Raw genomic sequence first — 207,245 nt, 5'->3', positions numbered from 1 at the left:
TCTAGTATATTCTACTATAACCTTTCATCTTGTTCTCCCTTATACTTTGGTAATTAATAGCTTCTCTTCTTTCTCTGGTTTTTAATTTCTTAGACATAAAATTTTAGGCCATGCAATATAATAAAAGCATAATATGCAAATTAACCGAATGGTGAAACTACTGGTCTGCAGGGGGCCGGGGTCACCGAGCAGGTGACGCCAGGCCAGCCAAGGCACTGCCAGTTGGACATCCCCTGAGGGCTCCCAGACTCCGAGAGGGCACAGGCCTGGCTGAGGGACTTCCCCGAGTGCACGAATTTTGTGCACCGGGCCTCTAGTATATATATAATTAACATGATTAGACTCTAATCTCAGGCTGATGAAGTATTTTCCAGGATTTGATACTTAGATAAAATGGCATCTCCCTATGAAATTATTAGAGTTCCAAAGTTGGATCTCCCAACTTTTTTTTCCCCAGTCTTGAGTGGAACTCAAGTTATAATGATCTGTCTGTTAGAAAACATTGAACTCCTTAAAAACAGCAACTTCATCGTGCCAGGGCTGGCATGTCTCAGGTACTCAATAATGTCTGCTGAATACAGAGCAGTTTTTCCCAGTAGATTTTATACTACTACTAGATGAACTTCAGCAAATATTATCACTTTGAGTATTTTAGTAAACATAAATTTGTCTGGGTCCTAGTGAGGATCTCAATGATCTACAACCTATGCCTATATAGAGATGTAAACTCAGATGTGTATAAAACACAAGTTTATTTTCCTATAACTCACCTTGAAGTTCAGTTTTGAATTGTCTATTTCAAAGGGTTGGCGATGTCATAATCTTTGCCAGTTTCTAGAATCCCACCTTTTTCTCCTGGGGTTGAATCTATATTTAAGAATACCCAGTACCCTGGCAAGTTTTTAGGTTGGGAGCCTTTGGTACTTAATGTCATCTATCTACATAGACATCCAATGAAAACCCCACATTCTAACTCTAGTCATTAGTTCTCTCAGGCCTCTCCTAGGGTCAGAGTTCCCTTCCGCAAGCTCCTTTTCAGGGTGGAGGCTGTCTTTCCTCTTGCAGGGCACACTTGGGGATATTGCTTTGCTCCCACTCCAAGTTAGGGCATAGGAAATCTTTGGGAGTCTGTGTAGTTCCCATCTACCTACTCACCATGAGTCCATAACCTGTCTCTGGGGCCTGCTGACCTCCTGGACTTTAGCATTCAGGAATTCTGGCACACCTCCCCCCTGCTCTCAGATCTCACAAACCCATCTATGTAGGTTTGCTGGCTTCTCAGGAATGTAACCAGGGAACATGGTTCAGACTCCTTATCTCTGGGACAGTGGACATCTGCCCCGCCATTGTTTCCCCTCCTGCTATCGACAACCCCCGATTCTCCAGCATAGGAGATGGGTTTGTTTGTTTTAGTATTTTCTGCCATTGGAAAGCTACCTTCTTACAAAAAAACAAAACAAAACAAAAAAAAACGTTTTGTCCTAATCTCTGGCTATGACAGGAGACTTTTTTTGTTCCTGTAAAATCAAGCCTTTTGCAACACCAGAGCCAGGAAAAGACTCCCCCCACCCCCCCCCCCCTTTTTTTTTTCTTTCACATTTTTTTTTCTTAAAGCTGTAAGCACAGAATCCCTAGCTGCTTGTTGGGGTAGAACAATGGGCAAAGTGATTGAGAGAATACTGGGTGGGGGAGGAAATCTGTTAATATTATCCCACCACACTTATGAAGAATACACAGAATTAATAACAATAGGGCTCTTAGAGCAAATATTCTTCTCTATCCAGATGAAATTCTGTCCTTAGCCCTAATAAATAGTGCAAGGTCTTGGTTTTGTTTCTTGCTACACATGGGCAAGAAGACTTCAGAAGTCAGAAGCCTTATTTTAAGTAAGCAGACTGACAACGGGGAAAATTGTCTGCCAGGAGGGTTTATCTTTTCACTAGAGATCAGTTCTGAAGTGGTTTTGAAAGGTATGATTCTGTTATTCAAGTTGGTTCCAGGAATATGACAGTTTATGTAAAGCTGTTACTTCACTGAAAAATCTAAGACACAGTGAGAGTAACATTTAGTCTTTTACACCTAGAAACTTGTATAACAGGAAGAATCACGTTACATATTCTGAGAATGCAGAGGCATTTTCAAAGCACCTTTCCAGTTTTTATTTTCATTTTAAAGTATGTTAGTATTAGTAATTATAATACAGTATTAGGTATTTGTAATTAATTATTGCTGACATGTCACATATGAAAATATTTAATTCATTTAATCCTTATAAAAACCTTAAGATACATATAATATCCTAATTTAGAGATACAGAAGCTGAGGCACAGAGGCTAATGCCGAAGTCATAAGTTATTATCTATAAGATTGAATTAGACACCCAGAAGTATGATGGTGGAATAGAAGTGTGTATGCTGCCTAGTTGATCATAATGATATTCATCATGATAATAATGGTTAGGAGATTATGGCGTAAAAGCAACAATTCTTTGAATAATAATCTGAAGGCTGATTTTAAGCTAGTAAATTAAAATAAAAATTTTAATGTGAACTTATCATTTGGTATTTGTGAGACGAAGTGTAAGTTACCAGTCTGCAGCCTGGAAATGAGACTGGGTTAGAGAACAATTGATTTTGACGCTTATTTATCCAGAGACACAGAGGTTCTATGCTCAGTTGTTCTTGATCTTCAGGGAACCACAAGGTAAAAACACCATGGAACTGAAGGTCATCAACTCATAAGAGATTAACATTTTATATTAATTTTAATGTGCTGGACTTTGAAAGGATCAGCATGAAGAGCTGATAATCCTCTCAAATTATACATAAAAGGCACAAGGAAATAAAAATTTAAAAAAATTCCCACCCGAAGATATGTTGTGGGTTTTTTTTTGTTTTTTTTTGTTTTGAGAGAGGCAGAGAGACAGAAACATTGACGTGAGAGACGAAACATCCATGGGTTGCCTCCCGTACCCACCCCTGACCGTGCACCAACCCAAACCTTAGGTATGTGCCCTGCAGGGGTATAGAACCTGCAATCTTTTTGGTGTACAGGCGAGGGCGCTCTAACCAACTGAGCCACCTGGCCAGGGGCACCTCTCTTACCAACATTCTCAAGGCCATCAGCATTGGTGTAACTCATCCTCTCATTCAAAAATATTTATTGAGCACAAGGTATGTGCCAGACACTGCTAGAAGTGCTGGGGATAGAGCCACGGAAAGAACCAACACTTGTGTCCTCGTGGAGTTTAATGGGAGGAGAAAGGTGAAAACAGTAAATGAACAATTAGAACAGCACCAAGCGCTGAGGAACACACCACCGCTCTCCTCTGTACTCTCAGCTTCCGCCGCCTGCAGCCTTCAGCCTAACCTCTGTCACTTACACTGCGAATGTGCAGACCGAATTGTAACGATAACGCGCAACTAACGAGTCAGCTCCCACCAGGCTGTGTCACGCACTGTGCCAAGTGCTTTCCTCCCTTCATCCCTGAGACGCCCCTCCGAGGTAAGCACTTTCACTCCCGTGTTCCAGAGGCGCCAACACCAGCTCGTGGCAGACCTGAGGCTGGGATGGGAGGGCTTCCTCCGAAGTGCTTCCACACCACGACGGTAGCCAAGGCGATGAAACACAAGCGGAAAGGATAAAAAGATCGAAGCTGCAGCTTCACTGAGTGAGAAATAAAGGGAGAACCGGAAGACTGAGCCACTCGGGACCCGACGCGCGCCGGTCCCAGCGCGTGGAAGCGCGGCGGGGGAGGCGGCGCCGGAAGTCGAGCTGCAGCTTCCGGTCCTGCCGCCGGAAGTGGCTCGCCAGCGCCGCCTTCAGGTCTCCGTGGACACAGCCGCTGTTGGGGTTTCGGTGACTCTGCAGCCACGAGGTGCCTGGAATCCGCTTCCGAGCGCGCCTGCAAGTCACAATGTCGCACCCGTCCCCCCAAACTAAGCCCTCCAACCCTGGTAACCCCCGAGTCTTTTTTGACGTGGACATCGGAGGCGAGCGAGGTGAGCGGAGTCCGAGACACGGAGAATGGCCCCGGGGAGGCTGGGCTTCCCGCGATTCCTGGGTCGCCGTGGGTGGGGTGCGCGTCGGGCCGGGGGCTGCTCTGTGGAGCAGAGGGAACGGCCACCCAGACTGTACCGCCTGAATCCATTAGCCTTGGGTTTGGGGTTGGGTCGAGCCAGCGCCCTTTGTCGAGTGCCACCGGCCGCGCGGAAGTTTCTGGAAATTTCTGGTTCGGGGATTGTGGCCATTAGGTTGGTCTCTCCTATTTGCACCCCCCCGCCCCCTGGCAGCATTACGTTGGCATAAAGTAAGATTATTTTATGGTTTCAGTGAGACATCCAGGAAACCCAGGGACGTGCGTCAGGGGGGCCCCCGTCCCGCCGCGTGTTCGGCCACGCGAGCTTTACCAGCAATTGTCATGTGATGTACAGATTAAAGTGACTTTTGCGTGTGGCTTCTTCCGTATTACTGATTCTCAGCTCAGCGGTCCAGTCGGATTGGTGACCATTTTCTCTGTTTGGGCCTCGGGGACAGTAAGTTCCCTGTGGCGACGTGGTTGCCTAGGCTACGTTAGCAGCCCCGAAGCTCCCTGAACTCTCGTGGATTCGCCTCTTGCTTGGTAACCGAATGGCGCCTGTTCTGGAACGTGTTAGAATTGCTGACCGGGCAGTGTGTTTGAATGTTGTGCAAACGTACATAACAGGATTCAGGGATCCCCGTGGATGATCGCGTGGACACACACACACACACACACACACACACACACACACTTATATGTACATTCAGTTTGGTGTGACACTAGTGCCAGGTTTATTTTTACCTGCCCCAGGAGTTAGCTAGAATGGCAGCTTTTCCAGCTTTTGCTTCAGAAGCTGTAGCAGCAGGCAGGTTCCATAAAGCACAAAGGCTACGGCGATGCCCAAAACTCGGGCAGTCTGACTTACACAAAGAATTTTTAATTTTTTCCCCCTGTAGTTAGTTGGTGATTGAAAATTCCGAGTACATGTTGAAGAAATTGCTCAGAACTTAAAACATTTGTACTTCATGGTGTCCCTTATATGGTGCTGGTCTTCTGGCTGTTGTATCTAGGAACCATTGTAAGGTGTAGAAAAATAATTGTTTCAAATTTGTATGCTTAAGTAGGCTAAATTTGAATACTAGAAAAATGATTTTAAAAAAAAGAGAACTTGAAATCTTAGTCGTCATAATTTTACTGACCTTTTATCATTTGCTTACTTGGTTGTTTGTTTTGCATACTGACACTGTTTCTTATTTTTATTTATTTTATTTTAGTTGGTCGAATTGTCTTAGAATTGTTTGCAGATATTGTACCCAAAACTGCAGAAAATTTTCGTGCATTGTGTACAGGAGAAAAAGGCATTGGATCCACCACTGGAAAACCTCTCCATTTCAAAGGTTGCCCTTTCCATCGAAGTATGTAAATTTTGTGAAACTGATTCTTACACATAATCAAATCCTGTCCTATAGGAGTTGGGGAAGACACTGTGGGGCAAAGGTTAAAAATTACACTATTGGTTTCCAAGAGGATGCTTTGACACCTGAGGCAATAGCTCCGTTTCATAAAGGTTGGGCTGAAAAGGGAGAATTAATTATAGGAGTGTACTAAGGTTTATTTCAAGAGAAATGAAATACACTAGGTTCACCAGTCCTCTAACTTCAATGTGCTTAGATTGAGAAAAAAGGGAGCGGCCATGATAAAAAAGTAGACCCTGGATAGCTTGACTACCAAGTGATAAAAAAGTTAAATCTCCTTCTTCTTGGGCAGGATTGCTTGGGAAGGCTGCAGCCGATTAAAAAATTTAGTGTCTTGGGCAGATAGTGTGCTTTGTGATTAAAAGTTGACATTTCACACGGCTTACCACACTTCCTGATCATATTTTTTTTAGTGATTGGTGGTTCTCCCAATAGACTGAAGGTTCTAAAGAATTAACATAGCAGGCCCTGGGACTGCTGTCCTTAGAAAGGTCTGCTTGCAAGGTTGGCCATTGAGTAGAGTCTGGGAACTTGGAACTTGAACCATTCCCAAAATCATAAAGGTGGATTACTATGCCTAGACTCTTTATATAAGTAATTTGATTTCCTTTTGGGAGTCTGGAATTTTGGTACATACTAGGCAGAGGATGCCTCTATGATCATCCTCAATGAAAATCTAGGGTGCTGAGTCTCTACTGGGCTTTCCTGGGCTGAAACAAATCATATATGTTATTGCACTTTCTTTGCTGGGGGAAGAAAATGCTCTGTGACCAGCTTGTGGGAGGGTGAGAGCACAAGGAAGCACATGGATTCCTCTAGCTCTGCCTGTATCTTTTCCCTTTATTATCTAGTTGTGTTTCCTTACTGTATTGCTATAATACAACCAAATGCTGAATCCCATGAATCATAGGGAATTTCTGAACATTGGGGTAGTCTTGGGAATCCTTGACACCAAGAGATGATTTTTGCTGAAATATTTCTACTACAGTATAACCAATCTTAGAATAATTGGCCTTTATTCCGTAGACATTATTGAGTGACTAATATGTGCCCAGCCATACACATAGGTACAAGGATGAAAGACAGAGTTGCTGCCCTGGCTGGTGTGGCTCAGTTGGAGTGTTGTCCCATATACCAAAAGGTTGCGGGTTCGATCTCTAGTCGGGGCCTGTACAGAAGGCAACTGATCAGTGTTTCTCTCACATGGATGTTTCTCTATCTCTACCTCTCCTTCCCTCTCTCCCTCTCCCTCTTTCTAAAAAATCAATAAACATATCCTCAGGTGAGGATTAAAAAACACAGAGTTGCTGTACTTAAGGAGTTATTTGCTAGAAAAGACAGATCATTATGATATACTAGAGGTCCAGTGCACAAAGTTCATGCACTCGGGCGGGGGTGGGGGGAGGGAGAGGGTCCCTCAGCGGCCCCTGCGACCTCTCGCAGTCCGGGAGCCCTCAGGGGATGTCTCACTGATGGTCAATTTGCGTATTACCCTTTATTATATAGGATGTTATAAAATGGAGGTAGAGTCTAGCAACTAGGGGAGAAAAATTAGGAGATCTAACTTTGAGGTGCCAGTGATAGTTTTATTGCAGAGGTGCCATCGGAATTAATTTTCTTAGTGTTCGTGGGGAATCAGGCAGTAAAAGTACTTGGACTCAGATTGTAAAAAGTCTTTTACGAGTAAAATGGTGGGGAAAGACAGGAGAGTGACATGACTAGAGTCATTTTAGGAAGTTGTCTTTATTATATATTCATTAGTTAACATTGCTGAAGTCATAGCTTTGTTTCATTTTTATAAAATAGTTTTGTGTGACCATCAACACGAATATAGCTTTGCTTCTAATAGCTATTTTCCTTTTTTGTAGTTATTAAGAAATTTATGATTCAGGGTGGAGACTTCTCAAATCAGAATGGGACAGGTGGAGAAAGTATTTATGGTGAAAAGTTTGAAGATGAAAATTTCTATTATAAGGTAAAGTAGACAAAATGCATGTTATGATAATAAAGGGTACTATGCGTGGGCACTTGTTGGGTTAAGACACTGATAAATGTCTCAAGTGTGTTGAGATTCTCCTCTTTTTAAAAGGTGTCATATTTGGCAATATGCGTCTTTGATATGGAACATTTTCATCCAGTAATGATTTGGCAAAAATACTATAGTTATTTCAGTGTGATCCAGGTTTACATACTTCAGTAAAGCTAATGAGTTTAAAGTGTGGCCACCATATGGCAAAATTGTTTCCAGGAAAATGTTCTCATTATCAGAAGGATGGTAACTTGTGCATCTTTATGCTTGAATTTGAAGAGCAACAAAACCATCGCTAATATCCAGGATATCAGGGGATTTGCAAACTAGAGGATATGGTTAATGTCCAAGCTCCTAAAGGACATTAGTGGTGCCTGTGCCTTCTTATCTTCATTGTCCCAAGATGTAATCGGGTTATATTGCATCATTCAAGTTATAAGAATGGACATGTAAGTACAAAAGTAAAGTGATCTTTTTGGAAAAGAGGAAAATGAACAAGGTAATAACTTCAAAAGAAAATCTCATCAATCTTTTAAGCAGAATTTATTGACTGCAACTGTTTGAGTTTAATACTGTCACTGGCACCAAAGGGTTTATAACAATGAAAGGGCTTGATGACAAGGAGTTTATAATCTTACTGGGAAGATAAGATTAAAACACATGGGACAACTGGAGAATAACGATATGCCTGCAATATCATTTATTTGGTCTGGCCCTGCCAAGGCATCCTATCTAATAAAAGAGTAATGTGCAAATTGACAGTCACTCCAACACACAAGATGACTGCCCTCATGTGGACACAAGATGGCCAGCAGGGGAGGGCAGTTGGGAGGGACCAGGCCTGCATGGGAGGGCAGTTAGGCGCAATCAGGCTGGCAGGGGAGCAGTTAGGCATCATTCAGGCTGGCAGGGAGTGGTTAGGGGGTGATCAGGCTGGCAGGCAGAAGGAGTTAGGGGCAATCAGGAAGGCAGGCAGGTGAGCAGTTGGGAGCCAGCAGTCCTGGATTGTGAGATTGGTAGGATCGGGCCTTAATCGGGCAGTCAGACATCCCTTGAGGGGTCCCAGATTGGAGAGGGTGCAGGCTGGGCTGAGGGACACACACACCCGTGCATGAATTTTGTGCACCGGGCCTCTAGTTACACTATATTGTTTGATCTAAATGTTACTACTGTTTACCATAGTTTTGTGTATGGTCAGTATTTAAATGTTTGACCAAATAACAGGCCAAGTTTTAAGTTGATAATTTTGTATGGTCCTCAAATAATGTTATAAATATTCAGTGGCCTTTGGCAGAAAAAAGGTTCCCCACCAACACAGTTCTTGCCTTCTACAAACTTGGTAACCTTGAAAGATGAATTAGATTTAGATTGGAGAATTAAAAGGCATTTTAGGTGGGAAGACTAACATTAGATTTACAGTGCTTGGCCCAACAATGAATAAATTTAGAAAGCCTGGTGCCAAGGAAGAAATTTGATTTCAATGTGCAGTAGTTTCTTTTGGTCATTCCCTGAAGAAGTGATTCACCTGGGATGAAAGCCATAAGTTTTGGATTCTTTTGAGATTAGGGAAGTACCTAATTGAATATCCTGTCTAAATTGAATAACCTATCACTGTTCCCTATTTATTGATGTGTAAAGGAAGAATCACAATGTAGGCCCATAAAAATCAGAAGACTGTTTAGTGTTTCTCAGAAAAAAGACCATCCATCCCTCAAAAAAAAGGGCAGAGTATGATTATTAGATTTCCTTAATGTAGCATCCTCATCTTAAAGATGAAATATAAGCATTTTCTTAATATGGCCAATTTAGAAATACACCCCCCACTGTTGTTTGTTACTTTATTTGATTTCATCAGCATTTGTTGAAGTTTAAAGAGTGATTAAGTAACCCTACATTTTGTGAATTAAAGGTTGATACTAAAATAAAGTACAATTACACTATATTGTTTGATCTAAATGATATTACAGTCTACCATAATTTTGTGTATGGTCAGTAAAAGAACAATTCAGACTAGTACCTCTAACCTTGACTTTCTTTTAATTAATTTTGTTCTACAGCACGACCAGGAGGGTTTATTGAGCATGGCAAATGCAGGCTGCAATACAAACGGTTCTCAGTTCTTCATCACAACAGTTCCAACTCCTCATTTGGATGGGAAACATGTGGTATTTGGCCAAGTAATTAAAGGAATGGGTGTGGCAAGAATCCTGGAAAATGTAGAAGTGGAAGGTGAAAAACCTGCCAAAGTAAGTAAAAGTTTACCCTAGTTGCTATCTTAAAGAAATGTAAGTAAAGAATCTGATGATTATTAGCTGGAAAGTGTTAGGATGCCTTTTGGTATAGAAGCCTGAATCTGCCACTTAAACTCAAGGAAAAGATTAGGGCACCTTAAAAACATTTTTATTATTTGAATTTCAATCTTGGTGATTTAAGTCTTCCTATACTTGGAAAACTTTGAGTCAGGCTGTATACTAGTTCATCACAGAAAGAGGACAGGAAATGAAGAATCCTGTCCAGACTCTGCCATTTAATTGGTGGTTTGGCCTTGATCTTATTCAATTTTTCTTGGCCTGATTCCTCATCTACATAAACTAGAGGCCGGGTGCACGAAATTTGTGCACGGGCTGTGTGTCCCTCAGCCCAGCCTGCACCCTCTCCAATCTGGGACATCCCTCTCACAATCCAGGACTGCTGGCTCCCAACTGCTCACCTGCCTGCCTTCCTGATTGCCCCTAACCACTTATGCCTGCCAGCCTGATCACCCCCTAACCACTCCCCTGCCAGCCTGATTGATGCCTAACCGCTCCCCTGCCAGCCTGATTGCCCCTAACTGCCCTCCCCTGCAGGCCTGGTCACCCCTAACGGCCCTCCCCTGCAGGCCTGGGTCCCCCCGCCCCCCAGCTGCTCTTTCCTGCAGGCCCAGTTGCCTCAAACTTCCCTCCTCTGCCGGCCTGGTCACCCCTAACTGTCCTCCCCTGCAGGCTTGATTGCCCCCAACTGTCCTCCCTTGCAGGCCTGGTCCCTCCCAACTGCCCTCCCCTGCTGGCCATCTTGTCGTGGCCATCTTGTGTCCACATGGGGGCAGCCATCTTGTGTGTTGGAGTGATAGTCAATTTGCATATTACTCTTTTATTAGATAGGATTACTTAAGGGTTTAGACTAGATTATATAACTCTAAAGATCCTTGTGTTTTAAGTCTGTGAATCAATGGCCATACTACTACCCAACCCAATTGGTAGGGTTGTGAGAATTGGGAACTCTATGATACCTGTAGGAGATAGGCTGTCACTCAATAGTAATAAATTGAAAGCAGTGCCCCTCCTAAAGAAAATTATAGAGAGAATGATAAAATTTTCAGTTCATTTTGTGTACACTGAGGTACTGAAGATCAATAAAAGACTTTTGTAAAATAGTGACATTGTTCTATTACTTGGAATGTTTATAAAGGGCATTTTGTAATTAGAGCAGATAGGTGAGCCTCCTAAAGTCAGTCTGTCATTTTAGAAGTGACTTGGACCATGTTGCACATAATTTGCAGCTATATAGCTATTAAACCCAGACTTTTTTTTTTTTTGTTAATATCATTGATATGTTAGTGCACTTCTACAATTTAAGATTATTTTTACAGTTGTGCGTTATTGCAGAATGTGGAGAATTGAAGGAAGGGGATGACTGGGGAATATTCCCAAAAGATGGTTCTGGTGATAATCATCCAGATTTCCCCGAGGATGCAGATATAGATTTAAAAGACGTGAGTACTTTCAATTAGTCAAACTTAATTACTTAAATTACTAAAAATATTTAATACTAAAATTTTGAGATATTTGTGTCAATCTGTCTTAGTGATAGAACCCAGCATTAAACCACATTACTTACTAAAATCCAACATATTTGTATTCTTTTATACAGGTAGATAAAATATTATTAATAACAGAAGACTTAAAAAACATTGGAAATACTTTTTTCAAATCCCAGAACTGGGAGATGGCCATTAAAAAGTATACAAAGGTTTTAAGGTAATAAAATATTTTTAATAAATTGCTTTTAAGAACTTGTAAATTGAATTGTAAACTGAAATTCAAGAGCTTATTGTATTTTTGGCAGATTACTTGTAATTACCAGATGTGTTGAAATAGCTGCATTTTTTTGTTGCCTCCAGCTTATTTTGAAAAATTTCCAAATACAGAAAAGTTGAAATAGTACATGAATGAATGCTCATGTACCTTAACCTACGTTCACTAGTTAATTTTTACTGTTTGTTTTTGAAGTATCACTTTTTAAGAGGAAGCTGCTGATACCATGATACTTCACCCCTGAATATTTGTTATTATATCCTAAGAAACAAAAACATTCTTCTACATAACCTTACTACCATTAAAACACCCCAAAATAGCATTCATACAATATTGCCTAATATGTAATACACATTCAAATTTCCCCAGTTGTTTAAATTTTTTACTCCAGAGTCAATTGTATCATTTGGTTTTATGTCTCTAGTTTATTCATCTTTAATAGTTCCTATTCTACAAGTTATTTGTCACATCCTTTGTAGAGTCTTAAGTAGGAAGTCTTATACAATACCATCTGTTTGATTGCTTCCTCAAGGTTAGGTTGAGGATAAATATTTTGGCAAGAGGACTTAACTAGGTGATGTATATTTTCTATGACATCACACATATTGAAGGCACATGTCAGTTTTGATTTTTGGCACTTGATTAAAGTGATGTCAGCTATAAAAATGCCTTTTCCCCTTTGTAAATAGTAAGTACTTTGAGGTGATACTGTGAGATTGTGTGCATATTCAGTTTCTAACATTTCATCCAGTGGTTTTACATCATCTAAGATCCTTGCCTAATCAGTTATTGCCTTGATGATTGCAGAACTGATTTTTCTAATTTTATCACTCATTATATAGTTATTATAAGCTGGCATTCTTCTGTTTGAAAGAACCTTTCCTCTCCCACCTTTTAAGTATCACTATAGACCTGTGGATGTTTTTCAGGTCTTATACTATTACTATAATTTTTTTTTGAAGCCCAAAGGGTTCCAGATTTTTCTAGTGGAAGGCCCCTTTTCTACATCCTTTTGACATATTCCTCTTAGTCTGTGATCACTTGGCTTACTTTTTGGCACAAGATGTTCCAGGCTCATTTTTATACTTAACCTGTTTCCAGATTGGGTATCAGCAATTTCTCCAAGGAGCGCTGATTCTTTTCAGTGGGGAATAGACTTTAAAGAACAAATTCTGGGGACCAGGTATGCTTATTGTTTCTGAGTCCTTGTCAGTGGACAGAGCTAGGAACTGTATTAAATGACAATTCAAAACCAACACTACAGGGTTCTTCACCTTTCCCATTCCATTCCCTGTGACACAATGAGAACCTTGCTTCTCAAAGTACATAAGAGAGACCTGGTTTTTAAAAATAGTGTTAATAGTGCACAATTATCTTTAGATATGGGGATTATTCTTAAATTGGCCTGTTTGAACAATTTGGAAAAAAGTTGTAACAAATAAAAATAAATTACCTGAAGAAAAAAAGGATTTAATGAAAAGATAATATTAAGAATATTAATATTAGCATTTGATAAACTTTTTATATAAAAAATAACCTAATATTTTTTGGCATAGTTGAAGAAGCAGAATATGTCTTATGCTAGCTTAACATTTTACTTTTATTAATCTATTCTCCAGATATGTGGAAGGTTCAAAAGCTGTTACTGAGCAAGCAGATAGATTGAAGCTGCAACCTGTTGCTTTAAGTTGCATGCTGAATATTGGTGCTTGTAAACTAAAGATGTCAAATTGGCAGGGAGCAGTTGACAGTTGTTTGGAGGTAAGTCTGTTTGCTGTTGAACTTTTTAACAGGGTTGGATTATGATTAATGAACTTGAACAAAACAATTTTATATACTTTAACTAAAGGCCCAGTGCACGAAATTCGTGCAAGAGTAGGCCTTCCATCCCCTAGCTGCCAGCATGGGCTTCTCTTCAGCACCTGGGACCCGGGCTTCCCTTGCAGCCCCGGCTTCGTCCGGAAGGATGTCTGCTCTAATTAGCATATTACACTTTTATTATCATAGATGCAGGTTCGGGCTGAAACCAGCTTTCTGACATCCCCTGAGGGGACCCAGATTGTGAGAGAGCGTAGGCCAAGCCAAGGGACCCCACTGGTGTACGATTAGGGCCGGGGAGGGACACGAGAGGTTGGCCAGCCAGGGAGGGATCCAGGGCATGTCTGGCCCATCTTGCGCAGTCCCAATCGGCTGGACCCCAGCAGCAAGCTAACCTACGGTTGAAGCATCTGCCCCTGGTGGTCAGTGCACGTCATAGCGAGCGGTTGAGCAGCCTTAGCATATCACTAGCATATTACGCTTTGATTGGTTAAATGGACAATGAGACACTTAGCATATTAGGCTTTTATTATATAGGATATATCATTGCATAGGATCTGATGAGACTCAATAAACATGTCATTTCATCTCTAAATATTTTGGACATCAGTTTTTCTTTCAATCCATTTACTTAGCTTATTATGTTACTTAATATCTATTAAGATACTTTTCCTTTTTTCCTCAAAGCACATGTATCAGCTCACTTATTCATTTAACATATTGAACACCTGTTATGTGCTAGGCATTGGAAGACAAAGCCAGGAATGACTAAGAATATGGGTTATGGATTCAGTCAGACATAGTTTTTTTATTAGACCTCTCACTTACTAACTGTGATCTTGGGTAAGTTCCTAATTTAAAAGTCTTCTTTATATTTAAAGTGGAAATAATACCTGCCTTATGGATTTGTTATAAGGATTATATAGCACTAGAGGCCTGGTGCACAAAATTTATGCATGGGTAGGGTCCCTAGGCGGCGATCAGGGCCTTCTGGCTGCCAGCCCGGGCCTTCCTTTATTCTGTGCTGCCCCCTGGTGGTCAGCGCATGTCATAGTGATCTATCAAACTCCCGGTCGAACTCCTGAGGGGACAATTTGCATATTAGGCTTTTATATGTAGATTAGTAGCCCATTTGCAGGAAGAATCCTGCAAACGGCCGCTGCGGCCACGTGCGCTGCCGCTGCCGCAGCTGTTGCGGCCGCCGTGCCTGCACCCGCGTCGCTGCTGCCCGCCCCGTTCTGCCCCGCTCTGCCCCGCCCGGGCTTTCCCTCTGGCAGCCACCTTGCTTTCCGCTTTTCCTCCCTCTTCCTTCTAAGTTGTCTTCAGTCTTCACTCCCCCCTCCCTCAGCATATGCAAATTAACCGCCATCTTTGTTGAGTAATTTGCATACTCACCCTGATTGGCTGGTGGGCGTGGCTTTGGCATAGCAAAGGTGTGGTCAATTTGCATATTACTATTTTATTAGGTAGGATAGATATGTAAAGCATTTAACAGTGTTGAGCACATGTTAAGCACCTTTATGGAGACATCCAGAAATACTAACAGCAAAAGCTAGAAAGGTAAAAACATACCTTACTTAAAAAACACAATTATGACTTTCTCCCTATTGCAGAGCTGAAAATTTTCCATACTAAACCATGTATTTTAGAAAGACCACCTCCAATAATTTTAATGTATATTGCACATTCTGCACATAGACCAGTTATGTCCATAGCAAGGAGAAATAAAATGAGATCCTAATTTGGTAGGGTAGGTGGAATAGGGATAAGAATATAATTAGAATGGAGTATACAACAGAGGAAAGATGTTATCAAAGGAAAAGATTAGTCTTCACCAATCATCTGGATCTCTTTTTGACCTTCGTGAGGCAGATAATGTACCCTTTTCAGTAAATCTAAGTACTGACCTTTAAAAGATGTTAAGTAAAAAAATATTTTTAAAACATTTCAGAGTAGAGACCTATTAAAAGTTATTCATCCTCCTTAAAAAATTACATGTATACAGGCTTTTATTCAAAATGGCTTTCTTTGATAAGTTAGGGCCGAATCAGGAAATAGAAACCATAGAGAACTTTAAAGTAAAAGAAAATGTAAGGGGACTGGAATAATAAGGGATTAGCTAGTGAAGAGAATTCTAAGGTGATGGGACCAGCGTGTCTGTTTCCCCTAGGTGGGTGTGGAGCCCCTCGGAAGAGGCACCTCTCTAGACCTCTGGCTGAGGTCCAGACTCTTTGGGGAGGGGATGGCCATGGCTTTTGTGTAGCAGAGGCAGTCAGTGAGCGCACACTTGTGCGACTCACTGGAGTGCCTGGGGAACTTGCCTGTGGAGAGTTGCTTTATGCTACTGACCAAACTGTGCAGGAGCCTAATAAGAGGAGCACATTGGAACCTAGAAGAGAAATCGGCTTTCTCTTCTATGTCCATGTAGAGCCCTCTACTGACAAAACTGAACATTGTGCTAGCTGGCAGAGGAGAGATTTATAGGGTTCATTTCCTTCACAGAGCAGTGAAGGGTTGATTTGGAACTGATAGGCAATAAATTTAAATCTATACATTTAATACTTAATATAAAGTATTAATTTGATTCTTCTTTCTAGGCTCTTGAAATAGATCCATCCAATACCAAAGCACTGTACCGCAGAGCTCAAGGATGGCAAGGATTGAAGGAATATGACCAAGCATTGGTAAAATTTTGTCCTAAATTTAATTTTTTAAAAATAGACAACCACCTTCATAAGTCATATATCTAATATTTCCTAAAAACTTTTTTCCAATTAAAGGCTGATCTTAAGAAAGCTCAGGAGATAGCACCGGAAGATAAAGGTAAGTTGGCAGTTTTTATAGTGAAAGTTCACTTTCTCCTTTAAGAATTTCTCTTCATGAGACACTGTACAGTTTGCCACTTAGATATTTATTCCACAGATATTACAGAATGCCTGTCATTGGGCCAGGCACTGATCATACTGCATTGAGCAAATCAGGGTCCCTGCTCTCAGAGAGCTTACATTCTAGTCCCTCTCCAGAATACTATCTTCACATATCTGAATACTATTTGTCCTGTATCATTTAAGATCTAGTTCCTATTAATTTAATTCTAGTCAAAAGTACCAAATGAGTATTATGGTGAATTTAATGTTTAGGACCATTCCTTAAGCTGAATGTGGCCATAACCTAAATATTCTAGCTAACAGACTAATAGAAAAGCTTTCTGATGCCGTGACAAAAATAAGTTTGTCTTTCAAATACTCCAACTGTTAATAGTGATACTACATCTAGATATTAAAATATACCTTTGGCTTCTTTAATACTAAAGTAAAACAGGAGGCACTTCTCTAATGGAGAAGGCAAATCTGTATAATTCAATTTGAATTCTCTCAATAGACAGTTTTCTAAGATTATGCTTCATGATTATGTATTTGTGCCATTGCTTTCTCAGTATACAATTATTCTGTTAATAGAGCAAGAAGAATTTTACCAAGGGAAGTTAACTGTCATACTAAAACATCAGTTTGTTGGTCAACCTAATTTTTGGATGTTTGGAAACTAACCCCTATTACATATTTATTTTGCAGCTATCCAGGCAGAATTGCTGAAAGTCAAACAAAAGATAAAGGCACAGAAAGATAAAGAGAAGGCAGCGTATGCAAAAATGTTTGCTTAATAGGAATTCAATTATGCTTAAATATTACACATTGATGTATAAAGGCAATAAGAAAATTTAAGGGATTTTTGTCTATTAAATATGATCCCTTATGTGTTTCCTTTGATACTTCAGTTCCCCATTGTTTACAGTTTAGAAATACTGATATCGGTTCACTCTAATAAAAGTGTTACAAAGTACAGTGAAGTTGACCGCCCCCCCCAGGCTATCTGTATTACAAAGAATAGTGGTGTTCAACCTATTTTTAAACTAAAGATACATTTGTTGAATAAACAGATGAAAGCTTAAATTTGTGTTATTTCCCTTAATTCCTTGATATAGCTTTCTGTAAACTGGTTGGTTTGTGCTGGTGTTTTATACTCACAGGACCAGATAGTAAATTTTTAGGACCATTGTATTCTGTCACAATTACTCATTTCTGCAAGGGGCATGGCATGGCTGTATTCCAAGAAAACTGGAAGAAAAGTAGTGGGCTAGATGCCAACCTCTGCTCTAAAGTATACATTTATTTTTATACTTGAAGTTTTGAATTTGGCAAGTCAAATGTACACGAAAGGCCACATTCAGCTTTATTTTTGCTGTTGGTAATGAATCTTTGAAGAATTTAAGAGGTAAGTAAATGCTACATCACTAATAAAGTTTTATTTAAGATAAATATTGATAATTTTTTGTGGGACAAATTTAGGTATAGTATAAAATTTCTATTTCCCTGATATTTTATTAACATTCTGATCAGTAATATGCTATATGTTGACACTTGCTAACTTCTTAACATTTTAGAGTTAGCTTACCATACATTTTAAAGAAAGTGTTTATCAGACTTGCCTGCAAATGAAATTATAGTTTACATTCCATTGTAAGCAGGTCCTCCACCACCTTCAGGTACCACCCAGTTAATATTCTGACTTGGATCTTTAATATCACACGTTTTACAATGCACACAGTTCTGAGCATTTATCTGTAACCGAAATCCATCACCTTGTTCCAAAGGTACAAATTCATAAACTCCTGTAAGGAGAAATAATATTGTTAAGTACCTAACTCTTTGAACTTTCAAAATTCAAAAATAGAAATTGAAGTCCTGGAAATAGTAGCTACAGAAACCTTGCAAGTTTGTTTTCAGAATGTTTACTCATAGAGCATATTACAAATATCTTGGCTGCTTTTGAGTTACAATTCTGTATATATAATATGCTATATGCTGCTGTAGCTGAAAAAACAAAACAGAGCCAGTCTTAACCCTGTTTATAACCTGGTATTATGACAGAAATGATTAAAATAATAAAGTCAAAAGATAAAGTCCCTGCCCTCAAAGAGACATTTTAGTCCCTCTCCACAGTGTACTAATTTTTATACAGCTGAGCTCTATTTTAGTGTATCATTTGAGACTCAGTTACCATTTTATAATTCTAGTTGAAAACTCAGCACTAAAAGATACAGTATTCGTGATGCATTTCAAATTTGGGACTATTTTCTTGAGCTGAATGTGGCTATAGCTTGTATTTTAGCATTTTGTTTAAAAACAAATTATTTGTTTTTTTTAAAGTTATGGGAATGTGGAAAGAGGTATTCTTTGGTTTTCTTTCTTTTTTTTTTTTTTTAAATATATATATATATATATTTTTTTACCGAGAGGAAGGGAAAGGGATAGAGAGTTAGAAACATCAATGAGAGAGAAACATCCATCAGTTGCCTCTTGCACACTGCCACTGGGGATGTGCCCACAACCAAGGTACATGCCCTTGACTGGAATCGAACCCGGGACCCTTCAGTCCGAAGGTTCGACGATCTATCCACTGAGCCAAACCGATCAGGGCAGTTTGGTTTTCTGTGGGCCTTGGCCCGAGGGTAGACACAGAAAGACCTCTTGAGAAATGTCCTCTGAATTAGGCTTCAAAAGAAATCCCTATTATTTTAACATTGCTAGAGTAAAAACCATAAAATAATATTTTCTAAAGAAAGCTGGATATAGGAGTCATTTATAATTTCCAAGCAATGGAAACATTTCTTACATGTTTAAAGCGAATAGGAATGAATAGAAATACAGTACTGACCTGCAGGGCAGAAGCGCTGCTCGGGCCCATCATATATTGACAGATTTCTATTTACAGGTATACTGTCATCCTTTAAGGTTAAATGTGCTGGCTGGTCATGTTCATGATTAGTACCACTCAGAGCCACAGATGACAGAAGGTCAAAACTAATCTGTCCATCAGGTTTCGGATACTCAATTGGTGTGCAATCCTTGGCTGGCTTGAGCCGATCAGAGTCAGCACCTTCAAAAGTTTTGAGGAAGATTTTAAATAAATATACAACACTAATTTTAAAGTACTTAAAAAAACAAACAAACTTGAAAATATACCAAAGAAATAAGACTGCGCTCATAATAATGATACGCTGTTCACTTAGACCGAATCTGTCATTAATAAAGCAATTTTTTTTCTTTTTTTTTCCACACCCTGAAGTCACTTTTATTTTAATAAAGCAAATTTAAAACAAAGAAATAAAGATCACTTTTCAACTGCTTAATGGATTCCATTCATGAGTTTTAATGATTATAACACACTCAAATATGTTGTAATTACCTTTATGTTTTAGAGTCCATGGTTCCATTCCTCTAAATATCCAGTAAAAGATTCCAGTGTAAATCATCCCTCCATATAAACCCAGGAATCCATGGCAGGATGGTCTTATATTTCTAACAGAATATAGCTCTTTCCACACCCATGATTTCTTCAAATTGTCCTCATACTCAGTTACCTGGAGTCCTTTTATTAAAAATACGAGATGTTAAGTGTGAAATTGCCTCAAGGAGTATAAAGTACATTAATCAAGGTATTTTGAAACTTCTGATGAGTCAATCTTAAATTTAAAAAACAGGTGGTCACAAGAGCACACGAAGATTGTTTCATATAAATGTTGGCAGCATCTAAATTTGATTTCTTACACTGGTAGCATGGAAAGTTAAGTTTTAAAAGTAGGGAACCTGAAAAGGAAGCTCAAGATAAAGAGTTTATGCTTCCTATAAAAGTAAAAAAAAAAAAATTATAAGTGATCAATGAAATACTTCTGTTACGGGTTGAATTGTGTCTCCCCAAAAAAGATATTTTAAAGTCCAAACCTCCCAGTATTTAAGAATGGGTCAGAATGGGGTTGTTGCAGATGTAATAGTTAAGATGAGGTCATATTGGAGTAGAGGGAGCCCTTAATCCAGACTGGGGTCCTTATGGGGGACAGACAAGCAAAAAGATAGGTAAAGATGGAGGCAGATATTGGAGTTAATTCTATCACAAACCAAGTGAATGCCTGAGGCTTTCAGAAGCTTGGGAGGCAAGAAAGGATTCACCCAGAGACTACACAGAGTGTGGTCCTGCCAACACCTTAGTTTCAAACTGCTAGCCTGTAAAACTCAAATTTCCTGTTGTTTTAAGCCACCCAGTTTGTGGTACTTTGTTGTGGCAGCCCTAGGAAATTATAACAATACCTAAAACTTGGTGCATGCATTTAATACTTAATGGGACAAAGTTGTTCTTATAAATGTTTGTGAGTTACATAATGACTATTTTTTTAAATGTTTTTATTGATTTCGGAGAGAAGGAAAGAGAGAGAAAGTTCAATGATGAGAATCATTGATCGACTGCCTCCTGCAAGCCCTCTACTGGGGATCGAGCCCATGACCTGGCATGTGCCCTGACCCAGAATCAAATCGTGATCTCCTGGTTCATGGGTCGATGTTCAACTCCTTATCCACACCAGCCAGGCAGTGAGTATGTTCTTTCCAGTCATAATTTCCAGCCATTATTCCCAGTCTGGATGTACTTGCTCCAGTACTTTCTATGTGTGGTATTATGCTTACATGACAAGTTGGTCCAAAAAGGAAAGATACTTGGCAAGAAAATTAGAAAAATGTTCCACTACTCAACCATCACACTCCACCTTGCTGTTTCTGTTCTACTTTTCTTCTCCCACACCCTAGGCCTCCTTTCCTACAAAGATTTGAAGGCATAATCAGGTTGTCCTTCCAAGAGGCAGGAGACAAAGACAAAGTTGATAAATTATGTAGTGTATCAAAGGGGAAAAAATTATAGAAAACTTTGTGTGGGGTGGGGGTGTTGAGAGTGCTGTGTGTTGCAAATCAATTGGATTCACTGTGAGAGTGGTATTTGACCAAGGTGAAGTCAGAGGGTGAGGGAACTTTGGCTTTTACTCTGAGAAAAGTGGAGAATCATTAGAAGGTCTTTTTAGACTAAGGGCTCACTGAGGCCTAAGTGCTAGCTGTTCCTCTCCACCGCAGTAGAAGTGTCATCAATGCTGGTGCTTGCCACCCCTGCCAAGGATGGTGCTGGATTCTGCAGTTTGCACAGCTCTCCTGTTTTCAGACAAGACACTTCGGTATTTGTGAGGTATCTTACTGTGTATGTTATATGTGTGTAATGTAATGCAGTACTCTCCAACTTGAAATCAATGTTTCAATGAAAACCTAACCAATTTCTATACTTTAAATAAATAGGAAGTTCTTACCTATCGTCTTTGATTGGAGATTTTCACTAGTTAGTTGATTAAAAATAGATTCTGCTGCCAAAACTCCACTTTTCATTGCTGTGTGGGTACCTTTAATCTTGGGAACATTCATGAAACCAGGACTACAGCCAATTAGTAAGCCACCAGGAAAGGTGAGTTTTGGTATAGACTAAGGAAAGAAACATTTAAAGTGTACTGTTAGCTCAAATTAAACATGCAAAACTGACCACTCCACATTATTAGCCTCTTAAGTAAGTTTAAAGATATAGAGAAACATTTCTTTAAAAAAGAAGAAAATGAATATACTGAAGGAAAAAAAAAAAAGAGCAAGGGCAGTTTTTTCCCCTCCCTAATGAATGAGGATTAGAATTATTACCATTTTTCTATTACAAATTTTTCCTTCTTCCTCCCCATGACTAACCTATATGAAGTAGATTTAAGACCAGAGGTTGAACATTTAAATAAAATGTTTTCATGTACACATATCATAGTGAAAAATATTCCCTAAACCTGGATGACTTATCTAAATTGTGATCTGCTTTTACATCATGGTAACATGATATACAAAGGATGGTACCTTACCTCTGTATACACGTTTTATTTTACTTTGATATCTAGGGATGGAAACATAGGTTCTAATCATGGCATCACAATTAGCTATTACCTTAAATAACATTTTAATTAACTTGAGAATAAGTTGAATTTCCCCCTCATAATTTTAAGATAGTTGTTTGGGCCTCAGTATACATTACTGATAAGGAATAATGTAATAAAGGCTGGTGATATTTTTGTGTTAGCCAATAAAAGCTTATATAAACCCCATAATGTGGCACCTAAATTGTAGGTTGTTTGCATGGGAAAATGTACTATAATCTATAGTTTGAAAAGGAAAGGAGAGAGGTGAGACAGAGTTGTTCATTTCTCCTGCATTTTTTCTTCTCTGTGGGTTTCCTAAAGGAAGCCATGGTCTTTGTTGAGAAAGTGGTGGGTGGTAAAGTTTGGCTGATGGTGCTGAAAGCGACTCAGAGGACAGATACTTAATGGGGAAACAACTGCCATCAGCTGCAGGAAGACATGATGACCAATCTGTGGCCACAGGTCCCTTCAATTAGAAAATTCTAACTATAAGGGAAAGGTGGTGAGAAGCAAAACGAGGTAGAAGAATGCTGGTAAAAGGACCCCATCCTTTTACAGTACATGTGGGAATGAATTTATGACTGTAATTCTCTTGGACCACACACAAGAGCATCACATCAGGATCACAGAGCAGACAGTATGGGTAAAGGACTTTCTGGAATGCCATTAGCTGAAACCAGATAATGGCTAAAAACTTGGATAATGACAGCACTTCTCAAGGCTGTGTTCTTGTTAACACTAAATTTGATTCAAGAACTAGAAGACAAGATGTGGATTGTTAGTGCAAGTTCTTCCAAATTGGTGCTTAAATCCTAAGAGTAAAAATTGGATGGCACAATGAAAATGTGTGTTTTTAAGTTCTGGGAGGATCCCCTGTGTGGACAGTTACAGGCATTTTGTTAAGGAACTGGGTTGACCAGTGGTTGAGCCTGGTCAGGGCACATGCCCAGGTTGCAATGTGAGCTCCATCCCCAGTAGGGGGCATGCTGGAACAAGGAAAAGTTCACTCAGAAATGCTGTATTCTGGAACATTCATTAAACTAGGGCTACAAATAATTAGAAACCTAATAGATAAAGGTGAGCTCTGGGTATAGACTGAAGGACAATAAAAATAGTCATGTAATATTTGTTAGATCAATAAAAATAAAACAATGTTCCAAATGACTGCTTTTATGGTCTTTAAAACTAACTGAAAATAAGTTTCTGAAACTGACTATTTAAATCGGAAAATTTAAGTAAAAAGTTTAGGTTTTTTCCTAAAACCCATCTGAGATGTTGAAGCATACAAAGCAGATGTTTTAAAATGAGAATGTGTATGTGCTATTGAATATAACAAAACCTAGAATTTGCCTTGGAATTTCCTGGCAGCTAAAGAATAAAAGGCCCAACCTGTGTCGCTCAGTGGTTGAGCCTGGTCAAGGCACATGCCCAGGTTCCATTGTAAGCTCCATGCCCAGTGGGGGGCATGTGGGAGGCAGCCAATCAGTGATTCTCATTATTAATGTTTCTATCTCTTCCTCTCTGAAAGAAAAAAATATATATTAAAAATTATAAAAAAGGATAAAGAAAAATATCTTGGGTCACATAGTTTTACCTTTCTGGTTAAAAAACAAAAAAAGCCATTGAAGTCAATATATTCTTTAAATTCATGGTGTAATTTATTTAACTACAGTGTGACAGAGTCGTATAAATACTAGGTGACTTGCTGAATTACCTAAATTTTCCCCCATGAAGTGATTTTCTATTCTTTATAACATTATATTTTCAATGTTGAATTTATAATACATAAATAAAGAATAAAAAAGTTGGGAGACTTACCTGAAAGCCACCTTCATTGAGAGCTCTGGCTCCATATGCAATCCTTTTTCCACCTTCCAATGTTGGCTGAATGCTAGGATGGTGTTTCCACCTCTGGAACTCTCTAAATGGACTCAGGTATGGATTTTGATAGTCCAGACCAACCTTAAAATTTTTATAATTAAATTTGATATGTTTATGCAATTAGACATTTTATTTCAAATTATATCAAGCTAAAATGTGAGCAATTTTTATCAGAAAACATGTACATTAAATTTCTTATACTCAAAGTACTTAGAGAAATATACATAGTAACCTAAATTTAAATAAATAACTAAATAAAATGTTTGGAAAAGAAAGGGTAAACAAAAGAATACCTTGTGTTAATATAAGAAAACTTTAAATATTTGGAATACATTAATAAATCACTGTGCTCTATATATTGAAGTCCATATTAGAAAAATATTTGTAGGTAAGTGTCCCTCACATTGTGTTTCTACAAAAGGAATTGTAATAATTATTCAGTTATCAATACGAACTCTACAAATAAATAAGCTATATGCAGTACTACTGAGGCAAAAATAAACAGGATATAATCATACTTAGAAAAAATAGGATAAGAAATATAAAAGGTTACATTTTAAAGGCATTAATGTAGTGCTGAAATTAATAACCATGCCTTTTTTGCTTTGAAAAGATTGTCACCAGAATAACTACACAAAGGCGATCCTACTGAAACTTGTCTGAATTTCAAAAAGCACCTAAGTTTAACAATGGTTCATATGCAGGTTTAATCATGACATTAAACAATAAACTGCCACCAATTCCAAGGTGCAGAAATTCGCTATTTTTCTGTTCCTCATGATGTTCAAGATGTAATTTACTAATGATATAAGTGGCCAAAAAGAGAAAATGCTCATGTTTTTAAAAAGTTGTAAGTTCAAACTCAGTGCTGACTAAATTTTCAGGGGCAGCATGCCATAATGGAAATGGGCTTTGAAGTGTGTAACTGCCTCTGTCATTTAATAGGCGTATTTGGGAAAGTTGTTTAACTTGTTTGGACTTCCCATCAGTAAAAAAGGCTATAGCTACTTCATAGGATTTTATGAAACTTAGAGTTCTCAGTGAAATATCTAGCAGAGCCTGACACAGAGGAGCTCCTATTAGTAAAGCTATGTGTGTTAAGTAGACTAATGTCTCTAATAACCATAAGCACTTTACATGCTGATTACATTAGAACATAAGCTTTAAGTAAAGCATTTTACATTCTTCAGATTCACAACCCTTGTTTTATAACCTCGATGATCCAGTGACTAACAGAACTTTCCATAATGGGCGTATAACTTACCACAAAACCAAGAGCCACCAGGGGTTCCCCTTCATTTAAATGGTAGAGGAAAGAGCCTCCATAAGTGTGTCTGTCCAAGGGCCAGCCAACAGTGTGATCTACTCTTCCAGGTTTCCACTTCTTTTCATCAATAAGCCATAGCTTAAAAAAAAAAGTCCTAGAGTATTATTTAATTTTTTTATGTCACTACAATGTATAAAACTTACCAAGTTTGTCTTATTTATGAAAATTACAAGTAAAAACTGTAACAAGAGAAACATAAAAAAAAGTACTTTAAATGTTAAAGAAAATGATACAAAAAATGTAGCATGATGAATCGGAGTAAAGAGAAAGGTCAGAAATGTTATGAACACTTTTATACATTAAGATGTTCAAATTAATAAGACTTTCATACGATTCTAGGAAACAGCCCAGAAGAGATGAGGGCAACTTTTGGGGTTTTGGTAATATTCTATGTCTTGATCTGGGTGGTGGTAACATGTGTGTAGTAACCTTATAAAAATTAACTTTTTTATAAGGTACACTTAAGATCTGGTACTGTACACTCTGTTATTCTTCAAGTAAAATATTTTACTGTTTCTTGCACAGCCCCCTCCTCAAATTAAGCAAATTATTCATCCTAGTTTTAGAATGGTAAGTTTAAATTTTAAATAATTTCCATCTAAGATATTGTCTAAAAAGCAGGTAATATGTGCAATCTACCAAACAATTAAACACTTATTCACAATATAATGAATCTACTTATATATAGAATTAAACCTTTCTGAGCTTTACCCTAAAAATAAATTTAAACAAAAGGATATAATGAAACTTTTATATTCTAACTAGAGGCCCAATGCATAAAATTCGTTCAAGAGTAGGCCTTTCTTCCCTCGGCTGCTGGCACCAGCTTCCCTCTGGCACCCGGGACCCAGGCTTCCCTCTGGCCACCTGCAGGCACTGGACCTGGGCTTCCCTCGAAGTCCCGGCTTCATCCGGAAGGACATCCGGTCTAATTAGCATATTATGCTAATAGTCTAGCGATTGGATAAATTGAGAAAATATACAACACTTAACCTAACTAAATTTTAGGTTTCATATCAATATACCATGACTGAGTGTAAGTTTCATAAACGAAGTTATCTTCACATTACAATTTTGAATGAACAATTCTTATAGGATGTGGTCATCCTATAACTAGCATATGAATAGCAGGTCCAATACTATCACGGGAAATGGCATTACAATAAAAAAATAAATGTTACAAATATTTTCAAGTTCAAGACTTCTTTCAGCAATATTTGATAAAACAATTACAACATATAGATGCAATTTAGATAATAATGAATTTTGATTGTAATATTTTCTAGCCCTTTGAAAAATATCCCAAATATTTTCAGTCATAATATTTTAAGTCAATGAAAAATATAATTGTAAAATTAAATCAGCATTATAATACAATGAATTTAAAGTTCCATATTTTAACATAAGAATTACAAAAACAAGCCAGGATACCTCCTTCAGTCCAATTCCGTAGGTTTGGGGTTCACAATTGGCCCTCAAATCAAACTTCTTATACAGTTGCTTGGCTAGATGTCCATGGCAACCCTCTGCAAAAATTGTAACTTTGGCATGTAGTTCTAGTCCTCTCTCAAATGTTGTCTAAGAAATAAAAACATGTTAAATTGCAACATTTGATAATTTAAAACATATTCACATCCTGGTCAGTTTTGAATTGAACTATGAGTCGTGTATAGTAGAGACAATGCACATATATTAGAAGTAAAATTAAGTACTGTTATAAGTGGAATCTAATTGAAATTTAATAATATATTTTGTGTCTTTGTGATATTTTTCTATTTTACTTCAAAAGTACTTGATTGAACAGTTAAGTTTGTAAAAATTAAAGTTTGTAAGAATTAAAACAGCAAATAAAGCACTTTTGCCCCCCCAAATTCTCTACAAACAAATATAAAGCGAAAAGTGAAAGGCCATTCCCCCACTGTTCCTGACTTCCCAGTCCCGTCATTTGAAGCAAAAAATAATAGTTTTCTTGTGAAATTTTCATGGCGGAAAATTTCCATGAATGAAAAACAGAGCCTATTTATATCCTTCTAACACAAATAGGATCATACTAAATATATTCATCTAGTTGCCTTTTTCACTTTAATTTTACTTGTATTGTTGAATGTACATTGTAAAACAAATGTTTTCTCCAAGGGGGAAAAAGCTATGATTAAAATCCTTTATCTTTTGCTCTCTTATATTTTAGTAGAGGCCCCGTGCACGAATTCATGCATGGGTGGGGTCCCTCAGCCTGGCCAGCGATCGGAATGATTGTGGCCACTGGGGCCATTGGGGCTGGCCAGCTGGCCTGAGGGAGGGACTGCAGAAGGTTGGTCGGGCAGGGGGAGGGACCGCGGGAAGTTGGCTGTGGGAGTGCATTGACCACCATGGGGCAGCTCCTGTGTTGAGTGTCTACCCCCTGGTGGTCAGTGCTCATCATACTGATGGGTCATAATGGTTGCTTAGGCTTTTTTATATATAGACTAGAGGCCAGGTACATGAAATTCGTGCATGTGTGTGTGTGTGTGTGTCCCTCAGCCTAGCCTGCACCCTCTCCAATCTGGGACATCTCTCACAATCCGGGACCGCTGGCTCCTACCGTTCACCTGCCTGCCTGCCTGATCACCTCTAACCCCTCTGCCTGCCTGCCTGAGGCCCCTAACTGCTCCCCTGCCTGCCTGATCACCCCTAACCGCCTCTGGCTGCTTGCCAGATCACCCCTAATCACTTGCCTGCCTACCTGATCACCCCTAACCGCTTGCTGGGGGGCGGGGCCAGCCCTGAGAGGGGCCATCTGCCTACCTGATCACTCCTAACCGCTGGTCTGCCTGCCTGATTGCCCCTAACCACTCTGCCTGCCTACCTGATTGCCCCTAACTGATTGCTTGGGGGCAGGGCCAGCCTGGCGAGAGGCCATGGTGATTCTGATCTAACGGTTGTTATGGTCGTGATGCCATTACGATCTCTGGCCTTTTATTATATAGGATACTTACGTCTAGCACATGGTAGGTACTCAATAAAGTTACTGAATAAAGAAATACAGAATAATCAGGAAAGTGTCATGAAATATATCATTCCTGATATTTCTCTACTCACATAGTTGCATATGTGAGTATACAGACACAGTCACACCAAAAATAATTTTACACTGGCAAACTGTTTAATTACTGTTTTTGTATTATATCACAGCTAGAGGCCTGATGCATGAAAATTCGTGCAAGAGTAGGCCTTCCTTCCCCTGGCTGCTGGCACTGGCTTCCCTCCGGCACTGGGGACCCGGGCTGCCGGCACCGGCTTCCCTCCAGCACCTGGGACCCAGGCTCCCCTCCTCTGGCCACGGGCAGGCACCCGGGACCCGGGCTGGCTTCCCTCTGGCCCCAGCTTCGTCAGGAAGGACGTCTGGAATGACATCCAGAAGACATCTGGTCTAATTAGCATATTACCCTTTTATTATTATAGTAGTGATTTACCTAAGGCAATATATACCAAATAAAGCATTCATTTTGAATGCTTGAATAGATTCCCTTAATATTTCAACCAATTCTTAATAGTTGGACATGTAGGTTGTTCCAGTGTTTCACTGTTATAAGTACTGCTCAGATGAATATCCTTGGTGCCAAATATTTTCAGTCTAAATGGTGAGAATTATTTCATTATTAATTTAATATTTTTGGTTATTAGAGAATTTGAATATCTTTCATATGTTTACTGGTAATGTCTATTTTCTTGTACAGTGCTTACTCATGTCATATATATGCATACATGTATATTGTATAGGCACATACATCCTACAAATTACTCAGGAACTTTTAATTTTGTTCTTATCTCCTTCCTCTCATTACACCTCACTCATCCATAAACTATGTTAACAACCTAGTATGTGAGGTTTTACCCAAATATATATACACATACACATCTGGAGATGCATATACACTTAAACTATTGGGGGTTTATTTTACAAACACAGGATCATATAATACAAATTTTTGTGTGGCTTACCTTTCTCACTTAAAAGATTTCCTGGGAATCTTTTCAAGTCACTGAATAGCTCAAATCTTTCTCTTTATTGGCTGGTAGTAGTCCATGTGGAAATACCATAGGTTATTCAGCTAGTGGGTGATAGCCATTCACTCTGTTTCCAGTTTATTTGCAACAATAAACAATGTTATAAAACATGCACCCTTCTGTGTGTGTGTATCCTTTTACTATTGGTGCTTTTATTCCTGTAAGATAGACTCTGAGGACTGGCACTGTTAGCTCAAAGGGCACACCTATTGTTACTTTATCAGACATTGCCAGATTGCCTTCTAAAGAGCCAGAAACAATGAATATTTACACCAGCACTAAATAAAAAGACCCTTTTCCCTAGATTTAACTGTTCCTTATAAATCTTAGCTAAGTGTAGGAATAACTCACTGCTATGTTAATTTGCATCTTCCTGACTACTATTTTCAGCATTTCTTTTTGATTTAAGAAATATTAAATGAACACCTACAATGTTCTAGGTTCTATGTTAGTCATTGGGAATATAGAGATGAATAAAAAAAGACATGTCCCTTTCCATTGGGCTAGTCATAGAGGAAGACATTATGTAAATACCTGAGTATGTAAAAAGAAAATATGACTTAATGCTATAAAAGAAAGTACTGGGTGTTATGAGAGAAAATAATAGAAGGGAACTATTCTGGACAGGATTGGCCTTTTTGGAGAAATGACATTTAAGATGTGGACTGAAGAAAAGGTATCCAAGTATCTTTCTGTATGATTAGTGATCACCATGACTTGCCATTCTGTAAGTTGTCCATTTTTGAGATATTGCACATTTTTCATCGTGTTGTCTTTCTTTTTAGTTGTTTTTATTTAAATTTTATTTTTTAATTAGTTAAATTCAATATTATTTTGTATTAGATTTAGGTGTATAGAATATTTGTTAGACAATCATATACTTTACAAAGTTATCCCCAGATATTTCAAGTACCCAGTTGTACCATACATAGTTATTACAATACTAGAGGCCTGGTGCATGAATTTGTGCCCGGGTGGGGTCCGGCCGGCCCTCCCCAATGGGGTCAATCAGGGCAGGGCCGGCGGGGGGTGGGGGGGAAGGGGCCGTGGGCTGTTGGCTGGCTGGCCCTGCCCCTGATTGGGGTAGGGAGGGTGGTTGGAGGCAGAGCCGGCCAGGGGGAGGGGCCGCGGGTGATTGGCTGCCACAGTTTGCGTCATATCGACCAGTCGTTCCAGTCTCTTGGCTTTTATATTTGTAGATTATTGACTATATCCCCTATGCTGTACTTTACATCCCATGACTGTTTTTTAAATTTAAATTCTTTATTGTTGAAAGTATTACATGACTCCTTTTTCCCCCATTGACCTCTCCCCAGTCACCCCCGCTCCCCAGCACGTGCTCTTGCCTGACTACTGTCTGTGTCCATTGGTTATGCTTATCTGCATGCATACAAGTCCTTTGGTTGATCACTATCCCCTTCTCCCACCCTCCCCTGCCTTCCCTCTGAGGTTTGAAAATCTGATCAATGCTTCTAAGTCTCTGGATCTACTTTTGTTCATCAGTTTATGTTGTTCATTATATTCCACAAATGAGTGAGATCATGTAATATTTATCTTTCTCCAACTGGCTTATTTCGCTCAGCATAATGCTCGACCTGCGGTGGTGGCAGAGGGCAGGGCGGTGCCAGTGGGGGCCCCTTATCGCCCTGCCTGCCGGTCACCCCACAGATGGCCCTGATCAATGGAAAAATATCCTCGGGTGAGGAAAAACAACAACAAAAACAAACAAACACAGCTTTTGAGGCCATAACTATCAGACATGCCAAGTCTCAAGACCTAATCTGATACTGATTTGGCCAAACTACTAGACAGTGATGGCGAACCTATGACACGCGTGTCAGCACTGACACGCGTAGCCATTTCTGATGACACGCGGCCGCATGCAGAGGATGAAACATTTGCTGCTCCTGAGGATGAAACATTTGCGACTAGAGTCTTGGAGTTAGTTTTTTCCTCAAAGTGACACACTACCCGAGTTATGCTCAGTTTTTTGGCGAAGTTTGACACACCAAGCTCTAAAGGTTGCCCATCACTGTACTAGAAGAAGCAATGTAACAGGTAAAACTCAAGAGCTTTGGTATTAGGCAGCAATGCAAATGATTGTTGTCTATAGCAATGAAAATTGTTCAGGTGGCAATGCAGTTGATTGATAACCTACATATATGTATGTTGTTTTTAACACTCTTTGAGTTGCTTGTAATATCTTACTGATTCCCTCATTAATGAATGAGTGAAATAAAATATTTGACACGTTTGTTTTATATCTTAAATATGTTTTTATTGATTTTTAAAAATTATATTTTTAATAGGTTTTCTTGATTTTTAGAGAGGAGGAATGAGAGAGAGAAATATGTATCAGCTGTTGCCTGCAAGCTCCCCCCACTGGGGATTGAGCCTGCAACCTGGGCATGTGCCCTGACAGGGAAACAAACCGATAACTGCTTGGTGCATAGGATAATACCCAACCAATAGAGCCACACCAGCCAGAGCATGTTTTGATCTTTTAAAAAATTATTCTTAAACATGTTTTATCTACTTAACTAAATGATGTTTAATTCAAAGATGCCTTTATATATTTTTAATGTGAGAAAAATTCTAAATTAATAATTCTATTCTAACATACATTTAACATGCAGTTTGTAGCAAAACTAAATTATTAAGTTTAAATTGACTCTTTTTTTTTTAATTTGTCAATTTGTTAAGCACATAATTATTAAAACATTTACCTTTGGTGCACCATCCTTCTGTATGCCTACATCGTTAGTGGCAATTCCTTTTATACTACCATCTTCATGAAAAAGGACCTAAAATGAAAACATATTTCATTATCACCTTAGGATTCATAATGACCTAGAAAAGAAACAATAAACAGCCTTAGATTTTTTTTAGAAAGTAAACATGTTCTCTAGATTATAGAAATACAGGCTTTAAAACACTCAGGCAAAAGGAAACATGTTCTTAAAATACTGCCTTTTAGAGTATAAAAGACACAGCTGAAACAGCTGGAAATGAAAGACATGTCACCACCTTGATCAGGAAGAAAATGGGGAAGCTATCAGAGAGCTCAATGAAACACAGTAAGATGAAACCAAAAGCTGTTTGAAGAGTTCAGATATCAAAAACATGCACAGAACCTGAAATCAAGGCCTGTAACAAATGAAGACCATCAGCATGGATGGAAAGAGAAGAGTGTCAGGAAAGCTTCTGTCCTAAATGAGTAAAGACTCCCTCCCTTTCCACCCCCCCAAAAAGAACTCTCAAACCCAAACCTAACAACAACAAAACAGGTTTACAACAACCCAAAGCTGATTAAAGTTTATTTCTGGAGCAAGAAGAAAGGAGGAAAACTGGTCAAAAGTATACTTCTGAGGATGAGAAATAGGTTACTCTGCTTTTGTTTCCTCTCTGGAGGAAAATACTCTTTGGATAGGTAAGTACAAAATGTACATTAGAAGCACATAACAGAAAGCACAGGAGTGGAAAGGTAAAATAAGGATTTGCAGCAATGGAAATGAAAAGAAAAAACATTTTATATGATACCTAGAAAATGAATTAACAGAATATAGCTATGAACTAGAACTAAAGTCTGGTTCAGAGTCCCCCCAAAATGATATCCTATTGATAACTAGAGGCCCGGTGCACAAAATTCATGCATGGGGGAGGGGTTCCCCCTCAGCCCAGCCTGCACCCTCTCTCAGTCTGGGGGCCCCTCGATGGATCGCCCCAAAGAGGTAGGCCCTGCCCACCTGGCCGGGGCTCTACAATGGATCATCCATGCAGAGAGAGGCCTCACCCACCCGCCACCGCAGGGTAGCCTAGGCCTCCCTCTTTGGGGCGATCATGGAGCTCCTTGATTGACTGCCCTGCTAGCTGGTGGCCTGGGCTTCCCTCTGTGGGATGATCATGGGGCGATGGTGGGGCCCCCCTGACCAATCGCATCGCACCCACCTTAGCTGGCCTGGCGCCAGTGGGTATCATAGCGTGGTCGTTCTGACGGTCATTCCACTGTTTGGCCATTCAGTCGATTTGCATATTATGCTTTTATTATTTTTATTTTATTTTTTAAAATATATTTTATTGATTTTTTACAGAGAGGAATAGAGAGTTAGAAACATTGATGAAAAAGAAACAGTGATCAGCTGCTTTTTGCACACCTCCTACGGGGTATGTGCCCACAACCAAGGTACATGCCTTTGACTGGAATCGAACCTGGGGCCTTTCAGTCTGCAGGCTGACGCTCTATCCACTGAGCCAAACCAGTCAGGGCATGCTTTTGTTATTATAGATGATATTTAAGGATGAAAAAGAGGAGGTATTAGAGACTTGAGTGTTTGTGTACTCAAAAAAAGTGAAAATCATGGATTCTACACACCACCTATTTGTGATTTAGACATGAATCTCAAGACATTTTAACCAGGAGAAATGTAAAGCCCCAACCTTGGGCCCAAAATACAAAAGGCATATGTATGGGCTGGAAAAACAAATTAGTAACAGCAAGTATAATACAGAGACCTAAGAGTTTCTATTTGACTTACATACTGTAAGGGTAAATACAAATACAAAATTATTTTGAATTTTCCCTGGCTCTAAAATAAGAGATTCTTTCAGCAAATCTGTTAGAAAACGTAACTGTAAACTCATTCTCTGAGATATATGTGAATCATTTTATTTATTTTTAAAAACTGTATTTTTATTGATTTCAGAAAGGAAAGGAGAGGAGAGCGATAGAAACATCAACAATGGGAGAGAATCATTGATCGATTGCCTCCTACACACCCCTACTAGGGATTAAGCCCGCAACCCGGCCATGTGCCCTTGACCAGAATGGAACCCAGACCATTCAGTCAGCAGGCCGATACTCTATCCACTGAGCCAAACCAGCTAGGGTGAAGATTTTGTTTTTAATAACTTCCCCAATAATACTTAGTGAATATCAACAGTATGATATGATTGCCAAGAGTTATTTTGAAAGAATTAACAAAATAACATTTTCTAGAATGAAGAAGGTAATAGCCCTACTCCACACTAGGCTTGAAGTAGTGTATGCATTCTGGGTGGCACCTTATAAGGGAATAAAAGAGAAATGTATTCAAAAGAGGGCAGTGAGAATGCTGAAGGAACTCAAACTATCGACACGATTGAAAGAATTGAGAATATTTAACTTGGGAAAGAAAAACCACAAGAGTAAAGGTAAGGAAGAAGGAAGAGCAGGGCATAATTGTAAATGAAAGGTGTCTTTCCAATTGGAAGAGGGCATAGATTTGTTATATATAATATAAAATATAAATTTCTATTCAATATGAGAAAGAGTGCATTACCAAAAATCCATTACCAAATGAAAATTTAGAGGTCTTTTAATCTCTGATGGGATTCAATCATAAGTTGGACCATCATTTGATGTGGGTACAATATAAAGAATTCAAGTACTCTTTGGATTAGATCTTTCTAAGATTCCTTCTAATTTTGCAATTCTAAAATCCTATGGCTTTTTCGACATATTTATTTCTTTACCTCTGTACCATTTTTTGCTTATTCAAAAGAAAACATCACTTTCTATAAATATCAAACACAAAACAAAACCATACAAACCTCAGCAGCAGCATAACCAGGGTATACTTCAACACCAAGGGCTTCTGCTTGCTCTCCCATCCAGCTTACTAAATGTCCCAAGCGTACAATGTAATTGCCATGATTATTCATTGGAAGACCTAAAAATAAATGCTTACTTTATAAATCTGACTTTTTATTGATAAAACTAAAAAACATAAATACTTAATTTAAAAATTCAAATCAATGTATAATTTCTTCATAAATATACACAGTCTCTTATGGTCACAATTTTAATTTCTTTTCTATAATTTTGGTCTAGAACTCTATTAAATTAAAAACAATATTACAGCATTAAATTAAAAATTCCTAGTTGGCTTTCAAGACTATCTCAATTCTTCTAGACTGGAAGACAAAATAACTGGGTTCCACTCCTGCTTTCCCATAAGCTAGCTGTGTAACTCTGGGTAAGGAACAAATCTCGGGCCTCAGCTTTCTCATCTGTAAAAGGACGGAATTTCATCAGATGAAATGTCGTTCCTTCCAGCTGTAGAATTCTATAATTCTGTGATTATTTATCATATCTTACCTGGAAGAATTGGCACAGGAATTCTATATTTCTGTGTTAAAATTGCAAACCTGTCTTCTGTTACAGGCGTGTTAAGTGGAGCCTAGAAATAAAATATGTTAAGAAAGGGAAGTTTTAGTTCATATTTGTAAGGGTAAATACAAATAAAAAACAAAAACTATATCAAAAAGTAAAGAGACACCATGGATGGACCTTGAGAATATTATGCTAAGTGAAATAAGCCAGTCAGAGGAAAGACAAATATCACATGTTCTCACTTATATGTAGAATCTAATAAACATAATAAACTAACCATCAAAATAGGTCCAGAGGTATGAATGCATGGAATAGACTGACAAATCTTAGAGAGGAGGTGGCTCAGGAGATGCGAAGAGAATAACCAAAGAACTTATATACATATATGCATAGCACATGGACGCAGATAATAGTGTGGTGAAGGCATGGGGTGGAGCAGGGGCTGGGTGGAAGGGGATCAATAGGGAGGAAAAGGGAGACATCTGTAATACTGTCAACAATAAAATATGTATAAGTAAAAATTAAAAAAGGGAACTACCCTCCTCAATTTTCTTTCATAATTTTCTTTAGAAAATTTGGACTGTCTTTGTCTCTTTGAGATGTTTGGGGATCTTTTTTAAACTTAAATAAGCCAGTTTTGCATCCCAGGAATGTCTTTCTTGGGGACCTTGGAGACATCTTTGAAATGTGCACATCAAGGAGGAGGGCTTCCTGTCGCCCTGTCTGTGGGAGTTTAGCCTAGGAGCTTGCTCCAAGTTGTAATTTCCTGCTTGATGAAAACATAAGACAAGTTTTATTTTTCCTTTGGAAAAAGATAATTAACAAGTATACAATAGATGGTTTCTGCCTAGCTAGATAGGGCTTTGATGTGAAAAACTTTTTCTCTCTATTAGAATTGATATTAGTCAATAATCATTCACTGATATCTATTTCTGACATAATATTGAAAAGAGAAAGTTAATTAGGCATAATTAAAGTTTTTCTACTTTAAAGGAGCTTGATATTTTAGAAAGAACAGCAGAAGTTAATTTTTTGGAATTTAGTTTACTCCACATGGGAAAAATACAGAAATATTTATACAATGTTTTACCTTTACAAAGCATAGTCACAGATACTAAATATTCTAACCTTAAAGATAGGATATATATAACATAACCCATCTCACATAAGAAAACACTGAAATATATAGAGTATAAAATTTTAACCAAGGCCATACCATTATGAGAGCAGTAAAACCAACACTTGGTTCTCTGCATATCATACCAGTGCCTTTTCGGCTTAGATATGGGTGACCATGATTCATTGCTTTAGAAAATTAGATTAGATTATCCTCCTTGGCTTTAGATATTGCAATGTCCCTGGAAATTTAGATAACACTTTATTAAGAACAATGATATAAACACTTATAAAGTTAGGAAATACCCTCAAAATCAAAATGCTGTATTTTTTTCAGTACAAATATTAAAAGATCTTCTCAAGATAATGCCTTCTCATAAACCCAGTCCATAAATATAACATGAAGAAGGCATTATACAAAAATGAGTTAATATCTTAAAATTATAACTATATTTGACATAATTTTATCTATTCTTGCTCCTTTTAAATAAAAAAATCAGTAGTTATCCTTCTCAAGATAGAATTACATGAAAAGAGTTTCTATTATTCCAGTAATTTGGAAATAGAGATTCAATAAAGATTAGACTTTTCATAAAAACCAATTTTTCATACTCCCTTCTCCTTCCAGTCTGGGAACAATTCTTCAAAAGCACGTGGATCAAGGCAAGCCCCTGAGAGAGTATGAGCTCCTATTTGAGAAGCTTTCTCCACTAGACACACACGGATGTCCTTTTCATGTTGAGCAGCCAACTGCTTTAGCCGAACAGCAGCAGATAGCCCTGCAGGGCCCGCACCAACTATTACTACATCTGCTTCTTCTGCAAACCTCTCCATGCTCACTCCTGTGAGGAAAAAAAGTTGAAGAAGTACAGAAAAAGTCTGGAATGAATATGACCTGCTTATAAATACCCACTATGCTCTAGGGTCTAGAACATTATTATTTTCAGAAATTGCTCCTCTCCTTTGCATGAGAAGTATACTAAGGATATTACTGTATTAATTGCATGTTCTCTTACTTCTGCTTCCAGTGCATGTTTTATTTTTGCTTCCATAAGTGAACTTTTGGCTTTGAGATTTATTATTATAAATTTAGCAAATATTTGTTTTTCTAAATATTAATATGTAATTGTTTTTATAAATCTACATATTATTCGATATTTTTACAGTAACATGAAAAATATTTCCCTCTACAAAGTGATACAAAGTATCTATAAAGTCTCAACAATTTTGCATAAATTATTACCTACCTTCCCATCGTTTGTCCTTATCCCGGGGATAAATAGTATAGTGGGTAGTAATTCGAGGTACAACGGAAGTTGAAGCCCATCTTGCAGCACACAGAGGTAGATAATTTTTCTTAATTTTTAAGGCATGAAAGCACTGATATGCTGCACAAAAATTATGAACATTATTATTTTTTCAATTAGCTTTCCTCAGAAATAGACTGAAAAAATATATTTAAAAAATCTAGGATTGAGGATCAGAGCTGGTTTCTAGTTGGTTTTCTATTAATTAATCCTAACACCTTAAAAAAAAAATCACTTGATTTGTTTCCTCATCCAAAAAAGTCTGATTTTGATAATCACTCTTAAGTTGGCAAGTAAACTAAATTTCTCTATTGCAAATGCATACGAAAAATGTTTTATTGGGAATAAATTTTTAAACCTTAAATAACCCTTCACATATCCTAAAGCTAAAAAAATATATAAGACACATAAAGATATTATAGAACTCAGTCCCAGAGTTCAAATATAGTAATAGCATCATTCAAAAGAGCATTTAAGAATATTTATTATTTATATTTTTATTAAAAGACAGCAATATTTTAAGTTTTAGTTTAGTGTAGCATTACTGTAGTTTAATGTTTAGAAGTTTTCATCTGCTTCTGAAAACTGATGATTTGGTACCAGACAAAACTGTAATTCTATTGCTTATACAGCTAGTGATTTTCTTGAGAATATTTGGAACTGGGTAGTCTGATATCCTCTGGGGGGTTAAAAAAATCATGACCTTTACTCCTTTTCTGAAAACAAATCTGATATTTCACTTTAAAGTGTACACTTAGGCACCTTGGCTTAATTTTGGTAGAGAAGTGAGCTCAAAAGTCCATTGAACTCATAACATCACCCTATCAAAGTCACACTGACAGTGCATTTGTGCTTGTCTCTTTGTTGCCAGTAGTAGTAACACTAGGCTTTGAAAATGGCAATGATTTAAGCATCCAAGGAAAATGGAAATGGTAAATTTGGTGGAATTATGTTAGCACTTGGCCCAAGAATGACTTCTAACTTCAACTAAATTAGGTAGTAGGGCAGATAGCAGCATCTGACTACTTCGATATTAAAAACAAGAACAAAAAACCCACAACACATCTACACATGAGTAAAATGAACTTGAAACAAAATTTTACTTATTTAATATACATACAATGGCCAAATTTTACAGAATTCCACTTTAATGAAATTTACATAATAAGAACATCCTTGAAGTTGCAATATGTATACTTGTTTATTCCATAAGCGAAAATTAACTTAAATAAGATTAAAAAAAATTAAGCCAGATGTGAGAGAATTCAAGATCCTGCAGTGAACTTTTATTTATTTTTTGGAATTTTAAGACTTTTTTGTTTTGTTTTTAAGTAAAACAAAACAAAACACCACCCAAGTGCATCATTCTACCTTTTTGTTTTAAGTGACAGGAGAGGCAATGTGGTATTTTCACGAGTCATCGTGAGGGTTCTAGGGACACCCATAACACGATAAAGCCCCTAGAGTTAATTTTACACAATGTAGAAAAAAATTCCTGGCTCTCGATATAGTTTGGTGACTTACGCAGCACATATGAATGTTAATCATCATGAATAACATTCAGATGTGTTAGGTTGGCGGCAAAGACGCAACTCAGGTCAACACCAAGGAGAAACACTGTGCAAATATTCTTTTACCCATTTCCAACAATGCAACAGACAACACCTGAGCTTTGGGATAAAGGGTCCGAGCCAGAATTTGGGACGATTCAGTTCAAGAGTCCACAGGGGGACCGTGCGGATCAATTCCCTGGGCTCATGACCTTTACCCTAGTTGTCAATTCCTGGGCTTGGGACACCCAGTCCCAGGAGGATCCCGGGGCCCGCCACCAGGTGCGGACGGCGTGACCTCTGTCACAGGTTAGCTTGAGAAAGCGGACCGGAGGGGACATGGGAGGAGGAAGGTGCCTACAGCCCCCAGCTGTGACCCCTTTTCCCCTAACTACTCGACCTTCCCCCACTAACTCCCCTCCGGAAACCCCCTCTCACCCGGGCAGGACAGCTTGGCTAGTGGCACCAACATGTTCACTGTCATCAGGACTGTCGTCGGACACAAGCGGAAGGAGGACTGCCGGTGGCTCGCCGCGGGCGCTGGACCTCTAGGCCTCGGGGGGCGCCATTACCTGCCGGGAAGCACCAACCCCTCTGCTGAAGTCGGCCTCTCTGCTCAGCCCACCTCTCAGGCTTCACGGCGTTCCCGCCTCTTTCTCGTTCTGCGCCGGCGCCATGCATGACGCAATGTGCTAGCCGAGGCTTCCGGGTCGTGTCCCGCGGCCTCCGGTGGTGGATTGAGTCTGTGTCCGGCCATCTCCCAAGCCCCATGGTGCACCGCGCCCGCAGCAAAAGGCAGTGAGAGGCGAAGCGACGCGTACGGCATCCTGGGAGTTGTAGTCTTCTGCTGAAGAGCCTGGTAAGCCTGTAAGGAGCTTTGCGCTGGAGCGGGGAGCTGCCCGCGGTGAATCGACTGATATCTGATAGGCTGTCCTGAAAAAATGCAGTTTTCGGTATTGGGCAGACGCCCACTGGGGCCTGGGCGGGATTTCGGGGGAGAGGAGGCGGGGCCTCTGTGCTTAGGGCGCGAGCAGTTGAAAGACGGTTGGTGTCGGTTCCGATAAGTTCCGATTCGGCCGTCCCAGCACTTCTCCATGGCAGACCCTCAGGAAGCGCGGGTTTCTTCGCAGCCCCCGCCACCTTCCTTCTCTCCCTCGTCTTCTGAAGCCTCTTCCACATCTTCCCCCGGCGTCCCAGGGAGTTTGGACTGCCCAGTTCCGAGCAGGAGCCCAACGGTGGACCGGCTGGAGGAAGTGGAGCTGCAGATCGGAGACGTGAGTGGCGGGGACTGGTGCCCGACTGCGTCCCCGCCCGGCGCCTGTTGGCAGACAGACCACGGCGGGGTCGGGGAGCGAGGGACTGGGAATCCTAACGCCCAGAGGGACGGAATCCGCCCTTAGACTTAGCGATGAGGAATTGGGGGGTATGCCTCCACTATCCCCATCCCTCCGTCTTGTTGCCTCGCCCTCTGGTTTCCATCATCCCGGTAACCCGAAGCCGCGCGCTCTGCTGCCAGGACTGGTGCTGGCTCCGTCTGCCCTCCCCCTCCCCCCGCGCCGTCGGAGGGCGCTCAGGATCAGGCTGTGACTTCTCGCTCCCTCCGTGGGACCTAAGAGCCGCAGTAATGGTTGGCCACCTGCCCAGAGCCAGCTGACCAGGCTATTGTCTTTCTTTCTCGGGCTTGCTTTGCGCTGGACCCAGTTTGGAGGGGTTAGTCCCTGCCCCTGTAGCCCAGATTGTTTCATTTAATGGTGCTAGGAATCAAGGGGAGGGATCTTTGGTTGGTTTCTGTTGAATCTCGAATTTCCAGAAACTAACGCCCGTGTGCGAGCGCGAACACACACACACACACACACACACACACACACACACACACACACGACACCCCTCCCCCCCCCCCCCACACACACACACCTGAAACCCTAACACATAGACATCATCGGAGGGGGTCACCGTTTCTGTATTTAAGGACTTCTGAGTGGGTCAGGTGAATGAAGGACTTAGTGAATGAGGTGTGATCTTCCTGGGAGAAGTTTGAGGAGTTAAGACCCGCCTGTGCAGATTGGAAACTGGGGGATGAACTGGATTATATCATGGCTCAAGTATCTGTGTGTTGTTGTTGTTGTTTTTCTTCTTCAAAAATAACAAAATGCTGACACAGCTTCTGTTTTTTTGCTGAGCAATACTGGTTTCAAGTGAATTATGTACAAAGGAGTGCAGATGTGTTATCTAGGAACAGTGTTATTTTATATCAGTGTTGGTTATATGAAGAAAACATTTAAGAAGTGAGTTTTCCACCAAGAGTTGGATATTTCCTGCATGTAGTATTTTGATTGTGTTGATTTTGTCAGCTCAGAGTACCTGTTTTTTAGTTTGCAGATTTTTTACTTTTATTTTTTTATTTTTATTTTTTTTAAATATATATTTTATTGATTTTTTACAGAGAGGAAGAGAGAGGGATAGAGAGCTAGAAACATCGATGAGAGAGAATCACCGACCAGCTGCCTCCTGCACACCCCCCACTGGGGATGTGCCGCAACCAAGGTACATGCCCCCAACCGGAATCGAACCTGGGACCTTTCAGTCTGCAGGCTGATGCTCTATCCACTGAGCCAAACCGGTTTTGGCCAGATTTTTTACTTTTAAAGAAAATAATTTAGGCATTGGTTTTAAGCTATTTTTAGACTACTTGTAAGATGAAATGACAATTTAAAGAATAAACTTCTATTGTTTGACTTTTTTCTTTTTTTTAATATAATTTCAGGCAGCATTTTCATTAACCAAACTGCTGGAAGCCACATCTGCAGTATCAGCTCAAGTGGATGAGCTTGCCTTGAAATGTACAGAAAATGCACGTTTCCTGAAAACATGGCGGGACCTCTTGAAAGAAGGCTACAATTCTTTGAAGCCTGATAACTGATTTAGCTGTGGAATAACTCCTACTTCCTCATTTATGATATTTTCACATGTATCATATGTATAGGAGAATCCCCAGTAGTTCTGTACACTCAAAATGGAATTTTTCTTTTGTGAAAGCAGAATACTGATGATATTTTTGATGCTGGCTAGTATTTCTTTAATCTTCTGACTAAACTTTCATAGAATCTTTTATGAAAGTTAATTTCATCAGTAGACTAATATACCACAGTGTTACCAGGAGCAAACGAGGTAGAACATTATTTTATTTGATTTGCAAGAAGATGCCAAGAATGGCAGAGTTTAAAGTTACCAGAGAAGGTAACTTTAAGGTTAGTAATGTTAGCTCCGGCTCCGTTAGGCTAACTTCTCTAGACCAATCCCCAGCACCTAGGACAGTGTCATTCTAAAGAGTCAATCTCATTGACTTAAAGGAAAACATTTTTTTTTTTTAATGGAGATTTGAACTTTTACTGATGACAGCTTTTTAAAATATATGCTAAATATTTTTTGCCTTCTAGGATGCTTTTTAAAAAAGCTTTTACTTCAGAAAATGAAAGCATGTATAGAAAGAATGCATATTTTCCCCCATATTTATTTCTAAGATTAACTGCTTCTAGAGATATTTCTTGCATTCCATGTTGTTAGGTCTTTGATTGTTCTCTTTAAAGTGCCTTATCACAATTATGGCTCTGTACTATTACTTTTGGAACTTTGTAAGTAATAATTCTGAATTCTAAATATAATAATTTTAAAGAAGTTACTTTGTTTTTAATGCACCAAATTTAAATGATGTGATTATTTTCATATTATTTGACTTTATTGACAATGTTCTATTTTACTTGTCCTGTAGCTTATGTCACTTTTCTCTCTCTAGTGGTTTGTATCATATGTCAATGAATAAGCCCACTAATTCTCTACTATATAACTCTGGACATCTTTGATATAGAATCTTATTCTTTGTAGTTATGGAGATGTGTACAAAACTGTATTTTAAAACTCCACAATGGGGCTATGAAAGGGGACAAATGGATGGGCAAATAGTTTTGTTTAGCATATTAAGTCATAGTGCTTGATTAATTTTTTAAAGTTAAAGATAACACATGGTATATACCTGTACCACAGAGATGCTTATTTTGATATTAGAAAATTTTTTATATATCATGAAAATTGAAATTAAAATGTATAAAAATAAATTTGTTAAAAGCAAATTTCCATTTCCTTGGGTTCATTACTCTGAAATTTTTGATTGAAATATTTTCAAACATAACAGGAAAGGTGAATGATTTAATGGACACCAATGCATTTCCACCATACAGATTTAATAAATGTTAACATTTGGCTATATTTTCTTCAGATCAATGTATGTATAGAAGTTACTGTATTTGGAGAGGTGGAAGGATGGAAGAGTGAATGAATTAAACAGGAAACCAAACGGCTTCTAGAAAAACATTTGAAAATATTTTAAATGTTAACAGGTAGTTTCAGATGTATATTTTTATAACTCACAGCAATTCAAAGACCTTTAATCCTAACACAATTTCTAAGACTCACAATCATAATTTTCGTAGGAATACATTTTATCTATTATGTCTTCATGATTACTACTTTTTTATTCTAGATACTCTTTTTAAGAAAAATGATTTTCCATTCCATCCTAATATATAAAAACCCAGGGTCTGTAATGACCAACCGAAGGCTCCACCAAACACCGGAAGTCAGTCCTGCAGTAGATGCAGGTGCAGCGACCCAGCACTGACTGCTGAGAGGGCTGTGGATCAGACCCAGAAAGAGGCCTGAAGAGAGAGGCAGGGTCTGATCCGCAGCCTCCATGGCAGCTGTTGATCAGCCGTTGCCTCTCTCTCTCTGAGCTTTGCCAGCAGCTGTGCCTCTGTTTCTCTCCAGGCCTGGGGCTGCTGATCAGCCTTGCTTCTCTGATCAGGCCCGGAGATAGGCCTGGAGATGCTGACTGGCATAGAAACTCACCAATCAAGAACCAAATCTGGGTGAACTGTGAGGAGCCAATGGTTGCCTAGGAGGTGGAGCTTTTGACGCTGACTGGCATAGAAACCGACCAATCAGAACTAAATTGGCTGGTAGGAGCAGGCAGTTGGGGGCGATCAGGCAGGCAGAGGCAGTTGGGGGCAATCAGGCAGGCAGAGGCAGTTGGGGGTGAGATCAGGCCGGCAGGGGAGGGCTGTTGGAGGTGAGATCAGGCCAGCAGGGGAGGGCAGTTGGGGGCAAGATCAGGTCGGCAGGGGAGGGCAGTTAGGGGCAATCAGGCAGGCAGGCAGGTGAGTGGTTAGGAGCCAGCGTTCCCAGATTGCGAGAGGGATGTCTGCCAGTTTAGGCCCGACAACCAACAGTCAGACATCCACCAAGGGGTCCCTGATTGGAGAGGGTGCAGGCTGGGCTGAGGGAACCCCCCCTCCGTGCATGAATTTCATGCACCGGGCAACTAGTTATTTAATAATAGTAATAATACTTTAGTCCTGGCCAAATAGCTCAGTTGGTTAGACCATCCTCCTGATATGTCAAGATTGCAGGTTTGATCCCGGTCAGGGTACATACAAGCATAAACCAACAAATGCATAAGTAAGTGGAACAACAAATCAATAAAAATAAAAAATAAAATTATCAAGAGGTGTTAAGAAAATTTAAAAAAATAGTAACATTTAATAAATAATCTGAACAAATAAATGTATTTGTACTTTTGTAAGCTTTTTAAAAAGTATAATCTTAAGTAGTTAGAGAATTTAATATTATAAGCAGAATTATAGCTTTCTATTTGATTTTTATTGAAAGTATACCACATTCCTCATGCAGAAAAACTGGAACCATTTCAAGTGAGAACAGAAAGGACTCAAAGCAATCCATACTTTTAATAGAATTAGTCTTCAGGTAATTTATTTTCAAAATAAACCTATACTATTATATACTCAATAAATATGTTTTTGAGTCCATTATTTTAATGTTCAAACATTTTTGTTGTAGTTAAAACTACTAAAAAACATTTTATTCCTTTTTAAAGGTTTTAAATTCTGAAATCATAAGATTCCTATAGCTCAGAGACCAGAAGAATTAACTAGCAATCAAGTAGTATCTTATGATCTGGTTGGCCGTGCAAACAGAAGGTGGATCCATCTCTTGATGACAACTATTTTGTCTTTAGAGCAAAACATGTACTAGATTTTTTCTTCCTGAAGTTAAGTTCCTGAATGTACATTCTAGCTCTTTTTTCTTTTCCTTTTAACTGCTTTATTGAGATATAATTCATGTACCATAAAAATCACCAATCTAAAGTATATAATTCAGTGGCTTTTAGTATAAGCAAAGAGTTATTTATCCATCATCATAATCAATTTTAGAACTTTTTCTTTTGCCCAAAAAAGATATTCTCCACTTCTTAGGCACCACCCTCCCAACCCTCCCACCCCCAGTAAACTCTAATCTTTCTGTCTCTATGACTTTGCTTATTCCAATATTTCATGTAAGTGGAATCATACAGTATTTGTCCTTATTGGCTGGCTTATTTCACATTCATCATGTAGCATGTGTCAGAACTTAATTCCTTTTTATGGCTGAAAAATATTCCATCGCATATATAAACTACATTCTGTTTATCAGTTGATAGGCACTTGGATTGTTTCCATATTTTGACTACTGTTTATAATGCTGCAAAGAGCACTTGCATTCAAGTATCTGAGTCCTGTTTTCAACTCTTGGGTTCATACCTAGGACTGAAATTGCTGGAGCATATGGTAATTGTATGATAAGCTTTTGAGGAACCACTGACCTGTTTTCTATAGCAGCTGCACCATTTTACATTCCAACCATCAATATGGAAGGAGTTCCAATCTTCATATCCTTGCCAATATATTATTATTATTTTTTTAATATATATTTTATTGATTTTTTACAGAGAGGAAGAGAGAGGGATAGACAGTTAGAAGCATCGATGAGAGAGAAACATCGATCAGCTGCCTCTTGCACACCCCCCACTGGGGATGTGCCCGCAACCAAGGTACATGCCCTTGACCGGAATCGAACCCGGGACCTTGAGTCTGCAGGCCGACGCTCTATCCACTGAGCCAAACCGGTTTCGGCCAACATATTATTTTTTAAAATTATAGCCCTCATAGTAGGTGTGATGTATTAACTTATTGTGGTTTGGATTTGCATTTTCCTAATGATTAGTGATGTTGAGCATCTTTTCATGTGCTTATTGGCCATGAGTATACTTTCTTTGGAGAAATTTTTATTCAAATCCTTAGCCCGTTTTTTGATTGAGCTGCTGACTTTTCTGCTGTTGTAGGAGTTATTTAAATATTTTGTATATTAACCACCCCCCCCTCAGATATATGATTTCTAAATATTTTCTTTCATTGCATAGGTTGTCTTTTCACTTTTTAAAAGAATGTCCTTTGATATACAAAAGTTTTAAATTTAGATGAAATCCAATTTATTTTATCCTTTTGTTGCTATGCTTTTATTGTCATATCTGAGAATCAGTTACCAAGTCAAAGGTCTTGAAGATTTACCCAAATGTTTTCTCCTAAGAGTTTTATGTCTTATATTTTGATTTTTGATTCATGTTGAGTTAATTTTTGTATATGGTGTAAGGAAGGGGTCCAACTTCATTCTTTTGCCTCTGAATTGTCCCTGCATCATGTGTTGAAAAGACTTTTCTTCATTTGATTATTTTCGCTGAAAATCAGTTGACTGTAAATGTGAGTTTTATTTTTAGACACTCAAATTCTATTCCACTGATCTATGTGTCTAGCCTCATCCTAGTTTTTCTGATTCACTCTTTAGCAATACTTTCACTCTCATTTTCCAAACACACATGATGGTTGTCAAAGCAAAAAGACATTTGGGCAGAGAAGTGCTGTTTTGGGTTAATATCAGAACATTTTTTTCATAGTAATAAATACATTATATTGGCTCTAAAGTGTATGAAGACTTGAAGAGAGTTAAGATGAATTCTTAAAACAGAATATCTGTATGTTGCGAACAATCAGACATTTTCTCTGATACTATTATACTGAGTATTAAACCCTTATTTGAAAGTGTCCATGATATGCATGACAGATAAAGCTCTACCTTAACACAGGAGCTGCAGATGCACTATATATATTCTGTTGTAAACATAATTTAACATTGAACATTGAGAAGGTTCTATACTATCTACTTCCAGGAATTTGCTGCAGTGCCATGCATATAGTGGGTACTCAAGAAACGCAAAAAGAATGAATGGCCCGACTGGTGTGGCTCAGTGGTTGAGCATCAACCCAGAAACCAAGAGGTCATCAGTTCAATACCCAGTCAGGGCACATGCCCGGATTGTGGGTTTGATTCCCAGTGTGGGCTGTGCAAGAGGCAGCCAATTGATTATGTCCCTCTCTCATTGATGTTTCTACCTCTCTATCCCTCTTTCTTCCTCTCTCTCTCTCTCAAAAATTAATAAAACATATTTTTAAAAAAGAACGAATCTTTCTGAAGTAGACTTTTCTTAAATTTCCTATGCAAAATATGTGTTAGTATATACACATTATCAAAATAATTTATTTCCCTAATTTATCTTAGCTATTAATGTAAATTATTAATTTTGTGGCATTCATTTTATACTAATAAATCCATTTTGAAGCATCCCAATGGGGGTCAGAGTAAGTTATGAACAGGAATTGAGTCTGGTTGATTGAGAAATTAGTGACAATTCATAGGGGTCTGTGAAAAGAGCTGGCTTCATTAATCTAGGGGGCATCTCCTGCATCGGCCACATTTCTATCCACATAAGTGATGGTGTATGTGTTTTTCGACTTCTTTTGCTGCCAATAGATCTTTGCCTGTAGTTTTTCCAAAACTGATGGATCATTTCTTTGAATGGTCTTGTAGTCAGAGTATAGAGAATTGGGTTCAAAGCACTGTTGATAGGTAGAATAAAAATCACTACCCAAGAGGTTATGGTACCTGGAAGAGAAAAATGACATAGTTTAGTATTTATGGATGTTTTCAAGTTATAGAAACCCCTTTCCCTTCTTTGTACCTCAGCCTCTTTCAAGTGTTTATTTTTCCACTTGGATGTCACATAATTAAATACCAAGTCTATATATGTTTCCAGGATATCTTTCCAGGGTGCCAGTGTTCGAGGGGAGTGTTTATGCTACAAAAAAACCAGGGTTCATTGCTAAATAGCTCTTCTTGAACACACCAGAAAAGTATTCTATAAGGTAGAAATATTTTCCATCAAATGACTATATATTATTAAAATATGATTCCATTTAATATTCTGATTTAAGCTTTTTAGCACTACTCACATAAATATTATTTTAAATTATTAAAAAAATCCTCAATTGATATTTTTCCATTGATTTTTAGAGAGTGGGAGAGGGAAAGTCAGAAATATCAATATGAGATAAACAAAAAACTATTGTTTAGTATTAAATCATACCTTTTGAAATATTTTAATTATTAGTACATATAATATTGCTCAGAACACATATTTAATAAATTTCTTTTCAACTATTTATTTGGTTCTTAAAAATAGATATGCATTTTTAGACTTTTCACTATCTCAGTAAAAACATCTTTGACTAACCTTATCTTAGAAAATCACTATATTATGTATGCATCTACCAAATGCTCAAATTTTTATTAGAATTTAATTAATGCTGTCTTTCTTCTTTGTTGCTTATAAAATGTCAGATACTATTACCACAAACCATGGGATAAAACAAAATTAAACATGTATGTTTATAAATTTTTAACAATGTGAATACATACTGCACTATACATAGAGTTAACAGGATTTTGCACATTTCTAAAATTGTAAAATACACATAACATAAAATTTACAATTTTAATCATTAAGTGTATAAGTACGTTTCACATTATTGTGCACCATAACTACCATGCATCTCCAAAATGTCTTTATCTTGCCAAGATGAAACTTCGTACCTATTAATAACTTCACATTCCCTTTTCCTCCCAACCCTTAACAATACCTTTCTGACTCTATGAATTTGACTACTCTAGTTACCTCCTAGATGTGGAATTATATAATATTTGTCCTTTTGTGATTGGCTTACTTCACTTAGCATTATGTTTTCGAGGTCCATCCATGTTGTAGCATGTATCATAATTTCCTTCTTTTATAAGTCTGAATAATATTGCATTTTGTGTATGTAACACATTTTGTTCATCCACTCATTCATTGATGGACCCTGGGTTGTTTCCACCTATGGTGATTATGAATGCTGCTGCTATGAACATTGGTGTATGAATGTCTGAGTTACTGCTTTCAACTCTTTTGGGTAAATGCCCATTAGTGGAATTGCTGGGAAATATGGTAATTGTATGCTTAATTTCTTGAGAAACCATCACAGTGCTTTCTATAGCAGTGGTGCCATTTTCCATTGCTATCAGCAAAGCATAAGAGTGCCACTTTCTCCACATCCTCACCAATACTTGCTATTTTTTAAATGATAGCCATCTTAATGAGTGTGATACACATTATTTTTAAATATCGAGAGTGTTTTCTTCTGTCACCTCTCATACTCTGGGGTAACATTCTTTGAATGGCTATGCACTCAGGGAAGAAAAATGTCTTACCTTCTGAAATAAATAATTATTTGATCATTGTTTTCATCTATGTTCCCTTCTGGTCATCTTAAGCATGGGATTACCAGAATTTCACTACATTGAGTATAATTTATTTGAGTCATTGTTCCTTTGTCCCAATAGTAATTGTGGTTTTAGGTATTTATGGAAATAACTGAACAGCTTCCTCCCAGTGAACATTTTATTTGTGAAGAGAACCTGAAGTTCATGTAACTGACTTATATTTCTTGAAATGCGCTAGTGTTAAGGATCTTAATTTTCTTTCCTAGAGGTATACTGCAGAAACAGATACATTATTTTTGCTTTTACATAAAGAAGAAAAAAATAGTACCTGGTATTTCTACTTGAAGCAATGAAAGAAATTTCAGTACAAAAATGGGTATCCAGCACAATGCATCAGTAAATACAATAAAGAAAAACCGTTTGGCAAGGGTTATCTCTTTTTTAACTTGATTCCGTATTTCATTTGCTGTTACGGCACTTTGACGAACGCTGTAAAACATGCTTCCATAGGAAAAAACTACGATGATAAATGCCACCAAGTTAACACCTATTTAGAACACAAAGTTATTGTTAATGTATATAAATATTCTTTCAAAACAAACAAAACATACTCTTAGCTGTTGTTAAGAAACAAAGACCAATACATTTTTTTTGTTTTGTTCATAATTGCTAGGGTATATAGAAATCATGAATTTTTAAGACTTTGAAGTATTTCTGAAGTAATGAGGAAGGATAAAATGTTTAATTTTGAAATGGCATATTAAAATGAGATTATAGTGATTCAATGAATATCTTGGGCCTATTAAGCTAATATTTCTGGTATTATTTTTGTAATAATTCAATTATTTTATTATATTTTGAAAAAAAATTACAAGAGAAAACACTTGTATGTGTACTCACACCAAAAACTTGTCTGGCTACTTTGAATTTGTTTATAGTATAAAGGCAAAGAGTTAAAATATATTTTGCTTAGTATTATTAGGGTGATTGCATAATATACAAATGTTTAGTGTCTTGTCTTTTATTAAGGTGCATCATGTTGTAATTTATATGATTAAAGGAAAATTTTTAAAAATCCCTTTAGGGTATTCTGATAGAATTCACCACCAATGTCAGTGAGAAAAACTGGTTAGAAGATCTCATATAAAATTTTTGTACACATTAGAAGGTATAACGAGGTTCATGTTGTGATTTATTGTAACATTTGTATAAAAAGGCTCATAATACAGAATTTCTTACCAAGAAAAATTGTCACTGAATAAATCTGGGCTCCAATACTTTCAGTGTCTTCAGAATGAAGAGGGAAACATACTCCATTGTTGCCATAGTAATTTTTGAAAAATTCCTTATTGCTCAATGGCACGAAAGCCACTATAACCCCAATAATCCAAATGAGAATCAACATTGTAATTGTTCTGCATTTTCTAGGTCTTAAAAATTGAAAGGGATATACAATACAGATGTATTTTTCCACTGTCAGAAATGTTAAAAGTAATACTGATACTTCCGTAGAGAGGATGGCCAAAGATCCCACAAGCTGACAATGAAAACTCTCTATCCACATCTGTGCATGCTTATTGTATTCTCCACGAAACTTTAGGTCAAAGGCTCCAATCACAAATAAGTATATTCCCATTAGGCAGTCAGCACCTATAGGGATCAGTAAATGTCACAAATTTAGAGAAATAAATAGGTATAATAGACTTATCAAGAGGCATTAATATTTGAGTATATTTAATATTATATATTCATAATATATCTAATATTTTAGCAAAAATAATAAACTAGCCAAGTTTCTTCCATCTTGGGGCAGCAAATTTTTATTCTAACAATTCATTTATGGTTAAGAGCCTCTTCAACTCTCTTTGATAACCACATTTATAATGTCCTTTACAACTAAAAAGTAATCATTTCTCTGTTCTCCTTGAACATGTATGTCTGTGAGAGCAGGGATCTTGTCTGGTATGTTTTTCATTCTAGCCCCATCACCCAGACGTGTTGAATAAATGAATAAAATGCAGTTATATTGAGCTTTGGATTAGGGACCAAGATGGGGATGTTATTACTTGGTTCACCTCTTCCACTGACATTCTGTCAGCTTAATAACCAAAAGATATCATCCAAAATCCCAGAGAGAATAATTCAGAAGTTGCTGTGATGGAGTAATGACTCTGAATTTTGAGGCCCATAATTTAGAATACAAATAATTCTGACATGCTTCACAGTTAGTATAATTTCAGGGGGCTTACATTATTTACCCAGAGCTAGCCTAAGCAGGCCTGTTCTCTCTGATTCTCAGTTCCCATTTTTTTTTTTTTTTTACCTTTCTCTGTCTCATTTTAGGCCCTCCCATCCCACAAATCAGCTGTCAATGTAATGCCCTACTTGGTGTATTTGCTTTTTAAGCAAACATAATATATTTGAAAGTAGGTAAGATTTTTTTTTTGACTGCACAAGCAGTCTACACAAAGTTCCTAAAATCACATCTGTGTATAAATCATAAGGCTGACCCTAATCCTTAAGTACTGAAATTACATTCTGGCCTTCACCAAGGAAATTGAGAGTCCTCAAAATTTTATAACAATACAAAGTAGTAAATAATTTCTTAGGTAGCTTGCAATGAAAAAAAACCCTCACACAATTGGACATTAGACTTTGAATGAGGATAAGATTAAGACATGGGACAGCACACAGTATGTAGATTGATGCTTGCTTGAGGGAATATAGGTAAATTATAGACCACTTTACTTACACTGTGAACATTCTGATGGCTAGTTTCATGCTCATTTTTCTTTATAGTCCTCATTTAACATAATATCTTGCGATCACATTTAAAAAACTTGTAAATATTTCATATGAACTAAAAACATTTTCTTTATATATTTCAAATTATGACTGCAAAAGATTCTAGGATCTTAGAGTCCAGAAAAACAACTAAGTAATATTTATGAATTGGACATTCAAACAAAAAAGTAAATATAGCTCTAGATATAAAAATATGACCATGAAAGGTTTTATCCATAGTAAAAGATTTACAAGCTTTAATAATATATTATGCCTCCAGAGAAGAAAACTAATAAGAGCTTGTTTATGTGGCAAAGTAATAAATGAGAACTTCATTAATCTGTGTAAAGTGATTGAGTTTTCTTCTTTTAAAACTTATTTTCATATTCACCAATGATACATCAAATAAGAGGTTAATCTCCAAAATATGTAAAGAACTTATATACAACTCAACACCAGGAAGACAAACAATCCAATTAAAAAATGGGCAAAGGTCATGAATAGAAACTTCTCCAAAGACAACATACAGATGGCCAATAGACATATGAAAAAATGCTCAAGGTCACTAATCATAGAGTGATAAAAAATTAAGCCGAAACCGGTTTGGCTCAGTGGATAGAGCGTCGGTCTGCGGACTGAAGGGTCCCAGGTTCGATTCCGGTCAAGGGCATGTACATTGGTTGCGGGCACATCACCGGTAGGGGGTGTGTAGGAGGCAGCTGGTCAATGTTTCTCTCTCATTGATGTTTCTAGCTCTCTATCCCTCCCCTCTCTATCCCTCTCTGTAAAAAAAATCAAATATATATATATATATATATATATATATATATATATATATATATATATATATAAATTAAAACCATAATGAAATATCACCTCACACCTGTTAGAATGGCTACCATCAATAAATCAACAAATGACAAATGCTGGCGAGGGTGTGGAGAAAAGGGAGCCCTAGTGCCCTGCTGGTGGGAATGCAGGCTGGTGCAGCCATTATGGAAAACAGTATGGAGTGTCATCAAAAAATTAAAAATGGAACCACCTTTTGATCCAATGATCCCACTTCTGGGAATATATCCTAAGAATCCCAATTTGAAAGAATATATGCACCCCTAAGTTCATAGCAGCGCAATTTACAATACCTAAGATCTGGAAACAGCCCAAGTGCCCATCAGAAGATGAGTGGATAAAAAAGCTGTGGTACATATATACAATGGACTACTACATGGCTGTTAGAAAGAAGGAAATCTTCCCTTTTGCAACACCATGGAGGTACCTGGAGATTATTACGCTAAGTGGAATAAGCCTGTCAGAGAAAGACAAATACCGTATGATCTCACTTACATGTGGAATCTAATGAACAAAATAAACTGATGAACAAAATAGAACCAGAGGCATGAATGCATGGAACAGACTGACAGCTGTCAGAGGGGGGCGGGGGGAGGGGATTGGAAAAATAAAATAAACTTATTTTCTTTCTCATCACTAAAGAAATTTTATTTTCATTGTAGTGAATGTGAAAACAATATATAAGCAAAAAGGAGAAAAATTTAAAATCTCATAATTCTGTCTGTCCCTGTTTACTAATTTTCGAATAGCAATGCTTTTCTATATTTTGAAACTAGAATTCCTCTTTAGTCAGGAAATACTCACAGCAGAGAGATACGATTGACATGGCATGCGGCTTGTTCTCAGACCTGATATAAGGTCGCATACAAATGACAAAGATGTTTCCCAAGAATGTAACTGTAGACACAACCCAGACGAACACTCTCTGAATGATGCTTGCCAAGAGATTCTCTAGAGATGAGATTCCATCAGTGTTTGGTTTACAGCTGCGAACATGTGGTGCATATCCACAGTACTGGAATTTCTTAAAATAGCTGGTGTGCAAAGAGGGAGTTAAAATAAGATTTTAAATTTAATTCGGCCTCACTCTCCATGAATATGTATTTCCTACATTTTCTCAGTAGAAAGGAAATGTCTTACTAATGAGACTCAGGGGAATGTAAAACATTAGGAATACTGAAGCTTTAAACCTAAGTTTAATTCTCATTAACTTGATTTTTATTGTAAAAGAATATGTGGGTGAGAGCAGCAAGTAGGCATAATGAATATCCAAATGCTAGCCATGTCTTAGAATATAAATAAACTGTTAGCATGTGATCAAGAGAACCCATTAATGAAAATATTTTGGGATTTTAGTGTTTGGTATATTGTTGCTGCCACTGATCTTGCTTTTGAACCCTCTGGGGAAGGGAGAGTTAAGTGCTCTCTTCTCTGTGCTGCCATGGCTTTTTTGTTACAGCAGTTGTGTGTCCTATAACCACTTGTTAGTATGCCTACCTCTCACACTGGATTTTGGAACATATTTGTGGAAGGAATTCTTTTATCAGTAAAGAGACCTCCCTTGCTGGATAAAGACATTACTTGGATAATAAAAATTATTATTGTGTTACCACCAACATCAACACTATTTATTGAGCATCTTCTAGGTTATAGGAACAAATTCTCAAATTAACTCCATGAAGTAGGTATTAGTACCACCAGGAGGAGATGAATCGTCAATGGAAGCACATTATTTGCTAGGAAAGTTTCTAATAAATGTAGAAATTGGGATAAAATGAGATCTTTTTGCCTTTAAAGTTATGTACTCTGGCAAAAAATATAAATTATCTTTATAGTATAAAGAGTTAGTAGTAATCCTATATACTAAAGAGCTAATATGCAAATGGTCATCACACCCTCATGCATTCACACCATAATGGCTCAGACACTCAACACTATGGAGGGAGGATTGGGTACCAGCCAGGCTGCCACCCGGGAGAGGGACAAGCTGCCCGCCCCACAGTCCCAGGCACCAGTGGCTGCACCTGCGCCTGCACCTGCGGCACCGGGACAGCGACAAGCCGCCCGCCCCATGGTCCTGGGTGCCAGCGGCTGGGGCTGCAGCCCGGGAGAGGGACAAGCCTGGCGATCCTGGGTGCCAGTGGCTGCACCTGCACCTGTGGCCCAGGAGAGGGACAAGCCGCATGCCCCACAGTCCCGGGTGCCAGCAGCTGGGGCTGCGGCCCAGGAGAGGGACAAGCTGCCACCCCGTGGTCCCAGGCGCCTGTGGCTGTGGCCCGGGCGAAGCTGTCCGCCCACGGTCCCCTGTGGCTGTGGCCGGCCCGGGTGAAGTTGGCCCGGGTCCTGGGTGCCTGTGGCTAGCCAGAGGGAGGGAAGCCCGGGTCCTGGGTGCCTGTGACTGGCTAGAGGAGAGAATCCTGAGTCCCAGGTGTAGGGCGAGGCAGAGGCAATTAGGGGTGATCAGGCCAGCAGGGGAGCAGTTAGGGGCGATCAGGCCAGTAGGGGAGAAGTTAGGGGTGATCAGGCAGACATGCAGAGATGGTTAGGGGCAATCAGGCAGGCAGAAGTGGTTAGGGACGATCAGGCAGGCAGGCAGGCGAGCGGTTTGGAGCCAGTGGTCCCAGATTGCGAGAGGCAGTTGGACATTCCCGAGGGGTCCCGGATTGGAGAGGGTGCAGGGCAGGCTGAGGGACCCCCTTCCCCCCATGCACGAATTTCATGCACCGGGCCTCTAGTACAAGATAAAAGCTTGACAATTACAGTAAATTGTCTTGTTTAACTCTTGCTGCCTGCATACCTAGATCTGCCATGGTTTCTGCTCAATTCAAGTTTGTTTCTTGAGTTGTTTGTTGGGTTTTGGGAGCTATACAATTTTCTTCTAATAAATTCTGATTTGCTTAATTTAGTCAAAGTATTTTATGTTGTTTGGAACCAAGGAAACTTTTATAAGCCTTAATTTCTGAGGAATAATGGAAAACAAAAACAGACTGTCCTATGTTAGATTTAAAATGTAAAGCAAGATTATAGAGTGGTGATGGCTGACATGACACTTCCTAAATTATTGAGAATTAATTATCCTGACAAGGAGATCATTCTAATTCCTGTTTTAAGACTGCATTCAATGAAAGAAAATGTTTCTAAAGCCTGTAATCAATGGCACAATCAGACACACTGTTTGAATAAAATATTTTTCGTTTACTGTGGTATCTATACACACTTGCTTCAGTTATATCCCGACATTGAGGGCAATTTTAGCTTCCTCCATTAATAGCAATTATTTATTTATAATTATTGTATGTTGCTTATAATTCCTACTTTATTTGGTAGCACTTATACTATGTGTACAAATTACCAGATCATTGGGCAAACATCAATATTTATGAGTGGTATAAGAGTGAGAAGAACTTACAAGGCTGAGTGGGTTCCCTCCATACTCATGTTCTCTGACATTCAAAAATCTTTGATTCTACCAAACCATGGAAACTAAATGTCACCCATTCAATATTAACACTTAAGAGTTATTATTGTTTAGGCAACTTAGTCACTAGAAAATGTTAACAGATTGGATGGATTGGGGGTATGGATGCATTAGCCCAATACATGTGGAAACATAAAATATTAAAATCAAGGTGAAGAACAAGAAAAACATCTGCTTACATGTAAGAGAGATTCATAAGCGGTCTGAACATCCTTTGTTGGATATTTGAAATTTCAATTCCTTCTAGACTGCTAAAAATATCAAATTCATGATCAAAATAACATGTTATACAGGGTAAAACAAAATGAGGTTTTGCAAAGGACAATTTAATAAAATGCTGTTAGTTAACATATACTCTAAACCAAACATTCAAACTCAGCCTGCCCTAGGCACTTCCCCAACCCCTTTTCGATTCTGTTATTCACACATACCCGTATATATCTCCCTTATTTGAATTTTTTTTGTATGCTCATAGATCATGGCACAATGCTTTGTGATAATAACCACTCAATAAATGTTTTCAGAATAAATGAACAAGCATTATCTTTTAGACAATATTAAAATGGCAGAGGAATTTTATATTTTTGAAAATTTTCTAATAATTTTAAAATATCTTTTTTCTAATAAAATGTCACTTTGCTAAGGGAACACATAAATGAACTGAAGCTTATCTTTTAAGGCAATTTTTAGGTCCTATCAGAATATGTTTTTATGGTACAAGTGATGATTTATGTAATCTAGAATATTCTCTCTTGGAATAAAGATGGGCATATAAATCCTAGAAATCCAGTGCTAATGGAGGAATGAATACGCATATATGCCTTCAGAGGATTGAAGCAATCAATCCAATATAAGCTCCTGGTGATCATAAAAAAATTTGAAATGATTCATCACTATCTAATTTTTAGTTTACAAATATATAAGATAAAACTAATAGTTATCTGTTTATAGTCCAGTGTGTACTCATCATCTATGTTTTTATGGTGCTTAACTAATATCCTGGGAATAAAGCTTCTGATTTGAAAGATTTTATAAATCTTATTTCATAGAATTTATTAGCTATTAGTATACAAATAACAATTTTATCATAAAACATCCCCATAAGCATATACTTACAGTGACTTGAGTTTGACAAGAGAATCAAATTGATTTGGATGGATTTTCTTGATTGGGTTATAGGAAAGATTCCTGTGTTTTAAAAAAGGCAGCAATAAGTTATTTCTAGAAACTGCTTGAGGAGAGATAAAATATATCTGCTAACTTTGGGTTACTTTTAAACATTAACAAAAGAAGTACAGTAATAGCACATGCCTCATAGTGTACATTAGCATTTAAATGAATTAATGGAGATAAAACAGTTCCTGGCTCTTAGGAAGTACTCTATAATTGTGTAAAGTGATCTATCATCTATCTATCTATCTATCTATCTATCTATCTATCTATCTATCTATCTATCTAGGATGAGAGAGAGAGAAAAAAAGAGAGAGAGAGAGAGAACTAAGACATGAGCATGGAGGTGGAATTGTCAAGAAATAGCTCCCACCAGAAACAGGTAGGGTACCCAGAGAGGAGCTACACCTACTTCACATTTTGCCTAGGACCAGGTGTGGTTTAAATGATAGAAAAACCTATACAGAGAAGCATGGCACAGACTGACAAATTTCAGAGAGAAAGTGGGGGTGGGGTGGGTGGGTTGGGAGAGATTAACCTGGGGAATTTATATGCATATGTTCATAGCCCTTGGACACAGACAATAGAGTGGTGAAGGCCTGGGCCTGATGGGTGTAGTGTAGAGGGCTGGGGGGGGGGGGGGGGGGGGCGGTCAATAAGAAAAACGAACAAAGCAGACTGGAATAATTTTAATAATAAAGGTAAATTTTTAAAACTTTGAATTCATAGAATCACATTGAGAATTTTTTACATAAATTATATGTCAAAGAGTGGTATGTTGTACTAGCAATTTGTGAGGCATCATTAAAAGTAAAAGGCTCTAGCTAGGAAAAAGAGGTAAATCAGATAGTACAGCAGAATTTGAATGTTGAAAATTTCTGAATCTTTGTAAAACAACACCTTGAAACAAGAAGCATTGATTAAAAGGACTTTCTCAAGGCAAGTTACCTTTTGAAGACATTTATTCTAGATTAGACCATTAGTTAGGTGGGGGTGGGGAATAGGGGTGTCCCTGGGGGGTGGTGATTACAGAAAGAAGGAAAGAGGAAGAATTACATTGAAAAATTAATTGTATAAAAAAACAAACAAAAGTGGACTCAATAGTTTAGGAATTGAAAGAAACCACCTTAACATAATGAAGGTCATATATGAAAGTCCACAGTCAATATCATAGTCAGTGGTGAAAGGCTGAAAGTTTTTTTCTCTAAAATCAGTAATAAGACAAGAATGTTCATGTTCATCACTTCTTTTCAACATTGTACTGAAAGTCCTAGCCAGAGCAACTAGACAATAAAAAGAAATAAAGAAGCACCCAAATTAGAAAGGAAGAAGTAAAATGACCTCTGTTCACAGATGACATGATCTTATATGTAGAAAGCCCTAAAGATTTCACACACATACAAAAACACCTATTATAACTAATAAACACATTCAGCAAAGTTCCCAAGTACAAAACCAAATGTATTTATGTACACTGACAATGAACAATCCAAAATAAAATAGGAAAACAATTCCATTTATAATAGCATCAAAAGGATAAAATATTCAGGAGAAAATTCACTATATAGGTGGAAAAATTACATTTTGAAAACAAAATGTTGCTGAAAGAAATTAAAGAGGACCTCAATACATTCTGTGCTTATGAATTGGAAGACTTACTATTGTTAAGATGTTACCCAAAGTAATCTACAGATTTAGTGCAATTTCTATCAAAATCCCAATATAGATTGCAGAAATAAAAAAAAAATATCCTAAAGTTCATGTAGAATCTCAAGGGAGCCTGAATAGCCAAAATAATCTTGAAAAAGAAGGACAAAGTTGGAGGTCTCACACTTCCTGATTTCAAAATGTACTACAAAAATACAGTAATCAAACCATGTGGTAATATATAGGGGTGGGCAAAAGTATGTTTACAGTTGTAATACAAATAAATAATACAATAATTATAATAATAAAAGCGTAATATGCTAATTAGTCCAGACAGCCGACCGCCCTTCTGGATGACCTTCCAGACAACCCTTGGGATGAAGCCAGGGCTGCAACGGCTGAGGCAAGCTGCTGCAGCTGTGAGGGCTGAGCCCCTTGCACAAATTTCGTGCATCGGGCCTCTAGTTAATAAGTAATAATATAGGAATAAACTGTGTTTCATGTACTCACAATCATAAACCTACTTTTGCCCACCCCTGTGTAGACCAACTGAATAGACAGCCCAGAAATAAACTCTTATGTATATGGTCAAATGGTTTTCAACAAGGGTGCTAAGACTGTTCCATGGGGAAAGGGTAGTCTTTTCAACAAATGGTGCCAGGAAAACTAGATAGATATCCACATACAAAAAAAAAAAAAAAAAAAAAAGTGAACATAGACCCTTAGGTTACACCAGCGATTTTCAACCCGTGTGCCACAAGAATTTTTAAAACATGCAATACCTGACTATTTAGTGAGGGACACTGACCTCTTTTCCCTTAGATTGTCAAATAAAAAAATGACAATAGCCAACTTAACAATAGCTGTCTGGTGTGAATGAATCAAAATTACACCTATTTTTTTTTCAGATTGGCCAAAAATATATTTTTTGTGTGCCACAGAATTTTAGTAATTAGTTTATGTAGAAAGCCCTAAAGATAAATAAGGTTGAAAATTGCTGGCTTACACCATTTATAAAATTAACTCAAAATAGATCAAAGATTTAAATATAAAAGCTAAAACATAAACTATTGGAAGAAAATCTAGGGAAAAGGATCATAACATTGGATTGGGCAAAGATTTCTCGCATATGATACCAAAAGCACAGGCAACAATAGTTAAGATAGAAAAATTGGACTACATCTAAATTAAAAACCTTTGTGCATCAAAGATACTATCAACAGAGTAAAAAAGCAACCTACAGAATGAAAGTATTTTCAAATTATGTCTGAAAAGATCCTACCTAATAAAAGAGTAATATGCAAATTAACCTTCACTCCGTGACACCCACCAGCCACGCCCACCAGCCACGCCCACCAGCCAATCAGAGTGAGTATGCAAATGAACCCAAAGATGGCTACAGCCACAGAGAGCAGGAGGGAGGCTTGGGTTTCCTAGGCAATGGAGGAAGCCAAGCTTTCTGCCTGCTCTTGATGGCCTAAGCCTCCACTCAAGGCTACAAAGTTTCAATTATAGAAGGTAAACAAATCCAAACAGAAATGGTGGCAGCTACAAAGCTGGAAAGAGCAGGAGGCTAGGCTTGCCCCCGGCAATGGAAGAAGCAGAGCTGTCCACACACCCTGGCCTGCCCAGGCCTCCGATTAAGGCTACAAAGTTTCAATTATAGAAGATAAATTCCAACAGAAATGGCTGCCAGCCATGGATCGAGCAGGAGGCTTGGCTCTGCTCCAGGCTACAAAGTTTCAATTGTAGAAGGTAAATAAATTCCAGATACCAGGGCCTCTGCTTGGGTTGCCAGGGGGCGTGGCCGGCCTGCAAACCACCACAGGCCCCTCACTCAGGCCGCCCCATGCCCCAAGGGAACCCCCACCCTGATCTGGGACACCCTTCAGGGCAAACCAGCTGGCCCCCACCCATGCACCAGGCCTCTATCCTATTTAATAAAAGAGTAATATGCAGATTGACCACCATTCCAACACACAATATGGCTGCCCCCATGTGGTCAAAGATCCTGCCCCATGTGGACACAAGATGGCCACCACAAGATGGCCAGCAGGGGAGGGCAGTTGGGAGGCACCAGGCCTGCAAGAGAGGGCAGTTGAGAGGGACCAGGCCTGCAAGGGAGGGCAGTTGGAAGCAATCAAGCCTGCAGGGGAGGGCAGTTAGGGGTGACCAGGCCAGCAGAGGAGGGAAGTTGGGGGCAAACAGGCTGTCAGGGGAGCAGTTAGGCATCAATCAGGCTGGCAGGGGAGTGGTTAGGGGGTGATCAGGCTGGCAGGCAGAAGCAGTTAGGGGCAATCAGGAAGGCAGGCAGGCGAGCAGTTGGGAGCCAGCAGTCCTGGATTGTGAGAGAGATGAGTGGTCACAGATTGGAGAGGGTGCAGGCTGGCTTGAGGGACACCCTCTGCCCCCATGCACGAATTTCATGCACCAGGCCTCTAGTTTAATATATAAAATATATAAAGAACTTCTATAATTCAAGAACAACAATTTAAAATGGGTAAAATACTTCAATATTATATGTTGTCCAAAAAAATATACAAATGCATGAGCAAATTAAAAGGTATTCAACATCATTAATCATTAGGGAAATGCAAATCAAAAACATGAGGTGCCATTTCATATCCATTAGGATAGCTATTATTAACAAAATGAGGGGGAAAAAAGTGTTGTTGAAGATGTGGATAAACTAGAACCATTGCATACTACCAGTGAGAAAGGAAAATGGTGTTGCCACTATGGAAAACAGTATGATATTTCATTGAAAAATTAAGAATATGTGGCCTCAGAGTTGATCCAACAACTCTGAGGCTACATATGAAAAGAACTGAAAGCAATGTGTGTTTTTTTTTAAGTATGTTTTCATTGATTTTAGAGAGAGGAAGGGAGAGAGATAGATAGAAACATCAATTGGTTTCCTGCACACTGAGCCTGCAATCCGGACATGTGTCCTGACCTGGAATTGAATCAGTGACCTCCTAGTTTATGGGTCAATGCTCGACCACTGAACCACACAGGCTGGGTGAAAGCAAGGTCTTGAACTGATATTTGTACACCCACGTTCATAGCAGCATTACTCACAATAGCTAACAGGTGGAAACAACCTAAGTGTCCATCAATGGATGAATGGATAAACATATTATGGTATATTCACACAGTGGATTGTTACTGTGAACAATTATATTAATTCATTAATTATAAAATTAAATAAATACAATTATAGAATTAATATTATTTAGAAAAATAATACTCAAAAATTCTGACACATGCTTCAACATGGATGGATCTGAAGACATTATGCTAAGTGAAATAAGCAAGTCACAAAAGGACAAATATTGTATGATTCCACTTATGTGAGGTACCTGAGGGAGTCAAATTTATAGAGACAGAACATAGAGTGGTGGATGTTGGTGTGTGGGGGGATAATAGGAAATTATTGTTAAACAGGTACGGAGTTCCAGTTTGGGGAGATAAAAAAGTTCTAGAGATAGATGGTGGTGATGTTTTTATAATAATGTAAATGTAGTTAATGCCACTAAACTGTACACTTAAAAATAGTTAAAATGGTAATTTTATGTTGTACATATTTGATCACAATTTAAAATATAAAAAATAAAGAAATGAAATGACAAAATATCAGTCTTACAATTTCGAGAGCTCCTTTAGATCCTTAAATACATACGGTGAAAGATGTTCAATCTTATTATTTCTTAAATCCCTAGGGAAAATTGAAAAAGTCCAATTATTTTCTTAAGACTTTATTTATTGTTCTATACTTGATCAATAGCACTTTTAACAATGCTATTAATGACTAATATTAAGTACCAGAACTCTAAAAGTTTTAAAAAAGGGAGTGACAGTCTGTTCCATGCCTCCATGCTTCGGGTCTTATTTTGGAATTGTTACTGATTTTTAAAAAGGGACATTATAAATAGCTGATTTAATTTATCTCTCTCTTCTATTATTATAGGTTGGGATGTTACCCATGGCAGTGTTTGATTTCTTTATGAATCAGAGATTATCCTTTGGTTTCAGAATTAGCAAAGTGAAGTCCTTTTATCTTAATGGTCTCTGAATCCTAACTCTTTAGGAAACTTCAAGACAAATTTGCTGTCCCTCTAGCAGTGGTCAGAGTGGTGTCGGATATATTTTATTTATTAAATTTACCCTAACTTTACTCTTTTCCCTGCATCTATGTTTCCTTTTCTTCACTTTCCTCATATATCTATTTTATATTTTCCTTTAACACACATTTTTTTTTAATATATTTTTTTTATTGATTTTTTACAGAGAGGAAGAGAGAGGGATAGAGAGTCAGAAACATCGATGGGAGAGAAACATCGATCAGCTGCCTCCTGCACACCCCCTACTGGGGATGTGCCCGCAACCAAGGTACATGCCCTTGACCGGAATCGAACCTGGGACCCTTCAGTCCGCAGGCCGACGCTCTATCCACTGAGCCAAACCAGTTAGGGCAACACACATTTTTATATGCTCTCAGAATTCCTCTGTGGCCCAAGGTGTATATATAAATTATGCTAGGAAAAGAGATAATAAATATTTCTTAATGTATAAAAGCATGTATGTGTAGCAAATATGAACTACAACAGTAGAAAGAAAATTTTTATCATTATTTGTTTAATCAAACTTACAATTCATCTAGTTTCGGGAGAGGTGCAAAAGTATTTTCTTTTAGGTCATTAATTTTGTTTCTCCCCATTATCCTGAAAGTAAAAAAACAACACACACATTATAGCTTCTTGATAAATGAGTTGTTAGAGGAGATGAACAGCCTGCAAAAACAAAGGTAATTATATATAGTGCACTTTTCATTTCAAGATAATCTGAAGGAGTATGATAAATTACTCAACCTAATTTTAATCTCAAATTTCCAAATCTTTTAATAATGTCAAAAATAAAACATTGCAATTTTAAAGTGAAATAGGGAAGAGCTTTGCAAGGGAAATAGTGACAATCTCAACTCTTGAGAACAGTCTGATTCTCAAGACCATCGAGAGCATTAGAGAGCTATTTAGAGCCGCTTCTTCAGCCCATGTAGCATGTCTGTCTACCAAAATATCCCCTGAACGATATCACTCATACATATTTGGAAGTTGATGTAACTTAGGGTAGAGTTGCTGAAGGAAGTCTAGCCCAAGCTGGACCAAGTCAGAGCTCTAGTTTGGGATGCTGTAACTCTTGGCAGTTCACTTCTGCAGGATCTCATGTGGACGAGCTGGCATAAAGGACTAACTCATAGAAAAGTCAAAGGATTCCCAATTCTTTAAACGTTGTGTGACATGCTTGGAAATTGGCCTTGTCCCATCCTTAAGTATTTATTTCCTCCCAGCACTCCAAACCAGTACCATCTCCTCCCAATATCTCTGGACCAAGAGGAAACATAAATAACATCATGCAGAGGTTTCTTTAAAAAGCAAACACAGGTAGAACAAAAAAGAAGTTCTAAGTTTTTTGGATATATATTTGATACATATTCTTTAGGTGCAGTTTGGTTTCTTTTTAAAAATATATATTTTTACTGATTTCAGAGAGGAAGGGAGAGGAAGGGAGAGATAGAAACATCAACGATGAGAGAGAATCATTGACGGGCTGCCTCCTATACACCCCACACTGGGGACCAAGCCCGCAACCGGGCCTTATACCCTGACCGGGAATCGAACCAGTGACCTCTTGCTTCCTGGGTTGTTGCTCAATCGCTGAGACACACCTGGCTGGGCGCAATTTGGTTTCTTTAGGACAATTAATATGAACTATTTTGCATGATTGATATAGAGCATCCTGCATCTGAAGACTGCTGAAGTCACTGCAGAAGAGTTCAAATATTTCAATGGCCTGAATCCATTGCAATGGGAGGCATAATTGGAGAAAAGTTATTGTTGTTTTAGTGGTAGCTATTGCATTGCCAATAAACAGGAGTCCTGCATATTCTAACATGATGGTTTTCAAAATTTTCTATGGTAACCTTCAGTAAAAGAAATGCATTTTACTTTGGGACATAAAATACAACCACACAATCCAAGACTCTTGAAACAATACATTTAATTTTGGAAATTACACTCTGATATTTTTATTCAATTCAATTTTTTAAAAAAAATTATGGTCAGGACATACTACATTACTTTCATCACTCACTTGTGAGTTGCAACTCAGTTTGAAAAACACTGTCCTGGAAAAGTCAACTGTGAATTAGGCAGCTGTATTTTTATATTAAAGGAAGCCCCAGAATCCTTCACTTTCATGGAAGAGGCAGTGTGAATTTAAAATAGGCCAGAGAAGCATAAGGATAAATGAAACTCAGTAACATTCTAAGCTTTATCCTGGTGTCCACAATTATATACGGAGGGTGTGAACATTCTGCAATATATATTTTTTAATTTTGACTATAATTAATCCCACCCCTTACAATCTTTGCAGTAATAATTTGTAAAAAGCAAACAGATATAGATTAAAACTTTTGCTTAGCTTTTCTCATACTGAGGCCCAAGGACAGATTCTATGTGATCTCTAAGAATTTCTTTCCACTAAAATGGGTTTTGTTTCAGTTGGGAAAAACAGGCCTCAGATAATACAGTGACATTGTGATGATTTATGTATATTGAGACTCTGTGGTTACCCTTAATTTGAACTTTAGCAATTTTGCCAATGTGCTTCAGTTTCAAAAAACTTCAAGCCGATAGTGAACATTTTCCGTAATTACTATGCATGTTTATGCTAGCTACTGTTCACATAAATGATTCATTTTCTTTGTAAAGAGATATAACATTATTTGAAAAGGATAAAACATTACTTACAAAACAGTTAAACTATTGCAGGAGGTAAAAGTCAAATTTTTTAAATTATGGATATGGTTGCCTTCAACATCCCTGAAACATAAAAGATGATAAAGCTAAATTTTAATCATAGACAGAAATAAATTGGTTGAGAATTATTTGCTTTCTAATAAAATCGCTTCACATGCTGTTTATTTTATATAGATTCTTACAGGTGGCCACTTACATAATAGCTGAAATAATATTTATATAGATTTAATGTTTCTTGTTTCGCTGTTAATTGTAAAACTGGTTTGAATCACCGTATCTCTATCACGTGTTCATATGGGCACATATGTTATTCTGAGAAATGTGAAAAGAATGAGAGGTCAGACTGAAAATCTTTGTTACGGTAGACACTCACTATTAACAGAGATTTGATAGTGGACTGTATTAAGCATCTGTCTAGAGTTACCAATGGCATTTCTCTAAGTGGTGTGACCCTATTTTGCTGTAGCCTGCAGAAGCTGCTACTACCAAAACAATACTTAGCTTCTACCTCCCTTACCTAAATACTCCCCAGAAAATTTTTTCACTAGCCTTTCCCACTATAAATAACCTCATTGCTTTATTACATTGCCACACAGTTTATTGCAGAGGAATCCCCACAGGCTATTCTTGGCTGTCCACTCCCAGTTTAGGGATTACATACAGAGGGTGTCCCAAAGAAATGCATTCACACTTTAAGGGCTGATAGCTCAATATTTAAGATGAATTGCATTTTAAGAAACACTGCCTTTATAATTATTCAGAGTAGGTGTATGCATGTTCTTGCGACACCCTATTGACCCTCCTTGAACTCTCCCGCTACGTGGCTCAGTGACTGTCAGGAGTCTGGTCTAAGCAGCCAAATTTGTCAGAAAGTTTATGCTTTGTTGTTCTCTTGTAGTTACCATGAAGGTATTCTTTTATTGCTCCTCTTTCATTGTTTGGTTTGTGGTGAAAGTGTGTAGACCAGAGTTAGCTGAGGTTAGGGATATACTTTCAAAAGTAAATGCTGGTTCTTAAATTTACTCGGTCTATACCAACACGGAGTTTCCTGGTCACCCTGTAACATAGGCCTATAGGAATAGTCACGACTCAAATATGTGAGCTAAAGTGTGACACAGCTACTAAAATCTGTAAGGGAAACGTGAGTAGCAATAATGGAAATGCGATATTCTGCTGGCTGGGCTACATCTGGGAGAGTCAGTTTTATTTTGGGCACTGCAATAAAAAATAGATATTGACAAATCAAAGTATATCTGGCAGATCTGGATGTAAGATATCTAAAAATCAAGTCAGTTGGAGAAAAGGGTGTATTTATTTATTATTTTTTTAAAGTATATTTTTGTGTATTTCAGAGAGGAATGGAGAGGGAGAGATAGAAACGTCAATGATGAGAGAGAGTCATTGATCGGCTCCCTCCTGCATATCCCCTACTTGGGATAGAGGCTGCAACCCGGGCATGTGTCCTTGACCAGAATCGAACCCAGGACTCTTCAGTCCATAGGCTGATGCTCTACCCACTGAGCCAAACCAGCTAGGGTGAAAAGGGTGTGTTTATAATAGAGAAGAGTAAAACGAGAGATATATTTGAAGTGAGGCTGTAGAAGATATAGGGTTTTCCTATGTTGCATCAGGTTGCAAAATTAGATTTACTGGTCAAAGGACACAAAACATTTTAAGTTTAAGCTCGCAATCTATCGTGTTCAGAGAAGCAGCTTGTTGTCACTACAGATATTTTACAGAGGCAGTACCATAACTCAAGAATTTTGTAGAAGGGATTTTTGTACTACATGGAATACAATACTCTAGAACATTCTTTTAAAGAAAAATTCCTATTATTCTCTTAAATTGGAAACTAAGCACTTATGATCATTAGGTTTGGCCAGGGCTTTGGCCTTTCATAATATTCATTGCTGTTCTATGAATCTACCACCAGGTGGTGATGCTCTCTTAAGCCTCAGAAAATATCCTTAGGTGATCTTGTTAGCTACTTATGAAACTTTTTTTTCTGTGAAGCTAGTATCTATATTTAAATTAGTATATTTATTAATTTGAAAAATCAGTGGAAGGTACACATAGAGGCACAAAATAGGGATTTTTGATTACATTTTTAGTTTTACTTAATTTTAAATTTATTTTAACCTTGAGCTTTGGCTTTCTTCCTAAAATTAGAGGCTTTGGTCCTTGATATGCAGGGATCTGGTTTGCAGCATACATATTAGCTGAAGCATCCAAACCTGCTTCTTGTTGTCTAGCTCCTAGCTTTTAGGGAGTTGAAAAGGGTGGTGTTTTGTTGTTGTTGTTGTTGTTGGTTTGTTTGTTTAGGCCACTTTTCCAACTTGATGAGCCTCTGAATCTAATCATATTATTTTTCTCTTTATACAAGGCAGAACTTGCCAAAGGTAAAAATTTGGTTCTTTAATCTGTAGAACAACAATAACAAAACAAAAACACCAACAATCTTGTCTATTCCTTCTCAACTTTCTCTCTTATCCCCTAGAGGCATTCTAACCATGCAAACCTCCTTATCCTCTACTTCCTCTCAACCTTTTAAACATTTCTGGCTCCTATTTCACAGAAAATATTGAGGTGATCAAGGAGGGAAAAGCCTTTGACTTTCTGCCCAACATCTATAGACTTACCTGTAAGTGCACCTGGTCTCTTTCTAGTCTCAGAGGAAGAGATGGCCCTTCTCCTGCTTTAGGCTAATCCCTCCATATGTTTTCTCGGGTTTGGTTTGTGTATGTCCTAAAATATATGGTCAATTTCGGTGAACGTTCTTTGGGCATTCTTTGTTTGCAGTTTTATATCTATTAGGATTAGGTACAGATACATATAACAGAGACCCAACTATAACAGCATAAATACATAAGGAATTCTTTTTAAGAAAAAAAAATTATCTAGAATTAGGCAGTCCAGAGCTAGTATGGTAGTTTTACAAAGTTTTTAAAAACTCAGATCTTTCACATTCACCATTCACATGTCCTAGTCTTCATGGTCCAAGATGATGCTTGGCCATAATATCCATTTGTTCTGGATAAGGAAGGAAGAGAAGGGTCTGCCTTTTTCTCTTCAAGGAGATTTCCCAGAAGTGCCACACTATACTTCTTAAGCCTCATGAGTTAGAGGTTAGTCACGTGGATAGATCTAGATGTAGGGAAGTTTCGGAAAGTAGTGTTTTTGTTGGGTACATTGCTGTCCCAAGTAAACCAGTTCTGTTATTGAGAAGGGACACTGCAGTTTGATATACATCAATTAGAGTTAACTTATTAAGTATGGTAATAGTTCTCCATATCCTTCTATGCCCAACCTGTATATTTTATTTGTAATTCATATTATGTTCTTGAAATTGAGCCATGTTGATTGTAGTAAGGTTAGTTCATTCATTTCATTGCCCTGTGTGTATCACATTTCCATCCTTTTCCACGTCTTCCAGTACCTTTCTCCGTAATATAGCCTCCATGTTTTCTATATATTCAAATTATTTATATTAGCTTCTTCTACCCATATATAATCTTGCTCAGTCTTACCTCAAATTAAAAGTTTACTTCACTCTCTTGATTTTTAGTTCGCCTTCCTTCAGCTATTGCCCATCTGTCCATATGCTTATTACCTATGTTGCTTCCTTTTAAAATTTCCCTACCTTTACTATAGTGTTTGCAGTTTAAAAATTGCTTTGAAAGAGCTATATTAAAAGTTCTAATCTGTTGTCTGTCAGATATTTTGCAAGCACATTATCCTGGGCTATCATATGTCTTTTTATTTTATGTGTATTTTTCCACTAAATCAGAGTTAAACTTTTTTTTCCCCCCAACACATCTATCAGATTTTCTAGTTTATACTTGCTAAATAAAAGTTTATGGGCAAGGTAAGTATATTATAACTATTTTAAAAGAAATAAATACTTATAAAGTAAAAATTATTACTAGGATTAAAATTGGAGAACTATCAGGAATGCACATGGAATGAGTTGTTTGGATAGCTAAAACTTAATTTTTAAAAAGTCCACTTTTTAGTAATAAATCTTAATCATTTTTATCTGAAGTGATATATGGCTGTCTTTTTTAAAGCAAAGGGAAGGCTTAGTATCTGCCATATTTGCTCCTGGTCTCAATGCATGATTTCTTCATTGCTAATTTACTTATGACTAAGTTTGGAATACTGAGCACGGTTAACTATTAATGTATTGATCTGAACCAAATTTAATTACAACACAGGATATTAAACTTAATTTGCCCTTTCCATATGACTACACCAAGATGCCTTCTGGACTAAGTCATGATTTCTGAGATATTTACCTTCCCCTAAATAGTTCCAAAATATAGTATGTTTTGAATTACTATGTCTGCTTTTTATAGTACTTCTCACTCCTGCTTTATTATCAGGTTGATAGTTGTCACTTCTTACAAAAATTGTTTCTTACTCTAACTTTCCCCTTACTTTTTTTTTTTTTTTAAATCCTCATCCATGGATCTTTTTCCCCCATTTATCTTTAAAGAGAATGTGGAAAAGAGGGAGGGGGAGGAGAGAGAGAAACATTGATGTGAGAGAGACACATTGACTGGTTGCCTCCTAAGAGTCCCGACCCGGCCCTGGAATCAAACCTGCAACCCATCTACATACCCTTGACTGGGAATCGAACCTCTGACCTTTTGGTCTGTAGGCCGACACTCTAGTAATTGAGCAAAACCAGACAGGGCTTCTTCCCCCTTACTTTTTTTAAAAAATATATTTTTTATTGATTTCAGAGAGGAAGGGGGAGAGAGGGAGAGAGAGAGATAGAAACATCAATGATGAGAATCATTGATCGGCTGCTTCCTGCATGCCCACTACTGGGGATCGAGCCCACAACCCAGGGGTGCCCTTGACTGGAATCAAACCCGGGACCCTTAGTCTGAAGGCCGACACTCTATCCATTAAGCCAAACCAGCCAGGGCTTCCCCCTTACTTTTAATTTGGCATTTTTAACCTACTGTGGGCTTAGAAATTAAAGAAAAATTTGAGAATTTCCTACACAATAAGAAACAGATGGAGTTTTCATATGATACTGTATTTGCCATTTATTGACCAAATATTTCAATAGTTATTTTGGTTATTTATTTCTTCATTTTACCTGTATTTTAATAGGCAAATTTACAGGGTAATTGACTTCTGAATAGTGGAGTGATACTTATTACAACAAGCAAAGCTATTTGGTAACAAATTTTATGGAACATATTCTATTGTGATTTGACTTCAAAACTAAATTCTAAGTATCACATTTTCACTATGCAGAATTTAGAAAATTTAGTCTTTTTGTACATATTAATAGGTGAATAGGTCAACCGGGGAAAGGGGAAGATGTTATATAGATACTATGCCATCCCTTCTGTCTTCTTTCTGCTTCCAAGTTTTTTTTTTGTCTGTTTGCTTATTGTTGTTGTTTTTGAGATGTTTTATTTTGGTGAGAGTTTAGAGGAGTTAGTTTGATAATGGGGATGTTTAGTAACAAAATCATGTTAAAGTAATTTGAGGAAATGTGATATGACATTAACAATTTACCATTTTACAAAACCTAATATCCCAACGAACTAGGCAAAACTAGAAAAGTTAATTGACTTCTTTTAAGAAAAGACAGAGCAACTTACAGCCAATTCAGTGTTGGCATGTGCTGACAAAGAGGTCTGTCAGGCAAATGGGTGAGGACATTATTCATCAGGCCTCTGGAAAAGAAAAGAAATTAAAAAAAAAATCACATTTTTTTCTAGTAGTTTTATTTAACTTAAGCCAAACATGGTATTATCATTATTCTTATGAAACCATGAAAATCTATTAAGTTAGTTGTTTTCTCTATTTTGGTCCTGTGTTTTATATTTCAGTGCTTGTTAGTGATAAAATTAGATAAATAATATCTGTCATATGGAGGAAGCAGTAATGTTAGTAACTAAAAAAAAAAAAAGCCAGTGCCTTTCAATAGTGGGCAGTAAAAAGGAGGTGATGTTATTTTTAAATTTTTAATTAAAATATTTTTATTGATTTCAGAGAGGAAGGGTGAGGGAGAGATAGAAACATTAATGATGACAGAAAATCATTGATCAGCTGCCTCCTGCATGCCCCCTACTAGGGGCTGAGCCTGCAACCCAGGCATGTACCCTGACTGGGAATTGAATTGTGACCTCCTGGTTCATAGGTCAATGCTCAACCACTGAGCCACGCTGGTCAGAAAGGAGGTGATTTTAAATGAATGTTATTTTTCTTTACTAAAATTAACATAAGGCAGTAATGGTGTGCTTAAGAATATTTCAATAAAATACCACTGTGAAGTTGTATTCAGTTTTGATGGGCTCAAATTGTAGAAGACAGGAAATCTTAAAAATTGTTGAAACTACAAAATAGCCTTATTCTATCTAATAAAGAGGGAATATGCTAATTGACTGTCACACCCTCACAAAAGATGGCGGCGCCCACAGCCAATAAGGAGGGAATATGCTAATTGACTGTCACACCCTCAAAGATGGTGGTGCCCGCAGCCACAAGATGGCGGCGCCCAGTCCCCTCAGCCCTGCCGGGGTAGCAGGCGCGCAGCACGGCCAGGCCTGCCCTGCGCACCTGCCTCCAGAGTCCCCCCAGTCCCTTCAGCCCCTCAGCTGTCCAGGGCCAGCCCGAGGCACAGGCAAGCCTCGGATGGCAGCTGCCCAGCCACCCAGGGCCGGCCCGAGGTACAGGCAAGCCTCGGATGGTGGCTGCCCAGCCGCCAAGGGATGCCTGAAGCTTGCACTCTTGGCAGTGGCAACAGCAGAGGTGTGATGGGGGCTTCACCTTCCCCTGATTGCCAGATCGCCTCCCGCCCCTGAGGGCTCCCAGACTGTGAGAGGGGGCAGGCCGGACTAAGGGACCCCTGCTCCAGTGCATGAATTTTCATGCACCAGGCCTCTAGTAAACTATAATTAAATAATGGTTTTTAGTTGTAAAGGCTTTTTTAGGGTTTTAACAATTCCAAACTTAATGCTGTTACACTTAAAGCAGTAATTTTAAAAAAATTATGTAGATTTATCGTTTACATGGATCAAACTCACTGAAATATATAAAATCATTTTTATATTTTGTTGTGCATTTGGAAAGTTAGTACCACTAAAATAAATACGTTTCCATAAACTTTCAACCTATGATTCAAATAAGATATAGAATGAGAAATAATGCCACAGTTGATAATATGGAAAATTACAAAAATAAAAAAGTAGAAATAAACCAAAATATTTAACATTTAAACATACCCCCCAAAAAACACACCAAAACACTAATAGCAAACAAAACAAAAGAAAAACAGAATAGGAACTATAGAAAGATTACTTTTCCCCCCAAATATTTTGTTTCTCATTCTTTAGAAAAAAGTCTTTATTGTTGAAAGTATTACATATGCCCACCTTTTTTCCCCATTGACCCCCTCACTCTGCATGCCCCCCAGACTTTCACCACCCTATTGGCTGTGTCCATGGGTTATGCATATATGCATAATCTCTCCCCACCCCACCTTCCTTCTGAGAAGCAGTAATTTTTATACATGTGTTTTCTTTTAATTAAAATATTTGCTTTAATTTTAGTACTTACAAGAATATAAGAGAATTTAGTCCATAAAATGTTAGTGGGGAAATTTGACTGAGGTGATTATCGTCAATTACCCTGCCAGCCAGAAGAAAAAAAAAATCAATTCACTTATACATTTTTAGAACATAAAAACCAATGCCATAAAATGCCACATAAATTAAACGTACAGCCACTCTAATTTGTGGAGATCTTCGAAAACACCAGGCTTCAAGAAGGTTATTCTGTTATTACTAAGATGCCTGAAAAAGGAGAAATGACCACAGTAAAATTGGTATTCCTGATATTTTGTAATAAGGAAATGAAAAACAATAATCATACATCTTAAGGGCTTTTTTTTAAATCTACTCTTCTCATCATGCCATTTCCCTGGCTTTGGATCTCTAAAAGTTCTTTATCATTTACGTTTTTATGTCTAATTCTCTCACAATCAATCAATAAACCAATCAGCCGTGTCTTCATTCCTCTATTCATTTATTCATCAAATTGTTTTGAGCACCTACTCTATGGCTTTATGATAAGCATACCATTTATTTCTTTGAGGGGCCTTGAGTCTCAAGGGAAGACAGCATGTGAACAGGTTATTGCAGCAACGAGGGGAGAGGAGAGAAGTGTACCGTGCATGTTGCTCTGACCATGCAGGGGAGAAGGCACCTGGCTTTGCTGGGGTCGAGGCTGCAGAGCACGGAAGAGTGAGGAAGCAGGAAGGCTTTACCAAAGGAGGCATGCTCCAGAAGAATCTCGGACGAAGACATGCCATTCACAAAGCAAAGAATGGGCAGAAGTTATTCTAGTTAGAAGAGATTGCTTATGCAAAGGCAAGAAGCAGAGAGTGACTAGTGAAGGGATCGCCAGATAATTCAGTGTGGCCTCGCCATGCGGCTATGAAGACAGTTAAGAGATGAACCTGGGGGGCAGACAGGGGCCTCTGTTCTGGTTAAAAGGACATGGCATGTCTTGCTAAAGAGGTTGAACCCACCATACCTGCCCAACCTCTCACACTTTTACAGAGTAAACCCCCTCTCTTCTATGTTGATCTCCTCTCACCATGTTTATTTCTAGCTCAATTTCTTTAGTGCATCAATTCACTGCTCTGAATCTGCTGCCAGTTTGATTCCTAGTGTAGTTCCTTATTTATAGTGTGACCTTAAGCAAGCAATTAGCTTCTGAGAGCCATTGCTTCTCTAACTCTAAATAATATTAGTACCTGCTCCTAAGGGCTGTTGTAACACTTGAGGCAATGCATGGCATCAGCATTGGCAAGTCACAGTACTCAGTACTGTACATATTACTAGTACTTAATATAACAATGTTTCCGCCCATGCCTCCCACTTCAACGTCTTTTCCTCTTCTTTTTCCTCTCTGCCTATGCTTCATATACAAGTATCAGTTTAAGTTTCACTTCCACTGAAAACAAGGACCACACCGATTTCTCTCTTTTCTCCACTCTGCAGATCTTAAGTTGACATCCTGTAAAATGTCTCCTGACAGGAACCTCCCCTTCCCCCACCAAGGTTGACTTTTGCTTAGGGGCAGTAAGGGATGATGCCCCATATTAGAACCACTTCCTTCCCTCCCTTTCAAACCTGGAACCTCAGGCAGGCACAAGAAGAGGTCAAGAATAGCTTCTACACTTCCTCTGAATACCTCGGGGGGCTCCCTTGAAGGCCAGTGGAAATCCGCCAGGTACAGACATTTGATCCACCCATGCAGTCGGTGTTCAACAGTTGAGCCCAGTCCCTTTTCACTGGGCTGGACTCTTCACTGCTCTGGACACAGAATGGTCCATCCTTTCACCGAATCATCGTACGCAGCAGTTTTGGTTTGAACATCACAGGTTTAGGACTTAAGTAACCTCTTTTATCATTCTCTCTTGTTGGGTGCATGCTTCGATTTGTTTCTCCACCTAAGACTAAGTAAGCTTCTGGAGAATGAGAGGCCCACGTCTCCCCATTGTTAGTACAAGGCTGTACCAGAAACACTGATGTGCGGGCTGCTAGAAGGAAGCTGGTCTGACTTATCTTTCTTGGCTCCCCATGAAGTCTAGCTGAAGAACTTGCACATTATAAGGGCTGGTGAATATTTATGGATGAATGAAGAGCAGGTAAGTGAGGATTATCTACGAAAAACTAGACGTCTGTGACATCTTTAGTAGCCGAACAATATTCCACTTTTATGAAAACAAAAACAAAAACATACACACACAAACAACAACAACAACAACAATGGAAAGAGATGGAAGACACTTTTAAATTTACTCTCCGGGTCTGTATCACCTCCCACATCCATGCAACATTAAACCAAGAAGATGCGGTTGAGTACATTTTGAACAGTCATAGGGGGTTTGGAGAGAAAGATAGTGAGGAGGCTGATGAGCATGAGTCGAATATTGACTTTGGCTAATTTGCTAAGACACGAAAGAGCAGGGATGGGACAGGAGAGAAGAGAACATGGCGAACGTGATTACTGTGAAGGCTTTGAGTCTGCAGTGGCTTCTTTCATTTTGCTGGTAAAATGATTAGGTGGCCTTCAATCCCAAACTCTGATACCACAAGCTAGGAATCTGCTGGAGTCTCTTGGGTTAGGATAGAAAGCAAGGGGGGAGAAAGGAAAATAGAGGGAGTTGTTTATTCATGTGACTTTTTGTTGTTATGTTTCCATTCAATAACTACAAATGGAACTTTGAGAAAGCCCATTTTAAAAAGCTTTACTCTTAACCATGACATACTAGTTCACACCCATTAGGATAATGGTTATTAAAAAAACAACCACTACACCAACAAAAATCCAGAAAAGAATAAGTTGGTGAAGATTTGAAGGAATTGAAAGCCTTGTGCTTTGCTGGTGGGAATGTCAAACGATGAAGATGCTGTGGAAAACAGTATGGAAGTTCCTCCCCCCCAAAAAAAAAAATCAAACATAGAAATTACCTTAAGACTCAGCAAAGCCATTTCTGGGTATATATCTAAAAGAACTGAAAGCAAAGACTCAAACAAATATTTGTGCACCCATGTCCACAGCAGCATCATTCACAATAGACAAAAGGTGGAAGCAACCCGAATGTCTATTGATGGGAGAACGGATAAACAAAATGTGGTGTATACATACAATGAAATACTACTTAGCCTTAAAAAAGGAAGGAAATTCTGATACATGTTGCAATAGGAATGAACCTTGAAGACATTGTGCTATGTGAAATAAGCCTGACACAAAAGGACAAATAGAATATGAGTCCACCTAGCTGAGGTACCTAGAGTAGTCAAATTCATAGAGACAGAAAGCAGAATGGTGGTTGTGGGAGTTCAGGGGTGGGGGAGTGGTGAGTTATTATTTAATGGGTACAGAGTTTTAGTTGAAGAAGACAGAAAAATTATAGAGATGGATGGTGGTGATGGTTACACAGCAATGGGAATATACTTATTGCCATGGAACTGTACACTTAAAATGGTCAACATGGTAAATTTTATGTGAGCATATTTACCACAATTGAAAAATATTTTACTTTTTCAACCTTTATATATTCATAAAAGCAGGATTAATAGAAAAAGAATAACTAGGGAAGTCTTTGGGTTTTTCCCTTATGAATTTTAATCATCATCAGACTTTCTTATTTCGGTTAAATTTATTCAATCATTATTCCTGTCACCATGACTAATGCATTACATAATAACTAGGTTCCTGATGCACAACATTCGTGCACTGGTGGGGGCGGGGGTCCCTCAGCCCGGCCTGCACCCTCTCGCAGTCTGGGACCCGTCGGGGGATGTCCGTCTGCCGGCTTAGACCCACTCCTTGGGCCTAAGCTGGCAGGTGGACATCCCCCGAGGGGTCCTTAGTGCTGCCGTGGAGGCAGGAGAGGCTCTCACCACCAATGCTGTGCTCACTCACCAGCTATGAGCCCAGCTTCTGGCTGAGCGGTACTCCCCCTGTGGAGGTGCACTTACCACCAGGGGTCAGTTCCTGCATTGAGCATCTGCCACTGGTGGTCAGTGCACGTCATAGCGACCAGTTGTTCTGCTGTTTGGTAGATTTGCATATTAGGGTTTTATTATATAGGACTAGAGGCCCAGTGCATGAATTTGTGCATGGTTGGGGTCCAGCCAGCCCGGCCCCAATCGGGGTGGATTAGGGCTGGACTTGTTGGGAGGAGGAGATGGTGGGAGGTTGGCCAGCTGGTCTGCCCCAATTGGGGCTGATTAGGGTTGGGCCAGCTTGGGGGAGGGGCTGAGGTCATTTGGCTGGTGGGACCCATCCCCAATTGGGGTGGCTGGCCAATTGGGGGCTGGGCCAGCTGTGGGGAAGGGCTGTGGGCAGTGGGCTGGCTGGCCTGACCCAAATGGGGTGGTGGGGGCCCATCAGGGGCGGGGCTGGCTGGGGGAAGGGGCTGCAGGAAGTTGGCTGGCCAGCCTTGTCCTGATTGGGGTGGGGGGGCAGGTCTGGGGTGGGGCTGGGCAGGAGAAGGGACTGCAGGAGATTGACTAGCCGGCCCCACCCCCTATTGGGGTAGAGGGAGCGATCAGGGGCGGGGCCAGCTGGGGGTAGGGGCCGAGGGAGGTTGGCTGGCCGGCCGCACCCCCGTTCAGGCCGGTTCACTGGCCTCAGTGGGTGTCATAGTGATGGGTTGTTTGGGTCGTTCCAGTGGCTGGCTTTTTATATATATATATAGATAGTTCTTGTTATATGTCAGGCACAGTTTGCCTAATTCTTTCCATAAATTTTCTCATTTGTTCCTCACAACAGTCTTGAGGTAGGTACTGTTATAATTTATATTTCACAGGAGAGGCAACTGATGCTTAGAAAGAAAAATAAATTGCTAAACTTCACACACTTAAGTGAGTGATGAAGTGAGGACCTGAAAGCCTATATGACTCAGAATCCCATGCTCTTAGCTGCAATGCTATGTGCCCCTTCAGCTCTTTGCACATCTCCTAGGCATTGTTGTGGGCTGGAGGGCTGGTATGGACTGGGATGGGACAGGCTGACACACCACTGTGGAATGGGCAAATTAATTGGTACTTACAGTTTAGTAAGATTGTACAGTCCTCTGAAAGAATGCTTGGATATGGATCTAATCTTATTGTTTTGCAGGAACCTGTGAAAATGATTATTAAAAGGAAAACATAATGATAATGATGATATATCTATATTAATTCATTAATTGTAACAAGTATGCTATAATAATAGAAGATGATAATAATTGGGGAAACTAGGTGAGGGGTATGTGGGTACCCTCTGTATTATCTTCATGATTTTTCCGTAAACCTAAAACTGTTCTAAGATTAAAAATAAATAAATGAAAAAACAGTTCTGCAAGATGAAAAGAATTCTGTGGCTAGATGGTGGTGATGGTAGCACAATGATGTGAAGTACTTAATGCCTCGAAACCTACACTTAAAAATGGTTAAGAGGGTACATTTATGTCATATGTATTTTACCACAATTTAAAAAATTTTTTAATTATAAAAGGTATATATAATGAAATAATTTAGTGAATGTGGACATCATGTAACTTTGTTTTGCTATTTTAAATTCATGCATGATTAGGCTAGTTTTTAATTTAGAAATACTAGTTATAAAGGTAAAAAAGGTAACAACTAAAATTTAATATTTGAATTTTCTGGGAATGAAATTTTAATGCACAGTAAGGCACAGATAGTCAGACTTTTTAGCATTTCCTGCTATAATTTTTCAAACTTGTTGGTGTTTGACATAGTGCTGGCAAACATACAAGTATGTGACATCTTTAAGGCCCCCCAGAAATATTCCATGTTAATCACAAATCTGCTAAGCAAGTAGACTTTAATCTTATTAATTTGACACACAAAGTCTTGCCCCCCCCCACAAAAAAAACGTTTAAGGAAACGTATGAGGAATATACATGACAAAGAGAAAAATAGAAATGAAAAGAATCAGGACCAGAAGAATATAAATTAGATAGGAATATCAGGACAAGAAGGCAGGATTACTTAGTTAATAACTAAAGTCACATTGATGGTTTGACCCTGAGGCAGCTGGAGGTCAAAGGAAATAGGTCCCAGAGCACAAGCAATTGTGTCATATTCATCGGTGAAGCTTTGTGCTTCTATGGCCCAGGTGGTGGAGATGACCGGGGAGGGCCTTCAAGCCTGAGTTCATGCTCTGAGAGCTGTCCGTTAGGGTAGTCTGAGCATATGTATACATTTTATAAATTTTAGGAATGATAAGGGAGAAACCAATACGAACACTTAATTAGAAATTTTGACTAAAAGAGATCCCTTATTTCTGCAGCATGCAAGAAAACCTAACTTTGATTATAAAAATGTTATTATTAAATTTATTACGCATAGCAATTTCACAGATCATGTGGCCCAATCACATAGTAGGTAATGCATCTTTCTCACTAATAGATAGACTTCAATATTTATTTATTTATTTATTTATTTATTTATAACTATTGTAATGAGCAAGCAATGCAGTATATTTTCTGGAGGCTGAGCCAAGCTATACACCTGATAACCAATTACAATTTTTTTAAATTAGGCTATTTTGTTTTTTTATTATTTGGAACAAATTGGCTGTTCACGAATTAATTTAATGTTCATTGTTTAAAAATCCTAAACTACTATGTTATATAAACCTGAATTTTGCTATTTAAATTTGAAGTCCTAACTTCTTTTAAACATGTGGACATAAGGTGGTGCTACAGATCAGAAAAACTCTTCATATTACAGAAATCAGAAGATAACATAAAGAAGTATCATCTTGAAATTTTTGTATCAGGCGTAATTTTGACAAGTTCTTTTTTGTTGATTGATAAATGTCCAGAATAAAATTCTAAAAAGTAATTTTTATTGGAATTTCTGTTTTCAAATATGAAATATACTTTTTTTTTGCAGATTCAAAATATTTAAACACAAGCATATGACAATACGATTTACTTACATGTTGACCTAAATAATCAGTTAACATCACCTGAGTCATTTTGGATTTTGAGAGTACATACATCACTCTAAAGTCCACCTAAACTAAAGAGAAGCTAGTATGTCAGATACTACTTGAGGCCAAAATAAAACTCAACCTGCAAGGCAGATATGAAAATGGAATTTAGTCCCCCAAACAACATGTTCAGTGGTTTCAAAGCGCAAGGACTGACTATCTTAGGTGGAGACTGAGTTTGCAAAACTGGGGACAGGGGAAGCTCTTTTTATATCTATATATATCTATATATCTATTTATCTATATCTATCTATCTATCTATCTATCTATCTATCTATCTATCTATCTATCTATCATCTATCTATCTATATTTCAGAGAGGAAGGGAGAGGGAGAGAGAGATAGAAACATCAATGATAAAAGAGAATCACTGACCCAGCCTGTGTGGCTCAGTGGTTGAGCATTGATCTATGAATCTGGAGGTCATGGTTCGATTCCCTGTCAGGGTACATGCCCAGGTTTTGGGCTCCATCCCCAGTGTGGGGCATGCAGGAGGTAAGCCGATCAATGATTCTCTCTCATCATTGATGTTTCTCTCTCTCTCCCCCTCTCCCTTCCTCTCTGAAATCAATAAATATATAATAGTATATATTTTTAAAAAGAGAATTATTGAGCGGCTGCCTCATGCACACTCCCACTGGTGATGGAGCCTCCAACACCGGGCATTTGCTCTGACTGGGAATTGAACCATGACCTCCTGGTTCACAGGTAGATGCTCAACCACTGAGCCATGTTGGGGAAAACTCTATGGGGGAAAACTCTTCACTATCTAATCTTGACTGCAGATGTAGTACAAGTTCTTCATATCTTTCTTTAAGGTGTGTGTTGAGGTGATCCATTGCTAAATAGTGCAGAGAGTGAAACCTTCTGATGGTCCTCATTTTGGCAGAGTAGGGCAGGAAAATTTACAACACACATTCTCTAGTTTCCTTGGGGATAGGTATATAAGATTTTTCTAGAATGGCTTTTACAACTACTGAAAAAAATTACCTGGTAATCTCCAGCTAATAGCTAAAGAAGTCCCCAAAGAGGGATTAAGTTTAAACAGTGGTAGTGTTGGTGTTACAGACATGGGAAGAAATAGATATGCCAAAAATGTTAATTTTAATACCAATAATTAAATTTTAAAAAACTTTTTTCTTACAGTGTCCGAAGATCATGGTACTTCTTGAAGGCATCAGGAGGAAGTTTTCTTATTAAGTTTCTCTGAAGTGACCTGAAATAAAGGTAAATTTGGATTCTTATTTGAAGTTTGCTTTTCTTTATTTTAAAAACAGAACAATATGGGTAATTATAAACTTTATTTACTTTAGCAACAGCTTTCAGGAAACATTTTGTTTCATGATGCTATGCTCATATTCATAGTATCATTTAAACATGGTCTAACTGTTGATTTTGTATTAATTAAATATATTCTCTTTTCTTAAATTAGATTATAGCACTATAAATTTGACATACAAATTAAAGATAATAAAACAGGAAATAATTTTTAGTTATGTTCTCCTTTTCTACTTTTATTTAACAAACATTAGAAAACATCTCAGTTTTTTGCATGATAATAAAAATATTGTTTCTTTTTAAAACACATTCAAGGACTTAAATAACTTTATATTCTTCAATATTTCATTGCTCAAATTCCACTACGTTTACTTCCTTTTAAAATTAGTTGTGAAGAAAACTGTCAATTGGTACATACAATTGAACCATCCTTATTCAATAAGTGGTCCATTTCAATTTCTAATAAATCATATGGAAAGATTTTGCCTTGCATCGCAATTTGAAAAGCAGCTTGACACAGACCATGTCCACTTTAAATGTGGTTGTGTTGAGAAGGACCTAAACCTTTAAAAAAATTTTTTTTAAGAAAAGCAATGTAAGGTAGTGGTAACAAAATAAAACAAGCAACAAAATAAAACAAAACATAAAAAAACAAAAACAAAAATATCCCCAGACAATTGCAGCTGGGATCCCTTACATGAATCATACATAATTTTTCCATGTCAGTCTTTTTCTTTAATTGTGAAAGAATGGATTACCTCTCATAATATGATGCTATTATTATTACTAACACTGGAGGCCCGGTGCACAAGAAGAATCTTTGATATACTTAAAAGAGACACAAGTGAGGTCCCATGAGAGAACCCAAGAGGAAGAGGTTAATTGCATTTGGTTTGGCCCTGCCAAGGCATTAGCGGTGAGTTAATTAAATGTTTGACCAAATATAGCAGGCTAATTTTTAAGTTGATAATTTTGTGTGGCCTGCAAATGATGCTACAAAGATCCAAATGGCCCTTGGCAGAAAAAAGGTTCCCAACCCTTTAAGGTCTCTTAAATAATGTTTCTTAGAAATTTGGGTTTTTATTAATGGTGCCTAGAATTTATAGGCTCTTTCTTTCTAAATGATGCCAAATGTTTTCACAAATAGCATTCTCTGTATTTACATAGGGCCCCAGGAAATGGAAGGAGGTAGGTGTTGTTATTCACACTTAATAGAACAAACCCAAATTCTTTTTAATATAATAGATTTTTTTATTTTAAAATTAAAATTCCAAGTTTGACTCTTCACAAAGTGAAGTATGTGGATGAAAGAGAGCAACTGCTGGCTTTATTATTATTGTTAGAGCTACCTCTAGTTTTTATAAAGGAAGTTCTTATTGGGTGATATCATTTTAATGATAAAATTCCAGGACCTTAATGTCAACTTTCATAGAGTTAATATTTAGAAAGTTAGAACAATGCAGAAACAAACATATTTATATATGTGTCTCTTTTGTTCATTAGCATTTATGTGAAATATCTTTAACAATCCCAACTTCAATAAGTATTACTTGGGTTATTGGCTTCTTTACTACTTTACTTATATATGATTTAGTCTATATCTGAAATTTCTCTATGATAGTTCCAACTCAAAATATGGACTGAGCTCAGTAATAAACTTTGATATTTACTCTTCTAATGTATTTGCTCTAAAGCCTTTTCTCTGTGGAATGGAACAAACACTGGGATGAGATGTGATGCTGAGTCAGTGTTCTGCAGAGAAAAATAGAAATGGACACCCTCAATCAAGCTGATCAGCCCAAAGTGCAAGAAAATGCTATTTTTAAAAAACACAAAATAAAATAAAGTGGTACAGACATAAACTTCTGCGCTTCGTTCTCACATCTCCAAATTCCTGTAGGAAATTTCCACGGCATGACCTGTTAACCTCAAATTGAAAGAAACTTCTAAAACTGGAGTCCTCCCTACTTATTGCCACCAGTCTCCCCATCCTTGGATCACTGCATTACTCAGAATAGAAACCTCGCAGTCATCTTGGACTCTTCCTTCATCCTCGTCTTTCTGTAGCCAATCATTTATGATTCCCGTTTTTTCCTTATACCAAGGGTTGAAAACCGGTGGCTCATATGTATGCACACATCTCTTTATGTATATACTAGAGGCCCAGTGCATGAAAATTCATGCACTGGAGGGGGGCCCTCAGCCTGGCCTGCTCCCTGTCACAGTCCAGGAACCCTCAGGGGTGGGAGGCGACCCGACAATCATGGGAAGGCGTTGCCCCGTCACACCTCTGCTGCTGCCACTGCCGGCAGCGCAAGCCTCATTGGGAGGCTTGGCAGCCACCATCCAAGGTTTGCCTGCACCTTGGGCTTGTCCTGGGTGGCTGGGCAGCTGCCATCCAAGGCTTGCCTGCACCTCAGGCCATCCATGGGAGGCTGGGCAGCCACCATTCGAGGCTTGCCTACACCTTGGGCCGGCCCTGGGTGTCTGGGGGGGCTAAGGGGTCTGGGAAACTCAGGAGGCAGGGGCATGGAGCGGCCGGGCACCTGCTACCCCAACAGGGCTGAGGGGACTGGGAGCTGCCAACTTGTGGCTGTGGGTGCCGCCATCTTTGAGGGTGGGGCAGTCAATTAGCATATTCCTTCCTTATTGGCTGTGGGCATCGCCATCTTTGTGATGACATGAGGGTCAATTAGCGTATTCCCTCTTTATTAGATAGGATTAGGTTGCCTTTTTTCAGGCTGGCAAGACACTGCAATGTTGTTAGCCTTCCTGAGCTGCCAATACTGCTCCTCTTTGCCAATCATTATTTTATCTTATTTGGTAAATCCCTATGACAGTTTTATTGCAGGCTGAAAGCAGAATTGATCTTCTCCCAATTTACTTAGACTATCTTCTCACAGGGTACAGCTATTCTGGGGCAGTCAATTAGCATATTCTCTCATTATTGGCTGTGGGTGCTGCCATCTTTGTGATGGTGTGGGGGTCAATTAGCATATTCCCTCTTTATTAGATAGGATGTATGTGTGTACGTACGAATGAATATATATGTACATATGTATGTATGATGTATGTATGTATGTATGTATGTACTGAGCCAGAAGAGCTTTTTTTTTTTTTTAATTGAATCAAAATATCTTTAGGTGGGACACGCACTTTCTAGTTAGTCATTGCCTTATCCTCCTCTATTTCTCCAGCGCTCTTCTTCTGTTTCTCGTTTACAAAGATTAGCTGAATTGCTTAAAAATGAAATGAAATTTATTTGTGGAAAAATAAAAAATAAGATTGGTAGCATCAAGGTATTCTTTGGTTTGGATTTTCGAGTAATTTGATATAAGCATTGGGGCGATACTTTTTTCTTTGAATATAGAATGAAATCATCATACATTATAAAAATCCAGCAGTTCCAGTCAGAATTTAAATCATGGAAACTCTCCATAGGATCTCAGAATGTTGGGGGAAGAGATTATTATTATTTTTCTAGTAAGACTAATTACTATAACAGAGAGCATTGGTGAATTGAGGCTAGGAAAGAATGCTATCCTTAGTTTAGGTGGGAATGTTGCTTCCTTTAGAAAAGTCTCTGTAGCTTACCCTGCTGGATGCTCTCAGCTCAGTGTCAATTTGGGTAAAGTCCCCAGATGACATCACTTGGGTAAACTCCCGGATTCTATTAATTTGATGGCACCACTATCATCATGGCTATTCCCCACCCCTTATATATACCAAGCATATGATTTGCTGGGTTATGTGGTTTGGATTAAAACAAGGCAGAACTTTCCAACATTTATAAATTTAAGAATAACTTCTATTTTGCCCTCATATACACAGAGCCATAAGTCACTAAAACATCTGGATGAAAACAAAAAACCTCAGCAAAAATATTGGATTAAATGATCTATTTTTTTACTGATTTCTTTTGAAAGTCTCAGCCAAATGTGTATATTTGTGGTGCTGAAGTTTGCTGAATTCAAATTTGTACTGGATCAACAAACCACTTATTATCAAGATTTCTGTTTTACATATATAAGTTTGAGTTACTTAAGAAAAACCCCCAATATCAACATCTCCAAACCAAATTGTGATTCAGAAGAGTTCAATTTTAAATGTGAAGCTTTGGGAATATTTAATCCCATTTATTTAACTTTTTAAAAATTTCTATATCAGAGTGCATTAAAATTTATGTTCAATAAACTCTAAAAGAGCTCTTTCAATATGTGTCAAGCAAACACTTGATAAAATAAGAAAGCTCTATATAAAAGTTTAATTGGCAGCTTTTTTTCTTTAGCAGCACATACAATTGATTGCATCCTTTGTTTAGATGAAATATAGTGACACTATATTGTTATGACGGACTAAGTTAATACATGGAATAAGGGTAGCATTTAATAAATGCAAAATAAATATCAGCAACCAGAATCGAGCATGGATCAATGACATGATCTTTGAGTAAAAACGTACTATATCAAGAAGGACAAGGCCTTAATTATGACACGGTTTTCCAAGGACTATTCCGGCTCAGGTGAAGCCATTCTTTTCTACTTACATGGAGGTCACATTGGAAGAAACTGATGGGACAGCTCGTAATTCGGACTCATCACAGTCAAGCTGTAAATCTTGGCAAAGACAATTCATGGGCACAAAACCGACCGCTGAATAAAGAGGAGGAGGTAAGACATGAGGGCAGTGAGGGACCAGGAACAGGAGGGTAATGGAAAGTAAGAAAAAGCTATGAAAATTATTTAGTACAAAGTCCATCTTGTCTTACCTAAGCAATTTGGTCAGTGCTTTAAATTAAGGTTCCAAAGTTTGCTTTTAACTTGACATTACAGGGTGCTAGAACATTAAGATATAAAAATATACAGGTTTAAATAGCAGACTGCAATTCTCCTTTATTTATTTATTTTTAATTTTAGCAAATGAATGAAATCATCTGCTCTTGCTTACCTCAGGAGAAAAGCTAGTCTGAGGGAGATATGATAGTGTGTGATGGCCTTTAATGTCCACATTAAAGCTGCTACTTAAGAATAAAGTGTTTACTGACAATATAATCAAATCTTTAACGGAGGACTAAATCATTTTTAACTATCATGAAGGCGAAGAACTACATGCTGAGCTGGAGTGTTGGTTGATTTTTCTTTTTCCTGAAAAATTCAGGAGTTTTTCAAAGGATTTTAAAGTGATCTTTTGGCTTTTGCAGGGATGTAAGAATGTCTAAAATGTCATTTATGGAATTGAACATATTTTTACACAAAGCTATTTTCTTCTTACTAATGTGTGCTGGAAAGAGGGAGAATGAGATATATGCCTTTGGTTATCATGTGGGGCTAGAGTGATAATGTTAAAGATGAGACCTAATATTTCTAAAGTCTACATGAGACTTGCAGTAATGCGCTCATCTAGCTAAAGAGTAAAACGGGATTATTACTAGGTGTAATAAATATAGCCTGATTCCTGCCTCTATGAGGAATAGATGATTACTGAGAGCGAGGAGGAATGCTCCCCTTCTACATTTACTTTGAAGCCCTGAACTGTATAGCAGAGGTTAAGGTTACAGGCTCCACTGTCTACAGAGAATAGGCAAAGTAGGTGTAGACTGTGTCCAGATGTCCCAGTGGATCAGCTTCTCCTAACTGTTGCCATATTAAGATGGGAACATGTGTAGCTAAGTCAACCAGCTTCCTCCAAGATTCAGAAGGACAGTGTTTTCTATACAATTACCCATTTTATTTTTTTTTTTAAATATATTTTATTGATTTTTCACAGAGAGGAAGAGAGAGGAATAGAGAGTTAGAAACATCGATGATAGGAAACATCGATCAGCTGCCTCTTGCACAACCCCTACTGGGGATGTGCCCGCAACCAAGGTACATGCCCTTGACCGGAATCGAACCTGGGACCTTTCAGTCCACAGGCCGACGCTCTATCCACTGAGCCAAACCGGTTTTGGCACAATTACCCATTTTAAAAACGATAACAGCGAACAACATTTTAAAAGATCATAGGAGGAACAAAACTTTCTATGAGAATTTCCTGCTTGCAGGCTTCAGTTGTGACTTTTACAGTAGAGCTTTCCGAGACTAGAACTGTGTCTTAATGGCAGAGTAGAGATTCCCGTGACAAAGCTGGTGGGTGACTGCTCACCAGCATGATTGGCTGCAGCCTTGGAAATAGTAATGGTTCTCCTTGGCTCAGATACTGGCTGGTGACAGCTGTACTTCCTCTCCTCCCAAATAACTCTGCAGACACCTTTACAAGACCACGAGAGATCAAGATGATAGCTTAGGATTTGTGTTTTTTGTAAACAGAGTCTCTGCCAAGAACTAAACAGCTTTATAGTGGTAAGTGACCGCTTTGGTTATGAGTCTCTGAAAACTGATTCTGTCTCTTCACGTAAAAGCCATTCCAGCGTGAGTGTGTTTATGTTGTGGGGAAGGAATGGTGAGGGTTTGGCAGGAAGATGAAGGTCCTGGGAGTGAGAGTAAGAAGGACAGTGAGATTATCTTAACTCCAGTGGTTATAATATGGTTGTGTTTTATATTATGCTAAAATGCTAATTGAAAATATGATAAAAATGGCTTGAACAGGAAATTTCACTATGTTAAAATAGAAAAGGATGAGCAATGCACCAGCTAGTTAATGAAATTATGGCTGAGTAAAGAATTCTTTCCAAATCTCTGTACTTTCCAAGTCCCTCAAGTGTAAACTTTATTAATACATTAGTTAACAGTAGATACATGTTTTCTGTGACACTCTTCTTGAGAGGTACACTTTATAAATGTGAGCTCACCACATTCTGTCATTCAGTCAAAAATGATTATCAGCCATCCTCAGTTTAATTTCCAATAAATCCTTATAACAATCTGATTCAGATAAAGTGGCACAATAGGAACCTTAATTCAAGTATCACTCCCAAATTTTATACTACATTTTATATCCCATTTTACATTGCTTGCTTTTAAGTTTCAAAAAGATATTTATTACCACCTCTCCTTGAATTGTCTTTAAAAATAATTAAAAGTATATATTTGTTCTTTACTAAGTACTGATAAAAAATTACTTTTGTATTTTTGATACATCATTTATTGTATAATTCCATTTTTGTTGTGTAATATTACTTGTGACAAATTTCTCTCAGAGTTCAGGTTCAGGCAAAAATTAATTTCTCTTGCTTACTTGATCGGTTTTCCTCCCATTTGTTTGTTTTTACTTTAGAAACCAGACTAAGAAAGTCATGTAGCCTATTTCCCCCCTCTTTGACCTAATGACTACAAAATTCAGAACTAAGCTTTGTATGCAGCTACTGAACTTTTCTCAGTGAAGATTTCCTTAATTTCCTTTTCCATTCCTTTTCCTACTCACCACTCAATTATTGTCATTTATGTTATGTTAATGATTTAAGTCTGTTAGTAGCCATAGTTTTATTGTGAACTGCTTAAAAGCCTTTTGGGAATAGGTGAGATATAAGAAGATTCAGTTAAAATTTAAGATATGAAAAGTATACATAAAACAAAAAGAAAAGAAAAACTATGTTTTGAGAAATGTGGCTTAATCCATTGTCATTTTTTCATTATATTATCTGTTAAATTATACCTGTGAACTTTTTGCTTTTCCCAAGCTTTTCATTTTTCAATGATCTAGTAATTTGGTCTTCATATTCTGGGAAACAACATGAGGCCGAGACAGATTGCTGAGTAGCCTATGAGACTTACGGGAAGAATGTACACTCCCTTAAACTGGGGATTGCTAGTAGTTTTTATTAATCTCATTTGAGTAGTAAAGACAGAAATGTTAAAAATGAAAACAAAAGCTATAATTTACAATTTGTGGTAGAACATAAAGGAAACAAAAATAGTAAAGTACCCCTCCCCCCAACCCCTGCTTTTTAACTGAGGTTTTTTTGTTTTGTTTTGTTTGTTTGTTTAAATGTTTTTATTGATTTCAGAGAGAAAGGGAGAGGGAGAGAGAAATAGAAACATCAATGATGAGAGAGAATCATTGATCGGCTGCCTTCTGCACACCCTCTACTGGGGATTGAGCCCACAACCCAGGCATGTGCCCTTAAATGGAATTGAATCTGGGACCCTTCAGTCTGCAGGCTGAGGCTCTGTCTACTGAGCCAAACCAGCTAGGGCTCAACTGAGGTTTTGAAAAGCTAGAATCAAAATTATAATTCCACGGTGCAAATTTACATTGGCACAATTTATTAGAATAGACCAAATTTATTTAAAAGGAATTATTCATATAGATCTTCCTGATCTAAAATATTAAAGGCTTAATCCTCAAGGTTATACCCTCCCACACCCCCTCTAGTGTTTTTGTAGGTTTTTAATATATCATTAAACATGGCAGGTTATAATTAATAAGGCCTTTTTTGTATCTCTAAAGCATAGTTTAGACCTCAGAAGATTTTTCACTTACAAGCATTAAAATCCAAATAGCTTTTATGCTCTTCTATTTTCAGTTTCCTTTATATCAGAGTTTATAGTGACTATAAAAAGGGGACATATAAAATGGCAACCTTGACTGACAGTAATTTTATTTACAACAATACCTAGCATGATTTATTACTTTTACAGTTAAGATCCCTGAGTCATTTTTATATAAAATTCTCAAATTAAGACTGCATATCTAATAGAGTTTGCAACAGGAAAACTATAACTAGCCTTTTTTTTTTTTTTAATGTTGGATCCAACTTTTAAAGACATGGTGTCTCATGAACTCATGGAAAAGGAGACTCAACCCCTCTGGTTACTTACAGCATTTCGGTGTTTCAGACTCAAAGAGATATGGGAAGGTTGTTCTGTTGTAATTGATAAAATTTTTCTCAATTTGCAAAAACCATCCATTGTTGTCTCCTAAAATAAAAATCAGAGAGCAGAAAAGTTCAAGAACACGGACATATTCTGGTGTGTTGGGGGAAACAGGTTCTCCCTTTAAAATTGATGAGTGATTCTCAGACTGAGTGAGATAAACATTTTCTGGGAACTTGTTACAAATGTGAATTTCTGAGCCCTACTTCTATAGATCATGATGTTATATGTCAGAGATGGGTCTCCTAGTCTCCATATTTAATAGGTACTGGAGGTGATTCTTTGGCCCATACTTTAAGACACAGTACTTTAGATGTACTGAAACATGACACACTGTTCTTGGCATGTTAATTATGATTCCCTCTATCTTCTTCAATATGAAAACTGATGTTGGAGATGTTTTAACATGGATAGATGGTCATGATAGTTAAAAAAGAAAGGAAACAACATGAGTTATTGAGAGGCAAATGCATATGGATGTTGAGTCACCATAGGGATAGATTATGAGAGATGTGGCCATTGTATCAGCTGCAATAGTGGATAGTACAGACAGACTCACTCAACCTCCATTCAACACCCCCCTTCCTGGCATGTTCCTGTAGAGCAGAGGCTGGAAAGCTAACAGCATTTCACAGCTCCTTTATAGCCAGGGTTTGGGGTGTGGTCACTCATATTTTGGTTGGTAGAAGACACTTGGGGAGCTCAAGTGGAATCTCATGAATAAGAACAAAGTAGTGCACTTTATTCTGAACCCATGCATCTCAGTGTAGTTTAGTTTTGTGGTCTCATTGTAGGAATGTTGGTGATACTTTTCAGCATTTTTCTGCCTCTCCCATATGGATTCTGGGGATAGACTCAAGAGCCTTCTGAAGCGTTCTGCTCCACTGGGACCCAGAATCATCTATTTGTGTCCTTGGCTGTCAGGTTTTGAAATTTATGGCATGAAAATGTGTCTTTTTCCTGATTTGGCTGAGTTTGTTGAGTTTTGGCAAGTTTTTTACTTTTAAAAACTTGGTTCATATCTTTAGATATAAAAGAGAAAAAATTCAGTGAGAGATTTTAATTCTCCTGTTTTAACAGAGAAATTGAATATTAGCACTTAACATTGAGAGAACTAATATTTAGCAAGTGCCTACTACACTGTACTGGGTACTTTATCTTAGCCTCATAATTACTATATTTGGTCATTGTTGTCATCACCATTTACAGATAAAAAACTGATTCTGAGAAGTTTAAGGGATTCACTAAGAAATATAATTATTTAAAATAATTAAAGAATTAAAACAGTTATATTATTTTATTTTTTTCTAGGCCAAAGAAATTACTTTACTGGTAGAAGTCCAACTTTTGTGTGACATCAGGTTTATTGATTTTAGAGAGAGAGAGTAAGAGAGTAAGGGGTGGGTGTGTGTGTGAGAGAGAGAGAGAGAGAGAGAGAGAAGCTTTTCAATGTATTCATTGGTTGATTCTTATATGTGCCCTGACTGGGGATTGAACCTGCAAACTTTGGTATATATGGATGACACTCTAAACCAACCAAGTTACTCGTTCAGGGCTAAATATTTGATTGTTACTATTTGTTTTTCAGTTGTCTATTTCATTTCCATTATTGAGGCTCCTACATCAGAATTATGTGAATTACAAAAAAATTCACTTATATAACAAACAAGTCATTGTTAACTGGAATTTAAACTCATCATTATCATTATTGATGGAATTGGTGAAAATGTTGCAAATCACTAAGGTACTACTAAAAAATCAACTTAAAATAAATTAATTTTCATATTAGTGTTATAAACTTTTATACATGGACAAATTATAAATAACATATGTGAGTAAGGTAAATCACTTGGCTCTGGCTACGTTGAGGCAATGATTATTTTTATAAATAATTTTGTGTGTGTGTCTACAGAGTAAGGGTGAAAAGTGGGCTTGCGGGTGTCTGAAGGCCTTACCCCTGCAGGCCGCCAGTGCTGTGGCGCTTTGGAGGAGGAGGAGGAGGTGCACACACATGTTCATGTTCCTGACCTCAGAAGACAGCAATGGAAGTTAGGTGAGGTGATGGCACTCCAGAACACAGGGCTATTTCTGTGGGTGCTGCTTGACTGCTGCTATGAAATTCATGAGATGAGGAGGTTGGCTGACTGCTAGAACATGTTGATTTCTCTCTCTCTCTCTCTCTCTCTCTCTCTCTCTCTCTCTCTCTCTCAAAGCAGGCCCTGTATTTAACTGAATTTTTACAAATGAACTATTTCAAATTCGCTGCATTTTTACCATTCATAGATAGTGTGCAGTGATTAAAATCATGGGCTTTGTGCTCTCTCCTAATCCTTTGCCCCCACCATCAACTCTCTTGCCCTTCTATTTTAAGGGATTCACTCTAAGTGGCCTTCGTTGAAACATTTCTGTCCAACAAATCCAATGATGTCGTTATTATTTTGCTTTTCTTCTCTGTCTCTTTCTTAATCCTCCTTCTTCCTTCTCCTTTTGTACTCTATTTTACCTTTACACCTCCCCCTCTCCCCCCACACAAACAGTTGAAAAAAAAGGAAAGGAGAATAGAAGTGATGTCAGAAAGGAAGTGGGGGATTTAGAATGCAGAAAGAAACAGGACAAACCTGCTTATATTTCCCCAAGTCACTGTATTATGTGTGGAGATCTCTTTTTAAACAACATCTTCAAACAAACAAGCTTTTTAGTAATTCTTTTTTGGCTTCCTCTTTGCCTTTCCAAAGCATTTTCTTCCTTCCACAAGAAGGCAAGACTATAGAACTTAGGGAATGTAGCCCAAACCACAAAGTTGGAAAGTTAGCATTTTTAAGAAAACAGTTTTTGGTATATGAGTTTATCTATTTTAAATCCTATATACTTTATATTTTAAGAATGTATGGGGCAATGAACAGAATGGCTTTTCACACTTTAGCAATAATCGCACTGAAATTTGATCCTTTGATTTTTTTTTCTTTTTGAGACATCGTAGGTTAATACAAAGAGCACTGTACTAAGAGAATATTGCTAGGGGATTTGCTTTCCAGTACGTATTGGTAGTACTATTGAAGTATAGGCACTCCATCTTGTCCCCGTAACCTCTATGCTGGGAAAAACTGCTGTTTGAAAATTTCCACTAAACATACAGTATATAGTCCTTTGTTCTGTGAATTAACTCTGCTATTCTTGTCTTCTGTAAACATGCTTGCTTGAATAATAGAGAAAATAAGCTCAATTATCTAGCCTTGCAAACCGCTCTGCTGCGGTCCCTGGCTACTCCCATGCCAGGTGTCTTTTAGTTATCTGAATTACGTTGTACTCAAGGTTACTGAATTATGCTATGCTAAAGGCTACAAGCTTCCTGCAAAATATCTTCCAGTACATAGGCCTCTTTGTAATGCCTACAAAAGGTCCGGAAACCCCTTATTTGGGGGACAAAGAGACCAATGGGGTATAAAGGGAAAGCTTCCTCCATATTGCTTTGCTCAGACTTTGGGAGACAACTCCTCTGAGACCGTTAGCGTAATAAAGGCTCCAACATTCAGCTTAGTGATTGATTAATTAAGGCATTCTCTGTTTAGCTCGCTGATATACGATATAACACTATATAGACAGCATTGTTACAAATACATACATGGACTAAGCAATATATTTTTTAGCTAAAAATGAATGTAATGTTGCTAGGAATAAAAATTAATGGCATAGAGGTATAAAAATCTGGTCTTGCATGCTACATGAACTTAATAGATATTTGCTAGTTGAATGAATGAATGGATAAATGAATGGAAGGATGGACGATGAGGCTCTGTCCTCAAAGATACTTAGAGAAAATCCAGTTTCTCTTATGCTACAATAAAATTTTTGAATCTGGGGTACTTATTATAAACACAGGTTTTCAGGTTCCCCTACCGTGGATTCTGATTTATTTGGTAAGCAGGGGCCCTAGACTTCTATTTTCCGTAAGTACCTTAGGTGAGTCTTAGAACAAGTTTTGGGAGAACTATGTTATGAGATTCACCCCAGTCAGTCTTCTCACGCTCAGTGGAGGACAGCTAGCTTTGGTAATGGAAAGCTGTCAACCAGAGGCAGCATAGTTCTTTTCTCTAGCAGACTTGCTGATTGTTAACAATCAGGTGGTCCAAACAACCCAAATAAGATTAATGCAAGTGGCCCCTAATTTAAGGGCAATTTGCTTATCGCTCTTTTGTTACACTTACTGTAATTGTTTCACACTATGCTTATTTATATGGAGTGTCCCTCCCCAAAAATGTATACACACACTTTGAATAATTATAAAGGCAGTATTTACTAAAATACATTACATACTCAAAATTGAGCTGATGGCTGAAAAAGTATGTATACATTTTTTTTTTGGGGGGGGCACCCTATGTATTTTATCTCTTTATGAGAGTATGGTAGGAGATAACCTAAGTATTTTTTATATATCCCAGTGACTACTAAGGCACTTTTAATATAGTTAAAGTGTGGCTCTTATTGGCTCTCATAAAGTATATAAAGTATATAAAATATAAAAACATTATTTATACCAAGTATTAGTTATAATTCAGTTTTATGGAAAAAAGTGGGTTAAACCTACCAATCTGAATTCTGGACACTGCATCTCCTTCTCCCAAGTTCTCAGCTTCCACTAGCATTGGTATAGAGGGAGGCAGGTTTCCAGGGATAAGGTCTGGATGGAAATGGGACAGTCCAGCATGTTCTCTCTCACTTTTCCAGAGTATGCCTGCACCTCTCCTCCCTCTTTTGTCCCTCTAAGTGATACCGTTATACTTAACCTAGTTATTAATAACAGGAAAGGAGCAAAGGGAAGGCCACATATCGTAGGCGGGTCATGTGGGCAGCTTCACCGGGAAGCGAAAGCTGTTCACTCCCCAAGCAGCCACCAGTCTATTCCCTGCAGATCTCTGGGAAAGGGACTGGACAGGGAGGAAGAGACACACATGCCCAGTAAAGTTGGGGTGATGTCAGGAAGGTACCTGTCATCACACCTGGGAACAGGTCATTGCCCAGAATAGGTGTGGCCACTGCAAGGGCTTGAAATTTGAGATATTTCATCCCCTGAAAAGAAGTTCGATCTCTTGTGCTCTTGTGCTCTTGGTGTGTTGTGCTGTCTTGCATTTGTCCACATGGCCCCCACACAGGGGACTGATGGACTGTAACTAACTTAATGCCGAACTGGACCTGGCTGTAACATGGAACAGAAACTCTGGTTCCTGGCTTTGCTTTTAGCTCTACTGTATCCCCAGCTACACTTCTTCCAGGACTGGATTAAGGGAAAGGGGACTTTGGAAACCCAGGGATGTAATTCCACGCAAATAAAATCACTCATCATCTCGTGATTTTTATCAGGGGACTCTCAGAAAATTCTTTTTCTTGAGATAATGTAAGAAACCCCCTCCCCCAACCCCCAGCACTCAGTGGGAAAAGGGATACCTCAGCTTCCATATTAACAAAAGCACATATATCTCCCCCTCTTTTTCCTAAGCTCCAAGGGCCCTTCTACTACTTCTTTAACTTTCTAAATAAATGTTCCCTTATAAAAAAAAAAAAAGGGAAAGTCCAAGTTTCCTGAATGCACTAATTTGTCACGGGGCTATATTAGGCTTTTTCAAGTAGTTTCCCAGGATTCTCCTTGAGAAGAGAGTTCTGTGGTAACATATGTGTGAGAAATACTGCATTTTCTCTTCCCACATGGAATTAATAATACATGCTAGTATGATGAAAGGAGGACTCAGGCAGTAAAGAAATATCTTTAATTTTGTTTAACCCTTTTAATAAGATACCACGCAGTTTGGAAAGTGTTTGCCTTTGCGTTTGCACAAGAGAGAGAGTAAGTTTAGCTCAGTAATTTTCAAAGTGTAGATCCAGGACCAGCAGTTTCACCATTTCTTTTGAACGTCAATGAAAAGCAAATCCTTGGGCTCCACTCTAGGGGCACTGAATCAGAAACTCTGTAAACAAGGCCCAGCAACCTGCATTTTAACAAGCCCTGTGGCTGATCAGATGCCCGCTAAAGTTTGAAAACCACTGGGCGAGACGAATTCTTTGTTCTGAATTGGTGATACAATTGTTTGCATTGGGAAGGGAATCATTTCATAACCTTAACAGGTGTGGTGTTTGCTAAAATGCAGATTCATGGGGCTCACCAGCCCCCAGGGGACTCTTCTGCAGCTTTTCCTCAGAGTTAGCTTCCCAAATGCTCCCACAGATGTGCAGAAGCCACCCCCCGGTTCCCTGGATGTTTGGATTTTGAAAAATCAAAAGTTGAGGGACTTGTGCCTCTGTCAGCGAGGAGGCCAGAACAAAGGAGGGTGGGATGATACTGTTTGCTAAACTGGTCTCTTTTATTTAATGAAGGCATAAATCCTATTTGTTACCAAGTGTACCCATGCTTTATGGATGAATGAATAAATAGGCGGTTAATCTACAAAGTTCAGATTTATGCAAATCCGAGCATTCCCCGTTCCAAGACATTTACTGAATTGTCAGCACCCATTCTTGGGACACAGTGGAGTATCTTTTCCTCAGAAAGTGCCCTGGGCCATTAGAATAAACCTCTGGATGCTGCCTGACCAGGAAGAGCAGTTCACCAAACTAGTTGTATGGAATGTCCCTAGATTGGAATTACAACAGCAATTTGCTGGGCAGAATGCCTTTACCTCTTTTTGGGATCTTAGTGATACCATTGTAATGAACTAGTTATTAATAGCAAGAAGGAGCAAAGGGTAGGCCAAATATTATAGGTATGTCATTTGGGCAGCTTCGTGATGGACTAATGAACTGCTGTTAGCCTGATGCTGAACTGGATCCAGATCCAACATGGAAAGAAAACTTTGGACACTACCCGAGTTATGCTCCGTTTTTTTTGGCGAAGTTTGACATACCAAGCTCAAAAGGTTGCCCATCACTGGGCCTTAGTAAGTGCCAAGCCAGGGACAGGAACACATTTTGGGGCATTAACAAAGTTTTTCTCCCCTTGAATTCCTTGCACTCTCTGCCCTTTTTCCTGTAAGTGGAAAGCTAAAGTTTTCCACTTTCATTGCCTTGGGAAATGGATGACGCAGAAGTTGCAGATAAGAAAGGAGTCAAATTCTTAGTATGTGCTTTTCAAAGGCTTAGGTTTGGGCATTGCTAATAAATTTGGGGGGAAAAAAAGAAAAGAAAAGTGGGCTTTTCTATTTCTAGGCTAGACAAGAAGCGTGGACCAGCGAGGGAGAGTGGAAGGGTCTTCTCTTCCTTCCTTTTTTCTGGGCTGAATCTGGGGGAAACCAGAAACTCTAACCTCATTACATCTGCAAGACTCTACTTCCATATACAGTCACATTCTGAGGGCCTGGGGGGACATGAATATTTAGCGGATACTAACCTACTGCACCACCCAAAATGTATTAGAAGAGGTTTCCATTTCCCCTACGGATTATAGACATGCTAACATGGAAACAGAGTGACCTTGCCACTTCGATTCCGGTCAAGGGCACATGCCTGGGTTGCAGGCTTGATCCTCAGTGTGGGTGTGCAGGAGGCAACCCATCAATGATTCTCTCATCATTGATGTTTCTATCTTTCTCTCACTCTCTCTTCCTCTCTGAAATCAATAAAAATATGTTAAAAGGAAAAAAAAGAAACAGAGTGACCAATGTATTCATCCTTTTCCAGTAGACAAGGCTGCTAAAGTACAGAGCAGGTGAGGGCTATTCAAAGAGAGTCTATAGAGGGAAGGCATCAGAACTCCGGCCTAACAGTGGAGTAAGTAATACAACCTGCCACCAGCAGGGGCACGAGGTCGGGGTGTTCTAACTACAACAGGAAACCCTCTTTGTACAGCCATCCTACCTAATAATAGACAAATATGCAAATTGACCGTACCTTTGCTATGCCCATGATTGGCCAGGAGGCGCGGGGGGGGGCGGGACTCGGGGTGGCCGGGGTGGTCGATTGGGCCGGCGGGACGCTGAGCTTGTGTCGCCAGCGGCGGCTCGAGCTCAGCATCTGTGCCATGGCTGTGCTGCGGCACAGAAGGGGCCTCTGGGGCAGCGAGCTCACGTCCTGCCGCGGACCATCAAAAGCATGGGAGCTGGGTGCCTGTCAGCTTTGGCACCAGGCCTTTCAGAAGCCTCCGCCACGCTGGAGGCTTCTGAAAGGCCTGGTGCACCAGTGGACAGGCACCCAGCTCTCCCGTGATCGAAAGCGAAAGTGTGTAGGGGACCCTACACGTGCATGATTTAATCATGCACTGGGCCTCTAGTCTGTTTATAATGAAGAAGAAGGAATGCTAGCAAATTGTAATCTGGAAATGCAAAGGGTTCCTTTAAAAATATTCAGGTACAGCAAACAAATTCCACAGCATATAAAAATTTAATGCTACATTAATAATTTATTTTTACTACTAAGCACTCAGTTTAAAATAGATATAAATGATTCTTAAATGAGAGTCCTCACATTTTTGTAATATTTCCTTTGGTAAATACCCAGATGTATTCTCTGAAGTAGCTGAGAATATTAACTGGAAAAGTAAAAGGTCCATCTTTTTGGATTTGTCATTGTCACACCTAATACAGCTCTGATGATAATATCAAATGGGGTAACAGGGGAAAAATTGTACATTTTCATTTTGAAGTTTATCAGTAAGGATCAAAGTTATTATAAAAATGGTGCAATCAAATATATATATATATATATATATATATATATATATATATATGATTGCACCATATATATATATATAACATATATATATATAAAATTTGTATTGCCAACATATTTTAGACAGGGATTCCTGTGAATTCAATGGAAAACTTTAAATCTATTGCTTTGGCTTACATTATGTCCATGAAAAATGTTCAATGATTTGATGTCTTATGCTTTTTGAATTGAGAATTCTTTTTATATTCAGTAAAATGTTTCATTGTAGAGAAATTATGGGTTTTCTAGAAAACTAGAAACTTAATACTAAGAGTACTCGGTGAAGATGCTGTGATAATATAAAAGTAACAACAGTTCTTTCTAAATATAATTAGTTCATATTATAGTTAAATATATGGGGAGTCAATTTAATTTTTTGATCGTGTTTCACTTTTTTCAGTGACTTTCTTAAATTTCATTACCACTATTTCCACTTGACTTATTTATCCATTTTAATAATTATTATTAGTGCCAATGTTTAAGTAGCTTAAAAGAATAAGGGAGAAGTTTTTGAAGCTATGTTTTAAGATGTATTTTAAAAGATCTAATTAAGAAAAAAGTCTTCCCATCCATTAGAAAATGATTTTTTTATTTGCCAATATACTATTCAGTTATAAATGACCACTCTTTAAAAGTTATTTTTAGCTGTGTTTTAAAAATTTAAATGTTAAGATATTACATTTTACATGACTGTAAATATATTTAATGCTGCTTATTCAAATAAGCCCAAGGTTTCCATATTCTCAAAAGAACTAATTTTTTGACCATTTAATTAACATTGAGTAGAATTTAAATACGGTTGTCTTAAAAATGAACAGCCTGGGGAGTATACATTACCCAAATACTGAAAAATGAAGGAGAAAAATTCACAACTGGTGAAGAAAATTAAAGCAAGAAGCAGCAAGAAGAAATGACTATATCCCATAATTTTTACTCTAATGACAGTGGTGACAGCAGCAGCATGCCAACTGGCCATCTTTGAGGTTTGGAGCAGAGTTCAAAAAAAAAATTTTTTTTTGTATTTTCAGATGACTATAACTAGCAGGGTGTCAGTTTTTCTTACAGAGACTAACAAATTTTAGATAACTGATAATAACAATTTAGTTTGTTTGCAAGCTAAAATGTTTAGATACCATTTTGAAACCTTTATCCTAGTTTATTTCTGCTGTTGGTACCATTTTGCATGCGTCCCTGATTTTCTGCTCACGTGAGTTTAGGTCAGTGGTCCTCAAATCTGTTGTGCATCAGGATGATATGAAGAGCTTGTTGAAGCATTGCTGAGCCACCAGCGGAGTTTCTGACTGAGTAGGTTTGGGCTGGGGCCTGAGAATCTTCATTTCTAACTAATTTGTGGATGATGCTGATGGGTTTGGTCCAGAACTACATTTGGAGATATGCTGGTTTAGTTGAATTTCTTTATTTATTATTATTTTTTCTTTATTATTTTTTTAAATATGTTTTTATTGATTTTTTAGAGAGAGAGGAAGGGAGAGGAGAGAGAGAAACATCGATGAGAGAGAAACATCGATTGACTGCCTTCTGCAAGCCCTCTATTGGGAACCAAGCCTGTAACCTAGGCATGTGCCCTGATCAGGAATCGAACCAATGTCCCTCTAGTTCATGGGTCCTTGCTCAACAACTGAGCACATCGACCGGGCTAGTTGCATTTTAGGAGAGCTATATGATTCTGACATAAGAAGATCAGGAACAGTTTCACATAGTATTTGTTACATAGACATGTCTTTATAAGAGTAGTTGACTTGGTTCAAAGGAGAAAAGCAGAGAGAAAAAGACAAGTATGTAATAGAAAGGGAAGTTGAGAGAGTAAAAAAACAAAGGGGATGAGGGACAGTCAGTCAGAAAGGCAGAATGAACATGGAGAGATACATGAAAACAATGAGACAGAGAGAGAGAGAGAATAGCCCACAAACCTGCAGAGATTGAAAAAAAAACAAAAACAAAACAACCCACAAAAAACATTGGGAGAAAGAAAGTCAAAGAGGTGAAAAAAATAAAAGAAATAAGACAGATATATTTCTAATCTGATTTTGTTCTGATTAAGTATTGTTTTTATAAAAGTTAAGCTCATGCTTGTCATCAGAATTTAATTCTAAGTATAAAGAAATAGGCCTTACTTTTTTTTTCTAGTGTTATAGTCTCTCTTTTAAAATTCACTAGGCCCTGGCTGGGTAGCTCAGCTGGTTAGAGTGTCATCCTGAAATGCCAAGGTTGTATGTTTGATCCCTGGTCAGGGCACATACAAGAATCAACCAATGGCCCTGGCCGGTGTGGCTCAGTGGATAGAGCATCGGCCTGCGGACTCAAAGGTCCCGGGTTCGATTCCCGGTCAAGGGCATGTACCTTGGTTGCGGGCACATCCCCAGTCGGGGGTGTGCAGGAGGCAGCTGATGGATGTTTCTCTCTCATCGATGTTTCTAACTCTCTCTCCCTCTCCCTTCCTCTCTGTAAAAAATCAATAAAAAAAAAAAAAAAAAAAAAAGAATCAACCAATGAATGCATAAGTAAGTGGAACAACAAATTGATATTTCTTTCTCTCTCGCGCGTGCTCTCTCTCAATAAACAGAAATTTTAAATAAAAAAAAATTCATCAGGATTGAGAGTACTGGATATCATTAAGGGCCAAATACACAAGTCTACATAATTTATCTTCTTTCAAAATAAACTATAGTTGCATTTTCAGATGTGGGAAAGCTTACCCACTTCCTAACTAACTATACCAGAGTCAGTAGGATACACACACACACACACACACACACACACACACACACACACACACCTGTACATTTACATTTAACTATAAAATCACGAGTGTAGAAAACTCATTCCTTCAGATAGTAGCTACTGTTTCAATAAGATAGTAAATACATAAACTATGGTTATTCCTAGAAGTTCTTAACTTGTTTGACAGGAAAGAAGTCCTGCAGCTGGAGACTCTGAGTCACCAAGTGTCAACATTAACCCTTTGCACTCGCTTGCTTTTTTCTCGATTCCTTTATTCTAATGCTAACCGTGTCGAGTCACATTCGACATCCGAGTGCAAAAGGTTAAAGTTTGTGGGAAAAGCAATGATAACAGCAATTGTGGTAGAATTTGCAAGAGTGGCTTCAAATGTTGCCTTCCCTCAACCCAAGCCCCAGTGTGACTGTAGCTTTTCTCATGGGGGGGGAGGGGAAGGGTCCCTCTCATTTCCTGAAATGGGTCTGGCCTGCGGACTTGCCGCAGTAAGGATGGCAGTGGTGATGCCACACGACATTTCTGAGCAGAGGTTTCAGGAGGCCTTGCAGACTCTCACTTCACTCCTGAGTGTCATGTGTCTACCCTGAGGATGAGCCCGCTTAGCCTGCGGTGGACCAGAGCTGAGTCACTGCTGTCTCAGCCAAGGTCCCAGGTAGGACGACAAAGCTGACGCGCAGAAAACTGCATGGCTGCTCTCAGACAAACCCAGCTGAGCGCTGACTCACACAATTGCTAGCTAAATAAGTGGCTACTGCTTACGACACTAAGTTTGTAATAGAGTTATAGCTGACTCACACACCAGCTAACGTTTAGTGAGCGCTAATTATATGTCAGATACCCTGCTAAACATCTTTAGACACATCTTACTGAATCCTCTTAACATCCCATGGATGCAAATACTCTTACTAGTCCCACTTTGCATAAAGAAAACAGTCATTTTTGCCCTCCTTATAGCCAGGATTCATGCCCAGGCCTCCCAAGCCTCATCGCTACACTCCAATGCCTCCATTGGAATGTGCTGGTTGGTGAGACTTGAGAAACTTATGTACTAACTTTAAGGATTGTTACTTTTGTTACTTGGTCTCTTCAAATTTAGCACTAAGGCAGGAGTTCCCACCCCTTTCTCACGGAGAAATTACGTTTGGAGGTGAATTGGCTGCTCCTACCAGGTTCCCTTCCCTGCTTCCTGCTACCATTTGCATTGGCTGGGAGCTCACAGGTCACTCTCCCCATCTGAACCGCAAGCAGGAGGAAGGGGACGTGGTTGGCAGGGAGCAGACACTTTTATCTTAGTTTTAAAAAATTTTGTGTAGCATTCAGTTATTTTAACAAGATGATCCATCCACCTATCTATCTATCCATCCACCCATCCATCCATCCATCCATCCATCCATCCATCCATCCATCTATCTGTAGAAAAGAACACATATGTATAGGCATTTAAATCAAAGATTACTATAGCTTAAGCTCAGCAGTTTAGTTGCTCTTGAGTTACTGCCACCATCTAGAGACAGCATTCCAAGAAGTTTAATTTCCTCAAGGGGGCGCATTAAAAAGTCTACGATACTAGAAGGACTGAAACAGCAAGGCCTCTTCAGTGTAACAGTTCTTTATGCAGACTTAACAATTGTCGTGTAATGTCTTTGTCTTCCCCAAATAGTACCTTATTTTCCCATGAGTGACAAATCGCATTATTTTACATTATTAACCAAAGCTCATTTTCTCACTGTCAGATCTAGCCAATTCAAGTTCTTTTACACATTTGTGTTTTTTTTTTTAATTTTTAAAATATATTTTATTGATTTTTTACAGAGAGGAAGGGAGAGAGAGAAACATCCATCAGCTGCCTCCTGCACACCCCCCACTGGGGATGCGCCCACAACCAAGGCACATGCCCTTGACCGGAATCGAACCTGGGACCCTTCAGTCTGCAGGCTGACGCTCTATCCACTGAGCCAAACCAGTTTCGGCTACACATTTGTGTTTTTGAAGCTTCAGACATTTGAAGCAAGTCCTGACAGCCTTGCTTGCCCAGGTATACTAATTGGCCAGAAGCTTTATAGGGTCATAAATATGGTTGTTAAATAGTCGGTAAGCTGGACTTAGTGTGTTTTTTTTTCTTTTTTAGGAGGTCTCATTTTTCCTTCATAACTGCAGTAAGCAAAAGAAAAGAACAGAAACACTTGGCTTTGTACCTGCTAGATACCTGCACACTTACAATCTCTTACATTTAATCTTCCCAATTCTTTTAGTTTAGATACAATTTTTGAACCCTTTTATCACATGAGGAAACTGAGGCAAAGAGAGGGTAAGAAACATTCTCAAGTATGCATATTGGTTATTATATTTAGGTTCAAACTAGGCAGTCTGGCTCCCATGCCCGTATTCTCAATTTCCATTCCATTCCACCTCCAAGACAGTAACCAGGCAGGTTCTCTCATTAAAAAATTTACTATGTGCACAATCACCACTTTCCTGAAATATTGGCTGTGATACTAATACATAGAAAAAAGAATGGATTTTTTTAAAGGGAGGGTTGAGTGGCGCCAACCACTTTATTTTTTAAATATATTTTTATTGACTTCAGAGCGGAAGAGGAGAGAGAGAGAGAGAGAGAGAGAGAGAGAGAGAGAGAGAGAAACATCAATGATGAGAGAGAATCATTGATTGGCTGCCTCCTGCATGCCCCACACTGGTGATTGATCCTGCAAACCAGGCACGTGCCCTTGACTGGAATCAAACCTGGGACCCTTCAGTCCGCAGGCCAACGCTCTATCCACTGAGCCAAACCAGCTAGGGCAAGAATGGATATTTTAAGCTAATGGAATAAATGTAAGATTTCCTTAGGTGACATATAATTTGTATTTCTATGTCGTTTTCTCTCTGCCTGTTTCTAATTTTGTTATAAGAGGTCTCAGGACTTCATGGTCAGTCAGTCCTTGTGCCCCAGATTCTTGCTGTGACCACAGGCGCTTCACTCACCGCAGTTTTCTTCATCGGCCCGGTTCCCACAGTCATCCACGCTGTTACAATGAAGATCCTGAGGCAAACACTTGGTGATGTTCCCACAGGGGAAATAGCCGAGGGAGCACTTGACCTCCTGTCCACCCCCATGAGAAACTGTGATGGAGAAAGTGGAGACAAGTTTAATATGAAGGCATCGCAAAAAAGCGGTGCCCCAATAGTTTATCACCATTTGGTCTTCTCACCCTGGTGTTACCCTCCCTGTGGCACCCTCACCTCGCTTCCTAGCATCCGTTTTCCAAGAACCTCCACTCCAATGGAAGGTTCTTTCCCACAGTCTCCGAAGATGCCAGGATTCTCCCCTCTTTGCATGCTCCTTCCCACCCGGAATGCCCTTCCCAGCCCTCTTTTTTTTCCCCGTCTTCTATGAAATGCCTGCCAATCTTTCATAGTTTAGTTCAGCTCTCCTCTTCTCTCTCAAAATAGTTTTAGCCAGTCATTTAAACAAATCAGGAATTCATTGCATTCTTACTGTCAGCTCAGAACCCAGGCTGGTCTGGGACTAGAAGGAGGAAGGCATAGAGGAGACAGGGATGCACATGCCCTGTGCTCTTCCCTCTCCTCTCCTAAGCGGGACGCCCTGTGCCTATAGTGCTGAATGAAACAGTTCCTGCTCTTTCCAGATCGGCTTCTTTTTTTTTTCTTTTTTCACTTAGCAACATGTATTTAAGGTTCCTACATTTCTTTCATGGCTCAGTGCCTCCTTTGTTTTTAGTGCTGAATAATATTCCATTATCTGTACCATAGTTTATTTATCCATTTACCTACTGAAGGACATCTTGGTTGTGTCCAAGTTTTGGTAATTATTTATTTTTTGTTAATCCTCACCCGAGGATATTTTTCCCATTGTTTTTTTAGAGAGAGTGGAAGGTAGGGAGGGAGAGGGAGGAGGAGAGAAAGAGAAAGTGAGAAACATTGATGTCAGAGACACATTGCTTCATTGCCAGGGATCAAACCTGCAACCTAGGTACGTGCCCTTGATTGGGAATGGAACCCTCAACCCTTCGGTGTGCAGGCAGATGCTCTAACCACTTAGCACATGGGCCAGGGCCAAGTTTTGGTGATTATGAATAAAACTGCTGTAAATATCCCTGTGCAGGTCTTTGTGAGGACATAAGTTAACTATTTCATTTTAAAAGATTTATATAATTTCAAAGGTTATTGTAGACGCCAGTATAATGCTGTTGCTTATTATCCTTACCAAGTTTGTAAATCTTTGTCATATTCTAGAATAATTGTCAATCATAAAGAAATAAACGCAGAATAGTTTGAACAGTCAGTAAAGCTTATTATGTAAAAATCTATTCGTGGTCTATCATTAACTCATGAAAAGAATAAAAGTGGCTATTTCCTTGATAAGGAACAGTGGGACATTTTAATAATAGAGCAAATGACATTCTTATTGAAAAGCAATTTATGTCAGGTTAGAGCACATAATTTGATAAAGGAAACAGTGAAATCTGTGTAATAATGAGCTGTGTTGTAAACAGTTTTCTCACATGTGAAATTATTTTAAAATTATTTATTAGTATTTTTTTCAACAAAGTGACCAAAGCAAAGTCAAAACAAAGGATTTTTGTATCACAGGACATCACTGGTAGAACATCACACATTTCAGAAACCTCAATGTATATGCATGTAAATAAATTGATCTGCATTGAGACTGAATTTTTATATATTTATTAAGATATAAAGATATAAATTATCAGAAAAATTCTTTGATGAATTGTCCTCCTTCAGCCACATTTATTATTTGAAGAGGTTTTAACTAGACATCTAGGTATATTCATTGATATGGGGGTATCCCTGCTACCAGGCCATTTCAGTGGACAGAATAGAAAATACATGCATAGTAATTCATACATACACCTTAGTATGTATGAATACATAGTAATTCATTCATACTTAGATCTTCTGTATTTCTCTCTCTCTAGACCTCTAGATACAAAAACTATGATTTCAAATACAATTCCTTGCCAACACTATAAAGTTCAGTCTAGTTTTCTCTCTTTACAATATTGGTAACTCCCTTCTCTAACAATGAGAAACCAGCTTTCTAAAATTCTTATAGTTATTACCTTTACAAATCCACTTCTGCATGGATGCCCTCTTCAACCCCATTCAGCTCCGACTCCCTATACTAGGCATCTTTCCGATGTGAGCACTCTCCTTGCTCTGTTTAGGATCTGATACACTGTGCCAGGCTCTCTCTGTGGACACCCTCCTCACCCCAGTGGGGCTCCAAAATTCCTCATCCCAGCACAGATGAATACCTTTTTTATTAAAAAAAATATATATATTTATTGATTTCAGAGAGGAAGGGAGAGGGAGAGAGAGATGGAAACATCAATGATGAGAGAGAATCATGGATCCTCTGCCTCCTGCACGCCCCCTACTGGGGATCAAGCCTGTAACCTCGGCATGTGTCCTTGCCTGGAATCAAACCTGGGACCCTTCAGTCCGCCGGCTGATGCTCTATCCACTGAGCCAAACCAGCTAGGGCTGAAAGCCCTTTTCTTATTTGCCAAATGGCTTTAAGACTCAACTATTCAGGAAGAGAAGTGGTGGAATAAAGGGCCAGTAAGTGATGTTAATAGGAAAATTTTGGAGAAGTTGAAGGGGATGAGAATATGCCACCCTAAAATATGCCACTGTGGCATAAAGATTATTTTGAACTGAAGGCAACTGAGAAAAGGCAGACATTGGGAGAGCTCTCTGCCTTCCCTCATCTACCTAAGAGTAGAACATACATTCCCTTTGTGAAGGTGTTCCCCTCTTCTCTCCCATACCAGGAGAGCAACTCTTTTCACTGGAGATGAAAAGTTGGCATTGGGATGCATCTGAACAAGCCAACTTTACTTACATAACATTTAAAAATATTTTTATTGATTTCAGAGAGGAAGGGAGAGGGAGAGAGACTTGAATCATCAATGATAAGAGGAATTCGTTGATCGACTGCGTCTGGCACACCCACACTGGGGGTTGAGCTCAGAACCGGGCATATGTCCTGACCTGGAATCGAATTTGTTGACCTCCTGGTTCATAGGTCAATGCTCAAACATTGAGCCATGCCAGCCAGGCCTTACACAACATTCTTATTCCATTGGTTTCCTATCTGTTTACCTTCCCACAAGAAGCCCAAACCTTTCTTCCCTTTGTCTAGTCACTTCACAACTTGTTACCCTTTGCTAAAGTGTTATATAAGCCCTCAAGCCTAACTGCCTCTTTTGAGTTTTCATTTCTTTCATGAGGAATCTCTGCGTATGTGACATTTTAAATATTAATATCAATAAAATTTATAAACTTTCCACCTGTTAATTTGTCTTTGTTAGTTCAGTTTGCGAGCCTTAGTTACAGAATATAAGGGGAGAGAGGAACATTTTTCTTCCCTCTTCCCTTACAAAGTCAAAAGCAAAATCTAAAGAAGTGGAAAAAATTTTTTCTCTCTACACTATGATTTGTCATGAAGCTATGCCATTAAGAAAAATTATTAGCCATATTATTACAGCACTAATAAGTAGAAAAATAATATTGAGTAATTCTGGCAAAGTTGTCCCAGAGTTACACAAGAAATAGTTCATAGTGCAGCAAGGAAACAGCTGTAGGCATATAACCCAGCTAACCACGGCCTGAATGCTGTTTTTGTCCTGTGCTAACCTAAATATTTCAGTGGTTGACAATTTTAAATGGGAGAGAGAAAGCGAGTTTATATTTCAAGGCAGATTATCTTTACTAGACTGACACTTATAAAATCTCTGTGGCTTACGTGCTAATGGGAATTCATCTTTTTCTACCTCCCAGTAGCTTTCAGACTCCCTGGCTGCAGCCTTGTCTGGGCCTGGATTTCCAGCAACCTCTATATTTCTTAGATCTTTTTCATGCAGAGTAACTTAGCCCTCTTCCAACATATTAGGATAGCCAAGCCTCAGGGCCCACAACTTCTTTATAAGTAACTAGCGTTCCCGTTGCAGGAAAAATCCTGCAATAGGGTTTCCTGCTGTACTCTACCCCACCTGCTTTTCCCTTCTCCCCCGGCCCCGCCTCCGCTCCTCCCTTCTCCTTCCCCTGGCTTGCTTGCTTCTCCGCAGCTTTGCTCCCTTCTGCAGCTCTTGGCTTCTTTCTACACTGTCTTGATATGTAAATTAGCGGCCATCTTTGTTGGGGTAATTTGCATACTCGTCCTGATTGGTTGGTGGGCGTGGCTTGGGCGTAGTGAAGGTGCGGCCAATTTGCATATTTGTCTATTATTAGGTAGGATGAGAAATTATAAAGAACAACTAAAACTTCCCCAATAAGTTTATCCAAAGGATCACAATGTGTGGCACTATTAGCATATGAGATGGAATACAAAAATAAATTATAATTGAAATCAATTTTTTATTATGGCAAAATGTAAATAACAAAATTTTAACACATCGTGAGTACACACTTTAATGGCATTAAGTACATTCACATTGTTGTGCAACCTTCACTATTGTCCATTTACAGAACTTTTCCATCATCCTAAATTGAAAAAGAAAATGGCTAGATGCCACAAAATTTTTGGCAATGCCTTAACCATATATGTGTTGTGTAAGCCTGACGGACTCTTCCATCCTTGCCAAAGGGAGTGCTAAGCTTCTCCCCTTTCATACACTAGAAAAACATCTTGGATGACATAATCCCTTGGATGCAAAGCTGCCATGGTTACTACTATTTCACTTCAAAAGATGTATTCATACATTAAATAAATAGGAGAATAGCTGTTCTCATATGACTACCTTACTGAGCAAATTGTATTTTATTGAGTCTTTATATTTCTTCCACTTTATATAAAACTGGAGGCCCAATGCACGAATTTGTGTAAGAGTAGGCCTCCCTCCCCCCCACCCCGGCTGCTGGCACTGGCTTCCCTCTGGCACCCTGGACCTCGGTTTCCCTCACAGCCCCAGCTTTGTCCGGGAGGTCGTCCGGAAGAATGTCCGGTCTAATGAGCATATTACACTTTTATTATTATAGATATATTTTATTGTGGTAAGAACAGGTCACATGAGATATACCCTCTTAACAAATTTTCAAGTGCACAATACAGTACTGTTATCTACAGGCACAATGTTGCACAGCAGATCTCTATAACTTATTCATCTAGCATAACTGAAATTGTTTATCTGTTGATTAGCAACCTCTCATTTCCCCCAGCTCCCAGCCCCTGGAACCCAGTATTCTACTCTCTGCTTTCATGAGTTTGACTATTTTAAATACCTCATATAAGTAGAAACATGAAGTATTGTCCCTCTGTGATTAGCTTATTTCATTTGGCATAATGTCCTCAAGGCTCATCCATGTTCTCATATAAAGCAGAATTTCTTTCACAAAAGGGTATTGGTATTTGAATGTGAAGGATCACTGTTTGCATTAGATAGGATCCTTTAAGTGTGGTTGATATGCCAACTTTCGAATAGCTTTGTATTTGAATTGGCATACATCTGGGCCTATAAAGGCTGCAGGTTGGATACTCCAATAACAAAATTGGTAAGAATAGACCTAGACTTATTCAGAGCATTGAACCTCAATAATTTAGTAACTGTATTTGATAACTAAGGTTGAAACAGAGTGTATAGTGGTGAGAACATGTGTCATTGTTTATTGACCAGCCAGTACGTAATGCTTAACAACCCTTGGGAGAGTCCCAGGTTCTCATGCAAAATTCTATATAAGTATAGGGAGTTGATTTGTTATATAACCAAGAGTCATGAGGTGAAAGAGGAAGAAGCTAAGCCCATAAAGTTTCTGTGTTGTTCTTTACATATGTCCTTAGTATGTCTCCAGTGTTGTGAGTGCAGAGTCAGAGAAAAGATAGGAGATACTCTAACTCTATTGCAATATGTATTATGATTGTGGCCATGTCAGATGGAAGGAATAAGAAAAGAATGAGAATTTAATGTGACAGTGGAAGAGATTAGTGAAGGAAGTTGGCCACAACTTTATTTGGGCACAGAACTCTGCCTAGTCAAATTAGGACATAAAATAAAAAAGTTATAAATAAAAGGCAAAGATATGACAGAAAAAATTGTGAAAGACATTGAAATGGGCAAAAAGATAAGGTTTCTTGAGCCAAGTTATCTCCACCTTATATTGTCTTTGAACTATTTTACAACTCTAGTTTGTAGAATATTTACAGTACTGATGAACGGAGTGGATCCAGAGACATTGAAGCATGGAGCAGAGTGAGGAATCTTGGAGGGAAGGCAGGGGAGAGTGGGTGGGTGGGAAGTAATCAACCAAGAAACTTGTATGCATATATGCATGGCCCATGGCCACAGACAGTGGGGCAGTGAGGGCCCGGAGTGGGGGGTTCAGGGGCCGGCTAGAGGGGGTCAATGGGGGGGCATATGTAATATTTTCAACAATAAAGAATTATTTAAAAAACTTATAATAATGCAAATGACTCTTGTCCACAGTAATGTAGATTGTGTGAGACAAAAATAGATTGTGAGATACATTGATTATCAGATCTTGGTCAGTTTTGCATGTATTAAGCAAATTTACTTCCGCATTCATATATATATATATATACACACACACATATATAGGCACAATGTATATATATGTATATACTATATGTATATATATGTATAGGAATGCTGAAGTAAATTATATATATGTTTTTAATTCTTTGAATCGATTGTAACATCTTATTGGTTTCTTCATTAGCAAATGAGTTAAATAAAGCCTTTGAGACATTTTAATTTTATATTTGTATGAAAGTCCTAACTTTAACCCCTCCTCCTATTGTTCCTCCTCCTACTGCTTCTACTTCTTTTTAAAATGTCATTTAATAGGTGTGGGAACCCATTGAGAACCCCAGTGTTGGTATGAAGGTTATTTTAAGCTGAAGACATTTGAAAATCAATAGATGCAGAAAGAAGCCTCCTGGGATCTTCCCTTATCTGACTAAAAGAAGAAACTTCTTGGAAATGAGGCTGTCAAAAATCCCCTTATCAGGAAGAATCTATTCTCAGGAAAGAGACCAAGAATAAGCTTAGCCTTAGTGTCATGGCCAAGAGGAAGAGGGAAAGACTACATGCATCTGCATACAGAAACATTATCACAAACTTTCTTAGCTCACCTTTGCTCTCCTAAAAACCTATTTGTCTTAAAGAAATTTACTTGTTTTTCCCTAGAAGCCTTTGCTTCCCTCTACCTTTTCCTTAAGTCAGGGATATAAACCTCTAAGTTTAAGCATAGTAAGCTAGCTTCTTTTATTAGCTCCTGTTGGGATACATACAAATAAACTTTTTCTCTTGTCATTCTGCCCTTTGTCACTTTAAGTCACAGGCCACAGGTACTGAACCTAAAAGGGCAGAGGAAAAGGTTTTCCTCCCTACACAGGTCTAACTTGGACATAGGAGATGACTTCATTTGAATAACCTTTTGTTTATTTTTAAATTACATTTATTTAGTCCTAAAGTTGATAGCAAGCTCTTATCAGATAAGGAGTGAATAGATGAGATAGAAAAGTTGAAGAAAATGGGATTTAGTGCAAATGTTGCTAGGTTATTTCATAGGGAAAATATGTACCTTAGAAGTAGAGGTATTTCTAATTACATTTTTGAAGGCTTTCTGGCCACAATAAATGAAATATTTGTATATCTGAATATATTTATGCATTGGGAATTAAAAAGACACCGAGATCAGAAATTAATAATTTCAACAAACAATCCAATTAAAAAATGGGGAGCTACCCATTGGGTAATATTGGGTAATTTTGGTAATTTTGATGTGTCCATACTAGTTCTTCAATTGTAACTAATGTACCACATTAATGCAAGATATTAATAAGCAGGGGGAACTTTAGGGGAGAATGGGTGTATATAAGAACTCTGTGTACTTAATGCTCATTTTTTCTATAAATCTAAAACTGCTCTGAAAAAAAAAAAAATGGCAGAAGGTCTGAATTGACACTTCTCTAAAGAGGACATACAGATGACCAGAAAATGCTCAATGTCACTAATCATCAGAAAAAGGCAAATTAGAACCACAATGAGATATCACCTCACGACTGTCAGAATGGCTATCATCAATAAATCAACTACAAGTTATTGGTGAAGAGGTGGAGAAAAGGGAATCCTCATGCACTGTTGGTGGGATTGCAGACCGGTGCAGCCACTATGGAAAGCAGTATGGAGTCACCTCAAAAAATTAAAAATGGAACTGCCTTATGACCCAGTGATTCCATTTCTGAGCATTTATTTGAATAAACCCCAAACTCTAATTCAAAAGAATATATGCACTCCTATGTTCATTGCAACATTACTTCTAATAGCTAAGACATATCAGCAACCCAAGTACCAATCAATAGATGAGTGGGTTAAAAAACTGTGGTACTTATGTACAATTGAATATTACTTAGCCATAAAAAATATGAAATCTTACCATATGCAACAGCATGGATAACCTAGAAGATATTATACTAAGTCAGTCTAGAAAGACAAATACCATATGATTTCACTTATAAGTGGAATCTAAAGAACAGAATAAATGAACAAACAAAATTAAAACAGACTAATGGATACAGAGAACAGACTGATGGTTGCCAGAGGGGAAGGGATTAGAGGGGGCTGGGTGAAAAAAGGTGAAGGGATTAAGAAGTAAAAAATGGTAGTTACAAAATAGTCATGGCCATGTAAAGTACAGTAGAGAAAATATAGTCAATAACATTGTAATAACTATGCACGGTGCCAGGTGGATAGTGAAAATATTGGGCGGCGGGGGGACATTTTGTAAAATATATGATTGTCTAACCAATATACACATAAAACAAATACAAAACTATATTGAATATAGACTGTAATTGAAAAAAATCTAAAAAAATAATTTCAACTAAGACTTGGTAGCAAAATAGATTCAGAACCGAATTAAAACAATTAGCAGAGTTCCAGTGATGCAGCAGACAGTTCATGATGGTGACAACATGACATGGTGAGGTATTTGGCCCGGTTAGCTTGGTATACATTAATATTTAATGTTGATGTATATACATCTTTCTTTTAGTGGCACTTGAAATTAAATTTTTGTGATTACAATTTTTAAATTGAATATTCTTATCTCATACAAACATCACTCATAATTTAAAAAATCAATTAATTTTTTTAAAAAACAGTCCTAACAGAAAAAAAAAATCACTCCAATGCATAAAAATGCAAGTAACTATTATAGTCATATTTGATGCAACTTGGGAAAAAATACTTAATAATTTTAATAGCAACAGCAGAAACATTTTTGATGAAGCACTTTAATCTCTTCCTTTTGAAAATCCTTTGTGATTAAGAGGATGGAAGAAAAGAGGAACAGTCACGTATGCAGATTGCCAAGTGAGACATAAGTATTGAGTGAATATCCGTGATTTTTTTTTTCTGCCAGAGGATGAATTATTGTTATTCTCCTATGACTAAAAAAATGTGTATATGCTTTGTATGCATTTCAGGGGATCTGTGTGAACTGCAGTACACAGAGAAGGAAAAATGATCTAGACTTTGTGCAGCTATTGTAGCTTTCTCTTTGACTGAATAGGGTACCAATGTAATTCAGGGTCAAAGCCAGAGAGCAAGTACAGCGGCGTATTTTTATAACATGGTTTTGAGGAAATTGCACCAGTTTCCATCTAGTAAGATGATTATGCTGTGGCTGGCTATCATTTTTGGGTGAGACATGACTTGACCTGTTATATGTCCAAATCTTGAATCCTTCTCTGAGAAGTAAAATCTGAAGGGTTTCAATAAACATTTCTTAGAAGCTAGGTTCCTAGTGACTTATCATCAATGAAATAAAACTTAGCTTTTATTGTTGACAGATCTTGACAGAAGCGCATAAACACTTATAATAGTGTCTGGGAAACTCCTGGAAATACCCACTCAGTGAAACGATAAACCTGATTCTGTAACAACATTAACTGTTAAAATGGAAAATTTCAACACGATGGCTCTGAAATCACTGCAGTCACTTCAATTTAGAATAAAGGATGCGAGTACATTTAAATAAAATGTTTTATAGGGTTTCTGTACAGCTACGATTTGGGCACCAAGATAAGCGTCTCATTGGATTCCATAACTTATTTACAGCATTTTTACAATCTATGGAAAATATATAATATTCCTGTTTTCTTAGATAATTACTCACATGATCAAAAGCATAGAGGCAATTTGCTAAGATACCTTGTCAGGAACAAACAAAAACCAGTCAAATAGACAAACAAAAACCAACACAAAGACAAACTTCCCCTACATTAATCATTACTTTTAGAGATAATTTCTATCTTAACTGATGACTATCAGTAATTATTTCAGATATCCAAAAACACAACAAATGAAAGTATCAGTTGTAATAGAGGAGTGTTAAATTATATGGTGTACTTACTGAACTATATATTTACATATATACTAGTAGTTCCACAATTTGAAGTGAGGTAGATATACATCTAGTGACATAAAACATTCAAGGCATATCTTTATGTACAGAAAGCAGGTTAAAAACAGTCTATACAGGTTGATCTTATTTATATGAAATAAAGGAGCATATACTTGTGTTTATAAAGTTCTGATATATTAACAAGAAACTGTTAACAGTGGTCATCTTTGGGAAGTGGAATCAATAATGTCAAGAGAAAGAAGAAATATTACTCAATAGTTTATATCCTTAGGGAAATTTGGCCTTTTCTTTTTTTTAAAGTGAGTATTTCTTTAACAATAAAAACATAATCTGAAGCCATTTACAGATACTTCAAATGTTTGAAAATGTGATTTCTTAGTTATAGATAAAAATCCTGATTTGTAATATTGGTTACCTTTCTTTAGACCTTTTGAAACAAGGTAGGACAAGGCCAGCGGATTTCAAACAATGATGATTTTGCACCCCAGGGGACATTTGGCAAAGTCTAGAGACATTTTTTATCTCCACAACTTCGGGGCTGCTATTAGCATCTAATAGGCAGAGTCCAGGGATGCCGCTAACCATCCATCAATGCACAATCCTCAAAACAAAGATTTATCCTAAAATGTGAAGAGTGCCCGGGTTGAGAAACCCAGGACTGAGGCGCTGGTGAAGAATCAAAGGGAAAGCTTTCTCTGCTAGCAGACTTGTGGAACAGGCAATGGATTACTTCAGCGGCTGTTTCCCTTCCACTGGAGATTTTCTAATAGATCTCAAGAGAATAGACATTACCAGAGGGACCAATGCAGCTGTTGTGTCTCTTGAAAGGTTGTGGCTGTTGTTGTTTTTGACAAGTCCCTTGGGAAAGAGGTTTCAGTTTGTTATGTCCACCAATGCCAGGGAGAATATTTGAGTTATTTAGAAGGAATAATTTCTTAACTACAAGGATTATTAAACAACTAGAGGCCTGGTGCATGAAATTTGTGCATGGGGCGGGGGTGTCCCTCAGCCCAGCCTCCACCCCCTCCAATATGGGACATCCCTCTCACAATCCAGGACTGCTGGCTCCCAACGGCTCGCCTGCCTGCCTGCCTGATTGCCCCAAACTGCTTCTGCCTGCCAGCCTGATCACCCCCCTAACCACTCCCCTGACAGCCTGATTGATGCCTAACTGCTCCCCTGCTGGCCTGATTGCCCCTAACTGCCCTCCCCTGCCAGCCTGGTCACCCCAACTGCCCTCCCCTGCCAGCCTGGTCGCCCCTAACTGTCCTCCCCTACAGGCCTGGTTGCCCCAACTGCCCTCCCCTGCGGACCTGGTCACCCCTAACTTCCCTCCCTTTCCAGCCTGGTCACCCCTAACTGCCCTCCCCTGCAGGCTAGTCACCCCAACTGCCATCCTCTGCAGGCCTGGTCCCTCCCAACTGCCCTCCCCTGCAGGCCTTGTCCCTCCCAACTGCCCTCCTCTGCAGGCCTGGTCCCTCCCAACTGTCCTCCCCTGTAGGCCTTGTCCCTCCCAATTGCCCTCCCCTGCAGGCCTGATCGCCCCCAACTGCCCTCCCCTGCTGGCCTGATTGCCCACAACTGCCCTCCCCTGCCATCTTGTGGTGGCCATCTTGTGTCCACATGGGGGTGGCCATCTTGTGTATTGGAGTGATGGTCATTTTGCATATTACCTCTTTATTATATAGCCGAAACCGGTTTGGCTCAGTGGATAGAGTGTCGGCCTGCAGACTCAAGGGTCCTGGGTTCGATTCTGGTCAAGGGCATATACCTTGGTTGTGGGCACATCCCCAGTAGGGGGTGTGCAGGAGGCAGCTGATCGATGTTTCTCTCTCATCGATGTTTCTAGCTCTCTATCCCTCTCTCTTCCTCTCTGTAAAAAAATCAATAAAATATATTAAAAAATATTATATATGATGGGTTGCTAAGATAATCTCTAGAGGTTTCAAAAAAAAGGATAGATCATTTAAGAATATTTTGTCAAAAGTAAAGGAATCAGACAGAATATTTTCAGGATGCTTGACTTAGTTCACTGAATTTATGAATAACATCAGCAGATGTTTAAAAGGAGCTATCATTTAAAGAAACACTTTAGACTTTAAATTTGAGATTTATTTTTAATTTTAGAGGACGTTTATTAAAGCTGAAGACAGTGACATAAGAAAGGTCTGGAAAATGAACCTAGGTGGGGCTGCTTTGGCTCACTAAGAAGTCAGAGAATAGAGGGCCTTGGGGATAGGTTCATGGGGTTAGCTCAGGATGCACTGCCACTGCCCACTGCTGCCCTGGTTGCAAGTCTTGTGGGGTCCCTCAGAGTTTAGGAGATGCGTGCCTGTGGGGAAAGAAAGGGACACGGGAGGGGAAAGGCATGGGGGTGTTCCTGGGAGGAAGAGCACATGCTGGGTTAGATTTGAGATGTGTGTGTACTTGGTATACATAAAAATCCTTGGAAAAATTCAAGCATCTGTACCTCAGTAAAACTGAAAAAAAAAAAAAAAAAAGCAAAAAAATTTCAATTGTCCTGACCAAATCCAGAGACTCATATCTCTTCATAATATTGCCTCAGTCCAGTTTTTCATTTTCAATCTTCTATTACGTTTTTTCTCATAACTTATATTATTGACTCCTGATAAATCAGATACTTTGTGTACCCAGAATCCAGTCTGTCTTAAGGCCTCACACAGAACTGACGTAGGGACAGAACTGATTGCTGCCCCTCCACATCGCCACACACATTGCTCTCTCCTACCAACAAAATGGCAGCGAAGTGGACAGTGTGACTTTTTATTTATCTGCCAATTTCCTATGCTTTTCTCAGCATAGGACATTGCATATCACTGCCTCCTGAAAGCCTCTATTTCCTCCACAGGCTGAAATATGTGCCTCTTTTCTGTTTTCTTAGCATCCTGTGCTAATCTCATTCTTTCAGCCCCTTGCTGCATTGTATTATAATTCTGTCCACATATGTCTCTTCAGTCAGCTTTCTGAGGACAGAGATCATGCCACAAATCATGGTTGTATTGCTTGTGCTTAGCATGGGAGTTTAGAATAGCAATAAATATTTAGGGATAATGAATGAGAAGTGAAGCTATGTGCTGAATTAAAAAGAAATGGACTGATTTTTCATTAGTGCTATCCACTCATTGTTACCAGCTTAATAGTCCATGCCGTACTCACTCATATTCTCACCATACAATTAGCGTAGGAGAACATAAAGACATGCCTGTTATAATTACTTCCCATGGAAATCAAGCCCTCCTCCGCCCCCCCCCAAAAAAAACCAACCTAGAAAAACTAGGCAGAATATGTTACAACTTTAGTAAGCTCATATCTTTCCATTCAATTTGATCTTTAAAAAAAAAATCTTGGCTCACTTAGGGGTGTCTGTTAAGTTAGCGGGATAACATTTGAAGATAATGACTGAAGTTTTTTTCCCCCTAAATTTTCTTTGTTTCCAAGACTTTTCACTCATTTATTCAGTGATAGTTATTGCTTCATAGGGAGGGCAACTATAGCTGAGAACCAAGAAATATATTACAGCTTGAGTTAATTTATAAACTTTTAGCTGAAACAATATTGAAAGCCCAGATTTCCATTGCAAGAGTGAAGCTTTTTTTGGAGATAATGTTTCTTTTATTTAAGCTCAGAACTATTGTTTGGCTGGAGGACTTAGAGGATGGATTTATACATAAATCACAGAGTGAGAAGAATGTGTACGTGATGGTTACCTTTCTGTGTTAACTTGGGTAGACTATAGTAGACCTACAATCAGTTCACTTTAAGTAAAGGAGACCATCAGCTGGCCGGGTGGCTCAGTTGATTGGAGCATCATTCTGAGCACCAAAAGGTTGCGGGTTCAATTCCTGGTCAGGGCACATACCTAGGTTATGGGTTCGATCCCCAGTAGGGGCATGTATGGTAGGCAACTGATTGATGTTTCTCTCTCACATCAATGTTTTTCTCTCTCCCTTCCTTGCTCTCTAAAAATCAATAAACAGTTAACAACAATGAAAGGAGATCTGTTTCTCCTCCACCTGCACTTGTATGGCTACACTTGGCAGGACAAAGGCACATGATCTACTTCAAATCCAGAGCCCAAACTTAAGGGGGCCCTGAATGCTGATCAGTAGTTATTCCCTCTTCCATTGTTACCTCTTCCCTATATTCTCTCAGTCTCCTATATGCTTATCTTATTCCTTCTCTCCTCAAACATCCAGTACCTTTTCTCCCATATTCATACCTCAGTGATAAACCCAAGGCCACCAGAGCCTCACAAATCCCCCACTGCGTCTCCCACGGACCACCCTCCTGTGCTCTGCCTCCTCACCCTTGTTATGAAAGAGCTGTCTTTGCTGCCATCTAAAGTCAGTCCTTCAACTGAGCTCTCAGGTTCCATCCCCCGTCTCTACTCAGGACACATTCCAATGATCCTCCTTTTTCTCTCAGCAGCCTGAAAACATGCTGTTATGTTTCCCTTCTTCAAAACAAGACAAAAACAAAAGAAAAAAAACCCATAATTTCTTATACCACTTACATCCCCATTTCTCATCTCTCCTTTTTAGCAAAACGTGTCAGAAGCTTCTATACTGGTGCCTCTGATTCAGTTTTTGTGTTCAGCTTTACTTCTAAAGTTTTGGAAATTTATTGAATACAATATCAGCATTCCCTTGTGAATGTGGGTTATCACGTTGATGCCTTTACGGCCTTTGGAGGGGACACATGTCCTATAATTTGATCTCAGACTCCTGTGCCTTTAGGAGTTCTGTCAACTTTTTATAGTTTTTCTCCACAATTCTTCACTGTCACTTCAACTATCATTAATTTGTCTGTCTCTGTGGTCTCAAGACTCTAATTACCATTTCTAATTTATTACTTGAATCTGCTGTAGCTCAAAATGCAGATACTCAGACTGATAGACGTAAAGCAGGGGTGAGAACATCCGGGCCACAGGTCATATAAGGCCTGAGAAATCAATTGGTCTAGCTCTGCCAAAGCATTAGGAGTGAGTTAATTAAATGTTTGACCAAAGATAGCAGGCTAATTTTCAAGTTTATAATTTTGTATGGCCTGTGAATGATGTTATAAATATCCAAATGGCCCTTGGAGGAAAAAGGTTCCCTATCCCCTGGTGTAAACCTAAGGGACCCTTAATGCCAATCAAATAAGCTATTAATGAGGGCTTGAACATTTTTTTCTTACTTTTGAAAAAATGTCTGGACTTTCAAGAATCCAAATTTTGAGGTTCTAGGATAAGCAATATTCAGTTGGGTGAGATGTTATAAATATTGCTCAGGTCTTAGTATTCTGCCAGAATAAGCATTTAGTAAGCATTCTACCTAATAATAGACAAATACGCAAATTGACCATACCTCTGATACGCCCACAAGCCATGCCCACCATCCAATCAGAGTGAGTATGCAAATTAACCCAACCAAGATGGCTACAGCCACAGAGAGCAAGGTTTCCTAGGTAACAGAGGAAGCCAAGCTTTCCGCCTGCCCTTGCCAGGACTAAGCCTCCACTCAAGGCTACAAAGTTTCAATTATAGAAGGTAAACAAATTCAAACAGAAATGGCAGCAGAATGGAGCTTGAGAAAGCAGGCCAGGGTTGCTCCCGGCAACAGGGGAAGCAAAGCTTTCCACACACCCTGGCTGGGCCCACCCGCTTAAGGCTACAAAGTTTCAATGATAATCCCAACAGAAATGGCTGCCGGCTGCGGAGGGAGCCCCAGGCTTGGCTCCACTCCAGGTTACAAAGTTTCAATTGTAGAAGGAAAATAAATTCCAGATACCAGGGCCTCCCCTTGGGTTGCCAGGGGGCGTGGCCAGCCTGCAAACCACCCCAGGCCCCTCGCTCAGGCCGCCCCACGCCCCAAGGGAACCCCACCCTGATCAGGGACACCCTTCAGGGAAAACCAGCTGGCCCCCACCCCTGAACCAGGCCTCTATCCTATCTAATAAAAGAGTATTATGCAGATTGATCATCACTGCAACACACAATATAGCTGCCCCCATGTGGTCAAAGATCCTGCCCCCATGTGGACACAGATGGCCACCACAAGATGGCCATCAGGAGAGGGCAGTTGGGAGGCACCTGGCCTGCAAGGGAGGGCAGTTGAGAAGGACCAGGCCTGCAAGGGAGGGCAGTTGAAAGGAACCAGGCCTGCAAGGGAGGGCAGTTAGAGGTGATCAACCCTGCAGGAGAGGGCAGTTAGGAGTGACCAGGCCGGCAGAGGAGGGAAGTTGGGGGCAAACAGGCTGGCAGTGGAGTGGTTAGGGGGTGATCAGGCTGGCAGGCAGAAGCGGTTAGGGGCAATCAGGAAGGCAGGCAAGGCAAGCAGTTGGGAGCCAGCAGTCCTGGATTGTGAGAGGGATGTCCGACTGCCCGTTTAGGCCCGATCCCACCATTGGGATCGGGCCTAAACGGGCAGTCGGACATCCCTTGAGGGATCCCAGATTGGAGAGGGTACAGGCTGGGCTGAGGGACAACCCCCCTCCATGCACGAGGCCTCTAGTTTATTTAATAACAGCATATATTTCCTAACACATGGAGTAGCTGCAATTTCTGAATTTTCTATTTATACATTCTAGCACTTATCTCAAACTATGACAAAATTCTTTTCTTGACTTTCCAACCATCACATTTTATCCCTGCTCAGTGGTGTGACAGCAGTCAGTTTTATTGATTACGCTGGTAGTGCAGCCAAGAAATAAAGATCCAAAATCAAGGGCAGTTGTATTTCTTTTTAATAGCTCTTCCATTCAGCGTCTCATTTCTATTCCTACTGTCTGTGATTCCAATCTGTATTATCTCACGTCTGGGTAATAAATTTTTAACGGCTTCCTTTTGATTATACTTAGGCTTATAGTCCAAGTGTCCCCAATTGGCCACAAACCTACCTTTTTAAACCTAAGAGGACATTACATTAACCTTCCACTTCCATTAGTTTTCTCTTTCAGCTTTTTGACATTTACTATATTTTAGGCAGGAGGCTAGGCAATTTACATGCCTTATTTTATTTCCTCTAAATAACTCCATTAAATAATTATTAATATTATCATGATTTTACAGATAGAAGGTAAGGCATAGAAGAGTAACTTCTGTGGGGATCACAGAACTAGGACGTGGCAGAACTGAGATTCAGACACAGGTCTGTCTGATTTCAGAACCTGTGTTCTTAACCACTGTGTGTCTACCAGTCCTTCCATATTGACTGGCTCACGAGTTCCTGAAAAATCATTCATACTTTTGCTTCCTTTTTTTTTCTTTTTTTGGTTTATGATAGTGTCCTTGCATATCTTCTTTTTCACCAAAGTCTTCCCCTTCCTTATTAAGTTCAATTATACCTTTGAACTGATTTCATCTTCTGTTCTGGGTTGTCTGTCCTTGTTTTGAAATCTTTGAGTGCAAGGATAAGATGCTGCTTCATCGGGGCATGTTACATGTGTGTTGCTATGAGTGTTCCAAGTTATTTCCACACAAGGTCAAAGACAAACATGATGCATTTAAATAGACATTTTTCTATTGCTTCTTGACAGATGTATTGGAGATGGCAGCTTTATAAATTCAGACTCATGGTTCATATGGAACAATGATTTCCAAAGAAGAAAAAGATTTATTACTCTAGCTTCTCCTTCCTTCATATTTAGAAAGCAAATTTAAAAAATTACAAAGGGGAAGATCTCATTATTTTTCCTCTTTAGAGAAGTTTCCAGAAATAAACAACTGAATAGATGAGGCTTCTATTTTAGTAACTGCAAGAGGGCTTAGAGAATGTAATTCTTAGGATATACAGGCTGAAGTATTTAGGACTGAAGGGTCATAATGTTTGCAACTTACTCTTAAGTCATTAAAAAAAATGTATGTATATATGAATGTGGTGAGAGATAGAAAGCAAGTGTGGGAAAATGTTAACACAGGTTGATTCCTGGTGAAAGGTATATGGGTATTCAATGTACTACTTTTGTAATATTTTTGTGGTTTTAAAAAATTTCAAAGTAATTTTTTTAAAACTTGGTAAATATTTTATACTTGTAGCTGAAACAGTTTGTAAAATTTCTAGGTCTTAAAATTGTTATTATTTGAAAAATATTTAACTTTCCTTTTGCCTAGCATTTGGGCAAATACCCACACAGTATTTTGAGTAAATATAAAAAGACCTGGAAACCATATACATGTGTGTGTGCAATGTATGTGTGCTTTAAGCTTTCTGAGATTATTGGTGTAAGCTACAAAGAATTTTAATGGCAGAAATATTATTTATAAGATATGTAATTCCATATCATCTGTGTGTTTCTAACTTGGAGTCTCTGATTTTTCTACCCCATTTAAAAAACAGGCATATGCCCTGACTGGGAATTGAACCATGAACTCTTGGCTCAAAGGCTGATACTCAACCACTGAGCCATGCCAGCAGGGCATTCTACCTCATTGCTAATGCAAAGAAAAATTACAAAGGCATTTACAGGATATGAGAGTTGGACAGGTTTCATTGACATAATAGATGTTTATGAAGCATTGTGAGGAGGACATTATTTTTCTTGCGGCAAAAATACAATAAGCAAGATTCTGCGTAGGGCAGATCTGCAGCCTACAGGTTAAGTAGCCAGTGCTTCCTTTTTAGAATTCCCATGTGGCTATTATTATTATTATTTTTAATAACATCTACCATGGGAGGAAACCAAGATGGCGGCATAGGTAAACACCTAAATTGCTGCCTCGCACAACAATTTCAAAACTACAACTAAAAGACAAAACATCTATCACCCAGAACCAAGGGAAATCTGGCTGAGTGGAAGTTCTAGAACTAGAAGGAAAGAAAAAAGAGCATTGAGACGTGCACAAGCGCTGAAAAGCTGAAGTATGGAGGCGTGCGAATTGGGTTGGTGGCAGGTGACTGGGCGCGCTGCTTTTTTCAACCCGAAGGGAGACAAGCTCCCAATTACTCTGAACTCCAGTTTCTGGGGAGACGCTGGGGACCCAAACTCCTATGGGGAGAAGCTAGACTGTCTGCCATCGGGTCGGAAAGTGAGGGTGGCTTTCTTGCAGAGCTGTGTGCAGGAATCATTGTTTACTGTGCCGGGGCGCAGGACGCGGGGACTTGGAAATGTGGAGATGCAGAGACGGCTGACTGGCAGCCATCACTGTTTGCCATGCCCTAGCCTAGTGACTCCCTGAGACTCCGCCCCTCACAATCTACAAACCCACCCAAGCTCCATGCAGCGGCTTTTGCATACAAATGGCCTGCCCCATCACAGCTTAACCTAACAAACTGAAACTCTGGTCAGACAGCTCTAAAACTTCCAAACCCCAAGCAAAGAGGAGAAAACAGTAGCTCCTGCTGGGTGGCCTCAGACAGTAGCTGACCTGCACCCCATTGGAGATCCAGAAGCTAGTGTATCTAGTGGTCAGTGTGAGACGACACCAGATTTCAACTCCTCACATCCGTAAGTGACACATTCAAGAGGCAGACTCAGTGAGCACCAAAGCCTCACTGAAGCAAGCCCTGCCCCATAAGCGTGTCTCCAGCACAGCAGTTCTTCCATTATAAATACAGCAGGTCCTCACAGCCAATTGGCCTGGAGGTCAATTCCTCTCAGTGTACCAATAGCAACCAAGGCTTAACTACACCAAGACTATGCATTCAGCCCACAAAGGGGTGCACCAAGAGTGTTGCACCCCTGGGTCTGGGAGAGGCCACGCACCCCTGGGTCCAGGTGAGGCCTTGTGTCCCTGGATCCGAGTGAGGCTGGGTCCCGGGTCCGGGTGAGGCCATGTGCCCCTGGATTTGGGTGAGGCCTCACGCACCTAGGTCCGGGTGAGGTCACTTCTTAAACTCTCACAATGTTTCCTGGCCTGGCTCCTTTCAGACCTAACGCCCATCACTTATTTACTATAGTCGGAAGTACGTACTTGAGTGTGGCTTACAAAGACATCATGATCTAGTTCCAATGATTTTCTTTAACTTTATCTCCAATCATTTGCTTCAGCCCTACTCCCGGAACTTCTCATCATGTCCTTACTCTACCAGGCCCTTTTCAGTCTCTGTAGCCTTGTCCACACTCGACCTGTTCCTGCAGGGCCTTCTCCTCTTTCCCTGGGAAGCAGTAAGAGGTAGATCTGAATGGAGTTCAACTTGTTTGGTTAGTTTGCTTATCTGTAAATGGAAAAAAGAATACTTGTCCCATAAAATGGGAGATAATATACACAGCTATGCATCATGATTTGGTGTTTGTATGGTGAATGGAAAGACATCAGACTTGGGTGTCAGGTAAATCTGAGTTCAAGTTCTGCATTAAGCACTTACAAGACTGTGGGGCAAGGGGCGTGTGGGGTCAGAGTGCATCAGGAGTGAGGGCTGAGTGATGGGGAAATGAGAAGCAGATACCGAGTCCACACAGCCTTGGATCAAAGAGAGAAAAGTCTCGAAGGCTCCTGGGGATGGGAGAAGGATTGAGAAGAGGAGAGGATGTGGAACTTCAATAAGACTTGTATAGATCATTTATAATGGATTATTCTTTAAATCTTTTCAGGGGCACGGGTAAAGGTGAACACTCTTGTTCTAGATGAGTTTCTTTAAATGCAAACCCATTCTGGGCCTGGACTTTGTATGACGGCTTTCTAAGGGTTTCACTAACGTCGTCACCAGAGCAGACGCCTTAGCCTGTTCCTTGCCCCGCCTCTATATTTCGGGCTGCTGCTGATCTCACCGAATTTTTCTTTTATCTCTGAAAGCTTGCTCTCTGTCTGCAAACACTATTTTTATCCAACACTATTTAGCACCATTCTTTCTTTGATTTCTCCACAACACACTGCTTTGTTAAGTTCCATTCTTCTTGAGCAGTACCACATTCGTTCTTCTTTCTTCACTGATCTATTCAGGCATGCATTGTAACTATACCCTAGGCAGAATGTTGAGGAGATATAATAATGAGAAACTCTTTGGCTTTGAATTATCTGTTCACATTTTATTCTATTTTGTGTGTGTTTGTGTGTGTTTGTTTGTGTGTGTGTGTGTGACTTAATCCTCACACAAGTCTATTTTTTTCCATTGATTTTTAGAGAGAGTGGAAGGGAGGAAGGGGGGCGGGCAGAACATATAGACTGGTTGCCTCCTGCATGTTCCCCGGGGCTAGAAACTGCAACCCAGGTACATGCCCTTGATGGGGAATTGAACCCGAGACCCCTTGGTGTGTGGGCCAATGCTCTAACCACTTAGCAACACTGGTCAGGGTTCTGTTTACATTTTAATAATTATAGCCAGTGTCTATTCATATCTATCCATCTTAGACTGTGAACACCTAAAGGGAAGGGAATAAATCTATTTAATTCTTTTATGCATCCCCTCCTAAGGCAAAGACTATAATAAATGATGAAAATAATATTGAGCCTGCTATATATACTTGCATAGAAACTTTGAAAAAGATGCTTAAGACTCAGTAGCAGTACAAAAATATTTGTATAGATTTTTTTTTGGCATTAAAATGGGTTTGATCAAATGATTTGCCACATTATTTCAGGTCAACACTGGGGATAAATGCTCAGCTGCTGAGAAAAGTTATCGAATTTTAACAAACAAACATAATCCTTCTTTCCAGGGAGCATAAATCGTGCTGTCAGCTAACAGATCAGGGTAAGGACTGCAATCGGAAGAGCAGAAATAAAAAGCTAAATTTAACTTAGCCAAACCAGACACCTCTCTTGATCTTAACATATAGAGGGAGGTTAAATGGAGGTTAAGAGAGCCTAACAGAAAGCTTGATTGATGACGTCTTCTTGTCTAAGTTTGAAATGTGTGAGAAAGTAGAAACATTTATAAATCATGAAGCAGTTTTGCAGTTTCCAACAAATCAGCTCCAACTAGGAAAGTGAAAATGGCAAATCTTCTGGACTATTGAAAATGAGTCAAACATTTCTAACCGGCTCTGGGAAAAACCTATTAAAATATCAAAAGGCTGGGATGAGCCAAGGAATATGAGAGAGGAGGATGAAAAGCAAGATAAGAATCAGAGGTTTTGTGAGCGAACAGAATGGCAGCCTGAATAGTGTTCTATTTCAGACTCCATTGTCTGATGTATCTGGGAACTTAATCCATTTTTTCATTAATTTATTCTTGCAATATGGGCCCTGGATAAAAGCTTTCAAGAAAGCTTAATGGGACAGCTAATCTAATTTCTCTCAGTAGATCCAGGCACATACGTTAATACATTTTCTTCAAAATTTAATGATTCATGCTCTGGCTGGTGTGGCTTAATTGGCTGGAGCATCATTCCTTACACCAAAAGGTGGTAGGTTTGATTCCTGGCCAGGACTTATAGCCAGGTTGTGGGGTTCACTCCCCAGTTGGGAGTGTGTGAAAGGTAACTAATCTATGTTTCTCTCTCACATCTCTCTCTCTCTCCCTTCCTCTCTCTAAAATCAACATTTTTTAAATGAAAAATATTCATGTTTATTTGCATGCCTTAACTTACAACATTTAAAAAAAATATATTTTTGTGTGTTTTTTAGAGAGAGAAAGGGAGGGAGAGAGAGAGAGAAACATCGATGAAAGAGAAACATCAACGATGAGCCTGCAACCCACGCATGTGCCCTGAGAAGGAATCGAACCAGTGACCTCTTGGTGCATGGGTTGATGCTCAACCACTGAGCCACACAGGCCAGGCTTAACCTATAACATTTCAATTTCAAGTATGTAAAGTAATATTTGTCTGTTTAAATGGCCACAGAAACGTGGAGATAGAGCATCTGCCTATGGACTGAAGGATCAGGGGCACATGCCCAGGTTGCTGGCTTGATCCCCAGTGTGCGGCATGCAGGAGGCAGTCAATCAATGATTCTCTCTCATTATTGATGTTTCTATTTCTCTCTCCTTCTCCTTCCTCTCTTAAATCAATAAAAAATATTTTTAAAAATTATACAATAAATCTATGTAACAAAAATCAAATATCTACAATATTATACAATATAACTACTTACTAGGATAATACCAATTCTAACCCAAGTAGCAGGAGACCTCACTTTAAATGGTCCTTTTTTCCACTCAACCATTGTCTTTGATGTGATAGAGAACAAAACCTAAGTTTGAAATATTCACAACTTGTCCCTTACCCAGTCCTTGGCCCAATACTAAAGTGGGTTCAGTTAATATTTGAGCCCCTTTTATTTCCTGTTTCCTCACTTGTTCCTTTTCTATCCAAAGTATTCAGTAAAATGATTGCTTTTTCTTTTTAATAATGAGTGAAGCAATTGCTGATAAGGACTTGTGATATAACTCTTCCTAGGGATTGTTTTTGAACTCTGCAGTAGTCTAGGCTCCTAAAAAGTTGCAAAAATCGTTCAGAGAGGTTCCTTAACCCTTCACCCACCTTCTCCTAATGGCAAAATCTTACACAGCCTTAGTACAGTTTCAAATCTGGAAATTAACACTGACACAATACAGCTAACTAGGCTATAGAGGAATTTTTTTAAGAATGAAAAATCCTCAAGGTTACAAGGAAACCTTTTCTGAATCTTGATGTTGCCACTCTCGGTGAGCGCTTGTCTCACTGTTTGGGAATCCTAGATGAACGTCTGTCTTCTCCACTCTCCCCCTTCAGTGATCACCCGCTTGGTCCTATTGCTTATTAGAATACCTGGCACTCAATAACTGTTTTGGTTAAAAGGGCGACTAATAATTGCTCAAGGCTATAAAGGGCTTTCTGTTTTTAAAGCCCTTTAGTACACATTATTTCTACTGAGAATGTTCATGGTCTCAGGGGAAAAGCATGGACTTTGAAAGCATTCAAATCTTGGCATTTATTAGCTTGAGTCTTCTGACAAGGTACCGAATGTCTTTGGGCTTGTCTTCCTCCTGTGCTTAATTGTATCTATATAATGGAGTCGTTTTGAAGATTCAGGGAGGTAACTGATGTAATAAAAAACTAAACATAGGCGATCTAAGAGGCAGATAGGGTAAAGATTTTACTGCCATTTTACAAAATAAGGCTCAGAGTGGGTAAGTGTTGTCAAAGATCAGTACCTGAGGTCAGCTGTCTTCCATGACAACTGTTCCTAGGCAACAGGAAAGTGGATTAAAAAGCAAACAAATAAATAAACATAATTACAACCACCACCACCATGGGATTACAGAGACTTAAGACTTTTCTTATGTCACTGTTGACTTCTTCTGCTATATGTGTAAGAAATATTCTGTTAGGTGGTGTTGGGTGATGAGATAAATCAAAAGGTGAATCATGGGTGTGGGTTGCTATATTGTGGTTAAATGCCCCTCCACTCCACCTATCCAGTTGACACCAATATAGCCAGGAATCTTGCTTGCCAAACTGGCCATCAGATGTTTATGCCCTCATTCTCCATGGAGGGCGCACAGAAGGATGAGCACATGGAGCTCTCAAGTACTCACACTGCGTTACAAAAACATTGTAAATCAAAAGAACTTAAATTCTAAAGGTTGGAAGGTTTTGACATCATCATCATCATCATTAACTATTTAACTATTTTCATTTCCCCTTTGTAGTAAAAGAACAAAAACCCTTTTATTTTTTTCCTGATCCAGGATCTAATCTGATACATTTAATTCCTTAATTATGTTTGTTCCTTAGTATCCTTTTTTCTTTTTAAAAGAATTAATTAAATTATTGGCCATTACAGTGAGATATTAGCTTGCAAAACCATACAGGTTTCAAGTGTACAACTCAACAAAACATCATCTGCATACTGCATCATGTGTCCATTGCCCCAAGCAAAATCTCTTCCGGTCCCCTTTCCCCCATCCTCCTTTGCCCATCTCTACTTAGACCCCAACCTCCTAATAACCATTTTCTATTTTTGGTCATCAAAATAATTTTTTATTAACAAAAGACAACATGTAAGCATAGAACCTTTTTTACTAACCTAAAATGATGGTAGCACATTAGCCAAAGTTACTTCTCAACTTGCCCTGAACACCTTTTACATACATACTGTTGACTTTCTCATGCCTATTTTGGAAGTATTCCTTTGGCTTCTGTGATCTATTCATTTTATTGAACTGGAATAGGAGATGGCAGCATGTGTTATTGTTTAATGAGGAAGTTGGTGGCAAATCTCAAAAACTCCAATAGTTTAAGCCAGGGGTCCACAAACTTTTTAAACAGGGGGCCAGTTCACTGTCCCTCAGACCGTTGGAGGGCCGGACTATAGTTTAAAAAAAAACAAACTATGAACAAATTCCTATGCACACTGCACATATCTTATTTTGAAGTAAAAAAACAAAATGGCAAAAACACCCGGCGGGCCGAATAAATGTCCTCGGCGGGCCGCATGTGGCCCGCGGGCCATAGTTTGAGGATGCCTGGTTTAAGCACTTGCATTATAATTAGAAACATTCAATTTTTGGTGGGGGTTTGCAATTTCACTCCTCTCCTCCTCCCAGTTAAAAAATGGAAATGTCAGTAATCAAGATAACATATGCAGACAGCGAGGAACTGGATGCTTCTCCAGGATTCTGAGTCATTTTTATTTTGATGCTCTCAGCTTTGACCATTACAGTGAGATATACCAGAGGTCAGAAGGCAAGAAGGAAAGACAGGAAAAAAATCATTGTGGTGTGGCACATGGGAGAATTTGGATTAAAATTTACTCTGAGCCATTCCTCAATAGAATATCTTCGTGTAAACAAACTTTTAAGAGATAGAGGAATATAAACATGCTTGGGAATTCTCAGTTTGTTAGAGCTTAATCATTTCCAGCATCAAAAGGTATTAAAGGTACCCAGAAAGTTTTCTAATTCACTTTGACTTTGTCATAATTTATTACCCACGAAACAAAAAACATTTGATTTCTACTTACATAATATAATTAACCTAGGCTTTAATGCAGAATGACTCTTCCCTTTGATGAAAGAACATTATTCTGAAAAACAAACGACAGCACACAGAGAGACAGCAGAAACTGCCACTGTACCAGAAGTCAGATGTCCATCAGGACTCGTCGTGTGTCTGTGTCTTTCCTGGCTTTGCACTTTCCCTTATTTTTCTTTTTAAGGAACAGCGAGGAAACTTGAGGATTAAAAAAGGAGTTTTCTGTATGCATTTCCCTTTGAGGAGGCACATCTATGGTATCAAATCACAAAGGACTAGAACAGGAAATGTTACAACTACACAGAAAGTGGAACACATGTAAAGACTTCCCAGGATATTTCAATGGGCATATTCCTTGAACCCAATTTCTTTAAGGACTACTCCTCTTGAAATATTAAAAAAAACTACTTCTAAAATATTGTTAATAGCAGTTAGACAATTTGGTTGCTATGAAGCATAGGTTTCTATGGCATGCCGGTCTTGCCTAACTACTGACTGACGATATATTCCAGTTTTTAATAGAAATACCAGACATGTATTCAGAAGAATAATTCTGAGGTGAGATTACAGTTTTGTCAGAAAAAGCATTGTCATCTTGAAAGCATAAACGTATTCAACACACAATCGTACTTGTGATAATTTCATAAAACACTAAGGCATACGGAATTCAATCCTGAGCATACTTACAATATTTTCCAAAAATCAAGATGTAGAAGAAGACAGGACCAGATGTCATCTCTTTCTTTCTGAGCAACTGATTAAGAAAAGTGAATACAATTTAGTCTTCGTTTCTGAGTCGAATACAGCTCACGGTGGTTGTGTGCTATTTCTGTCTGAAATCTTAGCAGCTATAAAGCAGTCCTCTTTCCTTTCTCTCTCATTTCCTCTCCCTCTCTCTTTCCATTCCCTCTTCTTTTCTTTTCTTTTCTTCTCTCTCTCTCTCTCTCTCTCTCTCTCTCTCTCTCTCTCTCTCTCTCTCCCCAACCCCCTCAGAATCTCTTCTTCCCACCCTCCTCTCTAAAAGTCTTAATATCCTTCTTACACATATGCCCCACACATCCACACGAACACTGACAAAGCTGAGCAGCGAGGAAAAGTTTCAGACAGAACATACAGGCTCTTCTTGACTGCTAAACATCTTGTTCCCATGTCCTGCGACGTCTACAAATGAGGGTGTGCACAAGCCCTGACAAATGTCGGAACTGATCAAAGTCACATCACAGGAAAGAAATTGAGCTGGAGATATATTACAAACAAACAAAAGAGAATTCCCCCCTCTATGAGTTGAGACTAGGAAAAGAACAGAACAACAACAAAAAATCAGGGCAAAATGCCTTTGTGGAAGTTAACAAACGGTAAGGTAAGAAAGTGTAACTACGTCATTCTTCTATGATCTGAGTTTAGACATTTGAGTGATAACATATTGTTCGAATAAAGTACAAAGGAACTTAAAACAAATCTTAAATTTCCATGGGCTCGTGAGTTCTACTGCAAGTGGAGACCACGACCTGTCATGGGTTGTGGAGGGAAGTTTTCCTGGGTTTGAATCACAGTCTATTCCACTGGGGCAGCTGAGCTCTGGCGTTCTGGAGGGAAGTCTCTCTCTGGCCAGGTAGCTGTGATCATCAGCCCAGGGCATACTGAATGCCTGGCAAAGGTCCTCACATATAATAGGTGATTAGTAAAGGGCAGCCATTCATAGGATGATGGGTTGTTTTTTTTTTCTTTTTATCAGCAAGTAAAAGAGCATGGAATGCAAATAGCATTTCCATGGAATGCATTTTCTTTTAACTAAGGCACATCATTCTTATTTTGAGAGATTTTTTTGTGAGGTTCATGTCTCCTAACCACTCTACAAGTAGAATCTATTCAAATGAAATATCCTTATATCATTGACTTCAACCTAAGCAGCCTATTGGTGGCTTAAAGGTTATATTAACATAACTTCCCCTGCCCCCTGTGTAATTAATAGCATAGATACAGACATGATATATAGGAATCTCCACAAGTTCTTATTCATTGATAAGTAGATTTATTTCATGATGACACTGTTTTTTTGTTTTGTTTTGTTTTTGTTTTTGGCAGAAATGTTTATAGTTAGCTGAGTTTAAATGCTCATTTGATGTTTATAATAAACATTCATTAAGTGTTTCTTATCCTACCTAATAATAGACAAATATGCAAATTGACCATACCTCCGACACACCCACAAGCCACACCCACCATCCAATCAGAGCAAGTATGCAAATTAACCCAACCAAGATGGCTACAGCCACAGAGAGCAAGGTTTCCCAGGCAACAGAGGGAAACAAGCTTTCTGCCAGCCACTGCAGGCCTAAGCCTCCACTGAAGCTACAAAGTTTCAATTATAGAAGGTAAACAAATTCAAACAGAAATGGCGTCAGAATGGAGCTTGAGAGAGCAAGCCAGGGTTGCCACCAGCAACAGGGGAAGCAAAGCTTTTGGCACACCCTGGCCAGGCCCACCCGCTTAAGGCTACAAAGTTTCAATTATAACCCCAACAGAAATGGCTGCCACCCGCGGAGGGAGCCCCAGGCTTGGCTCCGCTCCAGGCTACAAAGTTTCAATTGTAGAAGGAAAATAAATTCCAGATACCAGGGCCTCCGCTTGGGTTGCCAGGGGGTGTGGGTGGCGTGCACGTCCTCGCTCAGGCTGCCCCACGCCCCAAGGGAACCCCACCCTGATCAGGGACACCCTTCAGGGAAAACCAGCTGGCCCCCACCCCTGTACCAGGTCTCTATCCTATCTAATAAAAGAGTAATATGCAGATTGATCATCACTGCAACACACAATATAGCTGCCCCATGTGGTCAAAGATCCTGCCCCATGTGGACACAAGATGGCCAGCAGGAGAGGGCAGTTGGGAGGCACCCGGCCTACAAGGGAGGGCAGTTGAGAAGGACCAGGCCTGCAAGGGAGGGCAGTTGGAGGTGATCAACCCTGCAGGAGAGGGCAGTTAGGGGTGACCAGGCCAGCAGAGGAGGGAAGTTGGGGGCAAACAGGCTGGCAGTGGAGTGGTTAGGAGGTGATCAGGCTGGCAGGCAGAAGCGGTTAGGGGACAATCAGGAAGGCAGGCAGGCAAGCAGTTGGGAGCCAGCAGTCCTGGATTGTGAGAGGGATGTCTGACTGCCTGTTTAGGCCCGATCCCTAAACGGGCAGTTGGACATCCCTCGAGGGGTCCCAGATTGGAGAGGGTACAGGCTGGGCTGAGGGACAACCCCCCTCCGTGCACAAATTTCGTGCACCAGGCTTCTAGTTTATAATAATACTTGAAACATTTTAAGTGGTCCGTTACTTTTTGTTTTAGAAATAGGGTTTCCTGGAAAGATACTTGGGACGTGTCAAGGGCAATATCTGGAGGGAGACAGTTAAGAGGCTTCTCAATATTAAAGCCAAGGAACTTGCTTTGGGAATTGTCTGGCATAAAGTAGGCTATTGATACAGAGTTTTCAAAGTAACATTGATGCTCTTTTGCTAGTTTGAATATTTTGCCTGAGCTGATATCACAGATATATACAATTAGTGGTCCAGTAGCCAGGCAGGGCTCTTGAATAATATATACATGCAATGCATTTTTATTATCAAATTATGAGTGTGAAACTTCAAAATAATTTCTCATTTCAGTTTTCAAAGTAACATTGATGCTCTTTTGCTAGTTTGAATATTTTGCCTGAGCTGATATCACAGATATATACAATTAGTGGTCCAGTAGCCAGGCAGGGCTCTTGAATAATATATACATGCAATGCATTTTTATTATCAAATTATGAGTGTGAAACTTCAAAATAATTTCTCATTTCACTAAGATTGTATTAGATTTTGCTAAAATCTAAATACTTATTTAAAGGAACAACTTTAGGTTTTAATTGTTTTAGGATAGCACTTATTTTTGGCAAGTACAGTAAGCCTGGAATATTAGTTTCATAGAGGTATAATGGTGGAAAACACCCAGGAGTGAATGTCCAGTACCACTGCTATAAATCACAGCAGGTACATTGGTTTGACAAGAGGATTTTAAAAAAATAATTTTTATTTTTCAATTACAGTTGACATATAATATTAGTTTCAGATGTACAACATAGTGATTAAACACATATAACTTCTGAAGTGATAAACCTGATATACCCAGTACCCATCTGACATCAAAAATAGTTATAAGAGGATTTTTTTTTATTGTGCGATGCTGTCCTTCGCATTAAAAGGTATTTACCAGCACCTCTGGCCTCTATCCACTAGGTGTCGACAGCACTTCCTACTTGTGGCAATTAAAATAATGTCTTCAGATTTTGGTAAATGTCCCCTGGGGGCCAAACTTGCTCCCAACTGAGAAGAACTGCTAATGAAAGAATTCCCTGAACAATGTTTACGTATTGATTTTTAGCAGATAATTAAAATAGAATTTTTCTCACCTAAATTTGAGTTAAAGTGTTTTCTCATTTTCTTGTTCTGGAGTTTGAGGTGATACACTGGTTTTAAAACAAACAGATGGTGCATGTTCCTAGCCTTCTCTTCCTGCCCACGCTGTTCAATTACAAACTTGCTCTCTGGGTCTGATAGAATCTGCGACTTCATTGCCTCTGTTTGGCTGAGGGACTCCCCTTTCTTATATTGGAATTTCTTCCAAAACCTTGTTGAAGCTCTCTGAATAATAAGAAAACCTTCCATTTGAAAATTATTTCTCAGAAAAATCTAGTGAGTCAAACCAGACAAATATTAACCTGTCTGTACTACCTAGATTCCAATTTCTAATGTTGTGTTTTTCCCATCCCACTACCACTGAAAAATATTACTATGCTCTTCAGTATGATATTTTAACATATGGGTGTTCGTTCATGCTTCTGAACCTATCTGCAACCATTATTTTCAACAGTAGAAACAGCCATTTTATTAAACGGTTGTTTGATTGTAGACCTGGGAAAATCTCAGTGAAAGAGGTTGGTAAAATCTTTGTCAGAGTCTCATAATGTAGAGATATTAATAAATTAAACCAACTCATAAATTAAGAATCAGTGCAATTTAAGAGCTAAAATACATGCTGTCAAACTAGTCATCCTATGGACCCATTTCTAATTGACAGCTGTCAGTCAGGCAACACTCTACCTATCATCTCTAAGTCACACCAAAAGATTAGGTCCTTTGTCTCAACTTAGCATTAATTAAACAATTCTGAAATGAATAAGTACAGGTATTTCAAAAGATATTTCAGACACAATCCAAACAATTTTGCCCTAGGTAGAAGTGATCAGAGTTTTTATATCATTTTAGCAGAAAGTGTTGAACCAAGTCCCATGGGGATTCATGTGTTGCCTTTGAGGGATATAAGAGAGAGACATAACAGAATTGTGATCCTCTGCAAAATTCACTGTGTGAAATTAAGGACAGTTAATAAGTTCAATTCTCTCTCTCTCATCTGTCTCCATCTATCTATTTACCTACCTACCTATCTAATCATGTTATGCAGTAAAGCCAGTTGACTGCATTTGTTAAATGCAAACTGCGCAGAGCTTAGTACTATTCACCTTTGCTTTACTTACTTTCCTCAAACCACTCTCATTAAAGACATTCAAGTTTCAGGCTCATTCTATCTAGATAGAGACTCCCTAGTTCAAGACTGACACTGTAAAAGGAGTAATATAGTCAGAGACTGAGCCAGTGGATGGGATCTGGAAACTAAATTCGCTGTTTCCTGTCATCAACTGTGTGCTCTCTGAGGAGCCATCTTCCTTCTTTCCCCACAGCCCACTGAGCATGCTCAGTCATTATAGTTAGGCTTCAGCTTCCTCAGACATCTGAGTGCACTTCAGCTGCCCTGTTGTGCTAGGAGCCTTGCCTCCAACCCCAGCCCACTTGCCTATGATTTAGCTTGCTCTTCACTCCACGGGGTCAACCCTGCAGGAGATTCAGTGCTTGTAGCCCTAGCCTAATACTCCCAGTGTCCTCCCCTTTAGGCACTATCAGACTGTTGCTGGTGCCTCTGCATGGCTCACTCATGAGACTACTATGCAAGGGGCATCCCCTACATACTGGAAGGAAGAATAAATTAGAATGGTAAAGGTGGCTTTTGCCATTCAAAGTAGTAGGCAATGGAGAATTCCAGTCCTAGCTTTGCCACTGATTATATATATATAACCTCTGATAAGTCACTTATATGCTTTGGTTCTCAGCTGCCTCACTTGTAAAACAAATAATTGATCTTGCAGATGCATTATAGTGCTGTCGTTTTATACAATACTAGAGGCCCAGTGCACGAAATTCATGCACTGGTAGGGTCCCTAGCGGCTGCTGGCTGCCGGCCGGGTACTCCCTTGCTTCCCCTGGCCAGCCCTGCCCCCTGGTCGAACTCCCGGACAACTCCCTGTTGAGGGGACAATTTGCATACTATGCTTTTATTATATAGGATAACACTCTGTTTCAAAGTAATTTATAAATTAGTTTGGAGACAGAATGCATGCATATGAATTACTTAAAGTGTGTTTTAATGAAATCTCTCAATGAATACAAATTCATGCCATGAACAAAATGTAGTAAAGGAGATAGGAGAGGCCATCAAGGAGACTGGTACAGAATACTGAGTGGGATCAAACTATGGAAGCTTTTTTTTACGGGAGAAAATCCATGTAGAGAGTGTGAAAGACAGAGAAGGTCATGGGTTGATAGAAAGTAATAGAAACAACATTGCATTTTAAAAACAAGTGAGTGCCGAAGATAAGCATGTCAAAATAGGAGGTCTGAATGAGTCCAGGCCAGGAAATAAAAATAAATGTTAATGAAGAGCTCCGAGTAATCAGTTGTCAGGAGAGTATCAGACATTAGGTTGATTAATTTATATATAAAAGTAGATATTAATTTCTGAGCAATGAGTTTATATAATTAAAAGGAGATTAATAAAAAAGACTAGTCTTACCTGGCCAGTATTGCTTAGTGGTTGAGCATCGACATCTGAACCAGGAGGTCACAATTCAATTCCCAGTCAGGGCACATGCCCGGGTTGCGGGCTCGATCCCCAGTGCGTGGCATGCAGGAGGCAGCCAATCAATGATTCTCTCTCATCATTGATGTTTCTATCTCTCTCTCTCTCCCTTCCTCTCTGAAATCAATAAAAATATATTTAAAAAAGAGACTAGTCTCATGATCATGTGCTGCAAAAGAGACAGAGCAGAGGCTTAGGGAGATGAGGCTGTTGTGTAACAGATGTAAGTCAGCTATTACGGTCTAGTATGACTAGAAAGGCATGCAAACACAAGCCATTCCCAGGAGAAACACTGTCTTAATCATGAACACACTGTGACTTAAGAACAGGGATGTCCAAAAGAAATAGAATGTAAGCCACACATGCAATTTAAAATTTTCTAGCAGCCACATTATAAAAGTAAAAAAAACACACAACACAGGTAAAATTAATTTTAATAACATATTTTATTTAACTTAACATATCCTTAAATCTAAAAATTATTAATGGAGACATTTAATCCTTTTCTTTACTGTCTTTGAAATCTGGTATGTATTTTACACAGGCAGCACATCTCAGTTTGGGCGAGCCACATTTCAAGTGCACAGTAGCCACGATTTTGAACAGTGCAGCTAGAGAATGGTGCAGAAGGCATCTTTAAGATCCCAGCAGGGTGCATTTTGTTCTATTAAAATCAATAATAGGATATTAAACACATAAAGTTAGTTCTTCAGTAGTTTTTAGATCTGATGATCAAACAAAAAGAACTGTTTCATAATTAAGTAGAATTTTAATTAACAACAGTGGGGCCAACATAGGGTTACCAAACTTAATTCTATCAAGTAAAGAAACCATAAGGCAGGAAAGAGGTAACCTGGCAAATTGCACACTGGCTCTTAAAGATTCTACCAGAAGGGCTGCAGATCATGTCTGCTCATATTTCACTGGCCTAACTTCAAAGTGGTAAGGGAAGGGCAATCTAACCCCATGGCGGGAAGGAGGAGAGCAGAAATATTTTGATGAACAGCTCAAATGACAACTTCAATCTCCCTTTCTGATCACGTGTAGACATAATATACTAATTTCTTTCCCGAGGAAGATACTCCAGAAGTTACATCTCTTACTTATGACAACCCACTTCCCATTTTTGTATTAGGACTCACTGGGATGTTAGTGGCAGAACTCCAATGCAGCTGAGGTTAAGTCTCATCATCTTATCTCTCTCACTCTCGCTCTCTCTGTCCTTGTTTCTCCTTCTTTGCTTTATTAGTTTAGACAGACTTTCTCTATAGTGTTGACATAATGGCTGCTATTTAACCTCAGGTTTTTATCTTTTCAGGTCCATGATCCTCAAAACAAGGGAACACCTCTTACTCTAATTAAATAGTTATGCTCAGATTTCTGATTTTAGTTTACACATTTGGCCCTAAAATAAGCATTGTATCTAGGGGAATAGGGCCTAATAATGATCTGAGAATTGATTATGTATTTATCTTGACGATTAGAAGATCATATAGGATACATCATCAGAAAGTAGAGCATAGGTAGGATTGGTGGGCAGGTCCACAGTATCACAATCCAGAAGTTTACTATGCCAGTAAGTATAAAAGGAAATAATATCAAGGCTGAAAATGCTTAGGCCATGTTTAGAATTAGTGGGTATAGGTAAGAGAAGAAGGGGGCAGGGAACAGAGGTGAGGACTGTGCAAAAGAAAGATTGCCAAAGGAAAAGACAGATGGTGAATAAATTGATCATTAACTAATATAAGTTGAATGAGAATATTGTCAGGCTTTATAAATTGGTGTATGGGAATTTGTGAAGAATCTGAAAAGTAACTGCAATTATCACAATAGTCATAAATCAGTGCAAATATTAAAAAGCAGTATATAATCATGCAGTTATCATTTTGCTATGTGAAGACAGATCAATTTTCTCATATTACTTTCCTTCTGGTGAGATAGCACTCTTCAGGCTGTGTTACTGAAATGAGAAGGTGTTGAAATAAGAAACCCTAGTTGTGAAAACAAAAATGTGTTTCTTGTTTCTCATTTAATCTTCTGTTAGAATTACTAGAGTCCAAATCTGAGTTCCTGGGATTTCTAAATTGTGTCCCAGGTTACTGGCTATTGCTCATGTTAGCATTTAATGAAATAGCTATAGGGAATTCCTCAGCTATTATATCTTCCAGAGACTAATCAAACTAATTGACTCGGAGGGTAAAAACTTAATGGAGACAGATTTAGACACCTTCTCATTCCTATCATGTTTCTTGGTTGCTATTCCCTTTTGAAATGTGAAGTTGGGTTTTTATCACAACTTGTCAATCTGTAAGCATATCAAATAGTTGTTATATTTTAAAGGGTCAAATATCTTACCAGATCTGCTATAGGGGGATAAGAGATTTTCTGTGTGGAATGTTGCAGGATGCGTGAAAGTGTTGGAACCAAGGGGAGGTAGAGAGGAGATACTAGTGAAACTGTAGCTCAATCATGGCACAATGGCAAATTAGGGAATCAAGCGAAGCCGAGTCACGTAAATTTAAGTTGGAAGCACCAATAATCGAACAGGCACTTAACAAAAGCTTAGCAGAGTATTGGACACTAACAATTAATAAAGAGAAAGAAAGAGTGGGTGGGAGGAGGGTGAGACTCTGGAAATGGATCCTAAATGAGCCAACCTAGTGGGCTGGACCTCTTGTCTCTGAGACTATTATTACCCAGGTGGTGGAACACCTTAGACTTAGGTTGCGGACACTGGGTGATTTCCTGGGAAAGGGAAGCCTGAAAAAATTAAAGGATTATGAAGAGTCATGTTGGAGAGATAATGAATCTGGGTACATTATGTCAAACTAGTCAATTAATAGCAAACTTTATCTACTTGTGCATTCTTGATGGTCAGTATTGGATTCAACTTCTTTTCCCTCTAGGATAAGTAGAGATTAACTCCAGTGATATACTCATCTTTGTTAATTTTGTCCAAATTGATTTTATTAGTTAATTCAGTATTTGTAAGTCTCCATATCATGATAGTAATTTATATTCATTTGACAGCCTGGGAAAATTGGTGTTCTTAGTGTCATTGAAATGAATTTCTGAGAGGGTTGATAAGACCAAGCTTGATTTTTTTAGAAGAATTCAACATCTTGAAAAGCAATCTTGTCTGATGTTATCCCTGTCATCACAAAATTCTCTGTGTCTGCACTAGTCAGTGTGCAGCAGAGAACTGAACAGTAAACAAACACATGCTATTAATTTTTTAAAGTGCTTCAAATAAACATTAAAATATAAAGGGTTTGAAAATTATAATTACAGTTTTAGGCACACATATTTAATACTTGGAAGTTTCAAATCTTTTTAAAAAATATTTTTTTATTGATTTCAGAGAGGAAGGGAGAGGGAGAGAGAGATAGAAACATCAATGATGAGCAAATCATTGATTGGCTGCCTCCTGCACACCCCCTACTGGGGATGGAGCCTACAACCCGGGCATATGCCCTTTGACTGGAATCAAACCCTGGACTCTTCAGTCCACAGGCCGATGCTCTATCCACTGAGCCAAACTGGCTAGGGCTCAAATCTTTGATGAATGAAAATATTTTACATGATAAGATTTAGAAAACTAATATGGGCACTGGTTTATTAAAAGAACTAATCTTATATATTCTCTAAGATAGTATGTATATTTAGAACTCTAAAGAAAATTGATTTTTGATTAAATGATATTCTTACATTATCACATAAATGATGATATAGTAATACATAGTGTGAATTGGAAACATAAAAAAATATGGCTTAGTTTTAATGAGAGGTCCAAATAATTGGTAGCAAATAACATACATATAATAATGTACAATTTAAAAAATAATAACTTTATATGTAATAAGAGTATGCTTTGCAACTTTTAGAAAATCTATAAACATATGTGAAGACAATTTTAACTTACTTGTTTTTTTAAAGGTAATACAGTATCTTCAGTTTTGTGTTATTCTGAAATGAAAGACATGTTCTTTGCAAAATCACCTATCAGCTAAAATAAAATAAATAGCTGTGCTTCAACTTCCAAATATGAAGGCAAACATAGATATGGTGTAATAATGTTTAGCAAACATAGATATGGTGTAATAATGTTTAGCTAAACATTATTACACCATATCTAAACATCATATTTTTGATGATTTGAAAAATGGATATTTATAATATTATTCTTACTAACTTTTAAGAAATACTGTGAGGTCATGATAAGATCATTTTAGAGCAGAAGCATGAGTGTTTTAATTTTCTTTAGTGGTAATTTCAAAGTTAATTTTTGTAACAACTTTTGTTTCATATAGGACAATCTGTAACAGTGGCTCTCATAGTGTGGGCCCGAGAACTGATTAGAAACAAAGATCCTCAGGCTCTAGCTCCATCTACTGAAGCAGAAACCTGGGTGCGGAGCCCTGAAATCTATTGTTTAGCAAGTCTCCCAGGTTGTGAGACCCACTCAAGTTTTAGAGCCATAGGTCTAGAATAAGTAAGATTTTTCTTGTGTCATTTGACACGCCCATCCTCCCCCCCAAAAAATATTGAAGTATTTTTTGCCCTCAGGTACAGGTCCTGGTTCTTTCTTTGTTTTGAATGGGTAAAGCCAAGTTGATAAAGAATACCCAGCAGGACTGATCATTAGACAAAAACAATGAGACTTCCTCTTAAGGTGGCTTTTCAAGTTGGCAGTTTGGAAAACAAATCACAGGAATAATATAAGAGGACTGCAGGAAAATGTATGTTTATTTAATTTCTAGAAAAATTAATTTTTGGAAGTACTTAAAAATTGTCACTGGATCATGTACCAGGTGCTTAAAAGAAATCAATGTGGTCTAAAAGAGAATCAGCCAATGATCTAAAATAAAAGCTATTTCACTTTTTTAATTGTTTATTTTGGGAAAACATGTCTTAGGAATCTGTAAAGACATTTAAGGGTGTTAAATGTTCTCTTCAATTTGTCACATAGGGAACAATGGAGGAAATAAGCATGTATACAAGAGACTGGTTTTACATTATTTGTGTGTGTGTGTGTGTGTTTGTGTGTGTGTGTGTGTGTGTGAATAAGAAAATCTTGCATTTTAAATGGAATATTTGAAGCCCAGTGATTTTAGAAAGTTGTGCCAGGAAAACCTAAAGCCAAGCTGTATTGTTGGAACCAAACCTGGGCCTGTTGTATTTTTAGTTCTAAGTTAAACACCTGTTCTTAGATCACAGTGCCATTTTAGTGCATTGAAGCAAATGTAATTGGGAAGGTCTCTTGTAGGATTTTCATAGTTAGGAATATTGAATAGTCAGGAGTAAGGAATATGGACAAATATCATCTTGCATCCTGATGAAATATTTACTGAACTAATTTACATAAACTAATTTATTCAAAAAATACACACTGTTCTTAAAAGAACCTCCAAGTTAATGTATGGCTTCTCCCACTGAACGGCAGAGATTGAGTTTGATTGCCTAAGTAGGCTGTATTTACCAGATGAACAGATCTTAGTTTAGAAGCAAATGATATATGTAATACTTTAAACTATCAAGAATTTAAATTAAAAAAATAAGCAAATGATATAAGCATTAGTTACTGAGTGTCTTGTGTACTACCTTTATCCTTGTTGAGTTCTGAACTTTAAATACCTACCTATGCCATTTAAGAGAGGTTTCAGAATTTTGAAGTTACCAGAAATTGCATGACTTCGGATTCACGTTGAAACTGTCTAACTTGAAAAGGCAAGAATAAATAGACAAAGTAAGCGTGTCACATCTGTGACTGACAGTGTGGCCCTGACAGTCTGACAGGCTCCCTTACCTTTCGAACCAGAACTTGGTTCTAAAGTGGCAATGGCTTCAAAGAAACACCAAGGACCTAGGAGCCCTAGCATATCCTTTCTCACTCCTGCTACTTCCATGTACTCGCTAACCATGGACCCTGAAAATCATGACATAGAAGGAACGTGAAAAATAGGGTGACTCATATTCCTTTTCTTTTCAACCCTTCCTAATTTTCAGTAGGACTAGGTAGAGAATATTGGTAGAATGTGCTGTATCAAGAAATGAAATAAAAAAAAACCCACAGTTAACTTAGCTTTGAGCAATATTTTCACTGTTTTGCTAAGTATTAATGTATGAGCTACAAAATATAAATCATGTAATTTGGTGATTTTGCATATGAGTTAAACGTTCGTATACCTGTGTTTGCATTTAAAACCAGCATTGTGCAATATAAAGATGGATGCCAAAATTCATGTTAATAATTTAAAATTTTTTTAGCTAGAATAATATTAAATAACAAATGAAAAACACAGTGGCAGGGGACAGGGAGAGAGAGAGAGAGGGGGGGGGGAGAGAGAGAGAGAGAGAGAGAGAGAGAGAGAGAGAGAGAGAGAGAGACTGTGAAAAAAAGGAAAAGCCTTTATATTTTCATACATTTAATAGCACCTTTCCCCTGCTTTTTAAAAAAGGAGTCTTGCATTTTCAATTTGTACCAAGTCTTGTAAATTATGTAATTGGCCCCGTGCCTGTACCAACATTAAACTATACACAGATGTCAAATTTTCTTTTTCTTTTCTCCTCTCTTACGTGGCTGTACATGAATGGGGACATGGAAGCCACTTTGAAAATACTGCTGTCCCCCACAGTGTACATTTAAGATGAATCTTTTAAAAATGCATCAGTTCATAAGATGTTTGATTGGAGAAACCATCTTCTATCTGCACTGTCTAATATATACAAATTCTCTTCCTTATTGTCAGAGTGATGTAGTATTTGCTACATGTGCATCTCAAAAGTCATTTTGCATGTCTGAGAGAGGAAGTGAAATATTGGCCTAAGGTTGGATTCTTCTTGTTGTATAGTTTATTTACAGCAAGTATTAAGATGACTTAGATATTAAAACTAAGGAAACACCTCTATAATTGAACATTGTAATTTTCTACAATTTTGATAAATAATATATTTCTCATCATGTTAAAGTTGTTGAAATGATTGTTCATGTTGTTTAATGACCTTAATGTTGTAACTCAAATTGGTTAGAAAGCAGACTTTATTTTTCCTCTGTAAACATTTATAGCCTAAGTGCCTTAGGGCATTATGTGCCACAACATTTGGCTTATAATAAACACCTTTAGAATTGTCCAGTTTGGTTGGCTTTTAGTAGATTTTGACAATGGCTGTATTTATTCTTATCCTGCTTTATAATTATAGAAGATGTACATATCACATAAATAAGAATTACTTTTATTAGTGAAAAAGAAAACTGATTGAGTATAAATTATAGTGACTAATCCTTTTAGTTTCTTTCTTATTTAGTTAACTGCTTTGTTTTTCTCCTCTTCCTTTTTATCTGTATTCTACCATGGCACTCGACTTGTATTGTTATTTGTATTGTTAGAAAATAAAGGAAAATATATTTGCTCATGTGTTTCATTATTGAGTCAATCGATGTTTACAAATCACCTGAATTTAATCTAGTTTTAGAACAAGGGAAGGTAAAAATGAAATTCAAAAAATTGCAGATGGTCTCCAATACCACTCAGTCAAAGAATCACTCAATAATTGCATTACGTTTCTTATTCCAGGCACTGGAGACTCAGAGGTCCTGTCCACAGGGAACTTTCTTTTTTTTGTAAATATTTTTATTGATTTCAAAGAGGAAGGGAGAGGGAGAGAGATAGAAACATCAATGATGAGAGAGAATCATTGATTGGCTGCCTCCTGCATGCCCCACACTAGGGATCCAGCCTGCAACCTGGGCATGTGCCCTGACTGGGAATCAAACCCGTGACCTCTTGGTTCATAGGTCAATGCTCAACTACTGAACCATGCTGGCCGGGTGGAACTTTATTTTTAGTGGTGGATACAAACAATACACGTGTGTTGAGTAAGTGGTCAGAGAAGGCTTTGCTGAGAGCTGTACCCTAAAATGATGGGATGGGGAGTTCTCATACTTAAAACCCTTCCTTCTCATGGAACCAGCCCTGCATCTCTCTGCTTCGCTGACTCTCTTGCTGCCAGCTCCTTCTCAGGCTCTACCCTGGCTCCTGATCTCTCTATGTGTATGCACATTACATTTTTCAGGGCATGCTTCCTAGATGCCATCATTTCTCAACCTAGTCCTCTGGTTCAATACCCTTTTTGGGTAATACATTTTTGAGAATCTAAAGAAAGATATAGACCTTGCTCCCAGATAAAATGAACATGCTCACAAAATCTTACATTTTGGGGGGCTTAAAAGAACCTGCTGAAGACTACTCATGGAATTTATAGGGGTGCATGGACCCCAAACTGAGGAATCCTCCTTTACCGGCTCTTCGTGGCCAATTTCAACCACACCTATGCACCTATGGGGTTAGCCACACCAAGGACTCCGAAATCTGTGTCCTCAGCTTGTGTCCTCTGTATAACTGCTTGCCTTCCGGACATTGCCATTGCATGTCCCAAAGTCACCTTGATTCAGTATGTTCAACAGGGAAGTAACACACATCCCCCATTCACCACCATTTCTGCTGTACTTATCTACCTTTTGCTCCTCCTACATGCTCTGTCCTTGTGAACAGCACCATCATTCACTAACACCCTTTCCTTTTCTAAAGAGCTGACACATTTATCATTTTTCCTCTTTCCCAATGCCACATCTGCTCTATAATACTAATCCCATTGCCTTTATTTATGCTTTTTCATTTGTTTCTTGGATATTTTCAGAGTGGAGTGGCATAGAAATCTTGACCCACGTGGCAAATGCTTGGAAAAGCCATTCAGAAAAATGGGTGACTTTGCTGATTTTGGACTGCTGAGTAGCACTAGAGGTCCAGTCAGCTCTCATTAAGTAGAAATTTCCTCCCTTTCCTGGCTTAAATCCCTCATGAAAATGCAAGGATTAAAACATTACTAATGAATATCATTTTTTTGCCTAACCTGAAGACAGTTATTAATTTTCTCATTGCTTTTTCATTGGCAAGTTAAGCAGGTTCACATCCTTTAATTTCCACATATTTTCATCCATATTTCTATTTTTGAATCCCTTCAATATTTTCCTCATACATATTAATGTTTAATTCAGAATTGAATGTTGGACCCTGGTCAACTCAACAATTATATATTCTTTGTCCACAAAAAATTGGATATCTTATGGTAGAAGGTGGTGAAGGAATGCTGATTAGGTTTACACATAATAGAATTAGGCAAAGCAATTTAAGGCCATACAATACAGACTGCAATAAAAATGCTAAAAAGTAAATATGATGAAGCATCAACATGTCTGGCATTGGGATGGGTAGAGACTAACGAACTATTAAGGGTTCAGTATCTGTACATCAGTGGTTTTTGGCTTCAGGGAAGTCTTAATGGGAAATGATTGTGGCAGTTTGAAGAATGGCTGTGTGAGGAGATGCCTTTCCTGTGAGCCTCTACCTGTAGTCTCATCCTCAGCTGTGTGCCAAGAAGGAGCTGAGCTCTGATTTCCCCCACATGAAATGAAATATGGGCTTCTCCTCTCACTTCCACATGAATCAGTTCTGGTCTCATTTGTTTTACATATTTGTTTTCTCTGTAAGATTACATTTGAATACAGTTCAAGGAAAGAAAAAGAAGGAAAATAATTGTTATGGATAATGAATAAAATTACTCTACATAAATTATTCCTTTTGATTGTTTGGATTTTCCATCAAAAGTCAGAATCTTAAAATTTTATTCTAAACAGCATTATTTATGTTTACTCTATGAATATATGATGAGTCTGTGTTGAGAGTTCTAAGGTTTACAAGATTTTACTGTTTGGGTCCCTAGTGAAAAATTTCTTTCATTTTTCCTAGTTGTAATTATGTAGAATTATGGACCTTAGCCATGAAAGAAACTCCAAGGCAATGTCTGGGCCACCTTTCTGACTTTGGTGGGTAAGTTGTAATTATTTACATTTTATAGGTATCATATTCAAGGCTCAAAAAAGTGACTTGTCCAAGATGTGTTATGACAATGAGTGCCAATAAAAATTAGATTTCATGTAAATTTGTATTGATTTTGCATTAAGTATACTTGAGTGTCCACATCTTGAACACTTTGCTGGTTAATATTCAGAAAAATATAAACAAATCAGAGATTAAATTTCCACACTTTCAACATGGGGGTAATATGTTACTAATTGCTAGCTGTCATCAATTTTTTCTTTCTTTCTTTTTAAAAAGTCTTTATTGTTGAATGTATTACATATGTCCCCCGTTTCTCCCATTGACTTCTAAAAACAAACATCCCTCTTTGTACCAATCCACCAATCCTTCTAAATATCTATAGACATGGTCCCAATCTATACTCATCAATCTTACAGGAATTTGTGTCTGAGACAGCTAGCTATGTACCAAAGATTCATGTTCTTCATTATTGCAGAGTTTTTTCTAGGAAGTGGCTGCCCAACCAAGTTACCGTATTATATTTCTTAGCTTATCTTGCATTTAGGTGAGTTCACTAATTCTTGCCAAGAATCTGAGTGTGAGAAATGTGTGGTAATCCCATGTCTAGGTGGTTAAGAAGAAAATATATTTTCTCCAGTTTGCTGGCTGATTATCATGCTCAGTGGTGCCCTTGGAAAGCATATGTTGAAGATATTAGGCTGTTTACCGATGTCCCTGAATCTTGGAGCAGAACCCCTCATCACTCCTCAACAGGAATACTCAAGTGAGTAAATTATTGTAGCAAGCCACTGGGATATTGGTATTTGTTACAGCAGCTGGTATTGCTCTGATTATTATTAAAACTAAATATCTATATCCTTGATATTCCCCTGCTAACTTTCTTGACTTTTTTCTCTATTCAATTTAGATTCCTTGGTTAACACTTTCTTGATAATCTTTAACCAGGTGAACCTTTGTCCTAATCTCCCTCCTGCTGGGAAAAACCACAAACTTGGATGAGTCTTACTATGAGCCATTTTGTTTAAGTCTCTGTTATTATGTGCTTCTAGAGAATATTGCATAACCATGTAGAGTTGGACCATTACAATTCATGGTTTACAACTACACATGGATACTCAGTGTATCTCAGTTATATTTTTTCCCAAGTTAATGTGATCTCAAATTCTCCTTAGTGGTGATTTTAAACATCCATCTTCAACTCATTCTTCAGCCCACTGCCATTTTTATTCACCTGCATAACCCCCTAAACCAGGTGTCCTCAAACTACGGCCCGCGGGCCACATGCGGGTGTTTTTGCCATTTTGTTTTTTTACTTCAAAATAAGATATGTGCAGTGTGCAAAGGAATTTGTTCATGGTTTTTTTTTTTAAACTATAGTCCGGCCCTCCAACGGTCTGAGGGACAGTGAACTGGCCCCCTGTTTAAAAAGTTTGAGGACCCCTGCGGCCTAAACTCTTGAGCAGCATTGATTGTGTTGGCCCCCTCCCTCTTTCTTGTTGCACCTTGCCCTTATATTCTGTGACAGCCTTGACCCTGGTCTGTCTGTTTCTAGATTCTTATTTAAAGTCCCTTTGAAAATTTCTCTTTTTTCACTTATTCCCTGAAGGTTGGTGTTCCCTAAGGTTCGATACAAGGCTCTTCTTTATTTGATATAATCCTCATCTCTTCCATGGCTAAAAGCTTGTTCCACCTGCAGATGACTCCCAAAATTATATCTTCAAGTCCTGTCTTTCTCTTAAGCTTCAGAGACTTATTTCCAACAGCCAGCTAAATATTTGCATTTCTATACCCACAACACTTAAAAGTCTTCATGTCCTGAAATAAGAACATCATTGCTGTGCCATACTTACTCTTCTGTAAAACATTGGAAATGGCACCATTGCCCACCTACTACATATGCTGGAAATTGGTTATTTGATTCCGCTTTCCTTTTTCCAAGTTGTCAGTTTTATGTCTTAACAATATATAGAGTCTATCAACTTTTCTTTACCTCACTGCTCTGTCTTTATTGAATGTAACTTCATCCATTGTGTGGATTATTGTGACAGCCTCCAAGCTGGTCCCTGCCTTCAGTCTTGACTCCTTCAATTTATTCTTTACATTGCAGCTTAAGCTGCTGTTCTTAAATATTATTATTTCATATCACTTTCCTGTTTGTTTAAAAGTCTTTGGAGAGTTATGATTCTAAATAGTCAAATCTTGAAAAAGAACAAAGCCAGAGTCATCATGCTTCCTGATTTTAAATTATGTTACAAAGCGACAGTAATTAAAACAGTATGATATTGGCACTGAAGATCAATGGAACAGAATAGAGAGCCCAAATAAGCCCATGCATATGTGATCAATTAATTTATGACAAAGGAACCAAGAATGTGCAATGGAGAAAGGACAGTCTCTTCAATAAGAGATATTGAGAAAACTGGACAGCCACATAAAACAGAATGAAACGACCACCATCTTACACCATACGCAAAATGAGTTTTCAAAATAAAGACTTGAACTTAAGACCCGAAACCATAAAACTTCTAGATGAAAAAATGAAAAGTAAACTCCTTAACACTGGTCTTGGTAATATTTTTTTTTTTATTTGACAACGAAAGTAAAAGCAACAGAAGCAAAAAGTAAACAAGTAGGATTATATCAAACTAAAAAACTTCTGTACAACAATGGAAACCATTAACCACATAAAAAGGCAACCTACGGAATGGTAGAAAATATTTGCAAATTATATATCTAGTAAGGTGTTAATATCCAAATGATCCAACTCAAAAATGGGCAAAAAATCTGAGTAGACATTTTTTTTCCAAAGGAGACATACCCATGGCCAACAGCTACCTAAAAAGGTGCTCAACCTCACTAATTATCAAGAAAAAGCAAATCAAAACCACTATGAGATATTTTATACCTGTTAGAATGGCTATCAAGAAGACAAAAGAGCCCTAGCTGGTTTGGCTCAGTGGATAGAGTGTCGGCCTGCGGACTCAAGGGTCCCACGTTCGATTCCGGTCAAGGGCATGTACCTTGGTTGCAGGCACATACCCAGTGGGGAGTGTGCAGGAGGTGGCTGATCGATGTTTCTCTCTCATCAATGTTTCTAACTCTCTATCCCTCTCCCCTCCTCTCTGTAAAAAATCAATAAAATATATTAAAAAAAAAAAAAGACAAAAGGTAAGTGTTGGCAAGGATGTGGAGAAAAGGAAGCCCCTGTATACTGTGGTTGGGAACGTAAATTGGTGCATCCACCATGGAAAAGAATATGGAGGTTCTTAGAAAAATTAGAAATATGCCACCACATGATCCATAATTCTGAGTGTTTATCTGAAGAAAATGAAAACACTCACTTGAAAAGATATATGCACCCCCATGCTCATGGCAGCATTCTTTACAATAGCCAAGATATGGAAGCAACATAAGTGTCCATTGATGAGTGAATGGATAAATAAAATATGGTATATTTCTACAATGGAATATTATTCAGCCATTATGTTACAAAGGAAATCTTATCATTTGCACAGCATGTATAAAATTTTAGGGCATTATGCAAAATTAAACAAATCAGACAGAGAAGGACAGATACTGTATGGTCTCACTTATATGTGGAATCTAAAACAAAACAGCACACACACACCCGAAGCTCATAGATAAAGAGAACAGATTGGTGGTTGCCAAAGTTGGGGTGGAGGTTGGGGGGGGGGGGTGGGTGAAATTGGTCAAGGGGGTGAAAAGTTATAAAATTCCAGTTATAAAATAAACAAGTCATGGGGAAGATTTAAGTGACCTTAATTCACTTGCCCTATGCCCCACCCTTAAGGAATTCTCTCTGTATTGGACTGTGACTGTATTAGGCTTCCTGGAACATGCCGCTCTCAAAAGAACTGATGATGCTCTGGGTAGGGCTGTGATTTATAATTTAAACTTTGAGTTGTATTCTGAGGTAACCACAGATTCAACAAAACTTGGGTCCACCAAGTGGGAAGGGGTGTGGGAGGGAATAATCTGGTTTCTTTTAGTAAATTTTTATTTGGGTAGTGCTTTTCCTATGTTCCACATTAAGGCCTTTTTTTGTTGTTGTTTCTTTGATTTGGAAGAAGTTCTTTGACAGAGCATATTGCTTCGGTCAGTAAATGATCTCAAAATGCATTAGAATTGTGAAATGTCTCCTGAAATTGCCAGTTCCTAGAGGGAACCAAATAGACGTTGATGTAAAGGGCAGTGGATGCAGGGGGCTCTAGTTCAGGTGCTGCTAAAGCCTCCTCCAATCAGATCTAGAATTCCTGTAAAGTTAACTGCAGTGAAAACAATATGGTTTCTGCTCAGGCCAAGGGATTCACTGACCCGTTCTTGTAAGTTCAAAGCAATGTGAACAGAACCTCAACCTAAAATCCACTTAGGTTTCATGGATCTTGCATGATCTTTGAGAATTCCAGATATGCTTGTGCCCAAATTTTTAAGTTATTGGACATTCTATAGATGCAAGTGATTGTCCCAGGATAGTTCTGTTATCAACCTTCTGGCGTGTCTTTATGTTGTTCATTTGGAAAGTCAGGGGCGAAAGAGAGGTGATGTAGCATTTCTGTTTTTGATAATTATAACTTAAAACTACACAGTAATTTTTAGTCCTTAAAAGGGACTTCAGGAAGATACCCAGGACTACTGAAAAGTTTCTTTCCATTCAATGAGGTAGTCTTGTAATTTCCTAGTTTTGTCTCTTTGGTTCAATGGAAATATTTCAGTGTTACGTGACCACTTGATACAGAATCTGCATTTCTCTATAATAAATCCCTCTGCCAAATGGGAGTTGCAGACTTGCTACTGGAAAGAGTGAAGCAAATGGGTAAGACTATCCTCATGTGGGAGCATATTTCTGTGGGAGTTTAGTCTTGATAAAAGTGTCAATGCAGGAATCAGACTCCTGGGGGAGTGACAGGATCTCCTGACAGGAACTGCTAACCATTTCTAGGCAATAACATTGGTGTTATTTGAGGTGGCAGGCAGGATGCCTGTCTTCTGATGTGTTTGGGTGAGTTGCTAAGCAAATCAAAGGGAGGTTGGGTGATTAAGCAAGAAGCAAGGGATTCTTGGTTAAACTGAAGACTTCATTTGGGAACCAAAAATCTAAACAAATCTCTTGGACCCCGAACCACATATTTTCCCTGAAAAGCATTCTCTCTCTCTCTCTCTCTTTTTTTTTTTACTAATGAAATTTTGTTGAGGGTTATGTTATTAAGGAATGAACTGGGATGGATATGTGGAACTTCTTTAATGGCATGCTGTATTAGAAATCTGAAGACCTTCAGGAGATTTAAAACCAACTATTGTTATAACTTTTTAAAAAATTATTAAATTATCAAAATGCACATAAATCAAGTTTTAATATATTGTATGATGGGTGAGGAGACTGTCCATTATACCATTTCTTTCTTTGAATTCTCAGGCATGGTTTGGCAGTACAAGAACTCTGTAACATTAACAAATTCAATAAGAATATATGGAAGAAAAACGACATGGTGGTTTATATCCAAAGTTAGCAGAATCTGCGGATTAGGGTTGCACTTACAAGCAAGAAGACCAGACAAATTCTACTGGCATCATAAGTGGTATTCCAGCTGGATTTGATTCTCTCCAGCATGATACAGTACACCTCCACACCTAAGGGAACAGAGTGTGAGGAGTTTCTGTTGGGTAGTGAATTTTGATTGCAGCTAGGGTTTTGAAGGAGAGAGAGAATGGGAGAAAGAAAGATGAGAAATAAAGTTTAAAAAACAGGAGGTTGGAAGTAGAATTTTACAGATCTCATTACATTTAAAAAATATTTCTATCAAAATAAAACATGTACCTCAGTATTTCCACATGACCTCAAGCTTCTCCTACCCATAACAGTATCTCACTTTATAGTATAATTTCCCTTTGTTAGCCTGTTCTGTTGAATAATTAAAATTGTGTCTATCTTACACAATATTATGTTTCTGGTGCTTAGCACAATGTCTGGAGCATAGCAGAGGCTTAATACTTATTTTTTAAATGTTGAACAAATAAATGAATGTTGTGTTTATTCCTTTGGAAGCTCTTTTCCAATTTTGATCCTCTTAGTGTCTGAATATCAAATTAGGTTCATCATGTCCCAAGAGACAGCTCTTGACTGAAAATACGTGTCTCATTCAGTTATTAAACACCCATTATCTTGAATTTCACTCATGAATGGAATTTTTTCTTTCATTGCCTGCAAAAGCATTTCTCACTTTCAAGTTTATTTTATTTTCTACTTATCAGAGTAATGAATATGTATCATTTGCTATTCTCTGGGGCTTCCAGGTTTTTTAGTACTCTTTTGTAATAATTAAGTCCTTTTTTCAAATTCATGAAAATAAGCCTTCAATTAGAAGTATAGTAAAAGGTTTTATCTACAAAGGCAAAATACAATTGAATAGAGATAAAAACCTCAGAAATACACCTGGTAATTAGGATATATACTATAGTAAACCTTTAAATCTTTTGAATTATTATCTTAGGCATATTCTAAATAGCCACCATTTAAATTCTAAAATTAGAAAATGCCCCAGCCATGAATTTAATACAGAATTACAAATATGTGATGGCATGATGACCACCTCACTTAATAATACTTTACATAGGTTAGAAAAGTCATACCCTGGTACACACTGTACTTTATTCAGAGTGAGAAATATGGGCAAACCATATTTATATAGAGTCTCTTTTTACAAAACGAAATATGTGGGAACGGAAGGGGATCAGGATATGCCACCTCAAAATATGCTACTTTGGCATAGGGATATTTGAGCTGAAGCAATTAAGAATCATCAGATGCTTGACTGGTGTGTCTCAGTAGTTGACGACCTATGAACCAAGTCACGGTTGAATTTCAGGTCAGGGCACATGCTCAGATTGCAGGCTTGATCCCCAGTGTGGGGGCGTGCAGGAGGCAGCCGATTGATGATTCTCTCTCATCACTGATGTTTATATCTCTCTTCCTCTCTGAAATCAATAAAAACATATTTTTAAAAAAAGACTCAACAGATGTGGGAGGAGATCTCTTTCCTCCCCTTTTCTGCCTAAAAGCAGGGCATAAATTTCCCTTTGTGAAGGTTCCCCTGCTCTTGTTCCAGGAAGTGGAAAGCAACTCTAATCAGGAGAGGTGGAGAGTTGGCAACAAGGTCAGTCTGCATGAACTAAACCTGTCTAAATCCGTATCAACCAAAGAACTTGTATGCATGCATATAAGCCTAACCAATGGACACAGATAACAAGGGGGTGAAGGCATAAGTGGGGAGGATGGGGGAGTAATCGGGGAATAAGGACACACATATAACAACTTAATCAATAAAGAAATTAAAAAAAAATCCTTATCTCCCACTAGTTACCTTATCTATTTCCTTGTCATGTTGCCACAATTTATTGTCACTCAAAGCCCTACCCCTCTTTTCTTTGTTAAAATTTTATATAAATCCCTGAGTCTAAGCACTTCTTTGAGTTTCATTTATTTCTGGGAACTTGTATGCATATAAAATATTAATAAAATATATATTCCTTTTCTCCTGTTAATCTTTTTTTTCAGTTAAATCTGCAGGCCCCCAGGCAATGAATCTAAGAAGATAGGGGACAAAACAAAATAATTTTAACACTGTTTGAGAAACATATGATGAGATAACCATCACAACTGTTTGCAAGTGTCTCCTTAGTGAGGCTTATTTCTGGCTAGTTTTTGGTGAATCCAGAGGGTCCCCAACATGAATTTTTCACAATGGAAAGTTTGGAATCTAGGACATGGGAGGGGATATTCTTTAGATAAGGGTAGAAGGACAAAGAATATCTGAGGAATTGTAAGTAATTAAGAGGTGAAGAAGATGACAATTGATGGAAATTCCCTGGAATGCACCTTGGTTTTACAATAAAATAGGAGGCAAGGGCGTCTGGTTAGATTGGGGGGAGAGAGATGTTACATGGAGTCTTTCATTATCAACGTTTATACTTTACCTAGATATTATGGGTTAAATTGTCTCCCTCTCCTCCTACCCAAATCTATATGCTGAAGTCCTAATCCCCAATATCTCAGAATGTAACTTTGTTTGTATGTAAGTTCTTTGTAGATGTAATTAGTTAGGATGAGGTCATATTGGAGTAGGGTGAGCCTACTAATATGATTGGTGTCCTTATAAAAAGGGGGAAGTTTAGACATAGACACACATAGAAAGAAGACAATATAAATAAAACTAGGGAAAAGATAGTCATCTATAAGCCAAAGATAGGTGCCTAGAACAGATCCTTCTTTCAGAGTCCTCATAAGGAGTCAACCCTGCTGACACCTGAATTTTGGACTTAGTTTAAAATTTCTGTTTTTCAAACTACTCAGTCTGTGGTACATTATCATGGTGACTCTAGCAAGCAAATATACTTGTCATGAGAGTAGGGAGTCAATAGATGGTAAATTGAATAGATAAATGAATAAATAAATACATAAGAGGGGAGATGACTCTCAGGTTGAGGAGAACAAGAGAAATTTCAATTGGTTGTTAGGTTATCCTGAGGATCAAAATAGTTCTCAGAGTTCAGTTGATGATTTGGAGAAATTAGTAAATATGAAATTCAAATGAAGGCAACGGGAAGGAAGGTGATAATTAATGGCTTATAAATAATGAGTTGGAGTAAGGTAAGGATACACCCTTTTTCCTATGCCACTGAATTAAAGGGCATAGGAAACTTTACTACAGCAAGGGGCTGGGAATGTGGTATAAAAAACACTCATTATCTTTGCTGTTTATTGATATGTCGCTGAAGTACTCCAGAGATCTCACATATTTTTTTGTCCTTCTATCCTTATCTAAAGGATATCCCCACCCATATCCTAGACCTACATTATGGGTATTAAGACATATGTGCACGCTAATATTTCCTACTTTGATAATTGATAATTTTGGTATTTTTTTTGCATAAGTCCTTTGGATATTTTTTTTATTATCTACCTTGATAAATTTGTGAATGTTTTCAGATGTCCTTCTTCATATCTTTTTAGGTACTTTGAACACACAGTGGTGTGCTATGGAAACCAAGAGGAAAATACAAACGCTTTCTAGGTAATAAATGTCAAAATTTATCATTATGTTTCAAAGATGTGTTTTACAGGCAACATCTATAAAAGTGAATAACAAGTAGCCTGCCTTGTTATTGAAAATAGCAGAATATTAAGAAATGATGCAAGGTTATAAATGTAGTTTATATTATATTTACATTTTGGTCTTCATAGGAAATATTTACAAGATGAAGTTGGACTGATAGAAGAGTGGATGCCATGGTTATGAAGTTTCAAAAAGGATCCTTTGTTCACTGTCACAGTCTCAGGGAGGTCATTGGACTTGTAGCATGTTGCTTGTTGAGCTTTGGGGAGACCCCAGGCTAGATTCTTCATGATCTGAAGGTGCTTTTCTTTACTGGGCTTGGGTCCTTCTTATTGGAAAGGCTTTCTAGTTCTCATTTCTGTTTTTCTACTGCAATTGTTACGCTTCCACTGTTAGAGATCTAACTTAAACAAAATCTCTTGGAGTCACACAATTGACTCCTATCCAGACAGATCATACAGAAAACATGTGTGAGTGGCCACTTTCATGGTGGACTCACTAGTCTGGGAAATAGGTAAACTATAAGACAATTTTAGAGTTAATATCCCACTTTCTCATGTTGGTGCAGGTAATTAAATGGTTTTCCTGAAAAAACCAAGATGGCGGCATAAGGTAAACACCTAATTGTTGCCTACCACAACAATTTTGAAACTACAACTGGAAAAGAGAGCGCATACTGTCCAGAACCGCCGGAAAGCTGGCAGAGTGGAAAACCTACAACTAGAGAAAAAAAGAGAGGGGGACGCTGAGCCTCAGAAGCTGTGGAGGTGCGGAGATCCGTGAGCGCGGAAAGGGCGGGCAGCTGAATACGCGGCAGGCTTGCTCGCAGCGCGCGCGCGGAGAGGGAGGGCAGCAGACTCTGCGTGGCTAGCTTTCTCATTTGGGAGAAAAACAAAACCTTCCAACTGCACTGAAATCCAGCTGCGGTCGGGGAGAAACTGGTCTGTTTGGCAGCGGGCGAGGCTCGAAAGCTGCCTTCTCTCAGAGGCGCGAAGCCATTGATTAGGGCACGGAGAAACCGGCCCTCTTAGGGCGGCGCTGACGGAAACCAAGTTTGTCTGCGCCATCCTGAGACTCCGCCCCATCCAAGCTGAGCACAGAAGCTCTCCCAGCAGAGACACTGCTGATCCTCACAACCAACTGGCTTGGAGATCAACTCCCGCCAGTGATCCCAACAATCCCAACCACTCTGAACTCCAGTTTCTGGGGACATGCGGAGGACCCAGATGCCTACGGGACTCTCAGCCATTGGTCGGAGAGTGAGAATGACTTTTCTGTCGGTGTAGATGACACCAGATTTCAACCACTCTCATAAGGGACACATTCAAGAGGCAGACTCAGTGAGCACCAAAGCCCTACTGTGTCTCCAGCACAGCAATTCTTCCGTTATAGACACAGCAGGCCCTCACAACCAATTGGACCGGAAGTCAATTCCTCCCAGTGTACCAACAGCAATCAGGGCTTTTAACTACACCAAGACTTTCCACTCAGCCCACAAAGGGGAGTACCAAGAGCGACCACCTAGGGTGATTGGGGAAGCTGAGCTACCGGCCCCTATAGGTTACCGACCACACAAAGCCACTCCATCAACACAGGGAGGCAGCCAAAATGTGGAGACATCGAAGTATGTAACAAGTAGGAGAGATAGATGAAAGCAAACTAATGGACGACACAGTGTTCAGAACCATATTTATAAGGTTACTCAAGAATCTTCTAAAAACCGCTGAGAAACTTGGAGAGACCTTCAAGGACCTAAATGAGAACACCAAAAAAATGGAAAAGGACCAGTCAGAAATTATGCATACACTGTCTGAAATAAAGAATATACAGAGTAGACCACCGCACCCCAAGAGTCAAACCAAAGATCTGGAATATGAGGAAGGAAAAAACACCCAACCAGAGAGGTGGAAAGAAAGAAGAATCCAAAAGTGTAAGGATAGCATAAGGAGCCTCCGGGATGGCTTTAAGTGTACCAATATCTGAATTTTTGGGGTGCCAGAAGAAAAGAGAGAGCAAGATACTAAAAACCTATTTGAAGAAATAATGACAGAAAACTTCCCCCACCTGGTGAAAGAAATAGACTTACAAGTTCAGGAAGCACACAGAACCCCAAACAAGAGGAATACATATCTATCAACAAGTGATTCTAAAAATCAAGTGAATTAAAAATCTGAGGAACAGAATAAACTGTGAACATAATAGAATCAGAGGCATAGAATGGGAGTGGATTGATAATTCTCAGGGGAAAGGGGTGTCTGTGTGGGGGGTATGGGAAGAGACTGGACAAAAATCATACACCTATGGATAAGGACAACGGGGGGGAGGGAACCGGGTGATGGGGAGATATGGGGGGGGGGGAAAGGAGAAACAATTGTAATAATCTGAACAATAACGATTTATTAGAAAAGGTGAAATAAAATAAAATAAAATATATAAAATAAAAAAATGGTTTTCCTGACTTGGAAGTTATCTAAACCTATTTCTTCTGCTGTAGAACTTGGAGAGCTACTAAACTGTATCTTTTAACATAGGATATAAGATCAAATATGCTACACTTTGAGTGTTAGTCAGGGTTCTTAAGAGAAACAGAAAAACTAGGAGAGAGAGAGAGAGAGAGAGAGGGAGAGAGATTGGCTCAAGTGATTTTGGAAGTTGAGAAGTCACATGACTTGCCATCTGCAAGGTGGAGACCCAGGAATGCTGGTGTAGTTCAAAGACCTGAGAGCTGGGAGGCTGATGGTATAGATTTCAGTCTGTTAGAGGTCTGAGAACTAGGCATGCCAATGTTCCAAATCGGTCAGTCAGGCAGAGAGTAATTTCAAGATTCCTCTACGTTTTTGTTCTCTTCATGCCCTCAGAAAATTGGACAATGCCCACCCACACTGGGGAAAGCCACCTGCTTTACTCAGTTTGCCAATTCAAATGTTAGTCTTTTCTGGAAACACCTTCACAGACACAGCAGAAATAATGTTTAACCAGCCACCAGGCATCCCTGGGTGCAGTCAGGTTTTCCCCCCAAATTTACCCAACCTACCCAACCTACGAGGCTGTCTTCTTTCTAGAACTTGATTTCAGTTCAATGTTGTTATTCAACAAGTCACTAAATCATGCTACATAGTTAATTTTTTATAGCTTTCCTAACTGAACCATGTCTTGCTTCGTAGCCTCTTGTCCTTGAGTAGATTTATGCCTTTTTTTTTTTTTTTTTACTTTATCTCCCTTTTTAGGTAGGATTATAACATTTGTTTTAGTCTGTTCCATGAACTCAGCCAACAATCTCTCAGGCAAGTTCTTTTCGTCACACCCCAAGAACCCACCAAATTGCTAGACACACAGCAGACATTGCAGAAATATAGGGTTTGCATGATTAATTGCCTGAACTCAGATTGCATTCAAACAGTTTGACAACCATACTGAAGTTGCCCAGAGAGCTTACAGTTCAGTGGGTCCCTCCCAGATGACTTACAAATGCCTGGGGTGGTCAGGTCATTTGAAAACCATAGGAAACCTGGGGGGAAGCAAATAAAATGCGTTTAAATATCAGATTATTATTCATGTTTATTATTTTAGCTAAGATTTGCTGAACACTTACTATGTGCCAAACACCAGAGCCAAGGTCTTACGTTAAATGGTAATTCTGGGGAAAGTATTATTATCTCTATTTTTCAGATAAGGAAATGAAGGCTTAGGGTATTAAGCAACTTGCTCCAAGTCACAGAGCTTACATGGCCTTTGAGTGATCTGAATTTGAATCTATATCTATCTAAATTTATAGCACAGGGTCATGCCCTGGAAGATAACGTTTGCTATTAAGTTACATTTGATAAATGATGGACTCAACCACTGTCTGAGAGCCAATATCTCAGCAGCATTGCTCAGCGGGTTGTCAGTAGCTGCCTCTAACAACTCAGCTTGCTCTTAACTCTGCCTCACATTCTGAGGCACATTTCCTATAAATACTTCCAGTTTTAGGTTGACTGCCCTTGTACTATGTTCACTTCAAAGGTATAATACCAATTTGATCTGAAGAAGTGATTTTTGCCTTAACACCCCTGCTGCATAAGAATAAAGGAACAGCTGAAGTTTCCCTGTGTAATTCCTGTATAACCTGCCATGACTCCTGGCCCATAAAGGATGTAAACTTTCATGACATGACCCTGGTTATTATTCCCAGGGTGATTTTAAAGTTTGTGTGTGTGTGTGTGTGTGTGTGTGTGTGTGTGTGTGTGTGTACATACACATTGGGAGAACAAAGATAAAACATGATAAATCATTCTGAACCTTAAGATCTTTTCATTTTCTCAAGTAATTGCACAAGAGTCCCATGTGAAACTAATTACAGAGGGTCACATTGAGTACTGCACCCGTTAAAATGCTTTGGGTTTACATTATTCATTAAAAGAGTGAGTGTGTGTGTGTGTGTGGGGGGAGGGGATCGATTTTTGTAAAAGTTATTTCCAAAAGGAGTCAAATAAACATTTTAAATCACTATAGGTTGGTATCTTTCTAGTTCCATGAAATGGTTCTCTCTAAAAAAATGCACATCTTGTTTTGTTTACAAAGATCTCTAGTGTATTTTGTTTTGGCCTTTTCTACAACACTCAGCAAATTGGTTTTTATCCAAATGTTTCATATGTGCTGTGTTATTTGACCATCTGTTGTTTTTGACACATTGTTTTTCTCTCTATGTTTCATTTATTTGTTATTTTTAAAGTTGTCCATCAATGAGTTGCCCATTTAATAATTATAGAGATATTCTTGCTTGCATGTGAAGTAATGTCAATCTTTTTGTTGCCAGATATCAGCTAAATTGTCTATGATCAGGATTTTCAGCTACATACATTTGCCCATCTTTCATATAAGTACTATTGGGTTTTACTTTTCAATAGTCTCAAAATATATCTCTGTACTAAACAAAGAGGGAACTATGAAATTACTACAGAAATTCCAGTTTGAGGCTTGTATTCTCATGAAAATAAGCAGTCCAATTACTCTACAGAACCCATTCCTAATATATAAATTCAATAAAGTAGCAACATGTAAAATAAGTATCCAGAAATCAGTTGCATTTTATACAGCAATAAAGCACTATCAGAAAGGGAAACTAAGAAAATAACCCTATTTACAATAGCATAAAAAACAACAACAATAACCTGGCAATAAATTTAACTAATAATGTAAAAGACCCGTACTTGGAAAATTATAAGACACTGAAGAAAGAAATTGAAGATACAAAGTCTTGCCAGTGTGGCTCAGTGACTGAGCATTGACACAGGAACCAAGACGTCATGGTTTGATTCCTGGTGAGGACACATGCCAGGGTTGCGGGCTCCATCCCCAGTAGGGGGCGTGCAGGAGGCAGCCGATTGTTTTTTCTCTCTCACATTGATGTTTCTATCTCTCCCTCTCCCTTCCTATCTCTCTAAAAAAATCAATCAATAAATAAATAAAGTGTAAAAACTAAAGAAGATACAAATAAGTGGAAGCATATAATGTGTTCATGGATAGGAAGAATTAATGTCACAAAAATGTCCATACTACCCAAAGCAATCTATAGATTCAACACAATTTCTATCAAGACACCAACGACGTATTTCACAGAACTAGAACAAATATTTGAAAATTTTATATGAAACCTTAAAAGACCCCAAATAGCCACAGCAAGCTTGAGAAAGAACAACAAAGTTGGAGGAATCACACTACCTGATATCAAGCTATATTACAAGGCCATAGTAATCAAAACAGCATAGTACTCACATAAAAACAGACATATAGGTCAATGTTAGCCTTAAATATTAAACTTAAAATCATAAAAATCCTAGAAGAGAAAAAGGCAGTAGAATCTCAGACATTTCTCATAGCACTATTTTTTTTCTGATATATCTCCTCAGGCAAGGAAACAAAAGAAAAAAAACAGATGGGACTATATCAAACTAAAAAGTTTTTGCTCAGCAAAGGAAACCATCAACAAAATGAAAAGAAACCCACTGAATGGGAGAACATATTTGCCAATGATAAAGGGTTAATACCAAAAAATTATAAAGAACTTGTAAAACTCAACATTTAGAATAATAAAAATGTAATATGATAATTAGACCAGACAGCCGAATGACCTTCCGGATGTCCTTCTAGATGATCTTCTAGACGAAGCCAGTGCTGCGAGGGCCAAGGCAGCCACTGCAGCTGCGAGGGCCACAGCTGCGAGGGCTGAGCCCCTTGCACGAATTTCATGCATAGGGCCTCTAGTCTATATATATAAAAGGCTAAGTGACCAACTGTACGTCTGTCTGACTGTCCAACCGACCGACCAGCCAGTACATAAGACATGCACTAGCAATTTAAAAATAAACATTGACTCACGCATGCACAATGCCTATAAAGCTCCCATCAAATTTCTTAATAGTATTACTCCTTCAGGAATGCCATATTATAAATTAAAATTGGAAGTACATGCAATCATCATGCTACTAAGAAATCTCAATAGTAAATGAGGTCTTTGTAATGGTACTAGATTATCAAAATTTCGACCTAACATAATTGAAGCTGAAGTATTAACAGGATGTGCGGAAGGAGAGGTTGTTCTGATTCCAAGAATTGATTTGTCCCCGTCTGACACTGGCCTCCCATTTGAATTAATTCGAAGATAGTTTCCCATGATGCCAGCATTTGCGATGGCTATTAATAAATCACAAGGACAAGCTCTAGACAGAGTAGGAATATTCTTACCTGAACCCGTTTTCAGACATGGTCAGTTAATGTTGCTTTCTCTGGAGTTTGAAGAGTGTGTGACATTAAAGTTGTAAATACTTCATCACAAGGGAAATTAGTCAAGCACTCTGAAAGTGTTTTTACTCTTAATGTGGTGTACAGAGAGATATTAGAATAAGTTTAATCAATTTATCAGTCATTGTTTTTATCAATGTTGTTTTTATATCATGTCTTTGTTGTTATTATATCATGTTGTTATTGTTTATTTATTAATCAATTTATATATTATTTTCATATACATTTTACTAATTTTCTCTCATCTCTGACACTTCTATTATAGAGAAAGGGCGAATAGCGATATTAAAATATTTCTTCTAATTAATTTCCTTTCAATGTGCACGAATCCGTGCACTGGGCCACTACTGTACAAATAATCCAATTAAAAATTGGCAAAGAACCTAAATAGACACTTCCCCAAACAGGCTATACAGATGGCCAATAGACATTTGAAAAGATGTTCAACATCACTAATCATTATAGAAATGCAAATTAAAACCACAATAAGATACCATCGCATACCTTCAGAATGGCTATCAATAAATCAACAAATAGCAAGTGTTGGTAAGGATGTAGAGAAAAGGGAAGCCTTGTGCACTGTTGGTAGGAGTGCAGATTGGTGCAGCCACTGTATAAAAGCACTATGGAGATACCTCAAAATATTAAAAATGGAACTGCCTTATGACCCAGCAATTCTTGGAATATATATGAAGAAACCCAAAACACTAATTCAAAAGAATACATGCAACCCTATGTTCATTGCAGTGTTATTTACAACAGCCAAGCTTTGGAAGCAGCCCAAGTGTCCATGAGTAGATGAGTGGATAAAAAGCTGTGGTACATTTATACAACGGAGTACACTATATAAAAGAAGGAAATCTAACCTTTTGCAACAGCATGAATGGAGCTGCAGAGTATTATGCTAAGTAAAATAAGCCAGTCAGAGAAAAACAAGTACCATTTTACTTTGCTTTTACTAATATGTGGAATCTAATGAACAAAATAAACTAACAAACAAGTTAGAAACAAACTCATAGAGACAGAGAATAGACACACAGTTGTCAGAGGGAAGGGGTGTTGGGGAACTGGATGAAAAAAGGTGAAGGAATTAAGCAAAAACCAAACAAACTTAGAGTCATAGACAACAGTATGATGATTACCATAGGGAAAGGGGGTGGGGAGAGGTAGAAGAGGGTAAAGTGGGGAGAAATGGTGATGAAGGAGACTGGACTTGGGGTGGTGAACACAATACAATATACAGATGATACATTATGGAATTATACAGCTGAAACCTAAATAATTTTATTAACCAATGTCACCACAATAAATTAAATTTTTTAAAAAGGAAAGAACTCCCAACCTGGAGCAGACAGAGGCAAAGGGAGAAATAAAGGGCTACCTATGGAAGAGATGTGGAACTGGAGAAAGGGGGCCCAAAGACAGGGAGACAGACAGGGGAAGATGTGTAAGAAAAAAGAAAAAAGAAAATAAGCAGTCCATTTTCCTTGCAAAACCCATTCCTAATCAGTATTCATCACCCTTGTTGTGTCAGGAAACTCCAATTTTGATGTGGAGATTAGAGTTCCCAATCACTTGAGATTAGCAATGTGACTCATGGATGCAAAACAGACAATTTTTGGAAAGGCCAGGTGCTGTTTTATGCAACTGGTCTGATGACAGACATAGCAGATGGCTCAAAAAGGCAGACTTTGGAACACCGTCTGTTGATCTTGCCATAAACATGAAAATTTTGTTCAGTCTACTGGATGTGGTAGTCTTCCTCTCCATCAGGGATGAATATTTCCATCACCAATGTCCAAAGACTAAATCTCGCCGTTACTTTTGGAAATCTCGAAGAACAAAGCTATAAAAAAAGTTTTCTCTTTTTAAGAGCTATTTAAAACTTTGGTTAGGGTCTTGACCTATAATTTGTGTAAATTGATATACATTCATGGAAAAAGAGGTCATTGTGTAACCTACTGGGATTCTAGGATACAGACATTTATGTCAGTATTATAATACTGAATTAGTAAACTTAGACTTTATGTCTACCTCTCCTATTAATTGAATTGACCGGGTTACCTTAAATGAGTCACTTAATGTTTTTGTACTTCAATTCTTCCTTTTGAAAATCTAAATTAAGTTGACACACAGTATAAATAAGAGTTTTTTCTAATTCCTGGATCTTCAGGTATTTTGTATATACTTATACCATTGTTGATCTATCAAATGAATTCATAAATCAGTTAGGTTTCAGAAGACTCAGATGTGGAAAGGCAAATCCTGTTTACTTCTTCTTTGACTGTTATTCATTGCCTTCCCCCCTAAAATGCCAGTATTCTTAAACAAAACAAAATTATTGTTTCTTTATTCAAGTTATTTTTCAAGAATCATTTGAATTTGCTCATTGTGTTATTTTGAACAAATCATGCTTTTAGGCCCTTCCCCTAAATATTTTGTAAGCAAATATTGTCTTTTAGATTGAGTCTGTGGTCCTCCCTTTATTTTAGAATAATGATTGGTCTCTGAATCTCTCTAAAATTTAAACTAAGAGTATAATATTTCTCAAAAAGTATCCCAAATAAAATTAATAATAAAACATTTTATAGAATTTGCCTCCATTTTTATCATTAAAACACTAATTTAGGTTCTTGTGCTAATTTTAGGACAAGCAGATATTAGTAGAAAAAGGACTCATTATCAAGAATGATATTCAAATGAAAACATCAATTGATTGGCTTATTTTACTCATTCTGTAATGAGATGCTTGATTCTAATTATATATAACTTTAAAATAATTTATTCAATTGGTTTTATGTGAAGTTGGACATCTAATTTGATTGCTTACTGGAATCACCTGAGGGCTTAAAATTTGATGTATAGGTCTTTCCTCCAGATATTGTGTTCCAAGTGATTTGGTTTTGGTATTAGTTGTTAAATTAATTAAAACAAGGAGGCCATTAGATTGATGTGGCTCTAATGCCAAGAGGGCCTACATAACCCAAAATCTAAGCCTGTAAATGCCACAAGTTTATGAAATTAAAACCTAAGGACAACCAATCACAAGCCGCCAACTGGCCTTGAAGCTCTAGCCTGTCAATAATCTCATGTTTGGGGGTGAGTGGGCGGGACCAGGTGCAACAATGTCAGCGGCCTTGCTGCAGCGAGTCCTGCCTGGAGCCGCTGGGGGCACCTGAGGTCCCCCAGGCTGTGCCAGGTCAGGCCAGGCCAGGCCAGGCCGAGCTGGGCTCTGGTAAAGCCGCCCAGAAGGACAAGGCAACCCAGGCTGGGAAAGTGCAGAACTCAGCCAAGGGAAAAGTGCCCAAGGCAGCGCTGGCCAGGTTCCCGAAGTCAAGGCTACCTTGGGGTGACCCTGAAGTTGGTGACCAGTGCAAGAAGGACCATGCCTGAGCCCGTCACCCAGCAGATTGTGAGTCCCAACCGAGGCTGCAAAGGCCTGTGACCGGCCTGTGGCCCAGAAAAAAGCCAAGGGCACCCGTTCACGGAGGAAGACTTGCAGAAGTTCCAGCAGGAATCCTTCGGCAGCTGGGCTCCTGGGAGAGTACAATGGGAGAGACACTCGGCCCAGCTTCCTCCTCTGACCTCACAGCCACTGCTGGCCCCAGGACCCTGCCATGCACAGGGGGCTGGCCAGGCTGCAGCTGAAGCCAGGGGCAGGCTGAGTGGAGCTGATGAGCCAGAAGCCTGCGGAGGATTTAAACTCACAAGAGAGCTGAAACTGGAAGGCTTGGGAGGAGCTATTTACCTGCCCAAGAGGAATATTTCTGGGCCTCTGGGCTGTCTGCTGCTGAGAGGCCAATTCCTAGGTCCTCGGGGCCACACCTCTAGGACTAGGAGGAGGGCTGCTGGGTATGCTTCCAGGATCTAATAAATGTGGGCTCAAGGGGAGGGGTGTGGGGGTGCCATTATTTTACCTCCACCTTTTCTGTATGAAAGTCCTTCCCCTGACTCCTGTCAGTGGAGCTCTCCTAACCACTTGTGTTTTCGCACTGCCCAATTAGAATCATATTTTGCTCAAATAAATTCTTTAAATAATAATAAAAAAAGAGATCAGCTCAAACAATAACCTTCACTAAATAGGATAAGGTACCTGAGGATAAAGTAAGTATAAGACAGAGAGGAAACACTGCACTTACAACACTACCTGTAGCTACCATGAAGCTTCAGTATGTCAGGTTACATTTTATTCTTCTCATCTAGCAGATTTGACCTTGTAAAATAGAGTCTTGGATTGGCAGTGATGAAATCTTGCTAGGCCAGGGGTTATCTGACTAACCCTCTCCTGGCAACATTTTCTGTGTTATTGTAATAATGAGCAGAAATAAGCCTTTGGCCTTTTCTAATCAGTCTTTTGGCAATAGTATCACTCTATTACAGGAGAATAAAAGCATTTTTTAAAAAGACTCCAGTGTGATTTTTGTTTTAGAAATAGTTTTTAGAATCAATTTTTCTTTTAAGTGTAATGAAAAACTTTGCTTTTTAACATATATGTTGAACGTGTACAAGGGTCTGAGAGATCTTTGTTCTGGATAGATTTTGAAAAAAATTTTGGAGAAAGCTGGATTGGCTCTTATATAAACATAATTATTTAGAAAACACACCAAGTTCCTTCTTAGCCAATGATTAGTCAAAACATCACATCCTTTAATAAAAACAATAGCTGCTACTCTAGGAAATGAAAACAGGAAAGCTGGCCTAAGTCAGTGTTTCTATGATTACAAACGTCATCTGGGTGCTTTGTCCTGTGTAGTGTCCAGGGGACGAGTGTCCGGGGGATGAGTGTCATCTTATCTTCCAGCCTCCCGCAGGTTAACCAAGCAAGATAATCGTGACTGGTTCCCAATTTGGAGAAATTTGAGTTTAGTGTGAACTACAACTAAGGTTACCTCTGGAGGTGATGCTGACACCTTCTGATTGCAGAATTTACTCTAAGTTGCTTTAGTTTTGAAGAGGCTCAGGAAGGCTCAACATGATAACCTTTCAATATTTCTTTGAGAATAAAAAAATATTTTGCTAATCCTACAACAGTTTTAGAAATAATTCCAATATCATCAAAGACTTTCCATACTGAGTCAACTTCATAGATAATGTAACTAATTCATGCAATAAAATGGAAAATCTTTAAATAAAACCTGAAAAAGGGAAAATAGATGCAAGACAGGGAAGAAAGAGTGCAAGCAAAAAGGTCATGGTGTTCCATGTGGTTACTGAAATTGAGCAGTCAATTTTGTTTGAGCTTCCTGGTTTACAAAGAAAATGGGGAATAAGAAAATATGACATATGTCATCTATAGAGAGAAAACCCAAATTCTCAGGGAAATAGTCACATTATTCTCAGAAAAGAGAGATGAGTACAATTCAAATTTCATTGTCTGAGGGAGGAGAGCTTAATTGTATTCTTCATGTCCTTCATGTCAGTAAATTCCTTAAATCTTTAGAGGATGCCACTTTTGTGGAGACCTTTGGGAAGGTTGCTGGTCAATCTTATCCTGGCTCAGTGAATACAAAGTGTGTTATCAAATTTTTTCATCGAGATCTCATCATCAACCAGGTCTGAAGAAATGTGAGAAGTTAGAGTTATGTTAATACACCAGTTCTCAAATAATGCCACTACTATGTTACATACATCTCAGTTGGAGTCATTCCTGGAATAAAATGATATCCACATAAATCATGTGGATGCCTGTTGCTTTTAATTTATGTAGTATCTGTAGATTGTTTGGGGAGAAAATTAAGAAAAGAGTTTTCATCCCTAGCAGTGCCTCAGAATCTGCTGTGGGAAAATGTATAAATATTTCCATATGTGTTCCACAGAATCGGAATATTTAGGAATAAAGGTCTAGCATCAATATTTTAAAAACATTTTGCAGGTAACTTTGATGCAAATCCAGGGTTGAAAACAATAGCAACAGTGGTTGCTACTGTTTGCCAAAGAAAAGAGATATAGTGAGAAAGAGGTAGAGAAGGAGCGGGGAGAGGTGGAGGAGGATGATCAGGATCTTTGAACAACTACCTTAAAAGATGGGTACCAACTTTTATATTTTTTAATTGCTTCAGATATAGCTAATTCTTCATAAAAATGTCTTCATGTGCTGTTTAGAAAGACCATGGTATTTAAAAATTTAATAGTAATTATTTCTGTAAAACATTTAATTTAAAAAGACTTTTTAATATATTGAAGCTTTTATAATAACTTGACCCAGAATAGAAGTAAGCCCTGGCTACCTCTGTTTCATGCACTGATCTAATATATTTTCAAGTTTTTACCTTCTACTTACATTCAGTTGAGTCAAGAGGCCCTGACAATGTGTAATGGAGGTTACATGGGGCTGAGTTAAGTCAAAAGGACTTTCAGAAGTTTCCTGTTCACCATGCCTTGTTTCTGTAGTACCTATGACCAGAACAGATGGTCCCTGAAACACAAAGCTTGTACAAAATGCTACCTCAAACAAAGACCTCTGATGATTCTGTGGTACAGATAGGTTATTGATAATGAAATACCATTTTCAAAATTTGACAACTAGCTTATTTCTGAAGTTAGATTTCAGTTTATGCTTGTCATGAACTTTATTAGTGCTTCTTTCATATCCAAGCTGTGAAGCAGCAAGTGTTTTTCATTATATATATACACGTATATCTAAATAAATGCCTATATGTATATTTATTTAGAAAATAAACTGAAAAGGAAAATTTTAAAATATTTGTTGTAATTGCTTATGCATGAAAGGAACCATTGAAATCCAAAATTTTGTAGGTATAATGGATTCTAAGAAAATAGAGCAGATCACAAACACCAAATGGGGAAAGATATAGGGTATGAAACAGAAGCCCAGGGATAGGAAAAAAAGGGATGAATTAGTGATCGGTGTGGGAGGAGAGATGATGTCAGGATGCTCTGTTTGTCTTTACACTTGCATTTCGGAGCCATGTGGGAATACTGTGTGGGGTGCTTTGGTCTGGTTTAAAAGATGTGTCAGGGGGGAACAAGCATGCCGTATACATTCATTCCTCCCAGCTATATTTACCCCGCCATCCTGAAAAATATAGCCTGGAAAATTCTTATTCATTCTTTAAGGTACAGTTCAAAGCTGATGAGTTCTCTCTAGCTTTCGAGGTTTCTACCATCTCTCCATTCCACTTAATTTCCTCTTGTTCTTTTTACTTTCTCTAGCCATTTAAGTATGTCTGTTATAGCACTTTGAAGATATATTCAAATTGTTTTCTTTTTTAGATTATGACATCATTGAAGGTTAGGATTTAATCTTATGATTTTTAGTTTCTAAAATGCTTGAGATAAATTTGATTCTTAAAGTTTATACATGTTAATGAATCATGGTTGTTCTTTTATAGCATTGAATGTCCTGGCATGATGAATGCCTTAAGAGTGTGATAATGGCTAGATCAAAATCTTCAGTGCTTTAGTTTAAATTTTTGAAGTGATATTTAAAATATCTGAGTGCATTTAGTTTCTCCTATTCAAGTATCTAGAAATATTTGATACAGGTATGAATACAGGGTGGGCAAAAGTCAGTTTATAGTTGTTAGTACATGAAACACAAGAGTTTATTTTTGTATTATTATTTAGTAATTATTGTATTATTTTCCATATGGGAAACTGTAAACTTACCTTTGCCTTACCCTGTTTTTATCAACACATGTTTCATTCATTGCAAGTTTTTTTGACCATTCTGTGAAAATAATTGTAATTTTCAGGAAAGTCATAGAGAATAAAATCACAGTGTATAAAACTTTCATTGCTTACCCTTCATGAATTTTTCAATTAATCTGAGGAGTTTTCGTTCTACTTAACCTGAACTAAAATACGTTTCCTCATGCCTAATTCATGACAAAAGACTGTTTGAAAAATGATCCTGAGTTACTTTCCTTTGTTTTGATGATCTGTGATTTAAACATACTGTCTTTGTTGGCAAAGACTATAAGTGTGATTTGCTCTGTTATTTTAATAATAAAATTTATTGAATGTTTACTATTGGAGGCACTATGCTAATTTTCAAAAATTTATTTTAGAGAGGGAGGAAGGGGGAGAGAGAGAAACATGTATGTGAGAGAGAAACATTGATCTGTTGCCTCATGCACATGCCCAAATGGGAGGTGGAACCCACAACCTAGGTATGTGCCCAGACAGGGAATCAAACCTGAGACCTTAGGGTGTACATTACAATGTTCTAACCAACTGAGCCACACCAGCTGGGGCCACTATGCTACATTTTTAACCCAAACTACTGACTTTGATTCTCCATTTTGTGGGTGAGAAAACTATCACATAGGAAGGTTAGTAACATGCCTAACCTCACCCAACTGGCAAGTAAGTGAACAGTCCCCAAAGTCCGCATTCCTAGCCATTGGCTATTCTACCTCCGAAAAGGATAAATGAAAAATAGCTACTGAATTTGACTCAAAAAGTTGTTCAGTAAATTTTCTGGTTCTGCGTATGCAAATTCAAAGGTAGAGAGACTCAGAGGTTTCTTGGCAAATTATACAATTTCACAGGATTTTTAAATTACTATGCAGAGCATCAAGGAATCAGCCTCCATCTAACTGTGTGCTTGAAATTCCAATCCCTTGTGAAATGGCCGAAGATGTTTAAAATTGGAAGAAGCTTAAGTTGTATGGTTTTTCATGATCTCTTTTCCTGCCCCAGTCAGAATAATGATGTGAGTGAGGCTTAGGAGAACAAGAAGGTGCAGACCATTTCATAGCAACAGATACATTGCTGGGCAGTGTGTGTGTGTGTGTGTGTGTGTGTGTGTGTGTGTGTGTATGTGTGTACTTTTGAAGTCTATTTTTAATTGAAAACACTCCATGTTTAGTTCAAAACTGAAAATCAAGGCATGAATTTAACTTGAAAATGTTTATCCTATTTTGTTTTATAAAGGCTAATACATAGAGAGTTTCAGAGTTAGCCTCAGGTGTTTGGCGGGGGGCACACATTGCATATGTATATTTGTAATAAAAATTTTAGAATTATTTTTAATGACTAAAGTGATTTTTAAAACTTGGAAACAAAATCTCCTAGAACATTCAGATCCCAAAAGAGTTAATTGAACACATGGATATGGCCTTTTGGATTTTTGCAGATTAAATCTGAAAAGTAAGTTTTTGCTGTAAGGCCAAGGTAAGAAACTAATCAGACAATTAAACTGATGAACTATTTGAAAATATAGCATACATTTTCTTAAGGAAACAAAATAAAGTAACACACGGGCTGTAATGAATGTCCATTTATACTGCTCTTCTTTCTCTTTACTCTATAAATTTGTGCTATGTCAAACGAGAGAGAGAGAGAGAGAGAGAGAGAGAGAGAGAGAGAGAGAGAGAGAGAGACTGAAGGAGGTGAAGGATGTAGGGCACAAGCTATTGTAACACATTCTGCCTTTAGATCAGCATGATGCTTTGGGTGTGTGGTAAGCAGCTGTGAGAAAGATAAGTGATTTTCCACCTCCCAGGGGTCATGTCCTTGGGATAGAGAATGAACAGCAACTCCTGCTGTTGGCAGTAAAGTGGGCACTTGATTTCAAAGAATGCCCGAGATAATATGAAACCTACTAAAAGTAGGCCAGAATCCACTTCTCATATAATTATGTGGACTAAATTGGAGTACCCATTTATAGAAGAATTATTAAGCTCTATATAAGATGTTCTGTAATAATTAAACTTTGCTCTGTAAAATAAATTGAATTATGTTCTGTAATAATTAAAGTCATGCACCACTTAACAAAGTTTCCTTGGTCATTGATGTTTCTTAGAACACCACTGCTTTCTTTCTGTGTTTGAACCAAGTTCTGGTTGGAATGAAAGGCGTGGCCTCTGAGGCTATCGGTGCCCACGCTTATCTTACTGTGAGTCCCACTGAACTCTCACTTATCATTGGTTCTCTGGAATTTTGCCTCATGGGATATTTAAAAGCCGTGTATGAAAGGTGCAACAAGGAACAGCATACAGGCATATTGCTCCATTGTCCAGAAAGACTCAATTTACAAAATGCAAGTTCAAAGATAAAATTATTAAGAATTTCAAGACAGTAAATAATAGCAGAGCACTAAACTAAACATGGGACGCTTTTGAGCATAGTTATATGTGTAATCATCTCAGTTATATGGATATACTAAAAATAGGTGCAATTCATTATATGCACATTATAACCAAATAAGAAAGCAACAGAAAATTACACCTCCAGTCTTCAACTAAATCCAAAATTGCAAAAACTGTTTATACTTTATTAATTTAATTTTTCTGGTGACTAATCATATAGCAAACAAAATGGATTAGATATACCAGTTACCAGTCTCCTCCTCCATTTCCTCCCAGCACTATGACCTACTTCAATAGTTACTTAAAAGTAGCAAAACTATTACACAGTTACAGAGGGTAATTTTCTGTCTTGTTATATATATATATATACTTTTTTTTTTTTACAAAGAAAGCATAGTAACCCCTTTGAATAAATAGTACATGAAAAAGAGGATTGTAATGATCAGTCTACAATTTCCTAAACAACACATAACTGTTTGCTTCTTTTATGTCTCATGGAGTATGCAACGTGTCTGCAATTCCTGAAAATTTTACATTATTTTTTTCTATGACAGTATAAACTCACAGAAAGAAAAGGCTTTGACAGGGATCATGAAACTTTGCCTCAATGTATTCATTTGTCCTGGTGAAGGATGTATATTGAAAGACATTTCCCTCAGTGCCAACTGAATCACCTCACTGAGAAGGAATGAAGTTCAGTATGGTTGAGCCTTCTGTTCATACTAAGTTTTCACATCTATAATATGGTCAAGAGCTTTAACATACTTTCTTATGATTTTATTTTATCATTTTCCCAAACACTGATCTTCAGCAGGATGGTGAATTATTTTCACATTTGTCTGTAATACAGGAGCTATACTGCTTAATTACTTCTCATTTCATGGAGGCAATGCTGGTAGAGGTACTTTGTAAAGAGACATATGAATACATTTTTTCTACCTTAGTGCTGTTTTATTTGTTCAGAGCAAATGATACCATCACTTTGAATATTTGCTATATTTAAAAGGAAAAATCTTTTAAAGAAAATACTATAAATGAAAAAGATTTCAGGCATTCAATAATTTCTTTAAAGCTAATTGCAGTCCAACAAATTTCTCAGGGCCTTTCTTGAAAAAAAATATTTGTGTTGATTTCAGAGAGGAAGGGAGAGGGAGAGGGAGAGATGGAAGCATCAATGATAAGAGAGAATCATTGATTGGCTGCCTCCTGCATGCCCCCTACTGGGGATCGAGCCCACAACTTGGGGCATGTGCTCTGACCGGGAATTGAACCGGGACCTCTTGGTTCATAGGTCAATGCTCAACCAATGAGCCACACGGGCCAGTCTCAATGCCTTTCTGTGTAGCCTACATGAGGTAATTCTCAAGCTTAGGCTAAGAGGTACAGCCTTATAAGTCAAAAGCACTTATAAGCCTGTTGTACAGAAGAAGAGCACAAAACATAGAACACACTTTCTGAATCTCAAAAACCATTATTCAAACTATTATTTCCTGAATTACTATTACAGTTGACCTTTAGGGGTGCAGACCCCCAGCACAGTTGAAAATCCATGTATAACTTCGGACTCTCCAAAAACTTCAATCATCCTTGGTATCCCTGGGTGGATTGGGACATAGAGAATTAGAGCTGCAAGATTCCTTTGTGTCTCTCTGACCTCAAATAAATATGCATTACTAACCTTTACTCTCCAAATTAGTCTTTCATGACCATTTTAAAAAATATATATATTTTATTGATTTTTTTACAGAGAGGAAGGGAGCAAGATAGTCAGAAACACTGATGAGAAAGAAACATCGATCAGCTGCCTCCTGCACACCCCCTACTGGGAATGTGCCTGCAACCAAGGTACATGCCTTTGACCGGAATCGAATCTGGGACCCTTCAGTCCACAGGCCGATGCTCTATCCACTGAGCCAAACCATTTAGGGCTCATGGCCATTTTTAACATTATGGAATACATACAGAACTATCAAATTATAATGTACAACACACTGAAGTAAACTGGGAAAATCTATACATGTTTAGTGAAAAGATCATTACATTTATTTTATGTGGTATAAATATATACTTTGTAGATATTAAATATTGAATGTACTTAAAATGTCCAAATAAAATCTTTCGGGGCTTTTAATGAAAACCTTGTACTTGCTTCATTTTAATATTAGGTTTTATGCTTTCAATGCCTATATTTAATTCTTGATTAATAGTTTCGAGTGATCACCACCAAAGATAAATTTTGTTTAAATAAGTATGTGATTTAAAAAATTAAAATTATTTTATCAACCATTCAAGTAAAGAATTTTTAACAGTTGAAATTATATTTAAAGCCACTTTTCCTTTTCTTTCCTCAGAGATAAAACATTGAACTTATATTTAATGTTAATGGATTTTGAATGTACTTGAACTTTTCCATATCAGAATCTCAAAATAATGATGAGGCTCTAATAATGTGGGTGCAATTTTAGAGCCATCACCTGAGGTTAGTTTGAATCAGAAAAAGGGCAAATTAGCCACAAATCCACAAAACTATTACAAATAGGTGAAGGCAGAGATTCAGAGCCGCTGCATTAGTGGTGCCTGTCAAGAAATTTGTCGGTTTCCCTGCCTCCCCCCCCCCCATTACCATTCTAATCCCCTGCTAGCACATTTAGGTCTGCCTGCAGAGCCCCCTGGGCATCTGAGATGTGAACTCCAGAGGCTCTGCAGCCTTCTTGTCCATGACAGGCAGAAATGCTTGCTGCAGCTGGCTGTTCAAAGAGACACCCAGGTGGTGGAGTACCCCACACTGGTTAAGCACCTGGTGGGAAAGCAGAAGGACGAAACATAGCTCATCGTGCTCACTGCCTATAGCTGAGGGCTGCCGGGTCAGTCCTCACTCTGCTAGGGCCACCCCCTAAGATCCCTGGACAGAGATGCTTGTTATCTGAGGCAACTGATCTAGGAGCTCTCTGACGGTTACTGTTGCAGTCCTAGGCTTGGAGGATTAATATCTTAGGACACCTGAACCCCTTTCCAGGAAATAGACTTGCCAGGAGTTGAAAGGCACTGCTAGAGAGCTCTCTTTTAAATAAGGTCAAATGGGTTGAGTCAGACTGTCAAGGGATTTTTTTCCTCAGCTGGACTAGATAGTTTTAGATCTGTCTCAGGCTTTTCAACCTGAACCTGCAAAGTTAGATTTCCAACATCACTCTCCCTTGCTAGCGATGATGATCTCCTTCACAACTAAGACTAAATTTCACACCATGGAAATCATGGCTTTTATGATGTTCCCTGATACCTTTAACCAAATTGACCTTCTGCACATTCACACATACATTTCATCTCTGTTTAAACCGGACACCTGTGTGGTGGCTTGGCTGTGTCAATTCAGTTAAGCTGGAAACTGTAGTTCCCACAGTGAGTCTGATTGTGTGCCTCGTGAGGAACAGGTGTGAGAACTGGAAAGAAGTGAAGCTGTGGCCATTTTTCTTTGAAGATGGTCTTATTGGATGCTGAGATGAACGAATGTAAATGTGTCTGTAACTTTCAATCAGTCCCAACTCTTCTCTCTGCTTCGTGTCTAGCTCCTCTTCCAACCACTCACTCTGTTGACCAATATTAGCCCCTGGCCAACTGTCAGGTGCTTGGCCGTGGACTTCCAGATGTTCTGACTACACAAAAGCAACAGTTTCCTGTAGACCTCCCATGAGCTTCCCTTCCCAGGCCCCTTTGTTCTTCTGGACGAACCTGGTTTCCAGATTGATAGGTGGGTGTCTCCTCAGATCTTCCAGCTCCGCCTTCTGGATCATCTTTTCGCTCCTCTCACAACTGTGTGAGACTGTGTTCCTATGACAAATCCCTCTTCAACACATTCACAATGACTCTGCTGCCCTGCTTGAATCCTGTCTCATACATTTTGTTGTCCACATACTGCTCTTTCTCTAACTTTCTGGGCTCCATTCCTTTCCACAGCCCATGTCTTCCAGCAGAAATTCTTCTGCTCTCCATTCATGAGAGAAGAAATCTTACCCATCCTTTGAAAATTTATTTCCAATACCAATTCTTTCCTGAAGTTCTCCTGGTCATTCCAATTACAGATAACTTCTCTGTTGAACTCCTGCACATTTTTACTTTCTATGATTCTCCTCACTTATTTTTTTTAAAATCCTCACACAAGGATATTTCCCCATTGATTTTTAGAGAGAGTGGGAAGGGAGAGAGAGATGTGAGAGAGACATATCGACTGGTTGCCTTTCATATGGCTCTGACCAGGGCTGGGGATTGAGCCTACAACCACGGTATGTGCCCTTGACCGGAATCGAACCCAGGACCCTTCAGTCCACTGGCACTCTATCCACTGAGCAAAACTGGCCAGGGCTCCTCTCTCATTTTTATAGTAAGTCATTTAATTCTTCCTAATAGAAGATAGAACAGTGACTTAATCCTCTTGTACCCCAAGGCATTGTTTCTGTAACATACTTAACACTCAATAGATATTTGTGACTTGAATTGAATATAGATACAGAAATAAAATTCCTAAGAAGTTTAGTGATTAGTCCATGGTTATCATGGGAAGACAGTAAATCTGTCAAAAATATTTTAGGAAAATTTGGTATTACCCAATAGGCAAAGATCACTAATAAATTATAAACAACCACATTCTCTCAATGTCTTATTTCAGGACTGTTTTTATAACGTAGTACAGATAATACATTGTGTAGCATTTATTTTCCCTCTTCAAAAAGGATGCCAAAATTATTTTGCAACTAGGTTTTTGACCACTCAAATTAAAATGATTTAAAAGCTTTGTTGTTAAACCAGGAATTCATGTATTTTTTTCTGCAAATGAAAACTTACACAAAATTCCAAAATATAAACCTATCAATGGAGCAGCCTAGGTTGATGCATAGGCCAAACCTACTCTTCACTCACCCACCCGTGGCTTCTGGGGAGTTTAGGGCTCAAAGAAACTCAGTGCAAAAACTGCATTTTCACTTGTGAGGGTTAAATCTCATTGTGTAAAGACATGGCATGTTAGACATGCAGAATCCCAGGCGCCATCCTGAACCTACTGAATTCAAATGTGTCTTTTAGGAAGATTCCCAGGTGATTCTTATAGACGCCTGGGGGATATCAGTATAGGAAGGGACAAAACAAGAAATTGCATACAATAGACAGGGGCAAAAAGCTTGAATAAATTGTATGCAGAAGGGAGAATTGAGCTGGAATCTCTTCTCCTGTATGATTCTGGTCTAGGGTTGGCCACAAGAGAAACGTGCCCAGTATGTGGAAGGTAGAGGAAGCAGCTCTGATGACACTCAGAAGGTGCAGTGCCTTGTTGCAGGTGTCGATGCAGCTCATGCATAGGGCTGCTGATCTGGGTATCGACCCTTTGGGTGGGGCAGCAGCGAGGCCTGCATTGCAACTTGAGCTGCATTAGCCCATACTGCCTCTCCCCTTCAGCTTCTCCAAGACCTGGGCGAGGCATGAGGATAGCCTCCAGGGAAGGGCACCAGGTACCTCCACAGGTCTCTGGAGTTGCCATGTGGACAGAAGCATATTCCTGCTTCTCCTCACAGGTTCCTTTTGTCTTTGTGAGTGCTGGTTAGTCTTCATGGGTTCTAGTTTTTCCCTTGATTTGTCCAGCTTCACAGCCAGATTTCCCCCTCCCTCTGATCTAGCTGATCTTCAACTTTAGACTCACCACCAGTTACCCTCTTCTGGAGTTTCCTTTCCCCAGCTTCTTGCACAGTTGTTAAATATAGCTCCTAAAATGACTCCTTTATTTCCAATTAGTCATTGCAGTCCTGCTTTCCGGATCAACATTGGCTGACACTGATTCCACTAATGGTTGCCTGTGTCTTGATTTTAGGTGTGGCTCATTTCATATGTTACTTTATAGATCTTCTCTGTCATCTCAGCTGAAGGGTTTCTTGCCATATAAAGCAACATTTACAAATCCCAGGAATTGTAAAAAGGAGAATTACTTTTTCTAGGAAAACTTTTAAAATTTGATATGGTTAGAATAGCTTTTTTTTCTTTTTTTTTTTTTCGGTTTCTTGGTGATGCACAGAGGATAGCTAAATGTTACTTAATGCCTCTCTTTATCCTTTTATACAGATGAGTAAAAGAAAAAGAAATCCCTAACCAAGGAGCACTAAATCAGAGGAGACAACTCAGCAGAAATAGGCTATTAGGAGAAAGGGGGAAGGGCCTTTGGAAAATGTAATAGGAGGATAATAAACTAAAATTATTTGGTACCAAGAAGCTAATCATCTTGTTGAGTCAGCCTCAGCTTTGCCTTTTACCACTTTTTTCAGTTAATTTTTCAAATGAACCAAATGTAAGTTTAAAGTAAGCAGAAGATACAGGATTCCCCCCGCCCCCTGCCCCACTCCCCACCCCCCACCTCCCCATTTTGATTAATGCAAGATCTGGCCAGAAAAATGAGGCCATTTTTACTTCTTAACATAAAATATTCTGTTTTGTATCTTAGGAGTCTCTTGTACCTTAAACTGAGTAATAAGACTGAAATAAAAGTAAGTAATAGTTTCCCTGATTTATAATTTAGTCCTATTAATCAACTATTAATTGCCTCTGGAATTCATTCAAATTTCCAAATTTTCTTTCCACCCTGATCAGGGTGTTAAAAATCCCACCTGTTCATATATGTTTGCTTTATTTTAATTTTAAATATACTTTTATTGTTTTCAGAGAGGAAGGAAGAGGGAGAGAGAGATAGAAACATCAATGATGAGAGAGAATCATTGATTGGCTGCCTCCTGCATACCCTTCACTGGAGTTCGAGCCCGCAGCCCAGGCATATGCCCTGATCAGGAATTAAACCATGATCTCCTGGTTCATAGGTTGATACTCAATTACTGAGCCATGCTGGCTTGATGCTTTATTTTATTTTTTTACAATAAGTCCTAATATATTTGAGCTACTCTTGTCTATTACAGACAATTGCCTTGGAAGTCATACATTTTAATATTTTCCAGATCTTTATACTGCAGTAATACGGAATGTGTGAACCTTATTACTTGTCAGTCAAGGCATACATTGCTGGTGGTGCTGAAGGAGTTTCTGCTAGAATGGGGCAGAGATTTTGATTTGTGCACTGCTGCATCCACAGTGCCCAAACACCCCTCGGAGCACAGTAGGTACTCAATCAAGATTTTCTTTGTTGTTTGCCAGACTTACTTTATACATGTAGTCAGCCTTAAACACAAATACTCACAGCTTATAGGAGGGAATCAGGACAAGCTTTATGGAGGATGAGACATTAGCGGGACAGTACATAATCTGTTGTTTCCTAATCTGATTTGCATGATGCAATGCGGTGTTCTGTATCAGAATTATAAATGTGTTTGCATATTCACTGTGTAGGGCTGAATAACTGCCCCTCTTCTCCCATATCCACGTCTTATTCCCTGGAATTTGTGAATGTTACCTCATGTGGCAAAAACACTTTGCAGATGTGATCAACTTGAGATGATTTTGAGATGATTTTGAATTATTTTGAGACAATAGCTTTTAAAAGAAGGATAAACATATAAAGCATAATTTTTAACCTGAGTTTATTGGCAACATTTCTTAAGTGACAAAAACTACTCTTTATTTTGCAGATTTTTACTCTTTCCCGGTTGCCTGGGTGGCCTTTTCTGGGGTGGAACTTTAATCTATTTGTGAAAGGGACATATTCTATGGTGTCAGGATATGTGTGGAGGTGATGTGGGCAGTGGCCATCCTTCCTTGGAATGATTCACCTTCTAAGGGAGAAGTTTTGGGTAAGAGCCAAGGTGCTGACATTGTGTGAAGGTGCTGATGGGCTCAGTTCGGTCATTTTAGGGGCATTTTGCATTTTCCTCATTTCAGCATAACCATTGATACCTAAAACCCTTTAAACAAATCCTAGCCCCTTCGGGTGTACACTTGATCCTTCTCCTAAGCTGTTTGACAATCATTTCCCTTCAGTACTAACTGCTTTGTATAGTCTTATCTCCATATAAATAGACCTGGTCACCAACTCTTAGTACTTATCTCATATCTTTTTGAATCTCAGAACAAGCCCAAATTCCTGGACAAGTCCAACATAATATTTTATACATTTTATTCTCATGCCTCCACTTTGCTAATTTTCTGGCAAGATTCACTTAAATTTCAGCTAGAATTAATGTCAGACACAAGCAATATCCAACTGACGTTCAAAGATAATTTTCCATCATTTTTCTCTTTGAAAAATGCCTTCTCTCTATTTCTTCCCCTGAAGGTAGAAAGTAAGTTTTCTGTGTAAAATAATAGTTTATATTGCTATTGTGTGACTTTAAACCAAGCCTAGTTCCTGTATTTTACTGTCTCTAACACATTGCACAAATTATATTACATTTTTTAAGTTTTCCAAGTTCTTTTCAGATATGACACATTTTTGTCTGTCATGGACTAATGAAGCCAAGCTTCCCATTTGGTTTGTGAATTTTATTTAAGATTGTATTAAGAGAAACATGTAAACAAATCTCTTAGTTTTGTTACTGACCCAGAAAGTAAAAAGACCTTGTTAATTTATAAAAACCCTTTTGGAACTGTTTCTCCAAAATAAAAAAACAAACAATAAACTGCCTTCCAGTAAGCAGCAAATGTGTATAAATAAACAAATCGAGTGTGGAATTCTCTTGGCAGGGTTTGGTCAGATTTTTATCTGGATGATTTTCTTTTATTTCCACATGACAAACACATTCTAATGGAAGCTGAACAAATGCTCAAGGTGAAATGAAATGAAGGAAACCCTGGGTAGACAGCATTTCTTCACCTTCCTATGACACCTCACAGTTGCACAAAAGTCTCCCTTAATAGTTCCCTTGTGATGTGAGGACATCCATTGGATGTCCCAGCCCAATTACAGGAATCAAACTTCTCAGAACTGATTCACTGCAGGCAAATACCACTGTATCTCTTATAAACAAGTGCTAGTTAGGATGGATTTCCAACTTCGTTTTTGAAGAAGCATACTTTATTTCACTCTAGTTCCTACAATCTGCTCCCCAGACATTTCCTTGTTATTTTAGGGACTGTCTGCCAAAAAGCCACTTGGCCAGTGAGCGGAACATTTTTCTGCTGAAGTCTTCAGATGTTTTCAGATAAAAATTATTTGTTGTCATGAAATTTATGAGTCTGATTTCTCCAAGTAATGTATCTTAGGTACAGAAAACCAGGTATATAAGTAGTAACATACATTTAGATATGGTTTCTTAATAAGAGCTTTACCATGAGGGAGCACTAACCAGCTCCAGCTCCAACTGGACCTCCTGTCCTGGGTGCCCTGTCCTCCAGCCACCCCCTCCTCATTGGGCCCGGGCACCTGCAGGCCAGGAGTCTCAGTTCTCCTCCCTCTTCTATACCTTCACCAGGTTCCCCAGGACCACGCAATTCCCTGTGCAAATTCATGAGCATCTTTTAAAGTCCCAAGTCTGCTTTTGACAAATGCTCAGACATCTTCCCCAAATGGGTCACCTAAGGCCCAACTGAACTCCAATTGTCCACCCCTCTGGCTTCAGGGCTGAGAGGCACTGCTGGTGGGATTGGTCAGGGCATGGAGAGATGAACTGACTTCTCCTAGATGGGCACTGAAGCCCCTTGTGATATGCAGTGGATTTGGGGGGTGGTGGGTGAGGGCTGTAGGAGTGTATGGAGCTTGGACTGTGTTCTCTCTAGTCTGTAAATGATAGGGGAGGGCCTTGGATAGGGAACAAAGAATTCATAAAAACGTGAGGATTATATATTTTTTCTTTAAGACAGTTTATATATGTTATGTAAGGGATATGAATAGCATTGATTTTAAATAAAAGTGCAGTGAGAAGATGACAAATCAACTGTCGAGGGCAAGGGATCTTTAAATAACACACACTAAGTTTGCTCTGGTACCTCCTCCTTTCCCCTGTGTTCCTTTCTCCTAAGACTTGGAGACTCTACCCAGACAGTGTTCTCTCTACCCAGGGTGTGTTCCCAATCGGGGTCAGGAAGAGCAGGAGGCATGCTGAAGGGCTATTTTTAGGTGAAAGTCAGCATCCAGTGGAGCAGAAGTGAGACTGGCCATTAACAGTATTGGGAATCATCATGGAATTAGAGGAAGGCAATCAATAGTCACCGTCAATGGGAAAAGTCTAAATACATTAATTAAAAGACAAAGACTAGCCCAGCTAGCATGGCTCAGTGGTTGAACATCGACCTAGGAACCAGGAAGTCACAGTTCAATTCCCCATCAGGACATATGATAATTATGGGATGTGATAGAGGTGTTAGCTAAATACTATAGTGGTAATCATATTGCAATTATATAAATGTATTAAATTAACTTGTTGTACAGGTTAAATTTATACAATTTTATGTCACAATTATATCACAATAAAAAACGTTTCTAGGGCATAGTACTTAAGAGGAGGGAGCTTTAGAGAACTTCAGAGATCTACAGAGAATGCCCTGGAATTTCCTTCTGAGTATGGATCAGTGCTCACATGGATCAGTGAGGATTACCTGAGGCCAAGGAAGAAAGGGACACTCAAGACCTATATAAGGAGCAATCCCCAAACAGTCTGAATTGTGCTTTAAAAAGGCAGAAATTTTCCCTGGCCGAGTGATCCAGTTGGTTGGAGCGTCGTCCTATACACCAAAAGGTTGCGGGTTCGATTTCCAGTCAGGGCACATACCTAGGTTGTGGGTTTGATACTTGATCAGGGTGCAAGCAGGAGGCAACTGATAGATGTTTCTCACATCGATGTTTTATTTTCTCCTCTATCTCTCCCCCTCCTTTTCTCTCTAAAGTCAATCAATATATCCTCAAGCGAGGATTAATAAAAAAAGGCGGAAATTCTCAGATTGAGTAAAAAAGCAATGTGGTTCGAATGTAAAATGGTGCCTTGACAGGACAGTTAAACACTTTAATGTTAAATCAAAGCTCATTTGCCTGAATTTTAAAAAATTACTTTAAGTCTCTAATGAAAACTGATGCATGACCTTTGGGAAGATTTCTACTTGTATTAAAACTTGTATCAAAATTGTATTTATTTTAATTATTTCTGTATTCTGACAAAATTAGTCACATATGAGAATTAAGCTCCCCCCCTTTTTTTCTTCAATTCTCATCCAAAATTGTGGATGAATAAATATAGGCTACAAAAAATTCTTCATATCATATGATGCCATGGACCTTACTGTTTTCATGGTGTGCAGGTAATTTTTACTGGTAAAATGCCTAGTGAATTTTTAGTAGAACCTAAATAAAAAATGATTTGCTAAATTTTTTTTGGAGTCTATGCTTAGTCTTCTGGGTGAATGTTAGTTCATTTACTGAATTTAATACTCAGATAGGCTAGTACAGTGGTCGGCAAACCACGGCTTGCGAGCCACATGCGTCTCTTTGGCCCCTTGAGTGTGGTTCTTCCACAAAATACCACGGCCTGGGTGCACAGTGCGATTGAAACTTCATGGCCCATGCGCAGAAGTCGGTTTTCGGCCTGGGCGAGTCTATTTTGAAGAAGTGGTTCCAACTCCGAGCCACACTCAAGGGGCCAAAGAGTCGCATGTGGCTCGCGAGCCGCGGTTTGCCGGCCACTGGGCTAGAACATTAAACAGTAGTTGAAAGGTTGCCCTAATCCAGGCACTTTTGTAAAATTCTCCCAACAATTCAGTGACGCAGGTACTATTATTATCATGCACCTCTTTACACATGAGGACACTCAAGTCCAGAGAGGTTAAGGAATTAAGCTAAGATACTCAGTAAGTGTCTCAGCATGAACTCTCATGTATTCTGATTAAGGAGGCCATTATTCTGACTACTCAATTGTATCATGTCCATCTGGTATTTTTATTTTAATCTTTCATGGAAATGGGAAAAGTAGAAACTTCTTATATTTGAATTGAAATTCTTTGCCAACCAGTATGGCAAAAGAATTTGGAATTAATCTCTTTAGATTCGGGTTCCTCTTGTCCTCTTAGCTGTGTGCTCAGCTTGAGAAAGTTTCTCCAGGTCAGCACTACACTCATGTGCCTCAGCAAAGGAGCCAAGAAAACAGGGCCAGTTCTTTTTCTTTAGATCTACATCAATTATCCAAGAATTGCTGTTTTTCCATCTTATGACATATTTTTAAATGTCCATGGGTTCCATTCAAAGTATTATACCTTTATTTCTATAACAAGGCACACATTTGCTTCAATATACTCACAAACTATTGCTGATAATAAAAGTATGAAGAATACTGTTTTAGTCAGCTGGGTGGCCATGACAAAATACCATATACTATGTGGCTTGAACAGCAGAAATGTATTTATCACAGTTCTGGAGGCTAGAGATCAATTTGCCAGCATTGTCAGTTTCTGGTAAGGACTCTTTTCTTGGTTTGTAGGTGGCTGCCTTCTGTCTGTGTTCTCACATAGCGAGGGCAGAGGACCGGGGATGGGGAGGGAGATAGAGAATGCAAACTTTCCAGTGTCTCTTCTTATAAGGGCACTATTCCCATCATGAGGGCCCCATTCTCATGACCTCATCTAAACTCAATTGTCTCCCTTGGGTCTTGTCTCTAAATTGCATCACATTGCATCTTGTCTCCCTTGGGTCTTGTCATCTAAATTGGGTCTTGTCTCTAAATTGGATTAAGGCTTCAACATATACATTTTGGGGGAATGCAATTCAGTCCATAACAAATGTCTACATTACTTTCTTAGAGTTGCCTTCTCATGGAAAATAACTTCAAAGATTTTTACTATCTTAACCAGCATTGAAAATTAAATACATTTCTTTTTTACTTAAAGTTTTCAAAAGATGATTTTGCTCTCCCATTGTTATTTCAGTGAAACAATTTCCCTTTATTCCAGTGCTATTACCAATAGTGGGTTGGAGGTAGAAAACATTTAAAGGAGGCCTTTCCTAGTATTAAATTTGTTTTTATGTAAAGCTTTATGAGTGGAGTCTTTTTTATTTTGTCATTTACAGCACACCACACAAAGAGATGTGCATTTCAAAGAGCAATTGGTCTCAGTAGTTCCTTTGGACAAAGCAATCTGGATAAATGTCATATGGTAATGTGACTTTACAAAAAGAAATGAATTATATCAAAAGTGATGTCGAGCCTGAAGATAAAAATCACACTGGGAAAGACAATCTAGGAGTGGAGAAAGGTGCAATTAAAGGGTGGGCAGTGGGTGTAATAAATGGTAAAATTAGTGACCACAAGTTAGCGTGTCAAATATTTCCTTAAAAGTCTCTTCTTTCTTCTCTCCTATGCCCTCTCTTCCTTCTAAAGACTTTAATAGAATTCATTCTGTTAGAATGTAATGTCAAATAAAAAAAATAACTGTTTAGGTATAATGCAAACCTTGCATTTGCATCATTGTACACTACCTTCATAGCTATCCAGGAGATACCATTATAGGGATGATTACAAAAAGTTCAGCAACTGGTTTAAATTCACAGAGTTAATCAGGTTTGAGATGGACTATGGCTCATGTGTTTGACTTTGAAGCCCAGACTTTTAACCACTATGCTGGAGCTGATTCATTCAAACATAAATACTTATTATTCTGGGGCAATCCTCAGACATTGAGGTAGAACTTCGCTTTTACTGGGCCCTCCTATCATGTGAATTGACTGCCCTCATTCTTGGTTACTGGCTGGCTCCATCTCAAGCACCCTGGTCAAAGAAGCCCAGGTGGTTTCTCACTGGGAGAAACTGGTTGGTCAGACTGTTTCTCTATCCAGATGAATTATAGTTTTTCACCCATAGGGTTGGCTGCAAACAGCAAATTTGAAACCATGAAGTAGCAAGCCTGAAAAGGCAAATAAATGGTTTTACTTGTAATGAGTTGGAAACTGTTCTGGAACATACCTCCACACCACTAAAAATCTTCTTTACTGTGATAGGGCGGAAAATTTAAGGCATAAATTTAAGGCTGGTTTTAATATCTATTGCATGTGGAGTATGACTTTCCTGGTATCTCAGAATTATGGCTGCAACCCAAGCTGAAGACTAAGGCACTAACTATTCCTAAGCTATTAATAGCTGCCAGGGCTTATTAAGTGGCATCTGTTGCCACCACCACCACGAGTTATCATCTCTCTTCCACCCCACATACCCATTTCCTTCTGTTGTCCCCGAACTTGAGGGAGGAAGAACATTCACAACTTATGGCTGGAGGAGGAGAGAGTGGTGCTTTTATATCCATGGAGCCAAGTGAATCAGCTTCAATACAATCCTTATGGAGATCGGAGGTATCTCAAAAAAGGGGAGAATGACATCCCTGTCTCTGGATATCTGCTTAATGCAGAATCTGGAGACTTTTTCTGTTGGCAAAAGTAGAGCATGCCTTTGAAGGGTATCAGAATATGCCACTCCAAAACATGCCACTTTGGCATAAGGATTACTTTGAGCTCAAGGCAAATCAACGCATTTGAGAATCGGCAGATGCTATGAGAATGTTCTGCCCTCCCCTTATCTGCCTAGGAACAGAGCGATTTTGTCACTGCAGATGGGGAGTGGACACCAAGATGAGTTTGTACTAGTATAACCAGATCTTACTAAATAGCCCTTACTTTCCATTAGCTACTCTATATATTTGCTAATACTTTTCCCAACAATTTGTCTTCTCTTGAAGCCTAAGCCCATTTTCCCCACGACTTTAACCACTCCTTTGAGTTTCACTTCTTTTTTATAAACTCCTGTGTAGGTAAATATTAATAAAAATGTGTGCCTTTTCTCCTGTTAAATCTGTCTTTTGTTAGCCCCCCAAGTAACAAAAGGTTTTTACTTCCTGACACTTTTCTTTTCAGCTCTCCCTCACTGTGGGAAAGGAAGCGAAGTGCTTGACTGTGTCTCCTGTTTGAAGACACCTCGTGATGAGGCTGAAGGAGATGCGTTGCTCCTTGGATGGGCCCTGGGAGACTGAGAGGATTTCAGACACAGAAAGGTCCAGAGTGAAGCTTCACAAGTACAGCACTCTGTAGGAGTGGTCACAGTCCAGTTGGAATCAGCCTAAACCAGAAGTAAAATAGGGAATGGCCCCTCCAACCAACATCACAGAGGCACTCACATAAGGAGAATGTGTTGTTCCCACTCCCATTCCCATTTGTCTCCAAATCCAGAGTAGCAGATGTTTATAGGAGGATGAAAAAGAGACGTCACAGAGACAAGCCACAGCCCCTTCTCTGCTCTAAACACTAAATCTCGCTTGGGGTGGGGAAGGGCACAAGAGAGTACAAGAGCTTTGAGTTAAGTGTGAGACTCAAGTTATTGAAAAATGGAATTGCACCAAGCCTAAATACTGGGGAAAAGATTGCTCTAGGAACTGAAAATGATGATGGAATCAACATAAGACACTGTTAAGGTAGCCATCACCCTGATGGAGAAGCAAATTTGATCCAGTATGGCTGGTGGCACAGTTGAGAGAAAAAAAGGCGTTTTCTAATTAAACTCCAACAAATTCTGACTATTTATCAGCAGGTATATTTATAAACAAAATGTTTCCTCCAGCAAGTTTCCATACACTATTCTTTATGGGCAAGGCTTCAGTTACTTCTTGTTTTCTAGACCATGTCTGCCCAATAGGACTTCCTGTAGTGAAAATGTACAATATACGTGCAGCGCAATGCACAATCCAGTAGACATATGTGGCCATTGAGCATTTGATATGTAGCTTGTGATACTGAAGAAATGAACTTGCAATTTTATTTACATTTAAGTAGAAATAGTACTATATGGCTAATACCACAAGTAGCTATTTGAAGAACTACTCTGTTTATGTGAAGATTAGGAGAAATGTTCTCCTAAACCTGTGGATACCATCTGTCTATAGGTTCACATAGTTATAAGTCAGATAAGTCAGAGACTAAGGTGTAATGGTCACTGCATCAAAAACCTCACATGAAACAAGTCTCTCACTGCATCTTCCCAATATGGCAGAGTCTACCTCTGTGGCAGTTGGTGTTATTATGCTTGATCCTCTACTAGTTAGCAAGAGGCCTGAAGAGACGGTGTCTTATTTAGATTTTTATTCCTTCTATTGCCTAGGGTAGTGCTTTGCACCTTGTTCATATACAATAATTGTTGGCTCTTGGTTAGGGGAAAGTAAAAAGATCTTGGCTATTACAAAAATCTTGGTATGTGGCCCTCCAAACTCAACTCTACCCAGCATAATCTTATTACTAAGTATTTAATTTTTTGGGGGAAAGGGCAACTAAGAAAAAAGTTGTCAAAAAAGGCTCCTTTCAGGGGTGACAATAAACAAAGGTTGAGAAACAGTGCTCTGCATTGAAAAGTATGTAACACATCATCTGTATTTCTTCCTCATCACTACAACCTACATATCTCCAGCAGGCTTGAGCTATTTTTATCCGTGTGTAATACAGAACTATGGTCTTGTTTACAAAAATGAAGTCCATACGCATTTTTAAGGTGGGGTTCATGAATTATTCATGGTTATATTTCTCACATGTGGCATATTTTCCACATGGTCTAAAAAACTCTTTACCGATCTTGATTTCTATTCAACTTCTGTATCTTACAATCCTCGATGTGTGGCTGTTCTTTTCCCCCCAGTGTAGTTACCTGAATACATGGTTGCAAGTTCCCTTGAGGAATGATTGGAGGGATCATTACTATACATCTTTGCTGTGATGGTGCAGGGTGCTTACTCATGGCGTGCTAGCCTCTTCCTCATTCACCGAGTTCCAGATATGAAAACTGGCTTACGTTCTGAAACTGGGCAATGGATCCCTGTTTTTAATTGGGGCAGCTGCCCTCAGATTTTCAATCATTCATCCTTAATTTGATTGCATAAATCTGCATCATCCAATATAGCAGTCACATATGGTTTTTACCTTTTAAATGAATTAAACCAAATGTAAAACAATTATGCTCATCATTTACACTGACCAGCCACATCGCTGGGATCGTTCATTCCCAGGATCTCTCATTTTGAGAATCACTGTGTTAAAATACTGGCAAAAAGTAAAATTTCAGACTTGCAAAGCTGTGGGAATTCCCCGTTTGTTCTCCACTAAATTCACAACTTTCAGATGAAAAAGAAAAAAGTTACTACCTTCTGCCCCAAATTGTGTCTGCCCTGTGGCAGCAAAGTGGCTGTTTTTTAAGCTCCAGGCTTGGGGGAAGGAGGAGAGCTGCTCCAGGCAAGTCTCCTGCGGCAGACTCCTGCTGCCCTAGCAGTTTGTTGAGTGTAAATGCTGTTCAATTTGTTGTCCACTTTTGGCAAGTTCCAATGTCCGAGGTTAATTGTTTTTGACATTTTTTCCCCTTTTTTGACATTTTTCTCTAGTTTTATATTATTCTTTGGGGAAAGAACTGACTGACCTCTTCATGCCCCCCAAGTTAGAATTCCTTTTAAGGGTTTGCTTTTTAGTTGGTTTTGCCATTGACATGTAATTAATTCTTAATAAACACTGATCAATAATAGCATTCAAGTAAGTATTAATAAAATGCCTATTGAGTATATAAAGTGAAATCAGATCACTTTTCTGGCAAAAGCTTTTAAAACTTAACTACTTATCTTTTTCAGAGTAGAATGTCCCTGTTCGGTCAATGGTCTACCAGGTTCCACTATCTGCGTCCCGTCCCCACCCCCACTGCTCTCTGACCAAATTTCCTGCAACCACATTTATCACCCCCTGTACATTCTAGATTTTCTTTTTTTAAAAATTTATTTTTATTGTTGAAAGTATTACAGATGTGCTCTTTGTTCTGTTTTCTTCCCATTGACTCCCTCCACCTCTCCCAAGCCTTCACCACACTATCATCTGTGTCCATGGGCTATGCATATATGCATATAAGTTCCGCAGTCCCACCTCCACATTCCCTCTGATATTCATCAGTCTGTTCCATGCTTCTATGTCTCTGGATCTATTTTGTTCATCAGTTTATTTTAATTATTGGGTTCTACATATGAGTGAGATCATGTGATATTTACTTTCTCTGACTGGCTTATTTTGCTTAGCATAATACTCTCCAGGTCCATTCATGCTGATGCAAATGCTAAGAGTTCCTTCTTTTTTAGAGCCACATAGTATTCCATGGTGTACATGTACCACAGCTTTTATTTTCTCTAATCTGCTGATGGGCACTTGGGATGTTTCCAAATCTTAGCTATCATAAGTTGTGCTGCTATGAACGTAGGGGTGTATATATTCTTTCTGACTGGTATTTCAGGTTTCTTAGGATATATTCCTAGAAATGGGATCACTGGGCCAACTGGGAGTTCCAGTTTTAATTTTATGAGGAAACTTTATACTGTTTTCCACAGTGGCTGCACCAGTCTGCATTCCCACCAGCAGTGCACGAGGGTTCCTTTTTCTCCACATCCTCGCCACACTTGTCATTTGTTGATTTGTTGATGGTAGCCATTCTGACAGGTGTGAGGTGTTACCTCATTGTGGTTTAATTTGCATCTCTTGGGTGATTAGTGACTGAGCATTTTTTCATGTGTCTCTTGGCCATTTGTATGTCCTCTTTGGAGAAGTGTCCATTTAGGTCCTTTGTCCATTTTTTAAATTGAACTGTCTTCCTTTTGTTAAGTTGTATGCATTCCCTATATACCAGGTGTACTAGTTAATAATGTGGATTTTTTCAATAAATGGAGTTGCACATATGTTAACATACATGTGATTTGATATGTATGCTATTTTATTGTATTGACAACAAGCTTCAAAACTTCATGTCAAATTTTCTGAAGGTGTTACCATCTTCAATATTTTTACGCTAAAATTGTCGAATTTCATGCCCCAAAAAAAGAGCATTTGTGGGAAGTTTTAGTTTATTACTTTATTTTGGAGGTTAACCATTTATTGGATATATGATTGGCAAATATGATCTCCTATGCAGTGGGCTCTCTTTTTCACTTTGTTGATGGTTTCTTTTGCTGTGCAGAAGCTTTTTATTTTGATGTAGTCCCATTTATTTTCTCCTTATTTCCTTTGCCCTAGGACCGTGGTCGGCAAACTGCAGCTCGCGAGCCACATGTGGCTCTTTGGCCCCTTGAGTGTGGCTCTTCCACAAAATACCACGGCCTGGGCAAGTCTATTTTGAAGAAGTGGCGTTAGAAGAAGTTTAAAAAATTGGGCTCTCAAAAGAAATTTCAATCATTGTACTGTTGATATTTGGCTCTGTTGACTAATGAGTTTGCCGACCACTGCCCTAGGAGATGTATCGGTAACATATTGCTACAAGAGATGTCTAAGATTTTGCTACCTATGGTTTCTTCTAAAATTTTTATGGTTTCACAACTTGCGTTTAGGTCTTTCTTCCATTTTGAGTTTATTCTTGTGTATGGTGTAAGTTGGTGGTCTAGTTTCACCTTTTTGCATGTAACTACCTAGTTTTCCCAACACAATTTATTGAAGAGACTATCTTGCCTCCTTTGTCAAATATTAATTGAGCATAATGGCTTGGGTCAATTTCTGGGGTCTCTGTTCTGTTTCATTGATCTATATGCCTGTTCTTGTGCCAGTACCAGGTTATTGTGAGTACAGTGGTTTTGTACAGCAACTTGATATCTGGTATCGTGACTCCTTCAACTTTGTTTTCTTTCTCAAGATTGCTGCGGCTACTCAGGGTCTTATTTGGTTCCATATAAATTTTTGGAGTGTTGGTTTTAGATATGTTAAATATGCCACTGATATTTTAATAGGGATTATATTGAATCTGTAGATTGTCTTGGGTAGTATGGACATTTTAATGATGTTGATTCTACCAACCCATGAACATGGTATATTTTTCCATTTGTTTATGTCTTCCTCTATCACTTTTTTCAATGTCCTGTAGTTTTCCAAGTACAGGTCTTTTACCTCCTTGGTTAAGTTTATTCCTAAATATTTTAATTTTCTGTTGCAATGGTAAATGGGATTGTTTGTTTAATTTCTTTTCCTGAAAGTTCATTATTTGTGTATAAAAATGTGATCAGTTTCTGGGTGTTAATTTTGTATCCTGCTACATTGCCGAATTTATTTATTAAATCTAGTAGTTTTTTATGGAGTCTTTAGGGTTTTCTATGTACAGTATCATGTCATCTGCAAATAATGACAGTTTACTTCTTCTTTTCCAATTTGGATGCCTTTTATTTTTTCTTCATGTCTGATCACTGTGGCTAGGATTTCCAGTACTTAGTGGAATAAGAGTGGTGAAAGCAGATATCCCTGTCTTGTTCCTGTTCTTAGGGGAAATGGTTTTAGTTTTTGTCCATTGAGTATGATGTTGGCTGTAGTTTGTCATATATGGCCTTTATTAAGTTGAGTTATGATCCCTCTCTTTCCACTTTGCTGAGAGTTTTTATCAAAAAGGTTGTTGGATTTTGTCAAATGCTTTTTCTGCATAAATTGATATGATCATGTGATTTTTGTCTTTCAATTTGTTTATGTGATGTATCACATTGATTGATTTGTGAATATTGTACCAGCCTTGCATCCCTGGAAAATATTCCACTTGGTCATGGTGCATGATCTCTTTAATGTATTGCTGGATTTGATTTAATAATATTTTTGTTGAGGATTTTAGCATCTATGCTCATCAGGGATATTGGTCTGTAATTCTCTTTCTTTGTAGTGTCATTATCTGATTTTGGAATTAGGGTAATGCTGGCCTCATAAAAAGAGTTTGGAAGTGTTCCTTTAAATCTTAGTTTTTTTGGAATAGTTTATGGAGAATCCGTGTTATTTCTTCCTTGAGACATATTCAGGTTTTCTGATTCTCATTGCTTACTCTCATGTGCTATGATATCAATGAATACTTCCAAGTTCTGCAATATACAGCAGCCTCTGCCTAATTACCTAAAGGTCCCACAGAGGCCATAGCTCCTGTGAGCATGGGTTTGATAACAAGAATAAAATGTTAATAATAATTAACATTTCATAATAGTAATTAACATTTCCTTGAAATTACTATTTGCCAGGTACTTTTAGAAGCATTTTATATGCATTACTTATTTCATACTCTAAGAACTCCATGATGCAATTCTATTGTCATGCCCCTTTTCTTTATGAAGACACAAAAGCACAGAGAAGTGATTAATTGGTAGCAGATCATAAAAATTAAGGTCCAAAATGAGTGGCACATGAATTTAGTGCTACTGGACACGGAGGAGATTAATAATAATACCATTATTTTCTCTGTCCCCACCCCAGGCAAACTTGCAGCTTGCCATACTAAAGCCATGCAGCTGTGGTCCTGAACCTCAGACCCAGGGCTATTACAAGGGGCTATTTTTGTCTCCCAGGGAATGTCTGAAGATATTTATGATTGTGTGTGTGTGTGAATGTGGAAGTGTGTAAGGCATTCTGGCACCCAGTGGGTAGAGGCCAGAATTGCTGCTAAACATTCTATAGTGCAGAGGACAGCTTCCCACAACAAAGGATTATCTGGTCCCAAATGTCAATAGTGCCAGGTTGAGAAACTCTGCTCTCTCTTGCTCACCATGCTGAATCTATTTTTACCCTTTTGTCATCTATCGCTTCTGTGCTGTGTCCTTTCCTTGCTCTCTCTCTTTCTGTGGCCATCCTTCAGATGGCTGCTCCAGTGACTGTCAACTTTGGCTTGATTATAACATTATAAAGATTAGGAAGCTTCTGGCTATAGGTAACAGGAATGGCATCTCAAATGTACTTAAACAAGAAGAAAAGTTATCACACATACCCATGACCCTATAGGTAGGGTAGGGATAATATTATCAGAGGTGAGGTAGGATTTATTTTCTCTGTGACTAACTCTGCTTTTCCCTCGTGCATTACCAACTTGGTCCTTAGGTTGGCTTCTCTCATGGTTGCAAGATGCCAACCAGCAGCAAAAGGGGCATGGCCTTCATTACTCATGTACAGTAGAGAAAAACAGAAAACTCTCCTTTTCCCAAACCATGGAATGTGTCCTTTCCTTCATTCTGATTTGGCCTGAGACATGCCCAAACCTAGATCAAGAATATTTGAAGTGGAATGCCATGTCCAGATTGGTTTACTATTCAGGATCTATCACTAGAACTCAGCATAGGGTGGGCAATTAAAATAAGTGTGAGTAAAGAAGCAAGAGGGGAACGGATGTTGGACAGGCCACCAACGGAACCTACTATAACCCTGCCTACTGTCTTGAAGATGCTTCCTTGTTCTATTCTTTGCAGTCAATGGGCCAGTCCTAACCCTCCCTTCCTGTTTTCATGCTTAGCATCTGGAGTCACTACACAGATATCTGATTTCATTTTTTAACACACCAAGACAAAATCACTGGGAATGAAATTAGTATGAAACTCTCAGAGGATGTGAGACTTGAATTGGGTTTTGAAGCATATTGAAGATTTAGACGGGCAGTCTTTCTTTTCAATGCAACAGATTATAAAGCAAGATGATTAGAAAGAGGAGAGCTGGGTTTTTAAAAGAATTACAGTATAGTATCTAAAACACTTTTTGGAAAAAAAGATTTTTTATTTTCTCTCATAAATCAGGGCAACAGATCTATTGTAAAAATAACCTAATTTTAAAAATAGTTGCCTTAAATTCAGTCAATTTTGCGAAGAACATTTTATGGTAATATATCCTGTTTTACAATAAATTATGTGACCCAAATACAATCCCCATTGAGCCTGTCTCGAAAAGAACTCACACTTCTAAGAGTGGAAGTCTGACAAGGTGCCCAGAAAGTAGAAAAAAAAGCTATATTTTAAAAACAGTCTTTTCTCCAGTTGTTGATTTTAATTTCACTAATGTAATTTACTTTCCATTTGACTTTTGCTTCTAGAGGCTAATCTTTTTTAAAAATATAAATGGTATACAATGATATATTCCTTAAATATGATGATTTATGCCAGATTGCTATAATCTACTTTGAACTTTTGAAAGGTGATAGACAAACTACAAAATCTTTAATTTTATTACTTTCTTTGCACTAGACAGACCATAGTTAAGTTCCTGAGTATAGGTAATGAACACATCTCACTCCCAGAAGTGACAATTCTGCAAATAATTTCTTATTTGTTATTATTAGGTTAACCATAGCTTTAGTCTTTCATGTGTTCATATGCATTTTTATATATTACATGAGACATAAATCCACTGACAATGCAAAAAACAGCAGCACTTTTCTACATCATTCTTCTTTTTTAAAAAAATATTTTTTTATTGAGGAAGGGAGATGGAGAGAGAGATAGAAACATCAATGATGAGAGGAAATCATTGATTGGCTGCCTCCTGCATGCCCCACACTGGGCGTCCCAGGCACATTTCCTGACTGGAATAGAACCATGACCTCTTGGTTCATAGGTCAACCCTCAACCACTGAACCATGCCAGCCTGGCTGCATCATTATTCTTTATTTTACCATTTATTATTACTTTAATCAGAAAATGGGAAAAGTAAAGACAAAGGGTTAAACTAAAATGAATCTATCTCTTTCTTGTTTTGCTAAATTTTATATATATATATATATATTCTGATATGAGATAACTTATTTGTGAAAAATGAAATTTTGGGATTTACTTTCTATTTAGATCTTATTTTTTTCATTGCAACAAAATATGAGTTTTAGAATTTGAAAAGTAGATATTGAATTGCCATAACTATATAACTACATTTATGACTACATTCACTAAAATTATTTGAAGAAAATTTTCATAAGTGAAATGTACACATCTACCTTAATTTTTATTTTTGTAATTGTCAAATGATTATGAAAAATGTATATATAATTCTTAATAAACACCAGGTAGAGACATGATATATTTTATACACACATATGTGTGTTTATATGTATACACACATATAATTTAGTTTTCAGGAACCTTAGTGTTATGAATTGTGGTTTTTCTTAAGATACCATAAAACTTAACATTAAGAGTAAAATTTACTGAACAAACTAGAAGTCATTGTTCTTTTGGCACAAGCATTCCTGCTTCTGAGGAGACACAATCAAGGAAACGTCTTTAAAAATAACAAAAACAAAACCTCACATAGCTTCTGGGACACTAGTTGAAATGAAGCCATATCTTAAGAATAAAGTCAGGTCCCTTCCTGCTACCAAAATAAATTCAAGAACTGAGGCACTTTTCATAAGTTCCAATGAAAGAAATTTTTTTAAAAATCTGCATAAATCCAGTGTACATTTTTATTATCCTCAATCATCTAGGTATTTCTCTCTACTCTGTTTTACTGGGGTCAGCAAAACATATTGGATACACTGAAAACAAAAGCAAAGAAATAGCAACAGAAACTCTTGTCCTAAGAGAGATATAAAGACGGAATTTCTATTGGAGTAGGCACCGTCTTAATCTGTTTGTACTGTTGTAACAAAATACCATACACTGAGTTCCTCAATCAACAACCGTGTATTTGTCATAGTTCTGGAGGGTGGACATTCCAAGATCAAGGCTCCCTTCCCGGTCCCTGAGTGGCCGTATTCTCCCTGTGTGCTTACATGGTGGGAGAAGCAAGCAAGCTCTCTTGCCCCTCTTTTATAAAGGGCACTAATCCCATTCGTGAGGGCTCCATTCTCACGACCCAACTGACTCCCAAATATCATCACATTGGGTTACAACATAGGAAATGGGAAGGGAAACAAGCATCCAGTCTAGAACAGCATGTTTTAAGACCCTGACCCAGGGAAAGACTAGGCAGGGAGAAAAATATTTCCCCAGGCTCTCTCTGCCTTGGTATCATGACTTAATCACCAAACTGCATTTCAGACAACAGAAACAAGTACCTACGGCAACAGTTAGTAAACCTAGTGGCCACTAGAATCATCTGGGAAACTTTTAAAAAAATATAAATAAATTAATTGCAAAAAGGTTCATCCTCAGGCTTCAGCCAGAAACTGAATGGAAATGGGACGTTGTATTATTAGGGTTCTTCAGAGAAATAGAACCAATAGAGTGTATATGTGCATATGGAGATAGAGATAGAGATTTTAAGCCATTGACTCACAAAATTGTAGAGGTTGGCAAGTCCAGAAGAGATGGACAGGGCAGGGCAGGGCAGGGCAGAGGCTGGAGACCCAGGGAAGCGTTGATATTGCTAGTTGAGCCCAAAGGCGGTCTGCGGGCAACATTGTCTTCCTCAGGGGAGGTCAGTCTTTTTATATTAAAGCCTTCAATTGACTGAGGCCCACCTCATTTTACCTTAATTACGTATTTAAGGATGTATCTCCAAATACTGTCACATTCCTGTGTGCTGGAGCTTAGGGCTTCAACATATGAATTGGGAGGGCACAGTTCACCCATTACATGCCTGAAAGGGTATTATGATGATCGTGTCCTTTGAAGATCTGTCCTGAGCATCAGGAGCAAATGATTGAACTCCCCTGCGAGTTATTTCCAAGCCTCAGTGGATGGTCAGATCCTGCTTTCTCATTCTCCTTCCACCTGCACCCTGTTTCACAAAGCCATCAGTCATAGTGTTGAGCTCACAGCATCCGGCAGGAGGTCAGGTGGGAGTCTGATTGACTGGCAGGTCAGGTGGGGTCACACTGGCTAGATCTATCGTTTGTTACACAATCCTCACCGTTCCCAGAGGCCTCTGTGCCCAGGTCAGCAGACAGGGCAGGGCTCCCAGATGAGACTCTGGCTTCAGGGCCAGCTCCACAGCCTCGGGTAACCATGATATGAGGTGTTTTGAAGGCCCCTCCCTTCCCCTCGGTCCAAACTTTCTTTCCCTGGTCTGCAAAATAGAGCCTGAAATTCTCAGCATTTCTGTCACCTGGGAAACTTAAAGTGCTTGGGCCCATCACCCAGCTATTTGAATATCACTTATCTGGGGTGGGGTCTGGGTACAAATATTTTTTAAAATCCCCCTAGGTGATCTACTGTTCAACCATGTCAGACCCACTGGTCTATAGCTATGGAGATAATGAGATGAAGTCAAAGTCAGGAATGACAGCTGCATAGGCCTAGACCAGGAAGCAGAGAGAAAACATGGATCAAGCCAGGGAGATGTCCTGAGAGGCAGATATTCAATGAACCCTGACCAGTAAGCTCCCCTGAGCAGCTAGCCCCCAATGCTTCATCGAGTCATAAAGGTCTATGTCATAGACTTTTTTATCGGGTAGTGAGGAGCTATACAAAAAGTATAAAATTACTGGATTTTTAAAAAAAGGGATAAAAGCACATTGATTTATTTAAAATGTACCTCATTATTACAAAATAAAATATCAGTTCTGGATTTTTAAAAGATAAGACAGTATTATTTCCTTAAGTTTAAACATTTTGAAAAGAAATGCATGTTCGTTATTTATAATAAAAGCTTATACTAAAAATATGGATGTCTCTTGGCCTAACCTGTTCTGTTCTTCACTCCAGGTGCCCAAAGGCAACCGATTTTAATTCTGTTAGCGGTTTCTTCTGGTGTTTACTTCCATATTTATCAGTGATATGTGCCTATAGTTATTTTTATTGATCGGTTTTGCAATTTCTCTTTGACTTCCTGCTTTGGTGAATGAGGATTCGGCTGTGTGAGTGCATCCTCCCTACCCATCCTGATATAGTTACATCAATGCAGTTTACTTCCCCTTCTCAGTGCTTGGTTCTTTTTCAGTTTTAATCCTCACCTGAGGATATCCTTTAAAAAAATTGATTTTAGAAAGAGGAAGAGAGAGAGAGAAACATTGATCAGTGCACACCCAGCTGGGGATCAAACCTGCCACCTTTTGGTGTACAGAATGATGCTCCAATCAACTGAGCCACACTGGCCAGGGCAGTGCTCGGTTCTTTAACTGGCACAACATTAGGATCCCAGACACTGAGTGCTCAGGTCAGGGCTGACTTAAGCACCTGCCTCTCAGGAATCCAACAACCCTCCCCCCGCTTCCCACACCCACAAGGATCATTAGGAGACAGGCATCTTTTCCTCGTAACACTTCAAACCAAAAAAAAAAAAAAAAAAAAAAAAAAATTTTTTTTTTAAATAAACCCCTTTGACTGTAGGGTGGAACTGTTAAATGCTTTTGTAAAAGAAACTTTCCGCAAGCCTTTCATTTTTTAATACACCCCACCCCTCATTCTGAAGGGGGCTCCCTTTCATGACTCCAAACGATTTACTGTTCTTGGCGTCATCCTCCAACTGTGCCAAGATGCCCACCTACCTCCAAGCTGGCTCACCTCCAGTGACTCCTAGGAGAATATATGACAGTGATTCCTAGGAGAATATCTGACACCGCAGAAGAGAAAAAGAGCAAAGTAGAAACACAAGTTTCATTTGGAGTTACACATAACAGTATACAGCGTTCCTGGGTGATTATTAAAAGAGAGCCTTTTATTTAAAGCGGCGGGTCCAGGCAGGTGTTTAAAAACTAGTTTCATTGCTTTGTAGAAATGCCTCTCTATGCTCTCCACACAGGCGTATGTAAGTGCAGAGCAGAGCAACAGTCAACTAAGGTGATCAAACAATAAACAATCCAGTGTGTTGAGCATTAAGAAATGTGAATATTTTATTTTAGGATCTCTTTAAGTGAGGAGCTTGACTTTTTTGTCTGTTTGGATTAGAGCTGCCTCCTCCTCTTCTTCTCTAGAACATTTTCTTCTACAGGAAGAATATGTGTCACATTCTGGGTATGAGGCCTCAGGCTTTCCTTAGGAATATAGCCAACAGCACTCAGATGCTACCGTGTGGCCACCTGGACCACGAGGAAGAGTAAAAAGACAGAAACAACAGGAAGCATGTAAGACCATAAACGTTTAAAATGAGCTAAAATGGTAAATACTATGTAGCTCATCAACAAAGAGAAAAACCATGAAGACAAAGGGAGTGCTGGTGGCTTGAGGTCTGGCCAGCTGATTCCTATTATCTCAGGGTAGAATCACTGTGGGTCCGTTCTGCTAAGATTCAGTTCGCTTCTTGTTGTTAAAGTATATAAAATCAGGTTGGAACCAAAGGAAATAAAGCAATCTTGGGAGAGCCAAAAATGATTGGAGTAACGAAGATACAGGAAGCTGGATACTGTAATCACCATGAGTCTTTTGATAAATCAGTCTATTGTCTTCTATTTGGAGAAAAGGAAGTGTGTGTGTGTGTGTGTGTGTGTGTGTGTGTGTGTGTGTGTGTGTCCTCCTTGAGCTTTATAATAGTTTTGGGATGCAAGAGTGTCTGGAAACATTGCTGGAGGATATTTTCTTTTACCTGCTTGCTTGTTCAGGCTAGAGGTGTGGATGCTGCAAAGTCAAGGTTTCCTTGAGATACTGCAGGTTCCTGAGATTTAGTGAGCTCCCACCAGAAGGAGGTGTCTGTATGTACATGCGTGTGCATGGGGTATAACACTAGTTCAGTGCTGTTACACAGAATTTTCTCTGATGACGGAAATTTATCATAGCTGCACTGTCCAGTGCAGTAACTACTGACCATAGGTAGTACTGAACGACTTGAAAGGTTGCTAGTATAAGCAAAGAACAAATCTTTCATTTTTTAAATAGCCACATATGGAAAGTGCTTGTGTATTAGATGTGGTGACTCTCATCAATTGGAGCACAGACCTTCCCAGGGTTCCTATTTGAGAAATAGCCCCTCAGGGTTAAATCACTAGGGATATATTTTAACTTGGGATACACGTGTTATACCTGGATGGGGAGAGCAAAGGCCCCTTGCAAAGTTATGTTCATCACTAGAGGCCTGGTGCATGAAAATTCATGCACTGGAGAGGGGACCCTCAGCCCGGCCTGCCCCTCTCACAGTCCGGGAGCTCTCAGGGGTGGGAGACGACCCGGCGATCAGGGGAAGGTGATGCCCCCATCACATCTCTGCTGCTGCCACTGCTGGCAGCATAAGCCTCGGCCAGCCCTGGTTACCTGTGCCTCAGGTGGCCCTGGGCGACTGGGCAGCCACCATCCGAGGCTTGCCTGCACCTCGGGCTGGCCCTGGGGAGCTGGGGGGGCTGAGGGGACTGGGGGACTCCAGAGGCAGGAGTGTGGAGTGGCTGGGCCTGCCTAGGGGTGGGCTCTGAGCCTGCCACCCCAGGCAGGGCTGAGGGGACTGCCGCCAACTTGTGGCTGTGGGTGTCGCCATCTTTGAGGCCATGGCAGTCAATTAGCATATTCCCTCCTTATTGACTGTGGGCGCTGCCATCTTTGTGACGGTATGAGGGTCAATTAGCATATTCCCTCCTTATTAGATACTAGAGGCCTGGTGCATGAAATTCGTGCATGGGGGGTGTGTGTCCCTCAGCCCAGCCTGCACCCTCTCCAGTCTGGGACCCCTCGAGGGATGTCCGACTGCCCTCTCACAATCCAGGACTGCTGGCTCCCAACTGCTCGCCTGCCTGCCTTCCTGATTGTCCCTAACTGCTTCTGCCTGCCAGCCTAATCACCCCCTAACCACTGGCTTCCATCCTGATTGATGCCTAACTGATTCCCTCCCAGCCCGATTGCCCCTAACTGCCCTCCCCTGCCAGCCTGGTCACCCCTAACTGCCCTCCCCTGCCAGCCTCATCGCCCCTATCTGCTCTCCCCTGCTGGTCTGGTCCCCGCTGCAACTGCCCTCCCCTGAAGGCCTGGGTCCCCCCAAACTGCCCTCCCCTGCAGGCCTGGTCCCCCGAACTACTATCTCCTTCAGGCCTGGGTCCCCCCCAACTGCTCTTCCCTGCAGGCCCGGTTGCCCTCAACTTCCCTCCCCTGCAGGCCTCGTCACTCCCAACTTCCCTCTCCTGCAGGACTGGTCCCCCCCAACTGCCCTCCCCTGCAGGCCTTGTCTCCCCCAACTGCCCTCCCCTGCAGGCCTGGATCCCCACCAACTGCCCTTCCCTGCAGGCCTGGTTGCCCCCAACTTCCCTCCTCTGCTGGCCTGGTCACTCCTAATTGCCCTCCCCTGCAGGCTTGATCACCCCCAACTGCCCTCCCTTGCAGGCCTGGTCCCCCCCAACTGTCCTCCCCTGCTGGCCTGATTTCCCACAACTGCCCTCCTTTGCAGGCCTGGTCCCTCCCAACTGACCTCCCCTGCTGGCCATCTTGTGGTGGCCATCTTGTGTCCACATGGGGGCAGCCATCTTTGACCACATGGGGGCAGCAATCTTGTGTGTTGGAGTGATAGTCAATTAGCATATTACTCTTTTATTAGATAGGATTAGATAGGATTCTTTGGTGCCAATTGTGAAAGAAGCAGCAATAATGAAGGTGTCCTATCAGCCACATGATGATCAGGGAGGGAAGAGGTGACAAACACTATGCTGGGATGGATTAGTTACTTTTGTTGAGGATAATTAGTTGGTAACATAATCAAACCTAAGATAGAAATCTCAGAGGTGAGGGAAAACTACCTATGATTCAAGGACCCAACAATAAACCTCAGTTTGTGGAACTCAGAATTTCTCCAACGTAACTGACTCCAGAACTCGTCTCTGGGTGTACATGTGTGATGGCTATTAGCAGCCACAAAGATGCTGCTCTATGGTGCATGCTTTGGGAAAAAGTGCTCTATAAGATGGTTGGTTCCTGCTGTAAGTCATGTTCCCAATCGTTCCATTAATCCATTTTTCTGCTACTTTCTCCTTTTGCCTCTTCTTTGTTATGTAGTTGGAACTAGGTCAAGAGCACCCTGGGGCCTTGGTGACAGGTTTTGTGCCATAGGAACTGGGGTATTGCTCATATCACCTCCTGTGATTTTATCTGTTTGAGCCCCATCTAATATGTAGGCAGTTTCCATTTGGTGATGGATGGCTGCTGGGAACACCCAGATGTATGGCTCAGTGAGTCGTACAGCCTCTGGCCCATGATGGGCTTCTCAAGTAACTTGGTGTCTTAATAACGGTTGGTTTTCGAAGTTCAAGGATTTCTAATGTTAATTCATTTCACTTAAAAACAAAATGGGAAAAGAACTTTCTAAATACACATCCCCAAAGGTGTCTGCGGAGTCAATTTCCCTATTTTGTACTCATTTATTATTTCACAGTATATTTAACTAAATGGAGCATAGTTGTTTTATTTTTTAATATTCAGCTTTTCTATTAATATTCACGACACCTTCCTATTAGTCTATGCACCTAGTTTATCTTCACACATGCAGAGCCGTTTCTTTTTCACACTTTGCTCAGCCAAGCAAGATAAGGGACTAAGATTACAGAGAAATGTATCCTTCTTAGAGTCAACACATTCCCTGCATAATATTTTTGGGTTTTTGTTCAGAAAATAGATAGCAACTACAAAGTGAGCCAAATTTACTTTTGCCAAATTATTTATCAAAATGTCACAGGCCATGCCGGGCTAAAGAATTGTGAAAATGAATTCAATTTTTTTGCTAACATAATATAGTTTATATCTAAAATAAACATGTAAAAGTGATTGAATTGGAGGAAATGTTAGTACAGGAAAAAATATGTGTTTTTTTTTGGTTTGTTTAGTTAAAGCTAAAATTATAGCAGAATCCTCATGTATTTTTGTATCCCATTATACTTACTGCCAAGGACTCCCAGAACAGAGGGCAATTGTTTTTCCTTTTTTATTCCTTCTTGGTTCCAGCTCTACCAATGTTCAGATTATCTAGATGTCTTTTGTTGTTGTTGTTTTTTTGTTGTTGTTAATCCTCACCTGAAGATTTTTTTCCATTGACTTTTTTTTTTTTTTTTTTTTTTTTTTTTTTTTTAGAGAGTAGAAGGGAGGGAGGAAAGAGAGATGGAAAAAGAGAGAGAGACGGAAACATCCATGTGAGGGAGACTCATAGATTGGTTGTCTCCTGCCTGTGCCCTGACCAGGATCCAGGAGATAGAACCTCCAACCCAGGTACATGCCTTTGACTGGAATTGAACCTTTGACCCTTCTGTGTGCAAGCCAATGCTCTAACCACTTATCAACACCGGCCAGGGCTCCTTTTAAAATTTTAAATTGTCTTTATTTACTTTGTTTTTCACATGTTCTTAAGATGTTAATACAATAGATAAGAATTTATTCTTGTCATAACAATCATAAAGTATTTTTATCGTCTTATTACTAGAGACCATATCTTTTATTTACTACCTGTCTTGAACCTAAACACATTTGTGATTTACTAGTAGAACTTTTCTGAAAAGTTAATCTAAATATATTATGTTTAGTCTTATTTTATGGAAACTTGAATCATGTAAATTGGCCAACCAAGTAACATAAAATATTAATAAAATATTTCTTTATGAAATAAGTGAAATAATGTTATCTACGGCATCTAAAAGAAC

The 207,245-nt window shown here is 38.6% G+C and overlaps 4 protein-coding genes, 1 non-coding gene and 1 pseudogene across 5 annotated transcripts; 3 read left to right on the top strand and 3 right to left on the bottom strand.

The window, feature by feature from the left end:
• The first annotated feature begins 3,824 nt into the window (after window positions 1-3,824).
• PPID (peptidylprolyl isomerase D) lies at window positions 3,825-17,077 on the top strand. The gene is made up of 10 exons (XM_008144461.3): window positions 3,825-4,001; window positions 5,296-5,436; window positions 7,365-7,471; window positions 9,583-9,771; window positions 11,154-11,276; window positions 11,435-11,541; window positions 13,218-13,359; window positions 16,014-16,100; window positions 16,197-16,239; window positions 16,989-17,077. The coding sequence occupies exons 1-10, from the start codon at window positions 3,917-3,919 to the stop codon at window positions 17,075-17,077; spliced, it is 1,113 nt and encodes a 370-aa protein (XP_008142683.2). The 5' UTR covers window positions 3,825-3,916.
• A 275-nt stretch (window positions 17,078-17,352) lies between these two features.
• ETFDH (electron transfer flavoprotein dehydrogenase) lies at window positions 17,353-40,457 on the bottom strand. Its single transcript, XM_008144473.3, has 13 exons — window positions 40,052-40,457; window positions 38,004-38,144; window positions 37,369-37,598; window positions 35,626-35,707; window positions 35,079-35,197; window positions 32,216-32,293; window positions 26,874-27,020; window positions 25,380-25,520; window positions 24,053-24,196; window positions 21,599-21,767; window positions 19,663-19,845; window positions 19,132-19,353; window positions 17,353-18,085 (listed from the first exon to the last, which is right to left on the bottom strand). Exons 1-13 carry the CDS (start codon window positions 40,095-40,097, stop codon window positions 17,922-17,924), a joined length of 1,866 nt encoding a protein of 621 aa, XP_008142695.2. The 5' UTR covers window positions 40,098-40,457; the 3' UTR covers window positions 17,353-17,921.
• Window positions 40,458-40,509: 52 nt separating this feature from the next.
• Window positions 40,510-43,870, top strand: C6H4orf46 (chromosome 6 C4orf46 homolog). Its single transcript, XM_008146755.3, has 2 exons — window positions 40,510-40,887; window positions 42,378-43,870. The coding sequence occupies exons 1-2, from the start codon at window positions 40,708-40,710 to the stop codon at window positions 42,531-42,533; spliced, it is 336 nt and encodes a 111-aa protein (XP_008144977.2). The 5' UTR covers window positions 40,510-40,707; the 3' UTR covers window positions 42,534-43,870.
• Window positions 43,871-48,154: 4,284 nt separating this feature from the next.
• RXFP1 (relaxin family peptide receptor 1) lies at window positions 48,155-133,166 on the bottom strand. The gene is made up of 18 exons (XM_028152455.2): window positions 132,951-133,166; window positions 105,975-106,112; window positions 91,487-91,589; window positions 87,278-87,460; window positions 82,598-82,669; window positions 79,500-79,571; window positions 74,650-74,721; window positions 74,486-74,557; window positions 72,526-72,600; window positions 66,893-66,964; window positions 64,733-64,804; window positions 63,727-63,798; window positions 58,380-58,451; window positions 57,443-57,514; window positions 54,590-54,819; window positions 51,392-51,802; window positions 50,481-50,699; window positions 48,155-48,499 (listed from the first exon to the last, which is right to left on the bottom strand). The coding sequence occupies exons 1-18, from the start codon at window positions 132,997-132,999 to the stop codon at window positions 48,201-48,203; spliced, it is 2,355 nt and encodes a 784-aa protein (XP_028008256.2). The 5' UTR covers window positions 133,000-133,166; the 3' UTR covers window positions 48,155-48,200.
• Window positions 110,529-110,655, bottom strand: LOC114233463 (U6atac minor spliceosomal RNA). The gene has a single exon (XR_003619604.2). It is a non-coding gene; the product is annotated as a U6atac minor spliceosomal RNA (small nuclear RNA).
• Window positions 133,167-168,192: 35,026 nt separating the features above from the next.
• Window positions 168,193-168,938, top strand: LOC129149240 (active regulator of SIRT1-like; annotated as a pseudogene).
• The last annotated feature ends 38,307 nt before the right edge of the window (window positions 168,939-207,245 follow it).

Source organism: Eptesicus fuscus, chromosome 6 (genome assembly GCF_027574615.1).
Source record: "Eptesicus fuscus isolate TK198812 chromosome 6, DD_ASM_mEF_20220401, whole genome shotgun sequence".
NCBI classification, from domain to species: domain Eukaryota; kingdom Metazoa; phylum Chordata; class Mammalia; order Chiroptera; family Vespertilionidae; genus Eptesicus; species Eptesicus fuscus.
This window is presented reverse-complemented; position numbering and strand designations above follow the sequence as displayed.

Excerpts from the sequence above, each read along its gene's own strand:
- PPID (XM_008144461.3), top strand. The coding sequence starts at position 3,917 with ATGTCGCACCCGTCCCCCCAAACTAAGCCCTCCAACCCTGGTAACCCC. Across the intron at positions 4,002-5,295 it reads GGACATCGGAGGCGAGCGAG|TTGGTCGAATTGTCTTAGAA; the intron begins GTGAGCGGAGTC and ends ATTTTATTTTAG. Across the intron at positions 11,277-11,434 it reads CAGATATAGATTTAAAAGAC|GTAGATAAAATATTATTAAT; the intron begins GTGAGTACTTTC and ends TCTTTTATACAG.
- ETFDH (XM_008144473.3), bottom strand. The coding sequence starts at position 40,097 with ATGACAGTGAACATGTTGGTGCCACTAGCCAAGCTGTCCTGCCCGG. Across the intron at positions 25,521-26,873 it reads ACGGAATTGGACTGAAGGAG|CTATGGCTTATTGATGAAAA; the intron begins GTATCCTGGCTT and ends TTTTTTTTTAAG. Across the intron at positions 18,086-19,131 it reads GCAGCGCTTCTGCCCTGCAG|GAGTTTATGAATTTGTACCT; the intron begins GTCAGTACTGTA and ends TTCTCCTTACAG.
- C6H4orf46 (XM_008146755.3), top strand. The coding sequence starts at position 40,708 with ATGGCAGACCCTCAGGAAGCGCGGGTTTCTTCGCAGCCCCCGCCACCT. Across the intron at positions 40,888-42,377 it reads TGGAGCTGCAGATCGGAGAC|GCAGCATTTTCATTAACCAA; the intron begins GTGAGTGGCGGG and ends ATATAATTTCAG.
- RXFP1 (XM_028152455.2), bottom strand. The coding sequence starts at position 132,999 with ATGACATCTGGTCCTGTCTTCTTCTACATCTTGATTTTTGGAAAATAT. Across the intron at positions 82,670-87,277 it reads TCTTCCAATGTGACCTCCAT|GTCACTTCAGAGAAACTTAA; the intron begins GTAAGTAGAAAA and ends CCTTTATTTCAG. Across the intron at positions 74,722-79,499 it reads CTGTACAATCTTACTAAACT|GCATCTTAGTAATAACAGAA; the intron begins GTAAGTACCAAT and ends CTCCTTTTTCAG.